This window comes from Dunckerocampus dactyliophorus, chromosome 15 (assembly GCF_027744805.1).
Source record: "Dunckerocampus dactyliophorus isolate RoL2022-P2 chromosome 15, RoL_Ddac_1.1, whole genome shotgun sequence".
NCBI lineage: Eukaryota > Metazoa > Chordata > Actinopteri > Syngnathiformes > Syngnathidae > Dunckerocampus > Dunckerocampus dactyliophorus.
Genome location: NC_072833.1, coordinates 15,200,298 through 15,480,460, shown reverse-complemented (window position 1 = coordinate 15,480,460; position 280,163 = coordinate 15,200,298). Strand labels below are relative to the sequence as shown.

General features: G+C 42.6%; 26 protein-coding genes and 1 long non-coding RNA gene across 65 annotated transcripts in view; 6 read left to right on the top strand and 21 right to left on the bottom strand.

Moving 5' to 3' along the window:
- rce1a (Ras converting CAAX endopeptidase 1a) overlaps position 1 on the bottom strand; it is a 10,680-nt gene extending 10,679 nt beyond the window's left edge. The window contains exon 1 of the mRNA XM_054753776.1: position 1. This exon is cut by the window's left edge and continues 697 nt beyond it. The gene's annotated coding sequence lies outside the window, so the exon portion shown is untranslated.
- A 2,710-nt stretch (positions 2-2,711) lies between these two features.
- peli3 (pellino E3 ubiquitin protein ligase family member 3) lies at positions 2,712-23,396 on the top strand. 3 transcript variants are annotated; one of them, XM_054753997.1, is made up of 7 exons: positions 2,713-2,911; positions 16,106-16,303; positions 17,044-17,173; positions 17,294-17,395; positions 17,475-17,699; positions 20,571-20,759; positions 22,667-23,395. In XM_054753997.1, exons 2-7 carry the CDS (start codon positions 16,131-16,133, stop codon positions 23,264-23,266), a joined length of 1,419 nt encoding a protein of 472 aa, XP_054609972.1. In that variant the 5' UTR covers positions 2,713-2,911; positions 16,106-16,130; the 3' UTR covers positions 23,267-23,395. The 3 variants fall into 3 exon arrangements, with proteins under 3 accessions (XP_054609974.1, XP_054609972.1, XP_054609973.1); XM_054753998.1 differs by lacking the exon at positions 2,713-2,911 and adding an exon at positions 14,103-14,253 and having other exon boundaries at positions 22,667-23,396; XM_054753999.1 differs by lacking the exon at positions 17,294-17,395 and having other exon boundaries at positions 2,712-2,911; positions 22,667-23,396.
- A 655-nt stretch (positions 23,397-24,051) lies between these two features.
- On the bottom strand, positions 24,052-32,750 carry rab1ba (zRAB1B, member RAS oncogene family a). Its single transcript, XM_054754000.1, has 6 exons — positions 32,471-32,750; positions 28,994-29,066; positions 28,818-28,913; positions 25,934-26,029; positions 25,729-25,860; positions 24,052-25,654 (listed from the first exon to the last, which is right to left on the bottom strand). Exons 1-6 carry the CDS (start codon positions 32,482-32,484, stop codon positions 25,460-25,462), a joined length of 606 nt encoding a protein of 201 aa, XP_054609975.1. The 5' UTR covers positions 32,485-32,750; the 3' UTR covers positions 24,052-25,459.
- A 1,310-nt stretch (positions 32,751-34,060) lies between these two features.
- On the bottom strand, positions 34,061-38,813 carry si:ch73-40a2.1 (tyrosine-protein kinase receptor TYRO3). The gene is made up of 15 exons (XM_054753996.1): positions 38,726-38,813; positions 38,593-38,654; positions 37,915-38,518; positions 37,692-37,847; positions 37,247-37,582; positions 36,804-36,978; positions 36,632-36,726; positions 35,843-35,956; positions 35,691-35,768; positions 35,513-35,605; positions 35,309-35,430; positions 35,135-35,244; positions 34,798-34,957; positions 34,598-34,734; positions 34,061-34,521 (listed from the first exon to the last, which is right to left on the bottom strand). The coding sequence occupies exons 1-15, from the start codon at positions 38,811-38,813 to the stop codon at positions 34,242-34,244; spliced, it is 2,610 nt and encodes an 869-aa protein (XP_054609971.1). The 3' UTR covers positions 34,061-34,241.
- ehbp1l1a (EH domain binding protein 1-like 1a) lies at positions 38,412-69,991 on the bottom strand. 18 transcript variants are annotated; one of them, XM_054753977.1, is made up of 33 exons: positions 69,744-69,991; positions 64,147-64,204; positions 63,973-64,068; positions 63,850-63,903; positions 63,599-63,777; positions 61,654-61,799; positions 61,486-61,542; positions 60,758-60,958; positions 60,457-60,579; positions 60,266-60,388; positions 60,084-60,188; positions 58,729-58,938; positions 58,537-58,596; positions 58,413-58,470; positions 54,457-54,756; positions 52,091-54,370; positions 51,952-51,999; positions 49,191-51,688; positions 49,071-49,116; positions 48,813-48,998; positions 48,261-48,707; positions 46,725-48,053; positions 46,540-46,621; positions 46,302-46,468; positions 46,178-46,226; positions 45,589-46,101; positions 45,479-45,518; positions 42,352-42,389; positions 42,154-42,265; positions 41,964-42,063; positions 41,764-41,837; positions 41,567-41,681; positions 38,412-41,482 (listed from the first exon to the last, which is right to left on the bottom strand). In XM_054753977.1, exons 1-33 carry the CDS (start codon positions 69,845-69,847, stop codon positions 41,389-41,391), a joined length of 10,092 nt encoding a protein of 3,363 aa, XP_054609952.1. In that variant the 5' UTR covers positions 69,848-69,991; the 3' UTR covers positions 38,412-41,388. The 18 variants fall into 18 exon arrangements, with proteins under 18 accessions (XP_054609952.1, XP_054609959.1, XP_054609954.1 ...); XM_054753979.1 differs by lacking the exon at positions 58,729-58,938 and having other exon boundaries at positions 38,413-41,482; XM_054753978.1 differs by lacking the exon at positions 60,758-60,958 and having other exon boundaries at positions 38,413-41,482.
- Positions 69,992-70,886: 895 nt separating this feature from the next.
- taf6l (TAF6-like RNA polymerase II, p300/CBP-associated factor (PCAF)-associated factor) lies at positions 70,887-77,288 on the bottom strand. 2 transcript variants are annotated; one of them, XM_054753851.1, is made up of 12 exons: positions 77,169-77,288; positions 76,560-76,721; positions 76,391-76,477; positions 76,166-76,316; positions 76,039-76,089; positions 75,888-75,982; positions 75,740-75,814; positions 74,843-75,063; positions 74,621-74,753; positions 74,431-74,559; positions 73,879-74,363; positions 70,887-73,816 (listed from the first exon to the last, which is right to left on the bottom strand). In XM_054753851.1, the coding sequence occupies exons 2-12, from the start codon at positions 76,704-76,706 to the stop codon at positions 73,483-73,485; spliced, it is 1,908 nt and encodes a 635-aa protein (XP_054609826.1). In that variant the 5' UTR covers positions 76,707-76,721; positions 77,169-77,288; the 3' UTR covers positions 70,887-73,482. The 2 variants fall into 2 exon arrangements, with proteins under 2 accessions (XP_054609826.1, XP_054609827.1); XM_054753852.1 differs by having other exon boundaries at positions 76,391-76,472; positions 76,560-76,717; positions 77,169-77,283.
- Positions 77,289-77,938: 650 nt separating this feature from the next.
- cth1 (cysteine three histidine 1) lies at positions 77,939-80,434 on the bottom strand. Its single transcript, XM_054753113.1, has 2 exons — positions 80,236-80,434; positions 77,939-79,106 (listed from the first exon to the last, which is right to left on the bottom strand). Exons 1-2 carry the CDS (start codon positions 80,242-80,244, stop codon positions 78,189-78,191), a joined length of 927 nt encoding a protein of 308 aa, XP_054609088.1. The 5' UTR covers positions 80,245-80,434; the 3' UTR covers positions 77,939-78,188.
- Positions 80,435-81,502: 1,068 nt separating this feature from the next.
- On the bottom strand, positions 81,503-95,758 carry mta2 (metastasis associated 1 family, member 2). The gene is made up of 18 exons (XM_054753635.1): positions 95,382-95,758; positions 90,863-90,930; positions 89,009-89,102; positions 87,397-87,514; positions 87,226-87,289; positions 86,989-87,106; positions 86,818-86,920; positions 86,303-86,402; positions 86,026-86,214; positions 85,869-85,943; positions 85,736-85,794; positions 85,570-85,670; positions 85,356-85,495; positions 85,047-85,275; positions 84,878-84,967; positions 84,690-84,808; positions 82,903-83,045; positions 81,503-82,831 (listed from the first exon to the last, which is right to left on the bottom strand). The coding sequence occupies exons 1-18, from the start codon at positions 95,407-95,409 to the stop codon at positions 82,678-82,680; spliced, it is 1,992 nt and encodes a 663-aa protein (XP_054609610.1). The 5' UTR covers positions 95,410-95,758; the 3' UTR covers positions 81,503-82,677.
- Positions 95,759-97,181: 1,423 nt separating this feature from the next.
- eml3 (EMAP like 3) lies at positions 97,182-120,569 on the bottom strand. 4 transcript variants are annotated; one of them, XM_054753178.1, is made up of 24 exons: positions 120,287-120,569; positions 119,657-119,782; positions 115,578-115,754; positions 114,157-114,244; positions 113,465-113,950; positions 111,816-111,926; positions 111,721-111,749; positions 110,051-110,077; positions 107,921-108,041; positions 107,697-107,846; positions 107,549-107,618; positions 107,355-107,465; positions 105,618-105,713; positions 104,074-104,208; positions 103,778-103,916; positions 102,897-103,048; positions 101,554-101,679; positions 101,346-101,477; positions 101,206-101,273; positions 101,019-101,107; positions 100,843-100,940; positions 98,978-99,065; positions 98,605-98,906; positions 97,182-97,963 (listed from the first exon to the last, which is right to left on the bottom strand). In XM_054753178.1, the coding sequence occupies exons 2-24, from the start codon at positions 119,679-119,681 to the stop codon at positions 97,781-97,783; spliced, it is 3,003 nt and encodes a 1,000-aa protein (XP_054609153.1). In that variant the 5' UTR covers positions 119,682-119,782; positions 120,287-120,569; the 3' UTR covers positions 97,182-97,780. The 4 variants fall into 4 exon arrangements, with proteins under 4 accessions (XP_054609153.1, XP_054609154.1, XP_054609152.1 ...); XM_054753179.1 differs by lacking the exon at positions 119,657-119,782 and having other exon boundaries at positions 98,605-98,735; positions 98,808-98,906; XM_054753177.1 differs by lacking the exon at positions 119,657-119,782.
- Positions 120,570-120,985: 416 nt separating this feature from the next.
- Positions 120,986-123,328, top strand: ecsit (ECSIT signaling integrator). Its single transcript, XM_054753685.1, has 8 exons — positions 120,986-121,099; positions 121,427-121,596; positions 121,674-122,073; positions 122,145-122,368; positions 122,440-122,488; positions 122,555-122,703; positions 122,763-122,868; positions 122,943-123,328. The coding sequence occupies exons 2-8, from the start codon at positions 121,465-121,467 to the stop codon at positions 123,215-123,217; spliced, it is 1,335 nt and encodes a 444-aa protein (XP_054609660.1). The 5' UTR covers positions 120,986-121,099; positions 121,427-121,464; the 3' UTR covers positions 123,218-123,328.
- Positions 123,031-131,644, bottom strand: LOC129168423 (uncharacterized). 3 transcript variants are annotated; one of them, XM_054753684.1, is made up of 7 exons: positions 131,510-131,644; positions 127,904-130,420; positions 126,899-127,486; positions 126,524-126,582; positions 126,399-126,448; positions 126,009-126,323; positions 123,031-123,979 (listed from the first exon to the last, which is right to left on the bottom strand). In XM_054753684.1, exons 2-7 carry the CDS (start codon positions 130,277-130,279, stop codon positions 123,963-123,965), a joined length of 3,405 nt encoding a protein of 1,134 aa, XP_054609659.1. In that variant the 5' UTR covers positions 130,280-130,420; positions 131,510-131,644; the 3' UTR covers positions 123,031-123,962. The 3 variants fall into 3 exon arrangements, with proteins under 3 accessions (XP_054609659.1, XP_054609657.1, XP_054609658.1); XM_054753682.1 differs by having other exon boundaries at positions 123,036-123,979; positions 126,524-126,585; XM_054753683.1 differs by lacking the exon at positions 131,510-131,644 and adding an exon at positions 131,287-131,471 and having other exon boundaries at positions 123,036-123,979; positions 126,524-126,585.
- Positions 131,645-136,425: 4,781 nt separating this feature from the next.
- On the top strand, positions 136,426-144,154 carry LOC129194931 (zinc finger translocation-associated protein-like). Of its 2 annotated transcripts, none has more exons than XM_054800465.1 (5): positions 136,426-136,918; positions 138,888-139,391; positions 139,569-139,925; positions 140,207-140,641; positions 141,490-144,154. In XM_054800465.1, exons 1-5 carry the CDS (start codon positions 136,726-136,728, stop codon positions 141,978-141,980), a joined length of 1,980 nt encoding a protein of 659 aa, XP_054656440.1. In that variant the 5' UTR covers positions 136,426-136,725; the 3' UTR covers positions 141,981-144,154. The 2 variants fall into 2 exon arrangements, with proteins under 2 accessions (XP_054656440.1, XP_054656439.1); XM_054800464.1 differs by having other exon boundaries at positions 139,566-139,925.
- A 433-nt stretch (positions 144,155-144,587) lies between these two features.
- On the bottom strand, positions 144,588-161,631 carry rtn3 (reticulon 3). 3 transcript variants are annotated; one of them, XM_054800461.1, is made up of 9 exons: positions 161,043-161,631; positions 158,142-158,189; positions 153,039-155,153; positions 150,923-151,130; positions 148,179-148,317; positions 147,850-147,919; positions 147,003-147,049; positions 146,679-146,737; positions 144,588-146,572 (listed from the first exon to the last, which is right to left on the bottom strand). In XM_054800461.1, the coding sequence occupies exons 1-9, from the start codon at positions 161,131-161,133 to the stop codon at positions 146,524-146,526; spliced, it is 2,826 nt and encodes a 941-aa protein (XP_054656436.1). In that variant the 5' UTR covers positions 161,134-161,631; the 3' UTR covers positions 144,588-146,523. The 3 variants fall into 3 exon arrangements, with proteins under 3 accessions (XP_054656436.1, XP_054656437.1, XP_054656438.1); XM_054800462.1 differs by lacking the exon at positions 153,039-155,153 and having other exon boundaries at positions 161,043-161,361; XM_054800463.1 differs by lacking the exons at positions 153,039-155,153; positions 158,142-158,189 and having other exon boundaries at positions 161,043-161,353.
- LOC129194932 (uncharacterized) lies at positions 161,370-166,431 on the top strand. The gene is made up of 8 exons (XM_054800466.1): positions 161,370-161,464; positions 161,718-161,851; positions 162,052-162,161; positions 162,242-162,352; positions 162,494-162,547; positions 164,769-164,924; positions 165,008-165,130; positions 165,192-166,431. Exons 1-8 carry the CDS (start codon positions 161,376-161,378, stop codon positions 165,228-165,230), a joined length of 816 nt encoding a protein of 271 aa, XP_054656441.1. The 5' UTR covers positions 161,370-161,375; the 3' UTR covers positions 165,231-166,431.
- slx1b (SLX1 homolog B, structure-specific endonuclease subunit) lies at positions 164,021-172,901 on the bottom strand. Its single transcript, XM_054800468.1, has 5 exons — positions 167,973-172,901; positions 167,836-167,887; positions 167,339-167,653; positions 167,047-167,262; positions 164,021-166,963 (listed from the first exon to the last, which is right to left on the bottom strand). The coding sequence occupies exons 1-5, from the start codon at positions 168,143-168,145 to the stop codon at positions 166,940-166,942; spliced, it is 780 nt and encodes a 259-aa protein (XP_054656443.1). The 5' UTR covers positions 168,146-172,901; the 3' UTR covers positions 164,021-166,939.
- Positions 168,574-169,566, top strand: zgc:112271 (uncharacterized protein LOC553698 homolog). 5 transcript variants are annotated; one of them, XM_054800469.1, is made up of 4 exons: positions 168,574-168,647; positions 168,883-168,947; positions 169,050-169,147; positions 169,336-169,566. In XM_054800469.1, the coding sequence occupies exons 2-4, from the start codon at positions 168,885-168,887 to the stop codon at positions 169,433-169,435; spliced, it is 261 nt and encodes an 86-aa protein (XP_054656444.1). In that variant the 5' UTR covers positions 168,574-168,647; positions 168,883-168,884; the 3' UTR covers positions 169,436-169,566. The 5 variants fall into 5 exon arrangements, with proteins under 5 accessions (XP_054656444.1, XP_054656446.1, XP_054656447.1 ...); XM_054800471.1 differs by having other exon boundaries at positions 168,599-168,631; XM_054800472.1 differs by having other exon boundaries at positions 168,624-168,699.
- A 111-nt stretch (positions 172,902-173,012) lies between the features above and the next one.
- Positions 173,013-175,681, bottom strand: LOC129194998 (protein C-ets-1-like). The gene is made up of 6 exons (XM_054800652.1): positions 175,564-175,681; positions 175,267-175,496; positions 174,939-175,209; positions 173,890-174,069; positions 173,694-173,812; positions 173,013-173,582 (listed from the first exon to the last, which is right to left on the bottom strand). The coding sequence occupies exons 1-6, from the start codon at positions 175,679-175,681 to the stop codon at positions 173,370-173,372; spliced, it is 1,131 nt and encodes a 376-aa protein (XP_054656627.1). The 3' UTR covers positions 173,013-173,369.
- A 1,776-nt stretch (positions 175,682-177,457) lies between these two features.
- LOC129194938 (glycogen phosphorylase, muscle form-like) lies at positions 177,458-190,449 on the bottom strand. Its single transcript, XM_054800478.1, has 20 exons — positions 190,081-190,449; positions 189,377-189,478; positions 189,235-189,313; positions 189,041-189,144; positions 188,592-188,723; positions 187,342-187,453; positions 187,194-187,276; positions 184,694-184,837; positions 184,530-184,622; positions 184,284-184,430; positions 184,055-184,218; positions 183,867-183,981; positions 183,373-183,474; positions 183,151-183,298; positions 183,011-183,069; positions 182,613-182,754; positions 182,310-182,517; positions 182,096-182,230; positions 181,936-182,002; positions 177,458-178,040 (listed from the first exon to the last, which is right to left on the bottom strand). The coding sequence occupies exons 1-20, from the start codon at positions 190,321-190,323 to the stop codon at positions 177,891-177,893; spliced, it is 2,529 nt and encodes an 842-aa protein (XP_054656453.1). The 5' UTR covers positions 190,324-190,449; the 3' UTR covers positions 177,458-177,890.
- Positions 190,450-191,321: 872 nt separating this feature from the next.
- On the bottom strand, positions 191,322-200,970 carry sf1 (splicing factor 1). The gene is made up of 12 exons (XM_054800479.1): positions 200,534-200,970; positions 199,875-200,006; positions 196,321-196,396; positions 194,695-194,847; positions 194,529-194,618; positions 193,692-193,875; positions 193,495-193,610; positions 193,308-193,415; positions 193,042-193,225; positions 192,738-192,954; positions 192,493-192,657; positions 191,322-192,406 (listed from the first exon to the last, which is right to left on the bottom strand). The coding sequence occupies exons 1-12, from the start codon at positions 200,775-200,777 to the stop codon at positions 192,075-192,077; spliced, it is 2,001 nt and encodes a 666-aa protein (XP_054656454.1). The 5' UTR covers positions 200,778-200,970; the 3' UTR covers positions 191,322-192,074.
- A 340-nt stretch (positions 200,971-201,310) lies between these two features.
- On the bottom strand, positions 201,311-206,357 carry LOC129194940 (RNA-binding protein 4.1-like). 2 transcript variants are annotated; one of them, XM_054800481.1, is made up of 3 exons: positions 206,336-206,357; positions 203,206-203,633; positions 201,311-202,701 (listed from the first exon to the last, which is right to left on the bottom strand). In XM_054800481.1, exons 2-3 carry the CDS (start codon positions 203,609-203,611, stop codon positions 201,917-201,919), a joined length of 1,191 nt encoding a protein of 396 aa, XP_054656456.1. In that variant the 5' UTR covers positions 203,612-203,633; positions 206,336-206,357; the 3' UTR covers positions 201,311-201,916. The 2 variants fall into 2 exon arrangements, with proteins under 2 accessions (XP_054656456.1, XP_054656455.1); XM_054800480.1 differs by lacking the exon at positions 206,336-206,357 and adding an exon at positions 205,028-205,137.
- On the bottom strand, positions 203,541-208,675 carry LOC129194941 (RNA-binding protein 4.1-like). Of its 4 annotated transcripts, none has more exons than XM_054800484.1 (4): positions 208,541-208,675; positions 207,368-207,798; positions 206,336-207,065; positions 203,541-203,633 (listed from the first exon to the last, which is right to left on the bottom strand). In XM_054800484.1, exons 2-3 carry the CDS (start codon positions 207,777-207,779, stop codon positions 206,344-206,346), a joined length of 1,134 nt encoding a protein of 377 aa, XP_054656459.1. In that variant the 5' UTR covers positions 207,780-207,798; positions 208,541-208,675; the 3' UTR covers positions 203,541-203,633; positions 206,336-206,343. The 4 variants fall into 4 exon arrangements, with proteins under 4 accessions (XP_054656459.1, XP_054656457.1, XP_054656458.1 ...); XM_054800483.1 differs by lacking the exon at positions 203,541-203,633 and adding an exon at positions 205,276-206,266; XM_054800482.1 differs by lacking the exon at positions 203,541-203,633 and having other exon boundaries at positions 205,275-207,065.
- A 2,845-nt stretch (positions 208,676-211,520) lies between these two features.
- On the bottom strand, positions 211,521-237,413 carry map4k2 (mitogen-activated protein kinase kinase kinase kinase 2). 2 transcript variants are annotated; one of them, XM_054753039.1, is made up of 32 exons: positions 237,100-237,413; positions 231,959-232,016; positions 231,798-231,888; positions 231,664-231,728; positions 230,030-230,085; positions 227,378-227,425; positions 227,265-227,307; positions 227,094-227,166; positions 226,787-226,918; positions 226,605-226,667; positions 226,180-226,261; positions 226,005-226,115; positions 225,861-225,939; positions 224,095-224,153; positions 223,951-224,003; positions 223,573-223,611; positions 223,172-223,205; positions 220,584-220,740; positions 220,354-220,517; positions 220,165-220,206; positions 219,898-219,982; positions 219,364-219,443; positions 219,238-219,298; positions 219,042-219,165; positions 217,655-217,713; positions 217,468-217,571; positions 217,222-217,399; positions 217,075-217,143; positions 216,910-216,996; positions 216,629-216,699; positions 216,497-216,552; positions 211,521-212,817 (listed from the first exon to the last, which is right to left on the bottom strand). In XM_054753039.1, exons 1-32 carry the CDS (start codon positions 237,190-237,192, stop codon positions 212,730-212,732), a joined length of 2,604 nt encoding a protein of 867 aa, XP_054609014.1. In that variant the 5' UTR covers positions 237,193-237,413; the 3' UTR covers positions 211,521-212,729. The 2 variants fall into 2 exon arrangements, with proteins under 2 accessions (XP_054609014.1, XP_054609015.1); XM_054753040.1 differs by having other exon boundaries at positions 220,354-220,514.
- Positions 237,414-238,063: 650 nt separating this feature from the next.
- Positions 238,064-245,039, bottom strand: men1 (multiple endocrine neoplasia I). Its single transcript, XM_054753870.1, has 10 exons — positions 244,841-245,039; positions 243,661-244,118; positions 243,391-243,599; positions 240,546-240,674; positions 240,423-240,463; positions 240,257-240,344; positions 240,058-240,194; positions 239,415-239,553; positions 239,157-239,330; positions 238,064-239,042 (listed from the first exon to the last, which is right to left on the bottom strand). Exons 2-10 carry the CDS (start codon positions 244,094-244,096, stop codon positions 238,512-238,514), a joined length of 1,884 nt encoding a protein of 627 aa, XP_054609845.1. The 5' UTR covers positions 244,097-244,118; positions 244,841-245,039; the 3' UTR covers positions 238,064-238,511.
- A 2,349-nt stretch (positions 245,040-247,388) lies between these two features.
- LOC129168469 (macrosialin-like) lies at positions 247,389-257,810 on the bottom strand. Of its 2 annotated transcripts, none has more exons than XM_054753782.1 (6): positions 257,661-257,810; positions 251,368-251,849; positions 251,115-251,234; positions 250,767-250,833; positions 248,320-248,493; positions 247,389-248,008 (listed from the first exon to the last, which is right to left on the bottom strand). In XM_054753782.1, exons 1-6 carry the CDS (start codon positions 257,695-257,697, stop codon positions 247,869-247,871), a joined length of 1,020 nt encoding a protein of 339 aa, XP_054609757.1. In that variant the 5' UTR covers positions 257,698-257,810; the 3' UTR covers positions 247,389-247,868. The 2 variants fall into 2 exon arrangements, with proteins under 2 accessions (XP_054609757.1, XP_054609756.1); XM_054753781.1 differs by having other exon boundaries at positions 251,368-251,852; positions 257,661-257,809.
- Positions 257,811-259,379: 1,569 nt separating this feature from the next.
- Positions 259,380-261,628, top strand: ing2 (inhibitor of growth family, member 2). The gene is made up of 2 exons (XM_054752819.1): positions 259,380-259,639; positions 260,544-261,628. Exons 1-2 carry the CDS (start codon positions 259,495-259,497, stop codon positions 261,242-261,244), a joined length of 846 nt encoding a protein of 281 aa, XP_054608794.1. The 5' UTR covers positions 259,380-259,494; the 3' UTR covers positions 261,245-261,628.
- A 4,305-nt stretch (positions 261,629-265,933) lies between these two features.
- On the bottom strand, positions 265,934-273,859 carry LOC129168078 (uncharacterized). The gene is made up of 3 exons (XR_008566219.1): positions 273,750-273,859; positions 270,564-270,945; positions 265,934-270,453 (listed from the first exon to the last, which is right to left on the bottom strand). It is a non-coding gene; the product is annotated as an uncharacterized LOC129168078 (long non-coding RNA).
- Positions 273,860-274,343: 484 nt separating this feature from the next.
- rwdd (RWD domain containing 4) lies at positions 274,344-278,502 on the bottom strand. Its single transcript, XM_054752683.1, has 7 exons — positions 278,311-278,502; positions 275,686-275,766; positions 275,475-275,584; positions 275,250-275,400; positions 275,065-275,173; positions 274,913-274,962; positions 274,344-274,810 (listed from the first exon to the last, which is right to left on the bottom strand). Exons 1-7 carry the CDS (start codon positions 278,332-278,334, stop codon positions 274,715-274,717), a joined length of 621 nt encoding a protein of 206 aa, XP_054608658.1. The 5' UTR covers positions 278,335-278,502; the 3' UTR covers positions 274,344-274,714.
- Between the last annotated feature and the right edge of the window lie 1,661 nt (positions 278,503-280,163).

Sequence of the window (280,163 nt, the reverse complement as noted above, 5' to 3'; positions counted from 1 at the left end):
AGAAAGTATCTTCTTCGTAGTCTTGTAATCAACAGAAATAGCGTCTCCTTCTGACCATGTTTATGCATTTAAATCCACAGAAAGCGATTATATTCAGTGAAATGATCCAACACGCACACGATATATATAATATTATATTCGTGCAACTATCGGTAAATCTAGTAAATGCAGGAACAGTATTGCCGATAATAATACTTTTTACTTGAAAATACTCATTGAATGATTTTGTGATTTTGAATGTAGTGTGCTGATCCTGACGATACAATACAAAACAATATAAAACAATGCAACCATATTAACTAAATCATTGATACACCTCCCTACCTCCTTTTGTTACGTAAAATTGTTCGTCAAAAATACAAAGATAACTAAACAAAAGCAAAAATACATTTGGCTGTTCTTCAAATTCTTTGGATTTTTGTCCACAAAGCCCTCCTGTGTCCAAGGACTTAGTCCCTGAGGTGATTTTTGTTCTGGAAACAATGTGACAACATATAAATATAGCAATATAACAATACGAACAACACAACAACAAAACAGATATTTCTAAAAATAAAGAGAACTTAAAAATATCAATCTTATCACACTAGTATCGATTCAATACTGATACTAATATCAATAATATATTTATTTAGTAATTGCACTAACATCCCTGGCTTCCATTTTTTAACATTAATGAAATAAATGTTTATGGATAATTAAATTAATTGTATAATTAAGTGTATTATGTGTATAAAACACACAAACACGATTAACCTGCTGATGTCATCTTGTCGTCACGACCTCTGGTGCACTGTGAAGTCAACCTAGAGACGAGTTACTGCACAACGACAAATTCAAATGACTGATTGACTTAAATGTGAATGCAAAAGTGAAACACTCAACAAATCAGTACAAAAGCAAATTAAATGTGCACTATAACGTGTAGTGTTAATACATTAGAGCATAGCAAAATGTGCATCGGGTGCTAGCCATGATCGTAGTTACTTTGCACCAAAAATTGTGCCATTGGAAAAGTTGGAAAAGTTAGGAAAATTCCAAGATAGAGATGTGGTGACTTTATTTCATGTGGCCCAGAATTCTTGGTGGCGTCCCTGTTCCCAGCCACTGTGTGGAGTGAGCACATTCCACTGGCAATTCCTGGGTTTCAACTACGTGACTTAGAGGCCGATGGGGGGGGACAAGCATAAGATACGGCCACATACACACTCAATATGTTTGTGCAATATTTTGAAGATTAAAGCGAATAACAGTGCATGTCATTGAAATTATTTGCTGTGAGTGTACATAGTGTGATGCATGAAGACATAAAATAGTTGAAAACAAGCCGATCGAAAAGCATTCTTTTTGCATTCTTACACCAAGTCCAGCTGCATGAATATATTCTTGAAACACGTCCTTCATCGTTTCACTCCACTGTTTTGCAAAGTGTGAGCTTCGTGGCCAATTTCTGCGCTGTAAGCCGCAAGGTGGCCTAATGGTTAGCATGTTGGCCACACAGTCAGGACATCTGGAAGATCTGGGTTCAAACCTCCGATGGGCATCTGTGTGTGGAGTTTGCATGTTCTTTCCGTGTGTATGTGTGTTTTCTCTGGGTACTCCGGCGTCCTCCCACATTGCAAAAACATGCATGTTAGGTTAAGTGCGAATGGTTGTTTGTCTATATGTGCCCTGGTAACCAGTCCAAGTTGTACAGCGCCTCTGTCGCAAAGTCAGCCGGGATCGTCAGCATACCGCAAGACACTAGTGAGGATATGCGGCATAGTGGATGGATTTCCAGGCTGCTAGAAGCTAGCAAGCAAGCCACATTCCCAAGCCAAGCCCTCCTTGGAGCATCGCTGGACATGCTCCCAAGTAGCTACATTACACGTTTTTGAGTTCTAACAATGTTTTAACTTTGATTTTAATATAAATTGTGCTTCTTGTTGCTCTCTGTAAACTTGAGTGTGTTTACTCGGTTCCACTCAACGAGAGTGGAGAGAATGATCATGCTTGAAAACCCGCCAATGTGCTTGAATTACAACAATTCTGCAAAAATGAGCGGGCCAACATTCCTCCACAGCGCTGTATGAGAGTCATTGCAAGTTACTTCAAACGCTTGATTGCAGTTGTTGCTTCTAAGGGTGGCCCAACCAGTTGTTAGGTTTAGGGGGCAATCACTTTTTCACACAGGGCCATGTAGGTTTGGATTTTTTTCTCCCTTAATAATAAAAAAGTTTGATTGAAAAACTGTTCATTTGTGTTGTCATTGACTAATATAAATATTTTTTTTATTATCTCAATCATTTAAGTGTGACAAACCTGAAAAAAAAAGAAATCAGGGAGGGGCAAACACTTTTTCACACCACTGTGTGTGTGTGTGTATGCCAATAGGGCCCCAACAGACACTTGAATCGCCTTTATCAATGCCAGCAACGTTTAGTGACTGGCAGAACAATCCAAAGCTCTTCCACTAGATAGCAGGAGGTACAAAATAAATAAAAAAAAACCTTTTACCTAAATTGCCATTCATACAATGTTTTTGTTTGGTGGTGTGCCATGAGATTTTGTGTGACTTGGCTCAATAAAGGTTGGAAAACACTGCATTAAAGGAGTGCTTGAACCGGTTTTGGAAGCACAGATTTCCCAGGCTACATGAAGGCAGCAGCACTTACCTTGACTGAGGAGGCTGGAGAGAGAGAGAGAGAGAGAGAGACAGAGAGAAAGAGAGATGAGCGAAAGCGAGCATCACTACACTGCCTCCTCATCCTCACTCTGGACCTTCGATTTTAACCTTCCCTAGGCGGGACTGACGTGGACTGTCAGGATCCTCCCACCCACCAAAATACACGCACGGATCCACAGTGACACACGCACGCCAAAGGAGGAATTACACAGCGGTTTCCGAGCTCCGTTGGCAAAACATCAGCGGGTAGGCGCTTGTTTATGTGCTCATCAGCTGTGTGCCTCCATGAAAGCAAATGGCAGCAGATCTCTAATCTGCTTGATACCATCTTTTGTCATGGGAGTGGGGCGAAGGTGGGGTGGGGGGCGATTAATGTCCCATTTGTGCTTTGTTACAATTGGGTTGTCTTCCTCAGAGACGCTTAGCATCCCTCTGTCTTCAGGATTGTTGTTGAGGAGGGTGTGTGTGATGGTGATGATGATGTTTCCTGGTAATGGCATCCCCCGGGTACAAATCCAGCTGTACGAAGGACAACATAAGCACTTGATGTTTGATGCCAAACGTTCCTTTACGGTCTGTAGGTAGTCTCACAATATCATCATGCATGGCCCTGCAATCCACTGCAATCTGCCCTGACTGAGCAGTCATAATAAAGACTCCGTAAAGGGGGGGAGGGAGGAAGAGGACATGTTCAATTCATTCTGGAGTCAGCAGCAAACGTTCCGTGGAATAATAGAGTGAAAATGTCTCAGTTATTGTTAGTCATGATCCAGAAACATTTGTACACTGTGCTGAGTAATGACTCATGTTGGCCTGCTGACGAGCATACTGGATGTTGTCAGCCATACTGCGCCGTGTACTGTATGTACTGTACTTGTATGTACTTGCAAAGAAGTGAACAGTCCACAATCCTTTTGTTACTTTTATTGTAACAGAGACAGCATGTACAAAGTACCATTAAATAATTGTTATCATTTCATTTGTATTTGATTGAGAAATAAGTAGTAAATAGTGATTGTGGCTTAGTGTTTGGTGGACAAACCCTTGTTGGCAAGTACACAAGTCAGACATTTCTTGTAGTTGGTCACCAGGGTTGCACACATCGCAGGAGGGATTTTGGTCAGAGAAACAACTCCAAAGCAGAGTGTTTCCACCTCCATGTTTGACAGTAGGGATGGTGTTGTTGGGCTCATATTCACCATTTCTCCACCTCCAGACAAGTCCAGTCGACTTGATGTCAAAGAGCTCAATTTTGGTCGCATCACATTCTTCCCCAAGCCTTGTGTGCATTTGTGAGTTATTGCACCAATAGTGGTCTCCTTCTCACCAACTTGTCGTCCATTCCAGTCTTGCGCAGGCCGACAATCTAGTCCCTGACATTCTTTGACAGCTCTTTGGTCTTGCCCATGCTGTTGAGGAGGTTTGAATGGAAGAGACTTTCTGTGGGGGTCAGAATGCTTGTTGGTTGGGGTCAAATACTTATTTCCCTCAATCAAATACAATAAATAATAAAAATAAATAAATCTAACATAAAAGTTAATGTGCTTTTCATTTCTTTGTAAGTGGGTAAACTTATAAAATCAGTCAAATACTTATTTTCCCCAATGTATGTGATTTAGAACAGTGGTTCTCGACCGGTTTGGTTGTGGGACAAGTGGTGACAAGTGGTGACCAAAATTGTGGGAATTTTTCAACTCAGATGTCTCATATATCTTCCCGTTTAAGGTACTGTTTTCAACACAGCGTGAGCTGCAACACTGGGATGCTGTCCCTCTATCCTTTCTCTCCCACTCAAGCTTGACAGTTGCCCAGAAACACAGCATGCACCTTGTGGCGGCGTAGCAAGCAAATAGCACAGAAAAGAACGTGAGGTGCATTCACAGACATTGGGTCATTACATTATTTTAGAAATTTGTTCCCAGGCAAAGACCCACGACCCACTGAAAATGGCTCCGCGACCCACTTTTGGGTCCCGACCCACCAGTTGAGAACCACTGATTTAGAACGCCTCTTTTGACAGAAATACAAAACTCTGTGGATGGGCAGACCTCCACCAAGGCCCAGCAAAGCCGGTTTGGATCAAATTGTGCACCCGAGCCTGGATGTTGTCGTTACGATTGAGGCAATATTCACTCAAAAGTCTTTAGACTCCAGCCAACTAATACATGTCAATCTGGGGTAGCCGTGGCAACAGCAGAGACACTACTCTCCTTATAACAATTGAGAGTAGCATGCAGGTGTTATTTTAAGGTTGAATGACTGCATACTGAGAGGTGTTCGCATGGGTCCGTCCGTATAGTCGCCAACTTTTGGGCCACTTGATCAGATGCTGGGATGATACGTGAACTGTTGTTGTAGATAAATCTTTGACTGCTTTCTATCCAGTGACGGGGCGGACCTAAGGAACGCTGACTCATGTGTGGCGATCACGGTGATCTATGAGGTCGCACAACTTATTGCAGAGGTGTCAAACTCAATCGCACGGAGGAAGGGGGGGCTAAAACTCAAAGCCTACTATAGGCTGTGGGCCAAACTGGACATTACAGCCAACTCCACCCCCAAACTTTCAACACTTGTATATATCTGCATATAGACAGAATTAAAAATTAAGTTCTTTTAGCCAACATAACTGGTGAATAAAGCACACTCATATGCATCATCAGTGCACGAACACAGATGCTCGTTTGAAGTTGCTAACATGACAGGACATGCCCCAATAATCCAGGCTGAAAAAACAGTAGTTAGCGTGGTCTGATTTTGAGAAAACGTCTCATTATCACTGACGATTCAATAAGTACTGTAAGCAGCCTACACACCTCTTATGTCCATGCAGTGATTCTGCTCACAACCGGGATTGGAACATACCAATATAATTCATCCCTGTAGTTGCGTTTTCAGGTTAGGATAAAATGCGCATGGCGGCTGGTGAATGTGTCTTCATGTGGACATACATTTTTTAAAAAAACTTAACTCGTGCGGATGGACAATTTTTTTACATTGGAGTGGGGGAAATGCGCATTTTTTTGTGGCCGTTCATTCCTGCTTGAAATTTCTACTTTCCGATAGCGTGCGGATAAACGACTATGGTTGTTTTGGCGTTGTTGATCGACCACCTCTTTGTCATTCTCTCAGTGTCTTGGGGCAAAAGCTACAGTATTTTATATCAACACTAAAACATCACAAACTGCGAGATGTGTAACCCAGACGAGTTGGCATCTGTGGAATGGGCGGATTACGCGTTTCCCAGCATGCTTTGCCGTCGTTAAAATGATCACTTTTGACTGTCTTATGTCTCTTTAAGGTGTTATTTTGTACAGACAGGGTGGAATAGTGAAAATGCTCCTGTTTTTAGTCGTGTAAAGTTAAATTATTTTGACATTTGGTCTGAACCTGGCAACTTTATTAAGAATGGTTATGAATTTCGTGCTATATACAATATTGTTTACACTTTTAAAATTATAATGCCAGGCGAGTAGTTTCTATCAGAGGAATGGCTTACTTACACAGATCGCTGTCAGCACTTTGTTTGATAAGGTCTGCGAAGCGGGCCAACTCAATGCTATTTTCCAAACAGCTCGCCGGGCCGGATGAATTTGCAGGGCGGGCCAGATTTGGCTCCCGGGCCTGAGTTTGACACATACGGCTTATTTGTACATCGCCTCGCAACGAACACCAACAACCAAATAATTGTCGAGTCATCATCTGTCCCGACTGTGCAGCAACAGGTGTTTCATGAATCATGATAACACTTTCAGTCTCATTGTACCTGCCTTTTTTTTTCTTTTTTTTTTTACCATTTCATATGTGCTTCCCGCATTAAAGACCATTCAAAATAATTAGGATGCAGGGGATACTTTGATACACTTTGTCCATTAAAAATGCTAAAATAAAACCAATCCAACATAGGTAAATATACGGTAAGCTAAGAAAATTTGGCATCTTTTGTCTTATAGGCAAATGAATGTAATATCTAATAATGTATTGCATTGATGATTCAATAACATTTCTAAATATGCTGAGGGCTGAGGCTACACACAGGAAAACGTCTGTGAAAATGATTCTGCATACAAAGTGTGTTTAAAATGACTAATGTAGGGTGAACCCAGCAGATGTACAGTATTAGCCTCCTAATATTATGTGTACTGTAGATAAACAAGGTTCACATTTTGCGTTTTTAGAAGAGACTAACTTTGCATCTGCGTCTTCTTCCTTTCTTCTAACTCGAGGCTGATGATACATTAATTCACCAAAGTACATGGGGGTCACATCATGTTTGCCTATACCACCATGCGTTTCTCCCTGGATTCCAAAAAGAGTCCAAATGAAGCAACACCTAAATGAAGTCAAAGCACAGTCGGAGAGAAGTGAGCATCAAGGGGGGGAGGGTAAGACAAGTGTTCATAATGTCGTGGAGGATTTGCACAGCATAACGTGTTACATAATGTCAAGAGCGCGCACACACATGCTTTCAAACGTGAAGCAAGATGTGTGTGACTCACTGACTTAATGACAACAAATATAAAAATCTAGTTTAAAAACAGGTTGAACAATTTGTCGCAGAGTTGCTTTGTCACGCTCACCATCAGTTTCTTTCTCGTCCTTTGCGTCTCTCCATCTTTCTCCCACACAATCACCCTTCCCCGCTCGTGGGCGGGCAGAGAGCAGGAGCACATGCACGCCAAGAAAGGAGAACTTCCGGCGTCCAAGAAAATCACGGTGTGGGATGAAAGCCAAACTCTATCTTTTCTATAATTTAAAAAAAACAATGGGAGTTTCTCAACATCGATTTTGCTCGCACAGAATTCTGTAAAAATGACTCATTGCATGATGACCTTTGACCCAGTTGCTGCGTCAGGTATAATTTGACCCAGAAGCACCCACAGTCATTTGTGCTTAAAGGAAAATGATGGGGGATATAATGTACCACAGAAGACATTGTTGACGGTGTTTTTTCTAAAATACAGTTGTCCCTACTGTAACTGCAACACTCCCTCATTCTATCGCGGTTCTTCAAAAATGTCTGTAATTAATAAATAAAGGATCACTGTTTCGTGGTTGACTATGGCCTATTATTAGTCAAAAATATTGAAAGACAAGTTATACAGTATATATCCTTGTCAATAGTCCGTAATGTTATATTGATGAGACATGACATTATATTATATTACCTTCACACCGCATGTAGTCAGCCATGGCATGTCTGACATGATATAGTTAAAAAAAATCTCCTCCCATTTCGTGTGGAAGTGGTCAGTTTATGACTTCTTACTTTGTCTTTCTTCCCCAATCTATTTGAAACGCTTTCTTAAGTTTAGAATAACTAAATTGGAGAGGCTAACTAGTTAGCTCAGTAGCTTGCTAAAATATAGCAACGGCCGTCTCTTATGTCCATGCAGTGATTCCATAGCCTGTGTGCAATGTGTTGTAAACAAAGAATAATAGGAGTGTAATGGTGACTGTAGGGGTGTCATTTCATGTCTACAGGGCTCTAATAATGTTAAAAACCGTATTTAGAAAGTCATAAACAGGTTTTCTGTGCTCTAACTACGAAAATATTCCGTTTACTAATAATGTTACAGTGGGCATTCGTGGTAAATGTACAGTGGATCCCCGCACATTTGTGGTTCAGCATTCACGGCCCTGCAAATTTGCAGACTTTTGGTCCAATTTTATTTTATTTATTTTTTTAAATAGGCCGTTTTTTAAAAACACATCTCATTCACTCATGGTCATAATTTATAAATACCTGACAATACAAGTGAAATGTACAGCATACATTGAAATTTTCCAATGTTTCTGCCTTTATGCTTCACTGATCGTTATTTTTTTGTCAAGCATTGAGATTTCGCACTTTGTTCAGCGGTCCTTGAACGCACCATAGTTGCTGTGAGATGCGAAGGTGAAACGTATGTAATAACAAGCTGGCCTCAAACTTTCAGCGAGGGGAACACAAGTTAATATATGATCGTAAGTCGTTACTGGAATTACAACCGGCAAGCAGTGAGGATTATGGAGGCGGTCCCATAACAGACGTAAGCGTGGTTGTCCTGCAAGCCTGTGACTCCAATTCATCTGTTTTATCGATCATCATTTATTCAATCTAATCTAATAATTCCGGTGCTCACTTTTATTGCAAATGTTGACCCGAAATCGGAGGAGAACGTCACTGTCAAACTAGTCGGAGGCTTTGGAGGGGTAGGAGTGAGCCGGACATTTTTAGGGGCCTATCTAGTACTTGCAGATTTTCGCCACTCGCTGGCAGGCTCGGAATGTAACCCCCGCGAAAAGCAGGGATCTACTGTATTGTACTTCACACCTTTTGTGCTTAGTGTCACAAATGTATTGAATTGAACAAAAAACATAATACAGTAGACGCCCCTACAACGTAAATAATCCGTTCCGAGAACCTTTATGTTACAGGGTTTTTATGTTATACGAAGCGTAAAATACATGTAAATAGCCTAATCCGTTCCAAGATCTTCCCAAACTCACCCCTTTGGCCCTTCAAAATATTCAAAGTCCACCAAATATGGTGGGAAAATATAAGAAAACGTTAGCATAAACATAGTAGAGTAACATTCCAATATAAAATAAGGTAATAAATAAGATTACTGTAAATGAATAAAACTGAAAAACAAAAACAATCCTACCGTTCACGAGATGTCTTGATCAGGAGCGCAAGTGGAGGCAGGAAGGAGGAGGAGGACTAGCCTGAGTCGAAACGCGACTCAAAGAGTCTAAGTGTCAGCTGGTCTCACAGACAAACGCACACGCACTACACGATAATGCTGTGTGCAAAATTTTAATTTGTAACTTAACTTAATTGTTTACGTTAGTTTAAGGGCGACTACGATGAGGAAAGGAAGTTGAAGGGACAATCAGCCAATGAGATGAGCGCGTAGGCCGTGCCCCGATAATCAGCCAATGAGATGAGAGCGGAGGCGGTGCCCCGATAATCAGCCAATGAGAGCGTGAAGCGTCAGAAGGCGTCACCAAGCGCTAAACAAATGGAATTTCTGAACTTGCACCGACTCGACGCTGTACGTTATATGGAATTTCTTCCGTAATACGATGCAAAAACTTTACATAAATTCTTTACGTTCAGTGGAATTTACGTAAAAGGAGGTTTACGTTATGCGAGGTACTACTGTACCTTGGTTTTCCAATGCCAGTTTTTGTATGATTCCGTTTTTGGCAAAAACTTTGCCTCGGTTCTCAAAAAACTGTCGTATTTTACCCTTCAGCACATTAAATCTTGTGTTATTAATAAAGCTGTGGACAGATTAATCCCAGCATTGCTTGTTTACGCAATCATCTTGGGTCACACGCCCAACACCAAATCTCGCGAGACCGAGTTGACACAATACTACGGTATCCTGCAAGGCTCATTCATTTGGCAAACTCAAATGAGAATGTTAGACAAACTAGTCCGTTTGCCGCATCAACAAGTTCCATCCTGGCAAAAAAAAGAAGGAAGGTAATGTGAAGGGGTAAGGGTGTTAACAAAACAGACATTGAAAAGTTGTTGTCGGTGTGGACCCCCCCGCAGGCACAGTGTGATGGCGCAGCCACACAGACGCTCCACTTCGACTCGGGTCGAAAGTGCAGACTTCACACTGCATTTGAGTCTTTTAATGAAAACGATCAAGTAAAACCAGACTTGCTTTCCATGCAAAAAGCGAAAGTAAACAGGCAATGAAACCTGACACCACCTTTCTATTGGCGCAAAAAAGCTCATCAATCAATCAAGCAAAGGAGGGAATCTTACCCTGGACTCCAAAGGGGCAATATGAGAGCATGAAGGAATATGACAGCCTCTCTTGGCTCACACATGCTTTAAAAGCTACAGAACTACTGTTATGACATAATAATAATAAACCATAGTAATCATTTTCTGGAAGATGAGGTTAAAAATAACATCAACACCTGAGCTGTGAGCTTACGTTGCAGTATTTAAACGTCATAGAATTTGATGCATCCTAGCGTTCATGTTGTGCGTGTTATTTCAACTGCAGCCCTTGCAGCCAGCGTATTGTGCCTTTATCTGTTTGGCTCCATTATTCTGTCCTCTTCCTTTGTCTTCTTTCTTTTGTCACCCCCTCCCCTCTCTGCCTCCACCCACAGGATGTGACTGTGGCTTGATTAGAAAAAGCGTGGCAATCCATCACCCTGCCAGTGTGTGGTGCTTTTACGCATGCGCTCACACACACACATACACACACACACACACAGAAGTAACCCCTCCAACCACCTTCACCACAGTCGTCCTGTTCCTCACTCCTCTCCTCGCTTCATGACCTCCTACAGCGACATGCAAGCTTCTGTGATTTGTTTTTTTTCTCCGGGGAGACGAGCATCACATCTCTGTGCCCTCCCTCCTCCATTGTCACCCCAACCCTTGCTAGGCTCGTGGAGAAGCCTAAATGACACCATATCAGCTGTCCTTCTTTTGCTTCCGCTCATCCCGCCTCCCAAGGGTCCACTTTGGCAGAGCGTCTGCCGCCGCTCAATATCCAGCAAGGCTAATGAAATGTCCACCGACTGCTTGTTGCAAGCTCAGGTCATCCGTCATGTGACGATGAGCTGCTGTTTTCCTCTTCATCATTATCATCATCATACAATCCAGTCACACCTGAAGCTGCTTCTAGATGTGGCCTATACCGTTTACATTAAAAGGTCCCATATTATAGTATTTTTCAGTGTCAGACGTCCCACAATATGTATTGGAAGCGTGTTGTCCAAAATCTAGCCTTGATGCTAGAAGTTCGACCGTTTAAAAGTGCTTTTCATGAGCCAAATGGGAACATAGCATTTTGTAAAAAGTGGGACAGGAGCACAAAAACATTAGCGCAGCTACGTGAGCTACAGCGCTAACAATACAATTGCATTTTGCGAGCAACATCATGCTACGTTAGCCTATTAACTGAAGAAAAACAACCTCATATTTACCCACTTCCGTGACTGACCGACTGACGTGCACTTTGTTTTAAGAAGTGTAGCAAAGCCTGCTTTACGACATCGTAGACATTGTTCTCCGCAAAAGGTTGAATCGAGGCAACTGGACGCTTCTTGTTGGTTGAAGATGTTTCACCTTTAATCCAAAAGGCTTCTTCAGTTCTCCATTTTAGGTTTGGTGTTCCCCTACCGGTGTTCCCCTACCTACACAGACATACGTAGAAATTGTCGTTACATAAGCCGCTTAACTTGCATCACAAAAGCTGTCATGTGAATCCTCAACGTGCGTAACAACTCTTCAATTCAGCAAGCTTCAAAGATATTAAACTTTGCTAGCTTGTACACAGCTGGAACCTCGAATGTCAAATACTGCTGAGGTCGTACAATTTGGAATTCAGCCGATGTGTTTGGAAATATACGCTTCTAAAGTCTATCGTAACTTCAGATCCCCATCACGAATGAACCATGAGGCAGCATGAACCATGATGTAGACACTATGCTTTCTTTACACTGTTCTCTTTACTTGTCTTGCTGCTGTAACAAGTAAATTTCCCCGCTGTGGGATAAATAAAGTACATACAATACAATACAATACAAGACAAACATTAGCAAAACTAGCATAGCTATGTGCTAACATTTTAACAGCAGCATCATGCTAGGTTAGCCTGCTCACTGGAGAAAAACTAAATGGTCAAACTTACAGCTCCCACGTCTACAGCAGACTGATGGATAGTTTTATTTTAAGATGTGTAGAGAAGCCTGCTTTTTAAATAAAATTTAAGTGGTGTCCATTAGGGTTGTCTTCGACTTTGTTGACTTCGGATTTTCATAGTCAAATCTGATTCGTTAGATTTTGTCCATAGTCGACCAAGAGTCGAATATAGTTTGTTTTGTTTTTTTAAGAGCACCGTTAATGGTGGTCCCTACACAGAAACAGATCCCACCATCTATTTTCAGATCTTGCGACATAAACATGGTAGGTGTACAACAACAGCACATTTATGTACTTAGTGACACAGAAAGCAGAAAGCATTTCACGTAGACAACACAGTCCTCTGCTTTCGGTCTTGCCTGTTGTTCCATCAGACCGAAGTGTGTGGCGGTCGGCTAGCGGTACGCCGCTGTTTAGTCATGCGAATTTCTCTTGGAAATGAATCAAGTATCTATCTATCTATCTATCTGCCTAGGTGAAAATTCTGACTTTGCGGTCCAAAAGTCTCTCGCTGAGGGCAATGTGGAGTCGTAACTCGTCCATTTTATTCACTAATGACCACACATTCGAGAGGAAAATGCTTAGTAAGGAGAATCTGTGCGGTGTTAGCTTCGGCTTAGCTCGTTTTCCTCCGTGCCTTCCTCGCCTTTGTTTACATTGTTGACGTCACTTGCGAGCACTTCCGCCCCAGCTGGGTGGTGTGTGTACACCCCGGTACTGATCACATGACATTTTCAGAAGATTCGACTACGAGATTCATAGTCGAATCCGACTCCTCCGAATGGAATCGTCGAATAGTCCACTATTCTAAGGCACCCTTAGCGTCCATATACATTGAGCAGCTCATCTAGCGGGTCAGCGGTGCTATCATGTCCACGTGGAAGGAGGTTTTTCCGTCATGACGTCATGAAAAGCCACAATTTCAAAAGTGAGCATGTCAGGACCTCTTCTCTCAAACATGGAGTGAAGGAGACGATAGATTTTTTTTCATGTTTAGTGCTCATTAATAGGCTCTAGGGAGCATTAAAGCCACTCCTTTTAATAAAAGGGGAATTTAAGAGTATTCCTTACTATAGCTTAAGGCCACTGTGGTAAAGACCTGAAAGGGATGCTGTCCTCCTTACTGGGATGTACTGTTGCTTTAAAGCTGCAAACTTTCCAGCCTCACCACACTCACCTTCCCATGATGATTATCTAATGCGCTTGCAGGGAGGATGAAGCTTATCTGGCTCTGTCATGCTTTCGTTCCACAGAGTGTAGGCGGTCTCGCCCACTTTTCTGATTAATAATAGGTTTGAACCTGCATGCGTAATGGCCACTCGTCGGGACTTGTGTAAACAGAGTGTCGAAATATCCACGGTGATCCAGGCTGTACAAAATTCAGAACTGAATTGAGAATGACCTCTAAATTCAAGTTCAATTCTTGAATTTGAATTGCGGTTGCAAACAGAAAGCGGAATTGCAATTTAAATTCGAATTGCAGGAAGGAGAATTTAAATTCCATGAAACTCAAAGAAATTATGGTGTATGTAACAATGAAGATTTACAGCAGGGGTCCAGTACCGGTCCTTGGGCACCGAACTGGGCTGAGGATACCTTTCAGGCACAATGATGGAAAAAAAAATACACACACACAAAAAAAAAATTGTAAATAACTAAATACAATTTGAAGTAAATGCATATCAAATTTGGAAATATGGGCCATTATTTTATTCAAAAAATAATATAGTTTGAAATTTTTGCATGTTTACGTTGTTCATTGCGAGTGTCCCACTTGGTTTGACAGTCCTTGAACACACCATTGTACGTGCGCTAACCTTCTCCCACTCTGCACAGATTGTCAACTATACTGTATTTTTATCGGGGTTTTTTCACTTCAAATTTGCTCCCAAATGCTGATACTCTGTGGGAATGCATAAAGGTAAAGTTTAATGACGTTATTGAGTGCTAATGTGTATGTTTGTTCTGTGCACAGCTTCAAGTTAATTCATGCTAGCACACTGCCTGTTAGCACACACGTCGAGCAGCGGCGCTGTAATCTTCTCACTGAAAAACAAACTCCAAGCTTATACAGTAGTGGTGGATGGTGGGTCTGTATTCACTTTGTGCTTTTAATTTGATGTTGTTCTTGTCTTAGTTTTACACAATACATACTAAATGAGATCAATTACATCGCTATACGACCCCCACCACCACCCCGCCGGTCCGCGGAGATTTGTGGGAACACGAGGGTCCAAAAAGGTTGTGCACCACTGCTTTACAGTATATATTATATATACAGTACATATATACAGTATATATATAATTCTATACAAATATGATGGTATGGACTTTATATGCACAATACTTTGTTATAGTAGATAGTGAAGTATAGTAATTGTTTTTTAATCACAAATTAACATTGAAAACCTACTCAGATAAAACAGATTTATTATTGTTGTTGATTGTGTTGAACAGGAGGATAGAACAGCACTTCATCTCCCAGAATACCGCGCTACAAAACTACAAATGAGCATAATGCTCACGGAGGTGTTGATTGAATATCATGACAGTTACAGAAGAAGGCTAACGTCCGAACCGGCTGTTTTGTACATTTCATAATTAATAGCGGTTAACGTCTTTTTATGCATGTATGACAATTAAGTATGTTAAATAATGACGATAAACCTTTGTCAGTTGTCCTAAAGGTTGTTTTTTGTTTTTCATATGAACAGTATTTAACTTTTTTTTACACTTGCATGACAATTAACGTCAGAAAATGACATGGCGGCTTTGTCTATTGTCTTAAAAATTGTGTAAAAAATTCAAATTGGCTCTTGTATTGTGTTTACTTTTTAATATTAAAAGTGGTTAACTTATTTTTACACTGCTATGACAATTAAGTATGATTAAAAACATAACTGGAAGCTTTTGTCAATTTTTTAAAGTTTTCATATTAACAATATTTAATTCAGAGGGGTCCGGGGTTCCATTTGCAGCACATTTTTATTGGCCCGCGGCACACTATATAAATAAAATAATAATCATAATGGGGAAAATAGAGCAAAAAGGCACAATGTAAATAGATGAACGTGAAATGCTGATGCTAATAGCTAATGACAACACAACGCTTTGTCAATTTACGTATAATATATATATTTTTTAGCCTTTCTACAAAAAGTAAAAATATATATATAAATATCAAAGTTGACCCCCCACATCCTTGGGTTTTTCATTACGCAGCCCTCGCGGACACTCCTGATTTAATTTATTTACACACAATTAAGGAGGAGTGTCACAAGATCTCGTGAGATTAAAACTTGGCAGGATTTCTCATTCAGAAAGAAGATTGTTATCCAAGTCTTTAAAATGGCTGTGCAAACATTTGGAGTACACTCATGAAATAAATTGATGAGAATTGTAAATAATTGAAGGCCAAAGCTGGTTTATACTTCGATTTCTCATAAACTGCTAAACTTTCCAACATGAAGGAGTATGCTTCATGTTAGTGTCATTTGGAAGAAAAATGTATGTCAGAAGTATTCTCACTGATACATGATGAGAATTTCTCGGAATTGCATTGAATTCCACTTCCTGTAATTCAAATTCTAATTGATTTGAATTGAATTCTGAATTTTGCACAGGCCTGCTGTGAGCCCACTCTTTTGAGCACGTTCTGCTCCAGAATAATAATGCCTGTCATGGGACATGGATGTCATCAATGGTTTGATTGGATCTGGATTTTGCACGGCAGAACTGCATCTGACTGACAGACTAATCCTCCTTCCCAACAGCAAGCCCCAGTGGTGGCCAGTGGGCATGGTTTTGGAGGGCAGCTCCGAGGCGCTGTGTCCCCCCCCATCTCTGGAGCTGCGCCCATCGTGCAACAAGAGCCAGCCCTCGCCTCCTCTGGGCTCAAGCTCTCAGCTTCCAGACGGTGTCTTTCCTGAAGACAGGGAGCCCATCAAGTACGGCGAGCTCATCGTCTTAGGGTGAGACGCTTAAATCACTTTTTTTCCCCACATTTTTATGAGTCCACCGTGGACCAATAGGCTAATCAATCAGTGTGCAGTGAGTTGCAGACACACCATCATCTTGATTAGAGTCAAACTGAAAGGTCAGAGGGCCCTTGAAAGTCTTAAAGCTGCAAATGACTCCATTATTACGTTACTGACGTAGCAAACATGATTAGCCTACACTCCAGTGATGCAGTTAGCTTGTTGACCAAGCCCTCTTTCATGTCATTTAAATCAGGGACGTCCAATCTTTTTCCACCAAAAGTTAAGTATTGGGGGGGGCAATTTGATATTCTTTAGCTTTAGTTGACTTAATTACATGCTAAAACCAATGCAACCTAAGTCAAAATATGCGATGTAGTTACTGTACATATACAGGTGCGTCTCAATAAATGAGAAAATCACGCCAAAGGGTAAAATGAAAGCTTCTTACACGCAATGTTGTACGATAACCAGTGTGCAAGAACAGAGGCAAAATTCTGGCAAAAAAAAATGTCGACCAAAGCCGAATCATACAAAGTGGGGAGCTCGAAAGCCGAGGTTTGAATGTAGATGATATTATGTACACATGCACTGAGAGATGATGGTGTGAGATTATTATTTAAGTGTGGGATTGCCTGCAACACCCCTTTTTGTAGCATCCATCCAATCACGGAAGAACACCATCTATTTTCACTTTTTTGCATTTTGTGTTGCGTTATGTCATGCTTTTGAAGGCACAATGGCTCGCTGGCCAATGGTGACAAAGGTCGCAGAAGGAGTCGCCTGGCCCTCTACAAGAGAACAAAAGCTAACGGGGTCAAACCCGATGTCATCCACAATGTCTCCACACCTCTCGTGTCCAAGGTGAGCTATGACAACTGCTGTATATACTGTGTGTGTGTGTGTGTGTGTGTGTGTGTGTGTGTGTGTGTGTGTGAGAGAGAGAGAGATATGTTGTCTTTATGTGGTTGTTCGTGTTGGCAGGCACTCAGCAACAAAAGCCAGCACAGCATCTCGTACACTCTGTCACGCAGCCACTCGGTCATTGTGGAGTACACACATGACACAAACACAGACATGTTTCAGGTAAGTGCATCATGGGACCTCATCAGGTGTGGCTGCGCATGCCATGACGTATGCTGTACATTTGTGCTGCTTCTGTCAGATCGGCCGCTCCACAGAGAGCATGATCGACTTCGTGGTGACGGACACGTCAGGCGGAGGCGGCGGTCAGAGCGGGGGCGCAGCCGGTGAGGGCGGCGGCGGAGGCCAGTCGGCGCAGAGCACCATCTCCCGTTACGCCTGCCGCATCATGTGCGAGCGGAGTGCCCCTTATACGGCCCGCATCTACGCCGCTGGCTTTGACTCTTCCAAGAACATCTTCCTGGGGGTGAGTGTTCATGCTTGCTGATGGCGTTTAAGCCTGGGAGCGGTCGCCACGGCAACCAGGCTGCCTACAGGGGCCGTTATGTCACTCTGTGGTGACATCGTAGTTGGGAAACATGATCACGACTTTGAGAGCCTCGAGGTGAGCATCGTGACGGCAGAAGATGCAGGTGTGCCAAATCAAGTCTGCTATATATGGGCATGCATGTCAGTGGTGTCCAAAGCGCGGCCAGGGGGTCATCTTCTGTCCCTGTGTTTTGTTTTGGCCCGCGGCACATTCTTAAAATGACAAAACCGAAAAAAAACAACCCAGCAATCAAGTCATCCCTCACTCCACCGCGGCTCGAACATCGCTCCCTCACTCTATTGCTGTTTTTCCTAAATTAATGAATAAATGCATGATCGCTGTTCCCCCTTCTTGTTTTTCCACATTGTAGCTCTACTTAAATCCTCCTTAAGATCCAAATGTGCAAAATGCAAATCCTAGCAATTTTTCAACTGGTCTTAAGATTTTGATCAGGAGTGTATTAGCCCAAATAAATTCATATTTAAGCAAATGTTACGTATTCTTGGCCTACAGTAAGCATTTTCAAGTATAAAAATGTTCTAAATGAACTAAAATACAAATACAGTTTTAAGGCAATACAAGATGTTTTTGAACTGTGGTCTACACTGGCCACTAGGTGTCACTAGCAACACGCACCAGACTTCATCACCAAACAGGCTTTTATTATTTTAGAACTATTTAATCGCACAACAGGCACAATAATTGCATGATAATAATAGTCATCATCATAACAACAAGGGCTACTGTTGTGGCCGTACTCCAGCTAAAACTCAACTCTGAATCCCCGACGTCACTTCCTGTCCCAACGTCGGAAGACATTTATTGAAAAACACACGAGCACAAGTCTTTATTTATTTGTCTATATTTGAGGGTTGTCAAGTGATTAAAAATTGCAATCAGATTAATCACAGTTTTCAAATTAATTAATCATGATTAGTCACCATTTGCAAATATATCTGAAGTATGCCCATTTTTACTGTATTTTATTGAAAGAAATATAAAAGACAGGACAGGATTATAATGTATTTGTAGGTATTAACAGCTCCAAATTAACTAAAAAAATTAAATTAAATCTAGCTAAAAGTGAGCAGACATGTCTGAAAATCTATTTACCTAACACCAGTTTCTTTAATAGTAGCGGAACATTTGAATCCCACTTTAACCGTGTTATTATGAGCAATGAGGGGTTGCATTCAAAGACAACACGTAACTTAAGCTGAATTCACATATTGTGAGGACTGGGATTTCCGAGCATACCTAAAAGCAGCTAATTATACTTCCGCATTAGGAGCTGCAAAGCGAGTGATAAGAAAATCCACATATTGTTTTTTCTGTCTTTCTGTTTATTTAGACATCATAAAAACGTCGTTGCGATGTTCAGAGTGTCCATGAATGCATCTCGCGGTAGTGGAGTGACAATGAGGAAGTGTCGTTCCGGACTAGAGACGTGTTTGTTTGGAGTATATGTTGTTGGAATTGCACTGCTGTTGATGTGTTCAGGTCAGAATAAAGTCAAAAAGGAGCGGCAGACTCTGTGGGGATCTACCGTGTGCCGCCGTCTGTCGTCATAACAGAGAGGCGTGGCTTGTCATGATGTGTATGCACTAATTATGTAAAAAAAAAAAAATGAATGTACTATTTTTTTGACAGCCCTACTATAATTATGTCTTACATGGCTTATTTTGTCAGATTCTGTCTCCTATATTGTGTAATATGTGTGTACAGGTGACTACAGGGGTGTTATTTCATGTCTAGAGGGCTCTAATAATAGTAAAAATCACATTTAGGAAGTCATAAACAGGTTTTCTACGCTTTATTTTCCATTTATTCATATTGAATCCTACTTTGCGGAAATTCCATTTATTGCCGTTGGGTCTGACACCAGTTAACCACGATAAACAAGGGACAACTCGAATGGCAAAAATAAATAATGAAGAATGCTGATCCTAATGACACCAATAATAATCTGCTTTGTCACCTGGAAGAAGAATAAACTTGCAGAGTAAATTTGACTGATTGATACAGTACCAGTCCAGGGTGTACCCCGCCTCTCGCGACCCCCAAGTGAGGATTAGCAGTATAGAAGATGGATGGATGGATGATTGATACAGTATTTGACTCAATGCTGACCACATTTTTGATGTAGGAGTCATTCTGGAACGAGGGTTTCCGAAGTGTGGCCTGCAGCTCTTTTTTTTTTTTTTTTTTTAAATTGGACCATGGCACATTTTTAAAATGCAATGAAACAATAACACTCTAAAAAAAAACACAACAAAACAGCAGAACGGCCAGAAAATGCTGAAGTGTTGATGCTGTACAAATAATACCGTGAACGAAACAGGTTGTCGTCCCGTATAAGGCAAAGATGAGATGCAGGCTGACGTAAAATGGCCTTCGATTTTTTAGTATGCTGCCCTCGTCGGGAAAAAGTTTGGACACCCCATGCAGAACTAATAATAGACGGGATGACTTCATCTCATGCAAAATTCATTCATTCACCCATGGCAACAAAGACACACACACCACTGAGCCCTGCCATTTGTGTGCATCTCATTGTATACATTAGCTATCACCTCATCACCTAATGTGTCCACAAACTGCGAGCTAATAAGTCTAATAAGTCTTTTCCTCAGGAATGAGTTTATTCTTAGGCGTGGGTGAAGTCCTCAGCATTCGTCAGTACAGCGCAGGATTAAATATAGCAGCAGCAAACAGCAGTGTGGCACCCACCTACACCACCACCATCATCATCATCCCTCAGGGAGTGATTCCCTCTCACCTTTACTTGCGCCTCCTCTGTCGTCCCAGGAACGCGCCGCCAAGTGGAGGACGTCGGACGGCCTGATGGACGGCCTGACCACCAACGGCGTGCTGGTGATGCATCCGGCGGGCGAGTTCGTGTCCGAACCAGCTCCGGGCGTCTGGAGGGAGATCTCGGTGTGCGGCAACGTCTTCGCCCTGAGGGAGACGCGATCGGCTCAACAGAGGGGAAAGCTGGTGAGACATGCATGATTTAGCACAGGGGTGCCCATCCCGGTAATCGCAAGCTACCGGTCGATTGCATAGGATTTCAGTCAGCTGACATTAAGCTCCCCTCCTGATTGGTAAACTGTTCCGTTTGAAAAAGCACGTGCACCGCTGATATACATGTACAACGTACATGAAATCTCATTTCTATATGTACAGGAGGTGGTAGATCTTTGGGACTTGGTCATTTTAAAAGTCACTTGGAGGCTGAAAATGTTTGTAATGGTTAATTGATTCCACACCTAACCGCAATATTCATTTCTGTGATATAGGATGCGATGTTAATAAACGGAAATTTGTCATTGTTAGAGCATAGAAAACCTGTTTATGACTTTTTAAATACGGTTTCTAACATTATTAGAGCCCTGTAGACATGACTTAGCATGCCTTATAGTCCCCTTTATACTATTATTCATTGTTTACAACACATAGTGCAACCCTTATGCTGCAGGGAGTCGAGACAGCTAGCAAGCTAAAACAGTTAGCCTCACTCATTTACCACTTCCACACGGAACGGGAGGAGAACGTTTTCTCAGTCTATCATGTCGGGACATGCCACGGCTGACTTCATGCGGCGTTAAGGCGATGTAATGTAAGGTAATGCCTCATCAATGTTTTGTGTCATTACTACCGCCAGGTGACCAGAATACTGCATGTAACAGAACACGGGTTAAGTGAAGGCATTTCCGAAATTAATTTTGCCAGCATTTCATGAATTCAATGACAGTACATTTTTTTAGTAAAATACCTCCAAACTGAAAATTGATTTATCCATTTATAAACGATAAAAAGCGTTAACTGGCTGACTTGTAGGTTAACTTGTAAACTGTTGTATTTGGCCGGGCGCGTTTTTGGAGATGAATTTGCCATATTTCCTTTTTATGCTGCTGCCACATGTGTGCGCTTTGTTGATGACTAGGATGTATAATGTATGCATGGAAGTATGAAGTATGTGGACATGGTTGTAGGTCAAACTTTGAAGAAAATCTGAACTGTTTTTTACCATAAATTAAAGAAAAATAACTTGACCAAATATCAGCCATACACAAGTCTGTTAACACTATGACATTATCAACTCGAGTAAAAAGTGACAAAATACCAAATAAAATACTATATTCATCAACATGTCCATTACTAGATAACAGAGGACATGTCCTAGGTAACAGAACATATTATCTGGGGAGGACAAAAAAAGCTATTTTCCCACCAACAGGTCAAAACAGGAGCCACGCGGTGGCCACACACTCAGGAGATCTTGAAGATCTGGGTTCATGTCCACTTGGGCATCTCTGTGTGAAGTTTGCATGTTCTGCCCATGCGTGGGTTTTCTCCCGGTACTCCGTCTTCCTCCCACATTCCAAAGATAATTCCAAATTGTCCAAGTGAGTGTGAATGATATGATATGATATCTATATGTGCCCTGTGATTGGCTGGCGACCCTTCCTCTCACCCAAAAGTCAGCCGGGATAGGCTCCAGATTAAATTATAGATTTTAAGCCTGGACGTTAATCAGGAAGGGCATTTTGAGCACCATTGTTTCTTAAATGTTAATTTCTTACAATAGTTAATCATATAACAGAGAGTGAAGGGGAGTGAGTTCAGTAATATATGTAGTGTTAAAATGTTTTTTACATCGGGTATAATATGCTGACAAACAGAAATCGCCATTCAATTTTTCATGGTGACCTGCCTCCCCTGACCTCACATCACTGCTAAAGTGGTGGAGCAGTCCTAGTCTTATTTTACTCAGCACTCAGCAGCAGCTCATGAGTTTGTTTTTGTCATCTTGCTGCTGCTGGTCACCAGTTGAAGAGCTCAGTGAGAGTCAAAGAAGACTCGTATCACTAAGTTGTCCCCTCTCATCTTGTTCACTTAAGGTGGACAATGAGTCCAACACCCTCCAGGACGGCTCTCTGATTGACCTGTGCGGGGCAACGCTGCTGTGGCGGACCCCCGCTGGCCTGCGCTACACGCCCACCCTCAAACAGCTAGAGTCCCTCCGCCAGGAGCTGAACGCTGCCCGGCCCCAGTGCCCCGTGGGCTTCAACACCCTGGCCTTCCCGAGCCTGGCCCAGCGTGAGATCGTGGACAAGAAGCAACCGTGGGTCTACGTCAACTGTGGTCATGTGCATGGCTATCACAACTGGGGCTACCGTAAGGACAAGGCCCCTGCCGGCCCGGGCGGCACAGTCCCAGCCAGCACCGGGGAGAGAGAGTGCCCCATGTGCAGGCGAGTGGGCCCCTATGTGCCGCTGTGGCTGGGCTGTGAGGGGGGCTTGTATCTGGATGCGGGACCACCCACTCATGCCTTCTGTCCCTGTGGTCACGTGTGCTCTGAAAAGACAGTGATGGGATGGAGCCAGATCCCACTACCCCACGGGACCCACGCCTTCCACGCCGCCTGCCCCTTCTGTGGCACCTGGCTGACAGGCGAGCAGGGCCACATCAAACTTATCTTCCAGGGCCCCGTCGATTGAAGCCACACCTGGAAGTCACGCTGAAGGGAAAAAGTCGGACTCTCATGCAACAGCTGATGCCAAGGCTTCATGTGTAATTTAATGTGTATGGACACTTTGTAAATAAATGTGCTGACATGATTGGCTACTTTGTTCACTACAGGACATTTTCACGTAGGTTTAGCCTGCGCCACGTCTCTCATGCTAAAAATAACTCAAGGTCACCAGCAGCCTCATCACTAGGACAGAGAGGAAGGTGCAGAAGAACCACTTTGTCATCACATAATAGAACAGCTTCAATTCTATAAGTTGGATTGGATTCTAAATAAGAGTACGGTCCTACCTTGGCTCTGCACGTGCTGATGTAAAAGGATGCAAATCAAGGGGGTGGGGGGGAAGCCATGATGATCATAGGTAGCCAGTAGAAGACAGAGCAGATGAGATGTAATGGGAAATGTTTTGTGCTTATGTGATGACTAGGCAAGACAACACACCTTTTCAATTGTACCAATGATTCAAAAATGTGGACCAACAACAGTCTCTAAAGTAGGCGACGCAGCGTCGCCATGGTAACGAGCGATGCTCGCCAGTGACAACACAGCGCCACAACAGACAAACTTACCTTCAGTCATCCTTTGGTGGAAGAAAGAGCGCAGTCATTTCATCTGTGATCTTTTTCATCATTTTATTATATAGGTATTTATAATATGTACAGACAAACAACAGCACCAAAGTGAACAAGCAAAACTCAAAAAGACAGAAAGTGACTAACAGGTGCCCAGTGTGCGTGTGTGTGTGTGTGTACGTCTTCATTCACTGCTAGCACTCTTTTCCTTTTTTTTTTTTTTTTTTTAAACAAGCCAAAAGAAGAAAGTCATCTCCGTCAAGCCACGTGTGTGAAAGAAGAAAATCATTTTTATCTACACCCCACACAGTGGACTACACGACACAGTATTTCATTCAAGAAGACATTAAAAATCAGTAGAATAGCAAGGTTAAATTAGAAATTCATCAGTCATCAAAGCACAAACATCCAGTATATATTTTGTGTGTGTGTTAAGTTTGGCTTGCATCTGCTTGAGATGCGTCCAAATCCATGAGGAATGTTGCACTCCTGGTCCTGCTCCACTCAACAACAAAAACACACACTAACCCCACCTCCAGCGATAAAGGCTGTCGTCAACAAGATGTTTTCTACTAAATAACAGCTCGGGAGTTCATACCCGGTCTGGAAACCAAGACCAGTCAGTCCCTGAAACCACCACAACAGTCCTGGAGGTAAGACCACTCAAGAGAGGAATAAAGCAAACGGTGAGGTCCTAAACCCACATTAGCAAGCTAAGATGATTGGGAGTTAAACCAGAGAACATGAGACAGCTTCAGGTGAGACGCTACCTCTCACCCTGACCAAGACTCCACAAGGTTGGGGAACATGAGAACTACTCATTCTCCCCACCAGTACGAAGCCGTAACAATGAACAAGGCTTGCTGTCTGTCAGAAGAAACCAGAGTGAGCTGTCATGTTTAGCGTCAAGGTGGTGCAGCATCGTGTCACAGCTCTTGAATTAAATCGTTCATAGGAAGAAAAAAAACAAACAACATAAGCCCCACCTCCCTTCATGTGGAAGTAAACCACGTGCCAGCAAGAAAGAAGTTATTGGCCAAAGACAACCGCTGTGTTGATATTTACCTGGCCACCTCCCGCAGTCACCAGGCACTTCTGAAATCTGGGCAGCATCGTTTTAATGCAAGTACAGAGTCTACTTTGCACGAGTAAGCTTATGGCTGAGCTTTGGAGCACAGTTTACTTGTAAGAAAGTGTTTCTTTAAACCAAGAACAAGATGGCTGGGGAGAGTGAAAGTTGAGGGTTGTGTTAAATTGCAGGCCTTTACGATTTGAAGACAGGCATTAAAAATCTTTTAAGCTATATCACAAGCCTTAGTGTGTGTGTGTGCGCACGTGTGTGTGTGTGCATGCAAACATGAGCTTCTGACAAACCTGTTGAGATTCAAATGAATGAAAACGTCTGCATGCTTGCTCTCATTGCTTGATGCCTTACCGACCTCCTTTCTGACCGTGACTCTGATCCAGGCTGCTGATAGGAGCGCGATGGAGGGATGATGTGGCATGGGAGTGAAAAGAAAGGGAGAGGAGGGTCTCGGGGAAGCGGTGAAGGTGGTTGAGAAGGTGATCAGTGGATGGGTGGAGCTGCTTTAACAGCAGCCACCTCCAGACTGCCTGACCGGGATGCTCTCAATTTTTAAATTGGGCTTGTCGCCGCCAGCGGTGGCCCCAGGGCCCGTGCGCTTCTTTATCTCGGCGGCCATGGTCATGAAGGCCTGTTCCACGTTGGTGGCGTTCTTGGCGCTCGTCTCCAGGAAGGGGATGGACAAAGAGTCGGCAAACTCCTGCCAAGGAGAAACAAAACGGACTGTAAAGCTTTGCTGGGCATAATGAACATGATGTACTCCAGCAGTCGTACCTTTGCTGTGGTGTAGTCCACAACTTTCTTGGTGGTCAGATCACATTTGTTGCCCACCAGAAGCTTGTTGACATTCTCACTGGCGTAGCGGTCTATTTCCTGGAGCCACTGCTTGACGTTGCTGTAGGACTCCTGAAGCACGAGCAGAAAAATATGATGGCGTGGCTCCAAGAGCATAAGGTGTCTCAACTGCTGCTTGGCCTACCTGGTCTGTCACGTCGTAGACGACAATGATGCCATGGGCACCACGGTAGTAGCTGGAGGTGATGGTACGAAACCTCTCCTGGCCCGCAGTGTCCCACTAATGAAGACGCAGACACACAATGTTAGAGTCCCTCGCAGGAACAAATTAATGGTTACATCTCACATGCTCCTCTCTAGTTGGCATGAGGTTTCCATCTTAATGAATTATGCTCCTGCGCCAACGTAAGCAACGCCGGCTGGTTCCGCTCCCTCCAAACCCTCCAGCGGAACTTGATGTGCAAAAACAATCCTCACCCCTAACCCCACGTCTACGGTGACACGAACCGCAGATCTATAATTGGTGAGCTTATCTTTGTACATCATTTGCAGTTTTTCCCTCTTGTGGAAGCGCCAAAAAGTTCGCCATAACAAAAGAAACCGAGCAAGTTGAGGAGCGCTTCAGCAAAGTTCGCCAATATGAACACCAATATAACACTGGAGCATCCGGATAGGCGCACAGAGCCTGATGCTCTTTTTAAGTTTTATTGCCAACTTTAACACCAAGCCGCCAACAGTAGGCCAACACAGTCAGCGCACACACGCGTCTCCATCCTCCATCCTCTCCATCCTTGCAACGACATAACAGTAACACTGACAGCGAGGTGCGTTCACGAACACCTGAATTCAGAAACATCAATGTTACAACACCAACAGGTCGTTACAGTACATTCATTTCACGTGGATGTCGCCAACCACCATTGTTTACTACTAAACCGAAAGCTAGCCAATGAAAGAGAAGAGAGTTGTGGTTGCTCACTCTCAGGAAAATGCTGTCCATAGCGTTGTAGTGGAATATTGTGAAGGGCTCGCCCCCGGCAGGGAAGCTATAAATGAATCAAGACGCCCTCGGAAAGGCCGGCATAGTGACGTAACTGTAGCATAATTCAGCCTTTAGTGGGGACACTAACACACACACACACACACACGCACGTAGGTCAATGACAGCTAAAGTCATTAACCTCGAGGGCCGCAGCAGAAGACAAAACATTTGCATTCTGGGCTTCCAGGAGTCCATAGGAAGTGAACGACCAAGAGCTTTCTTCGTTGTCCTGCTGAGCGATGTCTTTGGAAAGAAGACCCTCTCATCTCCGCCTAAGATCAACAGCTCACGAGTAGATAACCTGGCTCCAAGACAAAGGCCTTACCCCGTTATTCCAAATATGCTCTGCTACCCAGTCAAGGATCTAATGGCTGGCGAGAAAGGACGTAAAGGGAAGCTTGGGTACCATGGACAGCAAGTTTGACTTGTGGAAGGTGATAGCCCCCAAGTTTTGAGCCGGTGAGCCGTGTAGAGGGAAGTCATGGTGGTCTCAAACCATCGCTCCAGTATCCTGCATGGCCCGGCAAAGTCAAAAAGGCACAAAGACACATCGACAGTCTTCCTAACGCAGCTTAATACAGTATGTCTGCTCGGTGATCATTAGGATCAATCACTTTATCATTGATAATGAACTAATCGTTCATGTGCTTATGACGGCATAGTGACGTCAGATCACACTTCTGTTGTACTATGCCTGGCACTCCTTCACTTGCACCTTGCCCAGCCGTGGCCGGTTGCTCTCTCCGCTCCAGAGGGTACAGAGACGTTGGCGTACACAACACATTCCGGCCTTCAAAATAAGAGCGCTCTTTGTCACATTTGTCAGTGTTATACTTGTGTAAACAAAATAAGTGTCATTAAAATATCTTACATTAATAACGTGATTGGAATTGGACTCCATCTTCCTTAATCACAAGCACGGGCATTACAGTTTGTTGAAGATTTTGTAGCGATGTGTGCTGAGGCTGACATCCCATTAGAAAAGTTAGCTAAGCTACATCCATTTCTCAATTAAGAGACAAAATGGGCCATGATGTGTTGCATCAAGAAATGGAAGGATTTTTGCATTTTATTCACAGACCTAAATAGCACACACTCTATGCTGGGAAAATAAGTGGAAAAGGTAAAAAAAAACCCTGAATTCTAAAAAATTTAAATGGAGAAAACGGAAAAAATAAAACTGATTTCATAAGGCCCGAATAGAGTTTGTTATAAAAAATCTTTTTCTAAATCACACCACAAATTGATCTATAATCACGTGAAATGATTAGTACTACCCTAAAAGTGTTTTGCGTGGCAATTTTTTCCAATTTTATCTTTTATTGGATCATTTACTGGATTAGGGACCTGACTCACAGAGGTTTGCAAAAAAAGCCAAACAATATTGTTGGTCATAATGTATAATAAAGTAAATTCAGCAATACTTTATTTTCACTGTTTTAAATGATTTCCAAAACCATATTCAATTCCACAAATGCATGTTTGTAACAAAAGCTTATTAAAAACAACAACCAAAAAAATTGTTACAGAATCGAATCGGCCAGACTATTAAAAAAAATCGAATCAGATCGGAAGCCAAAAAATGTGGATTGGGACATCGCTAGTTCTTAGTTAACACAGGTTGCAGGGGGGATGGTTTCAGAGAGACACATAACATAAGGTGAGCCAGGCCAGTGTGTGTAATGATGACTGGACCTGCTGATGAAATTGACAAAGTTCAAGTAAATGAAAAGCCGTCCTTGAACCATTTGGAGTAGAGGCATGGCTTTGGTCTCTAAAAAACTGAATATTTTTCTGCACAACAGTCAGAATCTGTCAAAGTGCTGCTGACACTGACAAATAGGAGTTAACAGGGGGTAGAATACGCTGAAAACAAGGACTGTTTTTTTTTTTAGGTTTGCCTATATTTTCTTCAGAAACGTGTAACTTCAAATGAACTAGTTACAGGTATGGACTGGAAAACACAAAGGGGACATAGCTCTTACCTAATCCCATTTCTAATATGACAATGACGTGGTGTACTCACAATCTGCAGTTTGATGGTCTTGCCATCTAGTTCAATAGTTCGGATCTTAAAGTCCACTCCGATGGTGCTGATGTAGCTCTCAGTGTAGGTGTCATCCTGCAACGAGGCCACCATAGAAATAAACATTTAGAATCAAGCCGTGCTTAGCTTGGACGATGAAACGTGTTTGAACTTACAGCAAAGCGGAGCAAGAGACAGGATTTGCCTACTCCAGAGTCGCCAATCAGCAGCAGCTTGAAGAGATAGTCACTGCAATGGAAACAAGCCAGGCATGTCATTCATTGGCATACAAGTGACAATGGAGTTCTAGTGCCACGCATCAACAGTCATTGCGTTCTTAAAAAGGGACTGTAGGCAGCTGGTTCCCCCAGCTGCCTAGAGGGGGCCAACATTCAAACATACTACTAGCATTATATCCCGCCTCTTTGTCCTTTGAGTACGCCGTAACACATACGTAACACATGCATGCACGCTAATTATGTTTGTTGTCAGGTAATAAGAGCAATTTGGCAAAGTTTAGCTACTAACCCTCTACTGTGGGTGGACCAATTACAATTTTCTGGCCCATCACTAAAATCTTGACCTTCCGATTCCGATTTTGGCCGATACCATACCATACACTGTCAATGTTTCAATCTTAATTTGATGAAAAACACTGAAGAATACCTGTGAAACAACACAAACTGAATAAGGTAGTTGTTTCAAATATAAATGAAACGTTTAAAAATTGCTGTCCAAACTACTAAATTATATCAGTTCCTTTAAGTCTTTCATTTTTTGCATTTTAAAAACCAACAAAAATTGCACAACAGCTTAAAGTGCAGAGCTGATTTGAGCCTCTTACCAAAAATAAAGTGTGCTGAAAAGTGACCGAAAATGGCTGGTCGTCCAATGCAATGAACTCCATAATTTTCCTTGTAGTAGCTTTGCTCTATTTCACTGCTCATAAGGGCCGCTGCCTGCCTCTTTCCTCCCGCTAGATCTAGCCTTAACTCGGTTGCGAGATGTCTGTCTGGCAGAGCAAAAAGGGGACAGTGGCTGACTTTCAGACCTTTGCTGAGGTAGATAAGATCAGTTGGTGAGATCAGTTTCATATGTACAGTAAAGATCGGTCAATCACCGGCCTTTCACACTTGTAGTCTGGTACTCTGGTCCAAACCAAAACTGTAAAAAAAAAAAAAAAAAGATATATACTTGGGGTCACGTTCACACTTGTATTTTTGTCAGCGGACCAAATAATGCTATCAGTTAAGCATATGCATAAAGTCACACCTCGATTGGACAGCGTATGTGACGTGGACATTGTCCGACAAACGCACCCAAAACATTCATGACAGCTTTCAGGTCACATACTTCTCAGATTTTCCTTGCTGGACAGGTATGAATGTGAGTGTGAATGGTTGTTTGTCTATATGTGCCCTGCGATTGGCTGGCGACCAGTCCAGGGTGTACCCCGCCTGTCGCCCGAAGTCAGCTGGGATAGGCTCCAGCATACCCCCACGACGCTAATGAGGAGAAGCGGCATAAAAAATGGATGAATAGATGGGACAGATTGTATACCAGCTGAGATTTAACGAAGAGTATTAAATAGGAATGTCCGATATTGGCTTTTTTTTGCCAATAACCGATATGCCGATTTCGATATCAACCGATACCGATATATGTAACATCACATATCTCCTGTCGTGGAAGAACTGGACTGTGTATGTGTGTATGTATGCATGCCGAGGAATTAACACTGCCGCCACGAGTGGTTGCCTTTCAAGCAGCTGTTTGTTTATTCAAGCACATTTTTACGTGCCTTGATAGCGACGTCCAGCATCAGTGTGATTCCCTGTCTACACATTGATATCGAGGCAGCAGTCAGAGACGGAGCTAAGATGAAAGTCCATCGGCTAGCAAGGAAGTGGAGATTGAAGCCTTCGGTACCTTCTTTTATCATGGGAAACGTGAATTCTCTACAGAGCAAGATCAACGAGCTGGCAAGAACTTCAAGACCAACATGAAGTGCAGCTTATTTGTGCTTCACTGAATGGCTAGCAGCTAGCGTCCCGGATGTGAGGAGCTAGCTGACTTCTGTACAGTCAGAGCGGCGAGGAACAAAAGAGCCTGTGGAAAGTGCAAAGGAGGTGGGCTTGCGCTGAATGTGAACAAACTGTGCTGTCATCCTGGCCATGTGAACATTAAAATGTCCATCTATACAGCATTTTGTTAATATCGGTTTTCATTATCCCCAATACCAATGTCTACCAATATTACATTTTTATGCTAATATTGGGACGATATTATCGGACATCGCTAGTATAAACATTTCATAAACATCAAAAAGGTTCCTGAAGATGTGCTGCAAGGAGACAGTGTCTCAAACTATAATAAGCAACACAACTGCTATGTTGAAAAGATCCAAGTATGTTTACCTACTGTATTTACACTTCTGGGCTTACATTTTCATGATTATCACTCTGCTTTGTTGTGTTATTGTTGTGCTATGTTGTGTTATCGCCTGGTTAATGTTGCATTTGGCGACTTCATATCTGGTGTTTTGGTCCGTTGGTGCGGGCGACATTCACACTTGCCTCGCTCAGGACTGTAGTACGTTGATAGGTGGACCTAAACCCATTTCTCAGGCGATCTCGGTCCCCTTGTTGGGTCTGGTCCTTTTGGTCCTGGATGAACCATACTAGCATAGTAAATGGACTGTAGTCCATGTTACCGGCCCAAAAGTGACAAGTGTGAATGCACCCTGTGCCAATGTAAGTAATTTCCCTGGTACGGTGACGACAATCTCACATTCTATTTGACAACAGTACTGAAGTCACAAAATAATCAAAATAAACCCACTGAATCTTAACTAGCCCCTTCAAATATTCCGAAAGTGGAATGTGATTTGACATTACAACGGAACAACCACATTAGTGGTAAACAAGTTAATCTGGTGCTGTGGAGAATTGCGTAAAGTATGTGCTATTCTTGTGCCAATGGAAATTGAGACCCTCCATGTGTACACTACTGCCACTATTGCACAACAGCAGCATCTACCATGTTTACACTGCTTGTGCCAGTAACAATGCAATGCATCGTGTGAAATTATGTTGACATTTATGGGGAAAATCGGGTGTAAAGGCAGTGGTGATGACAGCTAAGTTGTTCAGTAAGAAACTAGAGAAGGGCGTCGATCAACTGTGACATTTGCACACCCACAGAGGGATTGTGTGTCCTCATCATCAAACATCTGCTACCTGCGGGATCAGCTGACCAGTAGGCTGCTCACCTTCCACCTTCTCCAAACTACCAATAGAAGGGACAGAAACATGTTGGGGAAAATATTCAACAACTCGATTAAATGTATAGATTATTAATATATCAGGTGTGAGATGGCGCATGCTAATGCGACTAAGCTAGTCACATTAAAAAGGGGGGGAAATATCATACGCGATCTAGTAGACAGGCCAAAATTTGCCATGTTTTGTGGTTATTCCTGTGGCCTAAAGCCCGCACAGGCAGTCAGCTGACACTTCCGGATATAACACCTTCCAGAAAGTGTCCTCGCCCTGTTCACCAACCAGGATGTCGACGTGACATTGGTGTGGTTAAAATTCTAAATACGCATGAAATGTTGCACATTTAACACAACACAAGAGGCGAAAACTTACTATTCAGGATTCATGATCTCACTCGGGATGTTTTTCTGTCGGTGACTCGACTCTTCCTTCCTTCACACTCCGGCAAAACGGCTGGTAGGTCGGGGTTCAAATGTTGCTTGTTTCGCCCCGTCGTCGCCGCACACTTGTTGTTCATATATTCGTCAACACAACGGACATATTTTCTTGTCCTCTGACGGTGTATACTTTGATATTTTGCTCCCTTTCTTCTGTCTTCTGCGACCGTTGCTCGGCAAGACTATAGCTTACTGCTCATGTGCGGAAGTGACGTATGTTGACGTGTCGCTACGGGAAAATCGACATAAAGATTCGTACTTTTTCTTCTCTTTTAAAGCAGTTATTTCATAGAACGAAGCCCATTTATATCAGGTAATCAGCAAAATAGTGGACAAAACGAGAGTACTATAATCTTCAATAGTTAATCCTGGTGAAGTAATGTGGCGTTCTAGTGTACTGGGAAATCTAAAAATCTCCAATAAAATGAGTTGAACTCTCAGATTTCCAACGCAGCCTGAGTTATCAAGATGGCCACGTATTTACAATATCGTCAAATCATGCATACATAGTCATATATTATTGCCATTACCCAATTTAACATTTTGTGTCTGCATTATTAACTTGCTTTAAAGAGTCACCACTTTAATAAAAAATAAAGGGAAAATGTGAGGTTTTTTTAATTTACACTCCATAATGACAACATGAAAAAATATCTTTTTTTAACGTCCGCAAATGTATTTTTTTTAAACTAAGAAATTATGTACATAAATACTCGCAGCCTTTGCTTAATATTTCATCAATGCACCTTTGGCTGCAATTGCAGCCTCAAGTCTTTTTCAATCTGATGCCACAAGCTTCGCATACCTGTCTTTAGGCTGTTTTGTCCTATCTTCTTTGCAGCGCCTCTGAAGCTCCATCAGGTTGGATGGGAAGAGTCAGTGCACCATCTTCAGATATGTTGTCCTTCTAGGAAGAGTCCTGGTTCTGAACGTACTCCATTTACAGGTGATTGGGAGCTTCTAAGCAGCAGAAATGTTTCTGAACCTTTTCTTTGATTTGTGCCATGAGACAATCCTGTCTCAAATCCTGACTATTTGACTTCATGCTTGGTTTGTGCTCTGACATGCACTGTCAACTCTGGGACCTTATGTAGACAAGTGTGTGACTTTCGAAATTAGCCTGGACTTGTCGTCAATCACAGGGCACATATAGTCAAACGACCATTCACACTCTCATTCATACCTATGGACAATTTTGAGTCGCCAATTAACCATATTTTTGGAATGTGGGAGGAAACCGTAGTACCCGGACAAAAACCATGCACACACAGGGCGAACATGCAAACTCCACACAGAGATGCCGAACATAAATTTGAACCCAGATCTCCTGACTGTGTGGCCTCCTTTCCAAATCATGTCATCAAATGAATTTACAACAGGTGGCTTCCAATTCAACTGTAGAAATATGTCAAGAATGATCAGTGGAAACAAGATGCACCTAAGATGAAAATTAAGTTTAGGTGCAGAAATGGTTGTGAATACTTAAGTAATGTGGTTTCTCGAGTTTTCTATATTTAATGCATTTGCAAACATAAAAAAAACATTTTTCATTCATCCAGTCATTATGTTGTGGTGTGTGTAGAAGTTTGAGGAGAAAACTAAATTTATTTCATTTTGGAATAAGGCTGTAACACAACAAAATGTGGAAAAAGTGAAGTGCTGTAGATATTTTCCAGATGCACTGTAGGTGAATGTCAAAATGTTAGTTAGCTGGAAGTAAGCTTCAGGTAGTCCGTCTCCAAGTTCAAATAGGCTGCATTCACAGGACTGGATTGGTACACATTCTCCCCTCGAGCCTGAAAGTGAGTTTGTTGGTCCCCTGAGGCAGCAGCTGCAGCCTCCAAGCCCTGGTTGATGTAGATGATTTCCTGGCAGGGCTCCAGGATCAGGAGCTCCGACAAAAGAGCCTTCAGTTTCTCTACCAGTTCCTTGAAGCCAGGTCTGCTTGACTCCTCCATGTCCCAGCAGCTCTGCATGATGTCATAGCTCCATTTTGGAAGGGAAAACGTATGAGTCAAAAATGAAGGGCATACTACAAATGCAGCCATCCGATAACACTCACAGTCTGTGGTCACAGCCATCAGGTGGTTTGAGCCTGTGTCCAGACAGAAGCAGGTTCAGAAGCTCATGGTTTTGGACGCCAGGGTAGGGAGTCTTGCCCAGAGACGCAATCTCCCACATTGTCACCCCAAATGACCACTGAGCAAGGAACATTTAGTATATCAGTCAGTTAAGAAGTCATTCCATCCTATCAAGACTTACCACATCAGTTTTGGTGGTGTAGACCGAGTCAGACAGGCTCTCTATGGCCAACCACTTGACAGGCACACGGATGGATTTTTGTTCACGGTAATAATTGCTGCTGTAGATTTTCCTTGACAGGCCAAAATCGGCCACACGCACCACAAGATCATCACCCAACCTGTGCATTTGAATATATATACATTAAAGTCACAGCAATAGGATGAGACACATTATTCCTGTTTCTGTGAGTGACCTCCTTCCCAGCTAAGTGGCGGCTGAATACCAATAGAGGCTGACAAGAGCCACAGTCACACACAAACACAAGCGAGTCCTTCATGTGCGACGTGCCCCTCACATGCAGTTACGTGCAGCCAAATCTCGGTGCAGAAAATTCTGCGAGCTTAGGTAGTCCATCCCAGCTGCAATGTCAACCATGAAGCGCAGGAGGCTCTGAACGGGCACAAACTGTTGGGAACATCCTGTCAGCTTTAGGAAACACTGGAATAACACACTGTAGATATTATCTCACCATTGGAATATCACCATAGCGCGTCGCAGTGAGGAAGCGCTGCAAATCACCATGTTTCATGTAGGGCAGTATGACCATGGGAATGGTGACTGGGGAGTCCTGCTCTCTCTGTAAAGTCACTCCTGTATGTGGGACACATTTAAGCAATAGTAAAAGATAAAAAAATGAATGCCTGCCAGCCATCGCAGTGGTCTGTTAGCTTACCAAGAAGCCGGACCACGTTTTTGTGATTAAAGTTCTTCATTATCTCCGCCTCTCTCAGGAACTCGCACAAGTCTTCTTGGCTGTGTAGCCCCACTAAACATGCAGGACAGAGGAAAGTAATATTTCCAACTAGTAGAAGCTCACCACAACAGGTAAGATGGGAAGTTTCAATAAATACTTCTCATTGTCTTCACAGCGACCCTGACACACACGTCCTCTGCAGATAAGATCCCCTCGTAGACGGAGCCATACTCTCCTAGAGTGGAATACCTGACAACATTTTATATGCACGCATGACATCAAATGAAAATATGTCTCCTATCAGCTGACCTTTGCCCAGATTTTTTCCCACTTTGAGTGTGTTTCTCTCCACAAGAACATCGCTCAGGTTGGCTATCAGCCTGTCACTCAGTCCCTCCAATAACCGGACCGCACCGCCTTCATCTGATGTCAATGACACACAGAAAAACACCATGCACTGTTATGAAATACAGTGTTTCCCTAAAAAGCACAGCATAGCTGATTGCAACATTTCAAGTGCACATGCAAAGTGCGTATGTGTGCATGCGTATGTGTTTGTTGGGAGGGTCTGACAATCGATACACAGATAAATCAGTGCACACATGCACGCCAGCAGCTGAGCCGACTAATATGATCGCTTCTCTACAGATACATTTGGGGTGCACAATAGCACATGCGTAATGTGTGTGCATGTGGGGTGATTGGGCTGACAATCAATACACTGACACAAACACAGCGTAGCCGACTGCATTGCAATTGCTCCTCAACATTACTTACGTCCACAAATGCTTGCTTTCTCATGATAGAAAGCAAGAGATAATTTAATCATTTAATTATTGCGATTGCTCCCTTGCAAGCAATATAGAGAGCAGATGAGAAATTGTGAACATTCAACTATGTAGAAACAGAAATGACACACTTGTTGTGTCAAAAAGATAAGGCTACTTTTTTTAGTAAAACAACAACGTATATACCTATTCTATTTGAAAGGTATCCTCAAATTACTTCCGCTGTGATCTGTTGCTATATAAAAAAATACAAGGGACATTTCACCTCAACTCCATCTTGTGTCTTTTGGTGAAGAAAGTCAACACATACCATGAGCCTGTGGGGGCGTGGCCTCTGGCTCTTGTGGGAGTCTATAGGAAGTTCCAGTGTTGACCGGCAAAAGTTGCATTTCCTGGACCTCTGACCTACATGTAAATATTCTTGATGTAAATGTATTCTTGATCCGTAAGAAAGTGAAAAGCCCTGTTCATTAATTTTTTACCTGACTTTACGGTAATTTCTACACTTAACAAAGACAACAGCAGCAATCAAAGTGCAGAGCATGCAGCCAAAACAACCACCAAGAGTCAGCCATGTGTAGAAATGACTTTGGTGCTGTGGAGCAGCTGTCCCTTCATTCCTGGGGCGTTGTAGGATCGGTGTCACTGTCATAACCACTGGGGGGGAAAAAATAAACCAAGTCATCGCTATTAAATTATGTTAGTATATATATCAGTGTAATTAACATTATTAACTCAATTAACATCACAAATTAAATGTAGCTTTTGTTAACTGATAATGGCCAAGTTTGCAAAAAAAGTGCCCTGGCTGGTCCACTGGGCGTCACCAAAGAAACAAGGCAGATGCTCCTTTGTTCATTAGAGTAGTCACTCTGTAGCATCATTGTTATTTCAAGTCAAATTAAAGATGCCATTTTGTACATACATTTATGAATGGTTACAGAGGCAGCAGATGAAGGTGGCGGCCCCACCAGGTTGGAGACGTCATTCCAGCCGTACACAGTCAGCCTGTAGTCACTGCGTGGGTCGAGTCCCATGACTGTCACGGAAGTACTGGTCACCCCAGCTGAGTCGGCAGAAAAAAACACATCGCCCCCGCATGCCGCCCACTGGCCATGTCTGCTCTCATCCTTCTCCTCGCATTTGACCCGATATGTCACCTCCTGCCGGCCGCCCCAGTCATAAGGAGGATCCCACGTTAAGGTCAGCGCAGAGTTGTTAAGGATACGTGCCGTTAGATTGCTGGGCGCAGAGGGTGGCTCTGGGGAAGACAAGGAGAACTTTTTTTGAGGGGGTAGCAGCCTTCCCTGATGTCATGCATTCCAAACTAAATTTCGTTGTCCATACATAACGAGCCAGTTAGTTCTTACTGGTGCAGCCAAGGTCATCTGTGTCATGTGGAAGGCGGTGGAAGCCCTTCAAACAGTCGCACCTCTCTGATCCCTCCTTGAGTGTTCTGCTGTTTGGTGGGCACGCTTGGCACTCGCCATGCTCCTGGGCTGCTCTATAATATCCCATCCTGCACGCTAACAAGGACATATAATGCATAAGAAAATTTGGACAATCCTCTGCTTCTCGCCCATATCACTCTACCTTGACAGGTTCCATTCAGTGCCTGATGTCCAGCTTTGCAAGTGCACATCCCTTGCAAAGGACCCCATACTCCAAGCACATCACATTCTCTCACAGGCACAGAAAGCATCTCTGCTCCCTCCACACAAGAACCTACACAGGGCTCTGAGCCAGCCACAGTGCTGTCAAACCAGACTAGGTCTGCCTGGACCGTGGGGCATTTCCTGTAATAAAGCCTGATGGACATGACCAGCACACATGTTCCAGAGTAAGAGAAACCCAGCTGGAAACCAACATGGCCAACGGCACCCAGGCTCAGCCCTGAGCTGTGCTTCAGATGACTGTTGATTTGGCTGAGGGAGACTTTGCCGTGAAACGGCCTGGAGACCTGAAGGTTTAGTATAGTCCAGCTGTGTGGGAATCTTGTGGCGGGTACATCCGAGTCAAACAAATGAACTTGCAGACTGCTGTTCTCACCGGATGGCTCCTCTTGCTGCGCAAAGGTGATGTCCATCAGAAGGTGACGAGCATCTTTACGCTCCATCCATTGACTTAAAATAGTTCTTGTTCTTTGCTTCCCGCACGCTTGAAGAACCGGAACTTGTCTCAGCTGGATCTCATTCCACTGAGAGAGACAGGAGAGATATCAGTAAATGCATGTGATGTGAATTCACATCTAACAAATGTGCTCCAACTTACTGCTCTGCGGGGCTCAGACATCCAACTGAAACTACTATGTTTCTCTGAATTGAACAGTTCCACTAAACAGGAGGAGGATTCAGGTTGAAACACTTTTTTCCTCTTTGAAATACCACAGTCGCACAACACTCACCTTCTTCTGGTTGGTGTGCTCGTAACATCCGCATCCACAAGAGGATTAAAGTTGACACGCAATTCAGGACAGTGTAACAATCAGCCATGTTGCACAAAGTGTTTATGACAAGAAGTCGCCAATGACACTTACATACACCGCCTGCTCTTCCCCAAAGTGACTCATATGCCTCTGAGGCCCCCTTTCAAGGAACTTCCTGTAAATATCTCATACTGCTTCTCAAGAACATGCAAATACGACAGAGAAGTCAAGAATATTAATAATAATAAACAAAATGTAAAAAGACAAACACAGCTAGTACTTAACATTTTATTTTAACGTTAAAATAATGCAATTTTTCAAATGATTTAAATTAAGAGCTCAATAAAGTTAAATGCAATTTGTTCATCAGTAATTAGTCCTACCAGTTGTTGAAACAAATTCAAATAACATGCTTTGAAAGTCATTTAAACTTTTGTCCTACAATCTTTTTTAAACCCAAAAAGAAAAAAAACTTCCTCTTTTCATTTTTTTCCCTCTTTTTTCATAGGGATTTATATCTTTCACAATTTCTTTTGAAAGGAAACATTCAAACCAAAAAGAGCTGACATGATGGGAAATGTGTGCAATCATTTCTCTTTAGCCCCACCTTAGTCCAACCTCCCAATGCTTGTGTCTGCCAATCAAATCCATCACTCTGGAGAAGGCGCAATCACACTAAAATAGATATATTTAATGCAAACAATTCGCAGAGTTGTGCAAGCACAGAAATCTTTTAAAAACATGACAAATGTGCAAATAAAGGATGGAAAAAACCTGAAAGTCACAGTCTGTATTCTTCTGAACAAGCAAAACAGCAACAAACCTTTGACAATGAAGAATACAGTCGCCCCTCGCTTTATTGCGGTTCGAATATCACTCCCTCACTATAATCGGGTTGTTTTTTTAAATAATTAATTAACAAATGAACGCTGTTCCGTGGTTGACCATGGCCTATTATTAGTAAAAAAAAATACTGAAAGACAAGTTATATGTAGTATTTCGGTCACTAGGCATCAGTAATGTTATGAGACATGACATTAAATCACATTACCTTTCACACTGCATGGAGACTGGGTACTGAGCCAGCAGAGCTGAGCCGACATGCCATGGCTGAGATCAAGTGGGGGAAAAAAAGGTTCTCCTCTCATTCTGTGTGGAAGTGGTAAGTTGGCTTTTTTTGTCTTCTTTGTCCTTCTTGCTCACTCCCCACTTTCTTAAGTTTAGAATAAGTAAATTGGAGAGGCTAACTAGTGAACTCAATAGCTTGCTATGTCCCACGTCTTATGTTCCTGCAGTGATACCATAGCCTGTGCAATGTGATGTAAATAGGGTTAATAATAATAATAATAGGGTTAATTTCATGTGTAGAGGGCTCTAATAATGTTTAAACCTGTATTTAAAAAGTCCTAAACAGGTTTTCTATGCTCTATGCTATTGAATCCTACTTTGTGGAAATTCACTTATCACAGTAGTGTCTGGAACCAATTAACTGCAACAAACGAGGGCTGACTGTACTTCTTTCATTCACAACAGATCTTATTTTCAAGCCTCCTGACTTGCATGTATAAGATGCCATTACCAGATGATTACCAAATGTCTCATACATGATTAATCATTTGTACGTGTGCAGTTCCTATGTCACTTTTAAGGTGCAATGCTGCAATAAGGAGTGCGCATTTTGAGTTCAAAGAAGGAAAATGACACATCTGCAGGTGACACACGTGAAATAAATAGTAAAATCTTAAATGAATCCAATAAATTACAGACAACTTTAGCCTGCATTCCTTGCACTTATCCTCCTGTTTGCAGCCGTTAAAGTGATTTGGGCTGCTGTTGATGTTAACGTAATAAACTTACTATACATGCGTTAACACTTGGTCTATGCATGCTCTCTGCCTCCAAACCCATAAATAGACTTACAAACTGGCAAAAAATGGTTGTAAGGTTGTTTGAGGCAATATCTAGAATTAAAAAGGCACATAAAAAGAATGGAGATCCTTTTTTCAGCATTCACCATTCGTAACAAGGCACAATCAAGAAATGCAGTTTTACATATATTATGTAACACATACAACAGTTTCTTCACTTTGGGCAATTTTTTTTTTTTTTTTTTAAGTTAAAGTTGTCCGATATCAGTTTTCAGTGTAATAATGGAAAATCGGTGCATGGTGCATCAGTATCTTTTTTCAATTCAGCATGTATGTCTCAAGTGTGAAAATGTAGCGTTTGGCGCCATCCATCGATGGTTACGCTGAACTACAGGCATCCAATCAATAATTGAAAAATGATGAAGTGGCAACATTCCTATGAGGACATTGTAAACTATGATTGCCATTATAAGAAAAGTAACAAGCAATATTTTGGCTAAATACTTAATACATTGCTTCCTGAACTGTCCTATGTTTCTCAACTCGTGTGGATGTACTGGCACTAAAACCGAGTCGCATAATCACGCTTAACATTTAAAATTGAGTTACTTGCTCAGTCTTAAAAGGCACTTCCCAACAACAGCAGCACTTGAATAAGATTTCATCCTGAAATCATGTCAATCTTTGGTCATGAAGTGGAGTCATACACAGAAGCACAGAGGCAGCGATATGACACCAAAGTGCCTCGTGGACCCACCGCAGCATGTTTGACGATCACTGGATGACACACTTTTCCTTCTGCTGTTGGGCATACTTCCTCCTGCGCTGCTCCAGGCCTCGTTCCAGGCGCTCGTCTTCCTCCAGAGCTCTGATGACAGAAGGAAGGGCGGTGTGTTGAGTTTGTGGACGAAATCGTCAACACGTTAAAAGCTCGGCAAGCTCTTCCTCTCACCCTCTTTCCTTTGCGTCCATACTGTGAACCAGCTGGTCTCTCTGATTGACCAGTGACACCAGCTCCTGGAGCAGCAGTTGTTCCCTGTGCTTGTGCGCCATTGTCTTCTGCCACTCTGAAGAGCACACAAAACAGCAATGGCTTTTTGCACTTGTGAGCACTTGTGAGCACTTGATCGCACGGTAAGGAAGACAAACCTTCAAGGGCCATGATATCCCTCAGCTCTTTGGTTAACAACTCAAACCTCCTTTCCAAATCGTGCTCCTCCAGCCTGTCAATCACAACACTGTCATTATCTGTATGTTTAACCACTGGAGGAATTATACAGATGCTTACTTATTTTACTGGATGTCATTAATTCCAAACAAACATTTCCTCTCCCTAGTGAAAACCTTACAGCAGCTGCAAGTGATCCTGCCGTCTGATCAATGCATTCTTCTTGTTGACCAGCGTGAACCATTCCTGAATGAGCCGCTCCTCTTGCTCCTTGTCACTGCCTGTGAAGGCAACACACAAGATCATTCACACACAACTTATTATATTATATTGTATTTTTTCCAAATGAATGAATACTCTTTGTTAGCTACTTGTTTCCATAAGTTGTCTGAGCCTCCTCTCCACAACTGCAGCTCTGCTATCTATGTGGTTTTGTTCTGCTTCCAGGGCTTCCATTTGACTGAGAACATACTGGCTGGGGTCCTGAATGCGACACACACACACACACACACACACATATTTGTTTGTTTGCACGAAGCATGTTTATGACGTGAGCTACTAAAACTAACCTGGCCTTCTGATTTTTCCTCCTCAGTCGCTGTCATCTCTGCAAGGCAAAACAGATATGAGCTCCTATATTGAAATCTGAGGAAAATAAGTACAGTGGTACCTTGGTTAACGTCCGCCCCAATTTGCGCATTTTATTGGTTAACATTCAAAATTTATGCTAAAATGTTGCCTTGGTTTTGCATTTGCCCGCCTGGTTATGGTGCAATATGCCACGCATAACAAACTGTTGGATTTGTGTTTGTTTTTTTTTTTTTTACACATCTTGGATCACCTCCTCCCTGAGCTACCACCTTATCGTGGTGGAGGAGTTTGCGTGTCCCGATGATCCTAGGAGCTAAGTTGTCAGGGGTTTCTATGCCCCTGGTAGGGTCACCCATGACAAACAGGTCCTAGGTGAGGGACCAGACAAAGAGTAGCTCAATAGACCTCTATGATGACAAAAAACATTGGACCACGTTTTCCCTTGCCCGGACGCGGGTCACCGGGGCCCCCCCTCTGGAGCCAGGCCTGGAGGAGGGGCACGATGGCGAGCGTCTGGTGGCCGGGCCTACGCCCATGGGGCCCGGCCGGGCACAGCCCGAAGAGACAACATGGGTCCCCCCTCCAATGAGCTCACCACTCATGGGAGGGGCCAAAGGGGTCGGGTGCAGAGTGAGCTGGGTGACAGCCGAAGGCGGGGACCTTGGCGGTCCAATCCTCAGCTACAGAAACTAGCTCTAGGGACATGGAATGTCACCTCTCTGGTAGGGAAAGAGCCTGAGCTGGTGCATGAGGTTGAGAAGTTCCGGCTAGATATAGTCGGACTCACCTCAACGCACAGCAAGGGCTCTGGAACCAGTCCTCTTGAGAGGAGTTGGACCTTGTTCCACTCTGGCGTTGCCAGCAGTGAGAGGCGACGGGCAGGGGTGGCAATTCTTGTTGCGCCCCGGCTTGTGGCCGGCATGTTGGAGTTTAACCCGGTGAACGAGAGGGTAGTTTCCCTCCGCCTTCGAGTGGGGGGACGGATCCTGACTGTTGTTTGTGCTTATGCGCCAAACAGCAGTTCAGAATACCCACCTTTTTTGGAGTCTCTAGAGGAAGTACTGGAGAGTGCTCCCTCGGGTGATTCCCTTGTTCTGCTGGGGGACTTCAATGCTCACGTTGGCAGCGACAGTGAGACCTGGAGAGGCGTGATTGGGAGGAACGGCCCCCCTGATCTGAACCCGAGCGGTGCTTTGTTATTGGACTTCTGTGCTCGTCACAGATTGTCGATAACAAACACAATGTTCAAGCATAAGGGTGTCCACATGTGCACTTGGCACCAGGACACCCTAAGCCGCACTTCCATGATTGACTTTGTGGTCGTATCATCGGACTTGCGGCCATATGTTTTGGACACTCGGGTGAAGAGAGGGGCGGAGCTGTCAACTGATCACCACCTGGTGGTAAGTTGGCTCCGATGGTGGGGGAGGATGCCGGTCAGACCTGGCAGGCCCAAACGTATTGTGAGGGTCTGCTGGGAACGACTGGCAGAGTCCCCTGTCAGAAGGAGTTTCAACTCCCACCTCCGGGAGAGCTTCGACCATGTTCCAAGAGAGGTGGCGGACATTGAGTCTGAATGGGCCATGTTCCGTGCCTCTATTGTCGAGGCAGCTGATCGGAGCTGTGGCCGTAAAGTGGTTGGTGCCTGTCATGGCGGTAATCCCAGAACCCGTTGGTGGACACCAGTGGTGAGGGATGCCGTCAAGATAAGGCATCCGAAATCCATTGGCCAAACAATCGACGCTCGGAGTTGATGACTCCTGTCCATGCATTTTTTTTAATTGAGTGCGACAAACTCGTCCAAAGAAGTCCAAAGAAGGTTGTGAGTGAGAGCAACATTCCAAAGAGAGTGAGGACCACAACCGAATTCAAGAAAGAAGTCATTGCAAAGTTTGAAGATGGCGTCCATGTTTGCGAGCTAGCCAAGATATACTGGAAGACTTCATCAACAATAAGTACCATCCTGAAAAATAACAGCGCAATCAAGTGAGCTAATGTTGTGAAAGGATTAACAGTGTTAACAAAACAGAGACCACAAACCACCAAAGATGATGAGAACTTGTTGCTGGTGTGGATCAACGGTTAAGCGGGAGCTAGCAGGAGACACTGTTTCAGAGGCGAGGCTGGTGCATGCGGATCTAACAGAAAACGTCTGCAACGAGTGAGTCTGTTGATTAATTTAAGGCAAGCAGAGGCTGGTTCGAAGTTTTTTTATAAAAAGAACTGGTATACACAGTGTCGTGTTAGGCATAGCAAGTTTGCAAGTGCAGACAAATGTGCTGCCAAACTCCACCATCCCTGCCCTTTCTGGTTGTTGCTTGGCAAGGGTGTCCACTACAGGTAAAATGATGTTACATGCTAATTTCTCCATTTCATGTCATATTTGTTGCATTGTTTTTTAATTAGTGACGCTAACCAAGGCACCACTGTATCTGATCCCCTGCTGAATTTTTACTCTTACAAAGATATGAACATTACATAGCAGTTATAAATTAATTCACATTTGATAATATTTAACATTTGAAAATAAGTATTTGATCAACCAGCAAACATTTTGAGGATAACAATGGTCAATGGGCCTCGCTCTGGAGCTCCATGCAGGATTTCACCTCATGGGGGTGATTGTCAGAAAGGTGAGGGACAAGCCCAGAACTACAAGGGAGGAACTGGTTAATGGGAATTGGGGCCACAGTTATAAAAAAAACATTAGTAACACAGTTTGGTGTAACGTCAACTTGTTTGAAGGGAGAGAAATGATGAATAAGAGCTCAACAACACCATACCTCCTGTCAAACATGGAGGTGGAAACGTTCCTTTGGGGCTGTTTCTCTGACCAAAATCAGTCTTGAGATGTGTGCAAACCTGGCGACCAACTACAAGAAACATCTGACCTCTGTGCTTGCTAACGCGGGTTTCTTCACCAAGTACTAAGTCACATTTTGCTTTGGGATCAAATACTTATTTCACTCAATTGTGTCCCTCTCTGTACAATAAACCAACCATAAAAATGATTAACTGTTTAAACTGTATCTTCTTAAGGGGGTAAACATACAAAAACAGCATGGGATCACTGTTTTAAGAAGAGCAGAAAGTAAATCAAGTGACCTGTTGTGATGCTTCCACTGTTTTGTTGTCCTGTAGTAGCCTGTAAAGATGAAGAGGTCCTAAAGAGTGCCATTAAAGACTAATCATGAGAATTCTAAAAAGCATCCTACCATTGATGAGTCTGCGTCCTCCTCAGATGCGCTCCTCCTCTGAGACCTGCACTTCCTGAGCAGATCTGCGTCTCTAACATGAGAGAAAGTGGACTTGGATAGGAAGTGAATCCTTGGCGGTGCGACCGGTGACGGATCGTCACAGCCCCCAGACAACACTTGTGGGCATTTGCTTTTGAGCGTTGGAAGGACATCCATGTTGCTTTCACTGTCTTTGGCTGAGCTGGTGGAGCCGTTGGTCTCCAGAGTGATGCCCTCCTCCTGAAGCCTCTGGGCGCAGTAGCGTACGGTCGCCTCAGGGTCCTCTTGGCCCTCTCGCTCGGTCGTTAGCGCGTAGCTGGACTCACTGGCATCTTTGTCAATGTGAAGCACGCTTAGCTCCTGGCCCATGAAATGAGCGTGAATCTGGCTGAGGTACGTCATGACGATGAGACGGTCAGGCACTGGTAGCATGACCATATCGGAAGGCTCCATCAGCCTAGAAATTCCCAGCTCAGCAAAACCGTCAAAAGCCTGCCATGTGCACAAAAATACATTCCTCAAGTCCACATGTCAGTTTCCTCTAAATAAGCACATAAATGTGAATAACCTTTTTGTTGTTGTGCTTGATGTCATATGGGTCCAGTAGTTCATAATCACTGTAAAAAGGACAAAGATGATTTTAATAAACAGTTAAAAAGTCTACTTTGATTGAAGTGTGCTTGGATGCTTACATCTTCTCCGGGTGGAAGTGATGCAAGATGGCACAAAAAGCCAGACCATTCCTCCAGGAGGTGCTGAAGTTGGTGATCCTCAGCCCTTTGTGATCCTGAGTCACTTCCTCGCACCACTTCAGTAGAGACTGACTGGACTTCACCAAGCTTGGACTGCCACAAATTTTCTAGAACCCATTAGCAAAATTTATCAGGTGTGGAAAGTGTTGTTGATTCGCTCAATCTGGGATAGTCGTACTTCTGAAGAGGCCGAGCCATCTTGAGGTTTTGCGGGAGTTGATGTTTGTTGGGCCTTGCTGTCACCTGAGTGCAAACTGCTCCTAGAAAATAAAAACAATGTCATCAGTTCCACATTGCTTTAGAAAGGTGTGAATGATAGTTCCAAATCATGGAAGTAATGAAAGCACGCACTCTAATCCTTACCTGACAGCAGCAACATGTATAGACTCAAAGTCTTCGATCATCACTGCCTTCTCAGACTCAACTGACTCACTTTCTTGATGGTGTTGTACATGTAAGCTGTCGTCCTCAAAGAACGTAATTGAAGAGATCTTCATACTTGGCTTGCAGCGTTGGACCACAGCATCCACTGGGTATTCTTCTCTAAGCCCTTCTTTGTATATAAACACATTTTTTGGACCATGTAACGCTGATCCAACCACACTTGCTTGCTTTGTTGAAGCTTCAGAGACCTCTAAGGGACAGAAGATGTCTGTAGGTGGTGGGCGTTTCTTGGCTCGAGGCAGCGGAACAGGCAAGCGTAACTGGTCGTGTTGGTGAAGGTCAAAATGTTGTTCAGAGATGTCAGTGGCGCTGTCTGACAAGGAAAATAGTGTCGTCTCATCTGAAAATGAAGCACTGAGACGTTTCTTGACCCTTGGTTTCGGTACAGGAAATTTTGAGGCTCCTGGTGGACTGTCTTCTACTTGTAGTCTGCTTCTCCTCAAATGCACCATTGACACATCCTCTTTCCATGATAAGGTTTCATCACCTGCAGCCTGAGGTTTTCTTTGTTCTGCTGCTGTGATGTCATCGGAGAAAGCGGCACTAAGATATTTCCTGGCACGAGGCTTTGGGATGGGTTGACATTTCCTGCCAATTTGTTTAAGACCAATCTTTTTGATAATGGAGAAGGGTGCATGTTGTTCGACCTCAATCTGCTCTGGCAGTTCTGGTTTTAGTGTGATGCACTGAAGTTCCTTTGTTTCTGAAAAGGAAGGTCCTTGAGCATGGACAGATGGAGTCATCGCTTCCTTTTCTGTGTCTGCCTGTAGGGCATCAGATTCACAATCATCTTGTTTGATGTTTCCATGTGGAGTAGGAAGTGCCTCATTGTTGGAATGAGCTATTTCAGCGGTTACACTGTCTTTTCTTCTCACAGGCTTGCTTGGGACATGTTTCTGAGGCAACCTACCATCTACTCTTTCCAAATCAAATTGTTGATGGAAACTTTCATTCACATCTACAGGAAGGCTTCTACCAGAAGAAACAGAAACGTGTGTGGCAGGTTGTTTTGGCGTTATCGCACAAGACTGGATTTGAATAACCTCAGACAGTCCATCCAAATTCTTATTGTGGTCTGGCCCCTCTTGTTCACACACTCCTTGTCGAATATCTTCTACAGTTGTCTCCTTCTGAGAGACAACTGTACAAAAATTCTGATCATCAGAGGTTGCTTCTATGAGAATTTCAGTCAATAATTGACTTAATGGAGGATGTAGGGTGCTTTCATCACAACTTGCTTCTAGGGGCCTTAAGAACATGAGAGGAAACGTTTCAGGATTTTAGAGTCTACTTTGCATTGTTGTACCATGAAGGCATGCAACACAAGAAGGAAATAATCCAAATCACCAGGCCAGTCATTTTCCTGCTTGTATGACCTTTTGAGCACTACAAAAGCAAAACATCCTGAGCAACCATGCATTAGCTATAGGTGGAGCCATGTTTGTTAACACTCACCCTCCGTCCAGTTTGGACAATGTTGGAAGCTCCCTGGTAGTCTGGTGGCTGAGTAAGACGCTGCCAGTGGACACTGGTAAGTCCTGCTCACTTTTAGAACATTGATTTTCCGCATCTCTATCCTCCATTGACATCCCAGCCAAGTCTGCCTCAGTCAATGGAGGCCATTTCTTCATAGTCACACACATCAGAAATCCATCATCATTGTGTGCATTTGGTGATGGAGGAACAACTTGATCTTGTGGTTGCCCAGCAGAAGGACAGAGTATACAGTCCTCAAAGTGGTCATATCCAAGAACAAGCTCTTTCATGCTGCTTGTTGTATCCACACAACGCTGTGGTGACATATCATCATGTAAAGGCTTAACAGTCAAAGCCTTCAGTGGGAGAGGACTTTCATCCACAGCAGAGCCGGACGGACCCAACATTGACGCTACAGTTTCATAACTGTGGGAAATGTACATTTGGCTCTGTGAGACCTCTGTGGCCATGCGACAGACATCGATGAGCATGCAGCAGAGAATGAAGGCCTCATAAATCCAAGCCACTTACCCTTTATGGAGAACACCCACAATAGTTTGTACTAATCCCGAAGTATCATCTTCTCTGGCAGGTGAAGAAGATTGTGCCTGTTTTCCAATTAGTGTTCCTTCTAACTCCAGTACTTCCCAGCCTGAGACTCCCTCTGGCTCTGATGTGTCCAATTGTTTCTGCTGTGGTTTCGCTGCTATTGTGATGCTGAAGAGCCAAATAGAATGGACTTTCATTGATGTTCTGGCCATCACAGCATAACACATGCAGGAGACTTACCAGTTAGCATTGAATGAATGGCTTGCAGTGCCTCTCAATCTTTCCTCTGTTATAAAAGCAAAGAGTGTCACATTCAGGTAAAAGAGACCTGACCTTCATTCCAAACAGTAAATATCTCACCATATGCAACATTTTTAGCTTCTTTATGATATGACAGTTTTGCTTCCTCTCCACTTTCTTTCCTTGTTGAATCCAAGAGTGATTGACTGGGCCAGCCATGAATTCTGGTGTGATGTGGACTTGATGAAGCAAGAGATAACATGTGCTTCATTTCCTCATGTGTATATTCATGACTTCCTGGGACATAACTGGCAATGTAAATCCTCCTCTTCTCATTCTTCCGCTCAACAAACAAAAAGGAAGAGTTGTTGTGTGCTTGATCCAAAGTGTCAAAGGTAAGCATCCTTGCTGATGGGAATCCTGGCACGCAAGAAATGCATGGCGCAGATGTGTATAAACTAACCATGTGTGGTGTTTTGTTGACAACGTCAGCAGACGGAAAGCCAAGGACGCTGGTCTTTTTAGGGCATGATGTTAACATTCTCACCATGTTGTTCTTGCTGTGTTTGTGTCCAGCAAGTGCCAAAATGACTTCTGCCCTTTCCCTGTGAGCTGTGATCAGGATGGGCTTAGTTTCATTCACCCACCTTGTGACTGGGCTTGTAGTGATGGAGGCAAATCCTTTCACACATGAAGACTTTGGACAGCAAGCTTGCAAACTGATCATGTTGGTTTTGCTTTGAGGTGATGAGGGAAATCCTTGGATCCTGGAAGCTTGTGGGCAAGAAGGTGCCATGGCAAACATGTTGTTGGCTTTGTCTCTGTGAACTGGCACGCTGTTAATCTGCAACCGCATGTTCTTTTGCACTCTGTGCACCAATGAACCCTGCTCTAACACACATCGTTCTTCCTTGTGATCTTCAACTGAGGAGAATCCAAAAATGGTGGAAAGTAGCGGGCACAGAGGAAGGAGGTTTACTATATTTGGTCCAGAATGCACAACAGTGGGATGTGGATTAGATGGAAGGCCAGTTATACATGATGCTTTAGGACAGGTAGGAGCAAGGAAAACCATATTTTTCATTTGCCTCTTGTAGTTACTTGTCATATCACGTATGAAGGCCTTCTTGGGTGTCCTCGTTAGCAACGCTTCCTTTACTATCAGCCACCCGTTGCTGTCATCTACATCCACAGATGCAAATCCAGCTATGTTTGAAACATGGGAGCACAGTGTGTAGAGGCTGATCATATTAGGTGCACAATAAGCATCTGGTGGATTTGGATGAGAGGGGAATCCTGGTGCCCGTGCCTCATGTGGACAGGATGGCACAAGGGAATACATTGTTTTCATAGCTCGTTTGTCTTTGGGAAAGATTCCCATGGACAGCACCTTTTTCCCACACATTCTTGAATTAAAGAGTGTCTCTTTGATAATCATGCACTCTTCTGGTTGATCAAATGATGGAAATCCTGCTATTGCTGAAGTTTTTGGGCATGATCTTGCAAGACTAACCATGCTTGAGTCAGTCAGTGCAGCTTGTTGCGCGGAAGGAAAACCGGGAATGCAGGAACGTTTTGGGCAACACAGAAGAAGAGAAATCTCTCCTTTCAGATGTTTGAGCAAGTTGCTGTCATCTAGTAATAAGCCCGACTCCACTTGCTTTCTTCTGTTCCATAAAGAATGACTCATTCCTATTGTGTCCCAGTCTTTGCTGTTTGCTTCGAGCAAAGACGGACAACCAGCCACACTGGAGGTAGACGCACAGGATGGAAAAAGGTTGACTGCACTAGAGCCATTAAAGATGACTGTCCGTGTAACAGCAGATGGAATTCCCAGAATACAAGCTTGTTTTGGACAAGCTGGGGTTAGTAATGCCATCGCTTCCATTACATCCTTTACAGGAATATCTTTCATCATTAGAGTCCTGGTGGTCTTCTCCAAAAGTGCCTCTGTCTGAGATAACCAACATCTATCATTGGCCTGACAAATAGATGCTGTGCCAGCAACAGAGGACACTATTGGGCAACAGGGATAAAGAACTACCATTCTTCTATGTTGTGTTATGTATGGGAATCCAGGATGTCTGGCCTCTGCAGGACAAGTTTGCAACAGTGAAACCATCCCTTTATTCTTCTCAATGTCCTTGAACATATATGGCTGAAATACTTCTTGATTGTGTTTCTTAGATGGTTTCTTCCAATGCTGCCACTCTCTGATTGGCCACTCTTTGTCATTAAAGCCAAGCTTTGATGGCATGCCAGAGATCACTGTTGTATTGGGATAAGCCCCCAAGAGAATAGCTTGTTGGTACTCCAAGTAGGAAACATTTGGAGTCAGCTCCATTTGTTCAGTAACATCTGATTTAAATATATTTGTATCTTCCTTTGAGGAATTAAGGATCACTTCTTCATCAGTGCGAGATAGAAATGGAAGTGCATGAACCATTTCTTCATTAATCTCCATTCTTCTGTTGACTGTAGATGCCTTTGCTAGATGCTCACATAGAGGATATTCGTCTTGCATCTTCTGTCCACAACTACTTATGTGACTGGATGGCAGCACTGATGTACCGGCCTCTACCTGGCATGATGCCTGCAGTGAAACCCTGTGGTCATCTCTAAGGATCAGGAAAATATAGGTTACAGTCAAAGTAGAAGGAGGACATCATTGTGATTAGTGGATTAGAGCATTTCCAGTGTGCAGTTCTTCCTTGTATTTTAGGTTCCAAGACAAGCAATGACAAGCACGTCAGAGTCCAATCAATGTTAACATGGATATGAACATTGAGATGCTTCCCACACACAACTGTCAAAGCTTAATTGATTTCGTGCAAACATGTAAGTAAGTGGGAGTGCATCACACCATTGCCATACAACCCACCTGTCTGTGGCACTGACCAACAACATGTCAGTGGTTAAAGGTGGCATTCTGAAAACGAAATATGAAAAAACATTTTTTTTTTTAAAAAACAAAAAAAAATTGACATCAGGTATCAGGCCAACATGATGAAGTAACTCACCCTGCTTTTAGAGCAGTTACTTCTTCCTCAACTTGCACCGTGATCAAACTGTGTTCACCTTTAATTGTCCCCAAAGATGATTTAATGTCAGTTCTGATTGGCAGCTCCTCTTGTACTAAACAGTGCACACATGTTGATGGCATTCCCAAGACAGAAGCTTTCTTTGAACAAGATGGCACCATATTGACCATATTTGGAAGTGTTTCCTTTGACGGTCTCATCCAGTCAGGATTATGTTGGAGGGAAAGGATTGTCTTGTATGTATTTTTAGGAGGAGAATTTTGCAGTTTCATCAACATTCCCCAGACAGTGGAGATGTTGTGATTGGCAATGGTGAGGTCTTTCGATGGGAACCCCGCAATATGTGAGCGTGTGGGGCAACATGGCAGCATGTCCACCATGCTCTGACTGTGTTGACGCACTGCAGAGGGGAATCCAAAGCTGCGTGCTTCTCGGGGACAGGATGGCAGCATACGGAGCATAATTTCTGCATTCTTGGAAAACATATTATCCAGTGGAAAATTTGGAGAGACGAATGTAAACCTCCTACTGACTTCTTTTTTACAAAGCGTCCCCAAATCCACACGCCAGCTGTCATATTCTTCTATTGTAATTTCCTTTGCTGACAAACCTGGAATTTTAGTATGTTTTGGGAAAGTTTTAATAGATTTAAACATGTTGGGAGTATCCTCTTGTCCTTTGCCAACCTTAAAGGGAATTCCATAAACAGTGGAGTGTTTGGGACAAGGAGGTAACATAGATACCATCACTGCAAGGAGTGCCTTGTCTTTTAAAGATATCTTACACTTGAGTATTGATGAAATCCTTCCTGGCTTTTCTGATGGTTTGTCCCAGAGTGAACTCTTATCAGCATTCCATTCAGACCCACTGTGGCCTCTGGAGGGAATCCCACTGACTCTGGAATGTTTTGGATATGTTGGAAGCAGACTGATCATAGTTGATGTCCGATGTGCTTTGTGCCAATGCAGTGATGGGAAGCCAGCTGAGGTGGCTTCCAGTGGGCAGGAAGACACAATGCAAACCATCTCTCTAACCAAGTCACCTTCAACAATATTAGTGTCTTCCAAAGGTGATGTAAGCGCATGCTTTCGTGATGGCAATGGCAGAAAGCTGTCCTTTGCCCACTCCAGTTTGGTGCCAATTCTAGTCGGCATTCCAGGAACTCTAGATTCCTTGGCACAACTGGGCAAAGCATTGACCATGGCTGCTTCTTGAGATGCCAATGTTGCTCTGTGAGCTGATGGGAATCCAAGCACTCTGGCCTTGTGAGGGCACGAGGGCAACAGCTTGGCATTATTTTGGTATGAAGATGCCACCACTTTGCAGCTAGGGGTCACCACACTTTCCTTCCTTGAGAACTTCTCACACAAAATATTATTATCCAAACTCCAAGCTTCGCTTTCTACATGTAGGGATGGATCCTTGGAAGGAAAACCAATGATGTTGCTTTTTCTTGGGCAAATAGCCACAAAGTTAGCCATGCTAGCATTCTGACGTGGGGCAGAAGGTAGACCATAGCTGCAAGCCTTGTTAGGACAAGAAGATAACATGTGAACCATGGATGTGTCTGCTTCTTTCAGGGTCTCATGTGAATGTTCCAGACAAAATTGAGGTCTCCTTGGTTTGTGTGAAATTGATTTGTTCAAATGTAGCCAGCCATCTTCTTGTCTGCTGACACTCTGTCTACATGGCATGCCTGCAATCACTGTGCCCTCTGGGCACACAGGGTGAAGACTGACCATATTGGAATTGCTTGCAGCAATGCTTGTATTACTTGTTGGCAACGTGGCCACCATCAGTTTGATCATATTGATGTCACTCACACAGTCTGAATAGATGACCAATGGCAGTCTCTTGCTGGGTAATGGCTGGACCAATACACTCTTATCAGCAGCAGTCCAAGATACAACAGCTTCCTCTGACTGATGAATAGATGGAATGCCAGGAACGTTTGAATATTGAAGGAAACTTGGGTGCAATTGTACCATATTTTGCTCTTTCACTGTCACTTCAGGCTGTACTTTGGCTGCGATATCAGAGAGAGAACCAAGTTCTATCTTGGATATATACATATGTGCTTTCTTTGTGCTTTCAGGAAAACTTCCACATCCTTTCTTTTGCATAGACTCTGTTCTAATTTCTCCTTGTAAAAATGGGATTGTTGCTGGCTCCAACTTGGAGTCAAATTCTGAAAGACTCTCTGTTTTGGACACAACATCTGGTAGCACCATTGGCAAAGTAGAGGTCTTGTTCTCATCTCTGAAGAATTAGGATACCAGAGAATAAGGTTTTGTCAAAGAAAGATGAAGAAGGTTCAATGGATGAATCTTTTGCAAGGCACTTACCCCAAAGCATCTATTTTATGGTCCCCTCCGATCCTCCCTGTCCACTTTGCATCAACGACTGACATGGTTTGGGGCATGTACAACATTGGAGGAGGGTGGGGATTAGGTGAGTGAACATTCCCTAATTTAATGGACATCTTTGACACATGGCTTTGTGCTTTGACATGAATGTCAGGGCATGTCTTGTGTGGTCTTGATTCTTCACGATCCAGCTGCGGTTTGGGCATCTCAAAATACTTTAAATCTTGAACTAAGTGTGCTTTGGGGCTAAGGGGCAGAAGAGAGGCCATGCTCTCAGGTCTGAAGGACAAACAAATAGAAAAGTGGGAGGCTCAATATTTATCATTCCACACACCATCATCACTGTGACAGCTGCATCCATGCTGGTGCATCAAGCCAAAGCTGCACATCCAAACAGGCGACACCTTTGTCACGTTACCAACACGAAAGCTCATGAATCCAGTACAAACAACATAAATGCAAATAAGAGGCTTCTCTTACTTGGCATTCTTTTTCCAGACTACAACTCAAGTCAAGAACATGCAAACAATAAAATATCCCAAAAATAAAAAAATAAAAAAAGAGCATTTCTATCTAAACTGATCAACCCCTTGAGTGACAGAAATGAATTATTTTCATACAACACATTTGAATGTTTTTATCTTTTTTTGTAATTTTTACATTTTTGCTTGTATTTTTAAATTTATACATTAGATTTATTTATTTATACATTATATATATTATGGTGATTAAAGCATTAATTTCAATTAATTAATTAGAGTCATATTCAGTGAGTTATGTTTTTTAATTATGTTCATCAAATGTTGAATCTCTAACTTAACTCTACTGTTTCTGTATGCGAGTTGCCTTTTAAAAAAAAAATCAGTTTTTTATAGAGCTCAGGATGTCACGTGACTAGTTTTGTTTACAGCGCCATGTTGGCAGGCCATGTAGCAGCTAAAATGAATGGCATCAGCGTCATCTTCAAGTGTTCTGAATTTACAGCGCATTTTAATCACACGGATATTTAGCGATACAACATAAAACTAGGTTAAATATAATCGACTCATATAATGCACTTGCTGTGCTTTTTACGTTTTTTGAGTCGGCAAAAACAAAGGACAAAATTCCAGACCTACTTTGTCCGAACATACACAACTAACCAGGAGAATCTTTGAAAGTCTACAAAAGTCTGAATTTGTTATGAAACTTCAACTTTGGTGTCAACCGGCTAAAAACAGCGTCATCATCACTGGAAAGATAAGTGTATCCTAGCGTTAGCATATAGCAACAGGTAGTGGGTAACTAACCGAATTCTAGTTTATTAGCCGTTCTTAGATTTGAATTCAAATTTTGAATTTATAGGTGCATAATTCCCAAAGATTGATTGACCCTCAATTAAAGCAATGAGTGGAGTTGTTTTAAGAGCCTACTGCAACTACACTGCTGGACTTGGAGAGTCTTAGAGAGCTGTGTTGTTTAGTGTATGGCAACATAATAGTGGAAGAGAGGAAGCACGTTTTATGGCCGAAATCCACATATATGTCATCTTTCGGAGTCTTTGGGAATGTGGTAAAAAGCTATTTCCTTCCCATCTCGCCATTTGTTGTGGCATCCTGGCACACAAAAGGTATCTACAATAGCTTAAAAGACTGTGAAAGACACATAGAAACTAACAAGCGTACCGCGTCACAGCCTGCCAACATGAATTTCCGAGTTGCGGAAAGTCATATCCCGGAGCTCTATGCATTGGGCTACTTGAATTGTTGGGAGATGAAAAACAACAGACCCAGTCACACTCTCAAGTGGACATTGATTGGCTGTTATTGTGTTTGGGCTTGTTAAGCATAAACTGATAGACTCCCAATGCAGGGGAGGGCAGGGTAAGAAGCGGTGAGGAGACGTGAAAAAGGAGGAGCATGTGAACAGAATGTATTGTAAACGGCTTGGACTGTATCTGTTCAAGTCTGTTAAAAACAATAAATGACTTTATAAAGCCACTTTTTTTTTGTTATATATCGATCTTCTGATCTGCCACAATAATGTAATTAATATATATGATAAATACCTCAAAGTGAGGGCTTTTCTCAGCAATTTTTAGGTGAGATTTAAAAAAAAAAATCAATGAATTACAGATCCTAATTAATTAAAATCTGAATTTTTTATTCAGCAATATCATATATATACTAATTTTAAGACCAGTTGAAATTGGTTGAAAATGCAAAAAGAAGAAATGGGAGTGAGACAACAAATTTTTGAGTAGGCAATTTACTGCAAACAACCATTAAATCAGGCAGGGATGACTTTCAATATTAATACAGACCTGCAAACATGTATGAATGTGTCGTATTCAGCATGCAATTTGACTCTTGAATATGCTTGTATGCTTCACTGCTCTCCATTTTGTTGCATTTCGCTGTTTTCAGTTTCAAGTTCAGTATGTACAGTGCAGATAAATAAATAGATATCAGTTTCTCAATAGTATTTCAAATCAGGGGGGCACAAAAACATTTCTGTCCCCCAGTGGGGGCATGACAGAATATAACTAAGAACCACTGCATTAAACTGAAATAGGCTGTTCATCAGCTAACCAAAGGTTTAAGACTAGGGATGCTCCGATCAGGGTTTTATGCTGCTGATTCCGATACCTATCACCAAAGACTGAAATCGGTCGATACCAATACCAATCACATGGATTAATTATACATTTTTCAATTTATTTATGATAAGTGGTATTGGCCAGGGGTGCTGTATAAAGGGAAAAGTCCAATTCCAAGGTTCCTTGACTGTCAGGGGGGCCAAAAAATAGGTGATTACTCATAAAATGAGTAATGAATTAATAAGGGGGTTGGGGGGAAACAAGAAAATTTTTTTCTTGGGATCCAGAATTCCTGGCAGCACCGCTGCTACTGGCTATATGATATGAAAAAAGGAAGAATAAAATCACTTTAATTTCGATAAAAACATATTTTACTTACTTTTTGAAGACAACTCATGAAACTTCTAGTGGATGAGACGTCTTCTTTTTGGCAAACCTGGTATCTTCCACCGCTGATAAAGGCTGCTCTCGTCCGATTAATTCAATTGTTTTTCGGGTTATTAGCTTAGCCGTCTGACAGTCACACACATACGGGTGAGTGTTAGCCACATGACTGCGTTAGCTGCTGTTTGATGTGAGTTGCCATGAGCCTCCAAAACTCACCATACTCTGTCTAGCGTTATTCTTCAAATGCCATATTAAAGCTTTTTAACATGCTAACCTCCGCAAGATAGTTTTCATGGCATGCGTTAGCAGTTCGGTTCGACACGGCAGACATGATTGTTTTTGTTTTGGATGAAAGTGGGAGGACGACACTGCCCAAGACGTTAGTTTGGGAAAGATATTACACTGCACAATAGGGTTGCTGCAAACTACAATAGTGCTAGCCACAGGTGATCGGCTTTTGTTATCGGCATACAGTATGCTGATCACGCACATTTTTTACAGAAATTGTCCGATACTGATCGGTGGCCGATCTATCGGAGCATCCCTATTTAAGACCACAACTAAAAAAATAAACGAAATCCCCTTAAAATATAAATACAATTCTCAAAAATGTACTCAGTAATGAGTAGCTGAGCCATTCTTGTTAATCACCTCGAAAATTGGTTTGGGCATGCTGGATGGCTTCACGGAGGGCATCCACTGTTTGGAACTGATCACACAGACCATATAAGGATTGTGGATGATGGGCAAAAAAAAAAAAAAAAAGAGCAACATTCCCAAGAGCCTCCTGGAAACACTGGCATCAAGCATGCCCAAACCAATTTTTGAGGTGATTCAAATTCTTGCAATTTTTCAACTGTTCAGTGTGTTGGTCAGTGAAGGGTAACATATTTCATAATAAGCTCAGAGCTTTGCATCAAAACCTGTCACTTGGACCTGGCAGAAAGATCCCAACATAACTTTGACTCACCCTGCTGATGCCTTGACAACATGGACTTCAAATGGAGCAGGAATTCTGGGATCAGGACCTGAATGAAATCAAGTCAGTCATTTATTCCTGGAAAGTCTTACAGACTGTTTTGCACAATGCTTACTTGTGGGTGTGGTGGACTGGTTGTCTTCCTCACTCAGCGTGCTCAACTGTCTCTTCAAGTCTGCAGAGAAGACAAAGCGTTCACATGAGAACTTCTACTTATCCATTCTCTTCATGTCACTATTTATATACACCAACAGCACACTGCTAAAGAGGACACCGTGTTCCAATGTTTTCCTTCTTTATTGTGTACCTGCATCTTGGGCACTGGGAAAGACTGTGGCACTTTGAGATAAATGAAGCTGAGCAGGAGCAGGAGAAGAAACAAAAGAAGAACTTATAGAAGGACAGAAGGGGGTGTCGACAACGGCGGCGGGTGGTGGGCTTCTACAGCAAGGCACACATCCAGAATCCCCCTCGTGTTGTTGCTGAAGAGGCAGACTGACAGGTGGACAGGATGAAGCTGACAGGGAGGAAATGTGGTATGACGGACTGGAAATGTACGGTAGGAATTTCATGACCTCAAATGCTTGGATTTGAGCCCACTTTTTGGCAAAATGTGACTGCTCTGCAAAGTGATCATAAGGATCGCTTTAAGGATCACAGGGCGGACCCAACAGTCTAGTATTGTACCATTGCACCCCTACAACATACAGTGCCCTCCAGAAATATTGGAAGAGTGAGATCAATTTCTTTATTTTTGTTGTAGACTGAAAACATTTGGGTTTGACATCAGAAGATGAATATGAGACCCAAGAGCAAAATTTCAGATTTTATTTCCAGGTATTTACGTCTGGATCGGATGCACCACTTAAAAGATAGGAGTTTTTATTTGAACATCCCCCATTTTTTATGTGAGTAAAAGTATTGGAACACGTAACTGACAGGTGTGTTTTGTTGTCTGGGAATGTCCTATTACATTGCTTATTTGATCGATCAATAACACTGAATATCTAAGCTCTGTTTCAGATTGGGTAGGATAGGCTTTGCCTGTGTCGACTGCATTTAGAAGCGAAAACAACATACAAATCAGAGAGCTGTCTATGGGTGAAAAACAAGAAAAAAACAGTTGTGAATCTGAGAGAAAACGGAAAATCAATCAAAACCATTACATTGGTCATAGTCAGTACAACCATCTGGAATGTCCAGAAAAATAAATATAGACCAATAGTGTACTACGTAACAGACATTGAAAAGGTTAACTAAGGACAACATCAGCAGTTGATGACAGAAACATTGTGAGAGCTGTGAACAAAGACCGTAAAACAACAGTGACATAAGCACCAAACTGCAGAGGGCAGAAGTGAAGGTATCACGATCTACAGTTCATACAAAACTTTATGAACGAATGCAGCTAGCCTCAAAAGTCAATCAGTCCATACAACTTTTGTCTCACAATTGTTTAGGCTCACCTCTGTACTTTTTGGCCTGTTTGGGTCTCATATTCGTCTTTTGACATCAAACACAAATGTTTGCAGGCTACAGCAAAAATAAAGAAATTGACCTCACTGTTCCAATACTTCTGGAGGGCACTGATTTAAATAAGAAATGTGACTTGTCATTAAATGCGAACTGGGATTATGGGGTTTCGATGAGGAGCAGCATTACATGGTGTCACTCTCTGCTGCCCGGGATGAAGAAACTTTGGTGAGAGAGCAGGCTGTCCTAGAGGGGTGTGACATTTAGGAGGCCTCCACTCACTCTGCCAGGAAGCTGGGGTAAAGAGAAGGAATGGAAGCATCGATTGACAGCAAAGGCAAAGAGCTGGCATATGCTGCCCCAGCCTATACCTGTGTCAGAGGCTGAGGGCAGACTGGAGGGTCTGGTCAGTGTTGAGCCATGCTCCACAACCTTGAGATGTCTTTGAGCAGCAGGAGCGTGCAGAGGTAAAAGAGGGCGGGAGCTGGAAGGAGCTGAGGAGGAAGTGATGGAAGATGATAAAGAAAATGACAGAGAAGCACATGAAAAGCTGTGTTTGTACCTGTTGGTGAGCTATCAGTGAAGGTGGGAGAGGAGAGGGAGGGATCAGAGGGCGATTGGGAAAGCATGAAGGTGGAGAATTCAGTGGGGATGTCACTGTGGAAGCTACGGGGCCGTTTGGGAGCTGGCACACAAGAAGAAGGGAATAAGCAAAAGTGAGAGAAGACAAGCCAAACTTTTAGAAGAGAGTTCAGTCATTGCAGGTTGTTAGTATGACAACATTCCCAGCTGCTCCTAATGGTTATACACATGACCTTTGAACTCTGGACAGCGTTTAAAATGTGACGGATTGTCACATGTACCTGATCCACAGCCTGGCTGGAAGATTTTGGGAAGTGCAGGAGGGTGAGCTTGTGTGAAGGCTGGCAATGAGTACGCATAGAGGGAGGGGGGTGCCTTATGGACAGCTGGGGGGTGTTGGGATTGAGGAAGAGGACGATGAGAAGGGACAAAGATGGAGGCGGAAACGCCCAGAGACCCTTTTCCATCCATCTCTGTATTTACTGGGTGAATGGGAAGGAAAGAGGACAGGGTGCAAGATGGAAATGAAGGATGCAGATGGTGAAGCCATAAGATGAAGTACAGTAGATCTCCACTATTCTTAGAGGTTATATTCCATCCATCCATCCATTTTCTATACCGCTTCTCCTCATTAGGGTCGCGGGGGCAAGATAGCAAAAATGTGAATAACGGACTAGTGAGTGCTAGTGATACTTTAGTCGCGCAGGGTGCCACCATCTTACACATCACTTTACACTTCTGTTGTTAAGTACATGTGTGCTGTATCATTTTGATGTATAGTACAGCTATGCCTTATTATTATCTATAAATTATTATAGACTTAGGGTGAATGAGATGTTTTTTTTGTGAAAACTCCTTTTCGGAGAGAAAATGCGAGTATGGGCTCATTTTCTCACAAATAAAAAATAATGCAAAAACTTTTCATTACAAATTTTTTTTTTAATATGCGAGGTAGCGAATACCGAATACGCGGGGATCCACTGTAGTAGAATTATGGTCAGGAGGTTACCTTGGGGCCCCGAGTCAACAGCAGGCCTCCAAGCTAGGTCATGTACTCTTGTAGAAGCTGAAAAGAAGAAGAACAAAGACAGAAACACGACGATAGAACATGAGAACGACTGAAGAGAGAAAACTGTCCAGTTGATGTTTGAGTTGAATTCCTTGTTTTAAGTGTTACCTAAGCCAGACCCAGCTTGTCCACTTCCAAAGCTTGCCCTTCTTTCCTCGGCTGCTTCCTCATCGCTGTCGTTAAAATCATCCAGATTCCCGATATCACTCTGCTTGAAACTCATCAGACTGGCCAGACTCTGCATGTCCTCATCACTGCAAGATATGAGAGATACAAACTTATCCACTCCTGATTAAAAACTAATCAAAAACCAGTTGAAAAACTGCAAGAAATTCCATTTTACATTTCTGTTGGATCATAGGAGGTTCAAAGTCAAGCTTCAAAATGCAAAAAGAAGAAATTGGAGTGAGACATTAAATTGTTTGAATAAGCAATATATTGCAAACAACCTAAACTAAAATAAGCTGTTCATCAGCAAATCAAAGGTTTAAGACTGTAGCTCAAAAAACTCTGAACCCCCCTAAAGTAGAAAAACTATTTTCAAAAAAGGACTAGGAATGAATAGCTGCGCCATTCTTGTTAATCGCCTCAAAAATTGTTTTCTAGGAGGCTAGTGGGAATGGTGGAGAAAGCTTCACGAAGGGAATAAATCCACATTTTTGGGAAGAGTTTGGATTTTAAAGGCTGTGGTCTTAAACTTTGGAACAGCTGATAAACAGCCTATTTCAGTTTAATAGTTGTGTGCAATAAATTGGTAAATGGTTTTTCAGTTGTATACCGTAAAGCACCGTGTATAAACCGCACTTTTTTTCCCACTGGTAAGAAGCAAAAAATTGGCGTGCGGTTTATACACGATGACAGTTCTGTGACCAGACGCAGAAATTGACTACAAGCCCATTTTAGAATAGCCGTCTGTGGGCCAGACAGTTGCTTTGACTTTAGCGCCCTCTGCTGTACAGTTGCTGAAAATGCTTGTGTATGCAATTTCTTTGTAACTTATCTGACGGCTGTCTGTATTTTCACACAGTGAAACGATCTCTATATACACTGAAGCTAACCTAAGCTTCCATTAAAACATTGCAGTTGTAAAATACAATACAACGTTGGAGTTTATTCAAATTCACACTGAAGCAATGCAGCATTATTTCTTTATTTTGATTTTTTATTATTATTATTATTATTAATCTGTGCTTAGCCATAATATTAAAGATCTAGATGCTGAAGTTCAGATTTCTCCTTTCTTCTTCTTTTTGAAATTGCTCAGTACCTTTACGCATGTTGATTTGAGATGAAAGAGTTGGCAAGCATTTATGAACTAAAAAATTTTTTTCCCCCGCCGTGAGCCTGAAAATGGGGGTGCGGTTAATACACGGGTGCGGTTTATACACAGTGCTTTACGGTAGTACTTTTCCACTTCTTTGGCACTCCACGCGCTTTGACACTCTTAGTACATATAACTACTGAGGACACAACATCAGGAGCAACTCGGGGTTCAGTGTCTTGCCCAAGTACACTTCGACACGATCACGGGAGGATCGAGGATCGAACCCGCACCCTTCAGGTTAGTGTTTATCTATCCATTCATTATACAATGTTATGGCAGACTAATTTGTTTATGTGCGTATTTTTGTTTGTTTATGTCAGTTTTATATGGATTATACTCTGTAAATATCCTTTCACTACATAATATTATGTCCGTTTTACTTCTTCTACTTCTTACCTGACAGAAAATGACACTGAATCCACTGACACTGAAAAGGACACTGAAGATTTTGGCTTTTAAAGGCTGTGGTCTTAAACTTTCGATGAGCTAATGAACAGCCTATTTCACTTTAATGGGCTTTTACAAATAAATTGCTTACTCGGAATGTTTTTGTCTCACTCTCATTTCTTCTTTTTGCATTTTTAAGCTCTACTTAGAACATCCTTAAAATCCAACAGTGCAAAATCCACATTCTTGCAATTTTTCAACTGGTCTTAAAATTTTGATCAGTAGTGCGCCGTACTAAATAACTTATACTCTATACTGTTTGAGATGTTGCAGCTGACTCACGTCGCTTTGCCCTCCTTGAGAAAGACGCAGGACAAGGTGAGTTTGAGAGTGGCCTCTTTCACTTTCACTGACAGAGGTTTCAACTTGAGTGCGAGGTCGCAGTGCGCTGGTGTGGCACTAGCGTACTTCTTCATGTTGACATCGGCAGAGGCCAGCACCTTCCTTCGCCCTTTTGTCTCCTGAAAAAATGAAGAAGAGGGAAGTGAACACAAGCACCTGAGAAAACACTGCCTGTGAAGTCAAAGACTCACATTCTCAATGACAAAAGTCCAATCTTTGTCCTCAAACTCCTCTGCAGCTGGCTCCTGGTGACAGAAAAAGAGCTTAGCAATGGTCTTGTCCACACTCAAGTTTCAAGAGAATGAGCTTGCTACCTTGAACAGCGTCACTGTAATGTCCAAACTCTCAGGGACCTGCCAGAGCACCAGACCTCTGTAAGGGTTCTGAATCCCTGGCTGCCAACTGTGGAGCTAAAAGTGGACAAAGTTAAGTTTGTCCATGTTTCTATTTTATAAAAACATATTGATATAAAATCTGTTTCTTAGTACCTTTGTGCTGTGACGTCTATTTCTTCGGATCCACACCACCCTCAACTTGTCTGGTTGCCTGGAATCACAGACGTCAACTGTTTTGATATCAAACCATCAACGTATGTGCGTTGATCGCAAAAAATGGTAATCCAGGGTAGCATTGTTCGTCAAAACTTTTTGCCAAAAGTTTACCTCGGTTTTCATACATTTTCTCAGTTCTCGTACAATATTTCACGTAACAAACTAGACTGTTTGCCCTGTACTGTATTGTTCCACAAAATCAAGCCCCCAAACAAAGCACCCTACACATTGCTGACTCACTGTCCATGCATTTTTAAATTAATGCGACTGCTAAATAATTCGCCATGGCCCCAAAGAAAGTTGCCAGTGTCAGCAATTTCATAAAGAAGGTGAGATACACTATTGAATTCAATCTCACCAGGATGTAGACTGAATACAGTACAGTGAATTCTTAGCATTAAAAAAATTTTTTTTACCACCTTAAAACTTGCAACAAACTCCAATATGAGGAATGTGTGACGATACAAAAAAAAAAAAAGCAAAGTGGTGTACTATTATAAAGAGGTATCCTTTATCACATTGCTAAGATATGGTCCCCGTTGCAATAGTGGAAAAACAGCTTTAAAAACCTGCTGAAAACGATGGACTCGCGATGTCCAGCGAGCTTCGCAGTCACAATTATTTAGCACGACAAGCTCTACCACAATTGTACAAGGAAGTTAGACAGACAGTTGCTAAGCATCATACAGTTGACAGGTTGGGTGTTCCTGGCACAAAATCAGGACATGCTTGTGTCTTGTAAAAATGTTTACCTAAAAAAATACTACTGTTGAATTTAAAGTACAGTAGTACCTCTCATAACGTAAACCTCCTTTTACGTAAATTCCACTGAAGGTAAAGAATTTATGTAAAGTTTTTGCATCGTATTACGTAAGAAATTCCATATAACGTAAAGCGTCAAGTCGGTGCAAGTTCAGAAATTCGATTTGAATAGCTCGCACGACAGAGAGAGGGAAACATTTTCCATGACTAACAGAGTACACTTGGTGACGCCTTCTGACGCTTCACGCTCTCATTGGCTGATTATCGGGACACCGCCTTCGCTCTCATCTCATTGGCTGATTATCGGGGCACCGCCTACGCTCTCATCTCATTGGCTGACTTATGCAGCACGTACGTGAGTTTGTGTGAGAAACAGGCTTCTCACTTCAACCTCCCTTCCTCATCGTAGTCGCCCTTAAACTAGTTGATTGTTTTTGTTTTTCAGTTTTATTCATTTACAGTAATCTTATTTATTACCTTATTTTATATTGGAATGTTACTGTACTATCGAGGGAAAGGCTTCTTGAGACGTCATCTGTACTTCTGTGAAGGTGTCGATGGACAACTCCTGTACGACTGAGAGCCTACACAGACGCGTTACTGTACTATGTTTATACTAACATTTTCTTATATTTTCCCACCATATTTGGTGGACTTTGAATATTTTGAATGGCCAAAGGAGTGAGTTTGGGAAGATCTTGGAACGGATTCGGCTATTTACATGTATTTTACGCTTCATATAACGTAAAAACCCAATAACGTAAACGTTCTCGGAACGCATTATTTACATTGTAGGGGCGTCTACTGTATTTTTGAGTTGCTGACCTTTTTTAATTTCCTCTTAAACCAGGCACGCCCTCATATTTTGCTCTTTTGTTATTAGCTGAGGATTTGATCATCATCAGCTAAAGGTTTGTTATAAAAAAAGATTATATCTGACTTTTTCTATATTTATTTCAAAAAGAGAATGGCCTACTTTATTTTAGAGCCTAGATTTAGATAAGATTTTTTATGTGCATCTTGCATGAAGTTTTAAAATTTCAAAAAACATCCTCATGTTAAGTATTTATTTTAATAAAACAACTTGACACGCATATTTGGCTTTGATTTTGTAAAAACTCACTTTGCTTAAAAAATATCGAGATTTATATCGTGTATCGATATTCACCCTAAATATATTGGGATATGAGTTTTGGTCCATATCGCCCAGCCCTAATTTGCGTTTGCATGTCCTTTCTGCTATTACCAAATGGCATTATTTTAGTGTTACTTAGGTTCAAGAATAATCTATTTTTAATCAAACCATCTTTTTAATATTGCCATTTCATATGTGACTTTTTCAATTAACTCTTGTGTGCTTTCCCCAGAACAAAAAGCAGTAGTATCATCTGCAAATAATACTAACTTTAAGTCTTTCCCCACTTTACAGACATTATGCATGGACATGTCACTGCAAATCTTATCCATTTATCGATCCATACAAAACCGTATCCTGCTGTCGCCCAAAGAACGAAAGTGACCAACAGAAACTGAAATAGAACATAGATTTAACACCTGCTGCACTTCTTGTTTGTCAGCGAACATGCCTCAGCGGCATGTCGACAAGCCTTTAAAAGGGACGTTCGGTGTGAGGAAAATGTAGCACATTGTTGGTGATCAAAAACGATGAGAGCAGAAGAAAGCGCTTGTTGCTGGAGGACAGTCTGTCCAGCTGATCCACATTTTACACATTCTTCTTCTTGGTTTAGACTGACACAACATTATGTCACATTATGCCAAGCTTCAGCTACACAGCCCACATGTTAATGTGCCCGATATAGAATAAATAGCATGCTGCTAGTAAACATCATGACAGGCTATTTAAACCAGAGGTTTCACCAATGAACAGTGAGGTTGAAACCCCCATTATATACTGTATTTTGGGCCTTAGGACGAGATGATAACATCAACAACAAAAAAAAAAAAAACAGGAAAAGTCACTGGTTAGCGCTCTGTATGACGGATTAAAACATGTTGTTGCTTGTGCATGTGTGTGTTCATCTGCTAGATGGGAAGCGAGGCCACAATGCAAGCCAGGGTTGGAGGACTAATGTATGAGTAAGCACAGTGGAATTAAAGCATAAGTCATTCAGTAATAGAATTTATTCTATCGTGTTTGCAGCCCTTAACTCAACATGGCAACGTCACAATGACTGTTAAACATGTGAACAAGATATTATTGCTTAAGGGTTATTTTGCTGTGAAAGAGGCGGTTTTGTGTTGTAAGCGTTGGCTGACCCACTTAGCAGGATGCCACAACACAAGCACAGCGCAGCTGCAGCATCTCAGCGTCAACAAGCCGTAAGTGTTGTCAAACACACTAAAATGGGCTGTGTTCACTTACCTTCAGGTGTAATATGTGTATGTATACAGTGGATCTCTGCATAGTCGCGATTATGGCAATTTTTTTTTTCCTCTCTGAAAATGTGTACTCACAGAAAATCCATCTCATTCACCCTAAGTTGGTAATAATGTATAATTACATGATAATAAAGCATAACATCTTCAGCATAATAATACAGCATACATGCACGATGTGACGTAGGTGTAAGATGGCGGTGCCCTAGGCGGCTGCAGCAAACCAGCTTGCGACAGTCAACTTTGTTCCAATCCAGCCACAAAACTCGCAACGAGGTGAACACAAGTTAATACAGTATATCATCGTAAGACGTTATTAGAATTGCGACAGGCAAGCAGTGAGGATTACAGTATGTTGACGCAGCATTAGAGGAACACCGGATTATCTCAGACTGCTAGCTGGGATGAACCAGCAAACTATGGCATAGCGGAACCGCATACCACCTAGGGCTGGGCGATTTTTTAAATATCGATATTTACTTTAAGCACAACACAAAAACCAACCATATCGTTGATATCGATATAGACTGGATTTGCACTGTATCTCCCTCATCCCTGCATGCAGGAGGAGGAAGAAGGGAGGAGGGGAGGAGCGAAACTCTGCGGCTCAAGTCGAAGCGACAGCGTCTGCGGTGGAAGAATGAGTCAGCAAGGAATAAGCAGTAGCTCAGTATTGTGGAGGTACTTCGAATTCAGAGCATAAAAAAACATTTATCACCACCATAAAACTCCAGTTCAAGGAACGTGTGAAGCTGTGCTCTGTCTGCTGCGCTCCTGTTACGTTCCTCATGAAAGGAAAAGCAAAGTGGTGTGCTATTATAAAGAGGTGTCCTATCACATTGCTAAGATATAGTCCCCGTTGCAACAATGGAAAAAATGGCTTTAAAAACCTGCTGAAAACAATGGCCTCGCGACATCCAATTATTTAGCACGACAAGCTCTACCACAAATGTACAAGGAAGTTAGACAGACAGTTGCTAAGCCTAATGCACTTGACAGGTTCGTGTTCTTGGCACAAAAATGTTTACCGAAAAAATACCACGGTTCGATTTAAAGTAGTTTTGAGTTGCTGACATTTCAAAATTTCCTCTTAAACCCGCCACTCCTTCATATTTTGTTCTTTTGTTATCAGCTGAGGATTTGAGCATAGCTAAACCTTTGTTATAAAAAAGATAATAATTGACTTTTTCTATTTATTTCAAAAAGAGAATGGCCTACTTTATTTTTTTATGTTTTTTACGTGCATCTTGTATGAGGCTTTAAAATGTCAAAAAACATTTACATATCTATTTTAATTAAACAACTTGGCACGCATATTTGGCTTTGATTTTGTCTGAACTCACTTTGCTTAAGTTATATATCGTATATCGATATTCACCCTAAATATATTGGGATATGAGTTTTGGTCCATATCGCCCAGCCCTAATACCACCTCTTGCAAATTTAGAGGCAGATGGAGGTGGCCTCACAGGAGACGGAAGCACTAGCCTTATAATCAGGCAAAAGGCTAGACCACGACTCAGATTCCACCTGTTCTCCTATCAAGCACCAATCATTATCATTAATTAGTGGCGACTACCTATACATTTTACAATTTGAAATGTGTTAAGCAAGTGTGTGAGGCATAATATAGGTCTTAAACCTGGATTAGGCTTTTATGTATTTAGCTTGTTAGCTTCCATGACGGTAGTGAACAATGGCAATTAAGGAGAGATGAGTGTTATTGGAAATGGACCTAATCAATGTGTTACAAAAGTCACTTTTATTGCAAATGTTGATCGCAAATCAGAGGGGAATGCCAACGTCATGCTAAGCAGGAGGGTTTGGAGGCGGAGAAGCATAAACTTGGCTTCATTAGTGTCAAAAATAGCAGGGATCTAATGTGATATGAACACTGCACTTAGTTCCTCAGGGTGCAAATTTTGACAGTGAAGTGCTGTCCTAAAGCGATTACTGTCATTGCGCAACTTGAAATGACAATCGTAATATTTGTCTTATTCTCGCCTTGTTAATTGTGAATTGCTGCCACTCGAGTTCGTTCCTCCTCTCTAGCTTAGTCTCCATCACTGCGCACTCACCATTTGGGGTGTGTTGAGTGCTACATCCGGGTACTGGCGGTTCACTGTCATTTTAGGTGTGAACGCACCTATAAACTCTAAATGCTAAGTGAAAGTACGGTATTTGAAACACAGCCACTAAATGTTAAGTTTATAAATGAAGTTATTCACTTTAAGAATTATTACTGAGTTAGTGAGCTATTTCCACAAGAAGTCAATACGTATATGAGCTTTTCCAACAACACGTTATAAAGTAAAACAAAATGGGAAATGATTCACGGTGTTTTTAAAGTTGATCGTTAGCATCTAGCTACTTACCATTTATTAGTACATTCTACAAGCAGCTCGTGAAAGGACGCAGCAAACTGGAACTTGGACGCCTTCTTCCCGACACGCTGAAGCCGCTTCCAAACGGAAGTCATGGTCGAATAATGATCTCAAACCCCTCAAGAAGGCGACATGAAGGGTGGTGGAAAGAAGAAGTGATGGAGAACCTGTCTTGTCTCGATGGATCTCTCCGGCTGACAGCCCAGGGTCTCGATTATCGTCAATTCACATCAATGCCAACCAGGACAAACCGGAAGCTAGGCTGGTACTGCTTTCAAAATACAATATTTTTGTTTCACAATAAAAGAACAAGGACGAACAAAATGTTTGCCATAGGCTACGTGGAAGTAATGTGTTCTGCAAAGCAATAAGACATGTCTATGTTGTTGCCTGATGATATATGAGCAAATCATCAAGAACACGTAACCGGAACTCAGTTTGTGTTTAAAATCACACCTTGACTTTTTTTTCTTAGTGTGAGACTTTTCATCTACATTTATTATGGCAGCCGAGTGAGCTACTTCCGTCTCTATTGAAACTGCTACTACAGTATACTTCTGCTTAAAATGAAAGGAGACGAAGGCCACGTTGATATTTTAAAACCTATTTTTAAAATTAGTAACAAAAAAAAGTTTGTATATATTTAAAGACAAAACTGTGTTATTTGTTATTAGCATCAACATTTCAGCTTTTTCTCTTTACACTGCATGCCTTTTTGCTCTATTTTTCCAGTTTTTGCTGGGGGTTTTTTGTGTTTAATTACATTTTTTACAATGTGCCACAGCCACAGGCCAATAAAAACACAAACCGCGGGCCACAAATGGCATCTGCAGTGTAAGACGCTTTACGTGTGAAGGTGATACAAGTTCATAGAAAACAAACAAGTGAGATGGTTTTCCGCCCCACATCATGCGTTATATTTTAGCTACGGCTCTATTTATAATCCAGAGCAGCTGGAAATATCATTTAGACTCTTACAACATAAACACCAGTCAACTGTTTGATATGCGATGATTTAAAACAGGGGTGTTCAAATTGCGACCCAGGGGGCAATTTGTAGCCCGCCGCTGACCCACGACACATTCTAAAAAATACAAGGAAACAATAAAAAAACGACAGCAAAACTTGAGACAGTTGCAGTGGGGTTTTTTTTAATAGTGGTATACCTCGGTTTTTGTTATTAATTTGTTCCAATGGGTCCTTCCAGAAAATAACCTATGTTAATACTTCTAATGTAGAACAAGGGGATAAAAAAAGGGATAAAGCTAACATTTAACGTAACTTTTACTTTGACTGAAGACTCTTGTTGGCAAGGACTTGAAGGGGAGGAGGGAAGGAGAGAGCATGGACAACTTTCTTTTGGCCCATGGTGGATTGTTTTGCAGCCATACCCAATTTTAAAAAGTAGAGATTTGTGGTGTACCTATGTTAGTTAGCAAAGAACAACAGAGTCAACCCGTGATGATGTCAGAAGAAGCTGAGGGACGATGACTTCCAGGTGGGAGTTGAGAGCATGCTAACAAGCACGTCTCTTGGGAAGACTGGCTTATTGAGGCATATGAGCTCAAAAGGCTAAAGTATGCAGAGCTGGTGTCGGAGTGCAGGAGCAAAGGCTGGAAAGCCTGCTGCGAACCAGTTGAAGTTGGGGGTTGGGGTTTTGCTGGCGGGTCATTACACCAAACCCTCAAACTCATTGGTGTAAAATATTACTTCTTTTTTTTTTTAAATTGTACAATTGATTTGAATCCTTACCAGGTTCGTCAGAGGTGTTTACGGCTTGTAAGGATATTTTCCATCCCAGTATTATGACTGTTTCGCAACTGCATGAGGACACTGCCTAACTTGTCCCACTACACGCTGATATGATCACACCCACACAATGATCATTCATAGTTGTATATACCCTCTTTGACCCGCTTGTCTTGAGTATCACACAGTCCTCCCACTGGGTGGACAAAGTGGGGAAACAGCTGCATTTGGGCGGGTTAAAATATGAAGATGGGAGAAGAGGGATATGTCTCTTTAAATGTGACTTTGCAAAACTATTCCAAGCTTTTATCCTGATTCTTGTGCTCGACTAAAACTGTTCAGAGGACATGCTAATTTAGTAGTTTTAAAGGGACAAAAGTGAGCTGAGAATGTCCCACTTGTGTCTTCAGTGAAGACCACATGAGTAATACTGAGATACACAAGTCCTTGTGTTCTTTTTGCTGCAGAAATCAAATCAACTCAAAATCTGCAAACTGCCGTCTAAAGTCAAGACAACATACATGTGTCCTGTTCCCAAGAACACGTCCATGCAGATTCAAATTTCATGCGTAGGAATGAGCGATTATATGCTTGGACATTATCCCAGCGAGAGCAACAGGATCCCAGTGGGTGTCATGCGCCACAATTCTATGTGGGACTTTTGTAAATATAGCCGGCATAAGCCAAACACCTGTCAGGTTTCCATCACAAGGCGGAGGGTAAGGTCACTCCACAGCCATGACACAGCAGTCTACACGGCCCTCGCAGTGCAAACATTTAAAGCAGGGGTATTCAAAGTGCGGTTCAGGGGCCATTTATGGCCCACAGCTCTTTCTTTTTAACATATTGTAAAAATAAAAGGAATTATTCATGATATTTTATTACATTATACAGTAATTTGTTCCCTAAAACACAAAGCTAAGATGTTTTAAATGTATCAAGGTGCCTCCCAAAAAGTTTGGACACCCCTGATCTAAAGAACAGTAAGCAATCAAACAGGTTGGAACGCAAAGTTTTCTGTCACATATTCAAAAATCCAAGGATGCAAGTGGGCCAATCCAGAATGCTCCATCACGGTTCGAACATTGCTCTCTGACTCTATCACGGTTTTTCAAACATTAATAAATTATCACTGTTTCGTGGTTGACTACAGCCTACTATTAGTACAAAAACTATGCATATTTAAGCAAACTGTGCATATTTACTGCCCAAATTAAGCATTTTCAAGCATAAAATGGCTAAATGATCTAAAATACAAATACAGTATACTGTATGCCATTATGATCAACTTGTGAATGCAGTATTCTACATTGGTCACTAGGTGTCAGTAATTGTTCAGTGAGACCACCGCAGAAGCACCAGACTTGAACCACCGGCTTTCATTGCAGGGTTAAATGATCTCACAACAAGCACAATAATAAAAATAATCATAATAACACGGGTTACTGCTGAGGAAAAATCCCACAACAACCAAAAACTCAACTCTAAACTCTCAACATCACTTCCTGTCCGCCATCGATTCTGCTCCCCTACAAGGTAAACTGTAGTAAATGGGTTATTTTCTCTATTTACTATATTGGTATATACGGATATACAAGCGGTAAGATGGCTACATGGGTGTTATTTCATGTCAAGATGGCTCGAATGTTAAAAAATGTATCAGAAGATCGTACAGGTTTGGGAAACAGGTTTTTTTTTAATAAATATTCAATTTATAAGGAATGCTAATTTGCGGAAATTCACTTTTATTCACAATTAACTTGCATGTCAGCTTTGTGCTGTTTGCATCACTATTTCAAACTTTCTCTCCTGATGTTATGCCTTTTTCCCCATTTACGTTGTTTTTTTTGTGATTGTATTTTTAGAATGTGCGGGCCAATAATGAGCTGTGGGCCGCAAATTACCACATTGCAACCACATTTACCAACAAAAAGCAAGGACATGACAAAAAAAGTTGAAGAAAATCTTGAATGAAAATTGTCTAAAGAGGGAGGTGGAGGGAATAGTGGGAGCGAGCCCAGCGGCGAACAGGTTTCCCCACCCTGCCAATGACAGGCAGCTTGTGGGCGTAGGTGCGTGGCGGCACTGTGGTGAGGGCCGGAGTCGGAGCAAATGTGGTCTGAAAAGGCCGTCGGCCTCGGCAACTGCGTCCCATTTGTCTGCCGCCGATGAGGAAGGAGAAAGTCAGAGGACCCGACTGATGAGACATGAAGCGAGCTTTGGGGAAAACATCCCGGGATGGACCCGCCTGGCGCTGGCCTGTACGGGAAGCGGAGGACCGAGAGCGCTGCATGGAAGAAGAGCGAGCCAAAGACCTGATGGGGAAAATAATAATGTAGATTTTTGTTTTTTTGCGAAAAGGGAGGGCGTGTTCTACCTTCCGGATCCAGTCAGAGCCAGGCTGGGAGGTGGTGGCTCCGTCCTAGGACTCCCATCATGCCTGGGGCTGATGTTCAGATTGGCTGTGAGCTGGGGCATCTTCCGGGCAGCGTCAGGGTTAGAGGAGGGTCCAGGGGGATCCTTCCTGGCGTCACCAAGCCGGGCTGCCCTGCTGCCAAAACCATGTCCGGTACTGAACCTGACAGCTAAACTGTCTCCAAAGAAGGAGTAGAGTTCACAGTACATGGCGGGGAGCGGCACAGGGGTCCAGTCTTCCCATGGGCAGCCAGCACCGCCAGCCTGGAGGTGGCTGGCAATTCCCAATGCTGCCTCAGAGAGAGGTTCTGGAGGCGGGCTAAGACCTGGGGAGCTCACCCTGTAACCCAAAACACCTGCTGCCGAGCCCAGCAGAGCGCTGGAGCCTCCGTCTGCAGGCTGGGACAGAGACAGCGCCTTCATCTTTAGCAGGCGCTCTACTGCCACCTACAGGACACACAGAAGAACTGCACATCACTTCTTTTTCATGAACATTGCAGAAAGATAGACGTACCAAGATGGCTCCATAGACCTTGTGTCCGTCTGCTTTGACCTGGGCATTAGACACAGAGTAGTCATCCAGTACGGCCTGGAGGTTGGCCCAGTAGGCAGGAAGATGCGGGAAGAGAACCCTTTCAACAGCCTGGAAAGGAAAACAAATGATTCCACGCTGATGTGGTGTGCTTCTAGAACATGAAGCATACCTTCCATCCCAGAGCATGGAGGCCCACCACAGCGCCGTAGTGGGAGCAAAGCGGTCTTACAGGGTCCGACAGAACCTTTTGCAGAGACAGCAGAATCTGGTGGTAGAGCCCACTCACCAGATCGCCGTGAGTCCTGGAAGGAACACACAGCTGCCATTACGTAACATAGCACATTGCGATGTTGACTTTTATTTTGAAGACCAACAAAACCGAGGCCCTCACCAAAAGATGTGACTGAGGAGCAGCGCTGCGTAGTCCCGGAGGGTCCAGTGGTCGTTGAGAGGGTTGATGGAGGCCGCCAGAGGCTCCAGGATGCAGTACATGACACTGGACACCAGGCTGCGCACATACGAGCCCAGGTACAGGTAGGGGTTCTGGACCAGGCTCTTCACCATGTGCAGGAGCCTGTTGAGCTGCTCCAGGTCATGGCTCACAGACTTAACCTGACACAAAGAAAAAAAAAATAGTACTACTGCCACTGGGGGGAAGATTTTCAAGGCTATCTGAATATTTTATAATTACATAATTCCCTGTGACGTCTGACGTAATAATAAATTTTTTTCCTAATATTCTCGCGATCACCCGGCAAAGTTCCAAAGATCGACTAGTAGCTCGCGCTCGACGGGCTGGTGACCCTTGCTCTATACCCACTATGCCGCCGCTCAGAATTATTAAACACATTTTAATTTTAGATTTACACTATATGGTATTGTACTTAGAAAATGTGAAGTTAAAGGCTGGAAAATGTTAAGTGAATTGACTTGTGCAACGGCGCCCTCTGTTGGATTAATAGCTGCAGCACTCTTAGATAGCGCCAAACAACTTTCTATTAAAAGTTACCCCCAAAAAAAGTCAAATTTGCAGCAGAAAAAATAAATCTGCAAACATGCGGGGCAGCTAATGCAGAACGCCAAAAATGCAGGAATCTACTGTAATACAAAGATGTGTATAGCTTAGTATATACTGACCTACATTTAATACGTTTTAGCATTTTTTATGTGCACAGTGTATCAAAGTCCCACACGCACATTCTTCAATGTTCCTGTATGCAGCCCTCGGTGGTCACCTTCAAGGTATAAAAAAATCAGTAAAATTCATGATGGCCATTGCCAGGCTTACCCCACTGATGACATAAACAAAGTAAGGAAGCAAGGCGGCCATTTTGGAGTTGGACTGGAGGTCAAGCAGAGCCACCTGGACAACAAGAGGAGACACTGAGGTGGTGGTTTTTCACATTAGTGTGTGACATGAATAATATGCAAAGGACCTTCATGAGGTGGGGGTCCTCTCCCAGGATGGCCCGTGTCATCTGCTGGTAGTACTTCAACAAGTCATCCGACAAAGACTGGACTGCTGAGGGAACTTGGAGGAAAAACATCAATTAGTGAATGTTTTGGAGTCAACAGCGTAGGTCTTACCTGTTCCCTGAGCATCCACATTGCCTTTCCCATCCAGGTACGACACACTCACTAAGAGGATGGATATAAACAATTAGGGAGGCGTTTTTCTCATGCGAGTCATGTGATAAGCGGTCCTTAACAGTACCTCGCACCATGGTCTCGGCACAGCCTTTGGGAATGTTGGTGGCCAGAGCCAACTCCACCAGGTTGATGTCACGCTCCTCAGTGAAAAACAGCTCGCCTTCTTTCAAGGAGCGGAACGGCAGGACATCTTGAGAGCCGTAACCACAGACAGCCTAGTGAACATTCACACACACATTATTGTAAGTTGTGCCTAAGAAAGTGTACTGTGTGTTATTCAAGCAAGAACCTCCACGTTGCTCCAGCGGAGAGCTCTATTAAAGTCCTCCACTGTCAGCTTCCTTCTCTTGGCATGTCTCATGAACTGAGAGCTGCTCTGCAACACAACACAACCACTACTTAAGTGTAGACAAAACAGCATGCACCCGTTTCTCAGCTTTGCTTCATGCTACACTCACCTGCGTGGCCTCCCTCAGCCGGTAACACACGTCCTCAGCCAGCAGGGCGGCCACGTCGTCGCCGAGCTCCACGCCAGCACTCTCCGCCATCAGTTTGACCGAGTCGCGAGAAACTTCCGCAAAGCGTCGCTCTTCTCGCTCCGCCATTGTCACGGCGTCTGTCTATAACAGGGTCACAATTTTAACGCTGATATTTCAACAATGACGCGCGTAAAGGTGATGGAACATACCCGGAATTCACCAACAAACATATGGGATAGAATTCCCGCTCTTCAGGGGTTGTTGATCACCCGTGTGTCTATTTTATTGACTGGATTTACTTAAAATTATTGCGTTTTTCATCGAGGTTTGGGTTTGGTGGACGGTTATATTTGCTGTAGTTTAGGTTGTACATTCGTATTTTCCACAATTAACTTATTGAGAGGCGGTGATATAAAAGTACAGATTTGTTTAGAAGCACGTTATCAAATATATTAGTGCCACAAAGCGTGTGCAACTCGCGCTATGACGCTACCCGTCTTAGCTAGCTACAATCAAGCAACGCAAGAAAAGCATTAGCTTACAATTGGCATGCAGACTACTTGGTTATATATAATAGTTACCGCTTACCTTATTAAACAGATGTAGTTTGAATATCCACAGTCATGAGGAAAGTTTTGTTGAAAGCTGCAGCTCTATAGCGTCGACCGCCATAGTAGTGAAATATGTGACGTTAGCGAACGAGTCGACTCTTTTGAACGGCTCTTTAGTGACTGAAGATAACCAATTCTGTTGCAAATACGAGGGACTCGTTTGCATATACAAATTATTTTGAGTCTGAGCTGTCCTTGGACACAAGATGGAATTTATAGCTCTTTGAAGGGAGCCAGTTCAAAAGACTGGCCTGTTATATATTTTTTTTAAGTCCCTCTCTTTTTTTTTTTCCACAGGAAGTGTCCCATGTGGAGGACAGTATGTGCCATTGAGGGTTGAGAGTAAAGTTTTAGCTTGTGGCCGCAACATTAGCCCATGTTATGATTGCTTTTGTGCCTGTTGTGGGGATTTAAACCTGCACTCAAAGCCCGTTCCAGCAATCAAGTCAAATGCTTGTATGACTCAATTACTGACACCTAGTGACAGGGGTAGAACACTACATTCACAATTTAAATCCATCTTTATGGTTTAAGTTTCTGTTTTAGTTAATTAATCCATTTTTATACTTGAAAATGCTTAACTTGGGCAAAACAAAAAAAAAAAAAGTGTACAAATTTAATAGGCTTGAAAAACCATGAGTGAAGCTGCAAAATTTGAAACACTGGTTTGAACATTGCTGCCCCCATGCAGTGAAGACCACACCTTTAAGAAAAAAAAGTAGGCATTTTAAAATTTATTTATGTTGACAGGCATTTCTCACTTCATTAATAAAAGTATGTACAATAGTTTTAAAAATTAAGTTACACTCATAGCTGTAGTGATGCAGAATTGTTCACTTGACTGACCGAAGGGGGGGGAATAAATCCATATCCAACTATAAAAATTAAACAGGTATAAAAAAAAAAAAAAAAAAATTTAAAAATAAAAAAAAAACCACATAAAAGTTGATGCTATGAGGAAAAGGTAAAACAAAAACCACTTCAATTGCGGCCACATTCAGTCACACTTGTCCCACACGTCGTGGGCCTTGTTGCCCTCCAGCTGCTGCAGGTGAAGAGCCAGCGGTAGCAGCAGGTTGCTCAGGTGCTGGCTGGAGAAAGTGAATGCGTTGTGGGCTGTGGCCTCCGCCGGTGGGGTGGCCAATGGGGAGGTCGAGGACGGCGACGACTGAGTGGAGGAGCTGGATAAGGCGAACGGGGACGTTGGGGATGACAGGCCGGCGCTGCCTGGAGACAGCTGAGAGGAGAGATTGTGCTTGGAGCTTCTCACCTTGTTGGGGAGGCCGTGTTGGAAGTGGCAGCGTGTCCCGTACAGGCAGAAGCCAAAAGAACTGAAGGTGCGGCACAGGGCACCTCTGGGCTTCCACTCCCTGCCTGGTTGGTGCACTTGGGTCTTGTCACTGCCATCTGTCGACTCTGACGCACTCCTGCTGGCCTCATAGTCCTCCACGTGCAGGAAGCTGCACCGTGTGCCATAGGGGCAGACTCCAAAGGTGCGGTAGTTGCGGCAGGGTATGTTCCTGCGGCCACGTGGGGCAGGGCGTTGCTCAGTGGGGCCGTGGACAAAGAGGCAGCGGCTTCCGTAGCAGCAGTGGCCCGCTGTGTGGAAGGTGCGGCACAGCTCCGTCTTGTACTTGGGGTGGCGGGAGGGCACACGGAGGTCATGGATGCCATGGGCGAATTGGCAGCGCTCTGCATACTGGCAGACGCCAGAGGAGGCATAGCGGCTGCACAGTTCCGTCTTGTAGCGGGTGGAGCACACCCATGGGATGAGGGGGAAGGGTGAGTCCAGGACAGGGAGGAGGGCTTTGACCAGGGAAAGATTTTCACCTCCATCTGGTTCCTCACTGGAGAGAAGATTGTGGACCAGCTCCTCGTCATGGCAGGCAGGAAGAAACAAGTCGTCACTGCTAGCCTGAAACATTGAAGAAAACATTTAGAATAGTTAGCACTTGTGAGCTTGTTTGAGTACTGGGGATCCCCCCCCCCCCCAAAATAAGGCTAACACTGGTTGTATTTTTACACTTCGGATACTGGTTTATCATCTTTAAGACTTTCCATTTCAATTACATTTATGCAGATTAAAAAAAAAAAAAGTGCAGTTTGCCTTGGTTATGTAGTGCATGGGGGCACTAACCCTCAAATTATTCCATCACTGAAAGCTATGCCCCAATACCACATATTTACCATGATTGTCAGCCAACAGCAGCGATTTGGCAAAGTTTAGCTGCCGACATCACCATCACTGAATGTATATTTTATCATATCCACACAATGGCTCCAAATTGTCAGTCACTTCGGATACTGCTGTTGTGTTTGCACACGCCATTTACTAAGTGACTACCAGACAGCAGTAAGTGAAAGCTCATTTGGGTGGAATGCAATGTTTACAAAGCTTAACTTTGCCTTGCGACAAATACACATTTTTTGTAATATGTAACATTTGCTGGCCGGTGGTGGTGTTCTATTTTTCTGGTGTCATTTGAGGCCAAAGAGGGACAGCACCATACGTACAGAATGGCCAAAAAGTGAAGCCAAAATTCAACCCATTCAGAGATCACATCACAGACTGGGATAAAAAGGTACATAATTGGATTACCTATCCATTTATCGCTGAAATTGTGAGGTGAAATACCATTTTTTGACCCGGTATTATTCAGTCATGTTGGGGTAGGTCCTGTCATGTTCGCAACACCCAATGACTTTGTGTGTGGTGACCCACTCACCAATTATGTTAAAATTTCAGTCAATTAAAAAATAACGTTCCAATACTTTCCATATGCTGAAATCTACAAGTGTTGAAAAAGTTACTGTAACCTCTATAATACTGAAGTTAGCAAAGTGAATTAGGCATCAAATTAAAAGGTCTTTCGGTGCTTTGTATGGTTAGATTGATTACAGGCATGAGATTACACAAATCAGAAATTTGCAACATACCTACAGACTTGCCGTTCAGGCAATTTTTCAATTGTGAATTCCCCTCATGATTAATAAAGTTCTGCAATACAAACACAACAAATTTGCTTATTTTTAAAGTGGCTTACCTCAGTCATAGCTACTGAGCAGTCAGGTGAGGGGTAAAATGGAAACCTTGAAAGACGGCAAGTTTTGTTTTTGTGTTGTGTGTTGTTGAAATAATTAAGATTTTTGGCGCGGACCCGAACGCTGCTCCGTTGTCGAGTCTCAAGCGAAGAGAAAGTGATCACGGTCGTCTTTTAAAGCAACTCTGTTTCAAACGAGCATCAGGTGCGCGTCTGCTTGACCTTACCGGAAGTGGTGGGCGGTCCTAAGGTGGTCTCGAGACCGGAAAAGGCTAATCGGGTTGGCAATTTTAGATAAACACTTTCTTAAAACTTTACTCTTGCTAGAGAAGCTACATTTACAGTATACAGTAGTACCTACAGTGTAGTACAAACAAGAATCAAAACGTTTATGTAAAAAGGAAAAGAAAAATGTAAATCAAATAACTAAAAACATTAGTCTCCTATGTACTTACAGTATTATCAATACTTGTGTATCAATATTGTTTTGTTATTTTGTACTATGTGATGTATTCCATTGTAACTTGTATGCATGTTCAAATAAATTTAAACCATTACCATTTTTTTAAATTTTTTTTAATCATGCATGCTGTATTAAAGACATGGCCATATCAATATCAATCCATATCAAGCCATAGGCATTTAAAATATTTCATTTTTCTGCTCAATCAACATCCTGAGTGTCAAAAATTAACACTTGACTAGAGGTGTTTGGCAAAGCTTGTAATTAATTAGGTCTGACAGGACCACTGTTTCCTTTATCAGTTGTTAGAGCAGGGGTCACCAACGTTTTTCCTTGTGAGAGCTACTTTTACAAAATGAAAATGCCCAAGAGCTACTCATTTTTGTAACATTTATTTTTAGATCTTATTTTAAACCCAAACAAAGCGAATATGCTTGTTTTACCAGAACATTAACAAAATGCTGGTGTCCACAACTCACATTTTGTTTCAGAATGCATTTCTTTCTAGTGTTCTTTCATTATTAACTGAAAAGCAGGCTTGCGGGCACCTCATGTGGTCGTGGGGGGCTACCTGGTGCCCGCGGGCACCACGTTGGTGACCCCTGTGTTAGACTGACAACCAATTTAGCATGTTAAAGTATCCTGCATCATCTTGAATTGTATGCAATTATGAACTTATTGAGATTATACATACAATGTATAATGTATGGAAAAAGAAGCAGTTTGAGCACAAAGAAAAAAAACTTTATTTCTTTTCTTATCAAGAGACATTAAAGGATACAGACATTGTAATAAAAAACACTTGAGAAAAATGTTTTCAATTGTAGCATATTTCTCTCTGAGCCATAGAAAAAGTCAGTACACCCCCGCACACCCACCCTCCCAACTGAATGTTCAAATTAGCAGAGCGCCCAATGAAGAGGAGAGCCACACAAGAAATTCCAATATAATCCACTTTCCTTCCAACAGACTAGAATTTGCTACAAACATTCCTACTTTTCCTTTTTTTTGAGAAAGATACTGTTAACAAAAATCCTCGTCGTCCTCAGTGCTGTGGAGCTCAGGAGGAGGGCAATACACAAGAATTATGATTATTCAATTAAGCCTTTCTTAAAAAGGTACTAACGAGGGCACCCAAAGCAAACAAAGCAAAGTAAAGCTGAGGGATGTGAAGTCTCTCACCGTGTAACCAATCACACACACTTTCATATTGCTGCTTTAAAAATCAACAGTCTTTCGTCAGCAGGCGAGCAAAAAACAGCACGGCGTCATTTTCATTCAGCTCATGTTGACAGATGTCACACACTATGGCTTCATCGTGGACCTCCACACGCTCGCAACACTGCTTGGAAGCAACGAGCGGCATCAGCAAGTCACACAGCAACTCGTTCAAATGCATAAAGAGCTAAGAAAAAAGATCGGCAAGCACAAAACAAGCACGTGTACAGTGTGTGAATTAGTATTCTGTAGATTTACCCCACCGATACTTGCTTAAGGTAAGCTAGGCTGTCAAATGATGAACACATTAACACCATTGCACATCTGGTTGACCTTTTTGCCAAATTAAGTGATGTGAATGATTAAAAAAAAACTTGTTTTGTGCTTGCTCAAAAATAGAGTTGCTGTTGTTGTGACGCAGATACATTAAAACTTCCTCCCCTTCACTTTGCTCATATATTTACACAGAAATATCGATGTGGACAAAGTGTGCTTTATCATTAACATTTAAGGATGGAGAGGGAGAAAAAAAATAGCTCCATTTAAATTACACATATAAAAGCAGACGGCATTAAAAAGCAATTCAGGATCTAGAATAAAATCCTACAAAGCCTGAGGTGTGTGTGTGGGGAGGAGGAGGTGTTAAATGTGTATGTGTTGGAAAGATTCACTTGTGGGGGGACTAAAGAGAAATGGGAAGTAAAAGACGGCAGGTAATGACACAGACCCTTGTCCCTGTCCCGCTAAAAAAGAAACCCCTTCCTTTAGTCCTCCAGGACGATGGGCTCGCTGGTGCTAGAGGGGAGCAGGGGTATGGCCGGGGGACGAAGGGGCGGGGGCAGCTTGATCCGAACAGGAAGATGAGGCTTCCTCGCTGCCCGTCGCATTTCTGATTGAGTCAGATGTTTCCTCAAAGCCCTGGATGACAGAACAACGTATGAATTCCTCCAAGAGTTGCACTGTTGTTGCACACATTTCCACTAAAGTACCTGGTATCCTTGGTGGCCACAAACACAACAGGGTTGGGGGCTTCTCCCTGGCTGACCTTCTGACGCTTAATGACAGACTGGGAGGTGGTCCTCATTCCGGAAGTATAAGACCTCCCATTGGCTGAGTAGGGCATTCCTGTGGCCTGTGAGCAAATGAGAGAAATTTGAGTTTTCAAGCAAGTACGTTTTAGCGGTTTTACATACTTGTGTTTACTTTCATATCTCACCTTAAAAACTTTTCATTTTTCAAAATACAGCCTCACATGTGACTGTACAGTTATCTTTTCATTTTGACCTACTGTATTAACAGCAGCTGTCAAAAATAGCGCTTTAATGGCGCTAGCTAATATATTTCATTAATTACGTACATTTTTTTGCGTAATTAACACACACGCATCATGGCAAGCCACGGCTCTCTGTAATGATGACAGATGGCGGCACAGTTCACACAGCACACAGCATTTCCTTGTGTGGAATTAAATTATGGAACGGATTGAGTAAGGAACTCAAACAATGTACAGAGATGAGCACATTCAAAAAACAATACAAGCAGTTGATGTTTGCTAAATACAAGGCAGAAGAGTCTTGATCATCACAATGATGTTCTGTCAGGTTCGTTATTTTTTTTCCCTCATTTTTTTGAGGAAAAAAAATTCTGTTTCTTTATTCATATTTATTTATATATACTTTTTTTGGTCTTACTGTCATCTATTATGTATTATTATCCTGATTATCACAGAAAACATGACATGGAATGCAGGAAGTGAACAACAAGTGTTGTAATAGATGTGGAATAGACAGGGGGTAGGATTAAATAAGCTTTGCTTCTTCCTACTCCTTTTGGACATGTGGAACTGTGAAAGAATGATTCATGAGATGTATTCCATTGTAACCTTCATGTTCAAATAAACTAATACCAAACCAAACCAAACCAAACCAAACCATAATAACAGTTAAAAGTCAGATTCAAATATTTTGCTATTAAAGAAACCATCCATCCATCCATTTTCTATACCGCTTCTCCTCTTTAGGGTCGTGGGGGTATGCTGGAGCCTATCCCAGCTGACTTCGGGCGACAGGAGGGGTACACCCTGGACTGGTCGCCAGCCAATCGCAGGGCACATATAGACAAACAACCATTCACACTCACATTCATACCTATGGACAATTTAGAGTCACCAATTAACCTAACATGCATGTTTTTGGAATGTGGGAGGAAACCGGAGTACCCGGAGAAAACCCACGCACGCACGCACGTTGCACACATGGTTAAAGAAACCAGTGTTAGGTAAATAGATTTTCAGACATATGTGGCGTATGTGCATATTTCAGAAATAGTAATGGTAATGGTTTAATTTATTTTGAACAGGCATACAAGCTACAATGGAATCCACGTAAGGCTGTGTACTTTTTCATAGACAAATGACCTGACGTTAACGCTAGCTTTAGCCAGGAAGTTGACCAGACCCCGCGTTAAGTGTTACTCCATTCACCTTACTTGTTTGATATTCTGCACACAAGTAATTCCTAAAAAGTTCATATAATAAAAAAAAAAATCATGGAGACATTCAAACATTTCATCCAAGAACTTTGGCTAGCGCCCTCATTTAAACCATGCAAACTTTTCTGACCCCACCCCTAAAAAGAATCGGAATCAAGAACCGTTTGGAACTAGTAACAAAACTAGGAACCGCAATCGCTCAAATTCAAACGATGCCCAACCCTGATAACATCAATGACTGTGTGTGTGCGTGAGAGAGTGTAAGTGAGGGAACAGGGACACTCACACTGTCAAAGCCTCTCTTTCCCAGCAGGCCTTGGCCCACTCGTGGCTGGCTGGCCTGGTTCCTGTTGATGGGTGTCGGGGGTCCTCTGGATGCCTTCAGTTTAAGAGGAGCAGAGATGGCTGCAGAGGACACAGTGAGAATATCAGGCTTCAGAAGAAGTCATCCGGTGGCATCATGGCTACCCTTACCTAAATCCTTCACAATGTTGGCCAGCGACTGTCGAGGCACCACTTTGCTCTTCACAGGAGTTTTTGTAGCCTTGGGCAAGCGGATCATACCTGATGATGTTCAGGTCATATTAAATAACAAGCACAACACCTAAGAAGCTCACTGAAGGTGTGTGATGCATTTACGTACACTCAGCTTTGACGGCGTTGGCGTTAATGGAGGCGTACGGCCGTCGTGCGGCTCGGCGAGGCTGCAGGATATCCTCACAGACCCGCCGAGCCACGCGGGTGAGCTTGGTGGTCTGCAGGATGAAGGTCTGGCGGTTCTTTGCCAGCAGCTTGGCTCGCCCCTCATTGCGAGTGAACGGCGACAAGCCCTGGACCTCCTGGCGGGTCATGTGTCCACGGGGCCCCGACTCCTTGTACAAAAAGAGGACAAGGACGTTTCAAATCAAGAGCATCTTTTGAAAGTCATGAATGAGTGTAAGAGACAACATACAGAGCCAGCTCTTGTAGCGCCCTCTAGCTGCGTGGGGGTCTTCAAACCTCCATACTTCTTCCAATAGATCCAACAGGAAGCACAAAGTCTGCATTGCATGTTTGGGGGACCCCATGCGTACCACTGAGGTGACTGCGCCGCTGCATGGAGACAGGACAAGTCAGTCAGTGAAAAACACGCGATGGGTTGAAAGTGCTGAAAATGTGTTACTTACTGTGACAGCTCTCACAGTTGAGACCTTTCTGGAAGCCTGCAGCACCATTCATCCCAGGCTTGCTGCCTGGCACCATGATCTGATTGGGGTTGGGTTTGGTGCTGGTTGAGAGAGACATAATAAGCTCGAGTTCTAGCATAAATGTGCAGTGACTGGTAATACTCACTAGGTGGGGATGTAAACCTGCTTCAGCTTGCTGTCTGCCTCGGCAGCCTTTAGTCGTTTCTGAGAAGGAGAAAAATTCATTAGTGAGGAGGTTAATGAAAAGCATTGAAACTGCGCTGTAAATGTGCATCCACCTGCTGGATGTAGCGGTCTGTAGTCTTCCACATGTAGTAGAACTGCACCACGCTGGCTAAGGACTTCCAAGGCAGCTGTCAATGCAAAGAAGGCCATGATTTCATGGACTTCATTGAAAGCGTAAGAAGAATAGAAGAGCAGTACAGGGGCTCTTACAAAGTCCTGACGGATGTCGTTGAAGTCTTTGCCATATTTCTCCAGAGCTTCCTCAAACAGCATGGCCTCAGAGGCGCTCCACTCCTCCATCTCATCACGACACAGCACAGGACCGCCCTGGGGCACCAGGGTAGACATGGCTTTGGCCAGATCATAATTGTTCTTCTGCAATGTGTCCATGGCATGGAACTGACGACAGAAGAAGAGGTGTTAGTATTTGATTCATCATCATCATCATCATACAAGCAAACACAGCATGGATCAGCGTGCATCTCACCAGTGTGATGTCTCTGGAGGCAGCAGCTGCACTCATATGAAGGCTGGGCTGGCGGATGGAGCTGCTGCAGTCCAGTGCTCGAGCAAATGTCCCAACAGCTCTGTCATAAAGCCCCCAGGAACCATCAATACGAGTAACCACTACAGTTAACAAGGCCTTGTAAAAAGGGTCTTTGACCATCTACTGTCATTACAAAAGTTTACAGCTCCTCAGTTTACAGCTTTGGGGTGATGGATGATGGGACACATGCATGTGAACAGCGTAGCCAACTGTAATGTGTCTGATGAAACAAACATGAGCACACATTTACTCATGCAGTGTTTCGCCCTGCTAATATAAGAGTTGGGGAATACCAAGTTACCAAGGGATTGACTGTCATGTCATGACTCTTGTGCCAAGGGTGATATGCATATATGACATTCCGAGTCCTTAACTATTGCAAATGAATTCACACATTTGTCGTCAATTCCTACAGTAATGAACCAAGGCAAGTGGACAGAGGTTGGGGGTGTTACCTTGCCACCACCAGGAACTGGTCAATTTGAGGGTCTTTGAGTTGGTTGTCGGGGTCCCACACCTTGGTCTCCAGCTTCTCCTGGACCCGGTTGTCTGGTTCACCTGATATAAGGAGGTACAGCAATCAGTTTAGGAAGGGGCCTACCCCTGCTGATCTCCATCCAGCTCACCCTCAGTTAGTTTGTCTGGGACCTCTGCTTGGTACTTGGAGCCCACCCGGATCTCTCCCTGGTCAGCCAGCAGGGTCTTTTGGACTGGGTCGAACACCAGTGAATAGAAGAAACAGTCCTGAAAAGAAAACAGAGCTGTTTGGTGATTTTTGCATTGAATGGATGAAATGACAGCATTGAGGAGTGTTTTGTCTGGTTGTGGATTTTATACAACAAAAAACAGCAAAGAAGTCTTACCTCTTTCTCTAAGTAGCCTGACAGAACATCTGTTTCATTGAGGAGGGTGACATTACATTTGCCCCTGGAAAGGCAGTGAGCAGAATTATCTTACTAAACAAACACCATATGGCGCCCCCAAGTGAACAGTGGCACAATGACAAGTAACCAGTCTGACTGTGTAGTTATTACCTTATGTGAGTGGCAGGTAGAGATTCAAACTGTCGAGAGAGGAAGAGCTCTCTGTGTTTGAGTTGGTGCTTCTGTTGTTCAGACAGTGTTGGCTGCTTGGACTCCTCCTCAAACTCTCCTGTCGACCCACAAAAAACATAATCAAATCCAAACGTGAACAAATCCAAACACAGCTGATGGTGGCGAGTCCAAAAAGTGACATTTCTTTAGTGAGACTGTTCATGCAATAACTATATTATGATCGGCTTAAGTTCTTCTTTTCACTGATATTTAATGAAAAATAAACTTCCTATATTGAAACATGTTAGTAATATTTAGACAACCCCATCAATGTTGTACATACAGAGCTGAATGGGTTTAAAACAATTATCAACTCTTTGTGTGTGTGTGTGTGTGTGTGTGTGTGTGTGTGTGTCTGTGTTTATGCTTGGCCACTAGATTGCGCATGCATTCCTAATTTCAGGCAGCAGAGTAATATGTTGCAAGATGAAGGGGCGGGGCTATTATCGCTCCATCTCTGGAGGAGCTCCGCCCCTGCGCTCTGCCATGGGAAACCCTGTCAGTGAGGGCGAGAGAGAAAGGCAGACATACACACGCACGCACACAGACTGAGGAGAGGGCCGCCACCTTAGGCCACACCCCTTTTCTGTTAACCTCTCAACCCTCTTCCCCCCCACCTCCTTCGACTCCCCGTGTCCGGCAAGTCCCTGCCAGACAATGTCAGAAACCCTGTGTGCCAAACCTGAGGCGCCCATCCCCCCTCCTCTTTAACCCCCCCTCCTGAACTCCTGACACACACACACCCTCACACAAATATAAAAGCAGGAGGCACACAACACAGCAACGTAATCCAGAAAAACACAATTTTTCCTCACTAAAAGAGAGACACATGCGCACACAGCAGAATTACCCCATGAGGTGCCATGATGGTTGGGGACACATCAAGGGTCTTTTGTTCCATACAAAGAGCTCATGTGCACTAGTGTGTGGTGTGTGACATAAAAAGTAATCTTTGTGTTATTATTACTATTTGCTAAGGATGAGCATACCATGTTCTCTACAAGGGGACAAAGTACATGAAGCTACAACTGTTTAACATCCTAAGCTCTGCTTCTGTCTACTGCTTCTACTGCAGACATGCTGAATTGTTACACTGTAAATATGTGATGTACACTAATGTAACCTTGTATGTATGTTTGAAATAAATCAAAGCCTTACCATTATCATAATAGAAGTTTGCATCTTCGATTATAATAATGGTATGTACAGTAAGTGTCCAACCGTGGACATAGTCTGCACTAAAAGCAGTGGAAACATGAGGTGAAACAATTTTGAAATGGGTCCTCGTACGACCAACGTGTGTGATGCTCAGCACGTTGGAGCAGGATTCGGGCATCTATTTTGAGGTGTGTGTGTGTGTGTGTGCGTGCGTGTTTGTGTGTGTGAGGGAATGTCTTTGTCTGAGGTGGCACATCCAGGAGGAGGAGGGAGGGGTAATGAGTGAATGTCATTAGCGTGCACACCACACAGACGGACAGAGTGTGCGTAGACAGGCAGGTTGTGTGGAGAGGGCGAGGCCTGAGACTCCCAAACACAAACATGGCGTACGTACGTGCGTTGCTGTCAGCCAGTGTGTTGAGGTTGCCTGAGATGTCTCGTCTCCTGAAGAGACACACCACCTTGGCCTCCACATTCCCATTAGCCGTCTGCAAAAGCATCACAACAATTCCCTCAGGACAATTCCATCACACGGTTGAACACTTGAGTTAGTCACAAGGGTCTTGTTGACAACCTGATTAAAATATGTACCTAATAATATGCCTCAAGTGGTGGTGTCCACTCTGTCAGACGCGGCACCCCAATTAATCACAAGGTAGCTTTGTTGACTGCTTATGTTTATTATGACTGATAGCACCACCTTTACCACAGAACTCCACCTGCACAGCACATATGGCATCTGGAAAGCTGACGTTTAAATTGGAGCTGGACAGAGAAAGTGCTGAATTAAGGATTTGGTGGAACATGTGACAACCGCTGACTGACAGAAAGTTAGCTAGCAAAAGATTTAAAACTGGATTTAAACACAAACTACCCATAAATTTGAGTAGAAAGTAAGGACGTCACAAGATCTCGCAAGATGAAAACATTTTTCTTGTACAGAAAAAAAAATGTTGTGGGCACTACAGTTGGGATGATAATAAATAATAATTAATCACACAATAAATGAAAATGAACGCAATAATTTTTCCCGCTTCAATGTATTGCCATGTGCATGTATGTCCGTTTTTCTTGTCTCCCGCCTCCAAAGAGGCAGGAAGAGAGTTCGCTTTGTGCATTGTTCCATAGAACACTGGCATGAATGGAGTGAGCCCTTTTTTGTCAGTCATACAGTCATACAGCTAGTATACACAGAGTGCAGAACAATGTAAGAGAGTAGAAATTTAATTAGTAGATCGCACTATATTGTCATATCGTTTTTCATTGTACTTTTCTTAAAAGTAATGTTAAAATCCCATCTCGTCTCGTAGACGCAATTTCCTGTATCATTTTGTCTCGTGAAATGAGTGTCTTGTGACACCCTAGTAGAAAGTGATGGCGAAAACCTGTGACATCAGGTCTAATAACAGACAATTCTCACTCAAATTATTAATCAAATCAAACTTTAACATTTTACTTGTTCTTTTTTTTCTTCTGAAGTAAAAACTGAAAAGTTGTGTACTGAACATATTTGTGAAGCTTTGTGAAATCGATGGTAACATTTGTGCACAATATGTTGTTGGAATTTTGATAATAAAAAACAGTATTTTATTTTTCAACAAGAAGCCTACTTAATTTTGTTTCCAAAAAGTCCAAACGTTTTCCACTGAGGACTGAATGCTGGGGGAAAAAAAAAAAAAAAATCACAAGGATGTAGGGGACCACTGTAACATTTATAAGAAATATTACAGTGGTCTGCCATATTTAGTAATTTTGTAAAAAGGCTAAAAAATGTTGTACCTTTGTGTTATTATTAATTATTAGCATCAACATTTCAGCTTTTACTCCTTACATTGTGCTTTTTTTGCTCTTTTTTCCCCCTAACTTTTGCTGTTTTTTTTTTAGTTGGCTGCTGTGGGTCAATAAAACACGAAGCTTCCGGGCCACAGTTTTGGGACAGCCTATATATGCTATTCCATTGTGGCAAAGCAGTTCAGGATGATGCAGTCTTGGCGGCTTCACACAATGTAAGAGTGTTACATAAATAAGCCTAGTCTTTGACTGGATCTGTGTCATATGCTGCTGCTGCTGCTGCTTGTGGGGATTATATGAAATCACTACTGTTGCCACATACTATTTAAAAAAAATCTTCAATCTATCGACTTCAATCTTGCTACCTCCACCTAGCACATGTAATGAACATGCTTTCCGCTCCAGATCCAATCCTAGATTAATAGGAGTTTTTCCACTGGGAAAAAAGACAACTCACCTTGTTGAGCTCTTCTATTCTGCGGATTAGGTATGGGTTGCTGGAGGAGTTCTCAAAGTAAACGTAATCTGGAAAAAGACAAGTAAAATATAGAGTTTACGTGAAAAAAATGAGAATTCTTGAATGATACACATGCAATTTGTCAACGGCTGCAATAATATTGAATCTTAGTGTCCTTTTCGAGAATTTACATTTTGCACTGTTGGATCTTAAGGAGGTTCAAAGGGAAGAAATGCTAATGAGACAAAAAAATTTGAGTAAGCAATTTATTGCAAACAACCATTAAACTGAAATTCTATTCATCAGCTGATTAAAAGTTAAAGACCATAGCTTAAAAAAAACTGAAAGTCACATAAAATAGAAATAACATTTGCACAAAAGGACTCAGTAATGAGTAGTTGCACCATTCTTGTTAATCACCGCAAAAATTGGTTTGGGCATGCTTGATGCCAGTGTTTTCAGGGGGCTAGCGGGGATGTTGCTCCAGGTGGTGAAGATGGCTTTATGGAGGGCATCCACAGTCTGGAACTGATAACTGTTAACTTCCCTTGCCATCCATCCCCAAATATTCTCAATTGGATTTAGATCTGGGGACCATGCAGAATGGTCCAAAAAAGTGAGGTTATTCCTCTGGAAGAAGTCCTCTGTCAGGCGGACATAGTGAACTGCAACATAAGTCCTAACCCTTCATTGACTTTTTGTGCAAAAGCCAGAGCACTTTTGTTTTTAAATCATGTTGTTTGATATCTTTTTGCTTGGTATTTTATTTACTGAAACTTCAATTTTTAAAAATTTGACCTAATATTGTCTGTTTATTTACATACATCATCAGCCCCGGTTGGATAAATTACCCTGAACTTTGAAGTGTGGTGGAAACACAAACACACAGGGGCACAGGAACCTTTTAGTTCCAGGAACTATAGTTACTTGGAACTAAAGTTTCCTGAACCTTTAGTGGAAAAGAGGCAAATGTTAGTGAAGTGTCTTTGCTCAAGGACACAACAGCAGTGACTAGGGTGGAAAAAGTGGGATTCAAACCGGGAACTTCCCGGTTACTGGACAACCCGCTCTACCTCCTGAGCCATGACGCCCCTTTGAACACTATTTTTTCAATTAGACATTTTATATTTGCATTCTAAGTTATAAGAAGGGCTCAGTGCAATTAGATATTTTCACAGTGACAAATCAAATTCTTCCCCACTTAGATTTCATACTGTATAGTCACACGTGATGTTGTACTGAAAAAAGGGATCCACTTGAGGCAAAATAAACAGTTATTAAGGTGAAGCAGTACATAAAAACATTAAATCCTACCCTGGATTCCAAAGGTTTTAACTCGTTTTAGCCAAGTAGTACACTCCATTTGGCTTCTATTGCTTCAAGATTGACAATCTATTTTTTGTTAAGAATTTTTATTATATCCATTCATAACACAAGACACAGGATGTACAAGACTGACTTTTAGCACCTTATTTATCAGCCGTGAAGGAAAAACAGCATTACGTAAGAGTGGCAAAAGCTCCAGAAGGGGATTTGACATGAGTGATTCCTGCAGCACAAGCACGTCGTCACGGAGGAAAGGAGAGAGGCCGGACACATTTAGGAATAATCCATTGTGAGCTGTTTGAATGTGTATCGTCTCTCCACGTCTGCGAGGGTTTGCTGTGAACGTTGCTTGAGGCTGAATGAAGCGGAGGGCTCTCCCGGGATGATCACGATCTCACATGGAGCGCTCCATGGGAATACATCACATGTGTTACACATACACGTTTTGAGTAACAGCCGGCGACATTGGTGGGACACTATCACAACACCTTGACTGGTGAATGCTAAAGAGCACACATGCACACACAAGGAAAGAACATCTTGTGCCCTTCCAAACAAAAAGAGATGCTGAGAAGGTCATTCAGCAATGTATGCCTACTCATTTGCCTGGGACTGTATCATGGACACTACTATCAAATGTAACACCTAATTTAATGAATCCTGGAAAGTAGTGTAAATCAAATCAAATGAAATCTTCTAGCATCATAAGCAATAGCATTGACTTGTTCAACAATCCCTGGATGTTACGTGACTGTCAACATGTACTGTATATTGCACATTGTACTCTAACTTGCATGGCTTCTATAGAATGTATACAAAGTACTAACATTGGTATCATACCCTTAATGTCAGTATAAATCCTCAGTATTCAAGGATTCAAGTGTTGATACATGTTTGTTTATGTCATCTTCTGATGCCACTCTGCAGAGTTGCAAAGAATTAACACAGTTTGCAGACTTACAGTAAGTTACAGCAGAACCTCGGTGAGCATATGGCCGTTAGCGTATTTTTTTTTAGCTTACATCAAAAATGCACATACAATTTTGTCAGCGTACAATATGGCGTGTGTCTCCTTGAGTTATTAATACACTGCGCGGGTCAAACTGTGTTTATAATATATTTTTAATCACAACACGTTCCTGTTAGCAAGCTCTGAAGTGAAAACAGAAACCTGAAGTCATTGTCTCCCCGATCCGCTGTCTATGACATCATCAGCGACTGACTGTGTAGTTCTTTGCTAACTAACATATTATGCCAAAAGTCTGCCTTTCTTTTGATCATGGCTGCACAATAACTGACAAGGGAGCCAAAAAAGTTGCAAGTCTTCAAGTGTTCAATCGAGGCAAAAGTGATGTTAAATGTTTATTTATCCCTTTCGATCGTCAATGGTATGTCATTTTAATTGTTTTCAGCACCATAGCCAAGTGTTTTGTGTTAACATTTTTTGGTGTCCGGAACTGATTAATTGGATTTATATTATTTCTGTTGGGAAAAAATTGGTTTGGTTAGAGTATGTTTGAGTCTGACCTTCTGGAACAGATTAATGACGCTAACTGAGGCTCCACTGTATAAACCTTTATCAGTCATATCATAGGCTACAAGTATACATGTTCTAACTTTTTCCACCAAAGTCGGCATACATAAACATTGAAAGATGTGGGGGCCACTTTGATAGATTTTGTGAATGAAAGATGCTAAAACCAATTCACTGTAGGTCAATAAATGCTGAGCTACCTGAACAAAACATCAAAATATTAGGTCAGTGTTATAGATGTTGAAGTAAATTAGTGTAATATATATTAATATATGTAATTAATAATGAACTAATAATTTTTTTATAATATGCAGAGGGACAATAAAAAAAAATAACTGGGGGCCACACTCTGAATACCCCTTGTCTATATTACACACATTCCGATATACAAAAGTGCATGAAAATTCTGAACCTCTGATTTAGTAATCCAATCCTTCTCCCTAACTCACGGAAATCAGAGTCATTATTATTATTTTTAGGTGAGAAATGGATCCACTACACTGTGACAAAGCTAGCCTTAGCTGTTTCATAGAGGTGGGCAGATCGATCCGAATAGCCGTATTATCTATACCAGGGTAGTATCAGTACAGGATTAATACTAGTCATGAGATTAGTATTGTTCACTTCCCTTCTATGTTTATTTTCACAAATATGTATTTTTGTTGTGTTGTTAAAAATATTGTATACATCTATATATTATTTACAACCTCAGGGGATAAATCCTTGGAAACTGGATGTCTTTGGGGACAAAAGGCCAAAGGATTTGTTTTCTTATTTTGCACTATCAACTTTATATTGCTTAAACAATTGTATGTGACGAAGACGAAGAAATCATAACATTTCATTGACATTGTTTTATATGGTTATTAAATATTGATCGATGTTCCCAAGTAAGTGTGTTGATACAAATAAAACATTTGTCTTGTGTTTATTTTAATTCTAATCATGATCAAAACATTTTACGACCAATATACTAAATTATTCAATAATCTTACACGTCCAAGTAAAAAGTATCTGTATTGGCAATACTTAATTTAGCTGTACTGTACATTATTTACTTGGTATCTGATCGATATAAAAATGTGTGGTATCGCCCACCTCCACTGTTGTGGTAACCAGCAAATACGTTGATGCCATAGAAGCTAATGCTAACTAGCATCGTGTCCACTTGAGACAATGTCCCCCTTAATCCATCTTATTTACAAGTGCAATTACTAAAATGTCACAAACTGTTATCAGTGCACAAAATCCCACATTTTTACAAAAAGGAACCACAGTTCGACAGCTTCCCGGGAACTTTATCGGTGGATAGAACGATGACAGGAACTGGTTTGAAAGTTGACCGCTTCAACACTTGAGCACACTTTTACTTTAGTGGTACTAAACACCGGGCTGACGCCAATAATTGCCCCTCAAGTCGGCGCTTTGTCACAATGGCTAAGGTAGTCTCGTTAACCAGTGGAATAGTGGACTTAAATAGCCGACCAAACGAGACACAAGTGACCATCGGTGCAGAAAAGCTTAGCAGGAGCTAGCATATGTTAGCTTAGCGGCTAACGGTACAGAAAGCTAGTTAGCTGGCTAGCTAGCTTGAAGCCCAAACGAACAATCACGTTGTGCGTGAGGAGGGGGGGTCTCAAAATGTAAAAGCCGCCTTACCTCCCACTCGATACATGTTGGCCGCCATTCTTTAGTATCCTGGATCAAAATCGGCTCCAGAGTAATCCCCCACTTGGACAGCAAAGGTCGACAGGGATCTATTTTATTCCTTCATTTAGAGACGCCCCGGCGGTGAAACAAAGCCGGCTCCGGGCACAGCAGTGGCGGGTAAAAAAAAGTTCAAAGTTTCCGTTAGCAATACTCCTTAGGGTGTCCCCGAAGCATTGGATTGTCTCCCTCTGACGACCTTCTTGTCCTCGTCCTCACTCGGTCATTCACGCACAACCCGCCTGTCTCTTTACTCCACTCTTCCTCCCATCCTCCGCTCCCTGCTTCATCCTCCTCTTCTTCACCTCAGCTCGCCGAGCACACTCTCAATGCTAGCTGGGCTTCGGCGCCCGCTCGTCATCTTCGGAAATTTTCGTTAAACTCCGGAAAATGACCAGCTGCTCAAGAATCGGTGTAATGTGTTTGAAAACCAAACCTCCTGACTAACTTGGAAGGGTCTTAAACTACAGTATAATACAAAATAATTGTGTTACGTGAACAAATGATAAATATCTAAAGGGGAAGAATTTTAACCGATTTAAATCCTTGCACTGATGTGTGTCAAATGTCATACAATTAATATTTAAATCCTACTTTTTAAACATTTCTAAACACATAAAAGCACATTTTTCCTGTTTCTCTTTTGGGGTCAAGTTAAAAAACGTCACATCAATTCTATGAAGCAACACTGCCCACTAGCGACGTTAGAGGCACAAGTCAACATTGCCAACTGCAGTCAAAGTGCAGTGGATTCCCACACATTGGAGATTCAGCATTCACAGCCCCGCGTTTTCGCAGATTTTTGGTGCAAAATATAGATCCATATGTAGGGACTTTTTCCGCAAAAACACATATCCTTCAACAGTGGCGGAGCTACGTGGTGACCCTCCGGCCATCGAGAGATTTCAGGCATCAACTTATTGCCACCCCTAAGTGAGTAGTAATGGTCTCACCTTGGCCACGCCAATGAAAGATTTTTGGCTCCGCCACTGTCATTCACCCTCGGTCGGTAATAATTTATTAATATGTGATAATACATCTAAAATGTACAGCATACGTGTACCACTCACTTTTATTGCAAATGCTGATCCAAAATCAGAGAGCGTCAATGTCAAGCGAGAGGCAGGGTTTAAAGGGGAAGGAGTGACAGCATAGACATGTTTATGGGCATATCAATTTCTCGCAGATTTTTGCCATTTGCTGGTTGACTGAGAATGTAAGCCCTGCGAAAAGCAGTGAGATAGTTTATATTTAAAACACTGCCCCCTGTGGCCTACGGTGAGAACTGCAGTGAATTATTTCTTGTCACAGTGTGTTAAAGGCCCTGTCTGCCCTGATAAGGTAATGCGTGCGAGGACGGTAACTTTCAAATGTGTATATTCCGCCCTCTTCCTGCTGTAACACACACACACACACACGAGCATTAGTTGTATTATCAGCTAGAGATTTGACACAGTGTAGCAACTAAGGTTAGCTATCATTGAATGTATACGTATCATAATCACACAATGACTCCAACTCCGCAATGACTTCTCTGAGACTGCTGTTGTGTATGTGCACGCACGACAGACATGTACTGCATGTATCCGAGACAGCGGTGAGTGAAAGCACAGGAACGGCAATCAGTTTAACTTCAAATTGTGACAAATATAGACATTTGTTTGTTCAATCTGTTCTTTTTATCCACGATTGGTAACATCTACTAGCTGGTGGTGGTGTTCTTCTTTCTGGTTGAAACGAGTGCATTTGGAGTTGAAGAGGGACACCACCTTTAATGCATAGAGAAAAAATTAAAGGACACAGGGGGGGCCGCTTTGGTAGATTTTGTAGGTCAGTGTATGGTAAGCTACTACAATCAACATCCTACCTTTTGTGTTTAAGGTGAAAAAGCAAATTAGGGCAATATTTAATAATATCTCCTATTAATAATGAATTCATTCTATTTTTAGCAAGTGCAGAGAACCAATAAAAAACTAGCTGCGGGCCAAGAATGGCCCCCAGGCCGTACTTTGGATATCTCTGATGTAAGCATAAAGGCAGCCTACATTCACCAAACAGTTAAAATATATAACACATTGTAGAAATATAGTAGATCAATTACAGTGTCATACACCACGGCAAAGCATGAGATGGATAAAAACTCAAGAATGTTCTCTCAATAGTCACATTTTGCATTTCGTTTTTTAAGAAAGGACATGATGTTCCAGTTCCACTCGCATTTCTTATAGATGCTAGTGCTTTAGAGGCCTTCTGTACATGTGTGCAACTCTGGCAGCTGTCCACTGGCTTCATGTATGTTGCTGCTCTTCTTCTTCTTGTTCTGCTTGGAATCGCTTCTGTCTTTCCTTGCTCTAGCTGCTGCTGGCAGGTTCTGGAGAGCTGGCAGCGGTCGATGAGGTCGAGGTCGGCCGAATCACTCTCCACTGGAGGATGCACGTGTCCTTGCCGCCCATGGAGAGCAGGTGGGAGTCGCTGTGGGTGAAGCGCACGTTGGTGACGTGGCTGCCGTGGCCCTCGTACCTGTGGCTGGGCGCCTGGCACGGGGAGATAGCAATGGTATGAAGAGGGAAAAAAATGGTGGAGAATGCAGGAAAAAAAACATGGAGGCTGCTATTACAGTCAGACTATTTTTAGTTTTATAATGAAAGGGAAGTATTGCATGGTGTAATTAACGAGGCCTGACACTAGGGGCGCTAGCTCTAGCACAAGAGGCAGTGGCGTCCAAACTTTTTCTGAAAACTCAAAGCATGTGGGAGCCATTATGATATTTAACATTTTCTAAAAAGGCAAATAAGGCTAAGGCTAATCATTTATATACAGTATGAAACAGCCAGCATCTCAACTCTGTGTTAAACATGACAAAGCTTATTTTTATTATCATAACATAACAAACGGAATACCGTGGCGCCTCGGTTCTCGTACAATATTGCAGGTATTAAACTGCATTTATTAAATCTTACCGTTATTATTAGTCTTAGTAGTGTTAGTCCTATTCATATCAACATTTCAAGTTTTTCTTCGCCTTTTTGCTATTTTTCAATTTTTGCTGTTGTTTTTTGGTGTAATTGTATTTTTAGAATGTGTGAGAGTTGAGAGGATTGGAGGATAAAATAAATATGTCAACTGGTAATGTTAATTCACAGCAGTATGAATATTTGCAGTCCATGTACAGTACCTTTGGTTTGGGACAGGGGTACTGGAAGAGATGGACTTTGCAGAAGTCGTCGGCCACTGCCACCACGCGCTCGCTGTGGGAGCGACACAGCGCGTTGATGTCTGTGCCGTCGGAGCCCTCCAACCACACACCTGCAGCAGAACAGCCAGCAGTGACTTTCCACACATTGACAGCGATGCCATTCCTCCTGTTTGATCCCTCACCCATGACGTGGAAGCCCAGCACGCAGGTGTAGGAGGCCCATTCCCTGTCTTTGCTCTCAAAGCGATTCCTCAACAGTTTGCAGCCTGCAGCAATGTCCCCTGCAACACTTGCATTATTGAACACGCCACATTGACACCGCACGTAAATGCGAAGACGTGAAGTTACTTACAGTAGAGGATCTCGTAGTCCCCTGAATTAGACATAATGTACCTCCCATCTTTGGACCAATCCAAATGAGTTATGAAGCTGGAGTGGCCCTGATGAGATAAACATCAATGTATTGACACTACTGTCCTATGTTAAGCCAGTAATTACTTATAAAGCAAATACACACACTTTCTGAGTCTCAACTGGCGCACTTCCATTCTTACACAGTTCTTTTGATTGAACAAGTGCGTTCCCACTGAGAAGTACAGCAAAATGTAGTGCACAGTGTACAAAGTATACTTATTGAATTGTACTGATGGAAGTGTTCCATTTAAAACCAGCAATATACTGTACACACCAGTTGAAAAATTGCAAGAATTTTGCACTGTTGGATCTGAAGGAGTTTCTAAGTAGAGCTTCAAAATGCAAAAAGAGGAAATGGGAGTGAGACAAAAAACGAGTAAGCAATTTATTGCAAACAACTATTAAACTGAAATAAGCTGTTCATCAGCTGATCAAAACTTTAAAGACTAAAAAAAACCCAAACCGCCCTTAAATAGAAATAAAATGTTCAAAAAAGGGCTCAGTAATGAGTAGCTGCACCATTCTTGCTAGTCACCTCAAAAACTGGTTTGGGCATGTTTGGTGCCTGTGTTTCCAGGAGGCTAGTGGGAATGTTGCTCTAGGTGGTGAAGATGGCTTCATGGACGGCATCCACTGTCTGGAACTGACGTCCATTTTTGTAAACTTCCCTTGCCATCCATCCGTAAATGTTCTCAATTGGATTTAGATCAGGGAAACACGCAGCATGGTTCAAAAGAGTGAGGTTATTCCTCTGGAAAAAGTCCTTTGTCAGGCATTGTGAACTGCAGCATTTTCATGTTGAAAAATTACCACAGAGATGAGGGCCTTCAGTCATGAGGGATGCCCCCTGCAACATCTCCACATAGCCAGCTGCCGTTTGACGCCCATGCACAACCTGAAGCTCCATTGTTCCTTTGAAGGAAGAAGCACCCCAGATCATGATGGCGCCCCCTGTGTCATGTGGAAAACATCTCAGTAACGTTGGAAGCCATCAGGACCGTTGTCAAGGTTCCATTTTTTTCTCATCAGAAAATAAAACTTTCTTCCACCTTTCAATGTCTCATGTTTGGTGCTCTCGTGAAAATTCCAAACGGGCAATTTAGTGGCGTTGAAAGAGACGCCTTTGAAGACGTTTTTTGTTCTGAAAACCATTCTCTCGCAGATGCCCTGTGATGATCATTGGACTGCACTCAGCACCAGTAACAACCTTCATTTGGGCCAAGGATTGCCCCATGTCTTGATGGACAGCCAATCGGTCCAGTGACATTTTTTTGGGTCTACCTCTTGACTTTTTTATTCCATAACCCTCAGGATCATTTAAGAAGTTTAAAAAGACTATCTTAAAATGACAGCACCAATGGCGCACTGTGAGAGGCCTTGAACCTCAACAATCCAACTGCGTTCAAAGCGAAAAAGGTTTTTTGCCTTTGGCGTCAAGAGATCATGACAGTGTGAATACCTGACAGAAAATGACATTGGAATCCACATTTCTGCCAAGATTTTGGCTTTTAAAAGCTGTGGTCTTTAAACTTTTGATAAGCTGATGAACAGCCTATTTCAGTTAAATGGTTGTTTTCTCTCATTTTCTCTCTCATTCTAATGTCTTCTTCTTGCATTTTGAAGCTCCACTTAGAACCTTCTTAAGATAAACTGTGCAAAATGTAAATTCTTGCAATTTTTCATCTGGTCTTAAAATTTTAATCAGGAGTGTATGTCTTATACACTGCAGCAAATGATATAGATTACAAATACAATAGAATGATTGGTGTCAGTAACCACAATTACAAATATGATGGCGCTCACATTGCACCTCCCAAACCGAGTGTAGCGTCGCCCACTTTCTGTTACGTTGTAGATGTAGATGAAGTTGTCATGAGAGCCCACAGCCAGACAGCTGCCATCTGTAAACACGCATCATATTACTATAACTTACTGTAGTTCTGACCTTTGCCTGGCGAGCTAATGGTCTGGTATCCTACCTGGAGAGTACCTCATGACGGACAGCTGCTCGTTCCCGTCAACGGACTCAGAGATTACCTCCGTGGTTAGCAGGTCCAGAGCCACCCATCTGTTGGTGGTGTCAGCAAAGCAAAGCCGCGCTTAGCAACCCTGCTAATTAACACTGCTTTTACTGCACGTACATACTAGATGTACAGTATGTGCTACCTTCCTGTGTTAAGGCCAACTGAAACCACTGATCCATTTGGGCAGAAATCAGCACACAGGCCATATTCCTGAAGAACAAACAGGACCACCTAGTTTAGCAATCCAGGCTGCATCTCCAGCAATAATCTGTTGTTGCATACCTCCAGGGTGATGGACCAGTCCAGCTTGTGTTCCTCAGTGTTCCATACACACACCTGCCTGTCGTGGCCACAGGAGAGGAAGACGTTGATGGAAGGATGCGTCGCCAGCCCCCACATCTCGTCGACATGACCCTGAGAGACGAGCAGAGAAACTTTAGTCTTGTTAGCTGAACATTTGGTCAATACTATCAAGAGGTAATGTACATACTTGCACAATGGCCACAAATCCGTCAGAGAAGGTGCCTCTGAGGATAGCGTTTCTTGTCGTTCCAACTAACACTTCCTCTCCGTCCATATCAGCAATGGTGCGGACCGCCCCAAACTTCTCCGGGATCTGAATGCAACAATTTTCAAAAATTTTGTAAACCAGTGGTGTTTAATCATACTGAAAAATTGAAAGATGCGGGAGCCATTTTGATGAATTTTCTAAAAAGCCTGATCCAACATAGATATGCTCAACCGTTTTATATAGAACAGCTTTTACAGGAGTCGCTGCAAATCAAATAGTTTCACTTGTGGCTGTTACAGTCCACATGCATTGGACGCTGACATGGCATTTCCGACAGGATAGAGAGAAAAAAATGTTCTCCTCCCATTATATGTGGAAGTGGTAAGCTTTTGGCTTCTTACTTTGTCTTTCTTCCCCACTCCTTCTGAAACAATTAAGTTTAAAACAAATGAATTAGAGGCTAACTAGCTAGCTTGGTAGCGTGCTATATGCTATGAGCGGCGGCCGTCTCTTATGTCCCTGTCGTGATCCTGTAGCTGCACAGTGTGGTGTAAACAAACAATAATAGGAGTGTAAAGGTGACTATAGAAGTGTTACTTCATGTCGAGAGGGCTCTAATAATAATAATAATAATAATAATAATAATAATAATAACCACCACCCTGGTCTGCCAATCCAGAGGTACTGTTCCGGACTTCCACGCAGCCTAGACAGTCCCTCAACATCCACATAAATAAATAAATAAATGTAAATTAATTATGGAAGTAATTGTTTGTTTCCATTATTCTGAATACGTATGCTGTTATGTCACCATATAACTTCCAGGAGATTACAGCAGGTAATGTAGCTCATACAATGTTTGGAGGAAGATAATCGTAGAGGGCTGGCCATTGAACTTGTCAATCTTCCCAAATGTTTTCCAGGATGTGTCGCCCACTGTGTGCTCACACACAAACATCTTAGCTATCCTAGTGCCTTAAAAAAAGATTGGAAACATGAATATTTTTCCATACTTTTCCAGACCTGGAAATTTACAGCATAAAACCAAATTCCACACTTTTCCATAGTTTCCATACTTCCGTAGGAACCCTGTTTCACTTGTGGCTGTTGCATTCAAAAGAAAGCCATTTTGACATTTTGCATTTTTTTAAATGTTGTAATCGTTAATAGTTTATAGGTGACTATATTATTAGTATTATCAACTTTTTTTGGTTACATTGCACCTTTTGCCGTCCCCCTCAACAGCCCCTGCTGTAAACGTAGACACACACACACACACACACACACACACACACACACACAAACACACAGTCCAGGTTCACCTCACACTCTCGCTCGGGGGCCAGGTCTGCACTCCAGCGGATGATCTTGCGGTCTCTGCTGCCGCCGCTGAGCAGACCACCACCCTGCAGGTTGCAGAGGGTAAACACGCTGCCTTCATGCGCTCTGGTCTGTCGCATAATCTGCAGGGTTTCTAAAAATGTTGTTCAGAGCAGACACAAAGTCTTCGGTGAATGACGTAAAAATATTCAATTGGCAGTTGTAATGACATCCATCCATGCCTTTTTCTTCGACTTATGCGAAACTGGAATGTGGGGGAGCAGTCTCAGTAGAGAATCCCAGACTTCCTGGTCTCTGGCTACCTCTTCCAGGTCCACCGGAGGGGGCGGTAAGGGTGGGGGGGCACCAAGATATTCCCAGGCCAGGACATAATCCCTCCAGCATGTCCTAGATCTCTTCCGGGTCAAATCCCGGCTGGACATGCCCAGAGCACTGCACCAGAGAGGTGTCCAGAAGGCATCTAGACTTGATACCCAAGCCACCTCCAAATCTCTTCTGGATGACCGAGCTCCTCACCCTATCTCAATTCATTTTCAAAATAATTTTGGCCCCTTGTGGCACAATTTTGTCCTTCCGGTCACTACCCAAAGCTGGCACACACAGGTGAGGGTAACATACTGTAGGTCCACCAATAAACAAAAGCTTTGCTTTCTGGCTCAGCTACCGCTTCACGGCCCAGTACAGCAATCGCATTACCACAGAAGCTGCGCCCATCCGCCTGTCGATCTCGCGCTCCAGTCTTCCCTCACTCATAAAACAACAGATACTTGATCTCCTCTACCTGAGGCAAGACCTCACTCCCAACCTTTTCCCGGCCTTCAGTTGTAATGGTCAAATGAATATTTGGCCTTCCAGTACTGACCTTTGGCTCCTTTGCCAAGAGTTTTGATATCTGCGGCAGACTTGCCCCATGTCAGGATGTTCCCCTCTGAATCTCCAGTCAGAACCTCACCAGTCAGGCTGAACACAAAGCACTGGATAAACTTGGGCTTCTTGTATTTCTGAAAGCGAAACAAGTTTGTTAGCATCATTGTTACAAATACAATTCATTTCATTCCTCCGATTTCACTTCTGTCTGTGTTTGGACTTGACTTCTGCATTTATCTTACAAGCAAACACAGCGTTAGGGAAGTGAAAGTGACATGAAGGCCGCCTTACTCCAAAGATGCCTTGCTTCTTGGTGAACTGGCCGGCGTTCAGATTCCAGAAGTAGACGTGGGATTTACCACAGGTGATGATGTTGCTGCTGTCACCAGGGTGGAACTCCACGGCGAACACAGCTTCGTTGGTGGTCTTAAAAGACAATAAGGCAATTGACATAAGATCAATGTTACTTGAGGGCAAACACAAGCTTTTGCTGAGGGCAGTTATGATAACACAAAGTGCTGGTTAATAATACACAAACCCTTGATTCATTAAATCACAAATATTGAAACTAACCAATTTCAAAACAGATAAAATCATGCACAAAGCAAACAACAACCTGCTACCCAATAATGTACAACTACAGGAAAAATAGTATGTAAAACCGTACACTCTCACTGCACTAAAAATGTTCAACACATCAATACGTGGAGTAAAATTACGGAACAGATTTAGCAAAGAACTCAGTGTGCTAATATGAGCCAGTTTAAGATATTTACAAGGTACAAGGAAGACATCCCTGGTGATGTAAAGGTACACGTGTGTGTTCGTGTGTCTCGGCCAGTGTTGCATCAGGACGGGTGTACGGCATAACAATAAAGCCAAATCATCATGCAATTGTCTCGCTGTGTCAAGCCCCAATGTGGGGAAAAAGCCCAAAAACAAACAACAACAATAAGGTATAAGGAGGAAGATGCTGAACCATTGTCTGACATCATTGATCCTGAATTCATTTCTTTATTATTTTATTATCCAATAAGGTATTGCCTATAATCTATTATATATTTATATGTTCATTAGAATGTTTTTTTAGTTTTATCTACAGTTTATTCATACTTATCTCCTAATTATACAATGTTTATTCAGGATTCTTTCCGTTATTAAAATGATGGTATTGCTTATCACATAGCCTGCACTTTTTACAAACTATTAACTTTACTATTGCACATCTTTACCCTTTTCCTTTACGAGTACTATAAGTAATAGCTGAGACACTGTGAAGGAGTAGGCTATATCAGTTCTGATTCTTCTTACTCCTTTTCGGACATGTTGACTTGACTTGTGCAAGTGTAAAAATTTGATGCACTTCAATGTAACTTTGTTAGGCATGTTGCAAACAAACTAAACCATTACCATCCGCAAGCATGGGGCTGCTGGTCTACCATATTTCCAACATTATTCCATGTTGTTGCAGCTGGCCAAAGCAAACTTTAATAAAGTCTTAATGAAGCTTCCAGGATGTCTGGCAGATGTTTCTCACCGTGTTGTATGATGTGCAGTCAAACACAAAAAGCTCATTCATGCACACTCTGTAAGGTGGCATGTGGACTATCCCAAAACGGTCCAAAGGGGAGTGGTGGGTGTAATTATTTTGTTCCACTTGGACCAACTATGTTTATACATTGTGGGTCAGTGCTGGGCTGTCCAGCACGGAGTTGCCTTTCCGCATGGCAAGAAAGTCTAATGTTCTTGTACACTTGAAATGCTATTCAAACAAACAGTGAACATAATAATAACATACTAGTTTGCGTGAAAAAACTTCCACTTCTCTCCTCTACCTTTATCTCCGCTTGCTTGGTGCCTTTGGTGCAGTCCCATACTGACAACATGTGTTCATTGGAGTCATCAATCACGCACAGGAAAACTCCGGAATCCTGAAAACAAAACAATCGATGTGTGCACTGAGGATGTCATATGCGTACATTACTAAAGGCTAGGGGTGTCACAGGACTAGATGATATATGTAATTGGGTCGACGAGCATGAGACAAAACCAGACGAGAATTTAACATTACTTGTAGAAAAGTACAATGAAAAAATATTTTAAAAAAATATGACAATATATTGCAACGTAATTTCTACTACGTTGCACTCTATGTGTATGCTAGCAGCCCTGCCTCCATCCACTGGGACAAAGAGAATGTATGACTGACAAAAGGGTTCACTCCGTTCATAAGGTTGTTGGAAAAAACGCACCAAGGTGCTGAAAGCAATGCAAAGAGTAAATCCACTTCCTGCCTGTTTCTAGGCGAGAGACGAAGACAACAGACACACATGCACATAGCCATATATTGAGGCCGTCAAAATTATGAAGTTCATTTTCATTTATTGTGTGATTAATGAATTATTCATTGTCACTGGCCTGGTCCCCACGAGACATTTTTTTTCTCAACGGGAAATCTTGTCACGAGATCCTGTGACACCCCTACTTATTTGTTTATTTACTTATGTACGTTTACCCCCTTACAAAAGACATCAACAGTCCAGCTGTATGGTAACTGTATGGTAAGAGAGACAGAATGTAAAAAAAAAAAAAAAACATGAAATAAAGGTTATAAATTCATTTGTATTTGATTGAGGGAAATAAGTATTTGAGCTTGCCTAGACTTGTTGGCCAAACTTAAACACAGTGGTCAGATGTTTTCTTGTAGCTGGTCACCAGGGTTGCCCACATCTCAGGAGGAATTTTGGTCAGAGAAACAGCCCCAAAGCAAAATGTTTCCACCTCCATGTTTGACAGTAGGGATGGTGTTGTTGGCCTCATATTCAGCACTGATCTGCCTCCAAACACGTAGAGTACACTTGGTGCCAAAGAGCTAAATTTTGGTCACATGTGACGACATCACATTCTCCTAAGCCTTGTCTGAGTCAATCAGGTTTTGGTTGTCAAACTTCAGACGTGTCTGGACATGTGTCTTCTTGAACAGGGGGACATTGGAGGCACTCCAGGATCTCAATTCATTACAGTAAAGTGTGTTACTAATGCTTTTCTTGGTGACTATGGTCCCAACTCCCTTGAGATCATTAACCAGCTCCTCTCATGTCATTCTGGGCTGGTCCCTCACCTTTCTCACAATCATCCTTATACCATGAGGTGGTGGTATAAGGAGCTCCAGAGCGAGGGCAGATGGCTGGTGTCTCATATTTCTTCCATTTATTAATTATCATGCCAACCGTGATCTCTTTCTCACCAAGCTTCTTGTTGATGGTCTTTGACTCTATTGCAGTCTCGGACAAGTTTGACAGCTCTTTGGTCTCACCAGTGCTGGTGGAGACGTTTGAATGGAAGAGACTGTTTCTGTGACAGGTGTCTTGTATCCACATTACAAGTTGAGAGTATTTTTCTAAAAAGGGACAGGACTAATTTGTGTGCTTCAGGGACACTTACAAAATCTGATCAAAAATACTTACATACTGTATAACCTCACTGTATACCGTACAATGGTCCCATTGTGGGACAAATAATTAATTCTATTACTTTCTTGAGCATCTGGTGGAATTGTTAAGTGTCCTCACCATTGTGGAAAAGGCAACAGATCCTACTCCTCTCTGGAAAGTTCCAAGTCCGATTTGCTGCAGGGTTACCAAAGTGGCCGAGTCCCAAATATGAATACATGGCTGCAGGGGCTACAAGACGAGATGAAAGTCATTGAAAAGGACACTTTGATGATCGTGAATCCATGCATGAGCAATTTCATTTCCAAACCAACCTTGCCGTCTTTATCCACGCCCGCTGTTTGGCCTGATGCTATTCGCACCTTATCAGGATGCAGTGTGAGACTGTGAGACAACACAAATGGAAGTAAGTAAAACCACTAATCACTGGCATCAAGTAGAAGAATGTTAGCGTCTACTAACCAGCGAACACAATCAGTGTGTTTGCGGTAGTGGCGTTGCGTGCGCTTGTTGATGTGGTACAGGACAATAACACAGGCTGTGAAGTAGACCGCCTCGCCCGTCGGGAGGAAGTACAGGTTGGCACGACAGTCCCTTCCCCGATAACCATAGCTGTTGTGACAGGGTCAAGGTAGACTTCCTTCAATTTAGTACAGCATGTCAATCAACTTTTAAGTAGTGGATACACCCAGTCCAGCTCCAGTCTCTCAGAGGGCGGCTCCATCTTCAGCTCTTCGTAATTCTGGATGTTGGAGGGGATGTACATGGTTATGGGACGGCCACGGATGAACATCTTGATGGACTGTTCTGGAAAACAAATACAGCATCAGTGTATCACATACGTGTATGTACTACATGCGTAATCCATAATAACTAGGATTGGGTATTGTTTACATATTATCGCATAACACAATGCCAAATCTGTACTTTTGAAAAGGTGCCCGAAACGGTACTGGAACCGCACAGCGGCGTGCTCTCCTCTAGCAGGATACTCTCCCCTCATGCTTGGCCACTATGACCTGCAGTGTCCCACATTTGTGACCTGTGAGGGGCCAGTAGCGTTTATGTCGTTGGTGTTGACTCCAACAGAGCAAAAATACTCCGTGGGGCAGAGGGAGGCACGGCATGTGTCTGGGCTTGCGAGCGGTGGTACCACTACGAGTGGCACTGTATGCAGTCCACCAGGCCCTCACAGCCCTACTGGCTACGTCTGGCTTGGGTGACAAGTCACTGCACACCCAGATCCACACCAGGCACCACCCATGACCCCTGAGCTGGTCCTCATGCTGCATGCTGCACATCACTCTGGGACATCACTCTGGGACCAGCCACCTTTCGCCTAGCCTATGGCACGCAAGTGTGCTTCAGCCCGGGATGCTGCAGTGGATCAGCGCAATACAGATGGTAAATGGTCTTTCACTCAAAGCGCTTGACACTGCTAGCACATTTACCTACTGATGACGCAGCATCAGTAAGGATACTATGACACGAACACGATCATCGATGCGATGGAAGAGCGCTAGGTCTTCTGGAACTCTGGCAGCACACATTAGTAGGTCAACCTGCAACTTTCCGGTTGGGAGACGACCACTCTACTGCTGCCGTCCTGATCGACTCAGCCTACTCCCCCATGAGCACGGACAAGGTGGCTGAAGGCTGCAGTCCGCTGTTAGATGCAGCTAATGGCTCTTCCATCAACACCAGGTTGGTGACTGTTTGTTTCCATGGACACGGCTTCCAGTGGGACTTTGTCATCGCCTCCATAACTGTCTCTATTATCAGCGCTGATTTTCTGTGTGCTAATGGATTGCTTGTTGGTGTGTCTAATCGCCGCTTGATTGATGGTGTATCTTTTCCTACATTTCCGTGTATGCCTGGAGGCTTGGGCCCTTACAAACGCTAACTTTTTAGCATCGGGTGATGTTTTTCAGCATTTGCTGGCAGATATTCTGTAGCTTACCACCCCCGCTTTTTCGACTGCGGACATGAAGCATTGTGTCGCTACGCCTTAAAGCAGCTAAATTGGCCACTGCTAGAGAGGACTTTGCTACTATAGAGCGTTTAGACATTGTGAAGCGCTCTAAGAGCCTGTAGGCCTCGCCCCTGCACATGGTGCCAAGGGCGGCTGAGTCATGGCGGCTTTGTGGCGATTTCCGCCACCTTAACAATATCACTGCACATGACCACTACCCCATTCTGCAGATCCAGCACTTTTCTTGGTCTGATGTTATTACCCAGTTCCCATGCATGCAGAGGACGTGCCCAAAACTGTAGTAAGTACCCCGTTCTGAGTTTTTAAGCATGCCTTTTGGCCTTTCGGGGCTGGCCCAGAATTTTCAGAGGCTGATGAACTCAGTGTGTGGCGGACACGAGGGAGTAAGTCTCTAACCCAGTGGGCTATAAGTTTGGGGGGGTGTTTTGTGAACAGTGTTTTGGGTGCGCGAGTGTTTTGGCACCAGAAGAGGTTTTCCTGTTATCCATTCTTTCTGTTGTCAGCAATTGACAAATAAAGTCCATCTTGAGACCAACCACTACATGTTCCTTTCAACTGCTCCTAACCCTTTGTTCTTCTCCCTGTCCTCCATCGCTGCATATGATATCTATCTATCTCAAGTTAAGAATTGTCAAACTGCAGAGACATGGAAAAGTGTTAGGATTGAATAAGCTTTTTGGACATGCTGAATTGTTTAACTGTGGTAGGCCTTAAGCATGTACGAAACAAACAAACCATGACCAGTACGAATGCTACACATTAAATGGACTTAAGTGAAGGAATCCTAACGCTGAGGCCAATGTGCATGTGATAAGAGGTCTACCTTGACTGTAAGTTCCTCTTCTGGAGCCTGTGAGAAGAAACCAAAGACAAAAGATAAAAGAAAAACCCTAGACTCAACATTAAGACCACAACAATGCACCCATGAATGCTCTGAATTTGACATGCAATCACTATGAGCAAAACATGTTTTTATTACAAAATTGCATAATTGAACAGTATTTTTTAAATTTATTAATACTACATAATATTTTATTGTACAATGGAGTAATTTTGCACTATCAGTAAGATTCAGTTGTTATGCTGGAACAAACTCCCAGCAGAGCTCACTTTGAAGTCCAGGCTGAAAACATTTACAGGTATTTTCCCCACGTGCCAATGACTAGAATTACACTATACCGCACTGAACCGATTATCCTTTTTACCTTTTCTCCACATCGTATGTTTATTATCTGTTGTATTGTATAATATTGTGAAAACAAATGGTGCTTTATTATAACTGGAAATTCTCAGTATGTCCCATCATAGATGTCAACTGTACGGGTTAGAGACTATTGGAATCAGATAGAATAGTCTTTGGGGCAACTTTAACTTCAGTCCTCTGGGAAACTGCAGATAAGACAAGATGACCGGTCATTGGTGTTTTATTGTTTTTAACTGTCTTTCAGATGTTTGTTTATATTATTTACGTAAAGCACATTGAATTGCATTGTGTATGAAATGTATGGTGGCAGAGGCAAACGCTCCAACACTCCAAACACAAATGCGCCAAAACCAAAAACCATAAACCATAAAACAAATGCAATGGGATAACCCTGCAATCACATCAACATTGCAGGATTTCAAAAAAAAAAGAAAGAAAAAGAAAAAATTCTGCAAATGCCAAAAACACACAAACCCCCAAAAACAACTGCATGAGCGAAATGCTGCATGCTGATGGAACAAATTGGAAGTTAGCCAGTTTACTAGGGGAGCCAGACTTTCGTCTTTAAAGATTTAAGTGGCATGCCCTGAAGAAAGTGGGCAGAATGAAAAGGTACATTTTTCTTTAAGTCTTTGTTATTCACTTGCCTGTTAAAATTACTGTAGTTACATATTAAGTCTTTAAAGACTGATATCCCTCAGGTCTGGCACCCCTGGTAGCCTGGCTAACATCTTTCTAGCACGGCTATCTTACGTTTTGTTCCATGAACTTGCAGCTTTTCCCTTATGGGAGTAGTTCTTGGGGTTTGTGCGGTTTTGGCATTAGCAGCATTTTTCTTTTGTTTGTTTTTTGATCCTGCAGCATGTGATTGCAGCAATTTTATTTTGCAACAATTTTCCTTTTTCCTGTCAGAACTCCTACCTAAATTAACATGAATAAAAACACTAAATATAAGAATTAAATGAAATACAGTACTAATAAAAAAAAAAAAAAGACTACACTGCGTAGTTATTACTGTCGCTTTCACGAGGAGTATGAACATGCTCAATCCTGACACTTACACTAGACTAATAAGGTAGTGTGTTTGCAAAGTGAATAAGTGTAATATCTGCTTTTGATTCACCTGCAAAAGTGTGAGTGAAGGATTCCTCCACTGCGTAGGAATGCTGCCTTAAAATACATCTCAACTCGTAAAAAGCTACTCTTAACCACAAATGTGGTCAACTTGGAGATCTCTCAAACGCTGGCTGTGGCTGCTGCACAAGTCATAGCAACAAAAAGAAAATTACCTGCACTGGCGATAAGTTCCCTGGCACGACTGTGAGGAGAACAAGAGAGGATCAGCAAAACGTGAAAAGTGATGATGTGTGCACGTGTGTTTTACTTCTCCAAGCTTGGCGAGCGGTTCAGGAGGTTGGCCGAGGACGCGGCTTTCTTGTCCAGATGTCTGACCTGCCTCTTCCGGTTCGCCAGTTTCTCGCTGTTGGTTCTCACCCTGCAAAAAAAACATTAAATTCATGACTTGGTTTCATTTCTAGTGGAATAATTTAATCCGCTGCCAACATCTGCCTTGTGGTGGTGATTGCGAGAGGCATGCAGCAGAAGAAAGCATCAAAGAGTGGAGCTGCAGCATGTGCCAACCATCAGCCAGCAAGTCGACAAACAACAACAAGGCAGGGAGGAGGGCAAGTTAAGAAAAGCATGCGTGCACATGCCCACGTCAAGGTCAGCAGCGTCTCATCACATCCCAGAAAGATAGAACCAGTTTGTTGATTGATTCCAGGAAACCACAATCAAATGACTATGAAGAAAAGGTAACAGTTGACCTAAATAAGGGGTGTCCAAAGTGCGGTCCGGGGGCCAATTTATTTTGGCCCCACAGCTTGTTTTGTATCAGCCCTCGGTATATTGTAAAAATACAATTATTTCATTATTAATGAGATATTAGACATTACAGTGTGTATAACAGGTGTCGTATGCATGATGACGCAGCTACACAGATGCTCCCTTTCAACTCACTCAAAAGTGAAGACTTCAATAATGTTCGCCATGATTTTGTCATTACGTTGTCACATTATTTCTCATTTATAAGCGCTTTTGACACAGGAAGGCAGACGCTTTCAAAGTAAACCTAAACAGCCATAACACCATCTTCCTATTGGTGTAAAAAAAATCTTAAAATCAATCAAAGCATAAACAGCTGTTTGGTTGCAGAGGGAGACGTGTGAGAAAACAGTCCCATCAAGTGGCCAACTGATGTAAATACATACATCATAGCTTTGAAAAAAGGCCAACACAGGCCTGATTTTTCCCTCTGGATAATCGAGGAACTTATATTCAGCTTTCTTGAGGTGGACAGAAACATATTTTTTGTGTACATAGTTAGTTCATTAAATGTTAGACATTTTTACACAAACATTTTTTGACATTTCCCTGGTCTGATTTTAGGTTTTTGGATGATTTTAGACTTGCTAGGATAGGCTCCAGCATACCCGCGATCCTAGTGAGGACAAGCGGTATAGTGAGATATAGAGCTAAACACAAAAGTATGGTAAAATGCTAAAACGGTTCATGTACAAAATGTCAAAGTGGCCTTTTATTTTTTCTGTATGCAGCACTCACTAGAAAAGGTTTGGACACCCCTGGTCGAAATGAAGTGTTCCTGTAAAACCCAGTTGAACGCTTGGGCACTATCGATGCCAACATGTGCTTGTTTGGCCATTAAGTGACTTCACTACTGCAGATTTATGTTGCGTTTGCACGACTACAACTTGCATGAATCCAAGTATGGATATCTTGTCACATTTTCCACTGGGCTGTAATAGTACGCTCATTTAGAAGTGTCACTCATTATGTTCCCCCTGTTCAAACACAGGAAGAGAAAATGTGTTTGTGGAGCAATCGCTACGCAATATGGCTGGAAGTGCAACTGGGTTTTGGAGTAACACCAGAGAAGAGGGTGAATTAATCTTTTAAAGCCATGCATTAATTGGAAGGACGTGAGACGATGAGAGTGCTGTTAGGAGGACACACAGCGGTTGCTTCCGTCCTTCCTGGATGGGAGACAGAGGACTGGACGAGGGGCCGGAGTTCTGATCTGAAGGTCTGCTTGAAGCTGGTAAAAAGTCAGCATCTTCCGGAGAACGTCTTCCATCTTGGAGGCTGATGATGGTGGTAGCCTGAATGGGCTCCTCCACTGTCGAAATCCAACTCAACTCCTTGTCCTGCTCCCCAACTCCTCCTTCTTCCTCATCGTCTTCCATGTCCTCCTCGTCCACCTCCATACCAGGGACCCGGTTCAGCTTAGCCCGCGTCCCTTCCGCCACTGACACGTGCGGTAGGAGGGCGTCCTCCAGGTGGAGGCTCTGCACCCGCCCGGATAACGACACCCTGCCCTGGCCTCCATCCAGCCCCGTCTTGATGGCTTCTGTCTGACTGGACCTGTCAACAGTGGCTGGTCTGGGTTCTGCTGGAACTGTGTGGCCATTTGTACTGCTCACAACAATCTGTGCTGATTGGCTAGACAAAATAGGTGAGGTCAATAAAAACGTACATGACAGAAATACCCGTCTTGACGTTATTTATTATTATTTAATGACAAATATGTGCCGGACATCATCCCTGGACCTTGTTGACGTATTTTGTAAAAACAAATTAATAAACAGATGAAAACATGACACTAGCAGAAGTATTCTATCGGGTTCTTTAGGACAGGAGTCAACTACCTGGCATGAGGTTGGCGTACTCCATAGATGGAAGAACATGTATCATGGCAGGAGACTTGGTTGATGATTCTGGCAGCAGCAGGGTTTACTGAGCATGATACATAACAATAAGACGGAAAGTGGGTGAAATAAGTATTTGATCCCCAGTTGATTTCGTAACTTTACCCCTTACTAAGTCCACAACTTTTTTTGGTAGGTTTATTGTAACAGGGAGCAACAGATTGAGGGAAATAAGTATTTGATGGCGACTTAGTGCTTGGTGGACAAACCTCCTTCCTCCTGAGAAACCTTCTCAGTCATCCAGGTCATGATAATCCGCAAAAAATAGAAGCAACTGGACTCTTCTTGTTTGTTGAAGATAAATGAAGAAGCCGTTTGGATAAAAACGAGGCACTTTCAACAAACAAGAGGAATCCAGTTGCCTTAATTCAACCTTTGCGGACAGAGGTCCGTTTCTTGCAGTTGGTCGCCAGGGGGGCACATATCTTGGGCGGAATTTTGGTCAGAGCAGCAGCCCTAGAGGAGAATGCTTCCACTCACATTTGACAGTAGAGGTGGTTGTGTTACTAGAGTCAGCATTTCTCTACCACCAAAGAAGTCAAGTCGATGCCAAAATGCTGAATTTTGGCCTTATCTGACGACATGATCACATTCTCGCAAGCCGTGTCTGAGTCATTTGGGTGTTGATTGTCAAACTTCAGACGGGCCTGTACATGTGTATTCTTAAGCAGGGAGACAATGTTACCACTACAGGATCTCAATCCATTACAGCAAAGTGTTACTAACGCTTTTCTTGGTGACTTAAGCAGCTCCTCCCTTGTCATTCTGGGCTGGTCCCTCACCTTTCTCCCAATCATCCTTACCCCACGACGTCGTATTTCTTCCATCTATGAATTAAATGCTCCTTGCTGACGGTCTTGTTGTCCATTCCAGACGCGTGCAGGTCTACAATTTTGACCCTGAGGTCTTCTGACAGCTCTTTGGTCTTGCCCATGGTGGTGAAGAGGTTTGAATGAAAGAAACTTTCGGTGACAGGTGTCTTCTTGAGATTAGTTGAGTACGTTCCTAAAATAATAGGACTAATTTGTGTGTTTCATGGACACATAACTGGTTTGCTGGGGTCCGCTTATCCTCATTAGGGGGTATGGCGTAGCCTATCCCAGCTGATTTCGGGCGAGAGACGGGGTACTGGACTGGTCGCCAGCCAATTGCAGCAAATACTTATTTCACTTAATTAAACACAACTTCATTGGTAACCTTTATTGACTGGAATTACTTTTACCTTCTCTCTTTCTCTGTTATAATAAAACTACCAAAAAGCCTATGAACTTCGTATGGGGGTAAAGTTAGAAAAGGAATGGAATACTTATTTTCTCCGCCGTATAACCAATACATGCTTGCTCTTGGAAGGTGAAGCTAACCTGCAATGAGCTGCTGTTTGAGTACAGGGAGAAGCTGCTCATGCAGGTGGATCCTGCGCAGGGCGTCCGCCAGTGAGGATTTGAGCAGCGTGATCTCGTCCTCGTGGGCCTGAAGACGCGTCTCCATTACGCACGCTCGGTCGGTGAACTCCCCGCTGCCGTCCGCGGACACATCATCTACGAGAAGAGGTGTGAGTTGTTCAGGTGTACCGAATGACTACACGTCGCACTCAACAGGAAGCTGAAGTTCCTGAAAAAGCATTTTTCTTCGGCTCACATGTTCGGCAAACGGGCAGTAAAAGCGGACTAGTGGGGCCACAAACTGACTTTTGACTTTACAGTTCACGCAACATGATATCTGCTTCCTCCTTGTGTCCAAAAGCCATACCAAGCTGTGGGAGCGCCACACCCACTCCTGCTTGTTGGCCACCGTTCTTCTACTTCACAGGCTACTTTGGCCCTCAACTGAAGACTTGTACAGACCTCTCAGAAAAGGCTTCACATGGTTTTCTTTCTTTTTTTTTTTTACAAATAAACTAAAAAGTGTGGGGTACAAAAGTATTGCCTTCAGAAGTTGCCTAATGATTGCTGAATGATTAAATGTTGACCTGATGATAGCGTCAACCTGTGTGTAATGTAGTCTTGGTATAAATACAGATGGCCTATGGCGGCCGCTCAGATTTGTTAAGAAAATATTGGGGAGCAAACAGCATCGTGAAGTTCAAGGAACACACCAGACAGGTCAGGGATAAAGTTGTGGAGATGTTTAAAGCACGGTTAGGTTCCTAAAAAGAACATCTCACAGAGCACTGTTCCATCCATGAACCGGAAAAGCGGAAGAATGTGGCACAACGCAAGCCTACCAAGACGCGGCCGTCCACCTAAACTTACAGTACAGGCCGGAAAGGAGAGCACTGGTCAGAGATGCAGCCAAAAGGTCCATGGTATCTCTGGAAGGACTTACAGAGATGCATAGCTCAAGTGGGGAAATCTGTCCACAGGACAATTATTAGTCATGCACTACACAAATCTGGCCTTTTTAGAAGAGTGGCAAGAAGAAAGTTATTGTTGAAAAGACTTGCAGCTGTAATAGCAGCGGTTCATCAAAGTATTCACTCAGGGGGATGAATACTTATGCTCGCCACAATTTTCTGTTTTTTATTTGTAAAAGAAAATGTGAAACTCATGTGGGTCACTCTCCTGAAAGAGGTACCAGAGAGGGTGCCATCACTTCAAGGGCGCAGAGACTACAGTGATTTGTAGCAATGACCAAATAAAAACGTACTGCAAACACATCGAATGAACAGGGGAAACAGCGTTGAATGCTTTCCTTGGGTCTGCTGTGCATAAAACACGATCTGACGTCGATTTCAGCCCATTTGTGACATGCAGAAGTGTGTCACAAAGACGATGAAAGAAAAAAATGTATGTTTGTATGTAGCTGCTGTGATTTCCCAAGTATAACGCCTCATTGTGCACCGGCTGCATTCAAAACATGCGCGGTCGTCCCTCGTTTATCGCGGTTAACTAGTTCCAGACCCGACTGTCATATGTGAATTTTCGCAAAGTAGGATTCAATATTAATAAATTGAATATTTTCGTAGTTACAGCAAAAAAAAACCTCTTAATGAATAAATATGTTTCTTACCATTATTAGAGCCCTGTAGACATGAAATAACACCCCTATAGTCACCATTACACTTGTATTACCCGATATAGTCATCGTAGACGTACATAAGAAGACCCATACGTTAGCATTCTGTTCAGTTTTTTTTCCCCCTTGTTCTCTTGTTTAATGGTCCTTTTAAAACAGGGGTGTCCAAAGTGCAGCCCGGGGGCCATTTGCGGCCCGCTACTGTGATTTTATCGGCCCGCAGCGCAGTCTAAAAATGTAAATTAACAGGAAAACTACAAAAAAAAAAGAAAAACAAAACACCAGCAGCAAAAATGGGAAAGTCAAAGTATTCATTTAAGAGAGGAGTTGGAATCTAGCAAGGAAAAAAAAGCCATAATTTCACAATAATAAAGCCATTGGATGAGGATGTCAAGAAATGCCATTTCAGTGGATATTAAGTTGAAATATTAAAGAAAAAAAGTTTTTTTAAAGTTGTTTTACAACTCTATTCATTGTTTTTGACTTAAAAAACAATGAATAGAGTTGTAATTTTTGGAAACTTAAGTTTGGGGGAGATTTCTAACATGGGAATAAAGTCAAAATATTAGAAGAAGAAAATATACAAGAAGAAAGTTGAGATATTTGGAAAAAAAAAACATCAACAGCAGAAACGGAAAAGAGCAGAAATTTTACCAGAGCAAAGCCAAAATATTAAGAGAAAAAAATAGTTTTCTAATGAGAAAAAAGTTGCAATTTTATGAGAATAAACTTGTAAAATGAGGAAAAATATCATTTTAGTAAAAATGTTAAAATAAAGCAATATTTTTTTTAAGATATAAAGTTATAATTACGGGAAGAAAATTTACAAGAGGGAAGCTGAAATGAAATAGTTGGGAAATTAAAAAAAAAAAAAACAGAAATGGAAAAAAACAGATGTAATTTTACAGGAATAAAGTCAAAATATTAAGAAAAAAAGTCATAATCGAATGAAGAGCAAAAGTGGCAAAAAATGAGAATAAACTCATTATTATGGAAAAATATTAATTGTTAGCAGCATTTCACGTATTAAAAAAGCTGAAATGCTTCTGAGCGTGTGTAGCATGTGTTGGTTTACAAAATATCAAAGTGCATCCTTTCATTTTTCAGAATGTGGCCCTCAGTGGAACAAGTTTGGACACCCCTGTTTTAAAATGTGCTGAAACAAGCTGAAGGCTGCAAGCGGCCCCCGGGCCGTACTTCAGACACCCCTTGGCTTCGTAAGGCTGCAGTACGTTCACGATAACAAAATAAGTAAACATGGTCTGAGCTGTCATTTCAGGCAGGAAATGCTAATTTATGAAAGAATCCCAGCTGTAAGCTCACTTTGCAGACAGGAGAATTGAATTTACAGCGTTCTCGTGGGCTTCTTCCAGATATTTGGGAAAGCCCGCTAAGCAGCTGCACACTCGTCGGCGTTGTGTGCTACAGCTAGTTCCAGTTCTCGTCAAACAGGTTGAATGTTTAGGCAATTATAACAGCAAATATAGCGAACTGTGCAAACCCTGCCTGCTTTTATTTCACGTTGATATTGCCGGGAGTTAGGATTATGCAAATGTTATTTAGTTCTGATGAATGTGACACTGCACGTATTTTATGGTTGCAGTCTTTCAATTGCCCCGCTACAGTCGTGCACAATGACCTTAAGCAATCCGACCTGATGACTAACTGCCATACAACTTCCTGCACGGCAACGCGTAAAACATTTCCTCTTCCCCCGCTGTGTGTCACTGCAGTACTGCTCTGCTTTGGCTCTCATTTATTATTACATTACATTCTACACGATGGGAAGAGGGCCCACAAAAACCGGTTTGTCCTGCCTTGCCCAATGAGAAGCATTCTTCCCTCAAATCAAACTTATATTCTCACTATAAGGCAATAGGTGCCACATAAAGGATGAGGTGATGTTTGGAATGGCTCAGATCTTTGGCATGGGCTCAAATGCGGGCAAGAACATTGTGCAAGATGGAGCTTGCTGTCCACGCAGATAAAAAAAAAAAAAAAACACAACTGCTGCTGATAGAACACATATTTCCCTTAGTGGGCTCCACAATTACACATGGGATGCATTAATTAAGAGTGATGGTTGATGAGTGGGATTTAGCAAGTTTTTAAAGTCCTGGTGAATGTCATTGTAACTTCCAATGATTGCAAGGCAGATGTTTCAAATATTGTTTTCTTTTATCTAATTTGAGGCCACACTGAGCTTCTCACATGATGTGTTGCAAGCAGGTCAGCTGACCCACAAAAAAAGGCCCAAATACGTTGTATGGCACATTCAACAACAATTATAAGAGGGACAAAATAGCAACTTTTATGTTAAATGTGATAACAAGCATGCATTCCACTAAATGCAACATTAGCACTTTTGTTTTTGCGGGGGGGGGGGCGTACCTCAAACAAGTAGCTGTCCAACAAAACCACTTACATCTTGTGTACTCTGTTTCCTGCATGTTGACAGTCAGGGCGAACGTGGTATCCCTCACACTTTCTTGAGCGTTTTAAGCAGACAGGAGTGGTCCCCTGGCAGCAAGCAGGTGGTCCACCCCAACAACTATAAATGATGAACCGTAACCCAAACACCAGAGTAGTAAAGTCCCAGCAAGAGGAGCACAAGTCTGAAGGAAACGGTTGCATTTAATCATGCATGTCAGTCAGCATGAGGAAACAGCTCGTTTTGAACAGTAAATCAGTTTCTACGTACTAAGAAGCCACATGTAAACGTGACTTAACGTTGACCACAGTGGGATATCAGTAATGGGTCGATAAAAGGGGGACTTTCCTAAACATGTATCGTTCTTCAGCAAGGCGAAACTACCCCATTAAGATGTCACAACACACGTTTCCTGCCCCCACCCCATAAAAAACCCACACACAAGAGGCAGGGGTTAATATTTTGTGTTTTTATAATACCCCATCGAGCAACCCGGGGGATGTTTTAAAAGATTTCTACTTGTTTAAAGGCGCCTCGTTTAGCCCCAAACACAAATCAGAGCGAGCATCAAGATTGTAAATCTTGCCATGTTTTGTCAAGTCAAATTCCCCACATTTCACTCACCCAGACTGTTGGTTGAGGACTCCATGTAGTGAAGTTTGAAAAGCGAACAGAGACTCTAGAGGGGTCCAGAGTGAGGTGTGCTTCCCATGCTCGGAGAGGAGTGTCAGAGCAGAAGACGAAAGGCAGGGGGAACTGAACTTCAAGCTGACAGCCTTCACAATAATTCACTGTAAATACTAAAAGCAGCCGATAACACAGTTACGCTATTTCTCGCACCGAGTCTCAAAACTTTTTTAAAGCAGTTATTTAGCCAAGCACCTTTCGTGTTTGTAGCTTTCTTGCTTTTACGGTAACGCCTCATATTTTGTGGTGGTATTTGTCGACATCATGTGGCTACTTTTGTAATTGCACTTGTTGATCATTTTTGTTCATAGTAAACATCTTTACTACTTGAGCCCTAGTTTATTTAATTGCATTGTGTTTAGAGTATGCATATTTTAAGTAAAATTAATAGTATTTACGAAGGATCCTCTTTTGTAAATGTCGTTTCTTCCTTACAGGTTTGACGACTCAGATTATTTGCGGGTAACTGTCGCCGCCATGTGGCTACTTTTGGAACTGCTGTTAAATTAACATTTTATTTTTCGACAAGAAACCTTCATTACTTGCAACTAAATACCTGAATTTAAACACATAATTCGTTTTTTAAAGTTTAATTATTAACTCATATCTTCCAAGAATTACCAAAAAAGAGAGCGGGAGTAATTGTTTGCGTGAAGGGAAGTGTTTGAGGATGGAAACCGGAAGTCAGTCGGCTTCACAACATGGTGGCACCCATGAAGAATAATCTCTGAAGGAGACGTTTAATAAACGGTGCGTATCTTACGAAACATGGAGAAATGAAGAAACTAGTTATTTTAGTTATACTGTCTATATTTTCAATTAAACTTCATTCCGCATTGGCAGTTTTATAATCCATTACACAGCAAAATTACTTACATACTATGTACATACATGTTATGCAAGTACTGTAGTTCTGCTATACAGTAATGTATGATGATTCATGTATAATAATTCTAATAAATAATGTATGGGAGTTTTGCTCCATAAAAATGACATTTGTGAAAAAAATGGAACTGATAGGATGACAATATCTGTAACACGATAGTGTGTTGGCTATCTTGTGCTTTTCCCATGCAGTTCTGTATCCTGGGCTTTTGTCTCGTGATGGCCCCAACATGAAGTGTGCACGCTGCCTGATCCAGCTGCAGAGGCTCAGGCTGCTGGGCCAGTCTGCCTCATCTGCAGCCAAGTATGGCCCTCTGCTCCAATCTGGTCACCCCAGCTTGCTGCACAACACACAACCTCAGGTAAACATTGCACAGCATCAAAGAGATGACAACAGTACCATGAGTGTAGACTTAAAGTTCATATATCATTATGGTAGGTATTGAGGCGTATCCACGGCAGCCCGCCATGCTCCAAAGGTCGCAGAGTGCCGTCAGAGTTCCTCAATGAGGACGATGGCAAGAACAAGTCTGTAGTCTCTCACGACCTCTTTGAGCAGTTGGCCCCGGAAAACAAAAGCAAGGCCTCCTTCAACAAGGTGGTGGACTTTTTCACCAAGGCTGACGTGAGACGGCGTGGTCACGTGGAGTTCATCTACGCTGCTCTTAAGAAGATGCCCGAGTTTGGTGTGGAGAAAGACCTGGCCGTCTACAACAAGCTCCTGGATGTTTTTCCTAAGGAGGTATTTGTGCCCAGGAACTTCATCCAGCGCATGTTTAACCACTATCCCCGACAGCAGGAGTGCGCAGTGGAGATACTAGAACAGATGGAGAACTACGGTGTGTGTCCAGGAAACAAAGTTATCAAATATTACGTATTCTGGAGCTGAAATGAATAATTTATTCCCCAGGCATCACGCCTAACGTGGAAACTAAGGTGCTGTTGGTGCAGATATTTGGAGAGAAGGGCCACCCTGTGCGGAAGTACCAGCGCATTATGTACTGGTTCCCTAGATTCAAACACGCCAACCCTTTCCCCGTCCCGCATGAGCTGCCTGAAGACCCAGTAGACCTGGCTCGCTTCAGCCTCAAACGAATCGCTAACGATCTGGATGCTAAAGTCAGCGTTTACCAGGTGACGAGTTAAAGCTGCAATATGTTTGTATTTATCAAAGGGAAAAGTGGAATCATTGTTGTCCTCACCAGATGCCCATCACAAGGATGGAAGACCGGGTGACAGTTCCACACATAGTAGGTAGGTGCACACTTCTGCTTTACATAATACTGTCATACTTGTTGACAGCATGTTGTGCCCCACCAGGCATCCAGAGTCCCAGCCAGATGGAGCTCCTCAGCAAACATAAACCCAGCAGGCCAGTGTTTGTGGAGGGACCTTTCCCACTGTGGCTGAGGAAGACATGCGTCCAATACTACGTGCTTCGAGCCGACCCCACACCGCCTGAGGAGAAGGTGACAATGACTTTGGCCCGACTGACTTCTCGACTCGACTGACTTCTGTTTCTCTCCAGGTGGAGGAACCCTACGATCCAGAGCGCTCCTTCGGCTACCCTCTGCAGCTTGACCTCGACTATGACCGTGACCTCGGAGACATTGAGACGTTTGACGTGGAAGACTGTGAGATGATCGCATTTAGTCAGCAGCGAGAAACGTACAAAAGTGCATTCTCTAACATGTCTTTGTACCCGTAGTGGATGAAGGTCCAGTGTTTGCCATGTGTATGACCAGCCAGGGAGACCAGGTCACCCTCAACCAGTGGATCTCTGGCCTACAGGAGACCAACCCCATCCTGGGTCACATCACCACCCTCTTCCGCCTGGAACCCGGCCCCAGGGAGCTCCAGGCTGGAGCCTATGCAGAGTCAGCCCACCACCACAGTGCTCGTCCAGAAACCCAGAGGGACGAGTCTACCCCAGAAGAGGAGGAAGAAGAGGAGGAGCCGAGGAGGAGTAGTGGGATGAAGTAGTGAGGAAGACATCCCATCAGTAAGGAGGAGGAACTCTCTCTGCATGACATTCAACAATTGACATTGTACAAATGCAGTAATAAATGAATTCACAGCAAGAGTGAGTCACATGTGTCTTTTTGTTTGCTATCGTAGCAAGAGAAGAAAACCTTACAGAATGGCCTTCAATGTACAAAATCTTTTATTCCTTGAAAGGCATTTAAAAAACATTCCCTTTGAACTGGTAAACAAGTCACAAAGACACTCGGAGGGGATCCCCTGCAGCCGTTGGAATCTTCTCCAGCAAAGTCAAAAACGCAATAAATAATAAATAAAGGCTGCTGGAAAGTGTGAATTTGCCATCTCAAATACAGTATTTTGTATGTACAGCTGTCACATGACCAAGGCTGATCAATCCAAGTGATTATTGTATATTTGATGCATACCAATACATAGTACTTATTGCCTTTTTCTGCCAACACAGATTCAAATCTCTTTAGAATAAAAAAAAAAAAACGAGTGTTTCAAACAAGATTAAGTGCTTCGAGTACTGTCAAAGAAGAAAGTGTACAAAATAATATACAGTATACATCAACAACAACATTATCCGTTATTGTGCTTTAATATGATGTGTGGGCTCGTCCAGACATGTGAAAACCTAATTTGGATGCGTGGGTGGTGTTTCAATTCAAGTTTTCCTTTTGAAACATGCTAATAAATAAACCAGGTAGAGATACTCTCTCCAGGTGGGGGCCAGCCCTGCACGTCACTCCCTGTATGTTTCTGTGAAACAAATGTGAGACAAAAATTAAACTTGATTCAAACATGCTGCATACTAATCTCTTCAGCCTCAATTTACACTGATGAAAATAAGTATTGGATCTCATGCTGATTTTGTAGGCTTACCCCCTTAAAAAGGTATGAGCGGTGCATATTTTTATGGTAGTTTTATTCCAACAGAGAGAGAGAGAGAGAGAGAGAGAATATAAACAAAACTAACATTAAATAAAGGCTCTAAATTAATTTGATTGAGGGAAATAAGTATTCGATCCCCTACCCAACAGTAAGCGTTCTGACCCCTGCAGACCATGAAGCACACATACTGTATGTCCTGTCCCTTTAGGAAATTACTCATTCGTTATGTGGATAAGACACCTAACACAGACTCTCTCTTCCATTCAAAGCTCGCCACCACCATGAGGAAGACCAAAAAACAGTCAGACGACCTCAGAGACAAGATTGTACACCTGCACAAGACTGGCCTGGACTACCAGAAGTTTGACAGTCAACACCTGAATGACTTAGGCAAGGCTTGGGAGAATGTGATGTGGTCTCGTGAGACCAAAATCGGGCTCTTTGGCATCAAGTGGACTTGACGTGTTTGGAGGGCGAGAAATGCTGAATATGAGCCCAACAACACCATTCCTACTGTCACACACGGAAATTTAAACAGTTACTTTCTCGGACCGAAATCCCTCCCGAGATTTGTGCGACCCTGGTGACCAACTACAAGAAAGGTCTGGCTTCTGTGCTTGCCAAAAAGTACTAAATCATGATGAAATACTTTTCCTCAATCAAATACAAGTTAACATATAACCTTTATGAAATGTTATTTTCTTTCCAATTTTTTTTACATTCCGTCTCTTTCTGTCACAATAAACCCACCACAAAACTGGACTGCTCATATCCTTGTAAGGGAGTAAAATTACAGCATAACCGCTGGATCAAAATACTTATTTTCTCCACTAAATTTCACGGCATGTACTAGAAAATGTAACACAGTTTTTTCAAGAACCCCCCCTTACCCCCAACACACACACAGTAAATTGTCACCAATATGCTGAAATACTATGACAATTAGTTACATCTTGAAATGAAGCGCAATAATGCTTGTGTCAACACAACACAAGAGTTGTCCAGGGGTCTCAGCTAGAAAGCTTGCGTACGCACAAAACAGTACCATAACGTTCCATACGGTGTTTCCACACAATGTGTGTGCTCAAAAAACACAACCTGGTGTGAGAATGTCCGCCAACTTTGTACTTTTTGGAGACATGGAAAAAAAAAAAAAAAAAAAAGGCAACACGCATGTTAAGTGGTGAAGTGACGTCATTTGTTGGAAATGAACTTTGATCCTACATGTAATGGAAGGAAATAAAGGTTAATCAATAAAGTAAAACACTTGTGTCTCAACATTTATTAAGTTAATCTTTGTTTCGTTTTAAAATGCTTAATTAAATCATAAACCGTCACGGTTCATATCCTGTATTGTATGTGCTCGTCAACATATGAGTGATGACTGTAAATAACTGATAACTGTCATAACTAATAAGTATGACATAACACCTAGCGTCCTGAGAAAAAGATACATGACAATAGCAATGCAGCACTTGGATATTTCATCATTTTATCATCATGAGAAAAGTATTATGTATTTTATAATCATTACGCAGTGCACAGATTTTGGGTTTCTGGCGTAAGGAGACTTTTAGTCAGAATTCCACACACAGATCCACCGATATTCTTGAGCTGTGATTCCCAACCACTGTGCCGCGGCACGCTATTGTGCCATGAGCAATCATTAGATGTGCTGTGGGAAATTATCCAATTTTACTTAATTGGTCAAATTTTTTTTTTTTTTTTTTAGTACAAATAATGTATCGTTGTTCATCCATCTATGCCAGCAATGCATGGAGACAGGCAGAGCAATGGGTCACCGTGGCAACCACAGAACTACTATACAAGTCAGTGTAGTAAAATGGTGGCATGTGGTGGCTTTAAAGCGTATAAAGATATGAGGAGAGCATTTTACCGGGCAGAGTAGCTCCATGCTGCTGGAGCTGGCTGGTAAAGAAGCGCTCCCGCTGAGACACCTGCTCATCCCAGGCCTCCAAGATGCACCGTCGCTCAGCGGGCTCCAGGGTGAGCGTGTGTGGGTGGGCCTCGTCAATGTGGGCCCGGACCCCCTCCAGGCTGTGGGAGTACTGCAGGTTGCCGCACACCATGCAGACCAGCAGCTGGTTGAGGGGGTCGTAGTCCATGAGGTAGATGTTCCTCCACGCGGGCTCCGATATAAGACCGTCCTCGCTGCCGGGATGGTGCTCGTCATTGGCAAACAAAAGCTCGTCTGACCACACCGGGTGAGGAAAATGAGCTTCTGACATTTAATTCTCTTCAGATTGAAAACGTGTCAATACTTCACCTTGTAGTGGCACTGTGTAATCTGGGTAGGCCTCAGTGTGCATCGAATTGCTGCAAAAAACAAAGAATACAATATGACAATAACTATAACACAAAAAACAAGGCAAAACAAATCAAGTGTTATACCTGATAAGATGTTCTGATTCTTCCGTCAAAGGACTGGAGGTCACCCATTGACAGGAATCCTGCTGTGATGAAATCGTATATAAAACAGTTCTGTTAATATGCTTAAATTGTCCCAGAGCAATGTTGGATAACTACCATCTCACTCAAAGCCCAGCAAAGGAAAAATAATGCCAATAAAACAGTCAAATCAAGTCTTGTTCAGTGAATATTTCAGTGTGAAAGCTTGAATATCAACATGTAATTTCAACTTGTAATAACAGCTTTTAGAACGAGAAGATTAGTGTTTGCTGTTGTCATGGTGAACCTGGCTAACCTTCCTGGTAACTCTTCAACATTTTTAATGAAGAAAGATTTATTTTTAATAGGTTGTAGTACCTGAATGTGCATGTCCTGAGCATGCAGGATGGGTTTGCATTTGGAGACTCTACTCTGCGCGATCCCCTTATCACCAACAGCCTTCCTAGCTCTCTGCTCCTTCTTTTTTATCCTCCAATATTCCCGCTTCCTCTTCTGAAAGTCCTCCTTGGATTCCCCAGGAACAGGCTTGGGAGGACCCATGGTGCTTAAAGGTGCCACGGCTTGGAAATGTTTGGAGGTCTGAGTGATTTTAATTGAACAAAGAGTGGGGTTTGGGGTTTGGCCAGGGGGTTCAATGGGATGCAGGTTGATGGTGGAAAGAGGGTTGTCCGGGGGCTTCAGAGTCGGGAGGAAATCTGTGCTTCTGGATGTCCATTTAAGTGAAGCTGGCGTGGCATGTGGCTCATTCACATCACATGGCTTGCTGGTGACAGGGTGCTTTACTTTAATTGAGTTCGTTGACGGCTCAGCACTACAAGACGAAGAAGTGAGAACTAGTAGAGTGGGAATCTTGCTCCCTGACGAAAAGGAAGGCATGGTCGCCTTGGGGAGAAGTTTTGCTGGGGCCTTCACGGCTTTAATGGAGTTGGCAACCAGAGCTGGCGCCTGAAAGGCAAAACAACACACACTGATGACTTCCTGCAACACATAAACACACTCTGCGGAAAAAACCACTGGAGTTCTTCCACACCACACACGTACTAGAACATACAAGTTGGAAGAATAGCATTGCTCATGATGTCTTACTCACATGAAGACCTACGATTCAGGGGTAACTCAGAAGTGTCAGCCCCTGATTTACTGATTACAAGCTGCCTCCACGACTTTCGTCTTATGTTGATGAGCAAATGACCTGCTCAGTTTCAAAAGCACCCCCCACCCCAAGTGAACACTATTTTTGCTGCGCCAGTGTCAAATCTCAGGGAGTTGTTTGTAGTCATGAGTCAGGTTTCAGCCTTACACACACAGATCTTCATGAAATAGCACACAAACATCATAAAGACGTAAAAACCAAAACAGCACCTGGTTGCTTCTCAGGGGAAGCCGCCTGTCCTTCAGCTGGTCCTTCAAACGGGCCCTCTGCTGCCTCTTCATCAGCTTCCAGTACTCCCTCTTCCTCTGCAGGCTGCTCATGGCGCTCTGCTCCACCCCGTCCAACGTCTTCCGACAACCGGCATCATTACGGTTCTCTCTTGTGCGCTCAGGGTGGTGATGGAGCTTAGGCGGCTGTGTTGAGCTGGAGTTCTGATGAGACACCGCCCTAGAAGGGCGAAGCCTGGGTGTGCCCTCCCTCCTGACCATGGGAGTGCTTTGGGGTGACCCCTTGCAGGTAGGCTGCAGGAGGACCATGTCTGAGGTAGAAAGAGGTGCTGTTTGGTCGTCCTTGAGGGGGGGCTGGGTTTTGACCTGCAGTGTGAAGTCAGCAACGATGGGAGCCACAGGAGTTAGATTTGGCTCTGAAGCCTCCTCTTTAATCTCAGCCTTAACTTGGGCTTCTTTGCTTTTACACTCGCTGTTGACCGTGCTTAGTGACTCCTCCAGCAGCCTCTTCATGGAGGCCACAGCTAGCAGAGTGGTAGCCTGGCTGTCTGCCGCCACAGCTAGGTCAGGCTCAGGCACTGGAGGTGATGGCGCTGGGGAGGCAGGGCAGGCTGGGGGTTTGAGGTCTGGACATATGGCTGCTTGTGGGGCGTCATTTAGATTAGCTGCTGGTGTGGGCTCCTGTTTTATGGCATTAGCATATGGAGCGGCGGGCTGGTTGTCATTTAAATGAGGCGCTTGGTTTCCTGAACGCTCCGCCGGAGGCCTGCTTGGTGCCACAGGGGTTGCTGCTGCTTGTCTCAGGGCTTTCCTCCTCTGCAAAGTTGCTGTGTGTCTCGCCTCAGACACACTTTGCCTCAGTCGGGCCGCCCGCGCAGCCCGCTGTTGGCGCTTCTTCACCCGCCAGTACTCACGCTTTTTGGCCATCTTCGCCTCCTCTGTCAATGACAGATCCAACGTGAGCGCGCGATTTGACACGGCCATTCTCATGACACATCCACCTGGGGACGGATTCCCAGGAATTAAATTCTGCTGTCTTTGAGGATGAGTGAGAGTGAGGGTGCTGGTGGCACTTTGGATGGCTGATGTGGTTGTGCTTTGAGTGGCCGCTCTAACAGGGGACACGTTGACCTGAGGGGGGAGCTGCTTGACACAAAGTGGTCTCCACTTAGCATCAACAGGATTTGAAGCATGAAGTCCTTCTGCACTTTTGGATCTGTTGGGATTTAAGGAAACCAACTGGGGAATGTTAACAGACACCGTTCCGTCCTCTTTGATGAAGCCCCCGATAGTCTCAGACACATGGCTCAGACTGCTTCCTGACGACTGGGCCAGCGCTCGGGACCTTCTCATGTCCTCCAGGATCTTCTGATAGCGTCGGACTCGTCGCATCACGGAGTCTTTCTCCTTAAGCCGGGCCTTGGCCTCCATTGTCATCTTTGCCCGCTGTTCTCTCTTTTTAATCCGCCAGTATTCCCTCTGTTTGGCGATGATCTGCTCTGGTGTGTCACAGGAGTCTATTCTGAGAATGTGTCTCAAGTTAAAAGTTGATGCCAAAGACAAGGATTTGACTTTTAGATGTCTTTGAGCGTCTATCAATCTCTGCCGAGGTGTTCTGCATCTGGTGATCGCTCGAGGGACAGAGGACAGTACAAAATGTGGAGGCTTCCTCTCCAAGTTACCATCAGGAATTCCCATTTGGGAGGCTTTATTCCTATTATGATTATTTATTACTATTTGTGTTTTCACCTTTCCAAGAGGATGAGCAGCACTCGTCCTCCCCGACGTGACGTTTCTGTTCTGTGTCCGTTCTCTGGCTTTGGCGAGCTTTGCGGCCATCTTGGCACGTTGCTCTCGCTTTTTTATCCTCCAGTGCTCTCGGCGCAGAGCCGCCCTCTCCTCCTCAGACTGGAGCAGAGGAAGAGAGTCTGCATTGTTACTGCCTGTTTGAGGCGCTGTGTCTTCTGTCTTGACAGGTGCCGAGTCCCACGAGGAGGGTACTCCAGGGTGTGAAGGTTTCCGAGAGCGTAACGCAAAGTGTGTCTTCTGTTGTGATCTGCGTTGTGCTGTGATGTTAGCTGACCTGCCATTGGTCAGCATGGTCGCAGTGCTCTCAGTGCTTTTAGACCTCTGAGACCTAGATGAAGTACAATTCACGCCCGCAGGAGCACTCAGATGCCAGACCTTAACTGTACTCTCCCGTGTTGGTCTCTTTCCGTTCCCCGAAAGGCGGGCCCTCTGCTGCCGCTTCTGGGTTCGCCAGTATTCTCTTCTGCGCGCCAGAGTGGCATCGTCATACTCTGAGGCAGGTTGGTACCGCTGGGATGCAGAACCGCCTTTCCCTTTGACGCTTGGCATGCTGTTGCCAGCTTGTACAGCGCGTCAGATCTCATCAAAATGGCTGGTCACATGGATCCATTCATTCAGTCCTCAATGACCCAACTTGTTCTTCTTCATGATGTCACAGCGGGGACAGCATCACATTGGCAATCAGGTGTCCTAAGGAAGCACATCAAACATGAGGCATAATCTGCTGTGAGATTATCACAAGTCTGCCTTTAGTTGCCCTGACTCACAAAAAGTTCGAGATATTTGACTTTTGGGTGAAATTTCAGGATGAACCTAAAATGCACTACAGTTCGACCTTCCATATACTGTTGAATGCACATGCCCAGTGAAATTGTGACTCTTCAAATCACTTATCATGTTCAACCTGCTGATGACATGCTAAACTCAGTGGCCACTTCCATCTGAAAACATTCTATTTGTTAGGTTAGGTGTTGTCTGATGATGTCAAAAGGTGAACAGCGTGATGAAGACGACTGTTTAAATACCAATTCTAATTGAACCAGGACATTTATTGGTCTATTCATGGATCACACATTTGCCTCGGTGATGTGCATTTAAATGTTTAGAGAAGGTCAATTTAGGTTCACCTGTATTTTAGGTTCCTCCTCAACTTTCACCCATGTGCCAAATATCCCAAACGTTTGTGATATCTGATATATGAACAAAATGTGTAATCATATTTTGAAGTGCTATATGAACACAATGTATTTTTCAGAGATTAGCATGTATGGCTCTCACAGTACACCATGTGTAAAATAATCCACTTTCACATGTGATTTTCACAGAAAAACAAAAAATACACGTTTGGACTCTTTATGCTGGGTGTTAAAGGATGGGACAATGGCACATGGTCACATTGTACTACTGTATCTTAACAGCAGTTAGCTTTTTTTAAACCTACAAACATGTCTTGAGAAACGTATAGGAAGCCGGAAGCACAAACAGGGTGACACTGCCCCTTTAAACGTGTCTCTCTTATGACACGACAATTCTGCCCGTCGACGACAAATATTTACCATTTATCGAACGTTTGCTTGGTTCAAATCGAAGCCGGCGAAGAACTCCGAAGCGTTTGCATGCATGCATGAATAAATAAAAGAGTGCGCCATTGGGGGCGTTCAAGCAGGCTAAGAGCTGTGTCTCACAATGGACATCTTCCTCCTCTTGTCCTTGCCGTCTGTCTGCGCCTGCTGGCGAAAAGAACCCGCTAAGAAAATAAAAGCATGCACGGTCGTTTACCTTTTCTTTGAGTTACATCTAACTTTTTTCCAGGGCAGTTTTTAGGGAGAGGTTTTGTCTTTTTTGTGGTGCGAGGACACAGGCAGGACACTGCAGCTCGATTCCGCCAGCCAACCGTACACAGGCTGCCTTGACAACGCACATAAGTACCAGGATGTTGGACCTCAGTGTGTGTCTGTGTGTGTGTGGCCGCGGCCGCCATTCTTCACTATGCTATAACAAATGGCTATGATCTACATGATAGGACACATGTTACTGTACCAAAGACTTGGGCACATTCAGGAAGCATTCTAGACACAAAAAAAATGATGCACGCTTTCAAAATACAACATTTGATTGCCTAAATTTGAATAGGAGGACAAAGTGCCATTGACTGACTGACTGCGCGTCTACAGCCAGGGGTGCCGTACAGGGGGGATAAGTTAGGACAATCCAGGGGCCCCAAAACATAGAGATGTGGTGACAACAGTTGCGAGGGGGGCCCAAATAGATTTTTTTTTTCATGGGGCCCAGAATTCCAGGTGGTGCCCCTGTCTACAGCTGACCTATATTTGCACATGCACTGCAAAAAACATGATGAAATGTCAACAACTAAGGGGTCAATTTAAGGGAACAAGCAAACAATCTGCGAATGTTTTCTTTTCTGGTGTAACATCCCAATTTAGGACAAGACATTTTCCAATAAGAATCAATCAGCTACCTATTGTCACAAAGTATCAGTAATTGCTGAGATAGGAGAAGGTGTAGGATTAAATAAGATTAGTCCTTTTCAGACATATTGAATTGCGCAAATGATAAGCACTGATAAGCATTTCATAAAAACACTACTTTTTTTTTTAATGAAGCCTGACTTTTACTTTTATTAGCACCAGCACATCTTGATTGCATTCCTTTGTTTATGTTATAAGTTTTTTTTTTAATGTACATAATTAGCTTGGGGTCTGAACCGTTACATCGAGTGGAACTGTAATGTAACTTTCTTAAGTATGTTTGAGACAAAGAAAAACATTATTATTATGCAGAAACAGACACAATCATAATTGGAAAACATACAGTTGGGACCTCTAAATAAGCCACAACCTATCATAATGAATACAAATTCACTTAAGTGTTCATTTAATTTGTAAATACACTACAAATTATAAGAACAGTAGAGCCCCTCTATTTGTGGCTGTTATGATCCAAGACCCCCGTGAATAGCAAAAAAATTGGAATACTGGACACACTCATAAAAGCTCTCTAACAATGTCTATTTTTACTCTATACTCTAAACGAAAGTCTATTTTTGATACTCTAAACAAAATACTTTGAAGCGCATGGGCAACACTGCTTACTTGGCTACTAGTATTGTAGTACACCATGGGCAGACTTGGCCGCCTTGTTAAGCAGGATCCCCATACAATAATAATAATATATATTTTTAGAATTAGAATGAATTTGATTTTATATAGCACTTGTCAAGGCATCCAAAGCATTTCACAATGAAGTGAACCCATTATTCATTCACTCCTCAGTCACACAACAGTGGTAGTAACCTACATCTGTACCCACAGCCGCCCTGGGGTAGTCTGACGAAAACATGGCTGCCAATTCGCGCCTACGACCTCTACATTCATGCACCAGTGTGGGGGGCAAGGTGGGCGAGGTGCCTTGCCCAGGGACACAGAGACAGTGACTGGGTGGAGTGAGGATTGAGCCACCAACCTTATAGTTTCGGGACAAAGCCATTGCTACCCAAGTTTATACACGCATGCACTCATTAAAAGCTTTGATTGACATATGACTATAATAAATGCAAACTTCATTTCGTATACTTTACACTAGTGTACACAGTATTCTTCTTTTAACAAACTCCTATGTAGTGATATTCTTGTTTGATCATAATTTGGTAACAAAGCAGTACATGATAAAATGAACACATTCAATTTGGATGAAGGGACAGGAAATAGTTATTTTTGAATGTCATAGTTCAAATATGATTTTTCTGTTATGTACTCCAAGTTGCTAACAGTATGTAATTCACCTGTGCGTATGTGAATAATGTAACACATTGTATTATAGCCACAGGCGATTCTAGAGTCTGATGGGGCCCTAGGCAAATATTTGTAGGGGGCACCTCGAACCAGCATCCATCGACATTATGCATAGTGCCACTGTCGTAGAAGTTCAAAGTATGTCTGCCCTTGGGACCCCCAACAGGGCTGGGGCCCCAACAAGTCGTCTGCCTTGCCTTTTGGCAAGCAACACACCTGATTATAGCAGTTCTCATTTACATTCTTTATGGTAAGATTCAGATACTTGCACTTTCATGTTTATATCACGTTGAGAATGTAGTGGTGCATACATTAACCTACTTGCATATATTCATTCTGTTGAGTAAAAAAAAAAAGACATTCCTTCATTTAATCAAAGTGTAAGCACTGCACTTAACTTCATTTTCTATTCCACTCAAAGCCAGCTAATTCATTGTACCTCGCCTTACACCTAACCCTGCCCAGCTTGCTTGCTTACTAACATGGCGGACTTTTCCATTGCGTACCACACTGTATTAGATGCATTATCGCCTGACTAGGCAGTCGTGCACTTGCGCTTTAAAGTCTTTGCTCTAAACCAAAAGGTCCCCAACCACCAGGTCGTACCTGATATACGATAACATACAACTATGTATTTTTTTTTTAACTATGTATTTTCATCACAAAACGTCCCTGCTAGCAGCCTTTTAGCTTGCTAATACATGGAAACAGGAATCAGAAGGTCGCTCCATCATCAGAGGTTGACGCTGTAGTTATTTGCTAACTAACATAATTACACCACAGGTCTCTGCTTTTTTTTATCACAGCAAAATAACCCACAATGGAGCCAAAGAACTCACTTTCTTTATCAAAATGTTGCACGTGGCAACATTTTGATAAAGAAGGTGACAAACTATTGAATTCAAGAAATAACTCATAAAACATGAAGGTGGCATTTGTGTGGATCTTGTTGCCACCAAGGTAAAAGGTAAGAGTGACGTTAAATGTTAATTTATCCCTTTCAGTTGTCATTTATGTGCATTTTGAAGTGTGTTCTGCATGTAAAACTAGAATTGTAAATCTATAAAAATTTATATTGTTTGGACATTTTTGGCTTTCAGGAACAGATTATTTGGATTTAGATTATTTCTGATGGGAAAAGCTGATTCGATTAGAGTACGTTCCGGTTAGCTCGGTACCGGTCCATGCACGGGGGCTGAACGTGTTACGGTGTCTGGCATGGGTCCAGGTGTTGTGGACCCCAGAGCAGAGACAAAGGCAGGATGGTGCAAAAAAGGTATTTAGAAATAACAAAGGGTGCTCACACAGGAGAAATGACAAAGTACAACAGAAGACAGCAGTTACAAAAGGTCACCAGGAAACTAGCAAAGTACAAACAAAAGCAGCAAATAAGGGAAAACACTGGAAATGCTCAACAACTTGCAGGTAATAGTCGGCAGCAGGGAAAAATGGCAAAAAAAGAAATACTAGCAACCATAGCATGAATGAACGGCGCATGCACGACGCTGGTGAAGGTTCAACAGCAATCTGGCACCAGCTGACTTGGCAGCACTGCTTGAGAAGGGCTTGATTACTGATTGGCGGTAGCTGTGCTCGTTAGGAGAGCAGATTCCGCTGCAGAGCTGCAATGAGACAAAGGAGGACAGCAGACCAAGCAGAGTGCAAATCATGTCAGAACGGTGTTGCAGGAAAACTTTCAAAAGCAAAAAAAAAAAAAGTAAATTACAAATGAATTAACACATTTTCCTAATTAGTTTCATGAAAAAAACAGCATCAAAGTTAATGCAAATGCATATCAATTTTGAAAATAAAGAAGTTTACACCACGTCGCTCACTGCGTCCATGCTAATGAGCCAAACCTACCATTTATGTGCAGAGAGAAGTTGCTTGTTTTGTCTCTTCAGATTAAAATGAAAAAGGAACTACCCGGGACTTTGCATAATTGCACTGAAGACCGTCAGTGGACAGTAAAGACACATTGCGCCTGTTAACTTCTGTTATCATCTTCTCTCTGAAAAACAAACTCCAGACTCGCACCGATGGTGAGTCAGTATTCAGTTTGTGGTTTTAATTTGATGTTGTCCTTTTCTTTGTCTTATAAATCGGTAAATGACAATGTCATTAGGTTACTATTTTAGATAACTATAAGATCTGCCTTGCCCCAGTCAATCAGCCTTCTGTTCTAAACCCTATAACATGACTCTCACAGTTATTATTATTATGCATTTTAAATTCAGTTTTACACATTAAGAAACAATCCCTGGCATACAGTATACAGTATTGTACTTATAAAACGTCCAGTTACATATCACGTCTTGTCAAAACATCATCCTGCTGGAAAATGTTGAGTGAATTGACTTGTGAGACAGCGCCTTCTCTGTTGGATTAATAGCTGAAGAACTACTTTTTCCCTGCAGATTGCGCAGTCAAACCATTTTCTATCTAAGATATCATAAAGAAAATATTTTCAAAAAGTCAGAACAGGCAGGAATTGTATTGTTGCTACAAAACCTCAGGGTGTAAAAGTATTTTATAAATGGGTCAAACAATACTGACTGTGTATATTCTGTAGCCCCTCCCCTTTTGGCTACTACAGTGCAGATAGTACTATGTTGCGTAGTTACACTAATACGTCAAAGTGTGTAGTCGTATTGTTAAACGAGCAGAAATGAAGTAAAACAGAACACACGTTGAGTCATATATACTACACAATAATAAGATAAAACCCATGCTGTGATGCTAACACATAGCATTCTATGGTATTTTTAACATAACCTAATGGCGTGGTTCTAGTGACAAGAGCATTAGTGGAACCAGCGGCTTAATCTGCATTAGCTGCCTGCTGCCCCACTGGGCTGCGTGGGCTTCTCGTCAGCGAGGCTACTGTCTCTTTAAATTTACCCAGGAGCCCCTTAAGGAGCCCCAGGGGCCCCTAGTCCGGCTCCCCACCCTGAAGACAAGCAAGAGCCTAAAATACATGACTGGAGGCCCAGCCTGTTTTTTTTCGGACACGGAGCAGGACGCTTTTTGACGGCTCGTGTGTGTGTTATTCGGTATCCATGTTGGTGTGAATTGGTGAAAAGTTAACTTGGCTCCCACACACACGCACGTACAACACACACATCGTTAGTGCTGCTGTGCGATGCCAGATGCGTGTCGCCAACATGTCCGTGTGCGACTGACATGTCCCACTCCGCCGAGGAGGACGGCGAGCGGCCCAGGCGTCAAGCCACGACCGGGTCGGTGATGGAAGACACGGCGCCCGGGGACAGCGAGCCTGTGGACCTCCGCTGTGGCGAGCAGGCTAAGCTGCTCTCATTAATAATAATCAGCGGGGAGGAGGAACAAGCGACCCACGGACACAGTGACTTGGGAGGTAATGATACATTTCACACTTGCTTGCGTGGGGCTGTCAAATGGACGGCCATTGTCAGCGATTTGTTGTCGGGGACAATACGGTAGAGCGGCTTGGCCCCTCTGTCTGTGTGGCTCCTGTAAACAAAGGCTCAACAGCACCATGGCACGCACACGGCGTCCTCTAGTGGAGGACGGTGGAACTACCACTCCTAAACACCGTACAGCTAAACTACACAACATAATGTAGCACGTACAGGGATGTAAACATGATATTGTCATGTTTGAGATCTTTTTCATCCTGACTCAATGTTTAAAGAGTGGTGCAAAAATGTAAAATCCACGTTTCTTTCACAAGTTGGACAGCACGGTGGAGGAGTGGCTAGCATATCTGCCTTCACAGTCAGGAGCAGGGGCGCCATATAGGGGGAAAAAGTTAGGACAATTCCAAGGGCCCCTGACTGACACCCCCGCCCCCGTAGTTACCACAGCTGCCCGGGGGGCACACTGTGTTTTTTTTTTCATGGGCAGAGATCCGCATTCAATTCTTTGAATGGTGTGTGCATGTTTCCCTCACGTTTGCAAGGTTTTCTCTACTTATCATGCATGTTAGCCTAACTGGAGACTCAAAATTGGCCACGAATGTGAATGATTGTCTATACAGATGTAAATAAAGTTTTTGGTACCCTTATGTGAAAGAAAAAACCCACAATAGTCACTGAAATAACTTCAAATTGACAAAAGTAATCCAGTGGAACTTTTGTTAGCGTATGTCCCAGTTACCATGTTTTTAGGCTAATGTCCAAAATTTCCTTCAAAATTTTATGTTGTGCACAGTTTTCGGTTAGCATAATATATGGCACGCGTCTTATTGTGTTAGTAATACACTGTGAACACAACTGTGTTCTTAATGTATTTTCAAAACAAAAGCTCCCTGTATTAGCTCATCCATGTCATCAGCGGTTGACTGTCGTTCTTTGCCAATTTACAAAGCCACAAGCCTCGGTTTTTCTTTTGATCACGACTGCGAAGTAACCCACAATGGAGCCAAAGAAAGTTGCAAGTGCCAACATTCTGATAAAGGAGGTGAGAAACACTATTGAGTTTAAGAAATAACTCACAGCAAAACAGGAAGGTGGTGTCTCTCGCTGCCACATCGCCGTCTGTGCCAACAATCACGTCTTCAATCAAGGTAAAAGTGACGTTAAATGTTTATTTATCCCTTTGTGCATTTATATGAATTTTTAAGTGTTTTCCGGATGTAAAACTGGAAATGTAAATCTATGAAAATGTATTTTGTTTTAACATTTTTGGCTTTCTGGAACGGATTAATTGGCTTGACATTATTTCTTATGGGAAAAAAACTGATTTGGTTTAGGGTACGTTTCGGTTAGAGTCGGATCATGTGATGGGTCCTCCAACAGGACAATGACTCAAAAACACGCTGGAACGGCTTAGGACCAAACATTGGACTCTTCACAAGTCACAGCATGTATATAAAACCATAAAACGTTTACGGAGGTGTTTTAATAGCGGTCTTTGTCGGCGGTATAGGTGGAACCCATTACGTGCAGCAATGAGCTGTCTGCTTTTATCTGTTTTTAGATCTTTAGAGCGCACAGGAAAGAGAAAGACATATGTGTTCATGTCTCGCATAAGAATTGTGGGTGACGGGCAAAATTCCAAAAACAAGTGCAGTTAAGTACCAAAAAGACACTGCGTTATAAAACAGACTTGAATATTGGGTGTACATTTCTATGGAAAAGTACTTACAGTATGTGTAGGTTTGGGAGTACAGCTTTTTGCTCCTTAAAAGGTACAAATAGCTATCTTGCAGTGCAATAATTAGTCCTCCTTGGTGTATAACTGGACCTTGACAAACAGAAATGGATTCCTATTACTGACAGTGTATCTTGACCGATTGGGATTGGTGGTCGATATAACAAGTGGATCTGTGTTGTCATTTGACTCTCTCTCTCGCTTTCTCTCAGAGGAGGACACATTTGTCAATGGCCACGCTGACGAAGAGTCGGAGGCAGGCACAGTCGACCCTATCGAATCTCCAGGCACCAGCTACTGGAGCATCACAGAGGATCCAGACCAGCCGCTCCTTCTCTCGCCGACCGCCGGGCCTTCCAGGCGCAAATCCAGGGTGCAGCGCGCCTCAAGGCCGGGCCTGAGTCGCATCCCAGGCCGAGATCATCGCCGATACTACCATGAGTACTGGCGCAGCGAGTACCTGATGGACTTTGACCCCCAGCGGCACGGGATGATCTGCATGGTGTGCGGCAGCTCGCTGGCCACCCTCAAGCTCAGCACCATCAAGAGGCACATCAGGCAGAAGCACCCGGACTCGCTGCTATGGAGCGCCGCTGACAAGGAGGTGATCCGCTCAGGGTGGGAGAGCCACTTGAACCTCGGGGGAGGTCAAAATTCATATGGGCCCTCGCCTCAGAGAGATGACGACTCGCTGGACTCGGGCCATCATGCTGCAGGTGCATACTTCTGTACACACTGGGACTATTTGTACAAGTTACACATGGTGGCAGTGTGAGTCTTTTGAATGTTTTTTGTGCAATTCTCATTACACGTCAATCTGTGCTGCCCTCTAGTGGTATTATCCACAGCAAACGCCATTATGAGGACATGTTTTATTGTTTTTTTGGCAGAAGCTGCACAAGCTGTAGCTCCCGAGCAGCAGCCACAGCAAGAACTCAGCCTCTCTCCTCAGTCTGAGGCAGGAGAACCTCAGAACGCGGAGGAGAAAGAGGAGCAGGATGTAGCTGGGCCTTCGACGCGCACACTGGAATGCTACCTGAATGCCTCGCTGCACGCCTGGTTCCGCCAGGAGTTCCTGATGGAGTACGAGGCGGAGCCCGGTAGACTGCTGTGCATGGTGTGTGGAGCCCAGCTGCCCTCGCTTCACCTGGACCACATTAAGAGTCACGTGTTGGACACACACCCCGACTCGTTGGTCTTCAGCTCCGAGGAGAAGCACTGCGTCCTGCAGGCCTGGGCTCAGACTCATGGTGAGAATACGTCCACAATTTAAAATATATTCTTCTTTGTGCTCATCAGCCCGACACAGCAAACAGGCTGATGTCATCAGCCCAAATCCATCATCCAAGCTTATCTGGATCAGTGTTGCCATGGTAACAGATTGAGCTGAGGAGCCTGGGCATTCCATAGTCCAGCCAGGAGCTCCTCAGTGTCATTAATCAACCCAGAATGATTACCGTGAGGTTTTGCCACACTGTAGTTTTATTTGCTTGACTTTGATCTGTTTGATTTTTCCCTTTCTTTGGAACAGATGAGTGGGAAAACTCAATCAAATCCGAGGCAAACACCAAAGACGACGACTTTGAGCCGAATCACACAAAGTCTGACTTGTGCCAGGAAGTTGACGGCTCATTGTCTCAGAGCGCTTGTCTCATCCGTGAAGATGGCGGCATGGAAGCTCAGCAGGTGGGGCCGCAGCCCCTCCGCCAGCCCAGGAGGAGGCGTCTGCGTGGGGGCAACCCCTGGCGACTCCGCCTGGATTACCTGATAGCGTACGGGCCGCAGGGCCGCGGCACCTACTGCATGGTGTGCTCTCAGGTTCTGCACGAGACCAAGGTCAGCAGCTTTAGACAGCACATCCAGGAATGTCATCCCGAGACCACCGGCCTGAGTCGGCAAGAAAGAGAAGCCATGGCTGCAGCTTGGACCAAAGACTATTCTACTGACCACACCACGGCACAAGATGGTGAGACCATCACTTACTGTCTTTCGTTTTTGAACGTTTCACGGCAAAATCCTTAGTCTTCCGAACTTTGTGTGTTAGCACTAGCACTCTCCATTCCTGCCAACAATTGTATTTGAAAATATGGGACATTTCCCAGACAAATAAGGGAACATCAACCCTGTCCAAGTGCTATTCTTTAGGTCCCTTTTTTGGCAGAGATGTCGTCATATCTCTTTCGTGCTGTCGATTTGATTGAAACACATGACTCGCGGCTCGCTCGGCCTGCTGCGAGCCCCGCCCCTGCGTCACCATCATCACCTGCGGTGGCCGTGGTGCACGTTGCACCGTGCAACCAACCGTGTTTTACTGGCGTACTTTTACTGTGAAGGCTTGACTTTTTACCTGCTGCGGGATGTGTGTAATACCGCTGTTTATTGAGTGTTGCAGAGGCCGAGCGGACCGGGAGATGTGCTGCTCCGGCTGCCGGCACGATCGGAGAGGGGTCTTTGTTTAAATAAAAGTTAAAAATGCAGGAACGGGAGGACGCCGGGAAAGAAGGGCAAAATACGGGGTATGGCAATCTTACTGTACAGAGCTGCGTGTCGTGCTAAAACACGAGACTATGTTTCTATTAAGATTGAATGTAACACAGCATTTAGCACATACATTAGCTTCTGACTGCTGTCCATCTCCACAGGGCCTTAACAGTAAATGACACTTTGCATCAATAGGGGGAGCCCTGGAGCAAAATATTTTCTGATTAAGGAGAGTTCTTTGTTTGGGGGTTCTTTTGTTATTTTGAGGCAAGATTGTATTACAATACCACTAAAACACACTCCCCGTCTCTCTTTTATCTCCTGAATCTGCAGAAATGAGCTCAAGTGAAGCCCCTGTCCTAAATACCACAGGAGGCCCGAATGAGGACAGTTCCCCTGACATCAAAGGTTCCAGCCAAGCGACGGCGGAGGATGATGACGAAAGTGCGGCCAAGGACAAAGCCAAGGACGGCGGCACCACGGCCACGCCCTCTCGCCACAGCCACTACCCGGGGAAGGACCAGCGGCGGAACTACCAGGTGCGCTGGCGCTCAGACTTCCTGATGGACTACGACTGCCGGAGACACGGGCTCATCTGCATGGTGTGCGGCGCCACGTTGGCTACGCTGAAGGTAAGCACCATCAAGAGGCACATCCAGCAGGTGCACGCCCACTCGCTGTCTTACAACGCTGAGGACAAGCAGACCGCCATGCTGAACTATGACCAGAACTCCATGCATTTCGTCCACTCGGATGACTGTTTCTTCTCCCAGGACCACGCGCGCACCGACATGGGGCCTTCCCCAGCGCACGTTAGCACATAGAATGGAATTCAACTGGTGACACAGGCTCTCATGTGCACACACATTACCACAAGGAGTCCTTTTTGGCATCACCGCAGACTACAAACATCAGTGGAGCTCTGCTATGTTAGGGTGCGTTCACACTCGTAGTCCGGTACTCTGGTCCGGACCAAAACGATACTTTAGTCACTTTAGTGTGGTCTGGTTTGGATTTTTGTCAGCGGAGCAAATAATGCTCAGTTATGCATATGCATAAAGTCGTCCTATTGGACAGCGTATGGGACGTGTACGTTGTCAGACAACCTCATGCACCCAAACTGGCATGACGTCTTCCGAGTCACATACCTTGGCAGATTTATTTGACTTTTACCATCTGAGACGTCAAAAAGGTTCCCAGAGATGTGCTGCAAGCAGACGCTGTTTACGATGACTGCAGGGGGCTGTAATGAGCAACAATTCCTCTGTTGAAAAGAGAGAGGTATGTTTCGCTGCATATTCATTTTAACCTGACTAAAAATGACAAGTGTGAACGCACCCTTCGACGTCTTGCAGCGTCATCTAAAGTGACCCCGGCTGTCGACTTGAATTCTGTTCAGTGAAAAAGCGTAGTTGTAGTATTGACCCCACCCCCCGCCCCCACCTGTCATGGAATCCTCCCAAGGAAGCGATCTAGGTCTTTGTTATTTTTAAATCTCAGGACGTCGGAAGAAGAAATGAATCTGAATCAGCACTTTTGAGCCACAAATGTATTAATCATCCCTTCTGTACGGCCACCTGAATGAACAGTTTGAACATGTATTGCTTAAGACAATGAATTCCAGCAGGACTTTGCATCTACTTAACACTTTGTTTACATCAGCACTTGTAATACCGAGTTATCTCTGCCGGCCTCCATCATCCAACCATCTTAGCTTAAAGCTGCACAAAACGTGGCGTAAATGTAAGAAATCTTACCGTTTCATTTCCTTTTCTATGACCACTTTAACACACATGCCAGAGCAACTCTTGACACTCAATTTTTAAGTGAGCGTGTGCAACTCAAGTGGACACAGAAATCAAAGAAAACTCACTTGTTAACCTGGAAAAAAAAATCTCAGGGATTTTTGTCTTTGTTCCCAAAGTGGTTCTAGCGAGGTAGAATATGTAACACATAAGACGTTACAGGTGGTCCTCGGTTTATGATGTTTTGTGGGCACCCCCATAAGTTACTTAAAAACTTGGTTTAGACCTAAGCGGTTCGGTTTGTAAATTGGCTCGAGAACTTATTACAGAATACTTACATAGCTACACTCCGCCACTGCTCTCCCTCATCAACTTCCCGCCCTTTATTATGGCTCCCAAGCATATGGCAGAATCTCCCACTGAAGGAAAGCCACCATAATGGAAGTGAAATCAAGACAGTGATGAATTACATTTGTTTTGAATTAGTTTTGTTTCATATTTTTATTATTGTATTTTACATGTCCATGTTTTCTGTGAACAGTGTGAGCGACTTAGGTGTTCATTTACTTAATTTTACGTTCAGACTCACGTTTAAAATTGACGTAGCTGTTGTAGGAGCGGAACTTGTTTTTTAAACCGAGGGCCTCCTTTATTACAGCTAGTTTGGTCATATTTTAGTACTATCCCCCAGAAAAAAAAAGAATAGATTGGTAAAGCACACTTACTGGAAGTGATGTAACAAACCATTCAAATTGTTAATTTATTCGTTAATATCTGAAATGAAGTACAGTAGTAATTTATTGGGCTTTTTGTCTATCATTGAATGGGACTATTTGTATGAGTGCCACTAGTTTGTTATGTAAACGACACAGGAATGCTAAATTGAGTGTAACAAGAAGTTGAGCAGCAAAAGGTTGAGATTCACACAAAACGTCACCTTTTCAACTCCATTGGTCTACTTTGGTCGAATAATGCATTTTCGCTTCACTCCAAGAGTTTTAACCCAGCACTTAAACACTACACATGTGGCATTTTCATGTGTTTTTGTGACGTCAACTCACCTGTCATCTGTATGTGGCCTGCATGTGAGAGTCACCTGAAGACTGTTCACCTATAAACATTTCTTTTCACATGAAACAAGTGTGTCATCAAAGCATATGTACGTCTGGAATTATTCCCAAAATATGACAGTACAATACATAATATACTCTCAACCCAACTATGATTAAGACAATAATAAAACAATTGTGGTGCTGCAGATTTATTTATTGTCACAAGTGAAGTCTAAATGGAGTTAAGTTATTTAGTTTGATCATTTTTAATGGGTTTTTTTTAGTCCCACAATGCAGCACAACATGGCAAGTTATCACTTCTAGCACATTCCTACTTACTATATCGAGGCAGGTTAGCCACTATTCATATTAACTGGAAGCACAATCTTTATAATGCACCATTTATGATTTATGACTTTGGTCCTATTACGTAAGACCACACTGACTTCAAATGTGATGTCAAGTATGTGACCAACAATTAATGGATTTTGCATGCTGGTCAATTCTAAAAAGAAATCTCCTCCCCATTACTGCCTCTCCTGGATGCATTTCTTTGAGCTGTCCGAGGCAACAGCGCATGTTGGGAAACTATCGTGTATTCTTGGAGTTGCATTTAGCAAGACAGAAGAGAACAGTCCTTTGACGTGTTTTTATTAATTTCACTTTGACATCAGTACAGAGACCACATACTTTTTATTTTTCTCTCCTGCAACAACTTGTCCCAAAAAAGTAGAACCAAAGTCATAGCTAATACAAAACAGAGCTGATGTTAGAGAACATCTAGGTACAAACGGGTCAAAAGCAACAACACTGCTCAACAGGAGACAAAAAGTAAGACAACGCTCCTGTCACACACTCCCTAACCCAATGAACACAGGAAATCAACATGCTTTGAGCAAGCTGGTTAAGAGTCATCCATTATATAGCTTGTGTGTTGTTTATATATTATTACACTCTCAAAGAAAAAGCTAGCTATGGTTCTGCATGGTAGACATCTATCGAGCCTTGCCAGCAAGCTTTTGAGCAACTAAAGCCTCAATAATCATGCCAATTGATACCCTAAGATGATGAGACAAACTGAAATGCACCTCATCTCTGCATATTTTGGCTTTAGCATCCAAAGTATGAATGAAAGACCGTGCATGGTGAGGGGTAGTGGGGCGACACACCAAGGATGGCATGCATGGCACGGAATGTTGGACCAGTGAAAACACACGTAGCAGTAGAAGTAATAGTAGTCGGACACATTGGACTGCATTGGTAGCATTCATCCATCATTAGCCACTGTGGCTGCATACTAACTTGCGTTAGGGATGATGAACAGAAACAAACAATCACGCAACATCATCTCACTCCCTTCGGTATAGCTGCAGTGCTAACACAGAACTATACAAACACCACTGAAACGATCACGAGTCATTAAAAAAAATAAAATAAAATTCCATAAGCTTAGAAATGGGGGTGGGGAATATGAAACAGCATATACTGAGGGTGGGTGAGAACCTGCTTCCAAGCTTACGACGCTCGCAGCAGTCCAAACCATTAGAAAACAGCCTCCATACTCAAAAAGCTACATAAACTATTCATCTAAAATTGCTGTAAAGCATTTAAAAATAGTTACACATAATGAACGTTTTCTTTTAATTACAACGTTAACAATCAAGGTCACGGCTTTACCCAGCTTCATGAATTCACTCCAGACATGTGTCTAATTATGACGCTCAGTGAGCTCTATTTATGCTCGTCAGTAACAGCAGTAAGTTGATCTTTAAGTGTACTGTACGTACATGCACGACCAGCGAGGTTCGTCCGCTGCAAAGATGGTGAACTAGACTAAATTATCACAGCTGGCTCAGTGTTCCAAATGCTTTTATTTCAACCTGTTCACTGGGTTTCAAAATAAAAGTTCAGTGCATTGCAGAAACTTTAACACACACATGAAGTGCTGCCTGTGCAGCTTTACAAGCAAACCCGTGACCTGCTTCTAAAAATGAGGACACTATGCAGAGCAGAGAGAGCAGGATGAGAATAGCCACAATGACACCTACAAGGTTAGAATGCATATATCCATTTTTTTTCTTGACTTTACTTTATATAAACATTGTTCGTTTTTCCTTAAATGTTTCCAGCTTACATGATCAGCTGTCCCTCCAGGGAAATTCTATGGTTTTTAGTACAGACATTTGCTTTGAAGCGCCGCAAACATGCACCCTTGAAACCAGGTCATAGATTCAGTCTAGTTCACTCGACCGCGCCTCCGTTTGCCCACCCTCTATCGTGGCCATGTCCACAGAGAGGGGCGGGGTGGTGGTCACGCGTTCCTCACTGGCACACTTCTTTTTGAATGCTTGCGAGTGAAGCTGCGCAGTAGTTTGGCATTTAATATCGAGGAGCTCGGAGATGTTTCTAGCTATTAACGTTCAGTGTAGACAGGTGGTGATTGGTTGAAGGTGGGTGATGGATCGGAGGGAGGGTGGTGGGGGGATAGACTGAGTGGTTGTCGGGGGGTGGGGGAGTAGGAAGTCTATGGTGATGGAGATATGACTTTGTTTTTTTTTAACTGGGGTCGATTATTCAGTTTTGCTGCGCTTCACGGCGCCGGGGAGCTTCTCTTGCAACCTGGGAAAGAAAACGTTCATGAAAAGAACATGTGAAAGTGGTCACATGACACGCAGCACAACACACACACACACACACACACACACACACACTACAACATACTTACTTGGCGATGGTGGTGTTGATCTGGGTACGTGCCACGTCGATGTACTGATCAATTTGGGTCTGCAAGCCAGAGAACAAAACAAGGGCTCACTATTTGGCAATGGTGTTTTCATGCAATGACTTCATGTCCCCAGCGGGGGTGGGGCCACAGCAACAAGATGGATACAGAAAGCCTTCAGTGTCTGACGCAGACTGGACTCATCCAAGTGAGCTCACTGCTGATGGACAGCTGATGTCATCACACACCTGGCTCAAGACTTCTACCATCTTTTTATCATCATCATCATCATCAGCATGGTGTGGGACATGAGGCCCAACTGCTCACCTTGTTCTTCTCGTAGATGGGCGGCACAGCGAAGAGCAAGATGTCAGCTGCAGAGAGACAAAACATCAAGGCAATATGAAAAACGCTGACATGACAGGCCAATACAGTGCAACTCCCTTAAGTCGATGCCCGTCGGATAGCTTGACTCACGTCGACGTAACAGGTTTTCAACAGAGATGAAAGGAGAGGCAATAAAGGATTTGTTTGTTGCCATCATTTTCCTCCACGTGTGCATATTTTTACTTCTGATTCTTCCGTTTTCATTTGATATTTTATACACTTATCGAGCATACAGTAGCTACTGCAGTAAGTTTCGTGTGTCTTCACGACAACAACAAAGATTTTGTACATCCACAAATAGAAATCTAAATCTAAATAAATAAATAAATAAATACAAATATTGCTGCATTTTGTTAGTTATTACTGCTATGCTTTTTTGAAGCATACTTCATGCACACGTCCATTTTGAGTCATTATAGTGGATGTTAATGGTATCATGAAAAAAAAGCCTAAAAGATATTTTCCGAGTGCGTGCAGGGCAACGTAATCCTACTATTTCAATCAATTAATACACATTTAATATAAGCAATTATGCATGCAGACAGAGCACCTGATGCATTTGTGTGTACAGTAGGTTGTTGGGTGCCAACTTTTCTATGCAATTAAAATAACGTACAGCTACTGGACTGGATTCATGTAATCAGGTTAAATAAAGACGCATTGTGGCGCCATACTCATTAACCTATTAGGGCAAAACATTTTAAAAACACGCAAGTCTGCCTTTAGACCACAAATTGCAGCATACAGATTGTGGTCCAAACACACACAAGCTCGTTGTGGCTCTTACCCAGGATGAGGATGGTGATGCCATTGAAGACTGCGCCAACGTAGGTCAGCAGCCACATAACCACAGCCAGCTGCACAAAGAAGAGCAGACAGGGATGGCGGCTGAGCGAGGTGAAGCACTTCTGATAGTCATCTCCATGTGCTTTCAATATTAACTAAATCACATCAGCCTCCAATTTCAAAGATGTGGTCAAGAAAAATCAATTACACTTCAGGAACATTGTGGATGTTTGTCGTTGGCTCGCAATGATCATTTGGAGCCATCTCCGCTTTGCTACCATTGGTGGTCTTCCATTATGAGCCGGCAGAAGAGGCTGGAATGCCGTTTACCTTTAGGGAGTCCACAAGGTCCTCCACCAGGAAGAGGCGGCTCATCTGCTTCAGGGCTCGGTTGATGTAGGTCAGGCTGACGTCAACGTGCTTGCGGAAAGTCTCTGGGGGGATGCTGACATCCTTATCTATCAGAGATCTGCAGGGAGATGGACATCAAATGAGGATTCATTATAAAAACATTACAAACCTGCAGAAAATCACCCCTGGGCCACATTTTGGACACCCCTGCTATTATAGATCTTTGCTGAGGTTGAGTTGGTTTACTTTCATTTATCTTCAACAACAGCACTCTGTGTGTACGCTACCGGCTCTGCCTCCACCCACTGCGACAAAGAGATTGTATGACTGACAAAAGGGCTCACTCTGTTCATGCCGTTGTTCTATATGACAAACGTGCCAAGGTGCTGAAACCAATGCACAGAGTGAACTCTCTTACTGCCTGTTTGGAAGCGGGAGATGAGGAAAACGGACACGCATGCACATGGTAATACAATGAGCCCGGCAAAATGATCAAATAAACATTCATGTGTGTGATCATCATCCCAGAAAAGAGCCCATGAAAGACTTTTTTTTCCTGAATGAGAAGTCTTGTCAAGTTTTAATCTCGTGAGATCTTGTGACACACGTAAAACTACACTTTTTGGGGGGATTATGCCCATCATCCTTATGTGAAACATGAACACACGTCCCCTTTGAATGCTAGGAGGACCGTCAACATTGAAGGACTTGGCTCATAATGGCAACAAAAAAAATCATCCCAAGTGTGGAAGTATTTTTGAAAAGGTTCAAGATGACTCCAGAAAATGAAGTGCAACTTGTGTCAGCAGCTTCTTACGTAATCACTCAACCACCATGGCGTATCATTTCCAGGTAAGGCTGTTACTCCAACTTCATCTTATGTCCCAACTGAATTTTAATCCAAGTAATTAGGTTGCTAACAGAGGTTTCGCAATTTGTTTGTCAGTCCATGTTGTTCCTATTTTATGGATCAGGAACCGCTACTAATAACTAAAAGATTTGATAGCTGTTGCTGCACGCCGCTGTTCATTTGTTAAATAAATAAGCTACATAGTCTGCCATGGTTAGTGGTAGCAAACACAAACACACACTATGCTGTTGTTGGTGACGGAAGTACTTGTGGTGTGTTTGCTATGTGCTCTGTAAAATCAATGAGCCCCGGAGAGAAGTACCGGCAATGCTTAAAATGACCAAAATACAAGACAGGGGTGTCCAAACTTTTTCCAACAAAGGCCACAAACTGAAAAATGAAAGGATGCAAGGGCCACTTTAATATTTTGGAAACCAACACATATAGATATGATAATAAATTATATATATTTCAAGAAAATTGCATCACAGCTTTGTGATACAGGTGAAAAAGCACATGATTAGTAAGAACTCTGGTCTTTGTTCTTTCTTAAATAATCTTCGTAAATTTTCTTCTCGTATTCTGACTGTATTCTTATAATATTAGACTTTATTCCCCCAACCTTATTTTCCAAAATGACAATTTTGTCATAATTTTGTCTCATAAATTAATTTTTCTTTAATACTTCAACTCTGCTACTAAAATGACATTTTTCCTCAGAATATTAAGAGTTTATTCTCGTAAAATTGTGACTTTTTCCCCCAATACAATACAACTTTCTTACTATTTTTTATTTTTACTATTTATTAAATTGTTTCCCCCCATTTTTTCCCCAAATAACTATGTAATTAGTGTATTATGAGTGTATTATGAGTTTATTCCTATAATATTTTCACTTTAACAAATTTTTCTGGAACCTAATTTGCCAAAAATACATCTTTATTTGCACTTTTGTGCTTTTTCATAATATTACAACTTAAAATAAACTTCAATATTTAAATTTTAAGCTACCGTACTAAAAATGACATTTTTCCTTATAATATTACAAATGTTTTTCCTTAGATTACAACTTTTTTTCTTAATATTTGGACATTGGTCTTGTAAAATTACTGCTAATTTTTCCATTTTTTGCTATTGTTTTAAGTTTTCTTGTTAAATTATATCTTTTTAGAATGTGCAGTAGGCAAAAAAAAATTAAAAAAAATAAAAATGTGGGCCGCAAATGGTATTATATGTTAACAATGTACCTGTTACTACACGGTTACAGCATGTATATAAAACGATAAAGGGTTATTGAGGGTTTTATTGAAATTAATTTTTTTATGGATTTTATAGTCAAATATGTGACTCCCATCACATGCATTGTTAGCTGCCTCCTGCTAGCAGTTCTTCCACTATCTAGAACGCACAGAAAAAAGAAAGATGTGTCTTCTTGTCTCACATAAGGATTGTGAATGATGGGCAAAATTCCAAAAAAGGTGCCGTTTTCCTCTCAACCTAAGTGGATTTTGTTGCTGTAGACTGCGGTTCAGGTTCTGTATTACAAATGTAATAGAATCCCGTAGACACATGAAGGTTTGCTATAAATAAAAGCCCTGAAGGTGGAGGTCATGTCACCCAACAGTCACTGCCAGGAAGAAAGTGTAATATTCAGAAACATGATAGTCTTTGGAGCTTGCCAGTGCTGGCTTCAGTGACTATGTCATCTGAATCTACACAGATTCTGCGACTGCTTGTTTCAAATGTTACGACGTGTATGCATTTCCCATACCGAGATGACTCTGGCAGGAGGCCCAGCACGATCGGCAGGCCTCTGCTTCGAAGTTGCAAATGTAAATGGACAAACACCACCTCACGATCAGCGGGGCCTTACTTGAAGGGGTGGCCCTCGCTGGACTTCTGCACGGCCTGGACAACAGATTTGTAGATGCGGAAGGTGATGGTGACGCAGAGCAGTGCCAGGAGCAGGTAGGACACCACGCTGATGACGCTGAAGGCAGCCAGCGACAGCAGCAGCAGCATGGACAGGCCGAACACCAAGCCAGACTTCTTAGGGTCCCGCCAGTGAATCAGATCTTTCACTGTGGACAGGTGGAGGGAGGTGGTGACAAGGTTATATGTTGTGCACACCACAAAACATCATCCACATAATCTCAATACCTAAAAAGGATAACCTGCTTGACATTAACTAGCATGTTTTAATGCAAGTGGAGCCAAGAAAAACGGCCAAAAGGCACGTCGCAGTAGATGCCCCTTTCATGTTTGTATGCATGTTCTGTGGACGGTCGCGCATGCAAAAGCGATGGCCTCTATACAAGGCCGTTACGTAATGTCAGAATGGGTTGGCACTTTCCAACTGCCAGTGGTGTGCATGAGGGAAATAAAGGGCTATGTATGTCTGTTGAAAAAGCCTTGTGTAAAGCGGTGGAGACGCCTCAAGGGAGAGCCTAGTGCTCCAAAAAGTGTGGTGATAACAACACACTAAATAGCACAACCCACGACAAGTACCTTGCCATCATGCTGGGCCATGAGAGGATTTCATTCTTCTTACAAATGTTTTGTCTGCTTGCCTGCTATTATGTAGTTAAATTGAGAAAAGCAAATAATTACATATTAAAATAAATGGCCTAAAAAGTGAAACATCTTAATTCAGATCATGCCAAAGAGATTAAATGTTCAGGAGAAAAGTGGCGGTGGTGGCAGCAGCAGCACAGTTGGAAGGCCTCAGAGGGGAAACAAAGAGGGCTCTATTGTTTCTCATTCAGACCGCTAAGCCAACAGTGAGATTGTGTAAATAGCGCATACCACGTCAGTACAACTTTTCCTCGTTCATTGCAGTGGCCTGCATTTAGGCATATTTAGGCATGGGCGGATTTGAAAATTAATAAAATGCAAAAACAGGTCAAACTGGAAATAGCAATACCTCAGGGCTCAGAAATAGGTGGTGTTTCCCATCTCAGTAACTGAAGGACTGTGTGTTTGTGCTCCCAGCATGCTTTGCAGGGCAGGTACCCACAGGGAGGCAGCTGTAGTCAACTCATTAGGTCTTTTTGCGACCTCCACTTTTAGTCTGTGCTCTGGTGCAGTGGCCTGCTTTCACTGTATAGCTTTTTAAGCTGTCCATGCAACCACAAGCAATTTAAATGTATAAAAATACTCAAATTATATGCATGACAGAGACTGACAGTAAAATTGTAATTCAAGCACACACACACACACACACACACACACACACACACACACACACACACACACACACCAGACAGTTTGTTGCAGAGGCATTCAAACACCACAGGCATATAACATAAGGGGAACCAGTGAAGAGCACCAATTCCAGCATGAAACTTCAGGAACGTTTGAAATAAACTATCCAGTATCCAAGCCAAAGTACTGTGTTTCATGTACGTAGCTGGATCAGCTTTGTTGGAATGACTACCTGCATACCAGCACCTTTGCAGTCAGTGTGGAATGAGATCATGTTTGCACACAGAAGAGGGCGTATCTTCCACTAGTACTTTGTTCTTGTTAAAATTTGACCAGAGCAGGGGGCAAAGTAGCAGTGATTAGGAACACCAGCTGTGAGGCATACAAACAGCTGTGGCCATATAAGACTGTAGATATAGTTGATCAAGATACAGTAAATGCAAGACTAGCAATACCCCTGAAATGAGCATGTTGAATGTATTTTATATAAAGATTATGTTGATAGTTGGAATTAGAAATATGACAATAGGATTGACTGTTCTGTACAAGTACGCCATATTTAAACCTTCGTACCATTATTTGTCAAAGGACTTTCAGGACTAAAGACACCATACTGATATGTTTTTTCTGTGTGTTGATTCTAAGGTACATCAGATATTCTGACTGAGCATCACCTACTTAATAGGTGCCATCTCACTATGATACACGTTTCCATCAGAGACTACTTATGGAAGACACCGCCTTCGAAAGTTGTTCTGGGAACTAGCCAAGAGAATTAGTATTACCTGATACGTGGGTTAGTATTGCTGTCAAGACATGCTCTGCAAGATGATAGGCTTCTGCAACCCATATGTCGATGGCTTCAACCTCCTCAGAGTACGTGCTGTCAAAGCAGAGTGTTTTGGTTTGGGTACGTGGAGCATTAGCGACTGGGGTAAAGCAAGACTGTTGGGTACATGCAGCGTTGTCCTCTTCCTCTTGACTGCAGCCCAGCTGTTTGAGAGCACTTATGGTGAGATGTTCCTGTTCAAAATCCATTACCATCGTGGGAGGGGATTGCTGACCATAGTCGTCCTCAGAAGGAACACCTTGAGTGTCAGCTAGCTCTTCACCCTCCTTTGATTTGAGGCACTCTCGCATGAATTCAACAAAGCTATCCACGGGCTCAGAAAGCGAGCAGTCAGTTACTTTCAAATCCTGCTGTACTTCGGAGGGCCTTTCACAAGCACCAACTGCCTTGTAGTTGTCTCTAACATGTGAGGTATTATTCGAAAATTGATGGCTAGCTGACTTGTTTGTCTTGTCACCCATCTGTGATGCATCCTGGGTTTCAGAATCAACTTCAGAAGAGTCATCCAGAAAGCGATCTTTTGCACCTTTTGGCTTTATCTCGAGCTCACAGAAGGGAGACAACGGTTCATAATCAAAGGATTGCCCGTCGTAAGTATCATCTCGCATGAAGCTTTTCGAGAAGCGAGCCACTGCCTTGTTGTTGAGGTTTTCCTGGGCAGTAAAATCAGTTTGGTCTTGTTCAGCCAAGCTTTGTTGTGCTTCATTTGACCACTCATCTTTGTCAGGTAAGTCCACATCTTCATGTACATCTGAAGAAGATGTGGCAATAGTCTTTGATTTTTCAGGGTGTGGTTCCGGTGCGGATTCCTCACGGATCATATCAGGACAAGATTTGACTATCTTTTGTTTGGGAGAGTATTCATCTTCCGAGTCTACAGGTGAGGACGGAGGAGAATAGCCTTCCATGAATTCAGTTTCAAGGGGCCTTCTGTTAGGTGCTTCATTGGGGTCCTTTTGAGTTGGTTCTGCAGTTTTTGGACTCTCGTCGACAACCTCGTAGTCTTCTTCCTCTGCTTCAAATTCCATCTCGTCATCGCTGCAATTTGGCTCCTCTGTTTCAATCACATTGATTGTGGGAACCTGCATTAGTTTTCTCTCTGACCTTGCAGGGGGCATCACCATTTCCTCGGGAGGGGGTGTGGTTCCCGGACAGGTGATGTCATTGGATAGATAAGAATCAGGTTTTGGAGGTGGGGTAACAGGGGTGAAGCCATCTTCAATAACAGTTTCATCAGACTCTCCTGAGCTGTCCACTTCCCTGGCTTCTGATGGCTCCAGATCTTCAGTCCAAGTGGTACTCTTGTCACTCATGACATCTGGAGTGGCTTCAGGGCCATCTGGATGCATCGAATCCTGTCTTGATGGCTCTTGGATCTCTGACTGGTCCTGCTGAACCCACATGTAAGCGGTTGGCAGAAAGTTAAGGTCAAAGTCTGGCTCGTCAACACTTATGTGTTTCTGTGAATCACCTGGGAAGTCTTCCTTCTGTTTTTGATCACTTGGAGAGTCCATGAAAGCATCAGGAACACGAGCAAAAGAAGGAGGGGAATCAGGACTGTCCTCTGACTTAAATTCTGAAGAGATGGTGCCTTTAACAAATCCACCATCATCCAAGTCTGGTACTGGTGGAAGATGAGCCTTCATCCACGCTTCTGTTTCTTCAAATTCATTCACTCGTCTTAAGTCTCCAAGAACCTCAAAGGGGGATTCTGGTGAATCCTGATCAGTAGAGCCTCTTTTCACTTGGACAACTGGTACATTTCTCTCCGTGCAAAACTTCTGAAACCCAGCGGTATCAGAGGGAGCTTTGTCATGGTGGCGATCTTTTAAGTGTGAGGAACCATTGCTTCTAAAATTACTCTCCTTTTTGGCTGCAAGAGCTTCCAGAGCCTTGATGCGTTCCGAAACAGGGGAAGTCTTTATTGGAGACTCTGGCTGTGCATCACTTCCGTAATTATCGGGGGTAAAACAACCAGGTTGGGAAGAAAAGCGAAGGGATGTCGCTACCCCTTGACAGAGCTTGTTGGAACCCAGCACCAGCTTTTTGTCTGCATAGACACGCATGGAGAACGACAGCAAAGAAGAAGAACAAGTAGGGGAGGTCACACGTATCACCTAAACGCCCATGCAATATTGATATCATTGACTAAGGCCTTACTGTTACTGCAGCCCAAGCGTTCATGCATTGCATCATTGGAATGTGAGCTACATGACCATACTGGACTGATCATCTACTTTTTTTTTGCTCTTGGTAGAGCAATAGCTGCAGTGAACATAATGATGGCATGAAGCAGCAAACACAAAAACACTTAGGTTTATTAAGCGCTTATTCAATTAATTTGTAGGAACAGTAAAGGCACTAAGACCATGTTTAAATTAAACAATGGAAGCTTCAAAACGGCAAGGTCACAATGTGTAGGTCCAACATTTTGTGCCAAATAAAAATTTACTTGAACGAGTAAGAGCAAAATTATTTTTATGTTTGGGTTGGGAGAATCTCTCCCCAAAAGTTGTGAACCACTGTTTCAATGCTGGCTAAACAGAATATTGGTATTAACAGCACCTCTGCTGGTTGCAGCCAAGTACTGCACTCCATTTTGCCTTAGTTGCTTTCAAAGGGATAGTTCCTTATTTTTACATTAAGTTGTATGACATCCCCATCAACAGTGCCATTTCCCCCCACTTTGTCCAGTGAGCAGAGTTCTGGTCGTTTTTTGGTGTATAAGAAAGTAGTTCTGGTTAGTTGGTGGGGTCACTTAACTAAAGCGTTTTGCTTCTCAAAACAATACGAGTTCAAAAGAGTAAGAGATTTGCATCACAAAAAAAGTCAGACCTCACAATTATTCGGCATTAGTTTCTCTCCCTTTGTATCACTGCGCTCTGCTGCCAGCTGTCAACTGTTGCGCACCTTTCCATCACTTGTTTCAAAGTGTACTGCTGGGATAGTCAAAGTAAACATGGCTGACTACGGAGCCCGTGATGGCGACATTCGTTTTAGGCCAAAGGTGCACCAAAATACACAGATACCGAACTTCAGATGGAGTTACAACGGGCAGAGAGAGACAGAAGATGGACCCACAGCTGTAGCTGTGAGGAGACTATACCTATATTCACTTTTTTCCCCACCTTATTTTGACTGATTTCCAAATGACACTGGACATCTATGTCAGTTTTTAGAAACACCTACAGCTAACATATAATGTGATTGGAAGAATACTAATAGAAATGTAGAGACAATGTCACGATGCACACAATGTTACTAGCAGATTCTTGATAGCCTGCTCAGAGTATAGCTTGTAAACAAGGTGGTAATAGGTGACATCTAATTAGCTAGTATAGCTAGTTCTTACCTGGGGTGCTGGAACAGTAGAACTCTTCAAAACATGTTTCTTCTTCTGTCTTGGGTGTGTAGGGTGTAATCCTCCCTGCTGAAGTGTGCACTACACACACAAAGCGGTTTGATCCTGGCCACTTTGGTTCCCACATATGGCAAAAAGCCAAAGTTTTCAAATAGCAATGTCCGTGACAGGAAAGCGATTTAATATAAAAGGGCAAATCAGACACATTCTTGTTGTTACAGCCCACATAATTACAAGTCCGCAACACTTTCTTTAAAGATATTTACTTTTTTGACGATACCACTTTAGCCTAGCTAATGTATGTGTGGAACCCATACACAACAATGTACAAGGGACAGCGCGCAGTGTGTAGAAAGGTAGAGAACATAACGGCGAGCGATTGTGGAAAATGGTTTTGTGATGCAAATGTATTACTCTTTTAAACGCATGTTGTGTTGAGGAGCAAAACGCTTGAGTTAAGTGACCCCACCAACTAGCCAGAACTACTTTCTTATATACCAAAAACCGACCAGAACTCTGCTCACTGGACGAAGTGAGGGAAAAGTTATTGTTGGTGCACAAAACTGCTGATGGGGACGTCACACTCCATGTCAAATAATCTGAATTATCCCTTTAGGACATGATCAATCAATCCATCCACCAATTCCACATAATCGACCAAATCCTTGTCAATCAACTAACCAAACTGAGATTGTGCCAATCCAAAGATACAACTGTATTATTTTAAAATATTGATAGACATGTTATCAGATGCTTTTCTGTTGTCATAATCTAAAGTATTTCTATTCAGATTAACACAAACCTGCTTTACCATGAAGTGAAACCATGCTGTGCTTGTGTAATAGACAAATACTTAACAGTACAGCTATCTGTTCTAGCATAACTACTAATACAGCACTAATCTATGAATAAAAGCAAAAGAAAAATGGGGAAAAAAACCTTAAGGCCTTCTTAATGACAGAAGCAATGATGTCTGACATGCACAAAGCCACAAGCAGCTAACGAGTGGTCAGCCACTGGACAGTGGCTGATAGCTCCAGTGCCGCTCTTCTTCCCCTGGGGCCCCTTTGCTGCTGGGTCTGATGATGGGGGTTTAGATACTGGGTCAGGAGGAAGGTGGGACCAATCAAGCTCCCCACGAGACACCAACCTGATCCATTTTTAGGTTGCTACCACTGCTCGTACAACGTGAACTTCTCTTGCTTTCTTAAAATAAGGTGGCAATCTTGGGATTATCTCAAACCTGCAGTCAGTACGGCTGACCTCAATAATGCTCACTCGCAGGCGATAAAAGACTGAAACAGATCAGACTACCAGCAGCTGCAGAGGCCCACACGTCTGTGTCTTGGTAGTAAAGACAAGGTTCCAATTCATGTGATCATCTGGTGGTGCAGGGAAAAATTGGGCCGAATGCGTGTGTCACGTGGTGTCTTTTCATAACGGCCTCAAACTTGTGATTGTGGCAAGAATTTCATGATGAGGTTCTTGGGAAAAGGGCTGGGTAACTCTAAAGGCAAGCTACAAGAACATATGTAGTTCTACTGGACGTTGAGGAGCAAGAGATGGCCACCAGAAAGAGGGATGGAGAGGAGCAGTAGAGCAAAACGAGCCAGTGAGAAAAGAGGAGGAAAAGAAGAATGAAGCAGGCAAGCAACATTAAGAGAAGCCAACACTTGCCTTGTGAAGACTGAATGAGAGATACAGGCGAAGAGGAAAGAAAGGAATCTGGAAAAAAAAATAATAAAACAACAGAAAAAGGACAGAAGAAAAATGAACCCCTGTTCACTGTACTGTATGACAAAGGCATTCAAATAAGAAATAACTTACAAACTTACTCGACTTTATACGCTACACAAAGCTATCACTGTTCTACGGCATAAACATGTGCTGATCTTACATTTACCATGCAGATTCCACTATGAGAGAAGTAGACAATTTACAACAATTTTGACTTCATTCTCCTGCTTTGAGATGCAAGGCGTGGAACAGCAATATTACACAAACCACCTTAACTGTGCTGCAGCTTCACAGCAAAGAAATAACTTGAAAGCAAAAATGACAATAGCATAGTCTTCATCACTCAAATGCTGACTGTGCAGATTTTAATCAGCAAATTAAAAGGTTATTTTGATGTTGTCACTGGTGATGAAATTTATCATTAAAAAATACTAAAAATCTGAAGACAAATGAGAGAAGCAAAGCTAAATCTGACTGGATGACACATGTGGAATCAAAGGATGCTTGTGGGTTGAGGGGGCTTTTTGTTTGTTTTCTACGCAGGATTTTGTGCCGAGTCAGGTTGCCGTTCTGCAAGCGTGAGGAATGCTAGGAGATGTGTGTGTCACATGGACTCAGGGGTGTGTGGCATGTAGATGTAGTACAGGATTTGCAGGTTGGGGTTGGTTCATACTTGTGAAGCAGCATTCCGTGTCTTGAGTTCATGAGGCAGTATACCCTCTCAGACACCACACCTTCACTCTCACTCTTGCAACACAAACTGTAAAAATGGAACATCAGCTAAAGTCTACGTCAGTGGTGACTAGTCCTGACCTGGTGTTCCTGCTATCGACTAGCTAGCATCTCCCCCTGGGGGCTGTTTGACTGCTTCCATGACCTCAGTTAAGTGATCCAAGCAGGTCGGAGAAGTATTACAAGAAAGGAGAGGAGGGGGCATCTTCACAAGCCAAGTATAAAGAGCAGGAGGCTGAAGGAACTCCATGTTCTAGAGACTGTGAGAGCTCTCCCTGTCTATATGGATCAGCCGCCTCTTTTTATCATAAAAAGCAATATGTGATGCTTAAACTCACATGAGCTGAACATTTCTAGCGTTACATGGCATAGTTCAGCAAAACCCTACTCCAAGTCAAACACTTTTCGCAAATCCACTTTCAAAATGTTCTGATGCGGGTCGTGTTTCGTTGCATTTTGACAATACACAAATAAGAGCTGTGAGTCTCATATGACCTACTGAGAGAGATTTTGGACAACTCTGTGCTAGGACCATCTTCTGACACCTTCCAATCATATTAAAACTTTCCCATTTTTCAAAAGAATACACTTTGTGTGAGCATTTTTCTCTTGAGATTGCATCTTTTATGAGACTGTGCGCAATTTGTGTCAAACTTCCTCTGATGATGCAAAGCAGTTGGATAATTGAGGTCCTCATTTTAAAGTGTGCCACTTCCTCTGTGACTGGCGTCGCTCATCAGTGGCCACGTCCAGTCAGATGAACTTGTTCCTGTTCAAGCAACTACTGCCATAACATATTAAAGAAATCAAATAAGTATACACAAAGCGTCTACAAGTGTTGGAATGGGGATTCGTTTATCTTAGGATACTATTATTAAATACAGTCAAAATGACACATGAAAGGCTGTAATGCACACATTAGGGAATAATCCCCAATGAGAATGTGAGGGAGGGTCTTAAAAGCTGTGTTTTGAGGAGACTCATTCAGCCGTGTTCCAACAGCATAGCTTTGTTCGGTCAGCTGGGTTTAAAGCCACCGCCATTCAGAGACATTTAAGACAAAAACAACAAAAAAACAGCACAGCTGTGAACAAATAAGATACACTTCTCTCTACTTCCTCTTAATTGAAAATAATAGATTGTGATAGCACGTGTGTCTCCTGATGGAACAGCTGAGCCGTGAAGGATGGCAGCTGCTTGTAAAGGAGGATCATATTACTAGTAAGGTAATACTATACCTGGTAGATACTTGGCCATCATGGTGAGGAAATAGATATTAAATCAACTTACATTTTCACATATCTAAATACAATTGTAAGAAAACTTAATGACCATGATGCACTGTGTTTGGCCTCTTAGTGCCAATTATTACTTTTTTAATCCATCACAAGTTGTAGTAAATGCCAATAAGATGGACCAATTCCTAAATTCTCACAAAAAAGGCCAATTTGAGCTATAACATGGCATGACATGCCACACCCAAGCAATGATGTAACCTGAAAACAAGATGAAAGATAAATGACATTCTTCTTAGTGAAAGGTCTTGCTGTGGGGGTGTCATCACTCATGACATCTATACAGAGCTTTGCCTTTAAGAGATGCTGCCTTTATTGGCACTTGCCCTGTAATTCATCTGCAGTGCAGAACATTGTACACTAAAGCAGCCGTAAAAGCATTAACATTCCTACAAGTATTATTACACACTGTTCAATTAGGCCCACGCCCAAAACAGACATGTCATAAAAATGTGAACGTTGATTGGACGCATGTTATATTTGTGAGTCGCTGCTATTATGAGCATTACGGTTGGGCTAATTAGGTGAACTGCGTGCAAGCAGCTGGCCTGCATTGTTACAAATATTACCATTCATTGACAACAATTATACACCATTCGGCTGAATAACGCCACGTTCTTACAGTATTTTGTCAAATATATGACATAATGAAAGTCATACAATGGCCACGCACTGCTCGACAATAGACAAAAATAAAGGCGCAATGGCTTGTGGGCTCGAAGATAACACATTCATGAGTCAAACAATGTAGATTGATAAGCAAGACAAAAATTATTTTGTACCTAAAATACGAAATCATTAGATGTTTTCTTACCGGTTGGCCTTGATTCTTTAGAAGCAGAATTTTGTCCATCTGCGAAGCCCTGTGACGATGATATCTGGGCGGACTGAGTCATTGGATCCATACTGAGCTTGCAAAGCGACGACGGAATAAGGCCGATGAAATGTATCGGTTCTCAGTCAAAGTGGCCTCTGACCGAATGCTCCTTGAATGGATAGAATAACGTCTGCCTTTCCCCCTCCAGAAAAGCAAGATCTGGGTCTGCGCTTTACCGCGTCGTCGGACAAGTGAGGTGGAAAGGCTGAGAGAGGGAGGGGACAAGGCGGTCGATGGAGGAGGGGACAACATGGCGGCGGAGAGACGTTCATGAAAGCATTCGAGAGTCGTACATTCCAGCACCAATCTCCCCCACCCCAATACGTCTTGTGCAATGCCATAAACGACGGATTTTGTATGTATGTCTGTATTTGTATGTATTGAGATCGTCATTTGGGTATAATGACAATATTCGATAGCACCAAAAAGCAAAAAAAGCAGTACCAGTGCAAGAGATTGCTAGTATTAGCTAGTAAGTAAGAGTATTACGACTACATAAACAAATACTCATACAAATTAACACAATATCAAGTGAATTACTACATTATGAATTACCCATGCCGTTTCCCTTACATAATGTTTACACAACACAGTTGATTTTGCGTCACGTAGCTCTACTGCCCACTGGTGGGCAGTAAATAGTGTCCCTGAAGAGGCAAACATCGAACGGGGTGACTGTTGTTCAACGTCGACGCTGCAGGGCGAAACCTCTCGTAAACTCTTGAGGGTCATCGTGATCATGGCAGGTACAGGATACACCTTTTCTTGGTCGCCATTTCACAAACTTTGTAAATCGCAAGACGGATCAACTCCAGTGTTTACACTCGAGATTGATGAACTCCAGATGGTCTGCTGACTTCCGTTGGGCGAGAGATTGCAACACGTTTGCAAATCCTCAAAATGGTGAAAAAGTGGCGTAACGAAGGTATAATTTGGACTGTTTCAGATGAAGTAGAAGTGGTGGAGTCCAACCAGAACCCACTGATGACTGTCACCTTCCAGAGAGACACCAACAGAAAGCAGAAGTACCTGGAGGCAGAACCAAAAGCTCTCGGGGTCTGTGCATGTGGAAAATTCCTGCTCATGGTTCATGGTTTGTTTGAATGAATTAATCGTATTGTTCATCCTGGTTACAGATAACCCAAATTGGGATGAGCTTGTTTCAGATTGCGTCTACGTGTGTGTTCCACCACCAAAACCTCGGCCTAAGTAACACAGACATCCCTTTCATCATTTTATCACTTCTGGTGAGAAATAGAAAGATCAAATATGAAATTAATGGTATGAGCACACCTGAGTTGCATAACAGTGGCTGTAAAAAAAAGAAACCATCTTACAAAAGAAACAGAAATTGTGGGTCCTTCAGTGTACTATTGTAATGTCTACAGGTGGTTATAGCTGGGAGTGTAGCTATAGCGGCAAAGAACCTCCACCTGCCTACGGTGAGTCGGCAATACACTCATGTAATGTGTTTATCTATTATTACAAAGACGTACAATGGGGAAAATAAGTAACTGACCCCGTGCTGATTTTGTAGGTTTATCTCCTTACAAAGATATGAACATGATTTTTTTTATGGAGCGTTTGCAGCAACAAGATTGTAAAATAAAAATAATCAATAAAAATGCCATTTAATAAAAGGTAATAAATGAATTTCTATTTGATTGAAGAAAATAATTATTTCATCGTGACTTAGTACTTAGTGGACAAACCCTTGCTGGCAAGCAGAGATATCATATGTTTCTTGTAGTTGGTCACCAGGGTTGCACACATCTCAGGAGGGATTCTGGTCAGAGAACCATCCCCAAAACAGAATGTTTCCACCTCCATGTTTGACAGTAGGGATGGTGTTATCGGATTCATATTCAGCATTTGTCTGCCTCCAAACACTTCGAGTCGAGTTGATGCCAAAGAGCTGAGTTTTGGTCTCATCTGACCACATCACATTCTCTCAAGCCTTGTCTGAGTCATTCAGGTGTTGGTTGTCAAACTCCAGATGAGCCTGTACATGTCTTCTTAACCAGGGGGTACTGCAGGATCTAAATCCATTACAGCAAAGTGTGTCAAGGTCTCTCTTGTAAATCTGAGGTGATCTCTCACCTTTCTCAGAATCATTCTTACCCCAGAAGAGCCAAAAGATCAAACAGCACATCTGGCCTTCACAATAAAAACACTGCATGTTTGACAGATGGCATCTAACAAATAAGGTTCTTAGAAAAATAGCTTCAATTGACAATGAACACGCTGGTTCTTTAATGAATTTGGTTGAGACAAAATGTTTAAAATAAATATGGTACGGCGGAACCTTGGTTAGAATCATTAATTTGTTCTAGAAGGTCCGACTTTAAAAAACAGAAACAAACACTAACCGAATAAACAGACAGTAACCAAATAAACTTTGGCCCATAAGAAATAATATAAATCCAATTAATCTAAACAGCCAAAACGTTTAAGACTAAAAAACTAACTTTTATAGTTTTACAATTATAGTTTGACATACAGAAAACAATTTCAAATGCATATAAATGATGAATGAAAGGGATAATTGAACATTTAAGGTTACTTTTACCTTCATTGACGTGAATCTGGACTGTCCCCAAAGGCACGATGTGGCAGCAAGATCAATCACCACCACCTTCCTGTTTTGACATGAGTTATTTCTTGAATTCAATAGTGTTTCTCACCTCAATAACCCAAAAATAGAGCCAAAGAAAGTTGCAAGTGCTAGGATTTTGATAAAGATGGTGAGAAACACTGTTGAATTCAAGAAATAACTCGTGACAAAACAGGAAGATGGTGTCCGTGTGGGGTCTCGCTGCCACATCGTGTCTTTGGGAACAAAGTCTTCAATGAAGGTAAAAAGTGACCTTAAAATGTTCATTTATCCCATTCAGTCATCATTTATATGCATTTAGAATTGTTTTATGCACGTAAAATTATAATTATAAACTATAAAAACATGTTAACATTTTTGAGATTTGACCGCTGATGACATCATAGACGGCCGACCTAACTTACGGTTTCCGTTGCCATTGTGTTCTCTAGCTAATAGGATTCTAACAAGGAAGGACATTTTCTGATTAAAAAAATAATTAAGACTACAGATGGACTTAGGCGGCATATCAATAACAAGACAAAATCCACGGCATTTTGAAGGCTAACCGGAGAATGCAAGCAGGCCGATGCAAAACTGACGTAAATTTTCGACATAAACCAAAAAACACGCTAAACAGGGCGGACGCTATCCGAGGTTCCACTCTACTTTTTCTATAACTTATATTGCAATATTTGTCTTATTTTGTACAAACAGTGTTTATTTGTGAAATGTAGAAGCCTGATGTGCTCATTCATTACTCAAGCTGTGACCTTACATTAGTTTGAGGGAAGATATGCTGCCAATATTGGTAATGAAGTGCTGGACAATATCAAGCATCTCTCTTGATAAAAAAAAAATAACCTTAAATAATGGTTATTTTTTTAAGTTCTGTCTCTTTGTTACAATAAACCTACCATAAAAGTTTTCCACTGCTCATATCTTTGGAAGGGGATAAACGTACACAATCAGCACATCAGATCAAATACTTATTTTCCTCACTGTATACTGCCTGGATATACCTGTACTGTACCATCAAACACTGACGTGAAGTGTTATCTTGTTGTCAGCTGAGGGGCTGCTTGGGGATGCAGATTTTGGCCTGCATCGCCTCCATCTTCAACATAATCTGCCTACTGATAAATCTTGATCAGTATGCGACACAATGCTGGCACTACTATGACCACAACTTGACCACTTACTTGAATGACTGCCGTGTTCTCGAGGTGAGTAAGACACTATTGCAACCATGTCAAGGTATTTGGAGCCCGAGGTTTTTCAGTCCTGACTTGTTTTCAATCACTGACAGCGCACCAGGACTCACCTCTTTGCAGAGAGCATGCTCATCCAGGTCACTTTGTTCGCCATCTCAGCCACCCTGGCCGCTTACTGCTGCAAGGTGGTCAACTGTTGTGCGCCGGCTCCCAAAGTGGTGAGTAAAGAGTTGGCGTGCAAATTTGCTCAAACCTGACCTTGCCTTCTGTCTTGTGCAGCCGGTGATCACTTTGCAAACCCAACCTGCCGAGCAGTGACGACGGACGCCAATTGAGGCAAGGATGTTAAAATGCACAACATGGCACTTTGAAATGTTACCTGCACAACTAGCAAGCAGTGCTAAAAGCCATTGTGCCCTTCCTGCCTGCACCAACCTTGTGAGCAGAATTCACAACTTGTATACAAATAACATACATTATATTTTTATATCGACTAACTTGTTTGTTAGTTGGGTTATCGCATAAGTTGATCAGTATGACCCAACATCACCAAATTTCAACACTTGAATGAATACTCGCTCTGTATTTTACTACCATTGCCTGAATAACGCTTTGATTCATTTGTCTCTGTAAAATATGTAAGGATTATGATGATCACTGCAATAATTACAAGACCATGTGCCATCCAGATGATTTGTTATTCTGTGAATGCTGAAGAGCGCTTATTCTAATTACGCCCCGTTTTTTTGGTGGTCAACTATTTCCACACTTTTCAACCCATTCAAACCATTTCAACATCAAAAAGTTCAGCTCATTCCGGGAATGCAGCCATCTATTGCAACATTCGAAAAAATGTCCACATTTTCCACAGTTCAATTCCCATTGAAAATGGATGGGCAATTTTTTTAAGTTTACACATTTCTCACCCAGTTGAAACCATTCAGAAATGAAAACAGAGAACCAACTGAAACCCCACATGAGCAAGCGCTTGGCGACAGTGGCAAGGAAAAACTCCCTCTGAGGAAGAAACCTTGAACAGAACCCTGGCTCTGTGGGGCGGCCGTCTGTCTCGACCGGTTGGGTTAACATCCAAAAATAAGAGGGATAGATGGTAGATCAAGCCAGAAGTCTTAGTCTTAGTCCAAGGAACATAGGAGTGTCTCTGATACATTTCAGTGTGTCGGGTCAGTTTTGAAGTTTTCCCGTAATTCCACATTTTCAAGACAACATTTAATTTCAGTGTCAGCTCTTCAGCATTCACACATCCATAGATGGCCATCCTTCTTGTGTTTCCTTCTGTAATTCCTATATATTGTGGCTTTAAAACCCCATAACTCAGGCATTACATAAAACACTTTTAAAGCGCATTAAAGGCACTGTATGCAACTCGCTCCGAATGACATTTTTTTAAAACAAAAAAATATAAGAACACCACCGCCAGCTAGCATATGTTACCAACAGTAGTTTAAAAGAACAGATTGTACAAAAAATGTCTATATTTTTCACAAATAAAACTGGATAAAAAGTGTTGGTAAATTTTCGTTCAACACTAAAACAATAACTGCCATTCATGGCTGTCTCTGATGCCTGTTGGTATACACGTACATGTCCATGGCGCATACACACACACACAAAAGCAGTCTGAGAGAGGCGATGAACAATTTGCAGTCATGTTCTTGTTACGAAAGTTATAAATTCAATGATAACTAACGTTAGTAGATCAACTTTGGCCAATTGCTATAATTACCTGACAACAAACATAACTACCGGGGGTACGTGTTATGTCGGCGTCCTCAAAGCAGGAATAGGTCGGATATACCGGTAATACTAGCAGTACGGTCAAATGTTGGCGCCCTCTAGGCAGCTAAAGGAACCGGCTGAATACTGTCTCTTTAAGAGCAGGTTTAATAGGTAAGAAGCAAACACTGTAAAAGGTTTTCATGATCCCAGGTAGAAAAAAAATATAAATATTTTTGTACAATCCCTTCCACATCAGTGGCGATAGCAGTCATTTGAGTTCATTTCCTTCATAGTTGATCTGCCCAGGGGTTCTAGAAGACACAAAGTCCACATAAAGATGGTGAAAAAGTCCTCTAACCTCAGCGACATGACTGTGTCTGTGTGTGAATCTTACTTGAGATGCAGACATTGTGAACTCCTCCAGGTCTCCTAAGCAGCCTTGTTTGAGGCGGATGAGACTCCCCCACAGCATGGAGCGCCAGCAGGCCGGACACTGGCCCTCCACAGGTAGGAGGTGGGATGGCTCCGCCTTCAGGAAGAGCTTGGCCAGGCAGATCACGTGACTGCTCATTCCGCAGGATGGGTGGAAGCAGCTCAACTTTTCGGAAATCTGAGGAGGAGTAGAACAAGAAGCCGCTTGGCAAATGCTCATTGTATCAAGACAGAATCTGAATAAAGGAAGCTACCTTGACCAGGCCCCTGCAAAGGAAACACCTGGAAGTCTCCACCTGGTCTTCGGGCTGTAACAGACGCTTCTTCTTGGCTTTCACGCCTCCAAAGACGACAGGGACGTGCAGAGGAGGCCGCAGATTGGCGTCAAAGTCTATCTTGTACTCCGGCTTGAGCCAGCGGGCGATCAGCGGGAGCCGGCTCCACGGCGCTACCCGTAGCATGTTGGAGACAACGCGCCAGTGGAACTGCAGGCTGGACTCTTTCCTGGTGCGGCGGGAGATGCAGGAGAGACGCCTGGAGGAGTGAGGGTTCTGCCACGCCCACTCAAACTGACAAGACACGATAGCGACGGTTAGGTTCAAACAAACATGCACCAATTGTGTTGTCTGTCCCAAAAGTGACTCCATATTCACGTCTCAATTCGGGAAGATTGACTACTATGGTAACATTGCAACCTCCTATCATACTATGCTTCACTAATCTGCATGTAATTTAATATAAATTTCCTTACTCTCAAGGCAGCAATATCAGAGGGAAAGCCATGTATGATAAGGACCATCTCCCTATACAAAAACAAAGAGATGCATGCAGAATATTAATGACAGCGTGATCATTAATACAGAAAACAGTTGGAAGAGTGTACAATACCATGGTCCTCTCCCACTGGTCCTCTTTGCTCCTCCTTTGTGTCGTCCAGCATTGTGCTGTCCGATCCTGCGCTCAGGATTCACCGTGAAGCCAATGTATATTCTACCTTTAAATTTAGGGTTGAGGCAGTAGAGCATATACACACCGAAGAAGCTTTCTACCTCTACAACCATTGCACTGGAGGGGAACTACACTACATACCGGCACAAAATATCGTAAAGGCAACGAAGTTAAATAAATTACTTTTTAGTCAAAGCTTTACACAATGACCATAACATTGTGTTATTTTGACCTTGTAAAGCTTCTCGCCGATCGGATTCTGAAATGTTCAATTCAAACAACACTCGTACTTAGTAGTCCATTAGATTGCCTGATGATAATGAGGGGACAAAACATGTCCTCTTAAAGTACGGTACTGACAGTTTTTTAAGAGGTTGGCTTCTAGCTTGCGTTATTTGTGTTATGTAATTTTATGTGTACGAATCGCTGACTAAAACTCCCCAACCCCTTACAAACCGTCAGGCATTCGACGGTTTGCTATTTCAAAATATAGACCCTATCTCTCGCTTTTATGTATGATCTGATTGGTCATGGTTGTGAATCCTGCTCTTGATTGGTTATTTTACAGGAAACACGGAAATTACCAGGAATTCAATACAGTACGCAACATTTTCCGTATGTGCATTATCTATATTTATTTTGAAATAAAACGTCTTTAAATTATAGGGTATGTTCATAATAATATTGACATTTTAAATCAAACCAAGGATGAAAAGTTTTATTCAATTGTGGGGAAAGGTCTGCTTCCGTTTCTAGTTTGGCTAACAAGACGCGTTTTGTATGAGAGATGGTGCATCTTAAGCAAAATTAATCGATTTACTTACTGCTATCACTTGTTTTGTTGTTCTAGAAATGGCTGTAACATCAGACCATATACGTGACAAACTTCTAAAGGAGCTCACGGCAGAACACGTGGTAGGGTTTTGTCTGTTATTTGTTATAAGCGGTATCATTATTCATTGTGCCACTTCATTAGGCATCACATTTCTAACTTATCACTTGTCTTGTGTTCTCCAGGACGTGGAGGACACATCACCCAATAGATGTGCAGCCAGCTTTAAAGTGCTTGTGGTCTCCTCCCAATTTGAGGGCAAGCCACTGTTACAGAGACACAGGTATTAAACACACACACACACACACACACATATATTACCCATCACAGAATGCCAGTTTGCTTGTCACAATATCAGTCAAAAACTTAACATAAAATAAGCACAAAAGTGCTGTGCATCATGATTGCACGTTGCACAGTACATGAGTACCGGTTTAACATAATATTAAGAAATGTATGTTTTGTTGTTAGGATGGTAAATAGCTGCTTAGCGGAGGAGCTGAAAGATATCCACGCCTTTGAACAGAAGACCCTGACGCCAGAACAGTGGAAGAAACAAAAACAAAATTAACTCACGCATCATGCATTGTGTGTATATATAAATATATATATACACAAGTGCAGTTGTTACACATCCCCTCAGTTGCTAATGTGCAGACAACATAAATGCATTTCAGTATCCTGCTGGCAATAAAAACCATCTCATGCTACATTTTTGCTGTCCTGTATTCCATATTCGCAGATTTCTTTTCTCTGCTTTAAACTGTAACCATTTTTTTTAATGGTAACTTAAATAGAAAAAACTTTGATGACAGGGGAAAAAAGTGCTGAAGGTGCTGTCTTAAGTCAAATCACTTAACATTTTCCAGCAGGAAGATGCCTTGACAAGACGTGATGTTGTGTAACTTTAGGTTTTGTAAGTACAATACCGTATTCTCTAATTGTTTCTTAAAGTGGAAAACTGAAACAGCGAGAGACACATTAGGGGTTTAGTGTATCAAAAATAGGCATTTTCAGGGCTTTTTATTGGTGCGTCCATTATTTGTAGTTTGCATCATTTGCAGGGAGTCTTGGAACATAATCAATGCACTGTATATAGAAGTACACAATCTACAGACTCTGAAAGTAGAGATCATGTATGTGTGTTGAACATTACCCAACAAGAGCATTTGAATCAAAATGAAAACCACGCTGAGGCTGTTGAATATCCAGTCGATGAACACCTCACTGCGTGGTGCACTTATCAAACCGAGCAGAGGTCTGTAATAGCAGAAAGACAACCCCCCCTGCCTGTGTGACGCATTAGCCATGTGTATTTTGCTCAGTTGGGAGGTCCTCTTAGGGATCTATTGATTTCACAGCCGGCCATCTGAGGCTCTGATAACACCACTGCAGTCAACAACACCATTTGAGTCAATGTTCTTCAGAAAAATCAATCAATAAATGTTCAGGTTTCATATTTTATGTCAGAATGTCACTATGGAGATGAAAGTGCAAGATTGGATGAGTCACACTATCCCGATTTCCTTGCTGAGAAGTGAGGTTCTCTGGGATGATTTTTTTCACACACACATGCTTGTAAAGAATTGACACTGTTTTATATTATTATTATTAGGCTCCTTCTCGTGCATGCGTGGGTTTTCTCCGGGTACTCTGGTTTCCTCCCACATCCCAAAAACATGCATGTTTTGTTAATTGGCGACTCTAAATTGTCCATAGGTATGAATGTGAGCGTGAATGATCGTCTATATGTGCCCTGCTATTGGCTGGCGACCAGTCCAGGGTGTACCCTACCGCCGCACGAAGCCTGGTATAGGCTCCAGCATACCCCTGCGACCCTAATGAGGACAAGCAGCATAGAAAATTGATTATTAGGCAAATTTTCTTGTTTGACTTTAGCAAACTTCCGATAGTCATGCTGTCGTTCTTCATGGGACGTCCCGGAAAGACAGCTGACGTGGGGACTTTTTTAATAGAAAGGAATAGAAAGACAAAAAAAACCCATCAAGTCAAAAACATGGCATGCTTGCTCACTCCACAATACATTCATGTGTGTGATAAAGACAAGTCAAAGGAAAAGTCAGTAAATTATTGTGATAGCAAGCGTGCCGGCCAGGGCCAGTTGGCTCAATGGGGGATGGGGAGGGAGGGGAGGAAGTGTCGCCGATCAATGGCAGTGTTTGTTTGTGATGTAGCTGTTTTTTATAGTTAAAAAAAATCAATGAGTGTGAATTAAGATCGCAATTTCTGTAACATTTTTGTGTAGTCCTAATTCTCATACAAGTTGTGGCCTCCAAACTTCAAACCTGTATATGTGACTTCTGTTAGTGCCCCTTAGTGGCTGCTTACTGCAACTACAACACATACCCTCATACGGCGGATGTTTCTTAAAGTAAAACTTGCCCATCACCCACAATCCTGATGTCAGACATGAACGCAAGTCTTTCTCTTTTATATATATACAAAAACAGGTAAAAAGCGACAGCTCGGTACTGCACGTAATTGGATCCACCTATGCCGCCTATAAAGACCGCTATTACAACACCTCCAACAAGGTTTTATGGTTTTATATCTATGCTGTGACCATGTAGTAACAGGTACATTCAAGACAACATGTAATACTTACAGTATTTTGCGTATTTTGGCCATTCCATGCATGACCAGAACTTCTGCCTCGGCGCATTGATTTCACAAAGCAACATAGAAACGAACACCGACACCTTTACTATCAAAAGAGGCATTTTGCCCCCCTCACTCACGAAAGAAAAGTAGTATGGGACCACATCTTAAAAGCTTTTAAACGTTTTAATCTTTCTTAATTTTACCTGTTGCAACAAACAGAAGTGCAACGTGTGTGTAACAGACGCCAACCGGTGGAGTTGTGAAAGTTTGTTGGTCAAACCTCACTAGCTAACGCCTTAAGAAGTGTGCAGCACAGTGAATTGACCGTCTGTTTCTTTTAGCCGTCCGCTTTAACGCCCAATCACTGTTATACATACAAGTTTACTTTGAAATAAATTACTATTTTTCAGAAAATGTCAACTGCTTGTTTTGAAAATATCTTTCAACGTTTTTTGTTTGCTAATTTCTTGCCACATATCAAGCACACAGGTAAACCAACATTGTTGCAGAAATGACAAAGTAATCTGTCTGTGCAGAATTAAACACACATTTTTGTATGAGATGTTTCTTTTATGGGGGTATATACATTTGTTAGCTTGCCGCGGGGGAAAAGTCATCTCTGTCGCAGGCACCCAAAACACCGCTTCCCCCGCCCTCCCTCTCACTCATCCAAATCACCAGTCAAAACTCAGCCTTGATGTATTCACGGTCTTACAAAAAGTGGAATATTTTTTTAAACTCTTTTAAAAAACGCAGATTTTCCCCACGCAGGTCTTAAAAAAATTCTTCAAGCATTGTGAAGGGAGCTGCAACAAGGAGGCTGAAGAGCCGCATGCGGCTCCGGAGCTGCAGGATGCCGACCCCTGACCTAGCGTTAACTTTTTCAAACTCGGAAATAAAAACGTAGCAGCAGTGGTGTCAGCTGAAATATGTAGCCTTACCTTATGGAAGTTGTCTGAGCCCCAGCCTGACGCGCTGCGGTCGAGTCTGTGGTGAAGCTAGTCGCTAGCAGGCTAGTAGCTAGCCGGTGTGGTGTGGCTAAGTGTCCATGTGCAGTAACGTAGTTCGATCGGCGTAACAATGTTAATAATAATAACAATGCCGCTGTAGCTTGGCTATATGCACGTCACATTATATGTAAATGGGGTGTTATTGGAGTATTTTTCATAATCCTTAGAATAAGTTGGTCCCATACGTGCAGTACCGACCTGTCTCTTTTTATCTGTTTTGCATTTTTCTGGTTCGAGTTCCAAGTTCAGTCTGTACATTACAGATAAATAAACAGATATGAGTTTCTCAATAGTATTTCAAATCATGGGGGTGTGAAAACATTTCTGTCCCTTTATGGGGGGCATGAACCTGCTGTAAAGCAACAATAAGAAATAATACTTTGCAGTGCTCCCCCTGCAGTTATGATGTGGAATTAATTTTACGTCATACATATACAGTACATGAGAGGGACTATATTATGCATGCATAAGTCAATGTGTGTGTACGTGATTGTTTATCACACACTTTACGGCGTATTAGGTGTTCAGCTAAGCAGGGTTCAGTGTGTCTGCTGTGCATCTGTATGTCAGGGCCATATTTGTATTTATTTTGTGGACGCAAAGATTGTCCAGTCGGCTTAACCCACACTCGGCCACACGGACAAAGACTCTCCTGTCTTCCATTAGTGAAAGTGGTGGAAGTAATCCTGCCACACTCGCTCGCTGCATGTCTGACAACTTGTTCACTGGCGTGTAAAATTAAATCAGCATGTCCACTTGCCTTCTTTTCATGGTTTATAAATCTGGCCATGTAAATGTGGGGATCACTTAAAGGTTGTCCAATAGATGGCCATAGTAGCTTAATCTGCAATTCTGCTCTCGCTCAAATCTTAATTAGCGGGCCTTGGCCCCGATGTCTAACATGGCGTGCAACTCGCCCGGCTCGTATCCCAGCAGCTCTTGCAAGTTGCAGACAAAGCGATAGACGTAGCGCTTGCCCGACGTCTTGCGGATGATGTTCTTGTCGTAGTAGTAGCGCAGGCCCCTGCTCAGCTTCTCGTAGTTCATCTTGGGCTTGTGCTTCCTGCGTCCCCACAGCAGTGCCACCTGGAGCACCAAAAGCTCACGTTTGAATGTAGTTGTTCGAATATTCAATTTGACTAATAATTGTGCCCACAGTGTGGTTTTGTGGCGGTCCAGGTGAGCTAAAAGGTCTACCTCATCGGGGTTGGTCAGCTTGAACTCCCAGCCGTCTCCCGTCCAACTGATACACGACTGACAGCTGCGGTCGGTCAGCAGCTCTAGTAAAAACTGCCACAGCTGAATGGGACCACTTCCTGTTGACACAACAGTCAGCTCAAATTATGTGGGATCTTGACACACAGACACACACACACACACACGAGTGACTCACCAGTATAACCAGCGAGCATGGCCGCTGGTATCACCGCATTGCCCACGTCTGTCTTGTCTCCCACATACTCCTTGAAGCTTTTGTACGGTTGTGCTAAAGTGAAAATGTCCTCACACTGCGCCTCAGTGCCGGTCCACATCAAGTTGCCACTGGAAGACGTCTCTGCTTCGGAGTCGCTCTCTTAAAAGGACAGATTCAATCAGATTTCATGCTTACAATCATGAAGGCAATAGTTATTAGAGCAACTGTACTGATAGCTATTAAAGCAACAGTAGGGAATAGTTGTTTTTGCTACTTTTAAGACTTGTACTTTCCTTTAATCCACTAAATATTACAATAATTTCGTTTATATTGCATATATGATTATACAATTGTAAAAATAATAATTAAAAAATAATAGTATATTTAATAATTCATATAAAATACTTTTCTAAATTAATAAGTAATAGAGAAAACCATATAATATAAATATAAAAACATTTATTATATATTATTCATTTACAAAACATGACAATTTATTTATTAAAACAAATAATTAAGGCTGCGTTCATATTATTTCTAAGTAAATAAATAATGCAAGTGTTTTCTTCTTTGTAATTACATTTATTATTTTAAATATATTTGTAGTTATTACTTTTTTTAATCTGTGAAATTATTTAATTGAAAGTATTTTTTAAAATCACTATTAAATTAATTATTTCAAATCAATTAAATCCGAATTAATTGATAATGAAATCAAACTTTAAAAAATATTTGTAATGTAGTATCGTTGCATGTGATTAATGTTAATAAAACAATAATAGCTTGCAAGCACACTGCACACAACTCTTTACCGTTAATGCAACACAGGAGGCTTCCTGGCTGGTCTGTCAACATGACCAAATATCCCCCAGAATTCAATTCGGTATTCTTTTTATTGCGCTTGTCTTTACTTTTAGAGAGCAAAAACAACACTAACAGCAAAAGCAGCACCTTTAGCATGCATGTATAAAGGTGTAACACACCCGACTTATCATAATTGCATTTTGTGTGTGTTTATTTACTCTCACCGCTGTTTGTTGCTGTCTGAGAAATCTTGTTCCTGATTGGATGTTGGCTTTTGAGCAGATAGTATTGGTGCTGGGCTTCCTCAGCAGAGTTGTGCTCTGTCCTCTCGAGGTACTCAACATGGTAGCTTTGCTTGTCTGAGAATGTAAACAAAGAATATTTGACGACAGCGTGTAAGCGTACATGAACAATATTCACCTTTAATGCTAGGAGGCTGGCAGGGAGATGATTCTGTGCACGTCGTCTGTGCAGCGCTCCAGACGCCATCATTCTCTGCAGGTAAAAAAAAAACAAACAGTCAGGAACTTCCTGATGTGTGTTTTGCATGACGTCCAATGGTTGAGTTTCTTCGGTACCGCGTCTCATGATCTCCAAGTGCTCCCACAGGATCTCTCCAGCGGTGTAGTCAGACGTGAGGCCCAGGAAAGCTTCACGGTCCAGGCCACACAGCTCATGACCCTGCAGGCCCTTTAGTTCTGAGCCCAACAAGTGCAGACCAAACTCGGCCCGGCACCAGTCCAGCCAGTGGTTCACCTCCCACTCAGACCATAATGTGACATCTGGAGGAGAAATAAACCCCCACAATGAATCTCCTCATGGAGGCCTCTGGAAGCTTAGGTGTTTCACCTTGCGGGAAGCGATGGGTGAGCCTTTCCTGGGTGAAACCGGCAAAACTGGCGCTCAAGGCCTTGCACAGCACCTCCTTACTAGTTGGGGTGAGAGGGGGCACCTCCAGGGGATCCATCACTGTCGCACACACACCGTATAGTCAGCTTTAACCCCTTTACACACTGATATTACCACTCAGTTCCCCCTAGCAACCACTACTCCCAATTTGAACATGTTATAGCAATGTATTTTTAACAATTATAAAATTATACATTTTGTACATTAAAGATACTAAAACCAGTTGTTTTAAACTCTTCCCATTTCCAGAAGATGAACGGAACAGTGGTCTGTGAGATGCTCAAAGCTTGGGAGATCTTTTTTATAACCTAACCCTGCTTTAAAATTCTCCACGACTTCATCCCTGTCCTGTCTGGTGTGTTCCTTGGACTTCATGATGCCGTTTGCTCCCCAGTATTCTCTTAACAAACCTCTGCGGCTGTCACAGAACACCTGCATTTGTACACTGAGATTAGTGTACACATACTGTAGGTGGACTCTGTTTAGTCAATAGGTCAACATTCGATCATCAAGACAAGACAACTGGCTGTACTCAGACAAAAGGGGCCAAACTACTTTAGCACGCCACACAATTTTTCGTTTGTGTAAAAAAAAAAAAAAAAAATTGTAAATCAGGTATCCTTTCCCTTCTACTTCACAACTGTGTGCGTGTTTATTTTGGTCTTTCACATCAAAACCCAATAAAATGTAACATCACAACATATGGAAAAGTTCAAGGGGTATGAGTAATTGTCAAGCCTATATAGGTGGCAAAGCAAATTAGTGTAATATCTAATGATACATATATCAATAATGAATTCATTTTATTTGTATGAATATTCAGAGGGCCAATAAAAAAGGGGGGTTGGGATGGCACCCGGACCGCACTTTGTAGACACCTCCATCCATAACACCAGAAACACTCAATTATACTTTTTTTTGTGCACATGTACACATGCTGAGTATACAGCAGTAAAATATAACCAGTATTAACCCAGCAACACAATAAAATATGTTTGGTAATTGATCAATTGATCATTTATTAATTTAAGATAACTGGCAGCGTAAAATAATAGGACAATTTCAAAGACAAATCATTTCTAGAACATATCTAGAGCGCTGTTCTAGGTGTTGTCAAATACATTTTTTAAACTTCATACATTGACGTCTCTATAACAGGATACAATAGTACAAGAAAACTTTAAATGCATTTTAGTGCCTTTGTTCTTTTTGTTGTTTTGTTCCGTAAAAGCCTAAGTAACGAATATTTATTAAGAAGAAAAACAAGCAATGACTTACCGTAAGCGCTGCAGTCCATGTCAGAGTGTGAGGAGTAGCCTCAACAAATGGGGGGGATCAGGTGAGACCTCCAATGCTTTAATATGTTGAACGAGGAGGATGGAAGAAAGGGGGTGGTGCCATTCGTTGACTGACGGCTGCCAACGGGTGCCGCCAGAAAATCCGGGCCGTATAAAAGCAAAAAAAAAATCACTTTGGGGTCCCCCTTTTTAATTAAAAAAAAAAAAAGACAAATTATTTGAGGCCCCTGTCAGTCAGGGGTCTTTGAACTTGTCCTAACTTTTCTCTCTTCTACAGCAACCCTGGCTGTCAATCACAGGGCAGTGGGAGGGGCACGAGACATATTTATTGGCTCTACCAGGATTGGTCTAATGCTGCTATTGGGGTTGTCTGACTGCATTAGAGCTGTTTATTATTATTATTATTATTACTATATATTATTCTGTCCTTTCAAAAGTATTAGAACACCTTCAGTACAGCGCTGCACAGCAGCAAACAATGAACATAGGGGAACCTTTTATCTGCACTCGAGAACCACAGAGACCAGGACATCATACAAACTTGTGGGCTACTTTTGCCATTTAATGACCAAGAGACAGCTTCAGTGTACAGTACTGGGATCAAATACACAAACACATAAAGAACACACACGTCTAATGGAGTCACTCAGGTGTGAGGCAGTAGAGACGAGGAGGATAGACCGCAACATGCATTAAATGGAGGACACCAGCGGACAGCAGGAATCACGTTGTCCCCCGTGGAAGACCTACAGTAGACTTTTCGCACGTCACAGTGGAGAAGATGCCGGCATTTGTGTGTTTTTAAAGGCTTTCAGGCTCGGGTGGGCGGAGAAAGGCAGTGTGGTCCAATCGCTATCACGACTCATGTTTGAATACATGGATTAGTTCAACACAACGGGTCCTAACAAGCTTTTTAAAGAGCTGAGCTAGGGATCGGGGGGTGGTAGGGTTGGTGGGGCTACGTGCACTTTAGCGAGGATCATCTGGGGCGCCAATCTTCTCCAAACTGGGCTCGATGTTCCAGATCTCCCTGGCGTATTGGGAAATGGTGCGGTCGCTGGAGAATTTCCCCGAAGCTGCGATGTTCCGGATCACCATCTTGGTCCACTCTTTAGGGTTCTAGCAATAAACACACAGGAGATGTGGCTCCGTTTACAAAGAAGCATCACAGGGTAGGGGTGGGCGAGCGGGTCGGTATCGATTAGGTATATCGATTATGGTACAGCATCGACACAGTTCAGTATGTTTTAAAAAGGACATAGTTCGGTTCATTTTCGGTACAGAAAGGGAACAAAATGCAAAACAAAACTGCTTAGCTTTTGTGTTAAATGGCTTTTAAAATCAATGATGAAAGTGCAATTGCAATAAAAAATTAAAACTGTGTAGAATTTCTGTTTTTGAATGCCTCGGTTTTTATATGATTCAGGTTCAGATCTTTTCCCCGGCTCTCACACGCTGTTGGTTCTTGTACAACATTTCACGTAACAAATTGTTTTACCCTTTGGCACGTTGAATCCTGTGATATTCAGAAAAATGTGGACGGACCACTCCCAGCATTGCTCGTTTGTTTGTTCAGCCATTTCGGATCACACACACACACACACACACACACACACACAGTATGTTTTATAGTAAGAGGTAGATCATGTCGACTTGCATGCTGAAAAAGTGTGTATATGTGTGTGTGCGCATGTACTGTATGTATGTATGTATGTATGTATGTATGTATACACACACACACACATATACATAGTCAAACCTGTCTTAGCAGCCACCTTTATAGAATGGCCACCTGCCTATAGCAGCCACTGAAAAATCCCCCCCAGCAAATTTACATGTTATAGACCCTGTGTATAGCAGTCACCTGTCTAACGCAGCCAGCGGCCACCCATTTTGTCTCCCTTGGTCAATATCTGCCTGCATATAGCGGCCAAATTACCAACTCAAGTAGAAGCTTCATGCACGAAAAAGTTTGGTTTTTCAATCAATGAAGCAGTCGTGTGTAGACTTTAATTACTGAGTCCTAGCTCAGTCACAATCATTCACAAGATCCACACAAACTGTCAGTTGTTCCACATAAAAAAGCCGTCTTCTTTTGAGCTTGCTATTTCCTGGCCAAACATGTAACTTTAAGAGCATTTGCACCAAAACATTACCGCAAAGTAGGCTGGGAACAGGACGTGCCCCCAGCGACGCTACAATAATAATTTTAAAAAAAACATACGCTAGCATGCATGCGGCAGCGAGAGCAAAACTGAGTTCGGTTGTACTTAATTGAAGTATTTTAGAATGTACTCACGTTATTTTTCATCAATCCTCATCCACAAATCCATCAAAGTCCTCATCTTCTGTATTCGACACAAAAAAAGCTGTCTTCTTTTCCGTTCGCTACTAGTCTGTTAACTTGTCAGTGTTATTCAGCTCCGAAGCAAAGAAGGAAAACTCTCCTGTTGCTTCTGCCAACTTTATTTATTGAACGCGGCCACCAGACAGCAGCTCAGAACACACACACATCTCTCAGCATCGTCTCTCCTTCCTGCTTGCCCACAAGGCAAAGGTTAAACAAGCCCCACTACATAGCTGTCCAGGCAATGCCTGTAAGAAATGACACCGTTTATTTCCTGTGTGCACTGGTCAATACTGTAATGCCGCTTGTTGTGGGGAAGGAGAGACTCACGTCGCCGATGCACTTTAATGGCTTTATTAACAGCGGAGAACACTGCAGGACTTTACATCCACGCCAACATAAACACACTTCCCAACTCTCTCGAAACTCACAGCTAGCACTGAGCCTAGCTCTCCTGCTCCGGACGCCCACGGTCACTTCCCGTCACTTCCTGATGAACTAAAGCTGTAATGACACTCTGCTGTATAAAAAGTAAAATAAAAAAAACAAGCGTAAGACATTACTAGCACAGCTTTGTTCTGTGGGTCGTGGATATATTCTATCAGTTATTATTAAGCCTCTAGCTTTCTTTTAGTAAGTAAAAACCTTGGCTATGATTGCACTACTTTGTCATGTAGACCTACAAAGTACACTTGGAAGAACAAGAGGTGAATAAATGTATCGCAACTGATGTGAAACTGATGAGGGGTAGGATTAAATAAGCTTTGCTTCTTCCTACTCCTTTTTGGACATGCAAAATTGTGAATTGTACTATGTGATGTGCTACTGTTTGACTCATATGCATGTTCAGGAGGAATTAAAACCATGAACCATGATAATAACAAGCCTAGTAGTGCTGTACAACTTTTATCCGCAGTGCCCTCTACTGGTCAACATTATTATTATTATTTCCCCTTTTTTTTTTTTCCTCTACTGGTCAACATTCAACCTGGACGCCAACCTGTCTATAGCGGCCACTTTTCCAGACTCCATCTAGTGGCCTCTATAGACAAGTTTGACTGTATATATAAATAAATAAATAAATAAATAAATAAATTTAACGGGTTAACTTCCAAACTACTAAACTAAACACTAATGACTACTATTTCACATTCACAATTTCAAAGTTTAGTAGTTGTATTTCAATATAGCAATAAAAAGGTAATAACATATACAAATTACCTCAGCCAAGCGCAGTGCAAAGGGCAGCGCCGAGGTTGTGTTTTGTCTGGCGTTTCCGTCTGTCTGTGTTCAAAATAACCTGAAAAGTTCTGAATGGATTTGGATGAAATTTTCAGCAATTGTTGGAAATCGGATATGGAAGAACTGATTAAATTTTGGGGGTATTCCAAAATTCACCTAGTCCCCTACAACTAAATTACTACTAGCTGCTACTAGTGCCACATTTCTCAACACATTCAAGCTATTCCAACATCAAGTCCATCAACAAAGTCAGGGCATTCATGCTATTAGCCACAGCACAAAAATTCCCACATTTTTTCTTCCGGAACACAAATGCCTTTGATCTAAAGAGTTCTAGCTACTTCTACATTTCTCAACTGATTCAGACCGTTCCAACATCAAAGCATTCAACTAATAATTAAATACATTCATGCCATTTTCCACATACCAAGAATTCCCACTTTTGACATTCAAAATAATGCCTTTGATCTACAGAGTTCTAATATATATATATATATATATATATATATATATATATATATATATATATATATATATATATATATATATATATATATATATAAATAAAAATAAACACTCAGCACTATTGCGCTAGGTGTTAGCATGCTAATGTTAGCATTGCTACCAACATTAGCATTATCACATTTTTAACCATTTTTATAGGTAGACACTTCTATAAAGACTTAAGACTATAAAGTACTATCATGCTAGGTGTTAGCATGCCAACATTAGCACATTAGCATTGTTAGCATGCTAACATGAGCCTTGTAGCATTTTTAGCCATTTCCATAGCTACACACTTATATAAACAGCACTATTATGCTATGGGTTAGCATGCTAGCATTAGCATGTTAGCATTGCTAGCATGCCAACATTAGCATAGTAGCATTTTTAGCCATTTTCATCGCTAGACACAAACACCTCTATCATGCTAGTCAAAATAACTACATAGCGTTATTATTATAGCATTATACACACGGTTCATTTATTCAGCCGAAGTCAAGGCAACATATTAAAAAGGTTTCAGCAATGGGCACATTTTCCAATTAATCATGAAATCATAGTGTAACAAATGGAAGTGTAGGAAACACTGATTTCTACATAACTAGCCAGTCCAAGTGAACTGATGACTTTTGTTATAGACATCGGCATCTTACCGCAGAGTTAATTTCTGAAATCATAATAATACAGATGAAAGTTGCATCTCTGTGTGTAGCCTGAGACGTCTGTTCACTACTTAATTTTTGCCGCGGGGGCACAAATCGAATCAGGAGGGGAGCTTAATGTCAGCCGAGTGATGTCATATGACATCTAGAAAGTGACGTTTATGCGATCGACCCACATTACCGTCACGATGGACGGAATGGGCACCTCAGGTCTAGACAATGCATCCTTTAAAAAAGAACTTTTGATTCATTCACTGACCTTGTAGAGGGAGCTCACTCTCTCCTGGCATTCCATATAAGCCTCGTAGTCTGCAAACACCTTGAACCTGCAGAACAAACAAAGACCATTCAGCTATTTATTCATTAAGCATATTTTGTATCGCTAAAAAAACAAAACAAAACAAAAAAACAGCCGGGACCTGTCGTGGTGCATCAGCATGTTGACGAGATCTTTGAAGAGGTCCACCTGGTGAGGGCTGAACACGCCTCCTGCTATCTGGGACACAGCCTGCTTCAGTTCAGGGATGCGGTTGTAGTACGCCATAGCATCATAGCTGCAGAAACAACATTTTCAGCATTTTAGCATACATACCAGGAAGTAAGGTCCACGATTAGCAAGCCCCCCCTCCTCACCCCTTCTTGTCCAGAGCCTCCACGTCGTCCACCCTCATGCCAAAGATGAAGAGGTTGTCCTCGCCGGCCTCCTCCGCCATCTCCACGTTGGCGCCATCCATGGTGCCAATGGTGAGGGCGCCGTTCAGCATGAACTTCATGTTGCCCGTGCCTGATGCCTCAGTGCCTGCCGTGGAGATCTGCTCGGACAGATCGGCCGCTGGGATAACTGCAGCGTGAGGCATCATCAGTCAAAAACAAATTTGGGAAAAAAAAACAAAAAAAAAAAAACGTATGACATGAAGCGGTCAGAATGTTTTTGACCTTTCTCCGCCAGAGTGACTCTGTAGTTCTCCAGGAAGATGACCTTGAGACGATCTCCCACCACTGGGTCATTGTTGACCACGTCGCCGATAGATGTAATCAGCTTGATGATCAGCTTGGCCATGTGGTAACCTGGTGCCGCCTGGACACAGTCGCCGTTAAAGCTCATGGATGGACAGTATGCTTCCTGTCTGTCCAAGCCACCCACCATTTTATTAGCCCCCGCCCCCCAAGAAGGTACTTTTTACTTATTTACTATTTTGGAGTCTATGGCTTTCTATTATGAACGTTGGTGTAATGCAACCATGGAGGAGCGACTGCAATATACCATAGTGGGCTATGCTGCATGTGTGCATACATCAGTGTAACAATTATTAGCCCAAGGGAAACACGGTCACCTTTCCTCCAATCATGATGGTCCTTGGGGTCCAAGGCTTGTTGGGTTCCTTCCTGATGCCTGCATGTGAACACAAAACAGTGGAGATGTTAAAATGTCATCCTTCAAAACTGCTGACGTCTAGCAAGAGGAAGCACCCACGGTTGTAGAGCGTGATGATGTGCAGGCAGTTGAGCAGCTGCCGCTTGTACTCGTGGATCCTCTTCACCTGCACGTCAAACATGGAGCTGGCGTTGATCTTCACCCGGTAGTGCTTCTCCAGGTGGGCGGCAAACTTCATCTTGTTCTCCTTGCATCCCAGAGAGAAAAAAAAGTTGCATTGCTTGTTTGACAGCAAAACGATCCTCTTATTTTGGGTCGTACTTGTTTGACTTTGGCAACGTCACGGATGAAGGTGTCATTGTCTACAAAGTCCAGAAGCCTCTTCAGCTGGTCCAGGTCCCGAATGTAGTCCTCGCCAATTCTCTGAAAAATCATTTGCAGCAGGTAGTCAGTCGTATGAAGTGAAAGGCACTTAAAATATGTTAAAATCAAAGTTCAAACAACAAAAGATGTGTTGAGGTGATGTCTTGAATTTTAGTATGAACAAAAGTGCAGAACCCCACCACGACAGACAGCGCCTGTTGTTGTTAGTGGTCAAAAGTCAAAAGCTACCACTAGAGGGCAACAAAGTAAACTGTGACAAACATTATTAGCCAAAAAGTGTCCGCAAATCAGCAACAAGTCCAACATTAAAACATGTTTGTCAGCATTTTCGGTGGGACCCACCACTGAATGTCAAGTAGTTCATATTTCTGTCTATTGTAATATTATATTACATGATTATGTAATCCCCTTTCCTTCAAGGGCCAACCCACCTCAGCGATGACGTCGGCCAGTCCAGGGTTGCACATGAGCAGCCAGCGCCTCGGTGTGATGCCATTGGTCTTGTTCTGAAACTTGTTAGGGTCCATGTCGTAGAAGTCCTTAAATCTGCACGAGACACAGCAAAGATGGTCACTTGTATCGTACAAACACGCACACAGGAGACGCCGAGTCATCCTACACTGTGTTTTTGATGATTTCAGAGTGGATGCGGGCCACTCCGTTCACGGCATGCGACCCCACAATGCACAAGTGAGCCATGTTGATCTTCTTGACATTCCCTTCCTCGATGAGGGACATGCGGCGTATGCGGTCAACGTCGTTGGGGTAGAGCTTAGCGATGCGCTGGAAGCACAGACCGTGATGATGATGGTGAAGACCGTGACAAGAGACAGCGAGAACCGCTGTACCTCCAGGTGCCTCCTGTTGATCTCGTAGATGATCTCCAGGTGACGAGGCAGCAGGTTGTGGAAGAGATCCACGGGCCAGCGCTCCAGGGCCTCAGGCAGCACAGTGTGGTTAGTGTAGGCACATGTACGCACCACGATGTCCCACGCCTGACAGACAGAGAGTCTAATTCTAGTGGACTCCATGTAAAGGGAAATAATATATACCTGTATAAGCTCACAATATTAGGTACAATGAGATGGACAAACCTTCTCCCAAGAGAGTTTCTCAACATCCACAAGGATCCTCATCAGTTCAGGGATGGCTAAAGCAGGATGTGTATCATTCAGCTGGATGGCCACCTAGCAAACACACAAAGAACTTGACATCCACGTCCTCACAAAGAACTCACCTGTCCCCTCTTGGATCCAACCTTATCGGGCAGTGCCGACAGATCCAAGCGCACAAACTCGGTGGAGCCAAACTTGGAAGCTTTGAATCGCCGGATGATGTCTTGAAGCGTGGCGGCCACCACAAAGTACTCCTGCTTCAGACGCAGCTCCTTGCCCTCAAAGAACTGAAGTACCAAAAGAGGGGACACAAATTGTATTAGTTCTAATGCAACCTGATAGTGTCTCATAATTTTTTTTTTTTTTTAATATCTAGTGGGACAATACTACAGAAAGTAAACTTGGATATACAGAGGTGTGAAAAAGTGTTTGCCCCTTTCCTGATTTCAAATTTTTTGGCATGTTTGTCACAGTTAAATGTTTCAGATCAAACAAATTGAAATATTAGTCAATGACAACACAACTGAACACAAAATGCAGTTTTTAAAAATGTAACTTTATTATTGGGGGGGGGGGGGGGAGAATCCAAACCTACATGGCCCTGTGGGGAAAAAGTGATTTGCTCCCACGTAAAAAAAAAAACAACCTTAACTGAGATTGAATGAATGAATGAATAAATGAATCCATCAGTCTGGAAAAGGTTATAAGTCATTTCTAAAGCTTTGGGACTCCAGCGAACCACAGTGAGAGTCATTATCCACAAATGGCAAAGACATGGAAGAGTGGTGAACCAGGAGAGGCCGGCCAACCAAAATTACCCCAAGAGCACAGCGACGACTCATCCAAGAGGTCACAAAAGACCCCACAATTCAAATAACTGCCTCAGTTACGGTCAGTGTTCATGACTCCACCATAAGAAAGACACTGGGCAAAAATGGCCTGCATGGCAGAGTTCCAAGACGAAAACTACTGCTGGACAAAAAGAACATTAAGGTTCTTCTCAGTTTTGCCAGAAAACATCTTGATGATCCTCAAGACTTTTGGGAAAATACTCTGTGGCCTGACGAGACAAAAGTTGGACTTTTTGGATGGTGTGTGTTCCATTATATCTGGCGAAATAGTAACGCCGCATTTTCAAAAAAGAACATCATACCAACACTTAAATATGGCGGTGGTAGTGTGACGATCTGGAGCGGTTTTGCTGCTTCAGGACCTGGAAGACTTGCTGTGTGATAAATGGAACCATGAATTCTGCTGTCTACTAAAAAATCCTGAAGGAGAATGTCCGGCAATCTGTTCGTGACCTCAAGCTGAAACAAACTTGGGTTCTGCAGCAAGACAATGATCCAAGCCCAACTCTGAATGGCTGAAGACTTTGGAGTGGCCCAGTCAAAGTCCTGACCTGAATCCTATTGAGATGCTGTGGCATGACCTTTAAAAAGGCGCTTCATGCTGGAAAACCCTCCAATGTGGCTGAATTACAACAATTCTGCAAAGATGAGTGGGCCAAAATTCCTCCACAGAGACTCATTTGCAAGTTACTGCAAACACTGGGTTGCAGTTGTTGCTGCTCAGGGTGGCCCAACCAGTTATTAGGTTTAGGGGGCAATCACTTTTCCCACACAGGGCCATGTAGGTTTGGATTTTTTTTCCCTCCTTTCATAAAAAGGTTCATTTAAAAACTGCATTTTGTATTCAGTTGTGTATTTAAATTTGTTTGATGATCTGCAACATTTAAGTGTGACAAATATGCAAAAAAAACCCCAACAAATCAGGAACACTTTTTCACATCACTGTACTTCCGAGTAGTCCGTGTACTGCTTGTATAGCTGTACTGATTTTCTATCTAATGAAAATGAGTCAACATACAGCCATGACTGTCTAAATAGCTGGCAACACAAGTGAGTAGCAGGATACTTGTGTCTTGTTTACAGTCAAGCATGGTGGTGATAGCGTTATGGTCTCGGGCTGCACGGGTGCTGCAGGCACTGGGGAGTTGTAGTTCACCTGGTGGGAAGGTGAATTCCAACATGTACTGTGACATTGCGAAGCAACAACTGGGCTACCTGGCAGGTTTCCAACATAATATGGAGCCCAAACATAGCTCCAAGATGACAAGTGCCTTGGTGAGGAAGCTGAAGGTGATTGAGTGGCCAAGTATACTGTATCTCCTCCACATCTGAACCCAATTGAGCACCTGTGGGGCATCCTCAAGCGGAAGGAAGGTGGAGGAGCGCAAGGTGTCTAACATCCACCAGCTCCACCAGCGATGTCATCATGGCAGTGCTAGAAAAAGTGTCACACAGTGGACACAATTTGGACATGTTCACTGTGAGGTGGACTCACTTGCGTGACCAGCTATTTACGTTCACTATGTGCTAGATCACTTTGGAATGAACCGCAGCTCCCCGGTGCCGGCAGCATTCATGCAGACCCGGACCATGGTGCGAGCACTGTAGGCAGGACACAGTTATCTTCCTACTCACATGTGTTGCCAGCTATTTAGACAAGTATGGCCATGTTGACTCATTTTCAGTGGATCCATACTGCTATACAAGCTGTACACTGACTACTCTAAAGTATGACCATGACCATGTTCATTTTTATCCACTTCATAAAGCAAGAAATGACCCCCAGACTCACGTTATCGTTAGGGTAGAGAACCCTAGAGATGTTCTCAGCCAGGTTTCTGTCGAGCACCGCTTGGATGTAGCCACCAACGTTAACTGTAGTGCAACAACGATAAATTACTTGATCATGTTATTGACGCCAAACAAGGTTTCTGACTGACAGTCTTGGAGGTTGAAGTCACACGGAGCCTTGGCAGACCACAGTCTCATGGTGTTGACAATGTTGTTCCTGTAGCCTGGCACGGGGGTGTCATAGGGGAGGGCCAGGACCACCTGGACCCAAAAAAAAAAAAACAAAACAAACAAAAACACACATTACTATCAATTGTTAGTCATATTGTTAACCACCAGCATTAGGGCCCTAGGAATTCAGTTTTATTTTTTCCTAAATTCCATTGTCATTTTTTCCAATTCCATTTTTTTTTTTTATTATTATTTTTTTTAAAATCACCAGATATTGTGTGTTTTTTTGTGTCAGTGAATGAAATGACTTGAATGCAAAAATCCTTACATCTATTGATGCAATACATCATTAGGCAATTTTACCCAGTATTTCAGAAACTGACGTTATCTTTCCTAACTCTTCATTGCGACAAAATCCTCAACACACGATCATATCTTTGCTTGTGGTTAAAGACGACGTAGTTGCAGATGCAATTGGAATAGCTTTATTCATGTAAGCTATTTTTTATGACACCCTTATTTTATTACCACTGTTAGACAGGATGTGCGCCGCTCTTATTTTGAAGGCCAGAAGTGTGATGTGCGTTGAAAATGTGTTTTGACTGCTGCTAAGTGAGCCAGCTAGCCGAGTGCCTCTTGAGGCCGTGGCTGTCATCCTTATTTCCTTTTCTAGTTGGGAACTGATATTTCCTTGAAACTCACCTATGTTCTCTACTGCTCATTACTAAAGAATGGAAAAACAAACTTCTTTTTCTGATGAGACGGGATTGTAATCTTTCTTTTGGTGGGTTCCATTTTTACATAGCCATAAAACACAATTTTCTGTGTGCCTTGAAAGATCAGTCAAAATGGCCGGTACTGAAGGGGTTGTCTTTTGGAAAATGGCTGGGATTGAACGAGTTACAAAGCACTTGAGCACAACTCATACAGCCTGAGTGGCGCACGCGCAGCTGCACTAGCACGCTCCGCTGTACGTGAGCTCACGCTCTGACAAGTAAGAGTTTCAAAGTTTTTTCACAGACTTGCCGCCCCAACATGTTTAGTTCAGGAGGGGGCTGGTTAGTGTTTGTGAAGACATGCTGCTGAGAATGAGCGGTCCACTTGAGAAATATTTCCCCCACACTAACGTTCCTTCTCCTTACGATTGCAGCATTTCATTCACACAGTCAATTCCGCCATTACGCGGAAATTATAGGGCCCCACAGCATGCTCCACCATGAGCACTAACCTGCGTGTCCACCCATTTCACACCCTCTGCCGTGTGCTCCACTCGTCCGTAGAAGTGGACGGGACGCATGTACTCGGGCCGAGCCTTCTCCCACGGATTGCCATAACGCAGCCAGTCATCGGCCTCCTCCACCTGTGCAAAAAAAAAAACAAAAAAAAAAAACCTTGTGCATTAAAAACACTACAACATGTACACTATCAGTCAAAAGTTTGGACACTTTTGTCCGTTGTGCACTTGATCATACCAGTACATGTTCATATGATGCATTTCATGATGCATTTTAATAGGTCTGGGTTGCAAAGGTCTAATTAACTCAAAGTTGACAAACCCTATCCTAAAGGGTGTTCCACACTTGCAGATTCAACAACCAAAATGCTCCCGTATTTGATCCTTGTTGGACTCCACCCAAATACAGATGACGCAAAATTACGCTGTCCTCAGCGACATACCTGTCGCCCATCCACAATCTTCTGATTAAAGATGCCAAACTCGTACCGGATACCGTATCCGTATGCAGCCAGACCCAGAGAGGCCATGGAGTCCAGGAAGCAAGCTGAGAAAAGTGCAAAAGTGCTTCAAAGAAACTTCTAAAGACACAAACCAGTCAAAGAAGAGACTGAGGAGGAAAGCGGAGGAGACTCACCAGCCAGACGACCCAGACCGCCGTTGCCTAGGCCCGCATCTTCCTCAATGTCCTGCAGCTCCTCCATGTCCAGGCCCAGCTGGAAAGACATCCTAGTGAGCACAAAATATTGCACAAAGCATCACATCCACCTTCGGCTCACCTGATAGGTGGCCTCGTCACAGGCGTTCTCCAAGGCTAGGTTGACCATGGTGTTCTGCAGAGTGCGGCCCATGTAGAACTCCAGGGAGAGGTAGTAGACTCGCTGCGTGAGTTGGGGGTTGGGGGAGAAATTGTATGAAAATAACACAAATGTGCATGTTTGTTTGCCCCTGAAAAGGCCGTGTGAGATTCTTGCTGGCAGGAAACAGCTGTGCTCGAGACACGCAGCTCATGCAGGGGTCACTGCATTATGTGCCCTGCTTGACAAAAGAGCTGCATCATGGCAAAACACAAATATGTCTATTATTGTGCTTGTAGCTACCGCACTGCTTTTTGGTGAAGAAAATATTAAGTATGCAGTTTGTATGGTTTTCATGGTTACAATTATGCATTTCCGCACATGAAAATATGCAGGGTTGCTCCTCACAATGGGGCCATTCTGGGAGGTGGGGAGGGATGCAGAGAGCGACCTGCACTGTTACGTAACGCATCATTCTGGCTGCACTGCAGGATGCTAATGTATCTGACAGCTTGAAGCGCCCATGCTAGTTTTTTAGCAACAAATGCTACACTGGTTCTAGCTCAGTGTGTGCAACAGATGGGACACTGCACCGTGAAGGCCACACGCATGCCACGCACGCGCGCACACACACCTCCCCTCAACTGCGTGTACATGCAGAGCTAAACTGCCGCACTGCTGCTTACTTTAGGGTCCGTCTCATAGTAGTGCTGCTGCGTGCGGATCCAGCGGCCCACCAGGTGGTCCCGGACAGTGTTGGCCAGCGCGAAGTAGTAGTCCCGCTTGGTGGCCACATTTCGGTCTTTAACCAGCGTGAAGTGCAGATGTCGGTTGAAATTCACTTTGAGGTCCGCGACATTTTCCACGCCGGCCAAACCTCGAACAGAGATTTGTTTCCTCTTCTCCTGGTCTGTCAGCGGCTTAGACATGTTGGCTGGCGACTTCCGTGCTGTCTGGCTGTCAAATTTTGAGACGTAATGTCACCTGATGGCTGCGCGTCCCGCCAGAGACTCTCCAGCACTGAGCAGACAGCCAGCAGGAAGCTCCCAGCACTATTTATGAGCGGCGGGTGGATCGATTCAAACATCGATACCGACGGTAGTATCAGTATTGGATCGTACAAGCGTGATGACGTCAATATTTGTACTTCTCAAGTATTTGTTTTCACGTTGTTCATATTGTTGCATCTTTATATGATTTTGTACAGACAGTATTGATACCAAGAGCAGTATCAGTACCGGATTCATCCAATCGTATTTTAAGTAAAAAGTATCGGTAATACTGACCCAGTGTTTACTTTGTATCGTATCTATACCAACATTTTCAGTACGATTTACCTGGCAACTGGCACGTCTTAAAAAAGTAATTCTTTGGCATTTCCGGGTGGGGCTCACGTAAAAAGCACTTTCGACGTTATTACGCGCTTGAGAATCACATTGAAACGTGCGTCACAAGCTTCCCCATGAACAGAAACCACCACTTTATTGATAGATACACCAACAATTTATAAATTTACATTTACAAATTCATATTTCAATAACGCTGTCAAGAGGTTAGAATGCTAGATTAAGCACTAAATTGATTTCCGAATTTATAAGCCTACACCACCGTATTATGTTTGGAATGTATTCATTTGAGTTTAGTTTTTGTCAAGTCTGCAGTTTGATGTGGCCTTTCCCCCTCCCTCCACTGACTGTTAATGACTCACGTAAAACGAACTGGTCTTGCATATCACATATACAGGTATTCACTGTAACGAAGTCGCAACTTCCTAAAACCATCAAACAACTCATTAGCCCACGTTGCCAGGAAGAAGTTCTTCCCCTAGCTTCTTCCTGAATAGCTGCATTCTCAAGAACAGGTTATATAATGTGTTTGAAACCCTACTTGACTGCAAACATTCTCCAAAAGAAAACCTACTCCAGTCAAGGGTCTAATGAATCAGTTTATTTCCATTCATCCATCTTCTATGCTGCTTATCCTTACTGGGGTCTCGGGTCAGTTTACTTCTAACCAAGCAATCAAGTCATTCAAATTAGCAATGCAACAACAGACCTGGTCCAGAAAGGGAATAAAACTAACATTTCATCCTTGTGTATAGTCACAGAAGATGCTTTGCGTGTACGTACGCACTGTGACAGAAGGTCTGAAAGTCCAGCGGTCAAGATTCTCCCGTTAATCCACGTGACAAATGAGAAAACATGCACATTTGGGTGGGAGCAAAACCTATAACACTTCACATCTTCCCATTACAAAAATATTACTCTTGGTAAACTCAATGCTCTTGAAATGATCATGCAAAGCTTTTATCTGAAAAATTCAACAAAGATTGTGATCAGTTGTAAAAATGAGCAACTGTGTTCAACATAAATTAAACTTACTGGTGTCAATTTGAGCTTTTTGTTATTCAGTAGACTAAAAAAACAAAATGCACGCCCGAAAGCAAGTGTTTGCGCGCACACGTACACACACTCACACAGAACTTTGTATTGATACTTTAAAAAGAGGTGGTGTGATTCTTCAATTTCCACAAGTTAAAGTGAATCAATAGCCTCGTTTCAGACACGTCTTGACAATATAGATGACAATAGAAAATAAAGCACTGGTTATATTTGTGAGCGGACAGAAAGACAGTCTATTGGATATGATGCAGGGTGGTGCTTCTCTCCAGACTGGGCTCTTAATTCTGGGGTGGAGGAGGTGGAGGGGCTGGAGGCATGCCAAATGGCGGCATGCCCGGTACCCCCATCCCCATCATGGTGACAAAGTTGGAAGGGTCCATTGGAGGTGGGGGCGGTGGTGGGGCATACATCATGCTGGTTGAGCCGGGTGGGGGTGGAGGGGGAGGAGGGGGAGCGCCTGGGGGAAGGGGTGGCTGGACACCAGGGGGAGGTGGCACCATGGAGGGGCTACCCATTGGTGGAGGGGGCTGGGCTGCTGAGGCCGTGGGCTGCTGAGGCTGCTGCCATGGAGGCAGGGTGCCGGTGCCAGGGCTGGAGGTGGTAGTGGTATCTGCAGGAAGAGAGGGGGGGGATAACTTATAAGTTGACAAACCTTGAATGAAAGCCTAAGAAGGGTCACACAGTTTGTGGTCTTACTTTGTTGCCACGGCAACGGTGTACTTGTTGCCATGCTGCTTGTGGGAGGAGGAGGCGGAGCCTGCTGTTGCCATGGAGGCAGGGGTCCAGAAGGGGGAGGTGGTGGCTGATTGCTGGGAGGAGGTGGTGGAGGGGGCATCATGCCCATCGGTGGTGGCATCATGCCTAGAAAAGACACCAAGGACAGATTTTGTTGTTTTTATGGTGGTGAAGATGGTTGGAAGGCATTCGGTGAGAGCACTTACTCATGGGGTGTCCATGAGGTCCTGGGCCCTGGCCCATGGGCGGAGGTGGAGGTTGCATCCATGGGGGAGGCATGCCGTTGGGGTTGGGGTGCATCGGAGGGCCCCCCATGTTGGACATGGGGGGAGGAAAGCTGTGAGGTCCTCCAGGGCCTCCTCCATGTATGCCATGGAAGCTCCTGTTCTCATTGGGACCAGTGCCCATCCAGGGAGGCCGGTTCTGTTACGCACACACACACAGAAAAGATAAATCCCTCAACAAACGCACTTCATAAACAAACATGAGCATCTACTGCTAAAAACCAACCGGCGGTGCCTGGGTGCTGTTGGGTGCAGGAGGCCGGGGGGCTCCTCCTTGCGCGCCTCCAGATGCCGGGACTGGAGCCTCGCCCAGCTCGGCCATGAGTGACAAATACTCCTTGTCCATGCGAGCCTTGTCCTGCGCCGACTGAGGGGGCTCGCCACCAGTAGCTCTTTGTGCTGCAAAGGAACTACACAAATGCATGCACAAAATGAGACGAATGAGACCACATGACCAAAGGAATGAGTGATGCTTCAAGGAATGATCATTACCTGGTGTACTTGCAGTCAGAGGAGATGTGTCCTGCTCCACCACACTTGGTACAAAGAGTGGTGTTGGTGATGCTGCGGGGCTCTGTGTTCTGCCAAGGGCGTAAGATCCTATACAGGAAATTAGCTTTACTGCACTAGTCATGACAAGTAAATACATGTGGTCAACAAAATATGAACTTCAGCTGACCTGTTGTCATCTTCCCTCAGCGTGCCATTGAGTCTCGCCAGCTCTCTCAGCTGCATTTTACGTAAGTCATTCTGATCCTCAGGTGTCTCGATGCCTTGCTTCAGGATATTGCGAATCTGCAGGCGCATCATTTATTAAAATGTGCGCTGAAAGCACGCCGGCCGGCCCCTAAAGCAACAAGGTGAAATAACACCAACCTGCTCCACAGCTTTCTTGACATTCTCCATTGTATTTGCAGTGACTAGAGCGTGCAGAGGCTCATCTTCCCCAGGCAGCATCTGTCCATCCTTTCTGCCAACCTTGCCCTCCTTCACAGAGCCTTTACCACGGATCATGATCTTGGCACAGCATTCCTTCTCAATATTCTTCAAGGTGTTACCACTGTTTGCACAGAAATAGAAACATTTAGTGGAAGCCACTTATCTTGACTTATCTCGGATTGGCTGACTGACACGACAGCCAAAATCACAATCAAAACTAACCACTGCTTATAAAGTTACTTGTGATTTTGGGCAGAGACAAAAGGCACAAAGATATGTGTGCTTTTATGGGTGCATAGAACAGAATAGGCATTATTGTCATTGCACAGGTTGACAGAACATAATTGTGGATGACTAAAGAAACTGAAAAAGATTTATATTTGAGAGTATTTACGTTTTTAAATAACAAAAAACAAAAACTAAAATAGGTGTCAATTCATTGGGTAATTCATTAATCGGCTGTTACGGCTCTCTATATTTGTCTGTACTCTGCTTTGAATGAACAAATTTTTTTTTATCATGTTAAAAGATTCCATATGCAGAACGCATCGCCATGTGAACAGTACCTGGCAGCAAGGAGAGCACAGTGCTAGTTTGGAGGTGATCATCTTTTGAGTGAGTTTAATTATTATATTTTACACTAAGAATGAGTGTTAGTGATAAGAATATCCACTTGTTGTTTTCCTTTGTCTTTCTGGTTATTTTGGTTACACATACACGCATAATAAAGACGATGATGTGATATTATGAGTTTCCGCGAATAATTCTGCTCACCGAGGTCCAATAAGCAGGCCGACAAAGTTGATCTCAGGGTATTCATCTTGAGGAATCATGACTTTGTCGTTAACTCTGGTAGCTGGAGGTCTGTACAGTCGCAAGAGAGTTTGTTACTTTGAGCATGAAGCCAACAAATAAGACATAAGGGCATTGGGGCACATACTTATAATCTGCTGGTGGTTTAAAGTCGGGGTTGAGTCCGACCATTTCAGTGATGAGGGAGTGGCGCTCCTCCTCGATCTTCTTGCGTGTGCGATACTCACGCGTGTTCAGCCTCTTGCCCTCGCTGTTGTAGATGGGCTCTGGCGAGGGAGACCTGAACGTAGACACAAGACAACGTAGAAACCATCAATGCTTTTTCAGTAGCACCTTTACAAAATCACAAAAGCTCCCTACAGCTGACTGAGCAACCATTTGACTATTGAGAAGTCAGAATTGCGTATTCTGAGACTATGTGAGTCATGCCAGTGCTAAAAAAATAAATTCAAAAAGTAACTTTAGGCTGACGGCACTGACATGTCACAGACAGTTGACTAGAATTTAGTGGCTAGTCGTGTTCCAAAACAAGCAAATGCATGGCCATAATTTCACCTGCATACAGGATTGTTGGCCTAAAAGAGAGAAAAGTTGGAAGAAAAAGAAATCCTAAGCAGAGGCGCTGACTCTGAGAGCTGCTCGGTGTTGACGTGGTGGAAGAGGTCCATACCCCCCCTTGGATGCTGAAAACCTGCGTTGCTGCGTTAGGGAGGCTCTGTGCTTGAAAGAGGGTTAGGTTGACGTGGGGTAATTTGGGTTAGAGGAAAGGAATTAGGATTAGATATCCACCTTTTCCTACGCTCTCCCTTCAGAGAGCCACATTAGTAACCATGTGCCGTGACGCTTGGGGTGGGGGGGGGGAACTCCTGAAAACTTCCAGCAGTGACATGAAGCACCTCCGCTTGATTCTGTCCCAATAGATTAGGGAAGCTTCAGCTGCAAATCAACCTTTGGGTTGCTGTGAAAATGTCTGTTCATGTTTACAAATTGTATAGCATGTACAGGCGAGAGGGATGCTAACTCTATCAATATATTTTTAAAAAGTTAAATCTTTTTACCCACTTTCTGTGGGAACATGTTTCCTTATCTGAGCTTTCCCACAACTCATGTAGGATTCTGGTTAAAGAATGTTCACAATAATGAACAATTGTTGGCCCACATTACTGTACAAAAGGCTTTTAAAGCTTTCGAAGCTGCTAAGTTACTGACTCAAACCTATTTGTAAAACAGTATTTACTATATCGTCACACAAAACACTAATGCTCATAAACAAGAAACGTTGACGCATACATATATTCTTGTACTAATCTGACAGAGTGGTATTCAAGAATGATTTGCAAGTTCTCATGAGAATTGCCTCAAGAGTCTCTTTATTTTGTTTTGTGAATTTCTTTTGTGTTTTATCATCCAAGACCGACCTTTTGAAAACTATATTGGATGTTATATGCTTGCAAACACTGTTGTTGTTGTTGTTGCCTTGGGTAAAAATGTAAATGCATCCAATTGTCAAAATTAAAAAGAGAAATCTACATCAGTCACTTACATTGCAATAAGGACAATAATCAAGTGATTAGCAGTAAGACTAGCAAACAAGTGGACATTCAAGCAGCTAACTAAAGACTACAACACAACTCACACTCATTCTAACCACCACACTATACACATATGTACTGAAAATGAGCATTTTTCTTCCAAAAAAAAGTCAATAAGGTAGAGAAAATGTTACTGTTCATGGATTTAATCTTTTTCCGACCTGTCCTCAGGGTTAACAGGGATTCCCAGGTCTCCTGTACGCAGTTTACGTGTCAGGTCTTCAATCTGCAGTTGGACTGGAAGAATTCAGGTTAGGAAAGAAAAACAAGGATGGAGAGAAATGTGGTTATCACAACACCATTAAAATGAGACAACGCTCTGCACATTGGAGCATGGTCTCAATCATTGATACACATGTAGTTGAGCTAAATGAAAAGCAAAGCAAGATCAAATGTATATCTGACAACAGATTAGCACGTACAGTGGAACCTGCTTATCTCGCCCTCGGACTGATGCCAACATAAGCAGATGTTGACATAATCAACACTGACACCAACCATTGCTTGCACATTTCGTTGTGGCTTTGGCCAGAGGCAAAAGGAGGATGTGCGATGAATGACTTTTGAACTAACACAAGTTTGTTGAGATTTTTCTGTTTCATTTGTGTATATTTTTATTTATGTTTTTGATCCTTCTGATTTTTTATATACTATTGTAGCAACTGGAGCATTGTGTGTAGTTCTGAGCTGTGATTCAGGAACTGGGCAATGCAAAGTGCGGAGTGCAATTGTTGGAAGGTATACAGTGCTGTTGTAGACGCCAATAAAAAGCTGATGTGTGCACAACCATCCTGCCTAATTGTCATTCCGCCGACATAACAATATTTTATATACTTATCTAACAAAGCTGCTGTGACAATTTCATTGTATGCCTTGGCTATAATTTGCAAATCTTTCTTTCAATGGCTAACAATGTAAATAAAATAAAAAAAAGAATGACCGGAGCATCTAGGTTACTACTGCCATGCTTTTATTTTGAAGCTTATTTTGCAGGAAACATGAAGCCACTGTGTGCATGTTTTAATGCTGTGTATGGTAACTACCTGTATTTTGTCATGTCACGCTGCTTACCAATACTGTGGAAAATAATACAAAACACGTCAACATATACAAAACAATTGTCATAGAAATGAAACCTTTGGGTCTCGAAGTTTATGTTGAAAAACCTAATTGTGAACTTTTTAGTCTTAAGAAGAACAGTGGACGGGGACTTGGAGAGTTGTTTGACAAGCACCCTATGCTTTCCATCCATCCATTTTCTATGCCGCTTCTCCTCATTAGGGTCGCGGGGGCATGCTGGAGCCTATTCCAGCTGATTTCGGGCGACATTCTGTTGAGGATGTTCTGTTGTGTGTGCAGAAGCTGACATCCCATTAGAAAAGTCAGCCAAGCTAGATTGGTTTCTGAAACCAGTGATGTATTGCACTAATAAATATAAGGATTTTTGCATTTATTAGCGGACATTTTATTTACTTTCACTAAAGTACACACTCTCTACTGGTAAAATAAGTGTCTTCTTCTTTTCCTTTCGGCTTTTCCCTTCAGGGGTCGCCACAGCGAATCATTTGCCTCCAACTACCCCCGTTTTCTGCATCCTCTTCTCTCACACCAGCTACCTTCATGTCCTCTTTCACTACATCCATAAACCTCCTCTTTGGTCTTCCTCTAGGCCTCCTGCCTGGCAGTTCCAAACTCAGCATCCTTCTACCTATATATTGCCTCTCTCTCCTCTGGACATGTCCAAACCATCTCAGTCTGGCCTCTCTGACTTTATCTCCAAAACCTCTAACATGTGCTGTCCCTCTGATGTACTCATTCCTGATCACTCCCAGAGAGAACCTCAGCATCTTCATCTCTGCTACCTCCAGCTGTGTCTCCTGTCTTTTCCTCATTGACACTGTCTCTAGACCAAACAACATCGCTGGTCTCACCACAGTTTTGTACACCTTTCCTTTCATTTTAGCTGAAACTCTCCTATCACACATCACACCTGACACATTTCTCCACCCGTACCATCCCGCCTGTACACGCTTCTTCACCTCTTTTCCACGCTGCTGGTAAAATAAATGTAAAAAGTACCCAAAAAAAGTACCCAAAAAAACGGAACTTAAAAAAATGAAACTGGAAATAATGGAATTTGGAGAAAAATAAAACCAAATTTGGGAAAAATTAAACAGATTTCATAGAGCCCTATTTGACATCTACGGGTTGTCGATATAAGCGGGTTCCACTCTACCTTCTAGCAGTTATTAACATTAGCATCAATAGGCAAATCTTCAAAAATAAACATGTAAAACATTTGATTACAATACCTCTAGAAAAGCAAACCTTGTGCCGACTGTCACATTTGTGTTACCAAATAGTAAGCAAACAACACAATGATATCAGCGTTATGGTTAAATCAACTGTGCGTGTTCACAGAGAAAGTTAGAGCTTTTGGATGTCGCAGGTTAATGTCCGCATCACACTTTGTAATATGGACATTAACCTGCATCTCATTTGCACTCATTTATTTGACATAGACCAAGGAGGACCGAGAGATTGTCACAATTTCATAATGGTGACAAAAATAGCATTTCAATGCCAACTGTCTCTGTGAAGCAAACGTATGTTCTGTGCTCGTGATTACGATAGATCTTGTTTATTTGCCTTGACTGACATTACTTACTCCAGTGAGGAGAGATGCACCAATTGCATTTTGCTTGATCGTCTTTTTTTGTTTAGGCCAGAATATTTCATTTTTATTTTTTTACACTTAATTTGTAATATGAGTGGGGCCAAACATGGTCAGCAATGCAGTTTGCATGCTCGTCTAGGACGTCTCACGGGCTCATCAATCGGTGCATCCCTTCCATAAGGTCAATGATAAAGTAATTAAGTCATCTCATGCACATCAAGAGACTTGCAATTAAATGTGCAGATTCAGTCACTGAAATGACAGGTTCTTTAGAGGAGTACTTCTTTAAAGCGCTTCCCATGTGTTGTATTAGTAAATGGGCAAAAGAAAGAGCGTGGGAAAAGTGTGACAACGTAAAGCGGGCACAAATGAATGCTTACATACCAGCTATGACCAACCATTACCAATGACTGAACATCAATAACAATGTCAGTTATTGAGGAAAGGACTCCTGTTGTTTGTTGGTGCTACACTGCTGCTGGAAGGCACGTATAACTCAAGTGATTTGTTAAGCTTATTTCCCCACAGCGTCCACACTCATGATGATTTTTTTTCTATTTGGCTTTAGCATATTAATAATTGCATACACTTGATTGATTTGCCATTGAAGCAGCATTGCTCACACTTGAACCAAAATACACAAAGTCAAATGTTAGGACATTATGAGCAACGCTTCCATGCACAGAACAATACTGATGTGTTTTGGGGTTCAGGCAAGACAGTGAACTATGATCTGCAGCTTATGGACAGATACAACTAAAACTTGCTAATGGGTGCCCAATGGTATGCAAACCATACAACTTTAGAAACAGTTGCCACTTTAACACCATATAGTTAAGATTTTATGACTTCAGGTGGCTTTTGCAAGAACAACCGAAGCACAAGTTGACAATTGTCATCTTTATACAAACTGTAGGTATGAAATACAAATGGAAATGTGAAGTATCAGTCTTTCTATAAAAATGTGTTAGAATTCAAGACAGCACAAGAAAATGTGACAAAAACTTGAATCAAAACGCAATATTTCTGAAAAATTACCTATATAGGCTCGCTCTTGATCCCGTGTGAGACCGGGGGGGATGACGGTGGGCATGCCTGGTATTACAGTCTTCTGATCGGGCGTCTCACTGCTCCAACGACTCTTCTTCCTTTGTTTCTTCTGACTGAAATCTGCAAATGGAAAACGGGAGATGTGTGTCTGCTGCATATAAGAACTGGGTCTTCATAAATTGTGCATGTGGCATAATAATCGATGAATCAATAGTTACGCATGGTGTGAAATTGACTTTTAATTAAACGCAAAATGGAGTGCACTACTTAACTGCAACCAGCAGGGGCGTTGTTGTCAAAAGAAGAGGACAAAACAATGAGGCTGTTGTATTAGGCCGCTTTTTACCTATTAAGATTGATCTGGGACATTTAGTCCACTGGTAAATCTCTAGCATCGGGCCAACAAAAGACATTAAAGTAATTGCAAACACAAACAACTGCTCATCACAACACATTACAATGAACATGGCGCACTTGGTGTTTCACTTGGTGGTGCGACTCAGGTCAACATATGTGCACACATTAATAGCAGTTTATGGATTACAGAAAAATGTAAATCAATTCAAACATAAAATATCTCCGTCTGATCGTGCTAACACGGATTAAAGGCCTTGCATACGTTAGCCTTAGCACAAAGCTAAACTTACCTTGGCCACCTGATGGCTGAGGGGGCTGGGGCGAGAAACCACTTGCCGGGTTGAACTGGTGAGTCTGTGGATAGGCGGAGGGGGGCATTGCCGGCTGGAATCCTTGCATCGGCGAAAAAGCGGTAGGTGCGCCCGGGCTGGGCATCAAACCGTTCCCCGCGCCAGGCCCTGCGTCGAAGCCTCGTTTAGCGCCAATGCTAGGGTGCAACTTTCCTAAAGGAGTCGCGTTTGCGCCCGTCGCCATTTTGGCCGCCCTACTGACTCACTCTATTTAGAAGGTTAGTCAAGTCTGCTAACTATGTACTTTATGTAAAGCACTCCAACTACCTCGTACTTGAGTTTCAAGATCCTCTTCAGTCAAGTAATCAAAATGGCGCCTTACGGTAAAATCACAAAAGATGATCCTCGTCAGCGAGGGAGGGCGCGCAGCAGTATGGCGCTCTCTTATTGGTCCACATAAACCGCGCCCTCATGCTATCGCTTATCCACTAAGTTATAGCAAAGCGTTAAAAATACAGCTGCGTTGTACTGTTATCTAATAAAAGCCCAATACTATGTGTCAGAGTAATGCGCAGATATCTTTCTCATGTGTGCAACTTCATTATTTATAGTTCAACGACTTAGCTCTAGCTTTGAGTGATTATTTCCACATTAAATTGAGGAAGGGTGCACGTTTACTTTGAATCATTCATCAGTCCTTGTCAAAAACTATTTTTTGTTTCGCAAGCCGGGTTTTTGACTGTAACAGTGCAAGACTCAGAAGCACACACACAAATGTAGATTTCGGTCAGTTTATTTAATAGTGACAACACAGGCAGCCCACATCCGTATAATGAAATCAAAGTTTAAACAAAATAAAATGAGGGGGTGGTGATAACAATTCTAGATAGCTCCATGACCTTCAAATTAATTTCTTTGCTTTTCTTTAAAACAACCCTAATACACACAGGTATGTCCACATAGATGTAACATCTAAGCCTAAAGTCAAACACAGTATTTACATTTGCCTTAAATACGCAGGTAGCTAGCTACACTGTTCACAGCTATACTAAAAAGCACACACACGCTGTTAAGAGACTCACCTTTAAAACATGCACCATGCAATAACTGATCTGACTGAAGCCAAGTGGTGAATGATTTAATGTTGCTACTTTGATATTACTGGAATGTGAACGTATTCACACCTTCTTGCTTCCTACCATGTTGAATGTTACGTTACGTGGCACTGACTTTTGTCGTAAGACACGACCAACTGAGTCATACTACTGGCACCAACTAATGACTAGTCAGCTGTTACGTGGCTGTGCGAGACAAAAGTCAGTGTGTGTGTGTGTGTGTGTGTGTGTGTGTCATGGCCGCTCGGCGCCTGGATCCCGCGGACCGTTATAGGTAGTACTTATTGGGAGGAGGGCCCCCCGTGGGCATCTGCAAACCCTGATATGAGTATCCTTCGGCCTCGGCGGAGACTCTCCGAATAGGACTCCGGTCACGTGCGTGGTACGAGGGAACTGGGACTGGTGCAGGAGGAACCGGTGGGCACTGATATGGGTCGATGCTATTGGAAGGCCCACGTTCCCTCATACCAGCTGTAGAGGATGACACTGTTGGAGCAGGTGTAGGCACAGCGCGGTGTTCCTCATAATAGCCGCCACCGTACATATTGGCCCTGTACTTCCCGTAGTAGTCCACAACTCCGTACGGATCCCTTTCCTCGTAAGGCGACCGCCGCACCGGGTAGCCTGGTACCGCGCCATAGTATGAGCCGTCGCTCTGGTATGCCGCCCCGCTCCCGGACATGCCGTAACCTGGATGCGGCCCGTATCTCGCTGTATTCTCGTAGCCCGGACCCGCTCGGTACCCCGCCGCATTGCTGCTGTGACCGGAACCACGGGAAGAGCCGTGCACAGGAGCGTAGCCGCCACCATAATCCGCTTCCGCACCGCTGAAGCCCGCTTGATAAGCTCGGCTGTGAGCACGCCCGTCAAATCTCGAGGAATCGTATCCATCAGAGTTTGGCTCTGAGCCGTTTCTGTGGTAGCCGTTCTGATCTAGAGGGCATTCTTTGGACCAGTGGCCTTCCTGCCCGCAACGATAACAACCCGATCGGTCTCCCATTCCCGGCGCAGTACGGAGTCGGCTAGTCGAAAGCTTCACGCTCATCAGTTTGCCTTGAAAAGAAACACTCAATAAGGACTTGTATGCAATCATTTTGGGAAAAAAAAAAGATTTACTCCCAAATTATGAGGTAAAAACAACACTTGAACATCACAACACATTGTCATTAAAGCTGAAATCCGTAACTTTCTGTACTGTGAATTCAATTTGTTCATAGAAAATGTTTTGTTGTACTCGGGTGTAGGCAAGATAACTAGTAAAATTAGCCAAAGCAAAGTGAATTATAACCCCTCTAAATGATGTGTTCGCAAGCCCGCGCAGACCGTGTACAATCGTGAATCCAGCACATCGATTCATTCCAGTATGCCGCGTTCCACAGTAATAAGACCATTTATATTACGGATAACAGCTTTAAAACTTTCCAGGTTCGCCTTACCCTAACCAGTTTACTTTTTTTACTCACCTGATGCATATTCATGTCTTACCTGTCTATACATAACAATCAAACACTTAAATGACACAAGACATTCCCCAATAAACCCAGCCCGAGAGGTCACCTTTAAACGCTGTGTTGTCTAACTGATTAATGGCCTCCATGGCATCCTCCATGCGCTCCATGTGAACAAAGGCATAGTTTTTCACGATGTCACACTCCACCACCACGCCATACTCTTCAAACTTAGCTCGCAGCTCCTGATTGGAGCAGGCAATGTTGCCAACGTGTAGCTTGGTGGACCCTCTGGACTTGCCACGGCTCAGCTCCACATTCATGGCCTGTCCGTTCAGCTGATACTGGTGGAGGTTGCGGATGGCTTCTTCCGCCTCAGACTTGCTGTCCATGTGCACAAAGCCAAAACTCTTCAGGATGGAGCATTCTGCAATCTTGCCATACTGGGAGAAGAGCGACCGCAGTTCATCTGATGTGGTCTCTTGTGACAAGTTCCCCACAAATATTTTCACCATCGTGGCAAATTATACTTAACACCTTAAGGAGAAAAAGATAAAAGATCAACAAACACTCGGGGTGTAACAGTACATGTATTCCTATTATTCAATTCGGTACAGCGGCGTACCTATTTCCAACACCGTACACATTAAAAGTCAGAGACAAGGAGTGTACATTCAGTGCAATGTGCCTTCACAAGCCCAGGAAGTGAGCCTACAAGAGGACAAAAAAGCAAGGCATTCGGCACGAAGCGGTGATCCAGGCAGGTGAAAACTGTGCAGCTGAGCCTCTGGTTAGCGATAGTACTAAGGAGAATCTCGACCCTGGAGAATCTCTTTCATCGTTAAAATCTCCTGTTTTTAAAACAGCCTTCTCAGTCAGATGTGTCAATGGACAAAGACAACTGGATAAGACAAAAGCCTGCATTGCTCAGTAGATGGGGACTGGTGCTATGAGCAGGAACTATTTATGCCACGCCAATGAGAACTTTCCTTTCCTAAAAATAAAAAAAATCACACTGTTCAAACTGTTACTGTTTCATTGTGCTAGTCCAAAGTGAATGAACGAGATACATTAGACATGACACTAATTTGCTTTGTCGCCTATAACACAAAGCTTATTTTTTGAACGCTCAATCAACGTATCAACGTGGCCCCTCACATTTTATTTTTTGAGAATTTTGTTTCCTGGGCAATTACTTGCCAGCAGTTTGCAGTTTTTCATGTTTCATTAAAAATGTTTACACAAAAGTTAAAAAGTTTTTTTTCTTGCATTTTGTTCCCTGACTGTACCAACCCGTGACCTTAACGCAGCGGCGGTACATACCGAACCGTGATTTTGGCGTATCGTTACACCCCTAACACACATTGAAATTCGTCGATTAAAAAAAAAAAACACATTAGGCGTAAGCAAAGATAGCTCAAAATGTGATTCTACTCCACTCGATGCGAAAATGGCGACTCAATTATTCGTAAATCCTCTATGTGGATTTTGGTCGATATGTACAGACTTTTTGAGCACAATATACTAAACAGAATGTCAAAATGACACTGATTCCTTAAATTAAATCGACGCTATCAACCAACTCTGCAAAATTGAGTAATATCTGGAAGAAAATAGAAAGGGGGTCTTAACACGATTGTCTTCATTTCACAATACAATAATAGACACTAGCATGTTAGCTAGGCCGCCTTAGCAAGGCAGAGGCCGAGGACTCAGAAAACTACATATTGACGAGGACATTCCAATTCGACAAGATAAGAACATGGTTACCCTTTAAAAATATATTTCTTAATTACGCTGAAAATATGCATACCACACCACGTGTACAATAGCTTCGTCGTAACGGTTCCATACTACAATGGAAGCTGGAGAAAACTACCCATTTCGGAAGTGATATTAAGTGTTTCATTCGAGTTTAATATGATGCCTACCTTCCAAAGCTTCGGCGTGCGTTCACAGTCGTCTGAGTGAAAATGGCGACGGATGCAAACGCTCGGACTACTTCATGCGTGGTCAGGTAACCCTCCGCGCCTTCCGCGGAGTGCAGTAACATGCACGTTAGTGTCAATGTATGTTAAACGGTGCTCTCATCACTCTTTTCACTTAGATCCAAATAGTCAACGATTGAACATACGGCCGTGAAATTAAAAAGCAAATAGTCACCAAAATAATCTAGGCTTTATTGCAAAATGTGCCCACTTACTTTGTAACTGTTACAGCTAGTATAAAAAAATACAATATTGAAATATCCACCAAGAATATATGCAAAACAATGACACCTTAGGAACAAAAAGTGCCCCTTGATATTCCTCCAAGCCCTGAGTCCCTCATCACAGCTCCCTGTAATTATTGGTACTTGCAAAGACAACATATTGAGATTTGTGAATTGAAAAAAAGTAAACATGCTACATGTATCACACACATCTGGCTGTCACTCAATGACACTTTATTTCAACAACTGTCACTTCAAAAAAGGGATATAAAATTTTAATTTTGTCAACACACATTAATAAATGAGAGAGGCTGGAATGTCTAAATTGTCCTCACTGTAGTTCAGGGAGAATTGATGGCATGGGATGATTTTAAGTGGTATTCAGTGAGGCACGGTCCATTCCATCATGTGCCCCTTCGAAAAAAATAAATCCTTGATGAACAAAGTAGAATAGGAAAACAACTTTGTACTAACTTCTAGTTGTAAAACAAAAAACACAACCAAAAAAACAGATCGCGTTGAAATAAGTTTGAATCTACAGCCACATTTATACAACCAAAACAGAACAAGTCAAGGAGCTTTTACTAACCCATTAAAATGTAAATTTTCATCTTGAAACATTTAGCGGTGATGCTTGTATAAATGTAGATTTCATGCTGCTTCAAACAAATAAAACAAAAACGTAAAAAAAAAGAAGACATGGATAAAAGTGAGCTGAACAGCCTCAAACCAAGCCAGAAATGTACAGATAAAAGATCGTGGACAATATTCTTATTGAAAACTATATGTATAAATGTAGCTGAGCTGACAATCTGCAACAACAACAAAAAAACGGTACTCGAGGTGCTGCAGGTGTTGGTACAATTTCCATTCTGAATTTTCCAAAAACGACGCGGACTGATGAGTCAGGAAGCTTGACGAAATGACCGCCACGGAAAAGTCTGGTAGTCCCTACAAACTTAAAAAGAAAGATCACATGCTTGTACTGCTGTTTAGAACATTAGTTTTTCAAGCACATGTTGCTTACCTTGGGCTTTAGTAAGGCGCGTAGCGTGGCACATAGTGCTCCTTGGGCCGTGGCACCGGATACGGGCCCCTGGCCGCAGACACGGGCGACAGACGTTTTCGCTCATAGGCGTAGCCGGCCGAGGAGATGGGTACTCGGCTGATTGGGTTGTGCTCTCTCGCATAGTAAGCCGCGGCGGAAGCGGATGGCACTGGAGGAGGCGGGGGGCGCCGGTTGTACGGATCCATACCCGAGAACTTTGAGAGGGTAGAGGGGGGAGGAGGAGGAGGAGGGGGAGGGGGGATATAGGACATGCGGCGATCCTCGAAATAGCTTGAGCCGAAAGGGCGAGCTCTGTACTTCTCATAGTAGTCAACACCACTATAAGCACGGTCACGGTTGTAAACTGATGACCTCTCACCGTACCGATCCCCCACCTCAGAGCCACCAGGCCTCCGGGGAGGGGGCGGCATCTCAGCGCCATAACTTGCCCGGCTATACGCAGAGCCAGGCATGTAATCAGATGGCGCGCCGGCCATTCCGTGGCCGCCCCTTCCGTAACCTGGGGGACCGCGTGGAGGGCCCCGGCCATTGTGACCTCTCATGTCGTCATTGTGGCTATTGTTGCGATCGACTGGACAGTCTTTCGACCAGTGACCATGTTTCCCGCAGACAAAGCATCCGGTATGATCTCCCATTCCCGGGGCAGTGCGAAGCCGACTGGTGGACAGTTGTACGCTCATCAGTTTGCCTTGTAAGGAGAGAGAAGACACGCATGAGACCCGAGACTTTGCACACGAAAGCTCTCACCGACTTTAAAGATACGCTAAATGAAACGGAATCAACTGCAGCGCCAGGAGCAGGTGCCATTAACCGTTCTTAATTTTAAAAATGATTAATTTAAGTCCGCCTGATGAGTTAAGGCAAAGGTTAGCGTCGCTGGCTTTTTAATGGGGAAAATGTCAGCTAAGGGCTTGTGCTGGTCACGAGAGGTCTACAGCAAGAGCACACAATCCAAATGGCTAACTAACTATCCCCCACCCAAGAGTTCACCTTTGAAGGCAGTGTTGTCCATCTTATTAATGGCATCCATGGCATCTTCCATTCGCTCCATGTGAACAAAGGCATAGTCCTTCACTACATCACATTCCACAACAGAGCCAAACTCTTCAAACTTGGCCCGCAAAATGTCAGTGGTAACCCCTTCCCCTAGGTTGCCTACGTGCAGCTTGGTGCTGGACTTCGGCTTGCCTTTGCTCAGCTCCACATTCATGCGCCAGCCATTCAGCTGGTGCTGGTTGAGGTTCCGAATGGCCGTTTCAGCCTCGGACAAGCTACTCATGTGCACAAAGCCGAAGTTTTTGAGTCTGTCACATTCTGTGACTTTGCCATACTTTTCAAAGAGGCGTCGCAGCTCGTCTGCACTGGTGTCGCAGGCAAGATTGCCGATGAAGATTTTCACCATGACTGACACTCTGTGGAACCTAGGAGAGTAAAGGAATCATATCAATTCAATGTCAACCAATGTTATGACTCAGTCATAACCACAATTTTGACTTCAAAGAAAGCTGGTGGTGAGCTACTGTTACTATTGTTGCTCTTCTAGCATTACCCAGATTAGAATATGTATTCGCAGTCGATTTTCCAAAGGTTTTTTTTTTAAACGGAAACGCATAATTAGAATGTGATCATGTGACCAGTGTAATCATACCTGCTCAATTTGAACGGACGTATGATAGTGATGGTTATCTAACACAGCAAATCCAACATATACCGCCCCCCCCACAACAAATATAATGAACGCATCAAAACATCACAACTCGTAATTGTTGTCGTTGTGTCACTATATGACGTACAGTACGAACAACCTCTATGGCTAGCTAACAATGCGCGCTAATGCTAACAAACACGAGCCTGTAAGTATTCTATTCGCTGATATTTCTAACATATCTGATCGTTTTATCCAAAAGAGATCATCAAAAGTAACATTGGTTTAATAATGCGACGTTAACACCAAACAAACATAAGAGTCAAGTATAGCACCTTTGGCTTGGAACGTTTGGCTAATGACGGTGGCTATAGAGAAGCTAATGTGCTAGCTAGTACACATTTCGCTGATTAAGCTAAATATGGCGATAACAACTAACACAAGAAGACGATTAAATATCTGCTCTGGGTGTGTTTGGGGCGCCACAAATTAACCTCAAAACCTAAAACTTAACTTACCGGTGAAAGTGAAACAGGCCTAGACGCCAATGAATGAGTAGTGAAATGGCGCCTCGACTGGAACCGTGAGGCTGCGTCTTCCTCTGTGAGGATATTCGCCCGACTCAACGCCATAAAGGCACGTTGCTGCCCCCTACAGGTAATTTGTGCAAGACAAAGGATGATTTCAGTCCTTCGAGAGCTCAGGAGAGAGCCCTGAAATGCAGAACGTAGATGACGTTTTTGTTTGTATCACAGCTGGTAAACATTATTACCCCCGCCAAGCGCATCGTGTTTTGGAAATTTTTCTAATCAACAACATATTGTCCACAAAACATATTACAAATATATTGTCTTTGTATATTTTATTTCCAAAGCTCTGGAGGGTACAATTGAAGAGAGGGCGAATCCGTCTATCCATGAGTGCCAAGGAAAAAAAAGAACACAAACAGGCATATATCAATGTGGGAAGATACAGGAGTGAGGAACTTTCTTTTTTTCCTCCATTAGGGAGTGGATGCTCCTGCTATTCAGTAGTAGCCAGCCGTGCCGGTTCTTTTGGCTTCGCTCACTAAAAAGAGCGGGCTCGTTCGTCAAAATTTATTACCAAATTATGTGTATTGTGTAAAATAAATTACCAATGTAAAAAATACATGATATAAAATGTTTACATGGATTTATTCAAGCCTCAACGAACAGCTACAAAAATATAACATAAAAACAAACACCCATCTCAAAAGACAAATTAGATCAGAATAGGCCAAATCTCTTCATGCAAATTTTTCACAAACGAATCGGCTCTAAGAGCGCCACAGCGTGTTTAACTTTGCCCCTCCCCCGATCAGTGTAGACACAATGACGCCGCTAAACATCTTCACCAATGATATTCGCCTTTAACAGAACAAAAGACTTGGTAAAAACTAATCGGCTCCCAAATGGCTCGCATCGCCGCCTTGTGTCATTAATTTCAAAGAGCCGGCTCTTAACAGCCGATTCGTTCGCGACTGACACATCACTAGCGGGGACAGGCCGACCTGAACATACCTGTACAGTAGCTAGTTCCAAGAAACAGCGAGAGGTGAAAAGTTCACACAAAAATAATTGGATCAAAACAGAGTAAAACTTCATCCAATGGAAATATTGATTTTGCCAATGCAAGCGCAAGTGCAGCGCAGAGTTTATCGTTTTGCCTGCGTTTATTTGTTTATGTTTAAAATAAGATTAAAAGTTCAGAATGGATTTGGATGAAATTTCAGGAATTGTCGGAAATGGAATATGGATGAACTGATTAAATTCTGGGGGTGATCTGGATCATTGTCTGGAACCAGGAATTTTTTAAAGGATTCTTTAACGTCGGTGCTCATCGAAATCACTGAGGAATTTACCAATGCTATAGACTGTAGAAAGTGCCCAGCTGCAGTATTTATGGATTTGACAAAAGCCTTCGATACAATTAATCACAATATCTTCATTACAAAATGAGAAAGATATGGAATCTGAGGATTACCTTTGAACTGGGTTAAAAGCTACTTAGCAGACAGGAGGCAATATGTGAAGCTAGGAGAATATACATCTGCGAGCTTGAAGATATCGTGCGGCATACCCCAGGGGTCAATACTGGAACCAAAACTGTTCAATCTAAACATAAAGGATATCTGTAAAGTCACGAAAGACTTGAAACTGGTATTATTTGCAGACGATGCAACCGCATTCTGCTCTGGAGATAGCACACAGGAACTAATCAAAAAATAACAGAGGAGTTAACTATACTAAAAACATGGTTCGGTAATAACAGACTATCCCTTAACCTAAGTAAAACTAAAAGAATGCTATTTGGTAAGTGCAAAAAGGATACACATGCGCAAATACAAATTGACGGCGTAGACATTGACAGGGTAAACGAAAATAAATTTCTCGGGGTCGTAACAGATAATATGAACTGTAAATCTCACATAAAAAATATACAACATAAAGTGGCAAGAAATACCTCAATACTGAAAAAAGCCAAATTTGTTCTAGACAAAAAAAATCGCTCCATACTCTCTACTGCTCTCTGGTATTACCATATCTAACTTATTGTGTGGAGATATGGGATAATAACTGTAAAAGTACACTTCACTCACTAACCATGCTACAAAAAAGGTCAGTTAGGATAATCCATAATGCTGCTAACAGGGAACATACAAACCCTTTATTCCTAAAATCACAATTATTACAATTTGCTGATCTGGTACACTTTCAAACAGCTAAAATTATGCATAAAGCAAACAATAGCATGTTACCCCAAAATGTAAAACAATTCTCAACAAGAGCGGAGAAATATGATGTTATGGAAAAATTAAACCTAACTAACCAGTTTTACATTGACTACTAACTCTTCATTTCTGGTGAGTACATTGTCCGTACTCATTATCAAACTGGGTCTCTCTCAACTATTTCTTCAGCTATTATCAATTTATTACCATCACTAAGTAGGTTGTACATTGAAGAAATGTATTGCAACTGATGTGAAATGGATGAGGGGTAGGATTAAATAAGCATTGCTTCTTCCTACTCCTTTTTGGACATGCGGAATAATGAATTGTGTCATGTGATGTGCTCCGGTGTAATTTGTGTGCATGTTCAAAGATGAATGAAACCATAAACATTACCATATATGAGATAGGTCGGCATTTGTGCATATAACTCCACAAAAAAAAAGATAAGAGCACTTGGGAAAAAAAATACAGGACATGTTTCCAACAGGTTCTACAAAATATCAAAGGCTGATCCAAAAAATGTAGGATCATTATTTTGGTGTGAATCACAATAGGCGGAGGAACTATACCAGTCTACTTTTTATCATATTACGTTATGACTTGTATAATTATAATCCGACACTTTGCAGTGACTCAATCAAACTGCTTCCCAATTTGTTGTTTTTCTGCCGTTTCCTATTAAGCACAGCATTACATATTTACTGAAAAGGTAGACCACAACGCACAAAAAACATCAAATCATGGCTTGCTAAACTCGTTTTATTTCATTTGAGACTGAATACACACTATTTGGTTATGTCCATCAGTATTAATCATCATGTATATCTAAATCTTCTACAGTCTTAACATACAAACTCTCCCGACACTTTAAGAGAGCATACAGTGTAAAAAACGTTATGAACACCAAATGTATTTTTATACAATTACTTTAAAAACAAAAGCTATCAGTCTTTCAAGTATCTCTCAAGGATAGGTGACCCTTAACTGTACAGTGCATATTCCATAAATAATATAAATATGATACAAAAGGACTTTTAATGTAGTGTAAATGACATTAAAAAAATCAAAAAGATTCTCTTGTGATGCCATATATGATCTTTCACGAGCTGTCCATGTTGCCCAGTAGGGAGAATTCTATTACAATGGGTTTGCTTGTCAAGCGGAAATATGTGCTATTAGCTGAGATGTGGACGCGACTTGGACTCAAGTCATACTTCAGTCACAATTTTGATTAATTTAGACTCGACTTGCAACTCGACTCGGACTTTGACATCAGTGAATCAAAACCTGACTCGGACTTCAGTCTAATGACCTAAAAATGCTAAAGACTGTCAATGAATGTGGTGAGTAAAATGTGTCCCCATTCAAAGTATTCAACTGACGTGGTTGTTATGTAATTTTTAGCAAGAGAACATAATTTACCTTTGAATCTGCCTCACTGGAGGCATCTATTAACATCCAGTCGGGTTTAAGAACAAACAACAAACGTGTGGATTACATTTCTGCGCACTAACTAAATCCTGAATGCCATGTCAGCACTCTTTCTGTGACGAATTCTTGTCACACTGGTCTTATTTTATTCAAAAATAAAACAATTTTTCTTTGTTGTTTTGATGAATTTCCAGGTGCAAATTAATGGTTCATACAGCAACCAACACATCAACAGGCAGTAAATTCAAGTTGAATTAAAATTGAGCTCTGTAGAAAATTGTCACAGATACTACAGACTATCGTCTTTCTCCATTTTATATTCATTATGTTGATTTTACTTTCACCTACCTATCACTCTTTTTGAGCTGGGAAATTTAATTTAAAATGGCCTTTTTTCTGCTTGGTAGCTCATCTAGGAGTTTGTGAGTTTGCAGTACAATGAGTCTCTCTGTTTCACATGAAATCCCAAATGGCCCTCCTTTTTCCTGCTGGGATTTGGAAAGACAAGCTCATCCATGCTGTCAATAGCTGCTCTCGTGGCCAGTCAGAATATAGACGTTGCTCAGAGCTGACGGGTCGTCAGTCGGTGTGCTCTGTAGAATGATGTCTCTAGAAAATTTAAATAATAGTAATTAGTAGAGTGCTTTCAATCAAAATCAAGAATCAAATCAAACAGCCGACAAGTGGATCTTCAGCTTTGCCCTAAAAACTTCCAGAGCATGCTTGTCTGCTTGTCTGATGTCTACAGGAAGACTGTCCCAGTGTGTTGGTGTTTGAAAAGACAACACCTGCTCGTCTATTTTCGAACCTTTGGAACATTCACAAGTGAGCTTCCCTGAGCGCAAAGCACGAGAACACATGTGCATTATCATAAGCATAAAAAAGAAAATTAATGGCACAAGAACTAAATAGCTGACCAAATAAGACTGAGAACAGCAGTGGTCCTAAAACATCCTCAACTCCGTATTTGACAGTACATGATGTTGAGCGCTTGTTGTTAAAGGATATACAGTCATCCTTCGCCACATCGCGGTTCGAATTTCGCGGCTTCACGCCATCACGGTTTTTCAAACAATAAATCGTGCCGTTTCATATTGGTTGAATACGGCCTATTATCAGTCAAAAAATGTGCATATTTAAGCAAATTGTACACATTATTGGCCAAAATTATTTTCAAGCATAACAATGGCTAAATGAACTAAAATACAAATATAAGGCATTCAAAAGACGCATTCAAATTGTGACTGTAGTATTCTACATTGGTCAATAGGTGTCAGTGATTGATTGATAAGACAAGCACCAGCATCGCCGGAACAACAGGCTTTTATTGCAGGTTTAAATTATCTCACAACAGGCACAATGATAATAACATAATAATGACATATATAATAATCATAATAATAACACAGGCTGCTGTTGAGGCTGTAACCCATGACAAACTAAAACTAAATTCGGAAACCCCCATGACACGTTCTGTCCTCCACACAAAACACATTCACAGCACCACAGTCATAAATTCCGACAAGCAACGTTGCTGAATTTAACAAGCCATTTCTGCAAATATGGTGCCTCATGGAGTTAATACTTTACACCTGGAGATGGCAGACATTAGTAACTTCAATCAGAGCAACATTTGTGGGCGTTTTCTATGCAAAGTTCATAAGTTTACAGACTTTGAAGCCCATTGTGTGTGCGGTAGCGCGTCCACTCACCATGACATTCTTGAGCCGATGCTCCGCTAAACCGTGTTCAAGCAGGGGACGTGCTGGGTTGTCAAAACACCGCTAATAGTGAGGGGGGTGGCGGGAATGTAAAAAAACAAAACAAAACGCGGAAATAACGGCATACGCGGCCTCATCAGCGGGAGACTCCTCGGCAAAAAATACACTGCTAATAGACAGATATGACCTGAGAATACAATGACCTGGATGAATGAGAATACTCACAGGCATAATAGATACTTTATATCTATCTATGTAATAATAGCAGTAATAACGGCGGTGCAGGCAGCAATGGTGTTCAAGATCCTGCTGTAAATGACAATGATGGCTAGGTTTGCTTGAGAGGTGAGGAAGAATATCACAAGTGGATCAGACATTTTGATGAGCCAGTATCGTGGAGACAGGGATCTGACAAATTTTTGAGCCTGGCGACGTCATACTATGCACATTAGATGAGTAAATTTACTCCCATCACAAACTTTGGGTCATAATGAAGATTTTTGTAATTTACAGTATGACTTTATCTCCAATCATTTTCAAGCTACAACCTTTTGAAATATACTGCTCAAAAAAATTAAAGGAACACTTTGAAAACACAACAGATCTAAACTGGGGGGAAAATGATCTTGAATATCTTTCCTGATAATAAGTGGGTGATGTATTAGTAATGATGCCACATAATTTGATAGAAATGAAAATGATCACCCTATAGAGGGGGGAAATCAAAGACACCCCAAAAATGAAAGTGAAAAAATGATGCAGCAGACTGGTCCATTTTGCTAAAATGTCATTGTAGCAACTCAAAATGATTCTCAGTAGTTTGTGTGGCCCCCGCGTGCTTGTACGCATGCCTGACAACGTCGGGGCATGCTCCTAATGACACCACGGATGGTGTCCTGGGGGATCTCCTCCCAGATCTGGACCAGGGCATCAATGAGCTCCTGGACAGTCTGAGGAGCAACCTGGCAGCGCCGGATGGACCTAAACATAATGTCCCAGAGGTGTTCTATTGGGGTTAGGTCAGGTGAACATTGAGGCCAGTCAATGGTATCAATTCCTTCATCCTCCAGGAACTACCTGCATACTCTAGCCACATGAGGTCGGGCATTGTCGTGGACCAGGAGGAACCCAGGTCCCACTGCACCAGCGTAGGTTCTGACAATGGGTCCAAGGATTTCATCCCGATACCTAATAGCAGTCAGGGTGCCGTTATCTAACCTGTAGAGGTCTGTGCGTCCTTCCAGGGATATGCCTCCCCAGACCATCACTGACCCACCAAAAAAACGGTCATGCTGAATGATGTTGCAGGCAGCATAACGTTCTCCACGGCATCTCCAGACCCTTTCACGTCTGTCGCATGTGCTCAGGTTGAACTTGCTCTCATCAGGGAAGAGCACAGGGCACCAGTGGTGTAGTTGCCAATTCTGGTGGTCTATGGCAAATGCCAATCGAGCTCTACGGTGCTGGGCAGTGAGCACAGGGCCCACTACAGGACAGCGGGCCCTCAGGCCACCCTCATGGAGCCTGTTTCTGATTGTTTGGTCAGAAACATTCACACCAGTGGCCCGCTGGAGGTCATTTTGTAGGGCTCTGGCAGTGCTCATCCTGTTCCTCCTTGCACAAAGGAGCAGATACCGACCGACCCTGCTGAGGGTTGAAGGGCCTTCTACGGCCCTGTCCAGCTCTCCTGGAGTAACTACCCGTCTCCTGGAATCTCCTCCATGCGTCCAGGTACCGCAGTGATGCCCTGGTCCAGATCTGGGAGGAGATCCCCCAGGACACTACGGACACCATCCGTAGTGTCATTAGGAGCATGCCCCGACATTGTCAGGCATGCATACAAGCACGTGGGGGCCACACAAACTACTGAGAATCATTTTGAGTTGCTACAATGACATTTTAGCAAAATGGACCAGTGTGCTGCATCAATTTTTCACTTTCATTTTTGGGGTGTCTTTGATTTCCCCCCTCTATAGGGTGATCATTTTCATTTCTATCAAATGATGTGGCATCATTTTGTTACTAATACATCACCCACTTATTATCAGGAAAGATATTCAAGATCATTTTTCCCACAGTTTAGATCTGATGTGTTTTCGAAGTGTTCCTCTAATTTTTTGGAGCAGTGCAGTAATGTCGAAAGTGAAAAAAAGGGTACAGGGTTAAATGTTTTATTTTCTCTGATTATATCTACCATATTAGGTAATACAATGTAAAGGTGACTATATGGGTGCTATTCCATGTCTAGAGGGCTCTAGTAATGTTAAAAAACATATTTAGAAGGTCGTAAACAGGTTTTGTATGCCATAAGTACAAAACCATTCCATTTGTAAAGAAGGAATCCTACTTTGTGGAAATTCACTTATCATGGTCGCGTCTGGAACCAATTAACTGTGATAAATGAGGGATTACTGTACATTGAAATTTGTCTGACATGTAGGATTCAAGTAAAATACAATGGTCCGCTGTATCGAAAGCATTACACAAGTCAATCAATACAAAAACAGACATTGAGTCAAACCTAAAATTAAAGTGAAACTAACATTTTAGTTTGCATATTTGCATACCTGTTTGTTCCCAAAACTCGGAATACTCGACTCTCATCTGTAATCTCTTGTGTGATCTGCAAATAAACATCCAGTCAAATGGATCAGGTGAAAAGATTCGTATTCTTGCGTTCATCTTGAGCCTTAAATCACCTCATTTGAATGAAAACTCTTCCCTTTAAGGCCGTGCTTCCAGAAAGCTAGCACGCTGTCCTGCAAGCAAACTGCCACAAACAATGCAAATCAAGTACGTAGCTAGCAAGTTAAGGTGCGTGCATGTGTCTGCTTAAAATGAACTCTAGTCCGTTTGCTTTGCTAGTAAACCCAACAGAAAGCTGAGCGAAAATCATCTAAGCATCCAGACCAGAGTGCCAAACTACAAGTGTTAAAGCACCCTTAGTGTTTTTTTAAAATGATGGTGATGATGTCGTTACCTAATGTTTCAATGCGGAAGTCAAAGCCCATATCAGCAGCAAACTCTTTGGACGGAAGGCCCTGCAGGTTGACAATCTTTACGCTTTCTGTAGCATCAAAGACCACAGTTAGCATGTTAGCATCATTCTGAAGCTTTGCTGGAACTTTGACTTGACTTTGCTTACTTTCTAATGCAATGAGAACAGTGTCTCTGTCCAACTGGCTGACCTGGACTGCTTTGACTGCACCATTTTCTGCGAAGAGACATTGTCAGGAAGTGAGTCATTGTTCTTGGCAGCTCCATAAACAGGAAGTAACAGGTACTATCACACCTGGTTCTGAAATGGGTGTGCCATTCAGCTCTATGATATCAAACTTCAGTTGCTGGTCGGTAAAGCGGTTCCCATTGGTGCAGCCCCTCACCCCGACACACAACTGGGGGAACTCATCGGTGACCAACACCAGCAGCTCAAATATTGGCAGAGAGTCCGGTAGCCTTGTGGCTATGTGCTACGAGCAGAGAAGAGGAGTTGGGACACTTTCAAACCACCATTAAGCGTCTTCGCAAGGCCACTAACCTTTAGATGCATGAACTTCTGGAGGGGCTCATACCACAAAAGTAGAACTAGGCCGGATGGAACAGCTCCGCATAAAAAAGTACTGTCCGTGTATGGGTTTCTAGCTAAAAGGTACAGAACAAGTTACATGATTGCACTAATTAGATTAGACAGTGAAGAATAGAACCGGCATCATGCATGACCGTACCTACACTACATCTCCTGCAGCCTTTAGTATCAGGGATCTTCACAGATAAGGCAAACTTCCTGAGGAGCAACATAAACAAATACAGTGGGGAAGTTTAGTATTTTATTTACATGTAAGTAAGTTTACTAGGGGTGTCACGGGACACCCAACTCACGAGACAAGACGATGATTTTAATGTTAATTTTAACAAAAGTAACCTACAATGAAAACATGACTGGACAAAAAACTTTTTTATTTAACCGAGTCACAAAACAATGCAGCTGCGTTTTGAAATGTTTACTGTCCCACAAATTGACGCTAAGCAATATTATTGTCAGCATTTTTCAGGCCAAAACAAACACTAATGTTATGATAATATATAATAATATATTATAATAATGCAATATTTCCTTTAATATGTCATCTTTCACTCTGTACGATTGTGGAATCGCCGTTTGTGCCATGTATTTCCCCACAGGCAAATTGGTACTGTCTGTCAAACGTTTACAGCATTTCTTGAAATGCTGGCTTTTCAACTGTATTAAAGAGCAGCATTTCTTTGACAATGTATTAAACTACACTCTGTGAACGCACACCATTTTGTACTGTTAGATTTGAATTTACTTTGCCGACCACACGTCTCAGTAAGTGTTGACTGTCAGGATGAAGGCTCTACATCTCAATGTGTAGTTTTTTTCCCCAGATGGGAAAACTGGATCAGGTGGAGTTGTTTGAGGTGGGCAAGTTAGTTTTGTTGCCTTTTATGTTGCTTCCACTTTCAAATCATTTTGGCATACTGGCTCGTTCGTGTTGATGGGCTCACCTTGCTCATTATTAAAATTCCCACAAGGGGGCTGAGGCATTTGGCCTTGCAAGCATCTTCTTCCCTCCTAAATTCTAGAACGTTACCTTGCATTGCTCCTCACAAAGCGCCATTCTTTTGCTGTGCTATGCTAGTGGACCCACCTCAAAGTGACTGTATAACTGACAAGAGGTCTCACTCTGTTCGCTGTTGTTATATGACGCATGTAGGTGCTGAACCAATGCACAAAGTGAACCCTTTTCCTGCCTGGTTGTGGAGGAAAACATGCACATGGCAATATATGGAGGCCGGCAAAATTATAGAGTTCCTTTTCATTTATCATGTGATGAATTTATTTATTATCGCATTTAAAAAAAAAAAATTCTGAACAAGAAATCTCATCACGCTTTAATCTCTTGGGATGTTTATTTCCCTCCACCAAATACAAATTAATTTATTAACTTTATTTAAGGTTTTTAGCACTTACTAAACATATTTGCATAGTGTGTGGTAACTGCTGTGACATGTTAGCAGCCTCTTTCAACACTGACACACAATTTCGACTTCAAAGTATGGCAAAACATACCGACAATTGTTTTGTCCTACCTGGTGCCAATCCTCTCCGTGAAACGACTTGTGCCGAGCGACAGACTGCTGTATTTTTTCTGTAAGTGTCCCTTCTGCTCGAACAGAGCGGTCAGACTGTGGGAATAAAGCTGCGAAGACTTCCCTGCCAGAGGAAATCTCTGTGTGAGCGCCACTTCCAACAGTTCTTATGATGTAAAGCATCCTTAAAAGCTACCTGATACGGACATCAGCACGTTGTTCATAACGTACAACCATGTGCAACGCTGAGGGAGCAGCTGTGGGACAATGACTATTATTACTATTATTACATGAACATAGTTGGAACACTTTATGTTGTTACCTTCTCAAGCGTATCCTCATGAAGTTCATTCAGGTTGAGCGTGTAGATTCCCTCCTCTGTCCCAAGAATAAGGTACTGATCTGACAGGGAGATTACAAAAAAAATCAAGTTTTGATTATACCAATTTTATATATATATTAAATTCACAAAAAGTTAGGTATATTCAGCTTTCGGGTGAAATTTAGGATGAAACGAAAATGCACTATAAAACATTTTCAAGTGAATTTAATTTGACCTTCTCTAAACTTCTGAATGCTAAATGAAAAGGACTGTCAACTCTACCGCAAATTATTGGAACAGAGTGTAGTACGCCATGATGGTGAGCAAGAGAGGTAATTCAACTAGTGTCCTTGATAGACGCTAGTATCATATGTTTTAATAGAAGTCATAGACGGCAATTGCATTTTGATCTGACAAATCTTAATTAACTTTGACCAAATGTAGAATTGCTACAGCTTCTGCTTGGACAATAATACCACCGCAGCTCTGTTTAAAAAAAAAAAAGTAGTAGTTTATTTTAGTAGTATATTTTACCTCTCGTTTTGGGAAAAATCCAGGTGACAGCACAGTGGATTTTAAGAGGGCAGCCATTGAAGACTTTGGAGAAGCAGGCCCCCATCTACATCATAAAGAAAGCAGCTGACCTCATTGTTTAACCCATTATACTCCACTTTAAGTGACACATTTGCTTTGAGATATCAATGAATATATGTCAACATGAGGCAGAATGATTTTCATTCGGACTGAGGAGGGGGAAGTGACTCTTTTTGGGGGTTCCATGCGGTTAGATTGGACACTTACATGGACTTGAGGGGTAGGAGGAAGTCCATGAAAATCAGCCCTCTAGAAATATCAAATGGTTACAAAAAAAGGGTTGGATAAAACATGTAAATTCAAATCAAAATCTTGCTTTAAGAGGATTCAAACAAACAGGGTTAGCGGAACGGACAAACATACAAAAATGATAATAAGAACACAAAGGTGGCATACAGAGTCCTCAGTCTTCTTTCTCAGCGTGCTCCATTCGGGTGAGAGTGGTGTCTCTTTTTTGGGGGAGCAAAGAGTGCTGGCAATCACAGCGTCCCCCACAGGCAGACATGGGTCACTGCAACGCTGCCTGATGTCCTGTGTGGCTGAGCACCTCGCCAAAACTGCTGACGGGAGAGCTTTCTCAATCCTATGCAGCTTTCAGGAGGACAGGTAAGGTAACGGGAAGTTACCTGATGAGCAGGTCGAGTCCGACGTGGCAGAAGCATCCGGACCCAGCGTACAGGTCGGCCTCTGTGTTGTATCTCTGTCACTTGTGTTGATGCTGAGAGAGCAGAAGGCCGGCAGGGAGGCTGTTGTCGGACTGAATAAACCGCTCCTCTTCCCTCCCTAGAACATTACCAAACATACAGAAAACAACTGTGTAATGTAGTAACTCAAAGATGTTAGAAAAACACAAGGAAAACCAATAGGGATCCTTTTTTAAATATAATTGAAGTGAATCTCCAATTCAATCAATAAGTATTAATCATCAACAGTCATATTTTTAATGACTGTATGCCAATTAAATACAAATGAAATGAAATGGAAATGCTCACAACAATCGACACAATTATGTCTGTGATGATAATAATACTAATTATAAATCACAATTTTGAAATGTAATTTGAAGTTAAAGGTGCATTCACACTTAACCTGAAAGGTGTCATGTTGTTTTGGGTGCGTGTGTTTTGTCCGCCAGGGGTAGTCTTTTAAAACATTTTTGGTCTGGGTGCGTTCACACTTGTAGTCCGGTTGTCATGTGCATGTAACCCGGAAGGCATCATGTTGTTTTGGACACAAGAGTTGTGTCGGACATTGTCCACATCACATACGTGGACCAAAGAAGGCATGACGTTATACATGTCTCTTTTTATCGTATCTTATCCTTTTTAAATGTTTGGTCCGGGTGTGTTCACACTTGTAGTCCGGTATGTGTAGTCCAGTATTTGAGCATATATAACCCGGAAGACATCATGTTGTTTTGGACAACTGAGTTTCATCGGGCAATGTAGTGAATGCACCGATGGTAGCCTTTCTTAAATGTTTTGTCCAGGTGCGTTCACACTTGTAGTCCGGTACCCAAGTGTATGTAACCCGGAAGACGTCATATTGCTTGGAACGTGTTGGTTTCGTTGGACAACGTACACATACAAGATCGTTCTACAAGTGTGAATGTATTCTAGGTCTAACACAAGTCTAATTTAAATGTGTTGTGTACAGTAGATCCCCAAATTTGTTTAACAAAAATTGGCTGGGGTTCCAGGCTAAACTGTATATTTATTTCTATACTGTATATATGTTAGAGATTCTCACTTTTTTACTGATATTTGATATTCCAAAATTGTCCGGTTTTTCATTTCTGATACCGATCTAATCCAATACCGATATAGGCAGCAGCTCTTCCCCCAAACTTATGTCAGGTCACACCTTTGTAATGAATGAACATATTATGGTTCTTTTGCAGTGATGACGGTGGATGCATTTCGCTAATAAACATTGTTGACACCATGTTAGACAAATATTGCAATATGCAAAACCCGCCGTCCTCAAACAAGGAAACCCACAAAGACGTGTGATCCAAGCCTATAAATCTGATGGTTCAATTACAACTGGAAGTCACACAGTCCTCTTCATCATGCCACATACATCTCAACACCATGAGACCAGGATGACACCCAGCGGCGCATCAACTATCAGTATGGCCACCGCCACATCGCGGGGCACCAACAGATTGCTTCCAGTGGGAAGCAGCCACAAGCCCGGAGTGCCACAGAGCGCCGCCCGCAGGGTGTTGGAATCCCAGCCACCCTACCCACCCGCAGAGGCCACAGCTCTTCCCTAAGCTCCAACTATATACAACTTGAATTATTTTTGTACTGCACTCTGATTAGCTGGGGTCATTTTAAATGTGCTATATAAATAACATTTGAATTGAATTTAAAATGTGAACTATGAAACGTGAAGAGTAGAGTATTATGAAAACATGAACGTCCCTCGGGCCGCACAGTGGTCTAGTGGTTAGCATGTTGGCCCATGTGTGCGTGGGTTTTCTCCCGGGTACTCCGGTTTCCGCCCACTTTCCAAAAACATGCATGTTAGGTTAATTGGCGACTCAAAATTGTCCATAGTTATGAATGTGAGTGTGAATGACTGTTTGTCTATATGTGCCCTGCCAGGGTGTACCCCGCCCGAAGTCAGATAGGCTCCAGCATACCCCTGCGACCCTGATGAGGAGAAGCGGCGTAGAAAATGGATGGATCCCTTGTTTACTTCCCCGGCGACCTCTTTGACATGTTGTGCAATCAAGCAAAACACAGCAAAAGGCGATAAACTCACATTCCACACCTCCCACATTCCAAAAATATGCATGCTATGTTAATTCTAAATTCAAGCAATCAATCAGCTAGCGCTGCTGCAGTCACACAGGTTGTCGTCGTCTTACACCTACTTCACGTCATTACGTACATGTATGCTGGATATTTTAAGTTTTATTATTACATATTTATGAATTTTTACCGGCTTAGGGTGAATGACTTAGGGCTGCAAAAATACATCTTATTGTTGAGGAGAAAAGCACGAATGGGTGGCTTTTCCATCCATCCATTTTCTATACTGCTCGTCCTCATTAGGGGGGGTGCCTTTTCCCACAAATTTACAAGACGTCCTCAAATGCTGAATCACGTGTAGGTGGGGATCCAATGCACTTCAATTACCAATGAGGGAAGTTTATTTGTATTTTGTATTCATTTGTTTTTTTGTGCATGTAGTTAGCACTCACATCAGTAGATGGCGCCCTCCTAATGGTTAAACTCCTGCAAGAAAAGAAGGCGCAAACTGATTGATTGGGTCAGAAGAAGCGGCAGGGGATTAGACAGGAATCACACAATTTAAACAGGACAATAACAAAAACAGCACAACACTGTGAGCAGACTACTAACAGCACATAAGGACAACAAAAATACGACAAACGCAAGAGACAAAAAGCAGAAAAAAATAGTGGGTTGTGATGATTCCCAGGCAAAATCCAGATCATGAATACGGCAGGATTTGAGAGGGATTAGGGTCTGGATTTACAGAAGGGGGAGGGGGGGCTGAACACAAACCACTGAGGTCAGGGATGTTGAAGCTGATGTTTATATAACAACATCATCACATCATCACGGGATGGGCGTGGCCTACCTCAGCTGCAGAGCTTGCTCCACACATTCCAACAGGCTCCTGCAACAGGAAGACCTGCTGTTTATCCGACTACAGGCCTGGCGGCCCACAACAATGGCAGGGAAGGAACTGAGGGGGCGGCCTGACATTTACTGGTCCTCCAATACCACATACCACTCACGATGCTGACATTTGCACCGATTTGCACTTAACTTGATTCAAGCACACACACTCTCAATATTGAACCCCCCTAGGGTGATGTGCATTGGAGCCAATTAGCGGCCATTAGCGTCCCCAATTCTCCTCTCATCAGTTCTTCCACAATGGCACACATTCCTTTTAAAGGTCTAAACTAAACCTTATTCTAAGAAGGTAAAAAAAAGACAGAGAGAGTCTTACGGCGAGTCGTCTTCATCTCCAGACAAACTCCAGTCGTCATCATAAGAGCCTTGCTGAGAGAAAGACGTTATATTTTACATTTTTGGTCTTTTTTGTTTTGTTTTTTGTAGGCAAGCAGAGCACTTGGGTGTAAATCTCCGTTACCAAATCAGGGTAGGGTTCTGTGACTTTCCTCAGTGGGGGGCCAAATTTCACTTGATCAACTGCAAAAAACAACAACAACAACAAAAAAAATCTGTCACACAATGGTGATAAATGCAGAGGTTAAAGCATCCCTGAGAAGTAAATTGTACTTTCAAGTGTCAAGTTTTGTGTCCAGGCAGGTCCACCAACATTATACGCCTCTAAACAGGTGATCGCCATGGCAATGGCAATGCTGCCTGTTCACTTTAATCCCAGTCATTGTCTCATCAACATGTCTCTGAAGTTCCTATTGTAGCTTTAAATGTGTAGCGTGTAGTGTTGACCAGTCAACAGCAGCGTCATTGATAGGTTGCTTCTGAGTCAAGTGTGACGCAGCATACAGTGAGTAGAACAGTACCAGCGTGTGTCACACACCACTGGCATGTCCTCTCTGGCGTCCCACATGTACTGTATGGACGAGGCCAACTGAGGGGCTTTTGTCCTCCTTCGTGTCATGCAGATGACACCACTGAATATTGAGACAAGGCAGCCACTCTTCAACACAAAATGTATTTCTACATCCGGTTGTTGGAGCTGCCTTTCCCTCTGCTCCGAATGCTTGAGAAATCTGCTTACAGTACACATTTCATTTTCCACTGAATATGAGTCAACACACAGCCATTATTGTCTAAATAGCTGGCAACACAAGTGAGTAGCAAGACAATTGTGTCTTGCTGACAGTCAAGCATGGTGGTATCATGCCCGGTGATGCATAAGTGCTGCCAGCACTGGGTTGCTGCGGTTCATTGAGGGCAAAGATGAATTTCAAAGTGATATAGTAAATAGTGAAAGTAAATAGATCACAGTGGAGATGTGGAACAGTGTCCTTGGTGTGAATATTTAGTGTGGGCACCATTGTTATGATGACATCATTGGTGGAGCTGGTGGATGTTGGACACTTTGCAATCCTCCACCTTCATTCCTTCTGCGACAGTCTCACGTCGCAGCGGTCTTCATACGTGCATGTAAACATTGTGTAACACATACACCACAATGGACACGCAGTGATACGACGGGAGAGAAAGTTACACCGAGCGATTGTGAGATCTGATTTTTTTCGAGGAGACATTTTTGTGATGCAAATGTATTACTCTTTTCAACGCATATTATTTTGAGAAGCCAAACTCTTTAGTTAAATGGTCCCAGCAACTAACCTGAACTACTTTCCTCATCACCAAAATATAACCAGAACTCGTCTCACGGGACAAAGTGTGGGCAAAGTCACTATTGATGCACTACACTGCTGATGGGGGTGTCATACAACTTCATGTCAAAAAATCCGAACTATCCCTTTGTCATCTTGAAGGTGTGTTTGGGAAAACACGCCTTTTTTTGCTTCACAGTGTCACAGTACATGTTGGAATTCATTTTTCCACTCAATGAACTGCATTTCTTCAGTGGTGGCAGCACTCATGCAGCCGCCGACCATAACACTTCCACCACTGTGCTTGACTGCAGGTAAGACACAATTATATCGCGACTCAATTGTGTTATTTATTGTGCTATTTAGACAATAATAGCTGTGTGCTGTGTGTTGCATTTTCAGTGGGTGGTAAATCTATACTGCTATACAAGCTGTCCACTGACTACTCTAAAGTATATTTTTCTATATTATTGTCCCTTGACAAGATATACAAAAATACAAATGCTTGCTGAAATGTGAGGGCTGTATTCACTTTTTTTAAAGATTGTTTTTTGTTCTTCTGTTGTGTGTGGACATCACTTACATTGTTCTTCAGACACTGTCCTCTCCACAGGCAGGTGTTTTCCTGCAGAGTGGATCTTGTCGGGAGCATCTGTCCCAATCTGTCAAGAGTCATAATAGCTGATATATAAATGTCATGGAAAAGCAACCTGCTGGCGGTGCCCACCTCCAGTTCGTTGTCGTCCATGTCGTGTGAGGGGTGCAGCTCGGGGTTGTTGGCCATGTCCAGCAGCTCAATGACCAGGTTGCGCGTCAACAACTGTGTCACGAACGGATGCTGGAGGCGGAGGAGGTCAAAGATCATGGCCTGGAAATGGAAGATATGACCTGACAAAGCTCACCTGTAGCAGCGTCTCAGCGGACGGCCTTTTACGAGGGCTTTTGATGAGTGCCATTTTTACAAAGCTTTGGAAGGCTGAAGACCTGCAAAATGAAGAGGATACTAACTAAAAGGGCTCCTATTAGGCTTTTTATGAGCATCAAATGTGAGAAACTTCTATAATCGCCCTCACTTGTTTGCTCCACTTTTGAGAGAAGCACTCGCTTTTCATAATGTAATGAAGGACAAACCTCCTTCCTCATAGACATGATAGCGCCTCTGACCTGCCCCTAGCTAGATAAGACAATTTTGCAAAAAAACAAAAAAAAAACATTCTTCTTCTCTATGCATCTTAAAATAAAGATCTGCAACTGCTTCTTCACTGATTAGGAAAGATAAGACATGGGGTGGTTGAGGGGAAAAGACAGTAAGATGAAAAAAACTCACCACTTAGTTTTCTCCTTTAGCTTTGGGGGTTGGAAACTGCTCTTGGACATCAACATCAAAGCTCTGAAACACAAGAGCACAAGGTTTCAATGTGGCTCCCATCCACAAGCCAAAACAAGGAAAACAACACCAAGGCAGAGCTTTTGTGTCTCAAGTGCTGCCGGTGGTCTCGGACGACACACCTCATTGGGTGGAGGTCAAACATGGGGGGCTGGAGCTCAGCCAGCTCGATGGCCGTAATACCGACGGCCCAAATGTCACACAGGTGGTTGTAGCCGCCCTTCTTTTCCACAGCTGCCACCTCTGGAGCCATCCTGCACATGCACAGAAAGCAAGTAGTTAGCCATATTCACTACACTAGGTCTGTTTCCTGCCTTTCTCTAACCGCCCCACAGGCAGTATAGCAATCATCTGTGGTTGGAGTTTCTCAAGGTAGCTTTCTAGAGCCACTCCAATTTACTATAATGATTTACTGGTGTGTGATCTTACCAGTAGGGTGTTCCTATGAAAGACTTCCTTTTGGCCACAGAGGCGCTGATCTCTGCAGCCACGCCAAAATCCGCTAAAAGGCGCACGCACACACGCACAGACACACGCAATAATGACAGATTATTATTATTATTGTTGCAACAGGTGTGTTGAATGCATGTCGCAACTGACCCAGTTTGACGTCTCCTCGCTCTGTCAAAAGGATGTTGGCGCCCTATAGTGAACACATTGCATTTTTATACATGATACATAAAAAAAAAAACATTGTAAATTAAAAATGATACCTTGATGTCTCGATGCATTTTGCCCGTTTCATGCAGATGATACAAGCCCTGGGAAAAATATAGAGTTTTGCACATTGTAGTACAAATTTATGAAGCAAAATATTGACTGTAATCAATGGCTCACGTTGAACACACTCCTACTGTATTATCATTGCGTTGGTGTTGTGTGTTAAAATATATATATACAGTATATATATATTACCATGACAGGATAGCATTAAATTCAATTCATTTTCATTGTTTCATTTACAAAAAAGGATTAAATAACCCCTCCTGGTTATTCACTTGCATGTCTCAATCATCTGTTTCGGTCCATGGTACTTAAAATTGTACTGTATAGTATGCTCATATGGCCTCAATCTTTCTTCAATCTTTATATTACCTTTATATTATCTGTATATTATGTTTATATCATTCATTCTTATATATTTATTCATACTCCCATATATTGTCTTGATCTGTACATTATAATATGTGGAGTATATTTTTAGCATCCAAATTATCCGTACATTATATTTCTATTCACCTGTATGTCTATTTGTATTATAATGTTTATTGCACCTTAATTTGTTAGAATCTATAATCATAATCTGTGCAGTATATTACAGCCTCCGTATGTGTATACTGTATCTATTTCCATTCAATTATATCAGTCAGTATAGTATGTTCATCGCGCCTTATTCTGTATGTACATCATCTGTAAGTATGTCCATACCATCGCAATAATCTGTACGTTATGTCTCGTCAATATTTATCTCTTTACATGCATTCAGTGTATATACCTGTACATATGTAATTCTGCGCTTGTTGTTTGCACTTCTTTTTAGATGCCAAACTACGTTTTGTTACCTTGTACTTGTGTATGTGTCATAACAATACTTTCTAATCTAAAAGTGCAGTATTTTTGTCATTGCATTTAAGGCCATTATTCATTATAAACTTAAACAGGAGTAATCAGAATGAAGGGAAGTCAAAGGAACAAACAGGCATGGTTACAAAAAGGGCATTAAGAGTGGAGATTAAGTGTGAAAGTCACCAGCATGTAGATTACAGTGGATTAAGTGCAGATTATAAAATGAAACCTTGAACAAGGTCATATTTACAGTCAGTGCTTCAAACACAATGTGCTGAGTACGGCGGCCAACAGGGGCAAACGCACAACAATGTCCAAACACTCCAGACACAGAAATGATCCAAAGCCAAAAACACACAAAGAAATGCAAGGGGAAGATACTGCAAATGAAAAATGCTGAAAAAAAAAATGCTGCAGGATGAAAAACAAATGTAAAAGAAAAATGCTGCAAACGCCAAAAACAGACACAACCCCCAAAAACAACTGCATGAGAGAAATGCTACAACTTCACGAAACAAAACGGAAGTTAGCCAGGCTACCAGGGGAGCCAGACCTGAGGGATGTCCATCTCCAAAGACGTATGTGGCATGCCCAGAAGAACGTTGGCTGACGTTTGAAGAGCCGCAATAAAAAGGTACATTTTTCTTTGTCTTTGACACATAAAATCATTCGCTCGCTAATACTGTAAAATATTACGACTGAAGGAGGCCCTACTCTACATTTCCAATTTTTCAAACTAAAGTACATGTTTGGAATGTTGTACTGATACGGAAGTGCCATATCATGAGCGTGGTGTATTTTAGTTATCCCTAGTCTCATTTTTCTGCCAATCTCGTGAATGGTTGGGTACAAGATCTTCACATTTCCACAAGGTCTCCTTTTATTTCTCACATCACAACTTTAGGAAGTCTATGTATGACAACTTTCTCGTGTTTGGGGACTGCTGCTCAATACAGTTTGTGGCTTTATCTTGAAAATGGCAGCCAGAATGTGTTCTTTTGTACGTAAGAATTGTGTATCTAAAAAGGAGTAAGGCAGCAATCAAAATGCTTTATGTTTTTTGAGGAGCTAAAGAGCTACCTCACGGACACTGCATCTCTGGTTTCGTCACTCTGTGACTGTTTTCTGACCCTAAATCCCTGACCAATCGCAACAGAGAACCCCTGGTACCCCTTTAGTTTAGTTCTGTGAAGTTGCAGCATTTCTTTCATGCAGTTTGTGTGTCCATCCATCCATTTTCTATGCTGCTTATCCTCATTAGGGTCAAGGGGTATGCTGGAGCCTATCCCAGCTGACTTTGGGCGAGATGCGAGGTACGCCCTGGACTGGTCGCCAGCCAATCAGGGCACATATAGACAAACAACCATTCACTCTCACATTCATACCTATGGACAATTTACAGTCGCCAATTAACCTAACATGCATGTTTTTGGAATGTGGGAGGAAACCGGAGTACCCGGAGAAAACCCACGCACGCACGGGGAGAAGATGCAAACTGAGATTCGAACCCAGGCCTTCCCGATCTCCTGACTGTGTGACCAACAGGCTAACCACTCGGCCACCGTGGCAGTTTGTGTTTTTTGCATTTGCAGCATTTTTCGTTTGCATTTGTTTTTGATTCTGCAGCATGTATGTGGTTGCAGCATTTTTAATTTACAGCATTTTCCTGTCGCATTTGCTTTAAGGTGTTTGTGTGTTTTGGATCATTTCTTTTTAAAAGTGTTTGGACATTGCTGCGCATTTGTCCCTGTCAGCCACCGTACATGAGTCATTGTGTAACATTGCACAATTTGTTTTACCTGGAGGGTCTCCCTGCACACATATGCGATCTGTTTCTCCTTCAATGGGCCTGTCACTGTCAAACAATAGCATTAACAATAGGTCAGAACAAGTCAAGTAAATGCATTATTTTTGACAGGCCTAATAATATATATTTATACTCCTGATAAGACCAGCTGAGAAATTGTGTTTTATTTACATTTTGCACTGTTGGATCTTAAAGAGGTTCTAAGTAGAGCTTCAAAATGCAAAAAGAAGAAATGGGAGTGAGACAAAAAAAATGTGAGTAAGCAATTTATTGCAAACCATTAAAGTGAAATAGGGTGTTCATTCAAAGTTTCAAAGTTTAAGACCACTGCTAAAAAAAACCTTAAAATAAAAATACAGTTTTCAAAAAAGGACTCAGTAATGAGTAGCTCTGCCATTCTTGTTAATCACCTTAAAAATAGGTTTGGGTATGCTTGATGCCAGTGTTTCCAGGAGGCTAGTGGAAATGTTGGTCCAGGTGGTGAAGATGGCTTCATGGAGGGCATCCATTGTCTGGAACTGATGTCCATTTTTGTATACTTTCCTTGCCATCCATCCCCAAATGTTCTCATTTGGATTTGGATTTGAGGAACACGCGGGATGGTCCAAAAGAGTGAGGTCTTGTGAACTGCAGTGTTGTCATGTTGGAAAAACCCAGTCATTACCACACAGATGAGGGCCTTCAGTCATGAGGGATGCCCCCTGCAACATCTCTGCATAGCCATCTACCATTTGACGCCCCTGCACAACCTGAAGCTCCATTGTTCCATCCATCCATTTTCTATGCCGCTTGTCCTCACTAGCGTCGTGAGGGTATGCTGGAGCCTATCCCAGCTGGCTTTGGGTGAGAGGCGGGGTACACTCTGGACTGGTCGCCAGCCAATCGCAGGGCACATATAGTATATATACTCACATTCATACCTATGGACAATTTAGAGTCACCAATTAACCTAACATGCATGTTTTTGGAATGTGGGAGGAAACCGGAGTTCCTGGAGAAAACCCACGCATGGGGAGAACATGCAAACTCCACAAAGAGATGCCCAAACGGAGATTCAAACCCAGATCTTCCCGATCTCCTGACTGTGTGGCCAACATGCTTACCATTGCCAACATTACTCCATTGTTCCGTTGAAGGAAAAAGCACCCCAGGTCATGAGGGCACCCGTCCACTGTCGTGTGGAAAACATCTGAGGTGGGATCTCCTTGTCATGCCAGTAACGTTGAAAGTCATCACCACCGTCATGGTTACATTTTTTTAAATCAGAGAATAAAACGTTCTTCCACCTTTCAATGTCCCATGTTTGGTGCTCTCATGCAAATTCCAAACGGCATGGAATCCATATCTTTACCAAGATTTTTGCTTTTAAAGGATGTGGTCCTAAACTTTTAATCAGCTGATGAACAGCCTGTTTCACTTTAATGCTCGTTTGCAATAAATTGCTTACTCACATTTTTTTGTCTCTGTCCCATTTCTTCTTTTTGCATTTTGAAGCTCTACTTAAAACCTCCTTAAGATCCAACAGTGCAAAATGTAAATTCTTGCAATTTTTCAACTGGTCTTAAAATTTAGATTAGGAGTGTATATTTATACACACACACACACACACACACACAGTATTTATACCGTGGTAAATATCCTGAAGGGAGCCTCCCCCGCAGTATTCCATGCAAATCCACAGTTTGGTGTTCCTGCCCAGAGACACAACTTGTCTAAGCTTTTTCACGTTAAAAATAACATCCTTTCCGAAATAAAACCACCTGTGGTAGCTGCCAAAGTAGGCCACGATGTTTTTATGCTTGCACTCCTTCATCATGGTAATCTCCTGCTGGATGGACGTGATGTCATCACCTGCACAAGCAGACAAGCTAAGTTACAACATAAAAACTATGAACTTTGCGACGCACACTCCGAGACTGACCTGGGTCCAGCTTGACAATCTTGATGGCTGCTAGTTGGGACGTGCGGATGTTGCGAGCCTGGACGGGGACGAGGAAAATAAGACGGTGCTCAATATAGAAAGTTTGAAAGGCCGAACATCGTAACCTCATCAAAAAGCTCCTGTGCTTATTTTCCCTTTAACACCATCTGAAAGGCATCAGGCGATGTTGTCGCCAGCCCACAAACACAAAAACAGAAGCCGTGGCACGACATGAAATAAACACCATCTGCTAATAAACACCATTCATTTTAATGTCTTTGCAGCACGGTAACGTTACACATTTGTCCTGGCTGGCCACTAAAGAAGGTGATGCGGGGGTCACCATGGGAGCAACAGCATAGCCTCCCAGCCAGTGTAGCACCCGCACAATTTAGAAGCTGTAATCTTGAGGTCCAGTGGTTTTGGTTTTGGTATCGTTGCTTTGACCATCGGCTGGATGAAAAAGCACCAACGCAAATATTGTCAGCGACTCATGCAAACAACAGGTGAGCTGTGACGTACGTGTTGCTGAAAGCGCTAGAACCATTTACTGTAGCTGCTAAGCAGCCCAGCTAACACCCACCCCCGCCGCACCCCCACAAAACCATCAGTCAGCAGTTTGCAGGGTGATTCAGGTGACAGACATTAACTGGGCTGGAACGCTCGCACCACAATGATGATGACACAGTGTTTCCCCTACCATTATATTACGGGGGGCACCCCCCACTCCCATGAGAACGTCAAGTTAAAGTTTATTTTCTGTATAGCGCCAGATCACAGCAGAAGTGGTTTGACAGTATCTTTCATATAAAAGAGGTCTACACACTGTCCTTTCTTAAACAATCTATATAGCCTTATTTGATTGATGTTATTTATTTGACAGCATGTCATTTCTGCCTCTGCATGGTCACGTTTACAATTTGTCATCTGCTCTCTGTATCGTGCGGGGAGGAGTGATCACATTAGCTGAATGACATGTCTTGATTTCGACTTTGTGAATTATTTTCTGTCACGCTTGGCCTGACGGTGCACATTTTTGTTTTTGGTTTCGTCTTAATTTCCTTTCCTTTCCTATTTTATATTGGAATGTTACTCTACTATGTTTATGCTAACGTTTTCTTATATTTTCCCACCATATTTGGTGGACTTTGAATATTTTGAAGGGCCAAAGGGGTGAGTTTGGGAAGATCTTGGAACGGATTAGGCTATTTACATGTATTTTACGCTTCGTATAACATAAAAACCCTGTAACATAAAGGTTCTCGGAACGGATTATTTACGTTGTAGGGGCGTCTACTGTACATGCAAACGCACACATACATATATATACATACACATATACATACATGTACAAACACATACTTACACACATATACAGTATACAGGTACACATATTTTTTTTTAATAGATTTTTTTCCCTCTTTTTCCCTCTTCCTTTTCTTTTTTATCCTTTCCTTTCTCCCCTGTTGATATCCACATCCTCCGTCTTTGGTGTTGCACCGTGAGTGCCACTGAATGTAGACACACGAGTTCCTCACCTTATTTCTTTATTGAGCTGGCCCTTGCAACAATTATGTTATTGAATGTAGTCCTTCTAGCTGCATGCTTCTTTCTTGTAGGTTGTATCCTCCATTGTCCTTATCGCCATAGTAATGTGATCTTTAATATGTGTCCAGATCTCTTATATCTTCATGCTTTGTATCTTTCACTGCTTCCTCAAGTCTCGTGCTTTCCTTGGCGATGTCGGCATTGCGTTTTGTCAGAGCAGAGCAGCACGCAAGGCAGCTTCCATCGGGTTTATAGCCTCCTTGAGAGCAGCGCACAAGGCAGCGTCTTCTCCAATAATGCTCTCATATCATCCTGCAGAGCCTTGATATCTTCTATAGGGTTTTTAACCTCCTTAAAAGCAGCGCTCAAGTCACTTCTTTTCTTAGTGCTTTGATAGCCTTGCTCTGTGCTCTATCTTCTTCCATGATGTTTGTGACACCATTATTGACATCCATGATGAATGAATAGAGGCCACTGTACTTAGATTTAATCTCTGATTCCAGAAGCGATATACCCATCCTTATATTTGCAGAATTTTTCACTGCTTTTAATTGCAGATTCTCAATTCCTTGCATTATTTGTAATAGAGTAATCTTTCGTGTCTTCTTGAGAAAATCTTCGAGTTGTTTTTTTATCCGTAAATCCAGAGCCAGAGTCAATGTGTTTGGCATTGTTGCTAGGCAACCGCTTTGAACTTCTGCAGTTAGCTTGATTTGCTAGAAGGTATCGACGCTTGTACTGTAACTACTTTATTTCAAGGAATCTGTACCTCTCGCCTATCCAAACATGGGGGGGTTCAGCAAGCAGTGCTGATCTTGTGTTCATGAAGTGTAGTCATGAAAGCACCAACATTTCCGGTATCTTCAACAAAGCTCCTGCCATACACGTCCTTCCCAGTCGAGAAAAAAAAAAAAAACATCTCTGAGCTGAGTGTAAAATAAAGTTAGACGCTGTGCGTACACTTTGATGAAATTAATGAATGCTATTTTAGGAACACAATGAATATATATATATATGCATATATATATATAAATGTGTAAAAATCCATAATAGTGCAGAAATATGACCCACAAGTAGATGTCAATAAAAACCTGAGTGTCATGTTGGCTCTTTTTTGCAGTGCACTGCTGGTCCTGCCGGGGCGAAGCCATCTGCGCACACCTGGCAACTATTGTAATCAGGCCCTTACACTCACTTAGGGTTCGTCAGCCCAGCGGTTTTGCTCGTAGTTTTACTGCAGATATTCCCATTTGGTGAATATTGTCCATGTTTCCAGCCGAGGTTATTCCAAGTTATTTAGTTCACACACCAACCACAGACAAGCTACTAATAACGCGTCTAATCTCGCACCAAAAGTTATTCTTAAATGCGGGCGGGCCTCTCAGAAGAGTCCATATTGTTTGCACCCGTGTCCCATTATGAAGTTGAAAGGGTTTCTTTTTAACTTGAAGCCACATCACTGGAGGCACAAATGATGACAGACATGAGGCCACGAAACGGCAACAAGGTCAGCGCCGTAAAGGAATGCTTGGATGAGTTTGGTGTGGAGCAGGGGTCTCCAAAGTGTGGCTTGGGTGGCAATTTTGTCCTGCAGCTCAATTTTCATAATTGAAATTATAATTGAATTACAATTCATTGTTAATGGTAAATTATTAGATATTACACTAATTTGTCACCTATAACACAAAGCTAGGACGTTTTGTTCAGATAGTTGAGCATATATTGACCTACATCAAATTGGTTTTAGCGTCTTTAGTGTACAAAATGTATCAAAATGGCCCCCACATCCTTCAATTTTTTTGCATGCCGCCTGTGCTGGATAAAGTTTGAGCACGGTGTCTAAGAAGCCCATTCAACACCTCTGACTTCACAAACACTCCAAAACATCCAAAAACAGAGCTATTATTTTCTTCACTTCCTGTAGGTGTCCCAATACTTCTGCACCAGAGACGTGAGATTCTTTTGTCACGTTTGCCACTCTCTCACCTCCTGGCAGTGACGTCATTCTTTCACATTTTCACTTTGGCATCCACGACCAACCAGAGAACGTCAGCACACAACCTGCGCTCACTTCCTGTTTTCTTTCCTGTTCAGGCAGCATGTTTCCTGCCATCTAAAGTTGGCGGAGTTACTTTTTTTGTATTACACAAGCCTGAGATGTTCATCCATTGAACGATTCTTGACGCTTTAGGCCTCACGTGAACCTCATGAAGGCCCACACTGTCACACGTGCTGAGGTCTGGTTTCCCACTGCTTGAATGACGACAGCGGGAGGCCAAATTGTGCCATTGTCTCTTCATGGACGTGCTGCTTTTATAGTGTTTCATTCTTAGCCCATTTGAGACACATTTCATCTATTCCATCTGTTCTCCTATCAATCATCGTTCATTATCCTTCATTAGTGGTGAGAATCTATCGTTTTTAACATTTTAAACATTTAAACTTCTTCTTGTTACATTATGCATTTTTGCACGTTTTCCGACCTTTGCTGTTGGGTTTTCTTGGTTAATTGTATTGTTTTTAGAACGTGCCGCGGCCAATAAAAAAACAAGCTGCGAGCCGCACATGACTGCATCTCATCTTTGATATAGGTGAAGAAGCGTATTATAAACATTAACTTTGGTCTTTTCTCATTTTTTCCCAAATATTTAAACTTTCTTTTTAAATAGTCTTATGTAATTGTACTTCTCGTAATATCATGACTTTTTTCCCCCCACAATATTTTGACTTTATCCCCATAATATTATACCCTTTTTTCCCAAAACCTAATTTTCCAAAAATATTTTATTTTTATTTTTTGTTTCTCATATACAACTTTTTTTTTAAACATATTTTTCTTTAATATTTCAAGCTTATCCGACTAAAAGTATGTTATTTTCCCTCATCACATTATGATGCTTTCTCATGAAACTCTTTCTCGTTAGATTACAACTTTTTTCTCTCAATATTTTGACTTGTTACTGCAGATTTTCACATTTTTGCTGGGGTTTTTTTGTATTTTTTACTTTTCATGTTAAATTATATTTTTAGAATGAGCTGCGGGCCGCAAATGGACCTGGGGCCGTACTTTGGGCAGCCCTCGCTGAGTGTCCAAGTTAGGATTTTTATAATCTAGTCTCTGTTTTTCACAAGATCCACTGTATGTACACCACACAAATAAATTCTGTTTAATAATTAATTTTTCAATAAATACATACTTAATTTAAAAAAATAGTTTAAAAAAAACAATATAAATATCATATATACTGTATAATAACATAGAATTTAATTCTCTAAAATTAATAATTGAATTAAAAAATAAGAAAATATGTATTCATGATATATTTATTCACTTATATTACTCTCATGACTACTGTAATACTGTATATCAAGGTCAGCACAGGAAAGAAAGTACTAGAAGAGAAGAGAAGAACAGCAAGAGGAAGAAGTGTCTTGCAGGCACAAGTTTACACGTCAAATTAGCATTTGCGCCACTGTTGATGCGTGGGACAAAACAATGGCAGTTTACAGGGAATAATCCAAAAGATTTAAGTGCGATGTACAAACAACCTCACCTAAACAAGTGACATTATTCTAAATTTAAAAAAACTCACCTTGAAGACATCCCCGTAGGTGCCGCACCCAATCCTGTGGATGAGCTCGTAGTCGTTCAGAGGGTCGAGGAATGACACCCCGATGTTGTTCATGTCTGCGGGCTGCCACCTCAGGCTGCTGCCGAGCTTCTAGGCGCACATCCCGGGTGAATGTGACAGGCTGTCTGCTGGAGGACAAAGAACACGATGGACGTTTCAAGCTTACTGCGAAAAAAACCTCACTGGGCGCCAAGAAGGACGTAAAAACACGGAAAGAAAAGATTTTTAAAGACACAAGCACGAATGTCCTCGACCACACTGAGTCAATCACTAGAGGTGGGCGGATCGATCCAAATATCGATTTTATTGATGGACTCGTATCGGCTCGATACTAGTGCGATGAGATCGACATTGTCTAGTTCTCGTCTATTTTCAAAATTACCTGTTTTTGTTGTGTTGTTAAAATACACTGTATATGTTTATATATTGTTTACAAACTCAGAGAATGAGTCATTGGACACAAGAGGACTTCGCGGGCAAAAATCCAAAGGATTTGAATGAGTAATAAAAGAGAATTGCATTACTTTGTCAATATTGTTTCATTACCGTTATGTATGATTCAAATAGCTTACGAGTGATAACTTTTTTAATTTGCATAAAATCTGGTTTGTTTTTATTCAAAATGTAATCCCGATGATCAAAATAAAGGGCAAAAGCAGTCATTCAATAACCTTGCAAATGTTCAAGTAAAACTTACATACCGACATCATGAACAGATTGATATTAAAAAGATTACCGTATCGTCCACTCCGAATGAGCAGAATTTCCACACGATAAGCGAACTGTCACCTCAAGCACATTTGCTTCAAGGGCTCATGTCCAACTAGAAAATACACTACTAAAACATTTGAGTAGACAAATCTTTAAATACAAATGTATTTAATGGTAAAACCAAAGGAAAGGCAATGCAATGAAAGACTAAATAAAAATAAATAAATAATAAATAAAACCATGCAGCATCTAGTTTGATGAGGTCTTTATTACTTGTAGATGTGGCAGGACCACCTAACGTGGCCATGTGGACAGTGTGTGGTCTTTCTTGGCTACTCTACTCTAAATCCTCCAAACTAACCAACAACAACAAAAAAAAAAAAAAAAAAGGCGACATAAGGCAACATTGAGCTAGCAAGAAAGAAGCTATCCTTAGCGCGGTAGTGGACAATGTTACACAGTAACTATCCTAAATTGAAGACATGTACCAAGCTTTCAGTCATGGCCAGCGTCCTCATGATGCGATGAGAGAACGATAGTGGATTTGGCTAGCAACAAACTAAGGAGGCAGAGGTCTAAACACTCATGTTTGTTTGCGTGCTGTTGCTAGTAGATTCCAGGAGGTGGAACTATGGATGGGGACGGGCTTTGGCTTTCACAGCCTAAAGAGCCTTGCGTTGTCTCTTCATGAAGGACATGGAGTAGTCCCCGGGCGGCGTGCTCTTCTGCCTCTTCATCTGGACCTGAGATTGAGCGGTGAGCTGCAGCTTGATGGCGCTGGAGTTCACCTTGGCGGCGCACAGCAACCCCTTCATCCCCTTCATCTTTTCGCTCTGGAAGATGACCACGGGGGCGCCCGGGCAGGGTGACGCAGTCTGCTGCTGCTGAGGGGAAGGCGCCGCATTGGGGCTGGGAGACTTGGGCTTGGCCTCGGCCCCCTCTGCGCCCCGCTGGCCCTGCAAGGGGCGGCGACGGGCCACAGCCTCGCCTACTTTCTTGGGCTGAGGTGGCGCTGCCACCGTCGTCTGGGAGGCTGGGGAGGTGGGGGCAGCAGCGAGTGGAGAGTTCTGTTCTTCTAGTTTGGACTCCCTACGGGACCCTCGTCTCCGGCCCTCCCAAGGATCCTCACTGGACGCGTCGTCGTCCTCCTGACAGTCTGGCTCTTTGGTGATGATGGACACTTTCTGACGCACCTTAGGATACAACAACGTCCTCTTCATTAGATACACCTGCGCAGTGACTCCCAGTGCAAGTGTAGCAAGCATCAATGCAAACATGTCACATTTATTATAGTGCTTCCTCCTTACCTGCGCATCAAAGCGGCTGAGGGACTGGACCAGGTAGGTGGCCCATCCCACATGCAGCACCGGCGTGGGACTACCCTCCTCCCACTTGCAGATGCCGTCGTAAAAGCACAGCAGGTGAGCGAAGCATTCTGGGTCCTGCAAGGCCGAGAGGGCGGCTGCCTGCTTTGGCTGATCCTGCACACATACAAAGGATTACATTTTGAGGACTTCGCTACCCACAATGCAACAGCCCCTCCACTCCTGGCTCGGAATGCTTACTTTATCACAGGCTTCTCCCGCGTCGCCGCCCTCCGTGGGAATCTCGGCAGCAGTTTCCTTCAGCAGAGTGGGAATGACGTCGTTTGCAATGTCAAAGAATTCCTTGTAGATCTCCTCATCCTCGCGGAAGTAGTTGTAGCTGCAACAAAATGAACTTTTTTGTAAATGCTGTTTAGTTTTATTTGCATAAAGACTACAGGCAGAAGTGGGACGAGATCAAAGTGAGGTGTCACAAAAAAATGGAAATTAATGCAAAGAATTCCCAAGAACGGAAGGAAAAGGAGAACAATGAGGGGGCAGCAAAAGGAAGCTGCTAGATGTCGCCTCAGGTGCTATTTTTAGCTGCAGAAGTTCACTTCCACCACACCCTCTGTTTCTTTGACCATAATCGAGTATGTCTATACATTAAATATTTTTAACCATTTTTAATAACAGCATTCATGGCAACATTAATTGACATGCCCATCAGTTAACGATGGGTGCGCATTTACTGCCCCCTGGTGGTCATATGAGGTACGGTCACCACAGCAACCATTGTGCTTGTCAACTTCGATTATTTCAACACCTGCATAATATAATCATAACCAATCGAAGAAAAATGCTAATACTCCATTTACAGATGTACCATATGTAATAAACTTACTCCTGCATGACCTGGGCGGCGTCAGCCCACGCCCTCAGCGCGTCCCGCACGTTCCTGTGCCTGTAGTGGAAGCCAGCCAGGTACATGTAAGGGTAGATGTGCTCGTTGTTGTAATGTTTCTGGGCAGAATTCACGGCCTGACCAGAGAGAGCAAAATTGAACATCTTGCTCTAAGCGGAAGGACGACAAGCAATCTTACCTTGAGGTGGATTTCCAGTGGGCTCTCCTTGCCTGGGATTGGTTCCTGGTCCTCCAGGTCTGCCAGAGTCCCCATTGCCATTGGATACCTGGCACAGGGTGCAGCAAACAGTTGACGATATAACTTCAGGGTAAGCTTTTTGGCATCTTTGCCAGAGCACTCTCACCTGTCCAGGTTGCCTCGTTCATACAGCAACCACAGCAACTTCTGTCAAAGGAAAACATTTGAAAAAAAAAAGGGATTAATGTTGCAAAGTAATGCCATTTTTGAGACTGCATTGTGTGCTGACCTGCTGTAGCTGCAGGAGCTCAGAGCTGTCAGTGTGCAGGTCCAGTGAAGGGTTGATGGCACACACCATGAAGGCCACCTCCATGTTTCTGTCACATTTCATGTAGGAGCCCTTTAGGTAGAGCCAGCTCTAAAGCAGACACAAACATGTGAACCACAAGGCATGCAACACTATGCCATCATGCCACGGTGTGGTTCATTTTTGGTAAAGTAAGGGTACAAAATACAAAACAAATTGCTGTCCATGTAAATGATTGTTAAAATGAAACAAAAAAAACTTTAAATGCTGTCAGGCATAAATACAACTCTTAAAAAAAAAAAAAAAAAAAAAGTACAACATCATAACTAAGATGCATTTTTTCCTCTTTCTGATCTCATTTCAGGCGTTTTCTTTGTTAGATTTGCATACAGCAGCCTCGCCTCTGAAACAGTTTCTCTTGCTAGCCGTTGACCCACACAAGCAACAACTTCGCAACATCTTCAGTGCTCTGCGGTCTGTTTCGCAACATTAGCTCACTTGATTGCGCTGTTATTCTTCAGGATGGTACGAATTGTTTGAGGGCTTGCAGTATATTCTGGCAAGATCGGCAACACGAACACCATCTTCGAACTTTCCGATGACTTCCTTCTTGTATTCAATAGTGGTCTTCACCCTCTTTGGAATGTTGTTGCCACTCGCAACCTTCTTTGGACTAGAAGACTCTAAAAAGACTGTAAAAATGTATAAAGACTCTTTGGACTCCATTCATCCATTTTCTATGCCGCTTATCCTGATTAGGGTCGCGGGGGTATGCTGGAGTCCCTGCTGACTTTGGGCGAGGGCACATATAGACAATCGTTGACGCTCACATCCATACCTATGGACAATTTAGAGTCGCCAATTAACCTAACATGCATGTTTTTGGAATGTGTGAGGAAACCGGAGTACTCTGAGAAAACCCACACACAGGGAGAACATGCAAACTCCAAACAAATAGATGTCCAAGCGGAGATTCGAACCCAGGTCTTCCCGATCTCCTGAATGTGTGGCCGTGCGGCTTCTGTGGACTCATCACGGCTTGTTTAAAGTTCATCGCACTTAATGAAAAAATGCATGGACAGGAGTCATCAATGCCGAGGGTCCATTGTTTGGCCATCGGATTCCTTACATGTATGAATGTGCCTTACAGGCTGCCGTAGTAAAGTGTGAACTAAGTAAGTATCATGAGATTGTCTTTTGAGTGATCGAGGATGACTGTGCAAACAAACCAAGCACAGATACAACAGTTTGTTGCACGTGCCATTCTGCATGCTAACCAGGAGGGCAAACACAAACCAGGGCAATATTTTAGCCCAACTTTTGGATGTTACCCAAAAAAACTCACCGAGGCGGACGTTAACCAAGATTCCACTGTGTGAAAAAGTTTTTGCCCCCTTATTTATTTTGCATGTTTGTCATATTTAAATATTTCAGATCATCAAAAAAATATTAGTCAATGACAACAGAACTGAACACAAAATGCAGGTTTTTTTGCAGTTATTATTAAGAAAGAAAAAAAATTCAAACCTACATGGCCCTGTGTGTAAAAGTGATTGTCCACTAAACCTAGTAACTGGTTGGGCCACCCTTAGCAGCAACAACTGCAATCAAGTGTTTGCAATAACTTGTAATGAGTCTCTTACAGCGCTGTGGAAGAATTTTTGCCCCCTCATCTTTGCAGAATTGTTGTAATTCAGCCACATTAGAGGGTTTTCCAGCATGAAGCCTTTTTAAAGGTCATGCCACAGCATCTCAATAGGATTCAGGTCAGAACTTTGACTAGGCCACTCCAAAGTCTTCATTTGTTTTTCTTCAGCCATTCAGAGGTGGACTTACTGGTGTTTTGGATCATTGTCGTGCTGCGGAAACCAAGTTCGTTTCAGCTTGAGGTCACAAACAGACGGCCAGACATTCTACTTCAGGATTTTTGTGGTAGACAAAAGAATTCATGGTTCCATTTTTCCACAAGTCTTACAGGCCCTGAAGCAGCAAAAACTGCCCCAGAACATTACACTACCACTACTATGTTTTACTGTTGGTATGACGTTCTTTTTCTGAAATGTGGCATTTCTTTTACACGGGATGTAATGGGACAGACACCTGTTAAATTTTTGTCTCGTCAGACCACACAGTATTTTCCCATCGGTCTTGGGGATCATAAAGATGTTATTTTTGTTCAGCAGTGGTTTTCATCTTTGAACTCTGCCATGCAGGCCATGTTTTGCGCAGTGTCTTCCTTATGGTGGAGTAATTAACACTGACCTGAGGTAACACAGAGGTTTGGATTTTTTTCTCCCTTAATAAAAAGTTTAATTTAAAAGCGATTTTGTGTTCAGTTGTGTTGTCATTGATGAATAGTTAAATTTGTTTGATGATCTGAAACATGTAAGTGTGACAAACATGCAAAAAAATAAATAAGAAACAGGAAGGGGGCATACACTTTTTCACACTTATAATATAGCCATAACACACACCAGCCAATGGCCTCACCCAACCGCTTGTGAAGCTAATCTTCGCACGTCCAAGGCTTGTATTTCCACAGCCGCTTTTTTTTTTCTCCACACTCCCCGGGCTTGTGAAGGTGCCCTGCATGCCTGGATCTCTGCTGCTGTGCTGAATGCATCACCTTTTATGACCGTTTGTATTTAATTACATAGTAAACGCATCATAGAACAAACACTTCCCATCCTTCACTGCACGAGAACTTAGTACGCATCTTTACCCAACCAATGACTCCGTCCTGAAACGTCAGAATATAAACATGTGTGCAATGACACCCCAATTAACAACGTACACGTCATGTATGATTGCGTCAAGGGTGGATCACCTTCTCACTGACTCCTGCTGTGACCGTCTGTCCTCTCCTGTCCTCGTTACCTTTCCCGTGCCAGGTGACCTCGGCCGTTTCTTCACCATTCTTGCCAAAGATCACCCAGGCGTGGTCCTCAGACAGAGCCAGGTGCACATCCTTCAGACCCAGGACTTGGCAGGCGGCCACCACAGCAAAGGCCACCCCAGAGCTGTCCAGTTTGGTCCCTTGAAGAAAGGGAGCATTTGTTTGCTATGTAACAAGATGCCTGGACTCCGGTTGCCTTACCAGTGATGAGGCTGAAGAGAGACTGGATGTGAGCCCGATCTTTAAAGTAGGAGCGACTGAGACTGTTCCAGATCACGTCTGACACTTTCTTCACCAGCTCTCGACTGGAGCCTGCAGGTGTCCTCCTGTACTGGGACAGGTCCACCGCCCCGCGGATCTGCGCCGTGAAGCGCTCATATAGCGCCGAGATCATACCCAGCTCCACGGTGGGGAAGCACGAGTTGGGACAGTCTGGCTCCAGCGGCTCAAAGCGTACGCCGGGCACGTTGATGGGAATCACACGATTGACCGCCAGGAAGTGCTCGACAAAGCCCAGGACCAGCGAGAGGAGGGCCAGGTCTGGCTCGGACTTGCGGAGCTCGGCGTCAAACAGCTGAACGACACCGTCGATCCCCCGCAGGGGAAAGTGCTTCTTCTGAGGCGTGTGCAAACCCATTATGTCCTCTCAGTGTCACCTGCTGTGTGACACAATGGAAAAAAGTAAAAATGAGAGCATATCACTATGTTTCACTATAGTTACTGGCACCTTAAATTCCCCCACATGCTTAATTGCTATTATTACTATGATTGCAATATAATATAATTTGTGGTCATGTTGTATAAAGCACTGCAAGCAAAAAGACCATTAGATAAGGCTTAAGATAAGAGTGACTCATTGCATGATGTCACATGTTCCACCAGTACAGCTACATGGTGAACGGGTGGGCGGGGCACTCTCGCAGATAATACAAACACAATAAATATAATACTACGCTTCTGAAAGTCTTTTGAGATTTACTGAGATTGGTAATGCCCAAATATGTTGCTTCCAAGACGAAAACAATGAACATTACTGTCCACGGCATTATGACGTCGCTATTGTATATGTTAGCATGCGGCTAACTTTGCGAAGTTGGGCACATCGCGCGTTACTAATATTTGATTTAAATATGTCGTTGTTCGTCGAGCGAAAGCTGTAATCGGTTATATAAAAAAGCAGCCTAAAGTCGGGAGAGGACGCCAAACAAATCCGAAGGTAAACGCTTTAAGGCGGCATCACTGGTAGAAAGCTGGCTTCATTGAGCGCGATCAGGTGCAGCTAGGCTGGCTAACGAGCGGCTAGTTAGCCAAATTAGACTAGTTTGGATTACCGCACGTCGAGGAGAAAGTCTCGGAAAATTTATCGTTAAAGTTTACCTACCGAATAACTCGCTCCGGTATCCTAATAACCGCCAGTGTGGAAAGAAGAATATAGCCGGTTCCTCAGTGTGGCAGCCACATGTTTTTTGTTTGCGTCCCACTTCTTTTGCCGCGCACTTGAGGCTGCCGGAGAGTCACACGCACTCTGTGTGCGTCATCACGTTTACGTACATGACGTCTTTTGCGAGTATTTCAAGTACAGTCGGAAAACCGACAATTTCTCAATAGACACGCTTGGCGGTTCAATGGCTGTGTCTACTAAGGGTCTGTAGCCCACAAGGCTGGTAGCCAACCCGGTCGACGAAGGCCAGACATTCAGAGACCCCTCCACAAGCCGCGAACCAGCCTTGTGAATTCAGACGGTCGAGCCCACTGATCTGTACGAAAAAAATGAAGCCACTGAAGCCACAGAGGCCATCTTACCACTCACATCTCGTACGTAGCAGACTACATTCGCACAGCGTACTGTACAGAGTGTACAAAGCAGATGAAGAGGCTCGCAGAACATCTATATTTTAAATTAAAAAGCGAGGAGATTCTCCCATTCCTTCAAGTAACACAACCTTCGTCGCTTAAAAACGATTTGATACGTTATTCTCTATCTTTTGGCTATATTAAATGTACTTTTTCCCCTTCCAATTCTCATTGCCTTTGGGACAAAATTCTACTCTGCACCCTGGCTCAGCACTCCCCTATAGCAATGCATAGTTTTACTCCTCTAGAAAGAGATTTTAATTTTAACTGCATATCCCATCCCCTTTTTCCACTAAAATCCATGGTCATGATCTTTTACTTTTTTTTTCTTACTTTCATACAATTCACTATGCTCTCGTCTGTACAAAATATGAATCATAAAATAGAGTGACTTTGGACAAGTTTTAAAATCATTTAACATTTTGCTGATTTTTTTCTGATCTTTTTGTTTGTGTTATGAAATAGAAATAACCTCTTTTCTGAGATAGAAATATATTTGAACAAAAACCACAGGAATAATATGTAATATAATATCTAATAATATATTGTATAAACATTGCCTCCATATGAGGGTTCATTTGAAATTCGGGTAAACAAAAAAACTTATTTTTTACATTTGTAAACAACCGCAAATTATTTAGTAGTCTAGTCGCGGTTGTTTGTTTGCATATCCCCCACGGCCCCCTATGTGAAGCCGTTATGACTCAGGTATGGTGTATCGACAGACTTTTTAAAAATGATCATACCCGAGTCCTTATGACTAAGCTCAAGCACACCTGTTGTGCGAGGTTAGTCTGAAGACTAACCTTTTTTAATTTAGTGTGAGTGGGTAACAAACAACAGACTTAACAACTTACAATTTCTGACATAAGTCATTGTCCGAGAAGCGTTTCTTGTGAGTGGTAATATGGCGGCCGCGTGGCTTCACAAGTCATTGACCAATGTGCTATCCAGATTTTTTTCGTACAGATCAGGGGTCTAGCGTTCCTCACACTTCCTGGTTGTGTCACGTGTTCTCATGTTTACCCTGACATGACAGAATGATACCTGCCTTCAATCGTAAAAGAGCGAAAACCTAATTTAAGTGAAGGAGAACAAGCAAAATGTGACATTACAGAAGCAAAGTTCTTAGTTTTTAAATGTAGGCTTTACAGTAAAAATAAGCGAGGTTCTCCGTCGGCAGATTTATCACCAGCTCAGAGCTAAACCTAACAATAGTAATATTTATTGCTACTTAGAACACACATAGAATAGGATACTTTTAAACTTCTAAAGAATCATGATCAGGATGGAGCTCCCGAGACAGCAAGGTATGTGTACCACCATGGAACATCACTGATGACCTTCCAAACCTTCCCCTCCTTTGACTTCCTGCACCTCATCATTTCACCTGCCCTGCAGCTTGAAACCGTGTCGAATGCTGCATTGTTTTATTACATCAGGTCATATATGTGATCAAATAATACATACATTAAAACTTAGAAATACGATGCAAGTTGGTGGAGGTATTGAAATGATCCTTAAATACTCGCATCTATACATAAACACATTCCATAAATGTGTTGTTGCTGAGTGTTGTACAAATGAACGAAGTAGCCAAAGAGTAACACATACGTAGCTATTAATATTACTATTGTTAGGTTTAGCAAGGAACCTCTCTTCTTTCTACTGTAAAAACTACATTTAAAAACTAACAACTTTGCTTCTGTAATGTCACATTTTGTTTGTTCCCCTTCACTTTAGTTAGGTTTTCGCTCTTTTGCGATTGAAGGCAGGTATCATTGTCATGACGTCAGGGTAAACACGAGAGCACGTGAGACAACCAGGAAGTGTGAGGAAGGCTAGACCGTCTGAATTCACAAGGCTGGTTCGCTTGCCTTCGTCGACTGGGTAGGTTACAGTCCTTGCGGGCTGCATCCCCTTAAATTAGACACAGGCCACCTGACTAAACCTAAATTTATGCGCATGCGTAAAATTGTTGTTCAGCACAGTACATTAGTGCGCGGAGTATACAGGCAGAGCCATGCTGCCTCCTATTGGTTTTATTGGGTATTGGAATCAACTTGGCCAGACACTTGTTATAAACATGTCGTTCTTTAATAGCAAAATATAGCATTCAAAGTGGGAAAAAATGGGGGAAAAAAAGCTATATTGTAAACAATCCATATGTTATGTCGTTGGAAGTCAAAATGCTAGAAATAAGGCTTCCCTTCTGGCGTATGCACAACCTCAGCTGTGACAGCAATCAGTGCAGTTATGATTCGTACATTACATGTCATTATTACACAGATAGCATACCTTAATCATCCCTTTTTGCAAATGCATGGTAACAAAATAACATATTAGGGTGTACTGTGTAAGTAGTTTGGTAAAAGGCAACCACAAAGGATTATGATTCTCTGAATAAAATCGATTTAAAACAGAATGCTAAAACAAAATGTCAAAAGTGGAGAAAAATAAAGTGATTTCAATGAGACACTTTGAGAAAAATGTGCCCTTTAGTGCCCCTGAGAGCGCACTCTGCCTCACCCAGCCACATCTGGGGCATGGTGGCCTCACAGCGACTGGTAGCCATCCGTCCTCCTCCTGCGGCCCAAGAAGTAGACCACCACCACCACCAAGATGAGCACCAGCAGTGTGACACCCACTGCAATGGCCACGCGATAATCTGGCTGGTCGGCTACACACGAATCAGCTGAAATAAAAACACAATTTGTTAGCACTGCACATTGCATATTCTCCAAGCTGTATGAACTATGAGCATTTTGGATTGACCCAAAGCAGTGTAGTTGTTCCATAATAACTATCCTCATAATACTACTTGACTAATCATTAAAGATGCCAATTCAATGCAGGTCATGTATGCTAAGCTATCTGAACAAAACATCCACATAGCTTTTGTTGTATAGGTGATAAAGCAAATTGTAGGTCCACTTTGAAGAAAGACTTGTTGGCCACCGAGTACTTTTTAACGTATGTCCTACTATTCCTAGTAAATATGCTTACTAATGCCAAATTCGTTGCTCTTGGTCAGATTGAAGGCCTGCATCCTGTCTTGCTTGACGTCCAAATACAGTCCATTCCCCATGTAGAGTGACTCGCTCTTGCAGGAGTACGAGTGGCCAATCTTTGCGGCAAAGCTGTGCATCGACTGGTTGCTGGCAGCGTACTGTCCGTTGGCTGCAACAGACACGGGCGTGACATATTAAAACATTCACCATCATGATGACACGAAGTAAAAACAAACCCAAAAACAAGTAGTTGCAGTAGATTCCCCTCATATTCATGGTTAAGCAATCGCTCCTCCGCATATTCATGGATTTGTTTTCTCTGCTTTAAATTGTAAATAATTTGTATTTTTTTATGGTAACGTCAATAGAAAGTGGTTTGATGGCACTACCTACAGTTAGAAAAAAAGCTATGAATCCAGGGCGCTGTCTCATTAAGTCAGTTGTTGGGTTGCAACTACGTGACTAAGAGGCAGTCTGTCTCACTTCTGGTTTAGAAATGGGGGTCAAATGTTTCAATGTAGCCATGCGGCGATGTTGGACTTAAAAAAATGATATTACAAAGGTTTAGAGCCGATATTACAAGCAAGATATCGTCAAAAAATCCATCCATCCGTCCATTTTCTTATACAGAATGTGAAAAAAATTCAGGAAATCACATTGTATGATTTGAAAAGAATTTATTTGTATAATGTTGCAGAAAAGAAATATTTGGTCATTAACCAACGTTCAAAGTTGAACTCAATACTTTGTAATGTATCCCTGTTTGTCAATGACAGAGGTCAAATGTTTCCTGTAGGTCTTGGCCAGGTTTGCACACACTGTAGCTGGTATTTTGGCCCATTCTTCCATGCAGATCTTCTCCAGATCTGTGATGTTTCGGGGCTGTCACTTTTCTATGCGACTTTTGGCACAATCTTACTGCTGTCACGTGGCAGTTTTTCATAGTTGTAGAATTATTTTTTTGTACTTGAAGGGTGTTTTTTGTATACTTGGATATTTTTGTGTAAAAAATATGTTCATTTGCATGTGTAAAACGTGCTGCATTTGTTTGATAGGTACGTTTCTTATTTGCAAAACAAAATGCATTAGTTTGTGAATGATGTTTTGTATTTGAAAACCACACAGAGTTTGTCAGTTGTTGGGCGTGAAAACAAGTTTTGTATGTTTGTGAGGTTCTGGCATGATTTTACCTCCTTGTATTCTTTGCTGCCGTATACAACGGGTTTAACTAGTTTTTTTGTTGTCAGGCAATACTTTACGCATTTCCCATTTTTGTGAGCATTATTGAGTTCCAACAATATTTTAACTTCAGTTTTAGGATATATTTTGCTTGTTGTTGGTCACTGCGAACTAGAGTGTGTTCAGACTGCTCCACTCGACAAGAATGATTTTTTTTTTGGTTTGTTCTTTAACTTTTTCCCCCTTGATGATGGACTATCTTAGGAACTCATTTTCAGAAATCCCTATATGAATGAATGTATGCAGCATTTGTGGCTCTGATTTCATTTAATGTCTTGCTACAACTACTGTGTACTTGTTTGCCCCCTCTTGTGCTTGAGCCTGTGACGACTTCAACAGGATGCGATGTCACATGCAGCCCAGCACTCAAGACTCAACTCGGTCAACATTTAACATTTTCCAGCAGGAAGATGCTTTCACAAGATGTGATGTTGTGTAACTGCACATTTTCCAAGTATCATCAGCTTTCATTGAATATATAACCAAGCTGCTCAAACAATAAAGGGAACACTCAATTCACACTCAGTCAAAAGTGCTGCGCCATTATTCAAACTGTCCACTTCGGAAGCAACACAGGCTGACAATCAATTTCACATGCTGTTGAGCAAATGGACTAGACAGCAGGTGGTGTCTTTTTCCACTTTAATTTTGAGTGTGACTCCAAATCCAGACCTGCATGGGTTAATAAATTTGATTTCAGTTGATAATTTTTATGTGAATTTGTTGTCAGCACATTAAACTATGTAAAGACCAAAATATTTAATCAGAATATTTCATTAATTTAGACTTAGGATGTGATATTTTAGTATTCCCTTTATTTTTTGAGCAGTATACGTATATATATATATATATATATATATATATATAAATAATTTTTGCCTGCATGCTGGGATGCTGAGGGCCATTGTGATATTTTGTACAACAGGTATAAACCAATCCAATATACCAAAAGGTTATACATATGTAAAGAGCTTTGCGTCACTAGCCTCAACATTACAATTTCTCTTGTGCCATTTTTGCTATTTTAGCCCCATTTTTGCTGTTTTGTTTTTGTTTCCATATGTGCCGAGGCTGCACTTCGGACACCCCTGGTTTCTAGTATCAAAAATAGGCATTTTTAGGGAATTCTATGGGTGCTTCCATTATTTGAGGTTTTTCACCAATGGCGGGGATGTACTGTACAATGGGGTTTATGGGCCTTACCTGTGCTGAAAGGGTAGAGGAGGTTAAAGGACAGCGCATCCACATAGACCATGTTTTCAGCCGTGCTCTGAGGAAATAAAATTGGAACATGCTCTTAATTGCAAAGTCAACATCTGGTTCATTGTGTATGTGTGGGTGTGACAGTGTGTGATCTATGTCACATGCTATGATGCTGACACACACACACACACACACACACACACACACACACACACACACTCACTCACTCACAGGCTTGTCAAGTCCACTTCCCCTTTCCAAAAATTCCTTATCAGTCAGACAGCATCACACAACACGAGCTGTTTAGCATCAGCAATCTGAGAAACAAATCAGGAGAGGCAAACACACCTTGTTGAACATGAAGGTGATGAACCCCTCTTGGAAGACCAGGGTAAGGTTGGCCTTGTTTTCCTGACACTCCCCAACTGCTTTGGTCTTATTGGGCTGAACCACAAAGGTCCCGTTGGCCTGGGAAAGGAACACAAAACGCTCACTTCCTAAACAAAAAAAAGACTCGCTGACAGCTGCATGTTCTCTAGAGACGTGTGCACAACTTCTACTGACGAGTCACTCAGCAATGTGACAAAGTGCAATAACGTACCTTTGGTGTCATCAGACGGATCTGCAGCGCCATGTGAGCCATGAGGCAGACCACCTTGTTCTTCATCAGGCTGTAGTTACCGACGCTCAAATCGGCGGGCGGCGTGGGCTTGGGAGGAGGAGGAGCGGTTGTCGGCTTGCTGGTTGTGTTCGTGGAGGGCACAGGTGTTGTGGTGTTGGTTAAGGGTGCAGGGTTGGTTGTAGCATTGGTGGAGGGCACAGGGTTGGTTGTAGCATTGGTGGAGGGCGCAGGGTTGGTTGTAGCATTGGTGGAGGGCGCAGGGTTGGTTGTAGCATTGGTGGAGGGCGCAGGGTTGGTTGTAGCATTGGTGGAGGGCGCAGGGTGGGTTGTAATGTGCACGGTGGTGGACACGGGCATGACTGTGATGTCCTTGCTGGTGGGATCAGGCTGGCCCGTACTTAAAAACTCTTCAGCAGGGGTTACAGTTGCAGGCGGCTTGTTCACTTGAGCCAGCGACAGTGCTACTTTGATCACACACAAAAAAAAATTATAATTCATGCAGCGATAGAGCAAAAGAAGTCATTTGTGGTGTTCAGTCTACTTTTTATGCCATTTAGCAACAAGGACATTATGCGTGAAACAGCATATTGGTCTGTCAAAACATGAATATATATATATATATATATATATATATATATATATATATATATATATATATATACACACACACACATACATACATACATACATACATATATATATATATACACACACCCTTGGCCTGAAAATGGGGGGTAATGGGGGAAAATGGGGGGTCCGGTTAATACACGGGTGCGGTTTATACACGGTGCTTTACGGTAGTAGTCATGCCAAAACATTGTGTTGCTGCTGGATGTTCATACTATCCGAGTGACACTGTAAGTTTGCTTTCTTTTCAAAAAGACTAAGTTTTAAGACAACAATGGATGAAGAAAGTGCAGCGAACGAGAGGCAGATGGACGTCTGACCTTTGCAGTGATCATTTCACTGATGACTGGTATGAAGGAACACCTTTACAAGAAGCATTTGGTTTGAAAGTAGAGTATAAACATACAAGGCCTTTATTTTTCAAATCACAGATATTAAAATTTGCTGATTTTGTAAATTTTAAAACTGCTAAAAATTTATGTATAAAGTTAACGATAACTTGTTACCCAAAAACGTTATACAGTATTTCCCTATAATAGAGGAGAAATATGATCATAGAGGAAAATTAAACTTAAAACACGTATTTGCGAGAACAACGCTGAAAACCCACAGCATTTCAGTATGTGGAATTAAATTATTAATTAACGGATTGAGCAAGGAACTCAAACAATGTACCGAGACGAGCGAAATTAAAAAAACAATACAAGCAGTTGATGTTTGCTAAATATAAGCCAGAAGAGGCTTGAACTTGCTTTATTATGCTTATCTTCATCTTATTTATTATTATGCTGATTATTATATTTAGCGTTCTGTCATGCTTTTTAAAATTACATGTTAACATAAGATCCCTTCTTTGATATAACCTTCACAATTCTTATGTTCAACTTGTGAGTTTTTGGAGCGTTTCTGCTTGAATTTCTTTGCAAGATGTCAGAATAGCCTCCCACAGCTGCTGTTTTGTTGTGATCTGCCTCCGACCCTCACAGATTTTTTGCTTGATGATGCCCCATAGGTTGTCAGTTGGGTTGAGGTCAGAGAAAAAAGGGTGGCCAAACCATGGGTTTCTCTCTTTTTATGCCCACAACAGCCAATGACAGAGCGGTAGGTGTTCTTTGCATCATGATGGTGCACAGTCATGCTCTAAAGTCATTTTGAAGGTCATTTTGCGACAGAAGGTACGGTTCTTCTATTGTACCATGGAAGAAAGTGGTCAGTCAGAAACTCCACACTTTGCTGAGGTCATTTTCACGCCTTTAATGACCGTAAAGGGCCTAGCAGCTCTTTCCTGATGATTCCGATCCAAAACATGACTCAGCCACCTCCTTGCTGACGTCACAGCCTTGTTGAGATATGCTGGCCATACTCTACTTCATCCATCCGGGCCACCCCCAAGGTTTCACGGCCCTCATCAGTAAACGGGATTGTTTGAAAATGAATCTTCATGTCTTTGTTGGCCCACTGCAACCGTTTCTGCTTGTGAGTATTGGTTAGGGGTGGCCAAATATTAGGTTTATGCATAACTGCAAGCCTCTGGAGGATCCTACACCTCGAGGTTCATGGGAGCTCAGAGGCACCTGCAGCTTCAAATACCTGTTTGCTGCTTTATAATAGCTTTTTAGCAGGTGCTCTCTTGATTCAATAAATCTGTCTGGCAGAAACCGTTCTCATTAAGCCTTTATCAGCAAAATCCTAGCTGTCATCTGAATCAGCCACACATTTCTTCACCGTACAAAAGTTTCTGTGAATTATTGAATATCTTTCTCATATTGCTTGAAATCTGTGGCATGCTTAATAATGTGGAACATCACTTTTACCTTGCACAAACTAATGAAAGTCGTCCCAGATTGATATCAGTAGTCCGAGAAACAATGCCATCCATGAATTTCATTGAAAAACAAGATTTATGTTTATGATACTAACATCCTATTTGCATAATAATAAACCGTATGGTATCAATATCAAGTCAATTTGCAGGATACAATAATGCCACAACAGGCTGCTTTAAAACAGAAAGTGAAAGTCAAATTAGGAAATGAAAGTATACCTAATTAACAATGTAAATGGCAGACAAGAAAAGAAATGGAAAATGAAATCATAAACTAAACTACAAGATTCAGATGGTTAATTGTATGAGATAGTTCCAAGGCTTGTTTTGTCTTGAGGTTGAGAATAAAGAAAGCTACATTGTGGATTCCTCCTTGCCATCTTTTTGAAACCAGTCGTACACAAAATATGACAGGTTCGGACAGGTGCGATACTACAGTGTGCAAGTCTGATGCCGCTCACAGAATTATCAGGTTGATTTAGTGTATGCTCAAATACTTCAAAAATTAGGCGGAACATTGTTGATCAACAAATGGATGGGCTGCAAGAAATAGCGGATGCTTTAAAGAAGCAAATTGATGAAAAGGATCATTTTATATTGCAAATTGTGTGCAGAGTGGAAGATTTGAAGCAGTCGACATGCATGAACAATGTGACTGTGACTGGGCTTCACATAACACGCAGGTCTCATGCCAGTGCAGCTGACACAAGAGGAGCGCAAGATGATATTGCTCCAACAGAGCAACAGGTGGCCAAGTTTCTGCAATCAAAAAGTGTCGATGTGGATGTCAACACGGTCAATACGTATCCCAACGTAATCCCAACGTATGGCAGGAATATAACACCACACCTGTCGTCATCATAAAGCTCACCAACAGGAAAACAAAAAACAAGCTGGCATTGCTGAGGCAGAGAAGTAAGCTGAAAAAACCCAAAACGTCCTCATCAGGGGTGTCAAGCTCAATCGACAGGGAGCCAAAACTCAAAGCCTACTTTAGTGGGCTGAACTGGACTTTACCATTAACATGGATTTTATTTTTTTTTTTACATGGGGGGGTGCATTTTTTGGCGATATGCAAACTGTAGGGGGTCCACAGTGGCCGGGATGCTCTTTTTGATGTGGGTCGTGACTATTCTTTCAAAGCACTTCATAACAATAGGAGTGAGTGCTATAGGGCGATAGTCATTCAAGCAGGTCATGTTGCTCTTCTTGGGTACGGGCACTATGGTGGTGGACTTAAAGCAAGTCGGTACAGATGCTTGTGCAAGCGACAGGTAATATGTCAGCAAACACATCAGCTAGCTCTGATGAGCAAACCCGAAGTGCACGTCCTGAGATGTTGTCTGGGCCTGCTGCTTTTCGTGGGTTTGTTTTGTTCAGAACCCTGCACACATCAGCTGATGTCACCATGAGAGGTGAGTCCTGTGTGCTCAAGCCCAGCCACCCTCTCTGCTCATCAGGAGTTTGGGTTTCAAAGCGGGCATAGAACTCGTTCAGCTCATCTGGAAGTGTGGTTTGGCTGGATGTGTTTGGCTACGCTACTCCGCTGTCGATAGTCTGTGATGTGCTGAAGCCCCGCCCACATGTGCCGAGGGTCTGAGGTGGAATAGTAGCCCTCCAGCTTCTGTCTGTACTGTCTTTTGGCCTCTCATATGGACCTCCTCAGGTCATATCTGGCCTTTTTGTAGTCCTCAGCGGTGCCCATGACAAATGCAGCCGAACGAGCACGTAGCTTAGCCCTTACATCACAGTTCATCCACTGTTTTTGGTTAGGGTATTTTTGTAATACTTGGTGGTGGTAACAGTCTCTATGCATGTGCTAATGTAGCCAGTAACAGCGGAGGCATATTCATCCAAATCAACAGTACAATCTTCCCTCCCCGCTGCAGATCTAAACACATCCCAGTTTGTGCAGCCAAAGCAGTCCTGAAGTACTTGATCGGTTTCTTCATTCCACACTTTAAGAGCTGTACTTACAGGGGAAGCTTGTTTAAGAAGTTGTCTGTATGTTGGATAAAGGAATATGGAGATGTGGTCGGCCTTTCCAAAGTGGGGTCTTGGAACAGCCTTCAAAGCACCTTTCATGTTGCTGTAGACATGGTCCAGGAAGTTATTTTCTCTTGTGGGAAAGCTCACATGCTGGTAATATTTGGGGAGAACAGTCCTGAGGTTGCAGTGGTTGAAATCGCCAGATATAATGAATACAACGTCCGGGTGTTTGGTCTCGTGTTTATCAAGGATGTCATGCAGGAGGCCCAGTGCGTTAGCGGTGTTAGCTCGTAGTGGAATGTAAACAGCAGTTAAATACACAGCGCTAAACTCACGAGGCAAATAAAAAGGTCTGCAGCTCAATGTCCTGCGAGCAGTGCTTTTCCATCGTCTGTACGTCTATGCACCACCGTTTGTTTACGTAAACACAGACGCCGCCACCTCTGTGTTTACCAGACTTTTTTTCTTATTATTAAGAATGGTTGTGAATTCCGTGCTATATATATTGCTTCCACTTTTAAAATCAGAATGGCAGGAGTAGTAGTTTATGCCGGAGTAATCGCTTGCTTACGCAGATCGCTGTAAGCACTTTGTTTGATAAGGTCTGTGACTCAACTCGATGCTATTTTCCAAACAGTTCCGCAGGCCAGATGAAATTGCGGTGCGGGCCGGATTTGGCCCCCGGGCATGAGTTAGACACGTGTGTTCTACATCAGTGACAAACTGACAAAACGCAACACTGACATCACAAAGAAGGCACACGACTTAAGGAAGCGGGGAAAAGCTCAAAGCACTTGGAGGACCGGACAAAGTAAAAGGAGATTAAAAGACACAACTCAACGACTTGATGCACCTTGAAGTCTACACCCTCATTATTCCTATTTATTAACAATCTATTTCTAATGTATCACTTGTTAAATTGTATTTATTCCCTTTCCTTAACACTACACAAGGTTTATAGTGTCATTATTTTAACTCCTATATATTTTATATGTACTATATTTATTTACACCTTCCTTTCTTTCCACACAGAATGTGAACAAAATGTAAACGACAAAATATAAATGGGGAAGCAGTAGGATTAAAATATAAGGTCTGCTTCTTCCCACTCCTCCTCAGACAATTGAATCGTCCACATGTAACCACATTATGTTCCTTCATCTAACTTGTTAAGCATGTCTGAAACAAACATATCATGCCATATATATATGTGTGAGGTGGAAGGTGAGAGCAAAGTGACTTCTGTGTTGACATGAACTGATAACGTCCTATTTATCCAAGTGCAAAAGTCCATGGCAGTCTTTGAGGCTTTTGCTAGTCTGAATTTAGCACTTTAGCACCTATACACATGTAACATATGAATGAATAGCTGCAAATGACAGACATTAGGCACATCAGACTACAAAAAGGTATAATTTGGCAGGTCAAAACTCCAAGCATTTGGTGAATTTTTGTCTTCAAATCTCACCTCCTGTACATTACTACGACATGAATCATCAAACAAGCAAGAGGAAACATGTCAACGAGGCGTAAAAACGCCTTTTTAAAAACGTTTTTTTTTTTAACAAAAGCATGTGACGGCTACCTGAAAGACTGCGGAAATGGATGAATGAACAATCCGGAAAGTCACTTAAATACACTGATCGACATGTGTCTGTATGTACCGCATTAAAACACAAAATTGGACAAGTTTGAGGCGAGGACGACATCAGCCGATGTACTTTGTTGTTGCTGCCTCAAAGCAACATAATGTACTCCAAACTCTAATTTCAAAGCGTGCAACCTATTAAAACACAACGCAGTGGTGGCTACAGGTGAGATCTGAGATTACCTGAGAAAGCACAGCAAAGTAGAAGTGACGATTTCATGGTGACGATCGGCAGAGTGGACACTTGGCGTGAAATGACGCACAATGTGCAACATCTGCCTTTAAGGCTGATCAAAACTATGTCAAGATCACAACACCACACACGGAAACACCGAAAGTAAACGGAAATATACAAAAAATACAAATTGTAAACGTTACATGACATCTACGTGACATAACTCAAGTTGTGGAGAAAAATACTGTAAACAGTTTAGTTTGTATTTTGAATTAATTCGACGTTTTAACTTGTCTGCAAGTAAATTATACTGTTTTTAATTTTGAAAGAAATAAGCGGAAGTAGTTGCATTTGCAATATATCCAAATAAAGTAACTGACGGAAAGTGCTTGGGAAACGAAACTACTGACGTTCAGACTAGAGGTCATTGCCGTGCAAAAAAAAAAACAACCCCACCTTGTTTCGTGTTGAGACAACAAATTGCACCAGTTTAAGTAAAGATAACATATACTACTCACATATGCACAAACTGTTTATTTTAGGGAACAGCAAGTTGTACGTTAAGTATTGAACATGTTGGACATGCGCATTCAAAATTAGAGAAGCTCAACTTAAGTTCACCTGTAACGTTTATAGAGTAGTACACTTTCGGTTCATTCTAACATGGATCTGAAATATCGCTAACTTATTGTGAATATTATAAGCATTAACGTATGATATTTATAAGGTAATATTAACAGTAGTAGTAATAGCACTGGCAATCATGTCGTGACAGTGCCTTTACAGTGAAAAGATAACAGTATAACAGCATTCCATTTAAGCAGTAATTTAGCAAAAAGGGGCGAAAACGGGCAAATCGATACTAATATCGATTAAATCGATAGCAATGGCTGTCGGATCGATACTAGCTGGATTAGATTGATATTTTTCGATGTTAATCTGTGTGTTTTGATTTTTTGCTCATATTGTTACATTGTTATATGTATATGTCGTTTACAAACTCAGGGAATAAGTTCTTAGACACAGGAGGGCTTTGGGGCAAAAATCCAAATAATTTGAATGGGAGCCAATAATAGTTTTTGCTTTTTGTTTGCTTATCTTGTACTATCGACTTCATTTTGCTTAGAAAATTTTATGTAATAAAAACGAAATAAGAGATTAATTTTATTACATTGCTGATATTTTTACATTGTTAATGTTAAAATATTGTTAAATTGTTCACAAATAAGTGTTTTTTCTTTTGTCTAAAATCTTTATCTTGTGTTTTATTCTGATCCTAATCAATAAAATTAAAATTTCATCTAAAAAAAAAAGTACCGGTATCGGCAATACTTGATCTTTCATCGATAGCAAAAATTTGCAGTATCGCTCACACGTATCAAAAAATAATTGACGCAACAGCGACATCTAGTGCAAACTCCTGCGAAGCACCTGCTTCATATAATTCAAACTGTTGTAAAACGTGTTAACACTTAAATAAACATGTTTTGCATTACATCACTCAGTGTTGGTCTACGTTAGAATAAATATAAGATTATTGTATTACACTGCATATAGTCGTAGTTCATTTCCTCGTTGCTGTAATTTCCCGGGAAAATATTATGCTCCTCTCGGCCAATCGCGACCGAGAAACTACCACTAGCCCCGCCTTTGATGACGACACCAAAGTGTGGAAACAGTCAAATACCATAAAAGGAAAATACTCACGCATGCGCAGTCACTGCAGTTTTGTTTGAAGTGAAGTGCTGCCTGGAACTGCCCTTACAAGCTGCAAAGTCGTCCACATTTGAATTGAACGCAACATTTTGCACATTTCCTCGCTCTCTATGCATCGAGGAGACCATGTTAGGCCATCACTATCCCAATGCTGACAAGTCGCAACAACTGGTCAACTACGTGGAGGATTATCTGGAATGTGTGGAGTCCCTGCCTTTGGACATACAAAGAAATGTTTCTCTGCTCCGGGAAATTGATGCAAAGTATCAAGGTAATGTGTCTTAACGTGTGTTTACTTTCTGAACCGACATGAACGACCTCACCGGCAGAGTGCTGCGATGGCCAAGCAGTCGCCTGCGTTGTTTCCCAATTTTGCACAAACCGAGCTTTCCTTGTTCTCAGCCTCCAAATGTGACGTGAATACGCTGTGGATAAAATGATTCGAACAAATAAGAAACAAGTCTCCATTAAACCCGGTAGATGAGCTCCTTTGCACCATGTCCAATTGGAAAAGGCGGACATTTTATATTCCTTCGTGTCAACAAAAATATACATGTGGTTTTTTACAATATCCAGCAGCCGGGATGGATGCAATGAATCCCCTGGTACGTTCGGCCTCAACGTAATGTCTAAAGTCAAGACAATACGATGGTAAAAATCAACTTTCATTTGATTCAAGTCACTACACGATGCGGGTTGTATATTTTGAATGAGTAACACATCTGCAGACAAGTAAACAGTTCCGTGTTGGATCATACAGCGTTAACAAAGTCGCTGTAATGAATGTCTAAAGCGTTGTCGACAGCCTCATTTTTGTAGGAAAATAATTCATTGTTATTGCATGCTGATACAAGTTGGCAGCGGCGACGAAGCTAGCATGTTTAGCTACACGCCCAAATACACGGTGTATTCAAGAGTTGAACTTAAGTGTTAATAAACGTGTTGGTGTGATTCTAATGTGGTGTTTTCACCACCGTGCTGCTCCGTCGACTCTGAGCTTCTGTAAACCCCGCCCCCGTCACGTGATCTCGCTGTGTCGTAAGTTCCTGTGGAGGAGGAGCTTCACTCAGCAGCATAAAGTTGCTTCAAAATGGTCATACAACAGGCTTACTTTGAAGTTGAGCAATGCAACAGTATGAAGTAATGTGACCAAAAATATGTGTTGCTACTTGCAGAGGTGCTGAAGGAGGTGGATGAAGTGTTTGAGAAGTACAAAGGAGAGCAGGATGCAGTCCAGCGGAAGCGCCTGCAGGTCCAGCTGCAGAGAGCTCTCATTATCAGCCAGGAGCTAGGTGACGAGAAGATCCACGTGGTGACCCAGATGACAGAGTTGGTGGAGAACCGCTCGCGTCAAATGGACTCTCACTCCTTGTGCCTCCAGGACCCCTGTGATCCTGAGCACCTTGTGCCGGAGCGCCGCCCCAACGTCCAAGAGACCTCCGCCCATGAACGCACATCGGCTCGTCGCCCGCGTCGCCAACGCAATAGCGAGAGCCGAGACTCCAGCCACCCGTCGGCCAACGGGTCTCTCGTGGACGACCCCATGGATGAGCTGTCCATCCCGCCTCCTAGAGAGAAGAAATCCAAGTCTGCCAAGAAGAAGAAGCGCAAGGCCAAACAGGAGCGGGACGCTTCACCGGTGGACTTTGCCATTGACCCCAATGAGCCCACCTACTGTCTGTGTGAGCAGGTGTCTTACGGTGAAATGATCGGCTGCGACAATGATCAGTGCCCAATTGAATGGTTTCACTTCTCCTGTGTGGGGCTGACCTACAAGCCTAAGGGCAAATGGTACTGTCCCAAATGCAGGGGGGACAATGAAAAGACCATGGACAAAAGCCTGGACAAGAATAGAAAGGACCGCAGGTCCAGGTAGTGACCCACCTCCCCATTTCAGTCCCAGTGTCAAGACTATCCTTTTGTAGTCAATTACAGTGCACATGAAAAAGAGCACAATCAAACTGCAGAAGAAGCAACATTATTGTCCGAGGACATCACTGACGCCGTTTTCATGAAGCTATTTGTTTTAGTCAAGTTATTCTTTATTTTTGACATAATAAATAAATAAATAAAACTGAAGCATCTCTGTTCAGGATCAGTGTCTTGCCATTTCAAAATTCCATACTTTTTCCAGACTATTGTAAATAGATGTATCATTACAGCTGCAACAATTAATAATGATTAATCTATTATCCAATTAGTCAGCAACTAGTTTGGCTTTTGGCATTTAAAAATGGAAATATCTTGATCAGCCTCTCAAATGTGAATATTTTTCAAATTTCCTCAGTCATCTATGAAAGAAGATCTTTGCATCAGCTCTGTCCTACCTAATCAGACTAGTGTTTGTTTCTCTTGGACGGGCCAAATCACCATGAACCAAACACAAAGAGTTTGCAGTTTAGTCTGCAACATGTCAGAATGATCACTTTCCAAAGTCAAAGCTGATGTGTGTGAATATCTTGTTTTGCCTAAATCAAAGATAATACACCTGTGAATATTCTTATTCATCCAGGTTAATGTATTCGCAGAGCTTTGAATCGCCTCTCATCCCAGCAGTCTTCATTACTTCATGCTCCATGACAAGGTCATGGTGCACCTAGTCATGGAGCATGAAGTAATGAAGTAATGAAGTTGCGGACTAAACTGCAAACTCTTTGTGTTTGGTTCATGGTGATTTGGTCCATTTAGGGCCTATAACCTAGTGGTTGGAAACCTTTAGCATCAAAAGAGCCATTTGGGAACGTTTTCACAAAATTAAACCCCACTTGGAGCCATAAAACCAATTTGACCACTGAATTGAAGATAACACTAAATATAGTTTCCTTAAGTGTATGACATGTTGCCTTTCTGTCTTCCTGTTTCTCCTGGTGGATTGATGAGCCACACCTGTTGACATATGGCAATTAGTCATGTTTTTAAGCCTTCTCCACTGATTTTGGATTCACAAGTGTTCTAACACATAGATTAGTTCCAGTTCTAATGGCACTCTTCGTGTTGCTTTAGTTGCCATTGTTCATTAGCCACAACAGAAGCTAACAAGCAAAATAGTTGACCAGGATCATCATGGTTTCTCACCATGTTGCAAGTTGAAGTTCGGCGGAGAATTGCAGGGCACACGCTCAACTCAGGCGGTGAACTTTAAAAGGCTTGTGATGGCGTCAGAAGAGACGGCATGGTGACTACACAGAAGCATAAACCAGTTGGAGCCAAAGAAGAAGGATAAAAGAGCTGCATGCGGCTCCGGAGCCGTGGGCTGCAGACCCCTGGCCTAACCGATTACTCTATTAATCAAAACAAATACACATATACATATATGCACGTATAAATACATATAGACATGCATACATGTATTGTCATATATATATTTTCTGTTATTTGTATATTTTCATAAGGAGGTGGAAAAGTGCTATACAAGTGAAAGACCAATTACCATAATAATGATGGTGATGTCATGTTATTGTTAGTCATGTTCTGCTGCAGCTGCTCCGCTGCCGCCTATCTGCTCTATTGCAGGACACTGCTGGTCCTGCCGGGGCGGAGGCACCTGCACACACCTGGGAGCGATCGTAATCACGCCTTCATAAGCCAGGCTTGGACACTCACTTCCTGCTCAACCATCTCATGTTGTGCTACCTTGCGTGTTTCTAGCTCGCTGGACATTTACTCCCTTTAGTATTTCTGCGAGTACCGGGGCTATTCTACTTTGTTTTTCTGTTTTGTATTTTTTCACTCCGTTTGAGGGCACCTTTTGTTATTAAAACCTTTTTTACCATCTTTGTTGCCACTGCTTTGGGGTCCAACCACTGACTTAACGCTATTCCTAACAGTTATGGGTTGTTTTTTTATTACTATTACTTACAATAAGTATTACTGTCTCAGTACATTATTATCACTGTGGCTGTTGATATCTTATTTCTATTGTGGACGTTATGATTGTCAGACATTCTCTCCATCATGTCCTCCCTGCTTGTCCCCGCTCTCCCCCCTCTGTCTCTTTTTTTGTCTTCTTCTCTGTCCCCTCTTGCTCTGGTCTGCTCTACGCATCCTAATGAAACATCAAATAAAGTCAAATACAAACTATGCAACTGGAGAAGAGTATTTTACACTTTTTCCTGGCAGAGCAAATATGTTTAGTATATAAGGGCATCTAGATCAACAATACTATTTACCCTATTGTCTGGCCAGGACAGATTAGAAAAAAACCCCACCTAAAAACCCTCAAAAAAAGGTGGGGACATCAGGCTCCCAGGTGAGACCCCAGGACGAAGCCAGAGCATCACATCTTTGCCCGGGCCTCCCCCGCAACTCCTGAATGCACTCGTCCACTGCTCAGCGCCCCAGCATTCCTTGTGCACCTCGCTGCCCTCCATCAAGGAGCCACAACGACCAAACCCACAAGGGTGTATGATCCATCAGCGGACCAACAACTGTGAAGGTTCTTTTCGATCGGTCATTCAAACAGTCCTCTTCATCATACCACCGACATGTCAACGTGTGTTCAAGATGACACCCAACCACCAACCATCAGGACCTTGCTATTGCAAGGCTCCAAACAGGATGCTCCCACAAGAAGCATCCACCAAGCCCGGGCACCACAGAGCGCCATCTGCAGGCTGTTGTGGCCCCAGCTCCCGCCAGGCAACAAAAAGCTTGCCAGCAAGTCTTGCAAGAGCGCCAAAACGGCAAACACCCTGACACACACACTCGGAAGGCCAAGATCCAAGCCGACGTTCCACCCAGAAGCACCCTCAACCCCTCGTATTCACTGCCTTACAGTATTAATTCTTTGAACATCAATTATAGTACTTTCTTTAGTGTAGTTTGTGGGGGTGTTACGAGACAACCAACTCAAAAGACGAGACAATACATGAGACTGGGTTCATGAGAATGAGACGAGACAAGGTTTTAACGAAATAATATGACTGGACAAACAAACTTTATTTAACCGAGTCAAAACAATGCAGGTGCGTTTTGAAATGTTTACTAGAATTGATACCAAACGATATTATTGATTATCTTTTTTGAGACCAGTTATGATATTTAATCATAATTATTATTATTATGAATAATAATAAATAATATATCTTTCAGCATCTTAATGCCATCTTTCGCGCTGTAAAGTTGTGGAATTGCCGTTTGTGACGTGTATTTCTCACAGTCAATTTGTACTAATGTTTGCAGCATTTCATGAAATGCTGGCTTTTCAACTGTATAAAAGAGCAGCATTTCTTTGGCGATGTATTAAACTACACTCTCTGTGAACGTACACCATTTTGCATTTGTGTTTACTTTGCCAATCAAATGGCTGTTAGTGTTGACTGTCGGCGAGTCGTTTTTTTCCCCAGATGGCAAGACTGGGTAGGGTGGATGTGTTTAGGTGAGCAAGTTTGTTTTACGTTGCCACCCCTTTCGGACAAATTGTGCTTACTGGCTCGTTCGTGTTGATAGGCTCACCTTGCTCATTAATAATATTCCTACACAGGGGCTGTGGCATTTCGCTTTGCAGCCATCTATTTCCTACCTTGCATTGCTCCTCAAGAGGCTCCACTCTTTTACTGTGTGTATGCTAGCGGCCTTTACTACTTTGAAAAATGTAAAGTGTAAGACATATTTAGAGTTATTTCACACTTTTTGTTAAGTACATAATTAAGTACATAATTCCACATGTGTTCATAGTTTTCAATGTAAATAGTCATGAAAATAAAGAAAATGCATTGCAAATGCAAATGTATGGCTCAATAAAAATTTGGTACAATAAGTGTCGTGAATGTTTGTTGAGGATGTATTTTATTTAATGTCCTATTGCAATGAATGTATGCAGATCATACAAAGTGTTAGAGGAGGATAAGAGAAGAGGGCTTCTCAACTTGTCAATCTTCCCAAATGTTTTCTGGGATGCGCCGCATACTGTGTGCTCACACACACAAACATCTTAGCTGCCCTAGCAAGCGCCTTAGAAACACAGATCAATCACTTTCTTTCTTTTCTTTTTTAAAGTTATTTATCACTTTGTTTTTGTTTTTAGAAAACAGACAGTGGTAACAGTCTTGGAAACATACTTGAGTTTCCATTCCATTCCATTTTCCTCCGCTTATCCGGGTCCGGGTCGCGGGGGCAGCAGTCTCAGTAGGGAAGCCCAGACTTCCCGGTCCCCGACCACCTCCTCCAGCTCCACCGGGAGGACACCGAGGCGTTCCCAGGCCAGCTGTGAGACATAATCCCTCCAGCGTGTCCTAGGTCTTCCCCGGGGCCTTCTCCCGGCTGGGCATGCCCAAAACACCTCACCAGGGAGGCGTCCGGGAGGCATCCGGACTAGATGCCCGAGCCACCTCAGCTGGCTCCTCTCGATGTGAAGGAGCAGCGGCTCTACTCTGAGCTCCTCTCGGATAACCGAGCTCCTCACCCTGTCTCTTAGGGTGAGTCCCGCTACCCTACGAAGAAAACTCATTTCAGCTGCTTGTATCCGCGAACTTGAGTTTCAATTTCCATATTTTTCCACACATGGAAATTGATCAAATCAAATTCCATACTCGTGTAGGAATCCTGTATGATCCGTCTACAAAAAACTCATTGGAAACTGTTTAGAAAAGTGCAACAAAAGTAAGTAATGCTCTATGATGTCAATATTGATTTATGGAGTATGGAAAATTCCTCTACATGGGTCTCCAAACTTTTTTGTGAGAGCTACATTCATGAGATGAAAATGGCCGAGAGCTACTCATTTTTGTAACATTTATTTTCTAGCTTATTTCAACCCAAACAAGCTGAATATGCTTGTTTTACCAGAATATCAACATGTTGGTATCCACAACTCACATTTTCTATTAAAGCATCAGCAATTTATTTTTGTCCACCTGCATATTTCAGAATGCAATTCTTTCTAGTGTATCTCACATTAGTAACTGCAAACCTGAATAAAAACCAGGCTCGCAGGCAGCTCATGCGCTCATAGTGGGCTATCTGGTGCCCGTGGACACCGCAATATTGACCCCTGCCGTACAATCACATTAGTATGAATTTGTCAAGCTAGCACATGAAGCAACTGTTTTATATAGGCTCTAGTAAACATCTTTGATGCAATGATATGAACCGTCAGGCAACTGGGTTGTCAATTTGGACCGCATGCTTTGAATGAGACTGCCTGGCAGGAGGCGCTCAAGAGTGTCATACCTTGATGACAAAGTCTGCTGGCTGGCATGCCTTAATGACAAAGTGTGATGTCAACCCTTCATGACCAAGAGTGCCGATGTCATATCCTGATGCCATTTTGACGGCTCAGATCGAAGAGGAGAAAGAAAGGTTTGTGATCGCGGGGGGTAAACTAACAGCAATAATCTATAGACGCGTCACCCCTGAAAGGAAATAGTTTCTGAAGAGTGCCACCAAACATGAACAACGGTAACCTGAGGTGCTCCGAGATGAGCAGTGAGGGTGCCACAAACGGGCCAGTAGATGGCATCCTCACCCTTGAGAAGATTCAACAGCACATAAAAGATTGTTTTGCACAACGAGGGATGTTCGGTGAGGCTGTGAGAAGTTCTCACCAGGGCCAGGTAACGAACAAACCTTACAAACAAGCATATTTATATCAATACCTCCTTGTTATTGTACAGTCAATTAGCTTTGAAAGGTGTGGAAAGGATCTGCATGCTGATTAGATGATTGTATTTCTTTACCAGAATACCATTTTAAGCCTGAAGGACAAAGAGAGGGATGACAAGATCAACAGCATCATCAAGAGCATTGTGGAGAAGAGCAGCGTGGACATTGCCAAGTTGCGGCAGCTCATCACTCACTGGGACGCAGAGGAGCGCGCCATGTCGGACTGTTGCATAGACGAGGCGTCATATGGCGTTGTCACCCAGCAGAAGATAAAAAATTACCTGAAGAACTTTTTCTCTGAGCGCATAATGTTTGCTGAGCGGGAAGAGGACTTGTGCTCTGGTACCACTTCACTGGGAATATTTGCGAGGACGACGGCCGTGATAACCAAGAAAGCACAAGACTCTGATTTTTTGGACCCTGAAGAAGAGGACGATACAGGAATATTTGAGGAGGATCTGAGCGGCTGTACAGACGAGCAATATATTCATCCGGATAGCTTTGATGACCTGCAGACAGAAGAGACTTCCACGTTTTCCCAAACATTGGATGGCTCCCTTTCTCCCTCTGAGGCCGACTTGGCTTCTCCTTCCTCCTCACCCACTTCCTTCCTAGGTCAGGCCAAAAATTTGGTCCTCCAAGTAATTAACCCTGTTGTTGACACCATTGACTCTGCCGGCAAAATCATTGTCGAAAAAATGAAGTCCACCTTGCAGTCTACTTCAGATGAGGAGAACGCCAAAAAAGAGGAGGAGCCCTTTAAGTCGGAGATAGAATCCATTTCCAGCCTTTCTCCCACACTGGATGATGCACAGACTCAAAGTTCATGTGCTTCAAACATTATGAGCACGAGTGACAACAAAAGTGAGAGACCTCCAGATGTCTTGGATCAAGAGGCAACGGAGGACATGTGTCATTGTCCTGGTTTGTCGGAAGTGTCAGTGGAGTCTCAAATGAGGGATGCAGGAACTGATGATCCGGCTGCTGACATTAAATTACTCCAGTCTTTAAGTTTCCCCAGCAGATTAGAACATTCTACTCAGACACCAAGTGGTTACCCTGCAATGTTTTCAACAGAATCCATTCAGAGTATCAATATAGCATGTGATTTAGCTTGCACAGACACCTCAAGGCTCAATGACCAAGCTGTCGTTGCAGTAGGTTTGCCAGATTCGACAGAGTGTGGATTCTCCCCAATCCCTGCTTCTACAAGCTACATGTTACCAGAAGACATGGACGCCACGAGGCCTTCACTAAAACCAAATGTTACATTGAAGTCACCAAACGACTGGTTTACAAAAAGGCCTTCATCAGAAGAGGACGCATATGCTGAATTTATGTCACCAGAAGACTGGCAACCAAGGAGTCCTTCATCAGTTTCAGGAGTAGATGCTGAAATTAAGTTCTCAGAAGAATGGATGAAAATGAGGCCTTTATTTGACACAACAGTAGATGGTCTTAAATCACCAGAAGACTGGTTGGCAAAGAGGCCTTCTTCTGAGACAACAGAATGTGCTGATCCTAAATCACCAGAAGATTGGGTGGCGAAGAGGCCTTCTTCTGAGGCAACAGCACGTGCTAATCTAAAATCACCAGAAGACTGGGTGACGAAGAGGTCTTCTTCTGAGACAACAGCATGTGTTGATCTAAAATCGCCAGACTGGGTGACAAAGAGGCCTTCTTCTGAGGCAACTGTAGGTGCTGATCGTAAATCACCAGAAGACTGGTTGGCAAAGAGGCCTTCTTCTGAGACAACAGTACATGCTGATCTTAAATCACCAGAAGACTGGGTGGCAAAGAGGCCTTCTTCTGAGACAGCAGTAAATGTTGATTTTAAGTCCTTAGAAGATTGGATCACAATGAGACCTTCATCAGAGGCAGAGGAATATGCTGATCTCGAGTCACCAAAAGACTGGGTCACAAAGAAGCCTTCATCGGTTGCAGTCATAGATAGTGATCTTGAGTTGGCAGAAGACTGGGTCACAAAGAGGCCTTCATCAGAAACAATAGTAAATTCAGACCTTACATCCCCAGAAGACTGGTTACCAAAGAGTCCTTCATTGGTTGCAGTAGTAGATGCTGATCGTAGGTCCCCAGATGATTATGTACCAAAGAGGTCTTCATTGGTAGCAGTGGTAGATGCTGACCGTAGGTCGCCACTGGACTGGATCGCGAAAAGGCCTTCATTGGAAGTGGGAACATATGCTGACCTCAAGTCTCCAGAGGAATCGGTACCAGAGAGGCCTTCATCGGTTGCAGTAGTAGATACTGATGGTAGGTTCCAAGAGGACTGGATCGCGAAAAGAGCGTCATCTGAAGTGGGAGCATCCGCTGATCTCAAGTCTCCAGAAGACTGGGTACCAAAGAGGCCTTCATCGGTTGCAGTAGTAGAGGCTGATCGTAGGTCCCCAGAGGACTGGATCTCGAAAAGACCTTCATCGGAAGCGGGAGCATATGCTGATCTCAAGTCTCCAGAAGACTGGGTACCAAAGAGGCCTTCATCAGTTGCAATAGTAGAGGCTGATCATTGGTCCCCAGAGGACTGGATCTCAAAAAGACCTTCATCGGAAGCGGGGGCATATGCTGATCTCAAGTCTCCAGAAGACTGGGTACCAAAGAGGCCTTCATCGGTTGCAATAGTAGATGCTGACCGCAAGTCCCCAGAAGACTGGGTACCAGAGAGGCCTTCATCGGTTGCAGTAGTAGTAGACAACGCTGACTGCAAGTCCCCAGAAGACTACGTGCCAAAGAGGCCTCCATTGGTTGCAGTAGCAGATGCTGGCCGCAAGTCCCCAGAAGACTGGTTACCAAAGAGGCATTCATCAGTTGCAGTAGTAGATGCTGAGCCCAAGTCCCCAGAAGAATACATGCCAAAGAGGCCTTCATCAGTTGCAGTAGTAGATGCTGAGCGCAAGTCCCCAGAAGAATACATGCCAAAGAGGCCTTCATCAATTACACAAGAGGATGCTGACCGCAAGTCCCCAGAGGAGTGCGTGCCAAAGAGGTCATCAGAAGCAAGAGCATATGCTGACCGCAAGTCCTCAGAAGACAGGGTACCAAAGCGGGCTTCATCTGTTGCAGTAGTAGATGCTGACCTTAAATTGCTTAAAGTCAGAACAGTCAAGAGGCCTTCATCAGAAGCAGGAGCTTATGTTGAACTCCAGTCACCAGAAGACTGGCACGCAAAGAGGCCTTTATCAGTTGCAGTCGTAGAGGCTAGTCCTACATTTTCTGAAGGTCAGCTGTCCAGGAGGTCTTCATCCAAAGCGGCCATAGACATTGTCCCCAAGTTGTCAGAAGGTAGGATATCCAGGAGGTCTTCATCCAAAGCAGCCATAGACGTTGTCCCCAAGTTGTCAGAAGGTAGGATATCTAGGAGGTCTTCATGCAAAGCAGCCACAGATGTTGTCCCCACGTTGTCAGAAGGTAGGATACCCAGGAGGTCTTCATCCAAAGTACCAGTAGATGTTGAGTCTAAATTGTCTAAAGACAAGGCAGACAAGAAGTCTTTATCAGAAGCAGTAAGCAAGATGGACATCAAGGTGTCAGAGGACATTGTAGGGAAGAAGCCTTCATCTGAAGCAACAACATACCTTAAAGAGACACCATCTGTAGAACTTAACACCAGGCCATCCCTTTGGAAAAGGTGGCTCACAAGTCACCCAGGGAAGCTACACCCACTTCTAGAGGACTGTCCTGGTACCATCCTGGACTGTATAGGAGCCAAACCAGCTATAAGGCCAATCTTCAAAAAAGTCAAATCCATGTGGAAGACCCACTATGGGAGGAGGAAGAGCAAGAGGGTGAAAGCAAAGAGCGACAGAACAGGCGAGAGACCTTCTCACTCAAATGTCTTGAACAAGTCAGAAGAGGACTTGTGTCATTCTGTTGACTCGCCCGTAGTGCCAGTGGATTTCATACTGAGCGATGGTGCTACCGATGATGATCTGAGCACTGATGACCGGTCCTCACAGTCTGTGGAGAATGCACATGACATCCATAGTTTCTTTGAGAACATATTTAGGAAGGAGTTTTCCACACAATTAGAGAAGTCCCTTAAAAGGGGTCTCTTTAACGTGGTCAATGATTACGTCCCCGACAGATGTTCACCGGAACCTGGAGTCAAATCAAACGTTAGGCGAAGCAGCAGCAGACGTGAAAGAGATCCCCCCAGTTCTAGGGGAGGATTTTAAATCTCCACGGACTATATCTGTGTACAGAACTTGATATACAGTACATGTGGCACTTGTTGTAATAAAAATATTTCATACATCAGGTTATGTTTTCTCAGTTTGGCTCATTTACAATGTGCAGAGTCTGTAGGGCACGTGTCAATGGAGGGCCGAGACACTGCAGGTTTTCTCACCAAACCGTTTCACCGGCAGGTGATTTAATTGATGAGCTCCTTCCCTCTAATTGAAGATGGTGTTGATCATTAAAATCATCTGTGTTAGTGACCAGCGGGAAAGAAACCGTGCAGTGTCTCGGCACGCCATGGCACGAGTTTGACACCCCTGTTATAAGGGTGCTCTGGAGTAAAAAAATGTGGCACACAAACCCTTTAAATGTGTATCGTTTAAAGGGTTTGTGTACCAAAATTAAGCGGCTGCCTAGAGTTTTGAAGCCTTATATCTTGCCTTTTCTCTAGTCATCTAAGACCTGTCCACAAGGAAATTTTTTCCTGGCAGGTTGAAAAAAAAAGGAAGAGTTCACACAGTGTCGATTAGTAAAAAGTCACACCCATAGGTGAAACATCCCTAGGTGAAAAACAAATGCCTAATACATAAAGCACACCTACCTGTGGTGAAGTAAACACGCGCAGACAGACCGACGAAACATAAAAACTATGGAAGAAGAAAGTAAGCATGCGCATAAAGTCCGTCAACCTCCGCTTGTCCAGTCGTGATATTCGATACCACTGATTTAGTTTCTGATCAGATAGTAAAATTCAGGATGGTATCGGCAATACCAATCCAAAACTTAAAAATTCACCTAATGTGCATGGTAAATTAAAAAAAGTAGTGTATTTCATATTGTTGCATAAAGAATAAAGGACATTTAATTTATTAATTAAATAATTGAAATAATTTATTCATTTATTTTAAACCCTGAAGTATACTGAGGTAACGGGTTGAGTGACTGGGGTGAGACATGCCAGTCTAAATATTCAGATCTTATGTTGGCTTGTCGGCAGCGGTCAAGTGATGCAACGGGGCGTGACATCATTTTCAGAAAGCGTGGCTTGTTTATCTATGCTATCAGATTATCCCACTCTGGAAGCCGTTAAAAAAAAAATACAGTTTAAGGACACGCAGAATGCATTTTCTATGGGGATGAAAGGCTGAAGGCCACGCTAAGTGCTGGAGGTGTGAAGATGTAGATGTCACAACATCTTTGTATTTTTTATATCTAAGGCAAAAGACAAAGTATAATATCTGTAAAAGAGATTCTGGTATATTATCCAAACTTGTGACCTCTAAAGCAGGGGTCCCCAACCTTTTTTGACCCACGGACCGGCTTGTGTTCCCACAAATCTCCCGCGGACCCGGGGGGGGTTTCGTACATTACAGCGATCTAATTTATCTTATTTATTATGTATTGTGTAAAACTAAGACATGAATAACATCAAATTAAAAGCACAAAATGAATGGCGACCCACCGTCCACCTGTTCCAAGTTCCAGCCAAGTTTTTCCAGAGAGGTTATTACATCGCTGTTTGACGTGTGTGGTAAAAGGCAGTGCGCTGGCATGAATTAACTTGAGACAAATGTGCACATTAGCACTCAATAAGTCATCAAAACTTACCTTTATGCATTCCCACATAGTATCAGCATTTGACACCAAATATGAGGTGAAAGAAAAATGGTAAAAATACAGTAGTAGTCTATCTGTGCGGCGAGATAAAGTTAGTACACGCACAATGGACATGCGTCAAGTGAGACGGATGTAACAGAGAGAATCTGGCCACTTTTCAAAATAAAACATAAAAAAAATGAAATAATGGAAATTATTTTTTCTTTCTGTGCGGCCCGGTACGAAATGACCCACGGCCCGGTACCGGACCGCAGCCCGGAGGTTGGGGACCACTGCTCTAAAGGACTGTATAAGGCAACTAATTTGAATATTCAAAACAACTGATTTGAATATTCAGTCTCCCGAGGTTGTCACAATGATGGTAGACGTCCGTCACACACATGCCACTCTTATTAATGATGTCTATGATGATAGTTATGTTTCTGAAATATGTTTATGAAGCTGTTTGTGATGTTTCTGAAAGATGTTTATGAAGCTGTTTGTGATGTTTATGGTTTCTACAAAACACATAAAATACAATCGTAATCAGATTAACAATGCAAAGCATATGCAAGTCTATCGAGACGTAGATAAATATATCTACTGTAAATACAAATGAAACTGACACCAAAAGAGTCCAATGAGGAGAATTACTGTCATTTGCGTCTATTCTCGTCTACCACTTAAAATTACAATTGTCCTTGAATGCACCGTTGTCTGGAAACAGTTGAAATTTCGGATTACAGAAGGCCAGTGAAGACGTTACAAGCAAACTTGCACAACAGCAATAAAATGTCTAAATTAGACACATTTGGGAGGAATTACACCTTCAAAGTGCTATATATAGTGATTCTGATGAATGTTATGTCGAAAAACACAGCAATAAACAGTTGAATTAAGTATGAAACCGATTACTTTTTGCACAGGGAACTGAATATCGCACTACACTTGTGAAATTGACCAGGTAATGAAAGAGGGGAACTTACAGTCCCATGGACGCATAAACATTGCTGAAGTGAGACGTGAGTGTCCACATGAAAAGGAAAGGACTTTAATGACGAGGAGTCATTGTTCCTCTGATGGCTGCCATCTGCCGACTGATGAGGGCGATGATCAAACTGAGAGAGCAAACTCTGCTTGATTGAGGTGGGTGGAGCCACGCGCCATAGAAAAGGAAATTATTATTATGGGATGTCGATGCATTCAGGGTGTCCAGGAACAAGTAAAACCCAAACCTTCCGAACAATATCAGTAAAACGTGAATCGCTTCTCTTGCACTAATTTTGTGCATGTGCACGAGAAGGCCATGAGTCTCAGGCATGAACGTTAGTCATCTTGTTTGGGCTGAGCGAAAATTTCTATTCAATTCAGTTTGTAATTGGACAAATGTATAGTTTGTCCTTTTCAACCACTAATGGTAACATATGCAAGGTGGTGGTCCCCTTGTATTTTGTGGTTTAAAAAAAAATCAAATTTTGAGTGCAATGCAAACAGTTTCTTTTGCTATTTTATGAACCTATCAAATTATAATACAGTATAATGTAGCAGTATGCTAACAAATTTAACACAAAGTTGGAAACTACTTCCAAAATGTTTTTATTTATATACAAAATGGTTTCAGGGCAAACAGAAATATAAGAAAATAGTAAACTGAGTAAAACTGTTGTTTTTTAAAATGACCATGTTGCCAGTAAGTCCAATCCAACCCTTGCGGGATCAGGGCGCAGTGAGAGCAGGTACGTTCAAGAAGGAGAACTTCTGGCCTCAGACGTTTGAGCAAGAAAGCAATCTTGTGGACACATGACTTCATTACTAATGCTCAGAAGTACAGAAGGTTCCCTGGAGTCCAACGTTTGGGAGGTGGATGCGGTTTATTGTGAGAAGATTCTTGTAAACAGCAGCGAGACTGCAGCTCTCAGGCTTTAGTCGTCGTCTTTGCCTCCTGTTTTACTCAGCTGCAACACAGTAGGGAACAACAGAACGCAACACAACAGAAGTGTGAACGAGTCTTATCCGGTTTTAATTCAGATGTTGGTCCACTTACGTGCTGGATGTAGAGTGAGCAATGGGAGAAAAAACAAAAGGGAAGCAAGAATCAGTAGTGCACTTTGTTAGGAGCGTGCCATGTTGTGGTGGTTTAAATTCATACTTTGATAACGTCAATCCAGTTCCATCCTCTGGGTAGTTCCCCTTTGTGATCTGAAAGTACACCACAATCCATATATTTGTCTTAAATCTCACTAGATCTGCTGTCATGATAGTGAAGGTCTGAACATGAAGTGACCGAGCATCATCCTCCACCTGTTCGACTGATGATCCTCCTCTTCTGAGCTTTGGTCAGCTGCTCCCTCTTCTCCTTCTTTTTGGCAGTCGTCGAGGTTGTTGTCACCTCACTGCTGGACGTTAAGGTCTGAGGATTGCGAGCAGATTGTCAGAGCAAAAACATTCTTGGAATAATAAACACTTTTATGATAAACTATGCAGACCACAGCGGTGACTACAGGTCTGTGGTTCTCCATCAGGGCTTCCTGGTTCTCCTTGGCCCACTCAAACAGTGTGTACATCATTGCAGTGCCCAGGTTGGCCTCCACCTGCTCCTCCAGCTTGGAAAGGATGAGCTGCTTTGTCTCTGGAGCGCTGACATTACCAATAAAATACATTTCAATCGACAAACTATTCACACCCCGTAACACTATGACATGGAAACTTACAGTCTGTTGTTAAAAAAGCCATCAAGGGAGATTTGTGGACTGGTCTCAGGGTATGTCTCTGGCCATGTGATGTCCAGGATGAATGCTTTGGAGTCCTCCAGGTCTCCTATCTGTGGATTTATGGATGAAACAGGTGCAGAGACAAGAAACTTTTGTGAAACACCTTTTCAGTTTTAGACTATTCACCGAAAGAGACAAGCAGAGCACTCACCCGTAATTGAAAGGAAACCGGACTAAGCTCTTTAAAACACTCATCGCCCTCATAGATGGAGCGAAGAGCCTCCAACTCCATCTAAAAACATTCAGCATAGAAAAACAAATTCATTATTCCTGGTTTTAGTGTTGTTACAGTGGAAAGCGCTTAACTTGGCGCCCCTCAGGGTTCAGGAATAGGGCTCTTGTGGCAGTGACTTTTACCTGCTAGCTAGAACTGGCAGCCAAGGAGCAAAGAAGGGTTGCCAATCTGAGTTGGCTGCATTGAAGAGGAGTGCATCTTGCTGCAAGCTATACAGCGCTGTTTTGTAGACGCCAAAAAAAGCTGATTTGTGACCTCGTCGTCATTACAGTATTTCTTACTCTTATGTAATATACCCGCCACTGTAATTGTCTTGTAGGTCTTGGCTACAATGACAACAAAGCTTTCGTACATGCACATACTGTATCTTTGTCCCAATGACAACCTTAAACAACAAAAAGTAAATAGAATCCAGGTTAATACCGCCATGCTTTTATTTTGAAGCTTATTTTGCACTGAACAGAGGTCACTGTGAGCATGTTTTAAAGCTGTGTAACTAGGTAGTACGGGATCCAGATACAGAGCACTGCACACTGCTCAGTGATTTATTGCCGGAATAGACAGTCCAAAAAAGCAGATTTGTCATTTTTCAAGTTTCCCAAAAACAGAGACAGGTATGTGTCATAAAAAATGTTGTAGATTGACAACACAGTGGCCAAGACTCAAAGTGTAGTCCCACACAATATACTGTATCTTGAAGCTGCTTTGTTTCTTCATATGAATAGAATACATGCAAACTTCATTTTTATATTCTTTATTTTTTTTTTTTTAACTAACTCCTTTGGACCCGTGATGTTCTTGTTTGATCATAATTTGGGTACAAAGTACATGATAAAATGTACACAATACACTTTAATGAAGGGACAGACAACAGCTAGTTATTGAATGTCATAATAAAACACGATTTTTCTGTTATGCACTCCAACAATACTCCAACGGTGGATGTATTCAAGATGTCTGCTTCAAACACTTCCACTTTTATGTTTATGTTCCATTTCCATGATTTCATGTACTTGCATTGATGAAGTTCATGCAGCAGTTGCATGTAAGAATGTTGTCATCATTTTTGGTTTACAAATGTATATATATATTTTTTATTTTTATTTTTGTACATTGCTTAGTGAGGGTTGGGAACACAGTAGGGAAGGAAAAACGGAAAATAAAGAAGGAAAAAGTTTCTTTCATACTGCTTCTCTTGTTATTATTGACATCTACATGTAGGTTAATTGGTTCCAGATCCGACCGTGATAAATGAATTTCTGCGCTATAGAATTTAATGTTAATAAATTAAATATTTTCATAGTGAAATAATAGGAATAGGAAACCTGTTTGGCTTTCTACAGTTTTTTAACATAATTAGAGCCCTGTATACATGAAATAACACCCATACAGTCACCTTTACACTCCTATTTTTCATTGTTTACACCACATTGCTCAACTCTTATGCTGCTGGGACTAGAGACAGCCGCAAGCTAGCAAGCTAGCGAGCAAACCAGTTAGCCTTGAACTTATTTCTTCTAAACTTAACAAGCCAAAAACGTACTACTACCACATGGAATGGAAGGAGAACTTTCTCAAATAGTGGGGCTGGTCACCCTGGGGGGTGCGGAGAACTGTCAGGGGGGCGTGAGAGGCAGGGAGTACTTTCAATGTTAGTGCAGACCTGCCAACATGTACAAATTCATCGTATTCAACATGCAATTTGATTCTTGAATACGCTTGTAAGCTTCGCAGCTCTCATTTTGTTGCAGTTTCCTGGTTTCAGTTTTGAGTTCGGTCTGTACAGTACAGATAGGGGGAAAATAACTGAGAACTCGTGTGTTAAGGCAATGTGATGTAAGGTAATGTCTCAATGTTTTGTGTCATTACTGCCGCCTAGGGACCAGAATACTACATACCACTTGTATTTTAATATGTTTTGACTAATAATACACGATAATAATAGTCTACCACGAAACAGCGATCATTTATTAATGAATTTCTGAAAAACTGCAACATAGTACAAGAGCGATAAATGAACCGCGATATTGCGAGGGACGACTGTACACTGTTGTGCTCCTAGCCCCGCCCAGCTCTCTTGCTGACGAACATGGCGGACTTTCTGCTCCACTGCGTGTTACAGTGTTACATGGATTTTCGGCAAAGTAGCGCCTCCGGCGCTGTCACATGAGTAAACAAAGACAATTCATTTAATACAATTTAATGTTATTTTATCCAAATTACATTTAATTTATTGTTTTTGTTGATGTGATATTGTTGGGCAATATTTGAATATTTGATTCCCATTTTATATTTTCGTCTATTTGACGTTCATGCTCTGATTTAAAATAATATATATATACACATCAAGAAGCGTTTTCACTGAATACTTACAGTACTCTTACTGCTCAAGTAATTAATTGGATGACTGCTTTTTACTTTTTACTTGAGACATGTTATTCAACAGGAACAGTACTCATACTTGAATACCATTTTAGCTACTTTGCCCATGTTGGCATTGCATCGCTAACGGCAGCTAGCATCGCCATCCTTCACTCCTACCTCTTGATCCTCGTTTGTTGTCATGATCCCGCTCGTCTTTCCCTGTGACGTACTCTGCTTCCAAAGATGAATATTTGCGAAATGTCAGCTACCAACAAGCCATGTCGGTCATTAAAAAGCAATTTAACAGAAATCCATCAGGTATGACAGCGAGCTCCACCATGGTACTGGCGATTGCGCAGTCAACGTTGTTTCTTCTTCTGCTCACTGGTGGCGAGCAGCACAAGCTGAAAAGCGCACTACTGCCACCACCTGGACAGAGTGGGTGAAGCCGCAGCGATGAAGTACGTTACAGTTTCCACCATTCATTATTTTTATTTATTTATTTGCTAATAACAAATTGATTCCACCAACTAATGAAGAACACACATATCCTCTTGACAACCCAACCAAGAAAAAAAACTGTAGAATTAGTTTTGGTTTATTTTTCCTATTGCCTTGGGTGAGTTTTTTTTTGTACCAGGCCTATTAGTTTCCAAAATATTCATAACATGCTATTTTCAGTCTCTTCACTTTAACAAATCTCATCTGTGTGACTGTGCAAAACACTGCATTTCTGACATTTCCACAATAGTCAAATAGTCAATTTGAATCACACATATCAACCATTTGGTTGAGCATGTGTAAAAAAAAAAAAAACGAAAAAAAGACAGTTTACTTTTTTCTATCAAGTAAAACGTTTCTATTAGTAATGTAATGTAAAAAAAACCCCATCTGATTTTCACCTGTGACCAATCATTTACAGCCACAGTGGCATCTGGTGGATTTATTTAGGTTTGCACACCGATGTTAAGTGTGGCAGGATTGAAATAGTGACTGAAAATGTGTTACACTATTCGGCAGTGGCGGAGCCAGAGATTTTTCATTGGGGGGCCAAGGTGAGACCATTTCCAACAGAGGAGTGGCAATAAGTTGATACTTGAAGTGTCTAGATGTCCAGTGGGGCGGCCGGAGGGACACCACCCTGAAGCTCCGCCGCTGCTTTTGGACCGTCTGTTAGAGCAACTAATTGCTGAGCACGTGTGCCGAGGACATGTTTTCAATGCATAGCTTCTGGATTCTGCTCCCCATCATGGTGGCCAAACTTGCCAGAACTTGACCGGAACCGACCAATTAATAATGGAAAACTTACCTACCACTTGTAGTTTATGCAAGACACGGTTTTAGTGACTGCTCCTTCACTCTAGCGATGTGTCAGTCCGCGTCGTTGGGAGCCAATTCGTTTTCTCCTCGTCATTTTTTCTGTTAAAGGCGAATGTCATTGGACCTGTTTTGACTTAATTTGTCTGTTGAGATGGGTCTTTTTTTGTATTTTATTTATAATACTGTATAACATATTTTTGTAGCTGCTCATTGAGGTTTAAATTTTAAAACATTTGATATCATGTATTTTTTTACATACATTAGTAATTCATTTTACACATAATTTGGTAATAAAATTAATTTAAGACAACATAAAAATTGGGAGCCGAAAGAGCCAGTTCTCTAAAAAAAAAGCCGAAATTTCCATCACTACTCCACACGGGAAGTTGTGTGCTGCAGTGAAATGCGTCCAAGAGGAAACGGAGGTTAGGTTGGACTAAGGTTCTGCACCACAGAGCCGCGTTTGTCAAAGTTGTCCCCCAGCTGTGGGGGTGGCCGGAAGGTGACAAAGGGTGGCCACGGCCACCCCGTAGCTCCGCCACTGCTATTTGGTCAGGAAATTGTATATTGCGATCCCCAGGACAGTTTCTAGTTATGAGAATGAATGAGGAGATATTAAAATAAATAAAATAAATACATTTGTAAATTGTAAAACTGTACTGCACATGCGCACCTCACTGCTACTCTTCATTTTGATCGCATCCAGTGTT

Coding starts and splice junctions, on each gene's coding strand:
- LOC129194931 (XM_054800464.1), top strand. CDS start 136,726: ATGTCCCACTCCGCCGAGGAGGACGGCGAGCGGCCCAGGCGTCAAGCC. Junction 139,392..139,565: donor CTCGGGCCATCATGCTGCAG/GTGCATACTTCT, acceptor TTTTTTTGGCAG/AAGCTGCACAAGCTGTAGCT. Junction 139,926..140,206: donor GGCCTGGGCTCAGACTCATG/GTGAGAATACGT, acceptor TCTTTGGAACAG/ATGAGTGGGAAAACTCAATC.
- mta2 (XM_054753635.1), bottom strand. CDS start 95,409: ATGGCGGCCAACATGTATCGAGTGGGAG. Junction 90,931..95,381: donor CAACATGTATCGAGTGGGAG/GTAAGGCGGCTT, acceptor GTCTTTTTCCAG/ATTACGTTTACTTTGAGAAC. Junction 86,215..86,302: donor CCTCCAGAGACATCACACTG/GTGAGATGCACG, acceptor TTCTGTCGTCAG/TTCCATGCCATGGACACATT.
- ing2 (XM_054752819.1), top strand. CDS start 259,495: ATGTTAGGCCATCACTATCCCAATGCTGACAAGTCGCAACAACTGGTC. Junction 259,640..260,543: donor AATTGATGCAAAGTATCAAG/GTAATGTGTCTT, acceptor TGCTACTTGCAG/AGGTGCTGAAGGAGGTGGAT.
- LOC129194932 (XM_054800466.1), top strand. CDS start 161,376: ATGAAAGCATTCGAGAGTCGTACATTCCAGCACCAATCTCCCCCACCC. Junction 162,162..162,241: donor CAGAACCAAAAGCTCTCGGG/GTCTGTGCATGT, acceptor TCCTGGTTACAG/ATAACCCAAATTGGGATGAG. Junction 162,548..164,768: donor AGAACCTCCACCTGCCTACG/GTGAGTCGGCAA, acceptor TCTTGTTGTCAG/CTGAGGGGCTGCTTGGGGAT.
- zgc:112271 (XM_054800469.1), top strand. CDS start 168,885: ATGGCTGTAACATCAGACCATATACGTGACAAACTTCTAAAGGAGCTC. Junction 168,948..169,049: donor AGCTCACGGCAGAACACGTG/GTAGGGTTTTGT, acceptor TGTGTTCTCCAG/GACGTGGAGGACACATCACC. Junction 169,148..169,335: donor CCACTGTTACAGAGACACAG/GTATTAAACACA, acceptor TTTTGTTGTTAG/GATGGTAAATAGCTGCTTAG.
- rwdd (XM_054752683.1), bottom strand. CDS start 278,334: ATGACAACAAACGAGGATCAAGAG. Junction 275,174..275,249: donor GACCTGTAGTCACCGCTGTG/GTCTGCATAGTT, acceptor CGCAATCCTCAG/ACCTTAACGTCCAGCAGTGA. Junction 274,811..274,912: donor ACTGGATTGACGTTATCAAA/GTATGAATTTAA, acceptor CTCTACATCCAG/CACGTAAGTGGACCAACATC.
- peli3 (XM_054753998.1), top strand. CDS start 16,131: ATGGTTTTGGAGGGCAGCTCCGAGGCGCTGTGTCCCCCCCCATCTCTG. Junction 17,700..20,570: donor CCAAGAACATCTTCCTGGGG/GTGAGTGTTCAT, acceptor CTGTCGTCCCAG/GAACGCGCCGCCAAGTGGAG. Junction 20,760..22,666: donor CTCAACAGAGGGGAAAGCTG/GTGAGACATGCA, acceptor TGTTCACTTAAG/GTGGACAATGAGTCCAACAC.
- ehbp1l1a (XM_054753977.1), bottom strand. CDS start 69,847: ATGACTTCCGTTTGGAAGCGGCTTCAGCGTGTCGGGAAGAAGGCGTCC. Junction 64,205..69,743: donor GTAGAATGTACTAATAAATG/GTAAGTAGCTAG, acceptor CTGTGATTCCAG/GCAACCAGACAAGTTGAGGG. Junction 46,622..46,724: donor ATACATGTTGCTGCTGTCAG/GTAAGGATTAGA, acceptor TTTATTTTCTAG/GAGCAGTTTGCACTCAGGTG.
- LOC129194938 (XM_054800478.1), bottom strand. CDS start 190,323: ATGTCTAAGCCGCTGACAGACCAGGAGAAGAGGAAACAAATCTCTGTT. Junction 188,724..189,040: donor AGATTGTGGATGGGCGACAG/GTATGTCGCTGA, acceptor TTTTTTGCACAG/GTGGAGGAGGCCGATGACTG. Junction 187,277..187,341: donor TGACTTCAACCTCCAAGACT/GTCAGTCAGAAA, acceptor GTTGCACTACAG/TTAACGTTGGTGGCTACATC.
- LOC129194998 (XM_054800652.1), bottom strand. CDS start 175,681: ATGGATCCCCTGGAGGTGCCCCCTCTCACCCCAACTAGTAAGGAGGTG. Junction 175,210..175,266: donor AAGAAACTCAACCATTGGAC/GTCATGCAAAAC, acceptor TTTTACCTGCAG/AGAATGATGGCGTCTGGAGC. Junction 173,583..173,693: donor AGCTGACCAACCCCGATGAG/GTAGACCTTTTA, acceptor TTGGTGCTCCAG/GTGGCACTGCTGTGGGGACG.
- rtn3 (XM_054800461.1), bottom strand. CDS start 161,133: ATGGATCCAATGACTCAGTCCGCCCAGATATCATCGTCACAGGGCTTC. Junction 147,050..147,849: donor CATCACCATCCTCATCCTGG/GTAAGAGCCACA, acceptor GTCTCTCTGCAG/CTGACATCTTGCTCTTCGCT. Junction 146,573..146,678: donor ATCAACACCACCATCGCCAA/GTAAGTATGTTG, acceptor TTTCTTTCCCAG/GTTGCAAGAGAAGCTCCCCG.
- LOC129194941 (XM_054800484.1), bottom strand. CDS start 207,779: ATGGTGAAAATCTTCATCGGCAATCTTGCCTGCGACACCAGTGCAGAC. Junction 207,066..207,367: donor GGACAACACTGCCTTCAAAG/GTGAACTCTTGG, acceptor TCTCCTTACAAG/GCAAACTGATGAGCGTACAA.
- LOC129168423 (XM_054753682.1), bottom strand. CDS start 130,279: ATGCCAAGCGTCAAAGGGAAAGGCGGTTCTGCATCCCAGCGGTACCAA. Junction 127,487..127,903: donor TTCCCCTGAGAAGCAACCAG/GTGCTGTTTTGG, acceptor TTTGCCTTTCAG/GCGCCAGCTCTGGTTGCCAA. Junction 126,324..126,398: donor TTACACAGTGCCACTACAAG/GTGAAGTATTGA, acceptor CGGTGTGGTCAG/ACGAGCTTTTGTTTGCCAAT.
- sf1 (XM_054800479.1), bottom strand. CDS start 200,777: ATGGCGACGGGCGCAAACGCGACTCCTTTAGGAAAGTTGCACCCTAGC. Junction 194,619..194,694: donor AAACCACCAGCAGATTATAA/GTATGTGCCCCA, acceptor GCGACTGTACAG/ACCTCCAGCTACCAGAGTTA. Junction 192,658..192,737: donor ACCTCATGGACACCCCATGA/GTAAGTGCTCTC, acceptor TGTCTTTTCTAG/GCATGATGCCACCACCGATG.
- taf6l (XM_054753851.1), bottom strand. CDS start 76,706: ATGGCGGAGCGAGAAGAGCGACGCTTTGCGGAAGTTTCTCGCGACTCG. Junction 76,090..76,165: donor TGCCGAGACCATGGTGCGAG/GTACTGTTAAGG, acceptor CCATCCTCTTAG/TGAGTGTGTCGTACCTGGAT. Junction 75,815..75,887: donor AGGACCCCCACCTCATGAAG/GTCCTTTGCATA, acceptor CTTGTTGTCCAG/GTGGCTCTGCTTGACCTCCA.
- eml3 (XM_054753178.1), bottom strand. CDS start 119,681: ATGCAGGAAACAGAGTACACAAGAT. Junction 113,951..114,156: donor GTACGCCAACCTCATGCCAG/GTAGTTGACTCC, acceptor TATTTTGTCTAG/CCAATCAGCACAGATTGTTG. Junction 103,049..103,777: donor TCTTGGCAAAGGAGCCAAAG/GTCAGTACTGGA, acceptor CAACATTTTTAG/AAACCCTGCAGATTATGCGA.
- map4k2 (XM_054753039.1), bottom strand. CDS start 237,192: ATGAACAACATCGGGGTGTCATTCCTCGACCCTCTGAACGACTACGAG. Junction 231,889..231,958: donor GATTGTCAAGCTGGACCCAG/GTCAGTCTCGGA, acceptor CTGCTTGTGCAG/GTGATGACATCACGTCCATC. Junction 225,940..226,004: donor TGGACGACAACGAACTGGAG/GTGGGCACCGCC, acceptor GACTCTTGACAG/ATTGGGACAGATGCTCCCGA.
- LOC129168469 (XM_054753781.1), bottom strand. CDS start 257,697: ATGAAATCGTCACTTCTACTTTGCTGTGCTTTCTCAG. Junction 251,235..251,367: donor TCCGTCTGATGACACCAAAG/GTACGTTATTGC, acceptor TTCCTTTCCCAG/GCCAACGGGACCTTTGTGGT. Junction 250,834..251,114: donor TCACCTTCATGTTCAACAAG/GTGTGTTTGCCT, acceptor TTATTTCCTCAG/AGCACGGCTGAAAACATGGT.
- slx1b (XM_054800468.1), bottom strand. CDS start 168,145: ATGGTTGTAGAGGTAGAAAGCTTCTTCGGTGTGTATATGCTCTACTGC. Junction 167,654..167,835: donor CTGATATTGCTGCCTTGAGA/GTAAGGAAATTT, acceptor GTGTCTTGTCAG/TTTGAGTGGGCGTGGCAGAA. Junction 167,263..167,338: donor TTTGCAGGGGCCTGGTCAAG/GTAGCTTCCTTT, acceptor ACTCCTCCTCAG/ATTTCCGAAAAGTTGAGCTG.
- ecsit (XM_054753685.1), top strand. CDS start 121,465: ATGAAGTGTGCACGCTGCCTGATCCAGCTGCAGAGGCTCAGGCTGCTG. Junction 122,074..122,144: donor AGAACAGATGGAGAACTACG/GTGTGTGTCCAG, acceptor TTTATTCCCCAG/GCATCACGCCTAACGTGGAA. Junction 122,489..122,554: donor GACAGTTCCACACATAGTAG/GTAGGTGCACAC, acceptor GTGCCCCACCAG/GCATCCAGAGTCCCAGCCAG.
- men1 (XM_054753870.1), bottom strand. CDS start 244,096: ATGGGTTTGCACACGCCTCAGAAGAAGCACTTTCCCCTGCGGGGGATC. Junction 243,600..243,660: donor TCTCTTCAGCCTCATCACTG/GTAAGGCAACCG, acceptor CCTTTCTTCAAG/GGACCAAACTGGACAGCTCT. Junction 240,675..243,390: donor CAGCAGGAGTCAGTGAGAAG/GTGATCCACCCT, acceptor TGTCTGCTTTAG/AGCTGGCTCTACCTAAAGGG.
- LOC129194940 (XM_054800481.1), bottom strand. CDS start 203,611: ATGGTGAAAATATTTGTGGGGAACTTGTCACAAGAGACCACATCAGAT. Junction 202,702..203,205: donor AGACAACACAGCGTTTAAAG/GTGACCTCTCGG, acceptor TTTCTTTTCAAG/GCAAACTGATGAGCGTGAAG.
- si:ch73-40a2.1 (XM_054753996.1), bottom strand. CDS start 38,813: ATGGCTGATTGTTACACTGTCCTGAATTGCGTGTCAACTTTAATCCTC. Junction 36,979..37,246: donor CTCTGTAACCATTCATAAAT/GTATGTACAAAA, acceptor TTTCCCCCCCAG/TGGTTATGACAGTGACACCG. Junction 36,727..36,803: donor AGAAATTACCGTAAAGTCAG/GTAAAAAATTAA, acceptor ATTTACATGTAG/GTCAGAGGTCCAGGAAATGC.
- rab1ba (XM_054754000.1), bottom strand. Junction 28,914..28,993: donor GTCTCTTGCTCCGCTTTGCT/GTAAGTTCAAAC, acceptor GCCTCGTTGCAG/GATGACACCTACACTGAGAG. Junction 26,030..28,817: donor AGACCATCAAACTGCAGATT/GTGAGTACACCA, acceptor CGTCTTCATTAG/TGGGACACTGCGGGCCAGGA.